Here is a 288,358-nt window from a genome sequence, read left to right as displayed (position 1 = left end):
ACACAACCATGGCTTCAAGTAATTCCGCGTAGAAAAATATGCATTGTCTTCAAGAATTAGTTCTATGCGATGACTACTTGACAAACATTATAGGTTTGTTTGTGGAGTCCTATATTAAATATTTGGGATACATAATTGATGACATTCATCTTCTCTATGGTAAAGATGATCCTTCTTCAATTGTTGTGAGGGAAAATGTTGACCCTCATCTTCATTCTCTACTTGATCATTCTTTCAACATTGACATGGTGGTGAATACTTTCATACAACAATTGGAGGAGGTCACTTTATCTTTAGAGGAGACACTTGAGTCTTTGATGCATGTTCTACATCATCCTCAATTTATCTTGATTTGCCTTTTTTCATAAAACTGGCATAGTACACATGATTTGGAGGAGGCATCTTTCATTGTTGACATGGGAACACTTGAGTAGGTTTCAAAGATTCCATACAATTAGATGTTTGTTCCTATAGATATGGGAGGCTTCATTGATGGACATTTGGTTTTTTTTCTTCTTAAGGGGAGGAACATTGCTCTACACTCATGGAGTAGTTTCAACATTGATCCCTGAGCATCTACCACAAGTATTCATTCTACATCGAGGGGGGGCTACTTGGTCTATCTTCCACTTCTTCTCTCCTATATGAGGATTCTCTATTGTATATGCATGGTGCATGTTATAATGGGGGGATCTTGATTACTCCATGCATCTTGCTTTCTTTTTTCAACTCTCTTTTTGGGGAGGTTTTTTCCTATGAGTTTTTCCCTCTCTTTTCTTTATGAGAGATTATTTGCACTTGCATATTTTACATGGGTACATAACATGGCCTAGTAGCTAGGACCCATCTTGTATTGTCATTCATCTTTTGTAAGCTTAAGCTCATTCCTCTAAGTTGCACTGAAGGGGGCATGGGTGTAATTAAATATTACTAAATACACTTTACTTAATTTTACTTAGGATAATGTATTTGCATATTGATTGTCATATAGAAACCTAGGAGTTTGCATTCTATTTTAACACATGGTGCAAGAGAAATTCATTTGCACTTAGTTGTTGTCTCCCACCTCATTTTTTGTGAGTTGCACCTTTGCGCTCTTATCACATTATCATCCTATCATTGTTGCACATAGTTTGTTACATAATGGATGAGGATCCACCTTTAATGCACATGTGATTACACCTCGTCTAGTTGATAGGTTATATCTATAATAACTCCTAGTTATCATGGATTTCCTATATCTTAAGGCACATCTACATTGTATTTTAATTGATTTGGATATCCATTATTATTTGATCAAATATCATTTTGTCTCTTTTGTGCCATCAATTGAGCTTCTACATCTTCGTGTTTCATTCTTTAGAAAATTCTTACACTATTAATGTGAGTTTCAAGATCACTTCCATATGTAGAATAAAATGTTAAGTATCATATCACCTTATGAATAAGTAGACTTCAAATGTTGAACAATGTAATAAATTTGTAACCAAATAAAGCAGCCTTGAGGTTTAAAATGTGAACAAACAACTTTGTGTTGGATATAATTTAGTTGAATTTGATGGGTATTCATGGTAATCAAAGAGGGACTTACACTATTCTTCCTAGACTTTACCATTTCTTTTTCCTCAAAGGGGTTTTACTTGAATTCAACTCAGTTGAATTGTAAATAAAGATAAAAATGACACAGGGTTTAGATAATATAAGCTACTTCCTAAGGACAATGTTATCAATAGATGATGCTTAGATGCTTAAATTCTTTAAATAAGATTTTCTTTTCCAAATAAAACAACTACAAAAAGATGATGCAATCCCCAAAGATAACAAATATTTTTCATATTTTAATCATGCATCCAAATACCAATATCTATGCAATCTAAATGAACATTCGTAATGAGAATTATTGCTTAAAGTTAGTTCAAAATAATCACACACTTCTTCTTGAAATCAATAGACAACAAATGACATGAACTTGGAATTCATCATGAACCTTCACATTCCTCCATTTCAAACAATGAACTTTAACTAAAATTGAAGAAGGAGAAACCATGTAACATTTTGAAATAATACATAAAAGCTTTCCAGATCTTCAATAAAAGTAATATATGCAATTGAAATATAGTCCTAGCAAAAATATTTGATAAAGCCTCCTAATGACAGTTCTACATTTTTTTACTTAATATTATTGCATTATTGGGTAACTCCTTATAAATGAGAAGGTCAAGCCTTTTATAGACCTATCAATTATAATGAAGGGCCTTTGTTGATTAAATCAATAACAAAGATAATTCCAACAAAATCCTAAATAGGATTTTTTACAACTACTACTTAAAACTATTTAGTGTCATATAATGATAAAATTTAATGTGGTTATATATTAAATGTTTTTTCACACATTCACTTGTGAATGAATTTGATTGGATGAACTTGAATATGTCTACTTGGAATAACTTGCTTGGTTGAAGATGAGTGGGTGTCACCTCTACTTGCATAATCCTTGAAGTATTCTTCTTTATTTAAATTTTTTTGATAAATTTCACTTTTTAGTCATCATAAATAAGTTTCTACATCTTTGTTAATAGATCTTAGCACTCAACATTACTTGGCCTTCAAGGGATTGTGATCGCTCATATTCCATACTTTCTTGATCTTAAAAAAAATTATTCATCACCATCCCAAGGGATTCTTCATTATTTTGGAATTCTTTCTTGGGTGACTAGATATCTTCTTGATGTCTTTATGTCTTGCCTTGATTGTTAATTTTTGGAAACTACAATTGGAACAATTGTTATGTTGTCATTGACATCAAACCTATTGGTAAGACATTGTGTCAAACCTAATGGAGAGATATTTACTAACAATGTAGAGTGCCATATCATTTGATTGATGAAGAGGATTTGAATATGAGATGACCTAGTGAAAGGTTGAGTTAAGATGTGTTAAGTATCATGGAAATACAATGCACATTTGATAAGTTAGTCCTTGACAAAATGATGTGATGTCCAATCAATACATGAAGTGTAGAAAACATTTGGATGAAGCTATGAGTTGAAGCAAGTCAAAAGGATAAGCTTGACCGAGTATTAGTGTTGCATGGTCAATGAAGGAATTGAAACATAAGATTAAGGAACTTAAGTAGGACCCGAATGAAAAAATTCAAGCTGAGTGTTAGTTATTGCCAAGAAAATGTATGAGCAAGTGTAGTTGCGATTGAGCGTAGTAATGACCAAGTGACCATGTTGATGCTGAGTGAGAAAGTATAGTGTGTGCCAAGTTACATAGTATTGATCAAGCTAAAGAATACAGTGATTGTTGAATGATAACAAAAGTTAAAGTTTGAGAAAGTTTTAAGTTTGAGGTTGACATAGTTGGAATTTTCAATTAGTCAAAGTGCATGGAAGATAAGGATTGATGAGTTGGAATATTTAATGTATAGGTTGAGTTTGTTACATGATCAAAGGAAAGGATTTGATCATAAGTTTTTAGAAGAAGGAGAACAAAAGATGGAAGGACTTGATGAATTTGACCTAACCTTAAGATCAACGATGATGGTTAAGTAGCAAAAGATCAAAATTACCTATTTAAAGAGGCATAAGGAATGAGATTTAAGATTAGTTGTTGATTGGTGACCTTAAGGAGAAGTTTTGAAAAGTAGAACAACAAAGGTGAAGTGTGAAGAGTTTGTGAAGTGTGATTGCTTGAGGAGATGCCAAGAAGATTAGTGATGGAGATGTTAATGAAGGCTACTCAATGAACCAATAGGTGAATGAATGGATATTTCAATTTTCAAAGTGAGTTGTACATTACTGATCAAACCTACTAATTACATTCTAACTAATGTATCAGTCCAAAATCCTTTAATCAAGGTTGACCTAACAGTCATTTTGTAAATCCTTTAATCAAGATGACATTCTAATGGAATATTCTAAAGTCCTCTAATAGAGCCACTCCTAACAGGGTGATTAAATCCTTTAATGGAGTCACATTTAATAGTGTCTTGTATTTAACCTTTAACAAGGTTTGCTCTTAACTGAGCTCACTTAAAAAGAGCAAAAAATAGATAGCATGTTACTTGGTGGTTTTTTCTCGATTTGGGTTTCCGCGTTAAATATGAGTGTCAAAAGTGTTATTATCATGTGTGGATGTTATTATTTTGCATGTTGTATTTTTTAGTAGTTTATTTACTGGTAGAAGATACATATAGAGATACATAGTTAAGTAAAACACATGAAATGTTAAATTATTGATGATACGTTATAGAGATTAAGTGGGTATCTGAGTTTGTTTAAGTTGTTTGAAGTGTTTAAAAGTTGAATTGGTAGATCTAGACCTAAAGATAACTAATTCTCCACCTTCTTCCATCTCCCCCTCTTAGTTATTCCAAATCATTATAACAATTGGTATCAAAGCATTGGTGCTTGTCAGGAAAGTTTGAAGGGACTCAAGTCAAAGATCAAGATGTAAAAGAGAGAGATACCTAAACTAAACAAAGAGAACTTCCTAGCATGGAAAAGGTTGATGGTATTGCACTTATCTAGAATTGGAGATTCTACATCCTACTACTTGGACAATGACTAAATTGAGATTCTTAGACCTATGTTTAGAAAGGAAACCAAATGATGATTGAACTTTCGGTAGCCCTCAGTTATGTAGAATTTGATGATGTGAAGGAATGCACTACTGCTAAGAAAATGTGTGACAAGTTATAAAAAAATCCATGGTTGAGACAATAATGTATTAATATCTAAGGAATAAAGTTGAAGAGGAAAGTTTGATAACATGAGGATGCAAGAAGGTGAGAATATTGCACAGTATTGTAGTAGAATTAAAGAAGCCGTGGATGCTACCAGAGGTTCTAAAGGATATATAACTAATGAGACAGTGATAAGTAAGGTATTAAGGACTTTATTTCCTATCTATGCAATCACGGTATCTGCAATCCAAGAACTGAGATGTACACCTGGTAATGACTTGACCTTGGATAGTCTGATTGGTAGACTTGCTACATTTAAATTATCAAATTTTGATAATTATTCCCCTACTAGTGTTGAATATGGATTTAAAGCTCAAATAACCCTTGATGGATCTAAGAAAAAGAAGAAGAAAAAGTATGTAGCAAGTGACAATGGATTTGATGATGACCTTGATGAACTTGAAGCATTATCGTCAAGAAGACTTCATAGAGGAAAAGGCAAATGCAAAGGTAAAATTCTTATTGTTTGTTTTACATGCAACAAAGTTAGTCATATTACATCTAGATGCCCTAATAGATATGACAAAGAGGATAGTAGAAATTTCAAGTACAAAGGAAGGAGATATGATAGAAGCAACATAGAAAAAATAGACTACAAAGAAAAAGGTAAGAAATCTTTCTATATTGTTAAAAAGGATGGTTCTGATAGTAATTCTGATGATCATGATGAAGAAATTATTTATGTTGCAATGAAAGATGATTTTGATGAAGATGAGAAAACTACATTGATCTCACATGTGAGTAAGAATGATAGATGGATAATTGATGGTGGTTGCTCACATCATATGACTAGTGATACAAGCAAGTTTGATAAGCTAGAACATTATAATGGAAGTATTGTTAAGTTTGGTAGTTATGCACCATATATGAAAGGTAAATGGTCAATTAAATAGAGTGAAAAGATCAAGTGTGACAATGCATATTGGGTTTATGGTTTGAAGTATAACTTTTCGAGTGTAGCACATTTGATAAATTTAGGTTATAGTGTTGATTTTCAGAACAAGAAGGCAAAGATCTATGATGTTACCAGTGAACTAGTTGGAAGTGGAGAGTATACAAGAGTTAATTTGTTCTATCTAGACCTATATGAAGATAATTGTTTATTTTCACAATGTGAAGATGTTTGGTTATGGAAAAAGAGGTTATTTCATGTGAATTTTGATAACTTGGTAAGCATTAGTAAAATGAAAAGGGTTAAAGAGTTACCAAAACTAAGAAAAACTGATAAAGTGATGTGCAAACAATGTCAAAAGGGTTATGTGGTTCTATTGGAATATAGAGCTATTATAGTAACAATTACTTTATTCAATTTTTTTATGATTTTTCAAGAACGATAACTGTGATATTTCTTAAGGAAGAATTTGATGCATTTCAAATGTTTAAGTGCTATCTTGCTAGAGTTGAGAAATAAATAGGTAAGAGTTTGAAATATATGGGAGCAAATAGAGGTGGTGAATTCATCTCAGATGAGTTCAACCTATTTTGCAATGACAAAAGAATCAAGAGGCAAATGAGTGCACCAAGGACACCACCATAAAATGGTATAGCAAAGAGAAGGAATAGATTAATTATGGATTGTGCAAGAACACTGATGATGGAGAATGATGTTTCAAAAAATTATTGGAGAGAGGTAGTTAATACTGTAGTCTACACTCTGAACCGATTTCAAGTGAAGAAAGGAACAAACAAAACACCGTTTGAACTCTGGTATGGATATGTACCAAATATGAATTATTTTAAAGTCTTTGGAAGCAAATGTTATATATTGAAAGATGCAAGAAAAGGTAAATTTAATGCTAGAATTGATGAAGGAATATTTCTAGGTTATTCCACTAAGAGAAAAGCTTATAAGTGTTTCAATTCTAACACTAACAAAATTGTGAAAAGTACAAATGTTAGAGTTGCTGAATTTGCAGAGGAAAATGAAGAAGAACACAAGAAAGAACCTGAAGACTATAGAAAGTTTTTTTATATCTATGAAGGTGAACCTAGCACTTTACCTAAACTAGAAAAGGTGATTGCCAAGCATCAACAACCAAGAATTGTTGAGCATCAACAATTTTCCAAGCATTAGGCTATAGGAGCTAAGTTGCCAAACAATAGACAAAGGAAGTCAAGTTGCGCCTAGAGAGAATAGAAGATATTGAACATGCAGAATCTAGTGAACAATAGCAAGAGGAACCCAGATTTGAACCTATATTGGAAAAGTATGTAGGGAGACATCATGCACCACATCAAATTATTGGAGATAAAGATTCAAGAGTCATGATAAAAGGAAGATTTAAGAATGAAAAATGTTTACTATGTGAATTTGAACCTAAACCTATAAAAGATGCTTTGGAGAATGAATATTGGATAAAGGAAATGAATGAAGAAATTGAGTAGATTGAGAAGAACAAAACATGGACATTGGTACCAAGACCTAAAGATAAAAATGTGATTGGTACTAAATGGGTGTTCAGAAACAAGTTGAATGAGAAAGGTGAAGTCACAAGGAATAAGGGTTTGTTGATCAAAATAAAAGAAATATGTTATGTAAGTTACATAAATCTTTATATGGTTTGAAGCAAGCCCCTAGAGCAAGGTATGAAAGGTTACACAATTAGTTGGTAAAAAATGGTTTTGCAAGAATTAATGAAAATAACAATTTGTATATATAAAATGAAGCTGGAAACAAGATATTGCTAACTGAAATTTTTGTTCATCACATCATATTTGGAGGAAAATATTCAATGAGCAAGTCATTTGTTGATCAAATAAAAAAATATTTTGAAATGTCAATGTTTGGAGAGATTAAATTATTTTTTAGTTCGCAAATTTATTAGATGAACAAAGGTATTTGCATTACTCAATCAAAGAATATTAGAGAAATTTTGAATACCTTTGTTATGGAAGACTGAAGACCAGTTGGAACACCAATGGTGTTTGGACACAAATTTTCAAGGAATGATGATTCTACTAAGTTGAATCAAACATTGTATAGGTCTATGATTGGGAAACTACAATATGTTGTACATATCAGACTTGACATTGCATTAGTTGTTAGAATTGTTGCTAGGTTCTTAGCTAATCTTAGAGAAAATAATATGATGGCAATAAAGAGAATACTAAGATACCTAAAAGGAACAAAAGACCATGGCCTATGGTAAAAGAGAAGTGAAAAATTTGAACTAAAAGTCTACACAAATACTAATTGGGCAAGAAATATTGATGAGAGAAAGAGAACAAGTAGAGGAGACTTCTTCTTGGGTAGAAAATTGATATAATGGACAAGCAAGAATCAAAATTGTATTTCACAATCTATAGCAGAAGTTGGATATGTTGCTACAACAGTGAATTGTTCAAACATTATATGGATCAAGCAATTGTTGAAAGACATAAAGGAAGATATTAGTGAACCTGTTGTGATTTATTGTGATAACACAAGTTCAATAAACATATCAAAGGACCATGTGATGCATAAAAAGACTAATCATATTGAGATCAAGTATCATTACTTGAGAGAATTGGTACAAGAGAAAGAAATGAGACTAGAATATGTGAACATCAAGGAGAAATTAGCTGACATATTCACTAAAGTACTATCTAAGGATGCTTTTGAGTATCTAAGAGGAAAGTTACGAGTCATCCCCCTACCTAACACAAACTAAGTAGAAATGTTGCATTGCATCAACCTGTATGAATCAGAATGTCATAAATATTGATGCATAAGGTCGCACTTTAGGAGTTGTCTATATTGGAAATATAAGAGGAGTAACTGAGAAGGGAGGGGTGAATTAGTTACTACTTAAATAAATCCCAAATCCCTTAGATGTTAGTACAAAATAATCTCTAAAAATTGAACGCTGTTGTTGCTCAATAAATACACTAAAAATGTTGTAACTCGATAAATACTGAGAATGCTCGGCAAACACTTAATATGAAAATCTTAAGATGTTATATGTAATTACTTATTACTTTAACTTAGTTGCAAACACATAAGATATATAGCATAAACACATTTTATGCCAAGATTTAATCTGGAAACCCAATTTGGGAAAAACCACCAATTGTAACTAGTTTTATTATTTTTCACTCTAATGAAGTGAGCCATGTTAGGAGCCAACCCTATTAAAGGCTACAAAACACACTGTTAGGTGTGACCCTATTAGAGGATTTAATCACCCTATTAGGAGTGGCCTTGTTAAAGGTATTTGGACAATTCAATAGAAATGTCACCTTCTTAAAGGATTTAGAAATAGTTGTTAAGCCAACTCTATTAAGAGATTTAGATCACTGTTATAATGGTTAGAGAGTAATAATGACATGACCTGATTTCTTATTGCAACTAAATTGCTGATTAAAAATCTCAATTTTGGCTTGTATACTTGATCCTCCTTGATCTAATGTATCTTTTCAGCTTCTCAAGGATATTATGGTTATCCTTCTAATTCTCTTTCTTTTAGCATCATTAAATCTACAATTGTCTTCCATGCATTCTCACTCATCTAATCCTCAACTTGACCTTATATTTATATCTTTCATATTGTCAAGTCAGCTAGAATACAACTTAGAATAATTAATATTTATCTTCTCAGATGGCTAGAACCAATAGATAAATCAATTGAAGTCAATATGCCAAAACAATAAAATCCTTTGTTAGCTGACCCTGCTCGGTAGACACTAACTCATAAACAATTTTCCTATGTTAACTAAGTGAATTTGGTCAACACTACATATTCACAGATTTCCTTTGGTAATTGAGTGAGCTTGGTTAACACTGGTTCCATCCAACATCTCCTTCATTAACCAAGTGAACTTGGTCAACACTCATCTTCTGGAGACTTTCCTTTGGCACCCGAGTGAACTTAGTAGATATTGACTTCTAAACTAGGCAAACTCTAGAATGCTTGGTAGTCATAGAAAACCATCTTCAATGCCTGAGTGAGCTCGATATATACTGACTAGAAATTAAATGACATTTTGTGTAACATCAAAGACAATACACAATTAATCAAGTATTTCAACAATCTCCCTCTTTGGCATTGATGGCAACACAACATGTCATAATAAAATGAAATATTGGAGCAAGAATAAAGTAAGGAACATATCCTTAGTTTCATTCTAATTATTATCCATGAGAACTCTCTCTATCAGTGTGAACTCTTTCTACCTTCACTTTCTCCCTCTGTTAGAAAACTTCTATCTGCTAGAACTTCTTCTAATGAAAACTCCGCTTTTGATATCAAACCAAGTTCATTCTCCCTCTTTGACAACTCTTTCTTTTTACAAAATTTCTATGAGATATGACAACAAACTTCTCCCTCTTTGACATCTCATGCCAAAGATAATAATCAGTTAATATTAATGTACCTCAAGTAATGATTCATTTGCAATATGCCCTTCTCAATATTGCACCAACTAATTGATCTTCAATAATGCTCTGGTTGATGCATCACCAAACTTAATTTAGTGAGCTTCAGATAGGGGAATGATCCCTAGCTTACCTCTTAGATACAAAAATGCATCCTTAGGTAATGGCTTGGTGAATATGTCTACAATCTGTTCTTTTGTATTCACATATTACAACCTTACTTCTTTATCTTGTACCAATTCTCTTACCAATTCTGATATTTTATAGCAATGTGTTTTATTTTGGTATGCATCATTGGATTCTTTGATATATTGATTGCACTAGTGTTATCATAGTATATAACTATTGGATCCCTGATCTCCATCTTCATACTTGCCAGCAATTGTTTGAACCAAACAATATTAGAATAATTGATTGCTACTACCACATATTTTGCATCTGTTGTGGACTGAGAGATACAATTATGTTTCTTGCTTGTCCAAGACACTAGTATTTTACCAAAAAAGAATGCTCCACCATTGGTGCTTTTTTCTGTCATCAATACTTGTTGTCACAAAGGTTTGCACCCTTGTCCAAAGTCTTACCTAAGGAAAACCTTGTGAAACATGGAAACATCCTCCAAGTTGTGGGACTTGAACTATGAGGTTGAATCTACGGAGAAAGCCAGCTACCTCTTACTATCAGGGTGCACCTAACTATTCTTGGAGAGGAAAAGGGAGAAGGAGAGCATGCAAGTAAATCTACCTATTCTGATCTAAGGAGGTGATGCACCAAAATAGAGTGTTCAAACCAATCTCTGCCCATATATGCACTATTGAAGCATTATGACACCAAAGATATACACATTCAGACTTGCTTTAATCTAACAACCACATGCAGATTAGAAAACCAGAATAAATGATACAAGGAAAGAGAGATTCACTTATTTATCATTCATAGGTCAAAGAGATATAGTCATGTAGATCATAGATTTCTACAAAACATCAATGAGAGGCAAAGGATTCTTGCACTTTCACACCAATGGCTGAAGGAGATAAGTAGGATGTCATTCAATTCAGAGGCAAGGGAATTTTACACTGAAAATTTGTAGAGCAATATTAGAGAAATCAAAGAAGGTTTGACCCCTTGAAAATTTACAAAAATTGCCTTTATAGTTCAGGCATAATTGAGATGTCCTCTTACTGAAGCTACTCCATAACCACTGCCATTAAGTCCTGCAGAGAATAATCATGGGGATCCAGATGCAATGATATCTAATCTTGTTGGAATAGGGTCCTGAGAAGATAAAAACAATGCCATTAAATCATCTGACCAAGTAGATGGATCGGATCAGAGGTGGTGGAGTGTTCTCCTGGGGAGAGCATTCATTCCAGAGTGGTTGGCATCGATCACAAGGATCAGATCGTGTGGGAAAACTTGATTTCCCCTATTCTAGCTTGTGGATCAGCAAAGTAGGCAGGTCAAGCGAATCCTGCAAGCAGAATGAGCCATGTGGGCCAATGATCTTCCTTTTTTTTGCCACTTAGCAGAGTCTTCCCGAGTCTGAACACATCCTACTGACTAACTACACCACCTCACAACCTATCCGCGATGGTCACATTAACTGTCAGCGCCTAACTATCAATACCTAGCCACAATGTATCTCCTCAGGCCTGCGAGGACACATGTCCTTCAGGCACTTTCTCACAATGTTTAATCTCCATGCAATTCCATATTGCGCACAAGTGCTAATCATCGATCTGTAGAAGATCAATGATTGGGAAAGATTCTCTGTATACTGCACTTGTTCTTCAAAATTTTGGACCCACGAAACACTTGGCAGCTAATTCAGCCTGACCTAGCCCCATCTAGCATCACCCTGGCACACAACTAGCAACATCCTGGTGTCACCCTGTGGCTTATGAAACCAGCCTAGCCCCATAGGGACACGCAGCAACAAGGTGCTTGCTCGCATTACTTAAAGTCCTTGCATCTTGTTATTGGAGGCATGCACCAACCCTTGATTTGTTTGAATCTACGATGGTCAAAGCTCTGCAGGACTATAAGCCAAGTCAGCTGGATGGACCAATGAAATACCTCCATCGTACTCTAACTCACTTGACAACTGCCATAGAGGATGAGCTGTCTTTACCTTCTGAGAAAAGTAGGCTCGTGATGTCATTCCTTCCATGTGTCACAAGGAGGCATGCCCGCATTTCTTAAAACCCTCACATCTTGATATTGCAGGCATGCACCAACCATTGATCCTAGGCGATCTGACGGTGCTTGTAACATGTGTGTCCTGGACCTCTGCAAATACCCACTGTGATGTCATCCAGACACGCATCACCAAAGCACTTTTCTGCATTGTCAGAAAGTCTAACGAAGCTCAGAATGCGAGAAAGCGAACATCAATAGAATCGCCAGCTTAGCCTGCCACCTATCCACCCTGTTTGTGACGGCCCAAGGGTAAAAGCACAAATCTGTGTCACCATTTGTGATATCAAAACCTGTTTTGGTCAAATTTCATCTCTATCAAAATTCAATTTTTTTCAAAAACTAAAAATACCCTTTTATAGATCTTAGATTCAATATCATCATTATATAAATTTTTGAGTGTTTTGATTAGTTATAATATGTTAGAATTTCAAAATATTATAAGTTGATATTTCAACATTTTAGAAGATGCTCACTTTAAAAAGGGAAAAAAATAGTAAATCATACCAAAAAAACAAAAAATATATATTTATCTCTAGAGGAGAGAGTCCTCTTCATGAATATGTAATTTTTTCTCAAGAAGGTGTAGATTTGATTGGGAATTTTTGACAGGAGGAAAAAATTGTTGGCTTTTGAGAAGGTCGAGCTTGAGTACTTATAACAAAGAAAATATAGATCAAAATTAATTATTTCTTTTTTTGTGCACTAGATATACATGTCATCTATAAGATATTTTCAAATCAAAACAAAAAAAGATGATTTGCATTTTTTTTTGATGGGAACTACACCCTATATTTTTATAGTTAAAAAAGGGACTTCAAAATAAAAGAAATGAATAAATTATTACTCAATTTTTTTTAAAAAAATGATAGGCATAAATTTCATCCAATTCTACACATTTCATCAATTTCCATCAGTTTCAAATTCTAAACACAAATACCTTTTTTTTTGTCATTAATGTTGAACTGTTGCATTCTGATATCACGTTTCTTCATAAAAGGTGACACAGGTTTGTGCTTTTACCCCCAGAGAAGATGGACCCACTCGAACCACGTGTTGCCAAGGGGATTTCCCGCAATGCGTAAGGATCGTGCATTTTCAAAATTCGAGGAAGCGCCCACCGTAGATTTGAATAAGATTTGACGGCACAAAAAAGTGCAGGCCACCAAAGCAATTTCGGAAATAAAGAAATAACATAAGGATTTTTCATTCATTTTTAAAAATATTTCTCGGGCATTAAAATAATGTAAAGATGGGAAGTAGCCATTGGATGGGGTCAAGCATTTGAATTTAAATTTTTCAATGGGAGGCAAAATAAGCAACATTTTTGGTGACTCAGAGGGGATGCGAGCCTGCTACGCATAAACCAGTGACCTTGCACATCCATTGGACTATAGAGTCAAACAAATTGTGGATCTTGCACAATAAAACCCTAACCCCACCTCTGTGGAAACAAAACACTAAAAATTTGGAGAACCTACCCTCTGCAACTAAAACTAGAGACTGAAAACCTTCTGCAAAACACATGTGCTCGTGCACTTCTTGGAAAGCTGGAAACAATAGAAAGGAAACTACACTACCTATGTACAAGAAAAATCAATCCCTGTCAGAAACATGGTTTGAGATAGATCCCATTGACTGGAATAGGCAAGATTTCAGCACCAAGCCTACTCAATTGAAAAGCATTGGCCTGCTTGCAACTGACAATTAGATAGGGACCACTCCACAGTGCATCAAATTTTGAGTGCCTCCTTGGTTTTTCCCTGTCTACATCCCATTTCAAGACCAAGTCACCCTCCCTAATGGTTCTCACCCTAGCCTTTTTATCAAAGTCTCTCTTCACCTGCTGTTGATGTGTCTCTAGGGTCTGCATGGCCTAATTTCTTCTTTCTTCTAGCTCCATCAACTCTGCCATTCTCACTGTCATGGCATCATTGTCAATTAGCTCCAGTTGATGAGCTAGTTCCAGGGATGGGAACTCCCATGAAATTGAAAGCCTTGCTTCTCTACCATATACTAACATGAATGGTGAATTCCCCAATGACCTCTTAGGTGTTATCTTGTCAGCCCATAGAGTTGTTCTCAATTTTTTATGCCAATACCTCTGGTTATCTTCTATTTTCCTATTTATGATCCTAATTAAATTCTTGTTAGATGACTCAGCTAGGCCATTACCCTGAGGGTAGTAGTTTGAAGACATGCTCAAATAGATATTATGGTCAACTACCCATGCGCAAATCTGAGCTCCTACAAAAGACTTCACATTATCTAAAATAATGCTTGAAGGAGCACTGAACCTAGTCACAATTCCATCAAGGAACACAACAACTAAAAATTTTGTGGCGTCCTTCAATGCAACTACCTCTGTCCATCTGGGGAAGTAATCTGTAGCAACTAAGATCCACTTGTGACCAGAACTAGAAGGAGGATAGATAGGGCCTATGAAATCCAATCCCCACTGAGCAAAAGGCTGGTCCACCTGGATGGGATGAAGAGGAAGGGCTACAAGATTTTGTTTACCAGAGAAGAAGGCACATTTCTCACACTTTCTCACATATTTATGACAATCATGAAATAGGGATGGTCAGTAATAACCAGCTCTCATGATCTTCATTGCATTTGTTTTGGCTGAGAAGTGACCACCATCAGGAGCATCATGAAGCTCTTTGATCATTCTTTCAGCTTGGTCTATGTCAATGCATCTTAATAGGGCTCCATTTAAATATTTCCTGAAAAGAATACCCTCAACTAAGACATAAGGAATTGACTGCAATCTATACTGTCTGCTTTTAGTTCTATCTAACCCTTGAGGATATCCATTGCCTAATAAGAAATTCCTCATATCATCCATCCAATTCCTTGGGTCATCATTTCTTGCTTCTTGTTGCTCTATTAGTATCATAACAACTTCTTCATCTGATTTCTAAGATGATAACATTTGTTTACACAATCCTTTCCCTCTTGCCAACTTGGTGATTTGGATGTCAACATCATATTCCATCACTTTTTTAATCCAACCAGCTCTTTTCTCACTAATATCTTTGCTCAAAAGTAAATACTTCATGCTGGCATGAGGTACTAACAAATGAATCTTATTGTGAGATAGGAGGTGTCTGAATTTCTTCAAAGCTCGGATGACTACAAGGGCTTGCTTCTCTACAAAATTGTACTTGTCTTCATACTCTTTAAGCCCTTCACTAAAGAAGGCTATGGGTTGTTCTTCATTCTTATCATTTGTTTGAGTCAAGATAGCAGAAATACTTGACACACCACCTAGAGTATAAAGAATGAAATCCTTTTCAAAGTTTGGATTAATGAGAGTAGAGGCTGAGGCTATGGCTGCATTGATCTCTTCAAAACTTTCTCTCCCTTCCTTGGTCCATGCAAAGACCATACTTTTCTTGAGCATAGTTGTAAGGGGTTTCACCATGGTAGCAAGATTAGGGATGAATCTTCTCACAAAATTTATCCTACCAAGGAAACTTTGCAGCCCTTTCTTGTGTTTAGGAAGAGGAAGAGCAAGTATTGCTTTTGTTCTCTTTGGATCAGTGATTAAGCCATCTTTAGATACAATGTGTCCTAACAATTATCCTTGATTGGTAGCAAAGACACACTTGCTTGGGTTAAGAGATACCCCAAACTCTCTACACCTTAAGAACACCTACCTGAGATGATCAAAATGACCCTCTACATTCTTTGAATATACTATGATATCATCAAGGTAAACTAACACAAGCCTTTCAATCATATTCCTGAAAGCCATCTCCATTGCCTTCTGAAATGTAGCACCTGCATTGGTTAGCCCAAATGGCATCTTACAATAAGCATAGGTACCCCACTTGGTAGTGAATGCAGTCTTGTATCTATCAGACTCCTTGACCAGTACTTGATTATAACCAGAGAACCCATCAAGAAATGAAACCTCTCTGAACCACTGACCTTGGAAAAAATCTATTCCATGGAAGGAAGAGGATGATGATCTTTAAGGGAAGCATGGTTAAGGTCCCTAAAGTCCACACACAATCTAATTTCTCCACTCTTCTTCCTAACAGGGACAAGGTTTGCTACCCATGATGAGTGCTTGATAGGGAAAATTATGTTGGCCTCGATCAATTTGGAGAGCTCCTTTCTCATTAAGGGTTCAATTTTAGGATTCATTGGCCTCTATTTTTGTCTTACTTGTTTGACATCATCAATTAAATCTATGGTATGCTGAAACAACCTTGGGTTAATACCCTTTAAATCATCATACGTCCAAGAAAATACATCATTAAATTCTTGACATAGATGAATAAAACTTTCTTATTCAATTTTAGAACATACCTTCCCCAAGTTTAAGGACTTTCCATCAGTGACCGTGACTAGGGTGTAGTCATCTTCGTCAGTAGCTAAGTTCATGACTCTACATCTTGCTTGGTCATTAGGGTTAAAAACACTCTCTAAAGTAATGAGACCTTTAGGCAATTTTTTGGAGCTAAGATTAATGATTTGGTCCCCATACTGATCTTGCAATCTTGACTGGTTTCTCTCTAAAAAATTTGCTTCATTCTGCAAGAAGCTCACAATTTGTTCATCAGATTCAAATACTTGCCAATGTATGTTATTGTCAAGGACAACAGGCCTTACTACCATCCTGATTTGTTGCTCTTTCTTCTCCTCAAGATTCCCTTGCACATCATAAGATGCACCTATTGCTGTAAGTCTATCAACATATCTATTTTCCTTTTTAGGGATGCTTTGAATATTGAATGCGTTGAAACCTTCAAGAAAATCCCATACCCTATGTATATAAGACTTGAACAAACCATTCTTGGTGACATTTTGATTTCTCACCTTATTAACCACCAACTCACCATCTCCATATACCCTTAAGGCTTGAATTCCTCTTTTTTGAGCAAGTAAGAGACCCTGAATCAAGGATTCATACTCGGCTACATTATTAGTGCAACTAAACTGGAGCCAGAAAGAGAAGTAGTATCTTACTTGCGTAGGAGAAACCAACATCACGTCAGCCCCTGATCCATTTTTATTTCTTGAGCCACCAAAGTACATACTCCATATCCCACTCATATCTTCTTTAGTCCCCACAAGATCAAGAACTAGAGCATCCTTTTCTAATATACAATAGGTACTAAGGCATATCTCAAGGGTTTCTGACATAGAATCAAACTGATATGCATCAACCCATTCATCTAAGAGAAAATTAGGTATCTGTGCTAAGGAAGTGGTAGGCTCATTCACTATGTCATTCTCATTTTCTTCTAGGATAGTGCAATTCATGTTGATGAGATTAGGGGTGTAGGGCTCAGTATGATGGAGGGCTAGAGGCTCTACTCTAATTGAAGCTTTGGCCCCATATCTTGTTATAAAAAACATATATGACCAATCAGAAGATATGTAACCCCCTATTTGGGCGATGAAGTCTCTTGACAAACAAATGGCAAAATGTGGCTTGACCTCAGCTACTAATATATCTTGAGTGACAATACAACCAGGGCATGCATGTAGGGCCATCTCCACATTCCTAAGGATCCCTACGGTCTTGACAGTACTACCATCTAATTGTAATACATCCTTAACAATGGGCTCATATTTCATCCCCAAAGTATTAGCAATGCACCTAGGCATCACTGAACTACTAGCCCCTGAATCAATCATGCAATTCTGGACTAGTTTATCCCCCATAATTAAAGAAACATAGAACGGAGGAGGTTCAACCTTTTTACTTGTTTCTACCCTATCTGATGGTTGCACTAGACTTGTGGCACTTCCCATGCTAGGTGTCTGATCCTTTAGTTCAATACTCTCCAACTCTTGTTGTAGCAACCTCTTTTGCATGGGTATAGTAGCAACAACATCCCACATGGAAATATTCACATTTGTCTTCTTCATTTGTTCTACCACACTGAATGGAGTAGAGGGCACTTTGGTAGAAGCCTTGGGAGTTGTCCTTGTAGGAGGTTGAGATGGAACAACCGGAGGATCATTCACATCCTTTCTGACATTATTTTGCCTTTGTTGCTGGAAGACATTTGGTTGATCATTTATTGCTTGTTCATGGGGTATTGGATTTGAAGTTGAGGCCTAATTGGGAAGAGGAGGGGTAGCATCTTTAATAGCTCTTCTTTTGCTCCTAGTATTGTGAGCAATGGAATCCTAGTTTACATTACAATGTTCTTCCATTTGATGATTCATAAAGGAGCAATCATCTTGTCCATGCATATATGAGGCCTCTTTAAATTGGTCCTCCTTGTATGATTGTCCTCTTGCAGGCTCTTGGATGGTCAAATCCAAATAAGATTCAGCCTTCTGACACATGCAACGAGCATAGGAGTAGTTAAAGGAAGGATAAAAATTCAGATCTTGGGCCATGTTGTTTTGAGGGACTATGGCCCTACTTTGGTTCACATTTGAGGTTGAAGCATGGCTATTCTGTCTATTCTGATGAAAAGAATTGTTCCCATAATTATGATTTGGAGGCCTACCATTAGTTAGAGTTTGATGCAATAATTGATGAGCCTTGCTACCTTGAGCTTGCTGCCTCTCTAAAGTCACCATCTTATTGCTCATTTTATGCATCATAGAGAAACTATCCTCCAGCTTCCTCTCTTGGCCTTGCAATCTTTTATCTATGTTTAGCATCATAGATTGCATCATCTCCTTGATTTCATCTATTCCATTTGAAGATGTGGAAGCTTGAGGGACTGGAGCAAGGAATTATGATGTGGACGTTGTGGGAAGAGGAGCCATTTTTGGTTGGTGATTTGGGACATCAGGAAAGAAAGGCATGGGAGGCCTTGGAGCTAGCTTACCCCCCTATATTAGGCTATTTTCTGACTTTATTGCTATGTCATAAGCATTAGGCAAGGTATCTCCTCCCATAGTTTGGATTGTAGTAGCAATGTCACTGTTAAAAGCTTTGAGGTAATGCAAGAAGGCATTACCAAGAGTAGGTTTTATTGAAGCAGGTATTCTATCCCATGTCTTTTGAAATCTATAGTTGAAATCAGTCATACATTCATGGGGGGCTCTTTTTATAGTAGTCAACTGTTCTAAAAGTGACAAATGGTCACTTTTGTCCTCAAAGTGTTTACATAGTCCTGCTCCTAATCCATCCAAATCTGTTATAGAACCATGAGCCAAACCTCTATACCACTATAGTGCTTTTCCTTTCAAAGATGAGGCTAGAAGCCTAACTGCAACATCATCTTCTGTAATACTATGGATATTGCAGACATTTGCAACTTCTTGAATATGTTCTGAGGGAGAGATAGAAGTTTCACTAGTAAACTTTGGTATACTTTTAAGTGCAGCTATTGGTATGTCATGTCTTTGAGCCAATAAAAGGGGACTTCCACCATTAAAGGTGGCAAAAGTATGAGCTCTAGGCTGTGCCATATATACAAGTGATCTATTGATATGTGCTTATGGCAACCTAGGCTGAGATCTAGTAGTAGGAGGGGTAGAAATAGATCTTGCAGGTGTATTTGTTACTATTGCACTCCTAACTGGTGATAAAGATACTCTAGTCCTCCTTCTTCTAGGATTTGAAAATGAATGCTCTTGGTACTAAAATTTACCTCTAGAAGATGCCCTTGTTTCAACTTTGGGCATGAATTACTGCAACTTTGGTCTGGAACCAGATGTGTTTGAAGCTCAGAGTCGCCAAGTACTTGAAGAATGAACCTCTTGAAGGCTTGAACACCAAAGCTAGTACTATCTCCTCAGTATTAATCTTGAAATCTTCCTTTTTGATACTAGTAGATTTGAAATCTTCTGATATATGTCCCACTAGGCGTGCCAAAAACTGTTGTCACAGAGGTTTACACCCTTGTCCAAAGTCTTACCTAAGGACAACCTTGTGAAACATGGAAACAACCTCTAGGTTTTGGGACTTGAACTGTGAGGTTGAATCTCTAGAGAAGGCCAACTTCCTCTTACTATTAGGGTGCACCTAACTATTCTTGGAGAGGAAAAGGGAGAAAGATAGCATGCAAGCAAATCTACCTATTCTGATCTAAGGAGGTGATGCACCAAAATAGAGTGTTCAAACCAATCTCTGCCCATATATGTGCTATTGAAGCATTATGACACCAAAGATATACACATTCAGACTTGCTTTAATCTAACAACCACGTGCAGATCAGAAAACTAGAATGAATGACACAAGGAAAGAGAGATTCACTTATATATCATTCATAGGTCAAAGAGATACAATCATGTAGATCATATATTTATACAAAACATCAATGAGAGGCAAAGGATTCTTTCACTTTCACACCAATGGCTGAAGGAGATAAGCAAGATGTCATTTAGTTCAGAGGCAAGGGAATTTTACACTGAAGATTTGCAGAGCAATATCAGAGAAATCAGAGAAGGTTCAACCCCTTGAAAATTTACAAAAATTGCCTTTATAGTTCAGGCATAACCGAGATGTCCTCTTACTGAAGTTACTCCACAACCACTGCCATTAAGTCCTACAGAGAATAATCATGGGGATCCAGATGCAATGATATCTGATCTTGTTGGAACAGGGTCCTGAGAAGACAGAAATGGTGCCATTAAATTGTCTGACCAAGTAGATGGATCAGATCAAAGGTGGTGGAGTGGTCTCTTGGGGGGAGCATTCATTCCAAAGTGGTTGGCATCGATCACAAGGATCAGATCACGTAGGAAAACTTGATTTCCCCTGTTCTAGCTTGTGGATTAGCAAAGTAGGTAGGTCAAATGAATCCTACAAGCAGAATGAGCCATGTGGGCCAATGATCTTCCTTTTTTTTGCCACTTTGCAGAGTCTTCCCGAGTTTGACCATGTCCTACTGACTAACTACACCACCTCACAACCTATCCGCGACAGTCACATTAACTGCCAACGCCTAACTATCAATATCTAGCCACAACGTATCTCCCTGAGCCTGCGAGGACATGTTTCCTTCAGATGCTTTCTTGCAATGTTTAATCTCCATGAAATTCCATATTGTGCGCAAGCGTTGATCGTCGATCTGTAGAAGATCAACGATTGGGAAAGATTCTTCGTATACTGCACTTGTTCTTCAAAATTCTGGACCCACGAAACACTTGGCAACTGACTCAGCTTGACCCGACCCCATCTGGCATCACCTTGGCACACAACTGGCACCATCCTGGGATCACCCTGTGGCTTATGAAACTAGCCTAGCCCCATAGGGACATGTGGCAACAAGGCAGTTGCCCGCATTACTTATAGTCCTTGCATCTTGTTAGTGCGGGCATGCACCAACCCTTGATTCGTTTGAATCTACGGTGGTTAAAGCTCTGTAGGACTATAAGCCAAGTCAGTTGGATGGGCCAATGAAATACCTCCATCGTACTCCAACTCATCTGACAATTGCCATGGAGGATGAGCTGTCTTTACCTTCTAAGAAAAGTAGGCCCATGATGTCATTCCCTCCACATGTCACAAGGAGGCATGCTCGCATTTCTTAAAACCCTCGCATCTTGATATTGTGAGCATGTGCTAACCATTGACCCTGGAGATCTAATGGTGCTCATAACATGTGCATCTTGGACCTCTGTGAATACTCATCATGATGTCATCCAGACACGCATCACCAAAGTACCTTTTTGTATTGTCAGAAAGTCTAACGAAGCGTAGAATGCGAGAAAATGAACATCAATAGAATCGCCAGCTTAGCCTGCCACCTATGCACCCTGTCTGCAACGGCCTAGAGAAGATGGACCCACCCGAACCACATGTTGCCAAGGGGCTTTCCCGCAATGCGTAAGGATCATGCATTTTCAAAATGTGAGGAAGTGCCCACCGTAGATCTAAACAAGATCTGACGGCACAGAAAGTGAAGGCTAGTGAAGCAATTTAGGAAATAAAGAAATAACATAAGGTTTTTTCATTCATTTTTAAAAAATATTTCACGGGCATTAAAATAATGTAAATATGGGAAGTAGCCGTTGGGTGGGGTCAAGCATTTGAATTTAAATTTTTCGGTGGGAGGCAAAACAAGTAACAATACTTCTTGCCCAATCAACATTTGTGAATACTTTTAAATCCAAATTGCCTCCTGTTTTGTACCATAAATTATATTCTTTGGTATCTTTTAGATATCTCATGATTCTTTTAACTGCTATCATGTGATTTATTTTTGGATTTGTTGAGAATCTTGCCACCATACTGACTACTAATGCAATATTAGGCCTTGTGTGCACTACATACTACAATTTTCCAATCATTGATCTATATGTGGTCTGATCTACCTCTTTGGAATTATCATTTTTGGAAATTTTATGTCTAGTAGACATAGGGGTTCCAACTGGTCTTGAGTCTTCCATTCCAAATTTTTTTAGTATCTCCTTGATATATTTAGATTGAGTAATGTAGATACCATCTTTCTTCTATTGAATCTATAATCCAACAAAGAATTTTATCTGTCCAAACATAGACATCTCAAATTCTTTACTCATTTCTTTTGAAAGTGCCTTGCACAAATCATCATTTCCTATGAATAAAGTATCATCAATAAATATTTCTACCTACACAATCTTTTTGTCTAGTCCTTTGATATATAGACTATTATTATCATTGGTTCTTTGAAAACCAATATGTACCAAGTAGTTATGAAGTCTTTTGTACCAAGCTCTAGGAGCTTGCTTGAGACCATATAATTCCTTGTGTAATTTGTAGACCATGTCCTTTTTGCTAGTATCTACAAAACCTTTAGGTTGTTCAATGTAAACTTCTTCATCAAGAATTTCATTCAAGAATGCAGATTTTATATCCATTTGATAAACTTTAAATCCTTTGTGAGCTGTATATGATAGTAAAGTTATAACACCTTCTAATCTTGCAACAAGAACAAAATTTTCACCATAATCAATACCTTCTTCTTGAAAATAGTCTTTACATACCAACCTTGCTTTGTTTCTAGAAACTTTTCCATCTTCATTCAACTTGTTTCTGAATACTTACTCTGTGCCAATTACACTTTTATCCTTGGATCTAGGAACAAGAGTCCAAGTTTTGTTCTTCTCTATTTGTTCTATTTCTTCATTCATTGCTTCAATCCAAATTTAATTTTTCCAAAGCATCTTTAACATTTCTAGGTTCAAATTTAGCAAGTAAACATGTACCTTTCAATTTTCTTCTTGTCATTGTTCCATCTAATTTGTCTCCAATGATCTAATCAGGTACCTGATGCCTTCTGACATATCTTGCTAACACAGGTTCTTTGGATTTAGAATGAGTTTCACTAATTTCATCATGAACTTCAGTATCAACCTTAGGGCTCACTATTTGTGACTCAGGTCCATCAGACTTGATTTTCTCTAGCTTTGTAACTTCTGACTGTGACTTGGGTTGCATTGTTTGCAACTCGATAGCTGTTTGAGATTTTGGAAACTAGGGAGGTGAGGCCTTCTATCTACTAGATAGATTTGGAAAGGTATCAGGTTCAAGGTAAACAAATCTTCTATAATCCTCATGCTCTTTGTTGCTTTCTTCTTCACTTCTTTCTACAAACTCATCAATTCTCATAGGTGCACTTTCTATGATTTTATGAGTAGACAAATTCAAACATTTGCATGCTTTACATCTATCATAATATCTTAGGAATATGCCTTCATCACCTTTGACGTCAAATTTTCCTTTCATAGATTCTTTCAAGATATAATATTTGCTACCAAATACTTTTAAGTAACTTGTATTAGGTTTGTAGCCATACCATAGTTCATAAGGAGTTTTATTTGAATCTTTCTTCAGTTGTACTTGTAAGAATTTTCCTTAGGGAGGAAACACTCAAGACCAAGAAGCACAATAACTAGCACAAAATAGACCAACAGACTATGATCAAAATAAAAATATGATATTCAATTGATGTAATAGTACACTAGGAGTGCTTGTATATAAAGGCCTTTAGAATGCTACTAGAATGTCTAGGAGGTATCAATATGATAAGCCTCACAACTAAGCACATGTCCAACAAGAGTGGATTATCCCCCATTAAGCATAGGAGTTAGTGCAATAATGAGAGGATAAGCCTACAAAGGTGTGTCACATAAAATTATGTTGTAGACACCATATGCTTAATTAAGAGTGCGAACAATTATGTTGTCAACATGACAACTTAGTTGATTTTGCAAACTCCAATGTTGTAGACACTTGTGCTAGATTAGAGTTGCTAACTCTTGTGTTATCAACAAGACAACTCATATGAGTATGCATACTCCTAGGTGTGTAACCTAATAAATAATGAAATAATGCATTTATCCTAAGTAAACTTAAGAAAAGTGTAAATAATAATTATTTACACTAACAACCCCCCTTAAGTGCAACTTAGGGGAATGCATTGAAGCTTACAAAAGCTATGATGGGTCCCAGTTACTAGGACATGTTAGGTACCCATGTACAATGCAATGAAATGAAATATAATCTCTCTAAAAATGGAGAAAAAGGGAAAACCTCATGGGAAAAACCCTCCCCCAAAAAGAGAGATAAGTACAATAAAGAAAGATGCATGTATGGATGGAGTAATCAAGATTCCCCCCCACCCCATTATGACATACATCATGCATATACAATAGAGTATCCCTCGATGAAATCCCCCTTTAGTGAAGGATCTCCTAATGATGAGTGTTTTAAGACAAAAGAGAATCCAATGCTTGCAAACAACATTTCTCCCTTTAGGAGGATGATACACCAAATATAGGTGCTAAGTATGCTTCCCATTGTGGATAGGAAGATGGAAGAGGAATCCATATGTAGTATGTTGTGGATGCTACCTCTAAAGTTTTCTCATATGTCGACAAGTCCTTGATGAATGTAGATAACACAAACCAATTTGGTGGATGCCTAAAAGAAGGTGGCAAACAAGGTAGCATGTCCATGCATGAAACTGAATCAACCTCCAAAGACGATGAAGCATCCTGATAGGAAGATGTAAGAAAAGAAGTAATGTCACCTCCCCTCAATGATGTATGCACACCCATGATAGAAGATCCTTGATGACTGATGAAGTTAAACCATGAAAGCTGAATGATGTTCCTCTATGTGGGAAGAAATGGTGCCATAGGTGTAGTAGAGAACGCTCCCCAACTGATAGGAAGAATCCTCAGAAAATATGATGTTTAAGGAAACTAGAAGACAATATCCAAAAATTGATATGACTCATCATCAGTTAAAGAGTCCTTCTCGATTTGTTGCAAAGAAATGTCCACAATCATGTCAGAATGATCAAGTGGTCGAGGGTCAGAGTGTGCCCTCATAATGAGTGAAGAAGTCTTGTCAACAAAGAGAAGATGAATGTCATCAATGATGTCTCCCACATCTTCAATGTGAGACTCCACGAACAGCTCTGTAATGTCTGGAAGGAAGTCATCCCATGAAGCTAAAGTAGGAAGACATGGTATATCTTGCTGCACTAAATCAAGAGCATTTGTGGCTAGAACTAGATTAGTAGAAGTGATAGGAGCATTAGGAGGTAAGATCTCATCTGTAGTTGAAGGTACCATAACTAGAGTGACTGGAGGTAGAATGTCCTCGGGAAATGAAGGAACTATGTGGTCTCCATATGCTTTCCAAAGAGCCATCCAAATGTCATAATGATCATTGAACTTGTCAATGACATCAAAGCAATATTTATTGACACTGAAATAAACAAAATTTAAAATTATTTTAACAGGAGATCAATGGAAGAGGGTGGTTCTTTGGAACATAGATAAGGAAATACTTCCTTATGCTCTCTTCTTAGATGATCAATTATCAAGGCACTCCATTTCTGATAGTTCCTATTTGTCAACCTAGGTCTTACACCAAACTGACATGTGAAACAAAACTCCATGAGATCAATATATGTATACACCCCCCAAAATGCAAAAATAATCAATCAACCCCCCCTAATGTATGATTTGGCACTTTATACTTAGTGGAATTACAATAGCCACTTGCCAATTTAGGCCTTAGTGGAGTTCTGATTTACCTATTTACAACCTCCTTTTATAGTTCAAATCTAAAACTTTACAATTTAGCTTAGAAATACAATAATTTTGAAGCAATACAACGCAAAGAAAGGACCTATTTCTGAAAGTGGTATTTTTTTCCACATAAACCTATAATCTGATTGCAAATCTACAAAGTAGACAAAAAATTATTCACTTTTAAAAAAATGGAACTTGATTTGGAGTCCAAATGAGCCTGTGCGAAGCAATTGAATTTGTAAAATGCAGGATTAGATAGGTACAGTCACCAAAAAATGCAATTTCTAACAAATATGTGCACCAAAACCAGAAAATAATAGCACCTCTAAAAAATTTAAGAAATTCTACCTAAAATCAAAATAAATTGCACCTGATTTGGAGCCCAGATGACTGATGTATGGCCTCCCAAAGGCGGACTATCAAATGAAAAAATTTTTGGAGAGAGGTCTGATAAGAAAACTACGAGGTTAAATTTGACGTCCAAATAGCCATCATAGTAGTGCAATTTGGCTTGCGAATGACGGTCAACCGATTGTCAAATTTAATAACAGGGTAGGTTGACGTCAGCAAAAAAGGATTTCTTGGTGACATGGCAGTACAAATATTGATGTCACTATTGACGTGGCATATAGACTCTGATGTGGCACCTAACATATTGTCAACTAGGTTGTTGACCATGAATACGACTTAGATGAGGTGGTAGTTGATGTGTCGACTGTGATGTGTTAGTTGAAAAGTTGATAGGGCACCGCAGAGCTGTAGCTGACTGGGCAGAGTTGGATCCGTGTGGAGGGCTAGCATGGACCACTAAGGTGGTGGTGGGCAGGCCTACGAACATCGCGTGGTAGGGATTGTTGTCGTTGTTGTGGCAGACGAGATGGGAGATGCCATGGTTGAAAGTGTAGTTTTAAAAGTAGTCAGCGGGAGTTTTAGATTGCCAAAGGTTGGATTTTTGGTGCCAATGGTTGTATGGGGTTGCCGACAGTGGGATTAATAATCCCACATGCACAGTGCAAATAAACAATGTTTGTTTTAAAAAAAGAAGCTTGTTGTCATTAAAATAATGTGAGGCCATCGAGGTTGTTGATATGGTCGGTCGTGTGTGCAAAGGCAGTCATCGATTTATGTGTGCTAGCCAAAATGAGAAGCCCATGCTGAAATTTGCTGGGGAAAAATGGAATATTCTATCGAATATTCTACGGGGGCTGGGGTTTGACCACCTAGTTCCTACAAAAAAAAATTCTTTGCAAGCCTGGTAGGCCAATTTTTTTTTTTAAAATACAAATTCAAAAAATCCAAAAATTCTAAAATATTGGAGAGAAAAAAAAGACAGATCCATAAATAAATTAAGTAGATTTGAAAATGATCATACTAGATTTGCAAATTGGGCCTTTAGGTACCAATTTGCAAAAAAAATTTGCCTCAAATTTGACTTTGGCCCAATATTGGTGTATTTATAGTTAATTTTCACTAAATTGATGCTCCAGATGCAATAGTGAGGTCCGCTTTGGCTCTAGACGCTTCCAATAGCTGCAAATACTCTGGATCTAAATCAAGGTGTCCTTAGAGAGGTGAAGCAAGATTAGTCTCCAATGGCTATGAAATGACGCCTCTATGGCTCTGATACCATGTAAGAATTTTTCTTAGGGAAAAATCACCCAGGACCAAGAAGCACAATAACTAACACAAAATAGACCAATAGAGTATCATAAGAATAACAATATGATATTCAATTGATGTAATAGTACACTAGGAGTGCCTGTATATAAAGGCCTCTAGAATGCTTCTAGAATGTCTAAGAGTTAGCAATATGATAAGCCTCACAACTAAGCACATGTCCACCAAGAGTGGATTATCCTCCATTAAGCACAGGAGTTAGTGAGATGATGAGAGGATAAGCCTACAAAGGTGTGTCATGTAAAATTATGTTGTAGACACCATGTGCTTAATTAAGAGTGCGATCAACTATGTTGTCAATATGACAACTCAGTTGATTATGCAAACTCCAGTGTTGTAGACACCATGTGCTAGATTAGAGTTGCTAATTCTTGTGTTGTCAACAAGACAACTCATATAAGTACACATACTCCTAGGCGTCTAACCTAATCAATAATAAAATAATACATTTATCCTAAATAAACTTAAGTAAAGTGTAAATAATAATTATTTACGCTAACGGTACTCTATTTAAAGTATGAACAGTAGTGTTGATAGCTTCCTTCTAGTATTTGAATGCAACATTCTTCTCTGTCATCAATGTTCTTGCACAATCCATGATAGATTTGTTCCTTCTTTTAGCTATGCCATTCTACTAAGGTGTACTGGGAGTTTATAGTTGTCTTTTAATTCCTTTTTAAATGCATAATCCATTAAATTCATTGGAGATGAATTCACCACCTCAGTCTGATCTTAACATTTTAACTTCTTTCCAGTTTCTTTTCCTACTCTTGCCAAATACCACTTGAATTTTGAAAAGCTTCTGTTTTTTCTTTTAGATACATTATAGTCATCATTCTAGAATAGTCATAACTGAAAGAATGAAAAACTTTTCTCCATTGTAACTCTCTATTCCAATAAGTTCACATAAGTTTGTATGCACAAGCTCTAAGACTTCCTCAAAATGATAGTTCTTGCTTTTGAAACTAGTCTTTCCCATCTTACCAATTTTAAAAATTTTGCATAGACCCATATTAGGTTTCCTCAAGCTAGGAATACCTCTTACTCTTCTATGTTTGCTTATCTTAACTAGGTTATCAAATTTTACATGACATAATCTTTTGTGCCATAACTAGATTTCTTATATTTGAGCAATAAAACATGAGCTTTCACTGAGATCGAGATAGAATAGGTTATCTTTTGTTTGTTTTCCAGATCCAACTAGATTTCCTTTCCATCCAACAATTTGGCCTTCCCATTCATAAATTCTACCTTGAATCCAATGTTATTCAATTGTGCCACACTTAGTAGATTATGCTTTAGTCTTTCAACCCAATAAGCATTGTAACATATAAGTTCATTGGTTAATGAAATACATTATTTCCCTTTTATGCAACAAGGTTCATTATTTCCAAATCTCACACTACCACCATCATAACATTTCATGTTTTCAAACTTTGTTTTGTCTCTAGTCATATGATGTGATCAACCACTATCAATAATCCATGTATCATTTTTTATAACATGAGAGATAAGTGTCATCTTATCTCCTTCATCATTAGATTCATCCTTTATAGTAATATATATCATTTCATCTTCACTGTTATCAGAATCTTTAGCCATAAAACAAGATTTCTTACCTTTGTCTTTGTAGTTCTTGAATTCCTTCTTGCCTTTGTACTTATTACTTTTTTGTTCATCCTTGTTTTCTCTATTTGGGCACCTAGCAACAATGTGACCAACTTCTTCACGAGAAAAATAGATTAGAGGAGTCTTACCTTTGTACTTTCCTCTACCTTTGGAAAATTTTCTTGCAAGTAGGGCTTCAACAACTTCAAGATCACTGTCAGAACTTTCTTCTATTTCTCCTTCACTTCCTAATTGATTGGCCTTTGATTTCTTACTCCTTTTCTTGAGTGAGAGTTTGGCTTCAAATGTAGATTCAATACCTTTGGATCTAGGAACATAGTTATCATAGTTATCCAACTCAAAAGTTGTCAATCTTCCAACTAGAGCATCCAAAGTTATATTGCTATTTGGATCACATCTCATCTCTTGAATAGTAGACACTCTAATTTCATAAATGGGAAGAATAGTTCTAAGTACCTTGCTTACAACTAATTTTTTCATCAATGTCTCCTCCAGATGCTTTGATTGCACTCACACTTACTTTGATTCTTTCCACATATTTTGCAATGTTTTCATCTTGTTGGTGTAATTAAATATTCACTAAATACACTTACTTAAGCTTACTTAGGATAATGCATTTCATAGTAGTTTGTGATTGAGATACTTAGAGTTTGCACCTTAATTAAACACATGGTGTAGGAGAATTCCACTCTAGGTGGTCATAGTTGTTATCTTATTCCACCTTTAGTGCACATATCACATTATCATCCTCATCATCACACATACTTCATTGCATAATGGATGATGATCCACCTTTCATGGACATGTGATTCCACCTTGTGTGGGTGATAGATTATTTTCTTCTTATTATTGTCTCTTATCGCCTCTCCTATATAAGGAGGCCTACTATGTACATTTTAAATCAATCCATTGGATGTCAATCAAATCCATTATCAATAATATCATTATTGCATCTTCATGCAATTGTCTTGCCAATCTCTTGTGGAATTTTTCTTGGTCTTTCATTTGATCTTAGGGGTTTTGTAGAGGCACCTAAAACTCTAACTTGGTATCAGAGCTCTCATGGTGTGAAGACCTCTTCTAAAAAAGTGTAATCTTGGCTCGACTCATTGTTGGTGCAGCATTGGCAATTTGGAGGAGATTTCAAGAGTCATATTTTGTGACCTTCTATTGCAGATGAAAATTGGAGCTTGTTGGTGTAAATCAGAGGTTAGCATCATATAGAGGAGGTCCAAAAACTCCTAAATCAAATTTTGTTTCATCCAAATCGAACATCTGAGGCCAAATCTAGAGCCATTTGATTTTTTGAAAGTGTGACAGTGGCAATTCAGAATTGTTGGTGCAACATTGGCAATTTGGAGGAGATTTCAAGAGTCATATTTTGTGACCTTCTATTGCAGATGAAAATTGGAGCTTGCTGGTGTAAATCAGAGGTTAGCATCATATAGAGGAGGTCCAAAAACTCCTAAATCAAATTTTGTTTCATCCAAATCGAACATCTGAGGCCAAATCTAGAGCCATTTGATTTTTTGAAGGTGTGACAGTGGCAATTTAGAATAAATAATTTCAGAGGTGATTTTCAAATAGGGATATCTCCCTCATATGGACTCCTTTTTCAGAGCAATTTTTTGTTTTGTTTTGGGGTAGAATTTCACAATCTACACAATGGTGCAGGTGATTTTGGATCTCTATCTCTGATTTTTTCTAAAAATTGCAAATCTCATTTTTCACAACTTTCAAGGCTTTGTTTGGGCACATCTAGTAACATTTTTGGGTGTAGCATTTTTTGGAAGTGCATGATTTTTTCTCTAATTTCTAGATCTATGATCAGATTTTAGTGATTTGGAGTGGGCATATCACTTTTAGAAATAGGTCTTTTTTGGCTATATTTGCACTTGGTGAATACTTGAATTTTAATTTTCTTAATTGAATTAGTAATTTGAAGGAGTTATCAATTTATTTCAGTCATTCTTTGATTCATAATTGGTTTTTCAAAAGTTTCATTACTCACTCCATATAATTATCATGAATGGAAACAAGCAGTTTCTAATCAATTGATGAGTATTGGATTGCTTAGAATGATTCTTGGACAGGATCTAGAACCAACTACAGGTTTTGTAGAAAGAAGGAAATGGTTTGATAGAAGGGATAAAGCACTTGGCCCTCTTAGATCTACCATCTCCAATGATTTTCTATATCATATTGCATCCTACACACATCCTCATGATGCTTAGACTACATTGGAAGGAATCTTTGGCAAACCTGATAGAGTAAGAAAATTCAAATTGGAGAATGAGCTTATAGGTCTAAGTCCATGTGATTTTGAAAATATTCAAGACTTTTTCTCTAAGTTTAATTCCATTAGATTGGAGCTTTCTAATTGTGGCATTACTAAAGATGATGAGCAATTGATATTATCTATTCTTTCCAATCTAGGTCCTGAATATTCAATATTTGTTTCCACATTCTATGCTACTATGGATGCTCTTGGTAGTGCATACAAATGCCCTCTCTTGATGAGTTTGTAGCTCAACTCACAAAGGAACAAGAAAATTTAGCACACATGGGTCAATTGAAGCCTTCAAAGTATCAAGCGTTGGTTACAAATGACTCCTCTCCAAAGGCTCCCAAAGGAAAGGGAAACAAACAACACAAGGATCCTAAGCAACATGAAAAAGGTGATGACTCTCCTTTAGAACACAATATTGAATCCAAGTCCTCTTCAAGAGAGGAAATATCTAGAAGAAAGAGAGATAAATTTATTTATTGCAAAAAGTTAGAACATGATGAGCATAAATATTTTCATAAGAAGATTGTGGAGCTCACTCACATTCTTCAAAAGAATAATATCCAGTTGCCCCAATCAGTGTCTTCTCCTTCTTCTCAATATCACGTAGCTGCTACATCTACATCATCATTCAAAGGTAAAGGATAAGCACTTCTTGCTTCCACACATCCTGAGCAAGGTAAATGGCTTCTTGATTCAGGTGCATCACATCACATGGCATCTTCTATGGATATGTTTTCTTCTATTTTTATACTTCTCCATCTATATTGATGGGTAATAATACATACATAAAGTTTTGTGGGAAAGGTTATATTCCTATAGGAGAGGGTACATTTAATGATGTTCTTTGTGTACCATCCTTGACCACTGATATCTTTTCCATTTATCAAATTACTCATGGGGCACAAGGTCAGTCCTGATTATGTCTATATTAGGGACATGGAGACTAGAGATTCAAAGCTATGTGAGTTGTTGATCATACATCACACTTTTATTCTTTTTCATATTTTGTTAATAATGATGATGATATTCATGATGTACCTAAACCTTAATCAAGGGTGAATAATTCATGTGAGGAGAACATTGGACACTTGAATCATTTTGTTTTTGAGAAAAGTGTTGAACTTCCTACTCCTCTTCAGACATGAGTTCTACTATTTAGCAAGATGATCTTTATGCTTCCGATCTTGCAGTGTGGGATGAATTCCTAGATGCTCTTTTAGATGAGTCTCATAATATAGGTTTGGTTAATACATCTGAGGAGGTTTCTCTTCAAGATACTTCTTCACCTTCTTTGGAGATTGGATTTCCTAACTCTTCATGTTCTCTTGATTTTTCACATCTCATAGGTCAGCTTGATGGTGTGACAGAATCTTTGAGCTTGGAGACACCTATTCAATCTTTAGAGATGCATACATGGAGAACTTCTTCCTCCTTCCTCACTTTTTACATGGAGTGGCTTCTTCATCATTTGATGTATTTATCTCTTCCTAAGGGGAGACATGTTTCTTGTAGGCATTGGATTATATTTTTCTTGTAGGTACTCTTCATATACATTGGAGCTTCTTCATTATGGGGGGGATATCATGTCTCCTTATTTCTTTCCTATCGGGGGATCATTCTTTGTATATAAATGATGTATGCAATTTTTGTGGGGTCTTGAGTACTCCATCCATCCATACATCTTGTTTTCATCTCTCTTTTTGGAGGATGGTTTTTCCCATTAGGTTTTCTCTCTTTCTCCACTTTATGAGAGATTGCACTTCATGTATTGCTTTGCATATTGTGCATGGTGTAATTAAATATTTACTAATTACACTTACTTAAGCTTACTTAGGATAATGCATTTCATAGTAATTTATGATTGAGACACTTAGGAGTTTCCACCTCAATTAAACACAGTGTAGGAGAATTCCACTCTAGGTGGTCATAGTTGTTATCTCATTCCACCTTTAGTACACATATAAAGTTATCATCCTCATCATTGCACATACAGGATGATCTACCTTTTGTGGACATGTGATTCAACCTTGTGTGGGTGATAGATCATCTTCTCCTTATCATTGTCTCTTATTGCCTCTCCTATATAAGGAGGCCTATTATGTACATTTTAAATCAATCCATTGGATGTCAATCAAGTCCATTATCAATAATAGCATTCTTGCATCTTCATGCAATTGTCTTGCCAATCTCTTGTGGAGCTTTTCTTGATCTTTCATTTGATCCTAGGGGTGTTGTAGAGTCACCTAAAATTATAACGCATCTTCTCTCATTTTCATTTGATCAAATTGTTCTATGAGACTTTCTGCTTTAGCTCTTCTTACATTGTCATCTCCTCCATAGATGTCTTTTAGTTTGATCTACATTGCATGAGCTATAGTGTAGTTATTTACTTCATCAAATTCATCATAATTAAGAGTGGATGCAATATCAATCATCATGATGATATAATTTTTCTTTTCAACAATATCTTCAACTAATAGTGTTCCAGTAGGAATCTTGTATTCAGTATCAAGATACTTACAACCTTGCTAGATGTAACCTCATAAGTCCTTTCCATGCTACAAAGTTGTCTTGATTCAACATGGGAATCTCTCTTCTATAAGACATCTTGATCTTTAGCTTAGGTCTTTGAAACCTTCCCTACAAGCATTAAAAGCTCTAATATCAACTATTGAAAATATAAGAGGAGTAACTAAGAGGGGAGGGGTGAATCAATTACTACTAAAATAAATCCCAAATCTCTTAGATGTCAGTACAAAATAATCTCTAAAAATTGAACTCTATTGTTCATTGATAAACACACTGAAAATGTTGTAACTCGGTAAATATTGAGAATACTCGACAAACACTTAACATGAAAATCTTAAGATGTTATCTATGATTACTTATTAATTTAACTTAGTTGCAAACACATAAGAGAAATAGCATGAACACATTTGACACCAAGATTTAACATGGAAACCCAATTTGGAAAAACCCATCAATTGCAACTAGTTACTATTTTTCACTTTTCTGAAGTGAGCCCTATTAGGAGCCAACCTTGTTAAAGGTTACAAAATATACTGTTAGGTGAGACCTTGTTAGAGGATTTAATCACCCTATTATAAGTGGCATTGTTAGAGGATTTGCAAATAGCTATTAAGCCAACTCTATTAAGAGATTTAGATCACTGCTACACTGGTTAGAGAGTAACAATGACATGACCTGATTTCTGATTGCAACTGAATTGCTGATTATAGATCTCAATTTTGGCTTGTATACTTGACCCTCCTTGATTGAATGTATCTTTTTAGCTTCTCAAGGATATTTTTCTTATCCTTTTAATTCACTTTCTTTTAGCATCATTAAATCTTCAATTTTCTTCCATGCATTCTCACTCATCTAATCCTCAACTTGACCTTATATTTATATCTTTCATACTGTCAAGTCGGCTAGAATACAACTTAGAATAATTAATATTAATCTTCTTATTCAGCTAGAATCAATAGATAAATCAATTGAACTCAATATGCCAAAACAAGAAAATCCTTTGTTAGCTGACCCTACTCGGTAGACACTAACTCAGAAATAATTTTCCTATGTTAACCAAGTGAACTCAGTCAACACTGTATATTCACAAAGTTCCTTTGGTAACCGAGTGAGCTCAGTTAACATTAGTTCCATCCAATATTTCCTTCATTGACTGAGTGAGCTTGGTCAACACTCATCTTTCGTAGACTTTCCTTTGGCACCTGAGTGAATTAATAGATACCAACTTCTGAACTAGGCAAATTTTAGAATGCTTAGTAGTCATAGAAAACTTTCTTCAATACCCGAGTGGGCTCAATATACATTGACTAGTAATGACATGATATTTTTTGTAAAATCAAAGACAATACACAATTAATCAATTGTTTCAACAGCCTAAAGGCGTGTAATGGAAGACATTGAAGTATGAGTAGAGGAAGCTAGAAGGAGTTCATGAGATGAGATTGTTGTATCAATTAGAGCAGTGACATGATCTATATGGTATGGTATGTCTTTGGAATTATTGTCAGAGAGGGAGATTAGCATGATCAAGTTACCATACAATTTACCACAAACAAAGAGGGAGAGACTATATGAATTATTAGATAAAGAGCAAGAAGTTATGTAGAAGAGATTGATTGTTATAGATAAGATTATATACTGAATTGATGGAGGGAGCATACTGAGATTGATTGAATGAGAATCAAAATGAAACTAAGAAAGAGAGAAAAACAAACCCAAAGGGAGCAAACAATATAGTCTTGAAGCTTTTTGGATTGCATGGTAACCTAGTAAAGTAAGTGAAGTACATGAGGTGCTACCATCAATGCCAAAGAGGGAGATTATTGGAAACTATGATTAGTAAAATTGTTATGTTGTCATTAATATCAAACCAATTGGTAAGACATTGTGTCAAACATACTGGAGATATATTTACTAATAGTGCAGAGTGTCATATCATTTGATTGATGAAGAGGATTTGAAAAAAAAAGATTATGAGATGATCAAGTAAAAGGTTGAGTTGAGATGAGTTAAGTATCATGGAAATATAATGGGCACTTGATAAGTTAATCCTTGACAAAATAATGTGTTGTTTGATCAATGCATAAAGTGTAGAAGATAGTTGGATGGAGTTGTGAGTTGAAGCATGTCAAAATGATAAGCTTGACCGAGTATCAGTGTTGCATGGTCAATGAAGGAACTAAAACAGAAGATTAAGGAACTTAAGTACAAGCCAAGCGAAATAGTTCAATCCAAGTGTTAGTTATTGTTGAGAAAATTTATGAGCAAGTGTAGTTACGACCGAGTGTAGTAATGGTTGAGCAAGCATGTTGATGTCAAGTGAGAAAGTATAGTGTGTATCAAGTTACACAATGTTGATTGATCTAAAGAACACATTGATTGCCGCATGACAAAAAAAGTTAAAGTTTGAGAAAGATTCAAGTTTGAGGCCAACAAATTTAGAATTTAGAATTAGTCAAAGCATGTAGAAGATAATGATTGATGAGTTGACATATTTAATGCACAAGGAGATTTTGTTATATGGTCAAAGACAAGGATTTGACAAAAAGTTTCTAGAAGAAGAAGGAGAACAAAAAAATGGAAAGATTTGATAAATTTGGCCTAACCCTAAGATCAATGGTGATCTTTAAGTAGAAAATGATTGAAATTGCCTATTGAAAGAGGCATAAGGAATGATTTTTAAGGTTGGTTCGTTGTTGATTGGTGATCTTGATGAGAAGCTATGAAAAGGAGAACAATAGAGGTGAAGTGTGAAGAGTTTGTGAAGTTTGATTGCTTAGGGAGATGCTAAGAAAATTAGTGATGGAGATGTTAATGAAGGCCAGTTAATGAACCGATAGATGACAAAATGGAGATCTAAATTTGCAAAGTAAGTTGTACTTTACAGATCAAACCTACTATTACATTCTGGCCATTGTATCAATCCAAAATTATTTAATCAAAGTTGACCTAACATTCATTTTGTAAATCCTTTAATCAAGGTGACATTCTAATGGAATTTTCTAAAGTCCTCTAACAAGGTCACTCCTAATAAGGTGATTAAATCCTTTAACAAGGTCACATTTAATAGTGTCTTGTATAGCCTTTAGTAGGTTTGGATCATAACTGTGCTCACTTCAGAAGTGTGAAAACTTGGTAGCATGTTACCTGGTGGTTTTTTCCAAATTGGGTTTCCATGTTAAATCCCGGTGTCAATAGTGTTATTATCATGTGTAAATTTTATTGTTTTTCATGCTATATTTTTTAGAAGTTTATTTACTAGCAAGTGACACATATAGAGATAGAGAGTTAAGTAAAATGCATGAAATTTTTAAAATTTTGATGATATTTTATAGAGACTGAGTGGGTATCTAAGTTTGTTTAAGTTTTTTGAAGTGTTTAGAAGTTGAATTGGTACATCTAGACCTAAGGATAACTAATTTACCCCCTCTCCCCCTAACCTCCCTAGTTATTCCAAATCATTATAACAATAATTGGTCACTTTCTTGTGTTACACTTATGTGTTAGGTGTTCATTGATTTCAAATTTGGTGATCCAAATATGTTGTAGTGTATAGAGCAATTGGTGTTAGTATTAGTAGCCAAGACATGATTAAATGGAGATATAACATGTTAGTATGACAAGTCTAGACAAGGAAATAAAAGCTAAGTGTTGAAGATCATGGTCTCGATTAGTGACAAATTTTTTTTTTTTTCTTTCCTATTGTAGAGTGATATTAATTACATATATGCTTTATAGAAGATCCTTTTTTTTGAAAGAAATGATTATGGTGTAAGGAGTTGATCCTCTCAATGTTTGATTTCATGTTTTGGATGCAGTAGTGAATTTCATTTTTCAAATGCTTTGGATGTTTGTGCAATAATGATGATGATGTTTAAAAATTTGATCATCAATGTGTTGAGTACTCTCATGTAAGAAATAATATCATGAAAATAAAACTATGTGACATAATAATTAATGTTTATCAATCTATGAATCTTGTTGGAAAAATGGTCAACACACCCCTGGGGGCTCATGAAAATGGAATAACAATCTCTTCTATATTCTATAAGTCTAGTGGTTATGTTGGGCATTGATAAGTCAATGTTTTGGTGCAATGAAAACCACACTTGTAATAAGTAGTATTAGAGATTGGTCATAGGTTTTAATACCCTTGGGTAATGCTACAAGGAGGATTGTTATAAAAATGATTATCATTTCCATCAAGATTCATGACAAGGGACTAATTTGCATCTTGTGGATTCTATAAGTCTAGTGGTTGTATCGGGCATTAGCAAGTCAATATTTTGGTGCAATGATAGCCACAATTGTAACAAATCTCTAATGCTATGGATACGATATTGATAATTTAGTTTCATTTCACTCATTGCCTTATCTTTAGATATTATATTTTGGGTCATGTTGACGTGATCCAAAGGCATGTTTGCTAATTGTCTTGTTTGGTTGAGGCAATGTGTGTGTTGTGGTCCACTTTTCATTTCTTTCCATTGCAATATTGTTTAGTATAAACCCATTTCAAGTTATGGTTTGATGGTTGACCTTGGTTTTTGGGTTTTCTCTGATAATTGTAGTGTATGATCTTTGACTATTGGTAGACGTATTGACAAAAAATTCTTGGACAAAGTGCTTTGGAGCTAACTTGGTGTATACACTAGTGATACATACATACATGCATATATATACACACATACAAGTGACAATATGCAAAGATATATATATATATATATATATATGTTGGAAATGATTGAAAAAGATCATGAGGGAGATTGTTGAAAATGATCATATATAAAAAGTAATGGAACTGGTAAAGAATGTTCTCAAGCATTGTTTTATCATTGGTGTCAAACTTGCTATTTGCAGGAATGACAATTGCTTTAGTGATTCAAATACTATCAATTGATTGATTGACAAGGAGGAGGCAATCAATAAGATGTAACCAGAACACCTAGAGAAAGGTTGAAGTTATGATGTTGTAATGAAGTACCCATTGATGAAAAAGTGTATTAATGACATACTCTAAGACATAAGAAAATGGGCACACTGAAACATATCAAAGATGCAAGGTTTTTGCTAAGTCATTTGTAAAGCCGAACTAAGTTCATTAGAGAGAGAGAGTCGAGCAAGCTAGTAAGTGCCGAATAGATTCCTAGTTGAAGCCGAGCAAGTTCAACTTCACTAAGTGCCGAGTGAACTTCAGATGCCTAGCAGAAATAAGTGCCGAGTGAACTTTAAGTGCCGAGTAGAAACAAGTGCCGAGCAGATATAAGTGCCGAGTAGATACAAGTGCCAAGCAAATACAAGTGTCAAGTAACATAGAGATGTCGAGCATCAGTAAACCAATAGTGCCAAGTTGCTGCATTATTTCAAAAATCGTAGATTCATTAGATCTGAGCCGACAAGGTTGTTATCTTGAATTTTGTGAATTAAATAGAAGATAAGAGTGATGAGCTGGTGGCACAGAACACTATGTAGAACATTTTTGGAGAATACAACTGGACTCTAGACGAAGTTTTTAGAAAAGAGCAAGATATGGGGTAGATACATTGTATCCTACCTAATCTATTTGAAACCCTAAAGTTGGAAAGGGAGAATTGAGTGGCAAAAGGCAATCCAGATTTCTATTTAAGGAATAACAAGGTCACGAAGCAAAGAGAGAAGAGAGGTCAAGCATGAAAGTATAAAGTGCTGAAGGAGGTGCTAAGGAGTAAGAAAGCACAGTTACTTTGCTTCAACAGATGACCACGGATATGATTGCATTGGTGTGATGAGTAAGAAGACTAAAGGAGATGAAGCTTGAGATGACAAGCTGTTAGAGCTGAAGTGATTAAAGCCAAGCAAAGGATTGAGCTGAAGTGTGATCTGAAATCTGCAAGATATGTTGTAAGTTGTATCAGATCAAAAAGCCATTATTGTTACTTTCTAGCAATTGTAACAGTTAGTTTAAATCCTATGGACTTAGGTTGGTTTAATAGCCATGTTGTAAATCCTTTAACAGGGTGACATTCCAAGTGAATGTTCTAAAGTCCTTTGATCAGACCCATTCCTAACAATATGGTGAAATCCTCTAACAAGGTCACATTTAATAGTGTGTTGTAAGCCTTTAACAAGGCATCACTTTAGAAGAGTGAAAATCAAGTAGCATGTTACTGGTGGTTTTTCCCAAATTGGGTTTCCATGTAAATCATTATGTCATGTGTTGATCTTGCATGTTTTATCTCTGCATATTGATTTACTGTAATTTGCTAAGGATGATTGATTTAAGCTTGGATGGATGAAAAGTTTATGGATTCACTATAATTTGTGAAGAAGTATTATTAGGGCATTTGGACCTTGAATAACTGATTCACCCCCCCCCCCCCCCCCCCCCCCACCACCACCTCTCAGTTATATATATATATATAAAGCAAGCATGAAATAAGACATATATAAGTGAACAAGGAGTGGCAAATAGATGTGTAGGTGAAAAATATAATTTTGGAATAGGCAGTTTGGTATATGTTAGTTGGGATTAAGTTGCATAGATTCCTAACCTAATTTGCTTCAAATAGTTGTGTTGAGATTAAGGCTTGACATGAGCTAAACCTATGCATGTAATATTCTCAATTTATATTTCACTTCTTGAGGAATTGATCCCACCTATAGTGAGAATTCATGCAATGAGACATCCCTTGTAAAAATTACCTTAATCAATGTTACCTTAGCTAGTGTTTTATACTTGAGAATGAATATTCTCTATGGTTTTTCCCATCTCAGGTTTTAACATATAATATAATGTTCATTTCATATATTTCATGTGTGTGTATTTATGTTTACATATATTTTAGTTAAGTGGTTAAGTATTTGATTTACTAGATCTAGATCAATTAGATTAATAAAAAGGTTTTAATTTACAACTTACTCACCCCCCTCTTAGTTGTCAGGAAATTCAACAATTGGTATTAGGGCTTGGTCCCTTATTACTAGTTTGAATGCTCGAGGTAGATCTTGGTTGTTTGGATATATGTGATAGAAGAGTATTACTCAAATGAATATTTGAAGACTGCTCTTGATGATCTAGAGAGTGTGAAATCAAAGAATGAAGAAAAAAAAGAAAATATCAAGTAATAAAATAAATGTGTCTAGGAATTAAGAAGTTAGATACATAAATTCAAGATGTGAAGAAAATTTAGTAAAGGGTTGAAACAAGAAAAAAACTAATTGTCAGAAACTAAAGATTAAAGAAAGCAAGAAACTGGAGGAAAGTTTGAAGAATACCATAAATAAGAAAATAAAACAATGCAAGAAATTGAAACTAGAAATTATAAATATGAAATCAGAGGTCAAAGTTAGTAAAATAAGTGTGGCATTAAATGAGCTATTGAAAATTCAAAAAACATCAGTAAGAAAAAATTGGTAAGGATCAAATGAAAAAGGGGAAAAACTGAAGTAATATCCAAAGATGTGAACCTAGTCTAGAATTGAAAAACCCCTACAAAAAGGCCTCTAGTTTGACAATCCAATGCTCAAAGGTACCCATCATTTAATGGTTATTCATTTTAGTGTAAAAGATTCATATATGAGGTAATTAAATTAAAAAAAACCTAAATCAAAATGCTCATGCTTTAGTATTAATGTATTATTGTATGTCTCATTTGAAAATTAATTTATTTGTCAACTTTTTATTTTATATTGATAATACGTTTTTATATATTGATTTTTTTAAAAAAAGTTACATTGTTGGCATGCCACATAGGTTATAGACCAGATTAATCCTATACAAAAAGATGCCAACTAAGCATCAGATGCAAACAAAAAAACCCAAGACCACCCCGACCAAACCAGAATCATAGACATCAAGGGATCACAAAGTATACAAAATGTGATCTTGATTGAACATCAAAACATAGAGGGCCTAAACATTAAGGATGATGTTAATCCTTGAACCAAATTGTAGTGTCTTCCTAACTAAAATTGGGGCATTCCATGCCTAGGTTTGACCTTTTCCTCTTTTTGCTTCCTCCTACCTCCAAACTGCTTGAAGGTACCTCGCTTTGTTGCAACAAAGATATATCGATTCCATACACTGAGCTCCCAAAGACTGCCTCACAAAAATTTTCATGCCTTGGCCTATGTGGTTTGGGTTTCATAGTCTTCATAGGCTGATGTCAGTCATCCTACTACGCATGCATCAACATACTCTTCCCAATTCATCAGCCTTTAAGAGGCCATTAAGTCCACCTCCATTTCCATAGAGGGGGATTTTTGATGCATGTCAACACTTCAAGATTGGCCAATGTGTCATCGCATGATGATTATTCTATGGGGAATTATTAATGGCAATCATGGGGGTACAATGGGGAAATTTCCACTTAGCATGCGTTAGTCACTAGTCCATCTCCTGTGGTGAGATGGAGCTAAAGTCCTCCAAGGTTTCATAATCATTGTTTAGATCCTTCAAAGTTCCAATATTAGAAAGTTTATCTGCTAATGAATTAGCCACACGATATATATGCACGACTTGAAATTCTTCAAATTCATCAAGTAGTTACCTAATTCGATGGACAAATATATCCATGTGCCAAGAATCTACCTTCTAGATGTAGTTTCCTAACTCCAAGCTTGATTCCAAGCATAATCACATCTAAGGCCGCCACACATTCAACTTGATTATTGGTTCCATTAGCAATCCTTCTAGCACTAAAATCCAAAATGTTACTATCCTTAGACCCAACCACAACACCAATGCCATATAGGCCAAGGTTGCCTTTTGAGGCACCATCAAAATTTATTTTGACCTATCTGGTATTAGGTGGGGTCCATTCTGAACATTTGTGTTCTTTCTTCAATTTTATGCTTGTACTCATATAGGGATCAACACCAAACTGCCCCTAAATAGACCTCCACTTGATCATAGGCAAACTTTTCTAAATGACTACATTATGGGAGTAAAAGGGAACCTTGGTAGGGTTTACCCGGGAAGTAGCATTGGAGACTACCTTTGATATGGCTTTCTCAACCTTGAGCAAAAATCTCTGCACATTCTATGTTTTGTCCTAGAAGATTCACCTATTCCATTCTTTCCAGATCTCCCATAATGTTGTTGATGGAATGGTTGTCCATATGAATGCCAAGCAAGATCTACGAGGAGGGTCTGACCGTGCTTCTAGCCAATTCTTGATCCTTGTTGGGACTGGATTGTACCACTTGAGTTTTTGAAGACAAATTCCCATACTTCCTTGGAGAAGTTACATTCAGTGAAGAGATGGTCTAAAATCTCCTAGGCCTTGTAACATAGGGGACATCTGAAAGGGCCCAAAATACCCATTTTCATTAGTCTCTCCTCTGTAAGAATTCTTATGTTATCAGCAAGCCATGTGAAAAATCCCTAATTTGGGTAGACACAAGTTGTGCCAATTGAGCTTTCTTTCCCAAACGATAGCGTCATACTATTTTGCTAGTAGTGAGTATCTGATCTTGACTGAATAGTTCCCACTTTTTGTTGCATACCAAATTGACCTATCTTCATCTTAAGAGGCAATCACTTTTCTACTGTTGATGATGTTTCTAAAGGCTTCCACTTCATCTAAATTCAGACTCAATGATTATAGATCTTTCCTTTTTGCCTCCCATCCTAGAATCAAAGATTGTTGATCAAATAAATCTGCTATTTTATCACCTTAGATGCTACTCATATCTTGGATGATACTCTGGGAGATATTTGCTTCAACCAAAGTTGCTTTGTCATCAAAAGAATCTAGCTAGAAGTTTTCTTTGTTCTCCCTGACCACTTGCCATGACACATGATAAAAAAAAAAACTTCTACAATTGATAAGAAAATTTCAAATTGCAAATCCCCTAGGGGCATTCAAAATCATTAATATTTTTTCATCCTCCATTCCATCTAGATATTTGTCCCTTAGGATTCCAGCGCATCTCTCTTTTGGTTGAGAATACATCTGTCAGGTGAGTTTAGCTCCAAGGGTTGTGTTCAAAAGTTTCCAGTCATGTAGACTTGCTCCACCCCCCCTTTGGCAATGCACACTTTATCCCAGACCATTCGTGGGATCTTGTCAGTCTCCTCCTTCCCATTCCAAAGGAATTTATGCATTTGATCTTGTATGGTTAGGATCACAAAACTTGGGATTTTGAAGCAAGTCATGGGATACACTTGAATAACTAAAACTATATATTTCAATAGTAGAAGTTGGCCAACTAATGTAAGTCACCATCCTTTCCAATTTTCCATGTGGCTTCTTCTACCATCAATGATATCTTTCTAGTATTCTTTCCTTAAAATCCCTTCAAAAAAAGGAATTCTGAGAAATTTCCCTGGTAGTTTCCCAATTCTAACCGCAAATATTCTCACAATTTCTTCTTGGGCATCTTTACATATATTAACAAAGTAAATTTTTAGACTTGTTCCAGTTAACCACTTGGCCTGAGGAATTGGTATAGCTGTCCAACATTCTCTTCATTATCCTTGCTTCCACAATTTATGGATTCTCTGAAGAAGAAAGTATCATCCACGAATTGGGAGTGGTTTTAGCTTGAAGGTCCCTTGCAATATGAATTCCTTTTGATTGTCCACTTGTTCTATGTTTCTGAATCAACCTTCCAAAAACTTCAATTAGTAAGATAAATAGGAATAGAGAGATGGGGTCCCCCTTGAGTTTTCAAAGAAGCCTTGAGGGATCACATTAACCAATATAGGTGCTCGATAACTTTTGATCATTCCTCTTATCCAATTGATCCAGTGGTTGCTAAAACCAACCTTTTGTAAAAAATAAATAAGGAAACCTTTGTCCACCCTATCACAAGCCTTCCTAATGTCAAGTTTCAAGAACATGTTGTTGGCTGATAGGGACATTGGACAAACCAATGACAAGCTCATGCTCCTAGTCTTCTTTAAGAATCATGGGGTAACTTTCTCTCCTACCCTAGCACCTATAGGACTCTTTGTTCACTAGCATCCCTTGATCCCCTTAAGCCAACCTACCTACCAATAAGTTTAGTATGCTCATTCCACTTCTTGTTGCATTCTTTCTCACTAGCCTTAGCCCTTAAACCATCTTTAAAGGCCTAAATCCTCCATATTATTCAACTAACCCTGTTGAGGTGTGGAGGTTTCCTAAGGGACTTTAATGCAATCAACTAGGGGTGTTAGATATCCCTCCTAGTCTAGTTCCTTATTGATGCAAGAGCATCGCTGGTTGGCTTGCAATCTTGCATGTTGGAGGAATTTTGGCTTGAAGATGTGGACTCGATCACCAATGGAGTGGTGCTTGATTGTTATTGGGCATAGTTTTGGCCTGGGAACTCAGTATACTATATGGAGCTTAGTAGACACTGGGAGCTTGACATACTCTATGCAGCTCAACAGACACTAGGAGCTTTACATACTTTATGGAGCTCAACATGCTTTGGGAGCTCGACATGCTCTAGAAGCTCAACATTGCTTATGGTTTAGTTGATGCTTAGCTTGGTTTTCTCTAGCACTCGACTTGGTCTTGGTTCCTATTGGTGGCGAATTGTCCGTGAGTCGACCTTGGCATTTAATTTATGTAGGGGTATTTCATTTGTGTTGTAGTTGACTTCTGGCTCAACATATATTTAATGTGAGGGATTTATTTTATTTTGTAATGGATTGGGCTGACTTGTGGCTTAGTTGGGTATAAGTAGGGGTTCTTGTAGAGTCTTTAGGAATTATGAGGATCCATCTTGGAGAAGCAGATACAAACTTTGAAGATCTAGTAGTTGTGGATTGAGAACCAAAGGATTGCTTGGTGGACCTAAGGGTACAGGTGTGAATTCTCCTTGGTGTTCTTATCCAGTTGTGGATCTGGACTAGCTGGGATTGAGATTGTAAGTTGGAACTTGTGGGATTTTGTAGAGAGACCTATCGAAACTAGGGTTGGTCAGTTTTCTAGGTCTGGATCTCAATTGAAGTTGAAGCATAAGATGGAGGTTTCTAATTTCTTAGGTACTTTGACTCTGGAAGACTTGATTGATTGGATTGGTGAATTGGAAGACTACTTTGAGCTTGAGGATATTGAGGATTTTCTCAGAGTGAGGTTGGCACAAACTAAGTTAAAAGAACATGCCACTCTTTGGTAGAAATAACTATAAAGAGATACAGAAGAAGAAGGTGAAATGAAGATCACTAGATGGAGGTTGATGGTGACTAAGCTAAAGGCTAAGTTCATTCATTCTTATTATGAACTTGAGTTGTTTAAAAGGTTACAAAATCTGAAGCAAAAAGATATGTTTGTGAAGGATTATACCGAGGAGTTCTATAAGTTGACTATTTGATCTAGGCACAAAGAATTGTCAAAAAAAAAGGTAGCTTGGTACATTAATGGTTTGAGATTAAATGTTTAGGATGAGGTCGGTATGTTGAATATTTCTTCAATTGAGGATGCTTATTAGTATGCTCTAAAGGCATAAGATAAGTTGAAGAAGAAAATTCAAGGTAATGCTAGAGGGAAGGAGAGGCGAGATAGCTTGGTAAAGGTTGAACTAAGTGTAGAAGGTGAACGAAAACCTGTTGATCAGAAGAAAATGGTCAGTGGAGGTGGGTTTAGTGGTAATTGTATAAGATGTGGCAAAGAAGGGCATAAATCTTTTGAATTTCCTCCTGGTAGAAAGCTATTGTGAATGAGGTTGTAGTCCAAGATAATCAACCAGAGCAACGAGAGAGTTTACTAGCTCAACAAGTATTGGTTGGTTAGAGGTCACTGGATTCTTGTCAGAGAACTAGTTTGTTCAAGACTCATTGTAAGTCTAGTGGTAAAGTCTGCAAGGTGATTGTGGATAGTGGCAGTACTGATAACCTTGTTGTCGAGGAGATGGTTCAGGAACTAGGTTTGAAAAGAGTGAGACAACATTATCCTTATAGGATTGGTTGGTTGCAAGGTGAGCATTCTTTGGAAGTGAGGGAGCAGTACCTTGTTGATTTTCAGATTGGGCAGTATAAGGATCAAGTTTTGTGTGATATTGTGGACATGAACAATTGTCATGTGTTGCTTGGTAGACCTTGGCAATATGGTTGTAGGGGTATGCATAATTGTATCAAGAATGTGTTTACTATTGAAAAAGGTGGCATGAAGTATTCCCTAATTCCTTTACATAATGAAGAGCTCAGTAGGAGGAACCTAAGTATTGGAAGTTAAGTTGAGTTGGAAAATTCTAAGAAGGTTGGAGATCAATATGGAAAACAAACTTGTAGCACACCGAGGATGGACATGAAGAAGCAAAAGAAGAACAAGTGAAAGATTGTACAAGTTGAAGACTTGAAGGATATGTATGTGAAGAACTAGTTTGGGATTTATGTGTTGAATCCTCGAAGATGTTCTTCCTACTATTAAGAACATCTTTTCGAACCTAAGGTGTCTGATGCAGGAGCATCCCTAGTTGGCTTGCAATCCTACATGTTGGAGGGATTTTGGCTTGAAGATGTGGACTCGGTAACCAAAGGAGTGGTGCTCGGTCAATAATGGGCATAATTTTGGCCTAAGATCACTATGATCAACATGACCTTATATCCAACACATCCAAAATTCCCAAAGGCGAAACATTAGATTGCCTAGCCAATCCCTAGTTGCTCTTGTACCAATGGCCCTGCTTGATCGAGATGAATTAACTATTTCATGTGCAATTATTATTCTATCTACTATGTTGTGGTTTGGACTGAAGCCAATTTTCTCTGGGGATATGAGCTTGTACAAAAAAAATTAAATATGTTTGCAACTAATTTGGTAATAATTTTATATATTGTGTTGCACAATGAGATGGGTTTGAGATCTTCAAAGGAGGATGACTTATTCTTTTTGGGGATAAAGGAAACAAAGGTGTTGTTGAAATATCTAAACATGAAGCCCTTCTTCTTGGATTCTTCTACTGCATCAAGCAACTCTGACTTCAACATATGCTAGAACTTTTCATAGAATATTGTCTGGAAACCATTAGGGCTAGGAGACTTTTCCTTGCCCAATCCAAAAATTGCATTTTTCAGTTCTTTTTGAGATACATGTCTTGCTAGAATCATGTTGTCCTCATCTGTTTATCAGAGTAACTTTTTAAAACTCATCATGTGCTTGCGATCTATCAGTTAAGTTACTGCTCCAAAGCTTAGCAAAAAAGTTGATTGCCTCCTTGTTGATAACTTCTAGGTTCTCAATGATTGATCCATCTATTGAGGTTATGGAAAAAAATTTGATGATGCTTCTTCATTCCTTAATAGAGTTGTGAAAAAAATTTGTGTTTCGGTCCCCTTCATGCAACCATGTCTACCAAGACTTTTGTCTCTAGTAGATTTCTTCACGTTGTAGTATTTCTCTATAACAAGCCATGGGATCTTTCTCATTTTTGAAGTCTACCTCATCTATTCCATCATTTAATATTTTAGAATTTAGAGCTTCAAGGTGGCCTTTGATTTCTTTCTTTTCCTTAAAAATATTGCCAAACTTAGTTCTGTTCCAAAATTTGAGATTCTATTTTATGAATTTCAGTTTCTCAAAGAATCTACATGCCAAATTGCCATTGACTTGGTGGGTCAATCTTTGCTAATCCACCACTTATTCTATGAAGCTAGGTTCCCAAAACCACATTTGTTCCATTTTGAAAGGACATCAAGCTGATACTCCATCCTTGTGGATTAGAAGAGAGATTGGATAATGCTATGATCTAAACAACCCTAATATGCTTGCCTCAAAGACCAAAGGCAACACAATCCATGATCCAGTTAAAAAAGAACCAGTCCAATTTCTTCACGATATTGGAGAAACCACCCCTTTAGTTTGTCCATGTGTACAAACCATCTTTAGATTCTACCTCCCACAGACTATTTATTGACATACACTCCTGTAAATCCTTTTGCACCTGATTGCAAGAACCTCTTTCTCCTTTCTTATCAAGTGGGGATAAGGTAGCATTGAAGTCACCGTGACAATAGTAACCTCTTGCCTGATATCGTTTATGACCCTTATAATCTCTTCCCTTACAACCTTTTTTGAGTATATTAGGAGTCAAACCATAAATATTTATAATTTACCCTAAGAAATTGATAACTTTACCTAAGAACCTCATCAATTGCCAGTGCCTTGATTTGGAGATAGGGGTCATGGAAAATGTTCTTGGGTTCCATATTATTCCCATCCCCCTAGAGGCACCAACATCGTCTTCAAAAAAACCTAATCATTTTTTTCGTACTCCAAAAATGCAACCTGCCTTTTCTGCTTCTACTTTTGTTTCCTCTCCACAAACAATGTTTACTTTGGCTAGATTAGGTCCTCTCTTGATCAAGCATCATTTTTAAGGAGCATTACAACCCATGAAATTCCATGTGAGGATCTTCATGGCTTCTTATTAGAGACATGTTCTCTCCCAGATCTAAGCATTTTCTATCCTTTCATGTTACCAACATCAGCCAATAGTTGTTTGATAGATCTTCATCCTCGAGGATTTTTTTGTGCACCTTTCACTTTGGAATATTCTTCCATTGTTTGAAAAATGGTTCTAACTTCTTCTACCCCTATTTCATCATTAACTACAAAGAAATCATCCTCTGCATCAAATGATTCCCCATCTACTTTTGCCCCTTTCGATAACACCAAGTTGTGATTTGGAGATTGTAGAGAACCCATTACTATGTCATCTTCTAAAAGCATTATGTTTCTCCTATCCTCCACTCCCTATTCTTTTAGGAGCTCTATCTCCTTAAAAAGGTTTAAGTTCTCATCCTTGGATGAATCTTTTTCCTCACAAGTTCTTGGATTCTCTTGCACTATTATTGAGTTTAGGGCTAGGATTGTCAATGCTGGATCAATTTCTTCATTATTGACTTCTTTTAGTCCTTCCGCCAATTGTGCAATTTTATTGTCTTTTATTGGGACTTTTACTCTTGACTTTGTAGTTGCCATTAGTTTTTCTTCAAGCTCGAGATCTTCCCTACCTTTTCCTTTTTTGTTCATTGTGCAATCCTCACTGGAATGGCCTAATTCCTTGCAAATTTTGCACTGATCAATATTTGTTTCTACCTCAATTTCCTACCACCAAATATTCCCAACTTTCCACCAATCATTTTGAGAATTTTCTCATTCCAATATTCCTATGGTAGATTATATAGCCTAATCCAAATTGGTACCTCTTCCAAAGTGGCATCTTGTGGGTTGAAATTTGGAGTTCAATTCTTGATACAAAACTCGATACCATCCATCATGAATGGTCCATGTAATGTTACCTTTGTCTTGTTTTGTGTCGGTCCCATGATTATCATGAAGAATCCATTTGGAAGGGTTCTAATCGATGTTTGAGTGCCCCAAATTTTGTTTACCTAGCTTATGGTATTAGGGAAAACCAACCACCTCCTCCCCATTTTATTAAAAAGCTCTTTCTTTTAGTAGTTGGATTGAAGACCTCCAAGCTTCTAAGTAAATTCTTACATCCACAACCTTTTCTTTACATATCAATGGACCTGGTTTAGGGTCTAGTCTTTTGGTTGGGGATTCTTTCCTTCTCAGTATCTTTTTTTCTGATGCCCTTGGCGATTTTTTCCATTGACCATTTTGGCATAGCCCTAGTGATTACATTCCCGATCCGTGTGTTGGCATTGTTTTTGATTCACAATTCTTTCCTAATGAAATTGATTAAAAGATTATGTATTGATATTTTGAAGATTTCTTGAGGTTTTTGATTATTGATTGTTGACCCATTCTCTACGTTCAGAGATTTGTTGTTGATGTTAATTTTGACTTGCAAGGCTTGCTTCTTATCGTTTACGATTGAGATCTCCCCTTGTCTTCCAATCGTTGCCCTTATGAATCGTGCTTCTCTTCACCATTGATCATGAACCAAGTTTTTGCTGCCCCGATTTGTGCTAAAATGTCTTTGTTCTTCGCTGCGAGTCCTCTACCTTTTGTTCTACCTTCTTCTCTACCTTTCGCTCACCATATATATTTTATTAATTTATTTGTCAACTTTCTTGTGTGAAAGGATTTCTTCTCATATTTGATATTATCGATTTTATAATATTGGTGAATATTCAATAATTTAAATCACATTAGATCATTTTTACTTTTAGATTTACAATCAATTTATATAAGATAATATTATAATTTAATTTACCTATTTATTAATAAAGATTAGATGTTTTATTGATGTTATGAATAACAATATATGAAATGCATTTATTTATGAGCAGTTAGGTTTACCAAGATTGATGCATCAACCAATGTGCCATTTTCATTAATAAAATTTGTCGAAATTATCACTTGTGATATAAGATAAATGTCATCATTTGTTAATTTGCCTTCTTTTACCCTCATATTTGACCCTTCGTTCAAAATTTTGCTTTTAACCTTATTTGAAGATTCGATTTCTTGTGGATTTGCGTTCCTTATATCTGTATGATCGTTTAAAATCCAAGACGAATGTAATATAATGAAGCTAGAAAATTCAAAGCGCTCAGATCAAGAATTCTGCTCTGTAGAATTGATTTTCTTGTCATTAATGTTCATAAAACCTCGAAAAGCAGGGAATTTGCTCTCTTATTATGCTAATCAGGTCATCTATGAACGAAAAAATTGGTGAGTGGTTTAAGTTATTTGGCTTCAACCTCTGTAACATTAGCCTTTTGTACTGCTATTTATTGAGATCTGCAGAAGTTCACACGTTGAAAATTTGTTAATTTCAGCTATTCAACTGAAAACATTGAAATACTTGCAAACCATATCAATTAACTAAATTGAAAACTATTTCTACCTCTGCAGAATCAAATAGTTATTTACTTTGTAGAAACAGGACTTCCGCATTCCAGCAGCGCAATTTGAGAACTTAGGCCTGCGGGACAGGGGAAAATTCTGGACATTTGTATGTTTTTCTTCTCATTTGCCTTTGGAAAATCTGACTCGTTCAGATTGAAAAATTGAAGTATCAATTTATCAAGAGTATTTACCTCTTGTTTCTCTGGTGCGTCTGTTAAAATACTTGACAAGCTTTTGTAAAGCTGCATAGTGCACCAGAAAGGAATATAGTCAAAAGAAACCCTAGAGGAAATTAGGGTTGGAATAACTAGTAAATACAAATATATTAATGCACTCAGATTTCCACAGTCCATGATTTATAATGTTAAATTTCTGGATGACATTGTTTGACACCTCTTGTTCTCTCATCCTGATGATAGATCACGTAGTGTGATTCGAAACGTTGATAAAAAATCTCTACACAGTCTAATCCAGAAATTTAGCATTATAAATACTAATAAAGTCAAAAGAAACCCTAGAGAAAATAAGGCTTGGAAAAAGTAGTAAATACTCCTTTTATACCTTCATATAATCTCCTGTATCCCCACCAGATCTCCATATCTCTACCACTGAGAACGACGGTGTAACTTCAGTAATCTGTGCAAATATTTACACTTGAATTTATTCTTTCTTGTTCATCGATGTTCAGCTCTACAAATTTATTTCAATACACAAAAGAATTACTTGAATTTCTAACAGAGTAGAAATCCACCTGTATTCAGCCGTCTAAACTTTGATGTTTCCGATACAAATGAAAATTTCTAACTAAATGTAAGGGATATATGCTTCAGTGGATCAAGCAAAACAATATATGCTTAGCAATACAGACAGACCTGTGCTGATGCTGATAAACACGATCCACTTCTTCCTAACTGCTTTGCTCCATAAATCATTGTCTGTCATCAAAACGTAAGATTAACTATTTTGACTAAAGTAATTTATAGTCAATCAGATCTATCTCATCTTCACATTTTTTTCAACAGTCTGAACTGAAAATTTAAGTAAACTGCTACTTGCACTAAGTAATAGCAAATAGAAGCTTCTTCAAAAGAATGTTCACTAGTTTATCTACTATCACATTTGGATAAAGGGGGCTAAATGGGTGCAGAAGCTTCAGCCAAAATCTCTTCACAGTTTTGTCCAATTTTCTCTTCTCTTGTTATATAATATTAGGTTAAGTTATAACAAATAGAAGCTTCTTGAAAAGAATGTCCCCTATTTTAATTACTATTACATTTGGGTAAAAGCAGTGAAACACAAGGACACACATCCATTCGCAAATTTCAAAGTACTTGTCCTCAAGATGTCTCCACACTGGGTATTTGGAGTACTCAAGTACCCCCATCTCTACCATTCCACAACCATGCTGCCACTAGGACTGATACTTCAATTTCTATTTGATTTTTGATTTTTGAATGTTACTATTGGATATGTACTATGTTACTATGTTTAATGTTCAATAGATCTAGTTTGCGTTGCAATCTTGGTATGTTGAAGTATTTTAAATTGGTATGTTATACTGAAACATCACTTCAAAACTAGCATTTCAAGTTCTATATGTATATTATACAGCACCCATCTCTGTCCCGTTGTCCGCTTGCTGTCCCGAAATTGAAGACCATTGTTTTCCATCCCAAAAACTTGTCTCAGTGTCTTGTCGTCCCGACATACCACAATGCTGGTGTTATACTGGATAAAAGGGGGCAGAGTATTGCCTGGGTGTTGGCAGAGAGGTCAAGATCTACACCATTTTCGTGTCTACTTATAGTTTGGATCCATTATGATTTTTTTTTTCTTTTTAAATGTAGGAATTGGATAGGCTTCTTATAAACTGTAATACGTCTAGTAAACTTTTTAATGTAATCAACGATGCTAGTTTGACACGCCCTCCAATACTACTTGAATTTGGGGAGACCTCTTGACGTTGTGCTTATTATAGAAAGCTCTCACCAGACTCCACCTCACCTACCATAAATAGCTCTCACCAATCAAATCAGACTCCAGCCCAACCCATCATGATACTTGGAGAGAACAATTACTTCCAATAATTTTTTTTCTGACAATAGGGTTGGCGGCTACTAGATCCTAGGATACTGGGGTCTCAGAACACCTTTTCAAGACAGGTGCTTATGGAACTAATATAATATGTACAAGAATTCCAAAACATTTTTGAGTGCCTACATACAAAATATAGTGAGCCATGTGTGTTACATACTTTATCTTTTAAGGATAAATAGTGAGCCACGTGTTACATACCACTTTTCTAAAGGAGAAAATTCAAATTATCTATATTATGCACACCAACCTTGCGAGGATTTGTTCTTTCTACTCTTAAACCTAGAGTCTTCACTGCAGCCTCCATTTGCACTATAGTGTCATTGGCCGAATATCTGGAACCAAACCTCTTTTTGTGCTTACTATTATCCTGCAAGTGAAATTTGCATTAATGTCTTCAAGATGTCAAATAAAGCAATCAAGTTCTTGAATTGAAAGTGACTCAGACCTTAAAGAGTTTGTTTTCTCCTCGACAAGTTTGAAATAGTGCAGGGAAATTGGAAGGTACCTCGTTTTCAAATAAACCGGATAAGTCAAGATCACTGGACATTGATATAAGCTGAAATGCGTTGACAAAAACAGGGCACTGGTCCCCTGTTACCAAATGTTCCTGTGTATCCAACATAATCTGAAGCTAAAGCTGTAAGTTTTTTAATTCATGTGATAAACTCTAAACCCTAAACCCTATTTGAGGGAATAATATCAAGGTATAGTACTCTGTATAAGTGTTACAGATTTTAGATGGTAAAAAGAAAAAATGACAATAAGAGGATGCTTACATCTATGTTGTCAGAGTCAGGAGATGTATCAACCAAAGTAATGTCCTCATCATCCTGAATCTTCACAGGATTGCTGTAGTCTTTCCTAAACCATGGATCTTCATAAATCTTTTCTATCGATATCCTCTGCAACGCAAAACAACAATCTATTTTAACAGGAAACTTTTAAAAAAGATAATAAAAAGGGGGTTGAAATTCAAATGTTATAGAATGGACTCTAGGGAGAGTTTATTACACTCTTTGGTCTAGGATCCAATATCTTGGCAATCAGTCTCCGGGATCCAAAAGAGAACCATGAAGGAAAAGAATACTCTGCATTGCAAATCTATGCACCATGAAATCATAACATCAGAAAACATGATTTCACTTGTGTTCAATTGTAAAAATTGTTGAAAACTTAGAATAGTTATTCAAAGTGTTTTCCCATTAACTGCAAAGGAGATTTTTGACCTACCTTAGAATATAGTTTGATTATGTTAGCATCGTCAAAAGGAGAGAAGCCTGCTAGCATTTCGAAAAGAATGACCCCACAAGACCAAATATCTGCAGCTGTTCCATCATAATGCTTATCAAGAATTATCTGCAGTTACATGAGAATGAGGTCAGATCAAGGGAAGATGACTACACTAGATTATACCATAAGAGTCTCTTTTCAATGAGCCCTGTTTGTATACCTCAGGTGCAACATAATTTGGGGATCCGCAAGTTGTAGAAAGTATGGCATCCTTCTGCACGAAACATATAAAGTTGTGATTATGATCAACAAATAACAAATAATTAGAAATAATGGAAATATAAGAAACTTTTTAAATAAACAGCCATGACAAAGCTATGGAATAGTTCAAGTTTTTATTCATATTTGTTGCTATATGTTTTATAAGAAAGAACGTCTGTGAGCATGATTTTTCTCTGTCTGCTATGTTTATGGATCTAATGTTGGGTCGTAAGCACGAGGTGTATTTTGGAGATCAAACATGCAAGAGCAAAAAGCTTATTTACATCATTAATATATCAAATTAAAAAAACTATGGCCTAAAGGCGAGTCCCTATGAACTAGGGAGGAAGAGGCGAGAAGAATCTAGGTGTTAATAATGTTGATGAGTAGCTCAAAACATTAGAAGTCATTGAAACTAAAATACATTTTGATGCTTGGAAGTGGAATAGGAGAAAACAAGCGAATGTAAGGACAATAGATCTTACGAAGTGACTCAATGAAGTAGTCTTTAAACAAGGTTTAAAGATCAAAGTTTGTACTTTATATTTAAAGGCATTCTCAAATTGAAGTTCCTCCTAGACTAAGTCTAAAAGTTAGAACATTATTTTAAAATAAAAAGATTGGAGAAAGATGATCATAAAAAGGTGAAATTTGTATTATTCAAATAAAAGTGTCATCTTATTCTTGGGTGGGAAAATTTGCAAAAGAAGAAAAGAACAAAATTAGATTGTAGCTCAAGAGTTTGAAAGACCTATGAGTCTAATGATTTGAAGAGTTGTGTAAGAGACAAAATTAATGCAAGAACAATATCACTTTTGTGACAGTGAATGAAAATTAAAAGTGGACCTTAGAAGATAAAGACTTAGGTTTAGTGATATTTGAAACATTAGAAGATCCTACAAATACTTCTCAATAGGTTGAAAAGAAAGGGGTAGGTGAATCATGGAAGCATAATCAATAATATAGTAATTCTTCTAACAACATTATCAAGGTTTCGGTCAAAGATGACAACTCAAAGTACTCTTAAGTGTACTGGTAAAAAATATGGGTTGAACAAGATAAAGAGTTTTAGATATGTTGGTAGTAACAATATAGATTATTTTGTTAACTCTACATTAGTGACTATGTATGATCTGAGAACACAAATCAATGGTGGAATTATCACTACCTCCTCCCTAACCTTGGAAGCAGGCACTAAATTTGAGGGTTGTATTGTTCATTTTTCCACTTTTGAGTCGTATATGATAGGCTGAAAATTCTGTTTATGGATCTATTGTTGGGTTCTAAGCCCGGGGTATATTTTAGAGACCAAACTTGCAAGAGCAAAAAACTTATTTACATCATTGTTATATCAAATTAAAAAAACTATGGCCTAAAGGGGAGTCCCTATGAACTAGGGAGGAAGAGGCGAGAGGAATCTAGGTGTTAATAATGTTGATGAGTAGCTCAAAAGATTAGGAACCATTGAAGCTAAAACATATTTTGACACTTGGAAGGAGAAAAGGAGAAAACATGGGAATGTATTTGAGGACAATAGATCTTATGGAGAGACTAGTCTTTAAACAAGGCTCAAGATGAAAGTTTGTACTTCATATTTTAAAGGCAATGTCAAATCGAAGCTGCTCCTAGACTAAGTAAAAAGTTAGAACATTATTTTAGAATGAAAAGATTTGAGAAATATTATTATAAGAAAGGTGAAAATTGTATTATCCAAATAAAAGTGTCATATTACCTTATGGTAGGAAAATTTGCAAGAGAAGGAAAGAAAAAAATTAGATTATAGCTCAAGAGTTTGAAAGATCTATGAGTCTAATGATTCAAAGAGTTGTATAAGAGACAAAATTAATGCAAGAACAATAACACTTTTGTGACAATGAATGAAAATTAAAAGTGGACCTTAGAAGATAAAGACTTAGGTTCAGGGATCTTTCAAACATTAGAAGATCCTACAAATACTTCTCAATAGGTTGAAAAGAAAGGGGTAGTGAATCATGGAAATATAACCAATAATATAGTAAACCTAGTAACAACATCATCAAGGGCTAGGTCAAAGATGACAACTTAATCTTTTAGTGTAGCGATAAAAAGTATGGTTTGAACAAGATAAAGAGTTTTAGTTATGTTGGTAGTAACAATATAGATTATTCTGTTAACTCTACATTAGTGACTATGTATGATCTGACAACAGAAATCAATGGTGGAATTATCACTACCTCCCACTTAAACTTGGAAGTAGGCCTTGAATTCGAGGGCCGTATTGTTTGTTTCCCACTTTTTAGTCGTATATGACAAGCTGAAAATTTGTTGGACTATATAGATTGATATGTTAAATTCTCATAAAACTGTCAATATGACTTTTAATATTATTAATAAAGTGTAAAAATTAGTTATAGTCAATATATTTAAAACATAATATAAACTTGTTTCACTAATTTGAAATATTAGTATGCACTATGTAAACCTAGAAACTTTCTTAATTTAACATACATTACTAATATAATTATTTTCTAAAATTTTACATTATTTTATAGAACATATGAACTAAGAAACTCATTATTTTTGTAAAAAATTACTAATAAGTATATATATTATTATATTGATAAAATACTTAAATTTAAAAGATTCATTAAATTATTTATAATTTTTAAAAAAAATATTAATAATAGACAAACCAAAAAATGAGAAATACACAATACAAAGATACCTAAGGAGGTGAGGCCTCACACAGAGCGTGAAAAAAAAAATTCTAGCCCTTTTGGAAGGGCGTCATATAGACTAGTGCTTGGAAGTGCATGGGTTGAATGAAAGATCTAGTGATTCTCATATCTAGCTAAGATATTTTGAGACTAGGGGTTTGGCTTGACTTATACTAAAATAAAAATTATTTTTAAGGGGACAAGTAATATTTATAATTGACTAATATTTTTAGAGTTTGGAAGTCAAGATAGGAGCCATTCTCATTCTCATGTAACTGCAAATAATTCTCATTATGTTCACCCCATGTAACTACAAATCATAATCATATTCAATTTCTTTTCTTCTACCTTCAATTCATAAGTACAAGCCTCTTTTAAAAATTGTAGGTAGAATATATTTTTATGTTTTTCATATAGTTCTATTGGCCTATTTTAATGACTAGGGAAGACGACCTAGTAGTCGCTTAGGCTAACTTTGGGCACCTAGAACTCCTAATTTGTACTTCGAAACTAGTCAATTTTTTCGATGAACCTCCGTAGGTGCGTGAAGAGCTTAAAGCTAACCTTTCAGCTTTTCCACATTTACGAAACTCTCTCTAAAACTTGTAGAGTGCGAGGTGGTCTAAAAGTGTCATTTTAAAACGTTTGGCCGAAACCCATTATGTTCACCCCTAATAACTGCTCACAAAAAAATTAGTACTTTGTGCACAAATAGACCAATTAGCAACCAATAAAACTAAAAAATGTTCGACTATAATTGTGAAAGATATATAATGGTACACCTAACGGTCATTAGAACACGGTCTAGATCATCTCCCCTGATTTAGAAAAGATGAGAGGGTGAGGTTCTTTTTTGTTTCTTAATCCCTCACTAAAGAGTTGGCTTCTTTGGTCCATATATTGCACAAATTAGGTGGGGGACCAAGTCATTTGTCATCACAAAATTTGGGACCAAATTAAATGCCCCACTTTGTCTACTAGCTTTCCCGCACCGTCTCTTAGGCGGCTGAAGAAAGCGGATCACATTGTCACTGTTTTACTTAACCATCCTCTCTTTGAATGGAAGATGATTGCTTTGTCGTATTGCCCTTTAATTTCATTTTCATACGATAAATTTTACTCAATAATAATAATTCTTAATGCATTTAATATTTTTTAATCAAGATTATTTTTTGGCATTTCGTGTGGTGGCAAATACGTTTAATTTGATCCTATTTGTGCGGATAATGAGTTACGTGAAATTAGTGATTGTTTTAAAATATTTTAATGAATAAAAAATAAAAATAGATTCAAGCAAGTCATGTTCATTTGATAGGTAAGTTATAAATCGTTGACGTGAAAGAGTGATGGTATAATTTTATAATAATATAATTTATAAAACTAGTAATATAATTTTATAATATATATTTTATTAATAATTATTTTATTTTTTATTAAAAGTAATAAGTAAATGAATTATATTTCTTAAAAATATTAAGTGAAATAAAAGATTATAATTACAAAAATAGTTAATGCATTATTAAATTTAAGAATTACATATAAAAGTAGAATTGGAATAAACATCTTAAACTATTGAAGATGATATATTTTATAATTATGTAGAATTTTTGACTTAGTATAGAAAATTATTTAAAATTTTAAAACAAGTGTCATGAACTATCATGTAGTGACAAATATATGTTTTTTTAATATTGAGAAAAAAAATTGTATTTAAATTAGTTTTTTATAATTATTAGTAATAGGTTTAGTGAAGAAATCAACCATCTCTTTATCATTATTAGGGAGACACATTAAAAAATTATATTGTTTTAATTGAATAAGTAATGTATCTTTTATAAGAATATATGTATTTATAAGATTATTTTATAGAGGTTCAGAATCTAATATGTATCTATAAGCTTTTCCAACTAATAATAAGATCAATTAATAATATTAGATTCTATAATTTATATATGTAATAATAAAATCTTTAATGAGTCTACTAATCAATGTCAAAATGTTAAAAATTATAAATGTAGACAGAAATATTTATAAAATTTGTAATATTACAAAATCATAACTTGTTGTAATTGATAATTTTTTTTTTTACTAGAATAAAATAGTAAAAACTCACGATATAACTTTTTTATTTTTTATTTTTTTAAATATATATATAATTTGGACAATTTGAAAGAAAAAAAGACAGATTTTTTTAAGAATGAATAAATCACATATTTATATAAATTTTATTCAATACAAGAGTAGTAATTTACTAGGACTCAATCTCATTTAGATTCTTCAGCTTTTAAATTTCAAATCTATTAAAATTTTACTCCGAAGTATTTAGTTTGAAGGTAGTTTAACTTGGGGATAAATTTCAGAGACGACTTTTATTTTCAGTATTGCAGTTTTTAGACCAAATCGTCGCCAAATGGATGGGTAAAGAAAGTTAATAAATCAAAGTTCGAGATATGTGGTGCGATTTGTTAGTGAGATTCCGGAGCAACGGGATAAATTTTTGGTCCAAACTAAGTTTGCATATAACTCTAAATTTAAATTGCTTATGGAGAACTCATTTAGGCATGTTGATCGGAAAATTATCTTTGTGGTGAGGCTGTCATTATGGTTCAAATCTTATCTTAGTTCAGGTGTATACCTTTGGATTGATGTAATGTAGAGTAGTTATAACAAGAAGAAATCCTTCATAAAGTTCTTAAAATATGAAGAAATCCTTCCTAAATGATCTCTTCGAACTTGGACCAGACTAAAATCATGAGTTTCCGAAAAAAAAATGCTTATCAAGAAAAGCAAAAAGTGGTTTTGCTGAAGTCATTCATGAGGTGCATTGAGAAGAAAGAAACAAATTGTAGTCCCACAGATTTCCTGTAACAAGACCCATTTACATTGAAGGGAAAATATTCTAGTTCACTTGCAAAAGGAGATTTGCCTACAAGGCACCTGAAAGAAGCCCAAATGAATGAAAATTGGACCTTTCAAATCCATAAAAAGATTATGTATTATGCTTCTCTGGTTGAGTGCTTGATCCAAGCTGAACAAATTGCTGAGTGCCGAAAAATTGGACAAAACAGAACAAACCCTAGAAGGAAAACGAATAGATTTATTATTATTTTTGAGCTCTCTAACATCTTGATCATGGATTGCAGAGTATAATCCGAAATGTCAATGAAAAAACTAACACAATCAAATCCAGAAAAACAACAAGAAGCTACCGGTCCAAATAGAAAGGAATGGTTGGCTCCAGCTATACTTATATCTTTGAAGAACTGGTGAAGCATATCCAATAAGATGCATCTGAACTAGAATTGGTGTTAGGAGAATTTTTGGAGGTTTTAGAAAAAGAGGGAGATATGGAGATTACAAGTAGTTGTTTTTCATAGTAGAGAAGATATCTGCCGCTGTTGTCTATTGAATTTGTAAAAGTCTCTCTTTTTTAAAAAGAATCAATTTTAGCCTCAGGTCTATAATGGAATTCTGGTTTTCATCGTGGTTAGATTTTCTTTGTTGCAGGTGTGTTTTTCTTATTTTTTTATTGTGCACACCTGGCTGTTTTCCTTTCTTTCCCCATCATTTTCCCATATGAAGTTATCTACATGAGGAGCTTTGGATTGTAAAGCTAAGCATTCATCCTGGAGACTGGGTGTAAAGGATGGCCCAAAACAATGATTCAATCTCATATTCTACTCTTACTCACTTCAGTTCTTGCATCTTCTTCTCATAATAATTGTTGATTGCAGAAGCCTAAGTCTTTGAGGTTAGCATTTATTATTCCATAGCTAGAACTGTAAGTTTCACTATGGGTAATCAAGCCCATTATTGTCTTTCTTTTGTGGTCTTTATGACAACTTGAAATATCTTAGATCTTAAGATTTAATACATCTTACTGCTTTGATTGATACAACAATAAATTTGTTTTCCAAGGTAAGCATTCTCTTGCGGAGTAAAATTTTGAAGTTTGTATTCTCTGTTTATTTGGATTACTATTAGCATGATCAGCAATTCACAAAAATATATGATCTATTTTAAGAAGAGTCTTTACCAGAAGCGTTTTACTCAATATATAATCTATTAAAATATCACAAATTCAATGTAATACCTGGTCGAGAACACTCAGCCCAAAATCAGAGACCTTGAGAGTGCCTTTACCATCCAAAAGCAGGTTTTCAGGCTGCCCACAAAACCATCATCAAAATATCAAATAAATCCTAGCATCTAATTGAAAAAGACCTTCAATCGATTGCTAATGCCAGTTGAAAATGCATACCTTAAGATCTCTATGGGACACATTTCTAGTGTGACAATATTCTATGGCATCCATAAGCTGATGAAAATACTTCCTGGATTCCTCTTCAGAAAGCTTCCCGAGATAAGACTACAGGAAAACCCACAAATATTCCATCAAACTTTCATGAAAATTTTCACTTTCTAGTTTTGAATGACCTCTTTTTAAAAATAGAGTTGAAAACGAACACTCCATTACACAAAATACACAATTACTATGTCTTTTCCATCCATGGAACTTTCCCCTGGGTCTTCAGGGGAATGATTTAATAAACACACAAAGCTAAAATCTGCCCATTAGGCATAACAAGGGCTTACAATTCTGTCACATAGCTCACCCCCATTCACATATTCCAAAACAAGGTAAATCTTCTTTTTGCTGGCTACAACCTGCAGTTCACCATCATCTGAAGCTCAATTAGCAGCTGCCTATCCATAAAATATCCCCACCTCCTAATTCAACCATCATTAAGAACTGACCTCATAAAGCTGGACAATATTGGGATGTTTCAGTAGTTTCATTGTGCTAATCTCTCTTTTGACCTGCATTCATCACATAATTAACATGATATGAAATGTTGATGCTAAAAAATATACACAATCAAATTCAGAAACAAAAATTTACAAACATGATATGATTAACTCCTCTCTTTGTCAATTCAAACTATCAAATACCCAAAAGCATGTCAGCTGAACAATAAAACTAAAAACAGAGATCCTCCATACTTTAAGACCTTAAAGTGAGTAACGAAAGGGTGTGATTAAGTTGCTGTTTCTGGATTCGATTGTAGGAGTTTTTCATCATGCAATCAAATCCTAAAAACTTTATGGCTTGTGGAAATCTGATAGCATTAAAGCGAGTGTAACTTGAAAGATCTCATTACAGAAGAGCTCATTATAAGATCTCTCGTTACAGAAGAAAAAGCATCCAGGCTTCGGAATGTTTCAAAAAGAAAACTTTGAAAGAATAAATGTTGATAACCTCACTTGATACATAAGATTGTTCTTCTTGACCATATCCTTATCAATGATCTTGACTGCAAAATTTTTGCCTGTCTCAATATTTCTGCCCAACTTAACCTTGGCAAAAGTTCCTTCTCCAAGAAGACGCCCCAACTCATACTTTCCAATACGAGTAGTGAAGCCCATTAATTGCAAGCCAGACTGAGAAGCCTCAGACTGGTCTCCTGAAGGACCTCTCTTCTTCAATTTAACTAACATGCGTTTCTGCAAGTCTTCATGATTGCCCTTCGGTCTGTGGATATACCCCTCAACATCTTTATTCTCTTTGAATGTGCCCCAGTTGTTCAAAAACATGTGATCTTCACAGCTCTTTATGTACACCTAAACACCCAACAAAGCATTCAGCTTTCCACGGTCATAATCTAAGAAAATACATATACACATTTTGTTATTAATTGCAACTAAGAAAACCCATATATATATATACTTATAATATAGTGCCAATCTACATATATACATATAATATATTGCCAATATATATATATATATATATATTGCCAACCAAGTATGCAATAGCATGAACGCAGTGCATCGTTGTATGCAATCTACTCGTGTTGGCTCAAATCATGCTCGTGTTACACGTTCTGTAATGTTAGTGAATAAAAATCGACTACGTTTGCAACGAACTGAAATTGCGGGCGTTGACTTTTAGGTGTCTGAGCAAAGCCAATCACTTTTGTGACAGCTGTACTTAACAGTCCTTTGGTTTGAATGGAAGGTGATCGCTTTGTCATTATCTCCTTTGTTTTCATTGTCCCAAAAAAAATGACAACTTAATAATTATACATTTTAAGTTTATTTTTCTTCGCATTTTGGGTGGTACCAAGGTACCTGAAATTTGCTCATATTTGTTCCAGGACAATGAGGTTCACGTGGTGTGGGTGGGTAATGTCTAGTTTTTTTAAGAATATTGTACTAATACTTATGAGGTTAGTCTGTAATATAATGATGAGCTGTGACTTTAACATTGTTATTAGGATGGTAAACTTCGAGGGTCTATGTGGATTGCCACTGGACCTGCTTTTTATTTCTTCTAACTAGTTGGCAAAATGAGGTTTACCTCATGTGGGTGGGTAGTCAAAATAATAAATACAAATATGTTGTAAAATATGTTCGTTGTATTTCTATTTTAAACTAGTAGTAATTAGGGAAAATGATCTAAATATATGAATGTATTCTAATGGTTATGATACAACTAGTTGATTTAATATCCACACTTAATTGAATTAACTTCTAGTATTTTTTTGACAAAGTTATCGTCAATGGTTGTGCCTTTAACATTTTATTATAATGATCACCACCCATCACCAATAGTTGTGGACTTTAAAATTCTTATAATGACCACTTCCCATAAATGAACGGAACTGATTGTAAAAAGTAGTCAATAACATGATGACATGAGTTGAACAAATATGGGTCCCTTTTTTTCGTGACAATTAGTTTCACCTTTTTTGTGGGGGCTAATGTGGACACCTAAATTTGCTCATATTTGTTCAAGGACAATGGGGTTCATGTGGTGTCGAGGTAATGTCTAGTATATTTTAGAACATAGTACTAATAGTTATGACTTTAGTACTGTATTATAATGATGACTACCATTACCAATAGTTGTGATGTTAACATTGTTATTACCATGATAACCTTTGGGGGTCTATATGGGTTGTCACTTGGACCTACAAACTTTAACTTTTTATTTCCTCCAACTAGTTGGCAAAATGAGGTTCACCTCGTGTGGATGAGTAGTCAAAATAATAAATACAAATCTATTGTAAAATATGTTTGTTGTATTTCTATTTTAAATTAGTTGTAATAAGGGGAAATGATCTAATATATGAATGTATTCTAATGGTTATGATATGACTAGTTGATTTAATACCCGCACTTAATTAACTTCTAGTATTTGTTTGACAACATTGTTGTCAATGGTTGTGACTTTAACACTGTATTATAATGATCACCACCCATCACCAATACTTGTGACTTTAAAATGTTCTTATAATAACCACTTCCCATAAATGAACCAAATGTACCCTTGGTTGTAAAAAGTAGTCAACAACATGATGACATGATTTGTAGAGTCCCTTTTTTTTCTTGACAATTAGTTTCACCTTTTTTGTGGGGGCTAATGTGGACACCTTGCAAAAATGTGGCATCATTTTTTATGACGTGTCCTCAAAACCTTACTTATAAGGAGAGAATGTTTAAAAAAAAAGGAATGATTTGAAATTTCCATTCAAAGAAGGCCAAAGTTAAGGATGCTCAACTAGTAGGTCAAATATGCTATTTTTCTATATATGATTTTCTATTGTAAACAATAGATAAAAATATATTTATTTTTCATTCTTATTTTGTCAAATATGACAATTTTCTAAATGTGATAAGATAAATAAATAATTAATAAATACATTTCACTAAATAAAAATATTATATATCAGTCTTAATTATTCATTAATAACTTTTTTATCAATTATGTATTTTTAAGAATGATAAAAAAATTAAGTTTTTAAAAGATTTTTTTAAATTAAAAAACAAATGTCTATTGTAAATAAAAGATAGTTGCACGCACTTTTTCTGTCTCTCAAATAAAAAATAATATACTTCTTGATAAATAAAATAAGTATCATATAGTGGTTTATTTGTTATTTTAAATTATATTTACTTTAAAATTATGTAAAATTAAATATAAATTTGGATTTCAATAATATAATATATAATACGTATGTGCAAAGCTTTTCCTATGTTGAATGGACCACTTACCTTTTGAAACCAATGGTTGAGAATTGAAGAGAATAATGCAAGACCATAGAATTAATTTCAACCACATACTTTGAATTTATATTATTTTAAAAAAAATTAAGAAACATATTTTAATATTATCTATTAAAAAAAAATGCAATAACAATATTTTTAAAATTATTATCTCAGTATCTTTTAATTAATGCCGATAGGCATTGGACAATGGCAGAATGGGTGGAGTGGGATGGTATAAGCGTGTTAATGTTAACTTTTATTCTTTTAGGTTAAATTTGACAACCATCTACATGTCAAAAGTTTAAATCTTATTATAAATAAAATATACTATTTAAAATAATTTAATACCACATAAAATATTTGTTTAAATTATAATATTTGGAGGATTTATTTTTTTAGAAATTAAAATAAAAAAGATTAATTTAGTAAAAGATTAAATAAATGGAGATAAATGAAATATAAATAATTTTTGATGTCGTAAATTAAATTATAATTATTTTATAGTGGATATTGGTTGACATTTCTTTACATTTCTTTAGATAGATTTATTTAAAATATCTATACTAGTATTACCTCCTTTTCTTACTATAGTTTCCCAAGATTAGAAAAAGTTAAAATATTTTGAATCAAAATTTGTCTTTTATTACTATCTTATTTTAACTCGTGTTCTTATTTAAAAATGATTTTTATTATATTTATATAATAAATAAAATTTGAACTTAAAATTTAATTTTTTAAAAGTAACTTGGCTAAGAGAGACAACAAAACAAACTTTTGATTACTTGTTAAATATCAATAGTTTAAAGATAATGATATGCAATATTTTCAGAATTTGATGAGAAATATAGATATACACACACATTGTAATTAAAAAATTAAACATTTGAAACTAGCACAAATTAATAAATTGATTTGTTTGTTCTTTAACTTCTAAATTTTTATCTTTTAAGAATTATTTTCTTTTCAAAGAATTATTATTTCAAATCTTTTGTATAATTTTCAAAATTTTGATAACTTTCAAATTGTCTTCATTTATCAATATTTTCTTATACAATTAAGTTTTATTAAGCATAAAAATAAAACAACTTAAATTATATTATGTTTGAAATTTTAGTTTGAAAATTGTTACCTAAACTAAATTTCTTAGAATTACCAAGCATTCACTACTTAACAAAATAACAAATAACAAAATACAAAAGAATTTTTTTATATGACTAGTGCAAATAACAAAATACAAAAAAATATTTTATAAATAATTTTTTTTCACATTTACTCCTATTTTTCATAAAAGCCATTTACCTAAAATCCAAATACAATCACCCTTAATTTAAAAATTGACATTGCCATTAATTTTTTAAAGAATATTATCATTTAATTTTTATTATTATTAACTTTCAATTTTTTTAATATTAAAATTAAAATTAAATATTTTCTATAGTATTTTACTATAAATAGTGCATGGTAAAAAAGAAGTTTATTTCACAAAATTAACATATAAATTTAACTTATATTATATTATTTTATAATACATTTTATATTATATGATACATAAGTAATAATTTGACTATACAACTATCTTTTTGTTTGTCAATAAATTTTTCTATAACAATACATTCTAATGGCAAGTACATGCCACTATGTGACACTTGTTTATTTTTTACTCTTTTGTTTCGCTCCTCCTCCTCCTCCTCCTCCTCTCTCTCTCTCTCTCTCTTTCTCTCTCTCTCTCTCTCTTTCTACATATCACTCTTCTTATTTCTCCTTATCCTTTGTCCATCTATATTCTCTTCACTTATAATGACATACATTTTATTATGTTATTGAGGGCTACGTATTGATGGTGAGTAGTCAAAATGAAATAATAATAAATAAAAAAGGTTGTAATGTACATATTTATTGTTTCTCCATTTTAAAATTGGTAGCAACTAGCAAGTCATATCATAAATGATAGAAACATATTTATCTTTTATTATTTTATCAAATATGCTATATTAAGTATTAAATATATTTTATTATTATCATATAATAAATATATTTTATTAATATCATATACTAGTTTTAGAGATGCTAATAAATTATTCTTTATCAATTATGAATTTCTAAGAGTGATAATTTTAAAAAGTTTTTTTTGGGTTTTCTTCACATTAAAAAATAAATGTCTATTATAAATGGATGATAATAGCATATTTATATGTTTTGATTGGTAAGAAGTCTTTCTTATATTAAAAAAAAGATATCTTATTGTTGGAATTCTTTGGAATAACTGGGGTGGGGGGGAGGGGTTGAATCAGTTTTCCAAGGTCCAGATGTACAATTAAAACTTTTCAGAGCATAGTGAACCCATAAAACATAAATATCATCATGCATGCATTCATAAGATTATGCGATCACGTAAAACTTGTAGGTTACTATCCAATCAATTTGTAGAAATGTAAACATAAACATAACAGATTCAATAACACACTTGACACCATGATTTACGTGGAAACCCAATTTGGGAAAAACCACCAATAACATGCTACTCTTTTTCACTCTTCTGAAGTGATGCCCTGTGAAAGGTCAACCTTGTTAAAGGTTACAATGCACATTGTTAAATGTGACCCAGTTAGATGATTTCAATCACCCTGTTAGGAGTGAGCCTTGGTAGAGGAATTTAGACCATTCACTTGGAATGTCACCCAGTTAAAGGATTTACAAATGACTGTTAGGTCAATTTTAATCCAAAGGATTTACCCTAGATTGATACAATCATTAGAGAGTAACAATAAGGCTTGATCTGATAACAACTTACAACTCCATTTGCAGATTATAGATCTCTATTTCAGTCCTCCATTCTGCCTGACTTTCACACACTTCAACACTAATAGCTTGTTCACCCTTCAAGCATTTATACCCTTAAGCCTTCTTGCTTAACTTGCCAATGCAGACACTTCACTTAGGTCATTGAATGAACAATACACTAGACTTCTTGTATTCCTTAGGTTCTTGCATGTGACAACCTTTGCTTTTGACTAGCCATCCCTATAAATAGAGAATTAAGAGATTTTGTTGCTCATTCTCCATTGTCCAATTTAGGGTTAGGACAAATTAGGTAAGATTCAATGAATCTACCCCTTATTTCATTTAATTCCTTTCTAGAAACTTCTCCTTCAATCCTCTTTGAATTTACCTCAAAAAGGTTTACCATGGATTTTGTGCCACCAATCTTATCTTCCACATGGTTCATAAAATCCAAGAAAACAAACTTGTCGGCTCAAATCTATCAAATTCACGATCTTTCAAATAATGCTGACACTTGACATTAACTTGCTTCTAATGCTCAACACATATTGTATTGCTCGACATCTTTTAATAAATCACTCATCACGAACTAAAGTTTACTGGTGCTCGACATCAACTAAACTTTACTCGACATCAACTGTTTTACTTGGCATACACTAAAATAAACTTTTACTTGGTTCCAATTGATTTTCTACTCGGCTTGAACTGACTTTTCTTGACACCTATTGTCCACTCGGTCAAGCTTGGCAGACAAACTTTTTTTAACTTGTTCTTTTGAACTTGCTTAGTGTAACCCACCTTTGCAACCTTAAGTAGATTATCAATGCACTATGATATCACTGTCTTAGCTGATTTTTGTACTCCTTTTCATACCATAACTCAACCTTTCCTCTAGGTGCTATTGTTACATCATTTGATCAAATCCTATTAATTAATCAAATAAGTTGTAGTACTTAAATCATATAAGCAGTTGTCTTACCAAAAAATAGCAAGTTTGACATTAGTGACAAAACAATGATTGAAACACATTTATCATACTTGTATCAATCTATTTTCAACAATCTTCCTCTTTAGCATTGATGGGAACCATTTCCCTCTTTAGCATTGATGGAAACCAAACTAATCAACCAAACTGACTGGGTTTAAATAGTAAGACCAACAAAATACCAAAAAGAAAATAATTCCTTGTATTGAAATCTCTCCCTCTATCAACAAATTTCATCTTTTGAATAGGTTACAAAATTTGTTTTGTTTTGACCAACAAAAACTCTGTTTGAATTACTTCTTATATCTCCCTCTTCATTATCTTCCTCTTACTAGCTAGATGTAATCAACAGATACACTTTCTTTCTTAGTAGTCAAAAACTCCCTCTTTTAGTTTTCATTTACTAATCCCTATTTCAAGTACTATCTCCCTCAGTTACTATCTCCTTTTTTGACAACAATGACAAACTTGCCATCTTAATATGCAGATATGAATTTCTTCAGTTTCTTCCTTTGTCACCTTGCTTGTGACTAATTTGTAGTTTTAGCTCTTTGATTACTTTAGGCAACTCCTAAAGTAAGATGCACTGCATCAATTTGTAACATATGTCAATCAACTTGTTTGATGTAGGGCACTCCTGTTATTTCTTAGATAACCTTTTATAGGGGTATCACTCCTAGTTTACCTCTTAGATACTCATGAGCATCCTTGGGTAATGCCTTTGTGAAGATATCAACAATGTACTCTTTTGTGTTAACATATTCTATCTTCACTTCTTTATCTTGAACTAATTCTCTCAAGTAATGATACTTGATTGCAATGTGCTTTGTCTTTGTGTGCATCATAGGATTCTTTGATATATTTATAGCACTTGTATTATCACAATAAAGTATCACTGGTTCAGTAATTTATTCCTTCATACATTTGAGTAGTTGTTTGATCCATACAATGTTTGTACAATTTACAATAGCAACAACATATTCAACTTCAGTAGTAGATTGAGAAGTGCAATTTTGTTTCTTGGTAGTCCATGTAACTAGCCTCTTGCTTAAGAAAATTTTTCCTCCACTGGTGCTCTTTCTGTCATCAATATTTCTAGCCTAATCAACATCAATTTAGACTCTTAACTCAAATTTCTCATTTTTCTTGTAGTATAGACCATATTCCTCTGTTCCTTTCAAATATCTCATTATTCTCTTTACAACCATCAAATGATTTTCCCTGGGATTAGTAGAGAATCTTGCAATTATCCCTATAGATAAAACAATATTAGGTCTACTGTGTACTACATATTATAATTTTCCAATCATAGACCTATATAATGTTTGATTCACCTCAGCTGAATCATCATTCTTTGACAATTTATGTCCTATTACCATAGGCGTACTTACTGGTTTATAATCCTCCAATCCAAAAGCTTTCAGTATCTTCTTGACATACTTTGACTGAGTGATGTATATACCATATTTCATCTGATGTACTTGCAAACCCGCAAAGAACTTGATCTCTCCAAACATAGACATCTCAAATTCTTGCTTCATTTCATTTGCAAAGCCTTAAATAAAACATCTTGACCTCCAAATATGATATCATCAAAAAAAAATTTAGATAACAAAATACCTTTTCCTTTCTCTGTCTTCAAGTACACATTGTTGTTATCACCAGTCCTTTCAAATCCAATCTTCACAAGATAATTATGAAGTCTCTCATACCATGCTCTTGGTGACTGTTTCAAACTATATAAAGTTGTGTAATCTACATAGTATGTTATTATTGTTAACATCAACAAATCCTTCTAGCTATTCCATATAAACTTCTTCCTCTAATATACCATTTAGAAATGTAAATTTAACATCTATTTGATAAACTTTGAAACCTTTATATGCAGAATAAGCAAGCAGAGTTCTTACTCCTTCCAATCTAGCAACAGGGGCAAATGTTTCTCCATAGTCAATCCCTTCTTCTTGTGCATATTATTTGCAAACTAATCTTGCCTTGTTCCTTGTGAATTCACCATTTTCATCTAACTTATTTCTGTATGCCCACTTGGTGTCAATCACATTTTTTTTTTTCTGGTCTACGACCTAGAGTCTATGTTTTTTTTTTCTCAATTTGTTCAATCTCTTCTTCCATGAATTTACTCCAATCCACATCTTCTATGGAATCTTTCATGCTCAACAAGCATGTATAATTTCTCAACTTGTTCCCTTTCATTGGACTAGCATCTTTATCTCCAATGATTTGTGTAGCAGGATGATGTCTCTTGACATATTTTGACAATCTTGGTTTAGCTCTGATTTTTTCATTTGGTCTTTCATCTTCTAAATCACTATGTACATCTCTATTAGGTATTTCAACATCTCTTTCATGTACACTAATCTTAGAATTAGAATGTGCTTCAACTTCATTTTGTAACTCAACACTTGAATGCAGCTCAATTCTTGAATGCAACTCGATATTCATAGTATGTGACTCATCCATCACTGAAACTTGCTATTGGTTTGTAACTTGATTTGTAGCATCTTTATCAATAGGCATACCTTCATAAAAGTATATAAATGATTTGTATTATTTTAGTTCCTTTATAGGTTCAACCTCATATACTTGTGTATATTCATCAAATTTCACATTTGCACTTTTCACAACTTTGTTAGTGTTAATATTTAAACACTTATAAGCTTTAGTTCTTGTGGAATAACCTAAGAATATACCTTCTTCACTTTTTTCATCTAGTTTACCATTCCTAAAATCTTTGAGAATATAATATTTGCTTCCAAATACTTTAAAATATTTTACACTAGGTGAGTATCCATACCATAGTTCAAAAGATATTGAATGAGTACCTTTCTTGACTTGTACACGGTTCAAGGTATAGGCAACTATACTTACAACTTCTCTCCTGTATTTCAAAGAAACATTTTTCTCCATCATGCGTATCCTAGCATAGTCCATTACATACTTTTTCCTCCTTTTAGCAATTCCATTTTGTGGAGGGGTTCTAGGAGCAGATGTCTGTCTTTTGATTCCTTTGTCATTACAAAACATCTCAAACTCATTTGATGTAAATTCTCCTCCTCTATCAAATCTCAAACATTTCAGACTTTTACCTATTTCCTATTCAACTCTTGCTAATTACCACTTAAACATTTGGAAAGCATCAGATTTCTATTTTAGAAACATAACAGTCATCATTCTAGAATAATCATCAACAAGCAACATAATGTACTTATCTACTTTATAGCTTTGCACTTCAATTGGTCCACACAAGTTAGTATGAACAATCTTTAGTATTTCTTAGAGGTATTGGCTTTACTCTTAAAACTTGACTTTGTCATCTTGCCTAACTAACATTGTTTGCAGATTATATTATCAAGCTTCTTCAACTTAGGCAAACCTCTAACTTTTCCCATGTTATTGATACTAACTGAGTTATCAAAATTAACATGATATAACCTCTTGTGCCATAGCCACACATCATCAAATTTTACAACTAAACCAGTAACATCCTCTATATCAAGGTAGAATAAATTACTTTTAGTTTGATCACCCTTTCCAATCAGTTTTCCATCATTATCATATATCTTAGCAATCTTGTTTTCAAACTCAACCTTATATCCTGAATTATTCAGTTGTGACACACTCAACAGATTATAGTTAAGTCCTTTAACATAGTAAGCATTGTCACAAAATCTTTTCTGTGAGTTTGATATAACCTTTTCCTTTTATCAAACATGATGCATCATTACCAAATCTTACACTATTTCCATCATAACAATTCAAGGTAATGAAATTACTTTTGTTTCCAGTCATGTAATGTGAACACCCATTGTCAATGATCCATCTGTCATTCTTGTTCACATAAGACACAAGTGCATTTGTCTCATCTTCATCAGATTCATCCTTCATTGCAACATACACCACTTCATCATCATATTCATCTCTTATTTCCTCTTCAACAATGTAGCAAAGCTTCTTGCCTTTGTCTTTGTAATTTTTGTTTTCTTCATATCTTTTACTTTTGTACTTGTCACCACCTATGCATTTCTTCTTCTAAAGGCAAGTAAAATCTTCTAAAGGTACCTTTAAACTTGCCTTTACCTCTGTGAAATCTTCTTGCTATTAGTGCTTCAAGTTGATCTGCATCCTCCTCATCTATATCACTGTCACTTGACACATATTTTTTCTTTTTCTTCTTCTTTTTCTCATCAAGTTCCTTCAATGAAACCTTAGCTTTGAAAGTGGATTCAATGTTTTTGATTTTGTAATTATCAATGTTAGATAGCTCAAAAGTAGTGAGCCTACCTATTAGATCTTCAAGGGTTAGAAAATTCCCTGGCACACATCTTAGTTCTTGTATGGTAGAAACTCTAATAGCATAAATAGGAAACAATGTTTTCAAAACTTTTCTTAGTACTATATCATCATCTATTGTACTAGTAGCTCCTCTTATTGCATTGACAACATCTTTTATCCTAGAGCAATATTGAGAAATATTCTCACCTTCTTGCATTCTCATATTATCAAACTTACCTTTGATACATTCAACTTTGGCTCTTAGAGCATTCTTATCTCCTCCATAGATGGTGTGTAAAGCATCCCACATTTTCTTTGCACTGTCAAGACTTTTGATATCATCAAACTCGACATAGCTTAGGGCAGAGGCAATCTCCAACATTGCCTGGTTGTGTTCTTTCTTCTTTTTTAGATCCTCAACAGTAACGGCTCCAACAAGATCAGTATGCTCAACAATAATGGTAGATTGTGGATGATCTCCAAGTCCTCCAAGGTGTAGCTTCATCAGACTTTTCCATGCAGGAAAGTTATCTCTATTAAGCTTGGGTACTTCTCTTTTTGACATCTTGAGCTTTGTGCTTCTAGTACCTTCAAACTAGTCCTCTTAAGCAGATGACTCTGATACCAATTGTTGAAATTATTTAGAATAATTGGGGGGGGGGGGGGGGGGGGGTGAATAAGTTATCTAAGGTCCAGATGTACAACTAAAAATTTTCACCTTAGTGAATCCATAAAATATTTATCATCATGCATGCGTCCATAAGATTATGCAATCACTTAAAACTTGTAGGTTACTATCAAATCATTTTGTAGAAATGTAAATATAAAACATAAGAGATTCAATAGCACACTTAACACCATGATTTAAATGGAAACCCAATTTGGGAAAAACCACCAATAACATGCTACTTTTTTTCACTCTTTTGAAGTGATGCTCTATAAAAGGCCAACCCCGTTAAAGGTTACAATGCACACTGTTAAATGTGACCCAGTTAAAGGATTTCAATCACCCTGTTAGGAGCGAGCCTTGTTAGAGGACTTTAGACCGCTCACCTGGAATATCACCCAGTTAAAAGATTTAGAAATGACTGCTAGGTCAACCTTAATCCAAAGAGTAAAAGGATTTACCCCAGACTGATACAATTATTAGAGAGTAATAGTAAGATTTGATATGACAACAACTTACAACTCCATTTACCGATTACAAATCTCTATTTCAGTCCTCCATTCTACCTAACTTTCACACACTTTAGCGCTGATAACTTGTTCACCCTTCAAGCATTCATACCCTTAAGCCTTCTTGCTTAACTTGCCAATGTAGACACTTTACTTAGGTCATTGAATGAAGAAATATACTAGACTCCTTGTCTTCCTTAGGTTCTCACATGTGATAACCTTTGCTTCTAACTAGTCATCCTTATAAATAGAGAACTAAGATGTTTTGTCGCTCATTCTCCATTGTCCAATTTAAGGTTAGGACAGATTAGGTAAGATTTAATGAATCTTCCCTTATTTCATTTCATCCCTTTCTAGAAACTTCTCCTTCAATCCTCTTTGAATTCACCTCAAAATGGTTTACCATGGATTCTGTGCCACCAGCTCATCAATCTTATCTTCACATGGTTCAAAAATCTAAGAAAACAAACTTGTTAGCTCAAATATATCGAATTCACGATCTTTCAAATAATGCTGACACTCGACATTAACTTGCTTGTGATGCTCGACACATACTATGTTTCTTGGCATCCTCTATAAAATCACTCGACATGAACTAAAGTTCACTAGTGCTCGACATCAACTAAACTTTACTTGACATATACTAAAATAGACTTTTACTTAGTTCCATCTAATTTTTTTCTTGGCTTGAACTAACTTTTCTTGAAACCTATTGTCCACTTGGCCAAGCTTGACAGACAAACTTTGTTTAACTTACTTTTCTAGACTTGCTTAGTGTAACCAACCTTTGCAACCTCAAGTAGATTATCAATGCACTATGATATCACTTTCTTAGTTGATTTTTGTACTCCTTTTCATATCATAACTTAACCTTTCCTCTAGGTTCTATTGTTACATTGTTTGATCAAATCCTCTTCATCAATCAAATAAGTGATAGTACTTAAATCATATAAGTAGCTGTCTTATTAGCAAATAGCAGGTTTGACATCAGTGAAAAAATAATGATTGAAACAAATTTATCATACTTGTATCAATCTATTTTTAACACTTATATCTTTTTTTTAAAATTTTGATAAATAAAAGAAGTGCAATATGGGAAAGCACATTTTTTTCTTTTGAAAGAGGGGTAAAAAATGATTGATATCTCAAGAACAATACAAGGTAGAAAGATAGAAGGTCCAAAAAGAGGTCATGCCAAACAAGATCATAATTAAAATCTCATATCTTCCTTGGCAATCCCCTCCAAGTTTCAAGCATACTATTGTAGTAAATGCACCAAATCACTCATCTACCATCCATTTAATCTGTCAAGGCCCACTTAGCCAAACAACCAACAACCTTATTCCATTCACAAGGGCTATGGAAAAAAGTGAAACTCTACTAAGTCTCTTAAGAAAAAGAATTTCCTACCCACCACAACCTTCCTTTGCACATTCTTGATTATTATAAATTGAAATTAGTATTATTCTAAAATCATGTAAATTAACTTTTATTCTCACTTTAGTAATATACAATTAATAATTATGCGAAAAAGTATTTCTTATGAAATGAATGACCTACCTTTTGAAATCAATGATTGAAAAAGGAAGTAAGATCATAGAACTAGACAACCTACCTTTTCAATGTTATAGAATTGAAGAGAAAGCTGAAGATAATAGAATTAATTTCAATCACATACTTGTGTTTTTCTTTTGAGAAAACTTTTATGATAAAAAAGTAAAAATCAAATTTTCCTATTGAGTATATTTCAAAAACATCTTCTTTTATATCATATAGTTAGTGTCCATCATCCCAAAATAACAACTCCTAGTAAGGAGACATAACTACAAACTATTTTAGCCCATCAAGTATCATAGGAAAATGTTTACAAAAATATTACATAAAACAATGCTTAATTAGGAATATTTTTTTGAACTATCTAGACGATTCAACTAAGTGGACCAACAATATATACATGAATCTTATCATTGTGCACATCAACTCTAGGTGGAGGAGGCACAACTACGAAATTTAGTACTTCTGTAGGGTTACCTTGAACCAAAGGTCCATGTTTTAGAGTTGTCTTCTCCAAGAGATCATACAATTGTTTCTTCATATTTGTAATGTCCCCATTTTTAGTAGGTGGCGTTGTTAGATTTCGATTATGATGCTTCTTTAATTGTTTTCACAAGATGGGTGAATTATTATTATTATTCATTTAAATATGTTAAGGGTTCTATTTTTGTTGGTGTTGTTTGTTGGTCACCTTAGTATTATAGCTCCTTGGAACCATGATGAAAAGTTTTGAATTGTGGGAACAAGAAACGATGGCCTTACATGTTAGAATATTTAATTATGGTGGAAAAGGTCATTTTTAGAGCCAAAAATAATTAATAAATTAGATTATAATGACACTTTGTTATATTTTAATGTTGTGTGTGGGAAGCTTCTTAGGCGAAGTTCATTTGGTAAACTTTGTACCATTTGGAGATTATAAACATGAGCTCATGTGATGAGCAAAAAATTTGATTAATTATTTTCTTTTGTTGCCCGTGAGGAGCTTCTAATTTTTTGCCCTTACCAAAGTATAAGGGTTTTGAGATCTGAGAATTGCATTTTCAATCACTTTGCAATTTAGCTATTGAGGTATAGCTAAGATTGCCCAACTACTCTACTATTTCACATGTGGCTAGGAAGAGAATTGTTTTCTATGAGTTTGTTAGCATCTCCTTTATTGTGGTTGACTATGGTTGGGAGACACTATTTTTTTCGGGAAATGCGCTTGTTGGAGAATTGATATTTGGAGTCCTTTCTTGTTGGTGCTTCATTCTTCTATTTGAATGATCTAATTTGTACATATTGACATATTTGGTAGCTGAAAGGCACTAACTTTTCCATTTTTTAGACTTGCATTGACTGGGAAAGCTTGCGATTTTGTTAGACGGTTGTGTTGGATAGTACAAGGTCTGTAGAGAATTTTAATGGGCCTACAATCAGACCCCAAGAGCCCAGGAAGCTATTAGAGAAGGTTGTGATCAGTATTGGAGGTGACACAAGTACTAGCCCTTCCTAACATGGCCGCCACAAGTTACTGTCAGTGACTACTGCAAAGAATGTTGGAGTGTTCAGGACTACTAGAAGATTGTTGCATCTATTAGCCTTTGTATTATTGCATCCATCATCCAGGTTCCATTGTAAACACATTTAGTGTATGCAATTTCAATTTTCAGTTGTTAATCATCATGTAAGCAATCAGACTTGCATTAAATTAAGATGGTTATTAGTCTATATGATTGTGTTAGTTTCAACATTGGCATTCACTTGAAAATTGTACTTACAAAGTCGTGATACCAATAATGATTTCAGTATTCAATATATATGTTCTAAATTCAAATGTAATTAACTCCAACTTCATGAGAGATTTGTCATTACAATTATATCGAGTTAGCCTGCCAACTGTTTGACAAAATGTCAAACCATTGAAATGTGAAATAAATTGATGGTTGATTTAGCTATAACTAGACAGGTTTATTTTAGTGGGTATCAAAGCATTTTCTTGCCATTTTATGGGGTAGGATAGTATTTTTTAATTTCAAATCTACTATTGTTTTGGGAGTGATCAACACTCTAGCTTTTTCCATCTATGGACAGATACATGAGGCCTAGTAGTTCTAGGGGTTCGTAGAGTAGTGAGGAAGATAGCAGGAAACTAAATTCCTTAAGAGAGAGTATAGAGAAACTTAAGCTTCATCAGCAAAGGATGGAAAAGATCTTTTCAAATCTAGAGACAGTTGAGAGAGTCGTGAGGTACATGGTTTCCACCTTTAGAATGCCGGGGAGAAGGAGGCTTGAGTTCTTCTTGACAAGTGTCCATGATGTAGTTGTACCTATATTTAGTACAACACCTTCTAGTCCTATGAACACTATTGATGATAGTCTTACTTCATAGGGATCTATGGTTGTGTCAGTGGCATCAGAGGATAATGACACTGAGCTTCAATAGGTTGAGGCTCCCAGAGTTGTTGATGTAGTTAGTGTAGAGATAGTTGATGCCATTATTACTATTGATACTTCACATTCTATTGAGGAGGGGATTATTATTGGAGATTTGTGTTTGAGTTTCCATAGTGTTGCTCTAGTGCAGGAGGTAGTGCTTCCCCAGGTGGGACTGATGCATGTATGGAGTCACCCAGTTGTGCTGTTGGTGATTTGGGTGATGCAACAGAGTCAATAGATGTGGGTTCATGCTCTAACATTATTGATTCATAGGTTGATGTTGAGTCATGTGTCTAGAATCAGGTGTTAGTAGTTGAGGCTTTATTAGGAGATGTGGATGTAGATAGTATGGACACATCTGATGATACATTTGATGATTCTATGACTTGCACTAGGTATGATATCCCTTATTAGGTATCGAATGATGACTTCAAGGAGGTTTTGGATGGGTCCTAGGATTAGTGTTTACAGGATCTATCTTTTGAGGTGGAAGCTGTAACTTGCATGAATATTGATAGGGCTTCCATTTCTTCAAACAAGGAGTTGATTGAGGTACATAGTAGTTATATCTTAGATGTAGAGTTATGTGAGGTCGATAGCACACATGTAGTGAGTGATCTTATGGTGGGTAGTTCTGATTCAGTTTCCTATCACTGTGCAATTAGTGAGATAGAGAGCTTGCATAGGAGGTAGGGGTTATAGAGGCATCATGTGACTTGAAGGTGAGTGATAGTGACATTTCTTTAGCTCTTGAGCATTATGATGCTATCTATTAGATGCTAGCTACATCAGGTTTGGGTGCTACTATGCCATATTAGCACAACAATAGTAGTTTTTCCCTAGCAGAGCTTCATGTGCTTCAAGAGGTTGTTAGGATCTTGAAGCATAGTTACTCTCAGTTATTTGTTGACAGAGATTACCTTCTTGAGTGGGGTAGCACCTACTATGAGACGTTGTTAGGGAAAGAGGAAGAAGTGGCTGAGCTCACCCAGGAGCTTTAGGTTACTGTAGACTCTATTCAGTATACTCAATTGGTTCTTTAGGGGTCACATTCATAGTTCGAGGAGGTTACTATAGAGTTAGAGAAGGTACAGTTGACACTAGCCCCATATCCTATTTAGTTACATATTGTGGTTGGTGGCGAGTTTTTTTCTACGGTTGGGGATGATGGACATGATGATATGGTAGACACATCCATTTTAGATATGGGTATAATAGGTACAAATGAAGTAAGAGTATAAGTGGAGTTGAGCTCTCATGTTGATTTTTCTTCTTTCTATCAAAAGTGAATCTATTTCTTCATCACATACAATTGATAGCATTAGGCAATTGACAGTGCCACATTTTTAGAGGGATTAGTTGTGGGTCACATGGGAGTAGGTTGATGCTTCCACATATAATTTCTATTACACAAAGTCTTTCATGGAGTATCTTTTTGAGAGTTTGGATGTGTGGGAGGATTCATATAGAGTGTTTGAGGATAGTCTCATTTGAGGCTCTTGTGCCATTCAGAAGTTGATGGGAAAAATTGTAGAGACTCTGTCTACTATGTTTCCCCACAAGGATTTCGAGGTTGGGTTTGTAGAGAGGATTGCCCAGGATCCTGCCCAAACAGTAGTTTAGAGTCAAAGACTGGAGCCATCTTCTTATTTGCAAATTGATATTGATGAGCCCTTGACAAAGATAGGGAGTTTTTATCAACATTATGCTGGAGTTCTTTCTTGTAAAGAACATATCAGGTGGATTTAAACCTAATACCAGGAAACAAAGATAGGGACAAGCCTAAGGATGAGCTAAATCCTATGTTCAACAAGGCTAAATCTCAGTTTTGGGCCAATTAACATAGTCATTAGGACTCATTTCACTTTAGGCTCTACTAAGCCAAGGCAGGCAAACCTAAGGGATTTATCTAATTAACTTGATACTCTTCTATGCAAGACTATCCCCTATAGCAGAAATGGTCAATATCCTTCTATACATTGCTGACAAACTTCCTGATTACAGTAGCTAATTACAACCAAAGAAAGTAATAGAAAACAAGCCATGACCAACAATTCTAGTTCTTCAAAACATAAAAAGGGAAATTGATGTTCATTTAAAGTTTTGATCTCAGCATAACCCAGGTATACAAAAACAGAGAACATGTAACCTCCAAGCTGATCAGTCCCTTATCCATTGGGCATCAACTAAAACTTCACATACAGATGGATACCTGGAGTATACTCATATATTTAGACATTTGATCTATCTATTTGACTTGCAAATAGACATCAATCTTCATAACAACTCTCATACTTCTGGTAATATCCTCCTGGTGTAACCCACAATCCTGTCAGTATAAACAAGCATTTAGATGGATCTTTGTTCCACTAGCAAGTTTATCCACACATACAACCTTTTAGGACTGCAATTGAGTTTAAGCTCTTCGTTCTTAAACACAAAAGATTGCAATTAATAGAAAAAGGAGACGAGAATCAGAATGAAACTAAGGAAAATGAAACTCTTGCATTAATTTCCTTGAAACCAATACATCATCTGCATATCAAAACTTAGAAAATACACAAAGAATGACTATGTACTATAAAATGCTTCAAAAGAAATACGATATTGATGTTCATATCAGAGGAACACTGGGAAAATTGGTATCACAACTATCAAGAAATTCTCTAACTCTGGAACCAGATTGGTCTCACAATCCTTAGAAAATCTCCAAAAAATTGGAACCATTACAATAAGCAGAAAATGAAGATATATAGGAGAGAAAATCTTTCTGGGTCTTTAACCTGAATTTGACATGTGTCCCACAAAAAGAGTCTTCAATATGGAGTTGTTGAAACTAAACTTTCTCATCTACCTACTCTTTGAAAACCATAAATGATGCCAAAATATATGATATATCCCTACTTAAAATATGAAAATATCTCATGAAGGAATATCAAGAAATCATCGCAATTTGCACTGAGGCTCCAAAAATCTGATCTTTAGTTGTCATATCTACTTTGTCGTGAAGATCAACTTGTGCTGTTGTTGCCAAAAACATAACTACTCCCAATTGCATCAAGAAACATTCAATTCATCCTTACAATTGCTAGAGAAGTCAAATCAGATGAAAATATCTCTATATCTGATTGCAATTTCATTTGCAACATTAAATTTGCACAATTCACCGTGAAGCCCCCAAAATTAAAAAACCTCCTGTAGCTGTTACCGACTGACTCCTACACAAAATTTGATTGCAAAAATGGAAAAATTGCTCTCTTTTGGTTTCGACGGTTTATTACACTATACATTTCAGACAAAAATTGCCCCCTTGAGAGCCTTCTAAAAATTTGGCCTCCATGACTGAATAGAGAATATTTAAAATTGAAACATCTAAAAAAGCTCATATAGTCAAACTATTCAAATATTTCAATTTTAAAATCTGAGCGTTATTTGAAATTTGATTTTTAAATCATTTTCTTCTTTCTCTCCTCCTCCTTTGCCACATGGCAAGTCCTTATTGGCTAAGACCCGTCTTGAAATATTTTTAATTAATAAATTAATATTAATTAATTCCTGCTTGTAGCACCGAAAATCTCAAAAAATTTGTTTACGTCCATGCGGGACGCTTGCTTTAGCGTATCATCGAAAGCATTAATATTTCAACCTCCAATCTCACGGGTTGAGCATAAGCTTGAGCACCTTCAAACTTTCCTTTCCCGACTTCATGCGTCGTTGCCATGTGGCCTCTATGTTCTCCATAACTTGGGTCAAAATAAATGTAGTTTTGATGGCCAACCTTTCAATCCGGGTTGAAGCTAGTTTGACCATCCTTGACACATGGCAAGTTCTGATTGGTCGACCTAATCTGCATCATCTGCCATGTCAGCACCACCTCACTTCTAGCTAGCCCCACCACCTAGGCACTCACTATGTTGCTATACTAACTTCCCTGCAACTCTCCTATAGTGAGTTAATGACAACCATTGATTCTACTTTGATCCTATGGATGACATTTGATACAACCCAATGAGAACAATGGTGGGTCCCTCACTCGCTACCTCGCTATACATATCTTTCGCACATCTTTCCATAGTGAGTTAGTGAGTATCGTCAATTGATAAAAATCCTATAGTCATGGGATATAGAGAAAGACAACCTGGCATTCCACTTGACAAGCTGGCGAGTCAAACCAATGAAAACTGACCACATACATAACTCCTTCCTTTATGGCATTTTTGTTTGGGCCCACTGGTGACTGAGGACACATGTCAAAAGGTTGCTACCTCGCTATACATATCCTTCGAGCAATTCTTCATGGCAAGATAGTGATGGTAGTTTATTCTAGCTTAATCTGATAGTCAGAATCCCTTATATGTTCTATGCATGGGGGTGGGTCCAAGACACTGCTATCACTGAGTTGGCCTAACATGCTGGCATACATATATATATTTTAATTTCCAATGACATCACTTTTCCTTGACTCTGCCGTATTTGTCATTTTTAGGCATGTCGCTACCTCGCTACCGGCAAATATCACAAACATCCCAGTAGTGACATAGCGAGCTCTGGCAGAGTCAAAATTTTCGGCCTATAAATGCTGAGTAGGATGCCAGCGTGTCATATGTTCTGCACAACTCACCTAAACTTGCATGTTTCTACCACATCACTGCCAGTTGGGACCTGTGCCATGTGTCACGCACCCACACTCCCACTTTATTTAATTGACAAGCATCTTCTTCTTGCGAAATTGCGTCGGTCGTTGGATCTGGACACGTGGCAACATCTCAAGACTCCTTTTTTTGTGCGCCACATTGTAATAGGGACCCATTGCTGTCCGGTTGCCACTTGTCAATTTTTGGTTCACTACTTCTAGCTATCAGCAACTGGGTCCCACAACACAACCATTGTCCTTAGAATCTGGGCACTCACTATGTCGCCACTGGCAAGTCACATGGATTTTCTGATAGTGACTTAGTGAGTGGCCGAAGAAACTTGAACTCCAGTGACACCATCTGCAAAATCCTCCACATGCGTTCTTCTTAATACTGACAAGCCTAGGACATAACACGTGACCTTAATGTACCCTCTTTTGTGGCCAGACTTCACTTTTCAGCACCGGGACATAATTCTCCGATGGTCACTACATCGCTATAGGAAACAACCTCGCAACTTTTCATAGTGAGTATGCAACATTCGTTGATCCTAACCAGATCCAACAACAGGATAAGGTTTTTCAAAAAGACTTAACAATGACCTCAACATAGGTGGGAAATAATATTTAGTTGTTGTTAAGATTTTTGCGCTAGAATAAGATTTAAAAGGTATGACCTAGGGTTTACTAAAAATGAAAAGATGATCCCAACCCTACCAAAACAAATTTGAAAATTCCACCATAAATGCATAAATTTGCCATGCTCAAAAGGAGCTATCAGTGGCTCTGGCTAGGGATGATGGTCAACTTGTGTCCGTGCAAGGATTCAGAATTTATGGTTTGAGCAGACCACACACAAAACTTTGAGGAGGAACCAAAGAATATTAACAAGAATGTACATAAATACAAAGACTATACAAATTTGTAGAAGCATTTACAAAAAGAAAAAGTTTTTTGGGAAAGGAGAAGACCTTTAATCAAAAATATATTTTCAAAAATTTCCCATGAATTGGAAATTCTAAAAGGCTTCCTAATAATTCCTTAATGAAATATGAATCTTGACCCCAGAAAGAGTCAACCAAATAAGTTCCCAACCAAATGGGATCGAATTTTCCATGTTTACCCTTCTCTTGTAGCCTTGCATTCCACATTAAAACAAGATCCTCAGGCTGGAACTTCCTAATTATTGCCCTTCTATCATACAAATGTTTTGTTTGCAACTGCAATTTCATGTTTCTTGCAGAGGCTTCTTTCCTTGTTTCTGCTAATCTAGCCAATTCATCAATTCTTTGATGCATATGATCAATGATGTCATCATCATACATTTGAATAAAGTTATATAAACCTATCATGTTATTGTGAGGCATTCTAGCCTAAATTCCATATACAAGGTCAAAAGGTGATACACCTATTGCCTTCTTGATTGTCACTCTATCGGCCCAAATAGCAAATGGAAACTTTGAATCCCAGGCCTTCTTGTTGTCATCCAAAGTTCTCTTAATGATTTTTAATAAACTCTTGTTGGTAGGTTCTGCTTGTCCATTCCCTTGTGGATGATAAGGTGAAGAACTGACCTAGTGATGCCATATTTTTCATAGAACTTAATGAATTATTCAGACCTAAAGCACATTGCATTATCAGTCACTATTCTTTTAGGGCATCCAAATCTAGTGATGATGTTGCTGAGTAGGAAATTATTTACTACTTTGTTGGTTGAATTCCTAGTAGGGATTGCCTCAACCCATTTTGTGAAGTAATTAGTTGCAACTAGTATCTAGGAAAAACCACTACTAGAGCTAGGTGAAATCTCTCCTATAAAATCCATTCCCCATTTTTGAAAAGGTGCCTGAACCTCAACTAATTTCAAAGGTGCATTTCTTGAGAATTTCAACTTTCCTACGAACCTCTGCCATGAATCACACTTTCTCACCAGAACTTGAGCATCCTTAAACAAATTAGGCCACCAAAAACCTGCCTCATAACCTTATGGGCTGTAGTCTTCGCCATATAATGTCCTCCACATATACTTGAACATGCATCTCACTTAATATTTTTTCAGAGTTCTGCTGATCAATGCACTTCAATAATATACCTTCAAAATTTCTCCACCATAAGGCTCCATTCACAAAAATATATCTCATTGAATGCAATTTTGTAGTTCTCCTTTCATTTTCTATTATGTGAGGTGGATATTGCATGCCCTGCAGGTAATATATTACATCTTTATACCAATCACAGTAGTCCATGTCACATGTGCTAAGTCTAAGATCCTGATCTTCAGCATTGATTTGATTGGCATCTAAATTTGCTTGTGCCATGAGTTTTGCCAATCCTTGACCTCTTACTAACTTAGTAATATGGATATCTATATTAAATTCTTGGATTCTATTAATCCATCTGCATCTTCTACCAAATACCTCTTGCTAAGAGAAAATATCCTTCACTACTACACTTGGTACAAAAGCAATAGCAATAGCCCCTACAAGATAACATCTGAAAACTTTAATAACTTTAACTAGAGCATATGCCTATTTCTCACTAATATCATATTTCAATTCTGTAGGTTGTAGGGACTTACCAAAAAATGCTATAGGTTGTTCATGTCCACTTTCATTCTTCTGAAGTAAAACTGTTGCAATAGTATGAAAAGATGCAAAAGAAAAAATATGCATGGACTTTCCATAATTAGGGGTCCTAAGCATTGGAGCATTCTTAATATCACTTTTTATTTCTTGGAAGACAATAGAAGGCTCACCTTCCCAATTTATTGTAGCACCTTTTTTGAGCATTTTTGAGATTGGTCTACTGATTTTAGCAAAGTTAGTCACAAACCTTCTTAAGAAATTAACTTGTCCAAAGAAAGACTATATACCTTTAACATTTTTTGGTTTTTGGACCTTGTCAATTGTTGCTCTCAGGATCAATCTTAACACCCTCTTTTGAAACTATATGACCTAGAAGTTTCCCTTCTCTGACCCCAGAAGTACACTTTCTTGGGTTCAAAGATACTCCATATTCCAAAGCTTTGAGAAAAATCTTTTCAAGATGCCTGCAATGATCTTCAACTTTCTTTGAATATGCAGTCAAATCATCTTGATACACTACCATGAATTTGTCAATATAATCTTTGAAAGCCACATCCATAGCTCTCTAAAAAGTTGCCCTTGCATTTATGAGGCCAAAAGGCATTTCTCACATATACATAGGTTCCCCAAGGGGTGGTGAAGGCTTTCTTGAATTGCTCTTTTTCATCAACCAAAACCTGGTTATAACCTAAAAAACCATCCATCATGGACATCAATTCTAAACCAGTCACCTGTTGGAGCATGGCCTCCATATTGGGAAATCCATAATTATCTTTTAAAGATACAACATTCAAATTTCTAAAATCATCACACAACTTGATGTCACCATTCTTTTTTCTAACAGGTACAAGATTAGACACCCAAGAAGAATGTCTGATTGGCTTAATTATTCCTCCATCTCTAAGCTTTAATGATTCTTCTTGCATCTTTGGGGCCAAGGTGGGATTCACAGGTCGTTGCTTCTGCCTAAAAGGTTTTACATCATCTTTAAGTGGTATAACATGTTGAAAAAAATCTTGCCTATAAGCTTTGAGGTCATCATAGGACCATGCAAACACATGTCTAAATCTTTTTAATAGATTAATCAAAGATTTTCTGATCTTAGGATTTAAAGTATTTCCAATGTACACCTTTTTTGGGGTGTCAAGTGTATCCAAATTAATCTCCTCTAGTTATTGTGGGTGTTAGTGTAGTTTTTTATTTTTCCTATTTTGCTAGGTTTTTCCTACACTTTTAATAATCTTGCTTAGGTTAATAAAGCATGTCTTATTAGGTGAATGGTTGTGAGGTGTCATCTTCCTACATGTGAGCATTCATTAGCTATTTTGGGAAGATACTCTGCTATCTTTAGTCTGCTAGATGGTTGCTCCTCATTGGTTGGTGTTACCACCTCCTCCCTCTTCCTAGCCTATATACGCATGCTACCTAGCTTGTATTTGCATCTCTTGTTTTTGCATCCTCTTAATGCTATTTTGCTTCTAGCATTTGCATTACTCTCTTGGAGACTAACTCTGTGTTGCTATTTTGATTTTGTATCATTTGCATTCATAGTTTAGATATTTACTCTTTGCACTAGTTTTCTGGGTTATTAATCTTTTCAGATTCTAACATGGTATCAGAGCTTTTCTATGTGCAAGAGTAGATTTTAGTTTCTTTATTTGAGAGATTCGGGGGGGGGGGGCTAATAAATTTTATTGCAGTTTTTAAAAAATGAAGTATGCTCTTCTCTTGCATCTTTGGATGATCTTGAGAATCAGAAAAGTTTTGACAAAAATAATTTTTTCTGGGGTTTCAATCTCAAATTTAACAACCAACTTGCATATTTGGAGTTTTCAATCAGTATTGCAGGTTTCAGCATGCCATTGATGGACTTAGAAAGCTGATCCAGCATTTGCATGTCATATTTTGGTTGCTGGGGTTGTTTCTTGATTTTTGGAGCCATTTTTTTTTCCTGTTAAAGGCATCTGATTTACACTACAACAACATCTTCTCTACATCAACAAGAAAAATGCTTTCTGGGTTTTGTTTGCAGCCCCAAAAAACCATCTAGGTATCTTTTAGATTTTGCATGCAATCTATATATTTTGCAGGATCTAGCGTGGAAAGCTACAGCTATACCCCTCTCCGTTGGCAGTTGCAAATTTGAACGCAATTTTCAAATGTTTTATTCTTGCTCATACGAACTCCAATTTTGATGATTCTTGTTATGACCTTGGCTATTTTTTTGTGCTCTATCCACTAGTGGAGTTGACTTTTGATTTTCATGCATAAAATTTTCAAAAATTGCAGATTCTTGGCCGTAATTGTGCACAGTTCTCGTTTTGGAAACTTTGGAGGATCATAACTTTCTCATACGACCTCATATCGAGGCAATTCTTTTTTTGAAAGTGCATAATTTTTTGAGTAGATCACAGTGGTACTATTTGTTTTCTTGATTATTGTGCCTAAGTTACACTTTCAGCATATGCTCTTCATGAGGGTTTGTAATGCATTGAAATCAAGACCACTAAGTATTTCTTTCTAGTGGTAGTTGTAAACGCACTAAAATAAAGTGCCAAATCATATTTCTTTTGGAAGGGGTTCTTTGATTGAGTAAAAAGGGGGGGGGGGGGGCATTGTCGTGGCTGGGTTCTCTTCTTTGCATTTCTTCATCATGGATCAAACAAATAAGCCCATCCTAACTCCATACAATTACTTTGAGTGGAAATCACGCATGATAATTCACTTCAGGAAAGCTGGATTAAATAGGATAACTATGGGACTTGAAACTAAACCTGCTAAAGATGAAGATAAGCCTAAGTGGTTTAACAAATGTGATGAGGCATATGGAACATTGTGTTTGTCTGTTTCTCCTGACTTTTTATTTCACATTGAGTCTTTGGATACACCAAATGAAGCATGGACAAAGCTAGAAATGCTATTTGGCACACAAGATTCAATGAGGGGTCATATGTTGGAAAATGAATTAATTAGTTTAAGTCTAAGAAATTTCAACACAATCCAAGATTTCTTCACCAAATTAAAATCACTAAGGCTGCATTTAAAACAATGTGGAATTGAAAAGAAAGATAAACAACTGATTCTTAGTATTCTCTCTAAGCTAAGTTCAGAATATTCTGTGTTTGTCTCTACCTTCTATGCTACTAAGGGTGCACTTGGTACTCAATTCACCATGCCATCTTTAGATGATTTTGTTGTCAATCTCACTCGAGAATAGGACAAGCTAATCTAGATGGGCACTCTTAAGTCCTCTAAGTCACATGCCTTGGCTGCCAACCAATGCACAAAAGAACAACAAGGACAAAGTAGTAACAACAATAGTAAGGATAAGAAACAAAAGAATAGCGAGGAGAAGAAGGATCAGATACCAGTTTCTTCAAAATGAACTATTGATACACCATCTTCCAAGGGCGATAAGCCTAAGAAAGAAAAGGTCAAATGTGCCTATTGTAAAAGACCTGGTCATGATGAACATAAATGTTTGCAGAAACAACTTGATCACTTGACATACATTCTTGAGAAGAATAATATCAGTGTTCCTGAGTCTATCAAACAAAGTTCTAATGAAGGGTCTAACAAAGAAAATGAAAATAGCAAGGGGAAAGGAAAGGGCAAGGCTCTTTTTGTAGTTGCTTCCTCACCATCCACTTGGGTTCTTGATTTGGGTAATTCACACCACATGGCTTCATCTAAGGAAGAAATTACATCCTTGGAGCCATGTACTATGCCTTCTATGTTGATGGGTGATAACACTCCTGTTGAGGTGTGTGGGAGAGGGTCTGTTGATGTGGGGGATGGCACATTCCATGATGTTCTTTGTGTACCCTCATTGTCAACTAATCTCCTATCGGTATACTAGATCACTCACACAAGTTTAGGTAAGCAAGTTGAGTTCACTCCTAGTTCAGTGGAGATATGTGAGTTGCACAATGATTCTACAGTTGTAGTTGGGAGAGCAGATCATCAGTCATGACTCTATATGTTTTCTCACTTTGTTCCTGATCCTCCTTTGACTATTTTTCTCACTCACTCTAATGATGTGAGTAGATTATGGCATGAGCAATTTGGCCATCTTAACTTCCACTACTTGCATCAGCTTAACTAGCAAAGCATGGTCATAGGGTTGCCTTCTACTTTGACATTGGAGTCACTTGGAATACATGATAGATCTTCTAATGGGTCAGATTCACTTGAGCAGTCTTCTACTTCCACTTTTGATGCAGAGAATGATTCAGAGGACTCACCTCCTTCCTCTCCTAGTCCTCTGTGTTGCTATTTTGATTTTGTATCATTTGCATTCATAGTTTAGATATTTACTCTTTGCGCTAGTTTTTTGGGTTATTAATCTTTTTAGATTCTAAGAGTGGGTTATCATTTTTTGCATTTGAAAGTATCCTGTCTTGATTGTCAAAAGCACTTTCCAATACAACCAGACCCTTGGGTACCTTGTTATTTTTCAATTGTAGAATCTCTTGTCCAAAAATTGTTTCTTTCCCATCAATTATTTCCACCCATGCACTGCAATCAAGTTCATGTCCATGATATTTATCCTCATTGAGTAGAAAATTTATAATTTCTTTGTCATCCTCAAAAACTTGCCAACTATGGACATTATCTGGAACTGAAGGTCTGTTATGTACTTCTATGGTGGACACACTAGCAAATGATAAATCATCAGGCTTTATGGCCACATTTGCGAAAAGGTCTTCCATCTTATTGTTACTTCTTTCCTTCCACATTATCCCAAAAGCATCAAAAGACTCAATCATATCCCATACAACATTCCTATATTGCTTCAGTCTTTTATTTTTTAACACATAAACACCCCTAACTTGGGAAATAATTAACTTAGAATCACTAATAACATGTATTTTCTTGATTCCATGATGTGTTGCAGCTTTCAATCCTAGTAATAAGGCCTCATACTCTGCAACATTATTGGTACATGTAAAATTTAGAGAAAAGGAATATCTAAATGTATTCTTATCTAGAGAAACAAAGACAATTCCAGCTCCTGATCCCTCCTTTGAGCTTGCTCCATCAAAATACACGCTCCAAAGATTTGGAGAATCAAAGCAACATGTGACCTCTTGCCCAATTAAGGTAGGCAACTTTTCCACCTCTTGGATGATCAGTTCAGCTCTAAATGCATTCGCATCTGTGTCTATGAAACCAGGTTGCATCATTATCAATACTTTCCTAAAAAATATGAGTCACTATAGGTTCTCTATTAACCTTGATGGCTTTTTCTTTTACTTTGAAGGTGGCATATGATAGATCACATTGCATGCTTCCTCCCATTGCAGCACTCCACTTTCTTGAAAGTAACATTCCACAGTGGGGGGGAATATCTACTAGTAGAACTAACATGGTTATCTCCTCATCAGGGTATGCAACAAGTCTAAAAGGTAAAGCATTAATAGTACCTATGACAGGTACTTCTCTAGCGTCCATTTCCCTACACTTGCCTTGTCTAGTATCAACTCCTAGACCAAGGGCCTGCATCACTTTAAAAGCCATTATATTATTTGAAGCTCCTGAGTCAATCATGCAATTTTTTAATGTTCTACCTTTTGTGATCAAACTTAGGAAAAAAGGATCAATATCCTACAAATATGCTATTGATGAATTTTCTAGATACATTTGGGGTATCTGAGACATGACCCCAATCTCTTCCTTTTCTTTATCAATCACTAGGGTCTACAATGTACTGGCTAGTGCTTGTGTAACTACTTCATTATCTTGTATCCCTCCCAACCAAGACAAAGCCTTTCTCTTATGTTCCTCTATCCTAAACATTTATGCCAAAGGGACCTTTACAGTGATTTGTGACAACATTGAGACCATATCAATTGGATCATAGGTAGTATTCTTTGTATTAACATCTAAAGGTGTAGGAATTTGAACAGTAGATGAAAATTTTTGCTTTAAACTATCAAAATTTGTTTCCTTTCCCAAGATAGTTAGCTTACCAACCTCCTCATTTTGGAAATGCACCCTTTTCTTTGGTTCCCATCTCTTATTCTTGTTTTCTTTAATCTTAGGGATCTCAAGGAAAATCTTCTTATTTTCATGGGTAACCTTTTCCATATTTTCCTTGATGAAAATGCCAAATGACTTAGGAGGGGCATCATCTACAACCCTATTTCTTAGATTGTAAGTACTCTTGAATTGTGCCACTAACTCTAAAGTAATTCTATCAATTTCCTCAATGGAAGGTTTCTTCAAAGTGACATGATTAGTAGGAGCTAAAGTGTTACATATAACATTTTCATCTTGGTCTTCACTATCAAAAAAGACTTGTTGGTGATGTATGTGATATACCATTCTCTGATTTATAATATCTTGGTTATGCTCGTCAATATCTAACTCTCCATCACTATCACAAAGATGAATCATATTGCAAGTGATATCCTCTTGGTCCTTGTCAATCATGTCTTCATTATTCTGCAACTGCTCATCATTACAAAAAGACTAAGCGACAACACAAAAATTAGGAGAATGCGGTGATTGACAAATATGACACCAAGTAATGTCATCATTCATATTTACTAAATTTCCTTGTAGAGGGTCTGGTGTCCCTTTGCCTAGGTTCCCTTGTGTAGGATTAGGAATTGGCTTTCCATCTTTCCATTGAGTAGTGTAGGGATAGTTTTGCATTCTAGGTTATCTATTAAAGTTATTACTAAAAGGATCCCTTTCTGAGATATTTGGTTTTCTAGCTAAGAGAGCTAGGGAATTTAATTATTTTAACAATTTTAAAACTTGTCCCATTTGGTCATCTTCTAGTTTCTTTCTTGAAACAGGTTTGCCATTATCTTTCTTTCCCCTAGTATTGAATAACTTAGGGTCATCCCTTTTCCCAAGCTTTCTTGCAACTCTTCTATTATTTTCAATGTTAACAGCCATTGTGTATGCCTCCCTTAATGTTTTTGGTTCTTTATCCCTAAGGACATAGGCCATCTTACTATCAAAGGCATTGAAATAAGTAGTAAGATACAAATCTTCATTCAATCTCATTACTTGGAAAAGCTTGTACATACCTTTTTGGAATCTGACATTGAAGTTAAAGGCTGATTCATTTGGATTCTTCTTGATAATTTTGAAGTCATTCAACATAAAACCAACATTTTTCTTGTCACCATATTGCTCTTTGAATAGGGTCTCAAGATCACTCCATGAGTTGATACTATCATCAGGCAGTCTTCAAAACCAATCTCTTACATCCTCAATTAGTGAGTGAACAAAAAGCTTCATCACTACATCTTCATGTTCAACCTCATAATCATTTAGCACATCAATAAACTTTCTGAGATGCTCTTCACCAGTAACAACATTATTTTTAGCAAACTTGGTAACCTTGTCCCTAAGGTCATTTGGAACAGGATGAGGAAAACCAGGGATTCCCAAGAAAGATATTTGCTTATATCTTTCCATCTAAATTGGTTTTCTTTAAGAGATTGGGATACCTGAGGAACTTGCTCCACCAGCTTGAGTTTGGAAAGGGACTTGAGTTTGATGGGGAAGATAGAGAAGGGGAAATTGACCAACAGTGGCAAGAGTTGTAAAAGGGGGTAAGAGTGGTGCACTTTGATCTATTGTAAAAGTACCAATACAAGGTGCTAAGGGTAAAAGTTGTGTAGGTTGATTGGTTTGAAATGTTAGAGTAGAGTTTGACTTGATAAAATGAATTTTCCTTCTGGCCTCAGTAGCTTGAGCTTCATTTTCTACTCTCTCAAGTTCCTTAGTCAGGTCTTCTTTTTCTTTTCTCAATTTTTCTAGATCTAGGTCAAGTTTTGTCATGACACAAGAAGTGGACTTACTAGGGGGATATGGCTCGTTGATTTGTACTCCAATAGCCTTCTGTTTACCGTTGTCCAGATCTCTCTTTTGAGGATCCTCAACTATAGTCTCTAAAGGCTTGTAAGGTTGAACGTGTGCAACAACAACATCCCGACTCTTTCTAAGCAGTTCTTCTTGCCTTTGAACATTAGTTCTTAAAGCACCCATATCCCCAAAGATGTCAGAGTGTAGATTAGAAGATATCTCTTCCAATTTTTTATTTTGTTCTTGCAATGAAGCCATTCTCCTAAGCAAGTTATCCATTTCAATGATAGTATTCATAGTAACCTTTTCTTTCTCCTTTTCTAAATGTAGGTGCTTGGCTTCCTCATCAACAACTTGCCTTCTGAGGAGGGCAAGCTATGGAAACAATTCCTCATGATTTATAGTAGTAGCCTCAAAATCAACTGGGTCAAAATCCATAAGATTTTCTATATACGGTTCTTGTCTAGGACTAAAACCCATTTCCATGTTTTCCCTGAAACCCCAACTATGGTTTATCTAATTTATCATGTTTGATCTATGCAGAAAATTGACCATAGGGGACACACCTTTGTCTTGGAAAACCTTTGGTGGGGTTGAGAAAGTCTTTCCCAAGAGTGCAACTCCTTCTAACTTAGTACTTTTAGGGGAAAGTTCCTTCTCCTCAATAGGATGATATGATGACTAGGGTGAGAGGTTACTTCTAGGGACCCACGTAGAATTAAAATAAGATCTCTTCTTATTTTGATTTCATTTTACCCCAGGGGGTAAATTAGTTAACAATGGTATCTCAGGATGATTCTTGGTAAAAGCATGTGTATTCTTCTTTTGTTCAGCCTTTGAGTATAGGGCTTCCTCAAAACCCTTTAGCAGTAGTTTCAAAACCTTGATTTGAGTCGCCACCCAATATTTGGGAAATATGAAATGAAACCAGAAAAGAAGGAACACATAGTAACCCTAACACTTTAACACTTTATGAAATAGTTTGATAGTAAGTTCTTCTTAGATCCCCAACAGAGTCACCATTTTTTTGGAGTTCTTTCTTGTAAAGAACATATCAGGTGGATTTAAACTTGATACCAAGAAACAAAGATAGGGACAAGCCTAAGGATGAGCTAAATCCTACGTTCAGCAAGACTAAATCTTAGTTTTGGGGCAATTAATAGAGTCATTAGGACTCATTTCACTTTAGGCTCTGCTAAGCCAAGGTAGGCAAACCTAAGGGATTTATCTAATTAACTTGATACTCTTCTATGCAAGACTATCCCCTATAGCATAAATGGTCAATATCCTTCTATACATTGCTGACAAACTTCCTGATTACAGTAGCTAATTACAACCAAAGAAAGTAATAGCAAACAAGCCATGACCGACAATTCTAGTTCTTCAAAACATAAAAAGGGAAATTGATGTTCATTTAAAGTTTTGATCTCAGCATAACCCAGGTATACAAAAATAGGGAACATGTAACCTTCAAGCTGATCAATCCCTTATCCATTGGGCATCAACTAAACGTTCACATACAGATAGATACCTGAAGTAAACTCATATATTCAGACATCTGATCTATCTATTTGACTTGGAAATAGACATCAATCTTCATGACAACTCTCATACTTATGGTAATATCCTCCTGGTGTAACCCACAATCCTGTCAGTATAAACAAGCATTTACATGGATCTTTGTTCCACTAGCAAGTTTATCCACACATACAACCTTTCAGGACTGTAATTGAGTTTAAGCTCTTCGTTCTTAAACACAAAAGATTGAAATTAATAGAAAAAGGTGACAAGAATCAAAATGAAACTAAGGAAAATGAAACTCTTGCATTAATTTCCTTGAAACCAATACATCATTTGCATATCAAAACTTAGAAAATACACAAAGAATGACTATGTACTATAAAATACTTCAAAAGAAATACAATACTAATGTTCATATCAGAGGAACATTGGGAAAATTGTTATCACAACTATCAAGAAATTCTCTAACTTTGGAACCAGATTGGTCTCACAATCCTCAAAAAATCTCCAAAAAATTGGAACCATTACAATAAGTAGAAAAGGAAGATATATAGGAGAGAAAATCTTTCTGGGTCTTTAACCTGAATTTGACGTGTCCCACTAAAATAGTCTTCAATCTGGAGTTGTTGAAACTAAAATTTCTCATCTACCTGCACTTTGAAAACCATAAATGATGCCAAAATATCTGATATATCCCCCCTTAAAATATGCAAATATCTCATGAAGGAATATCACAAAATCATCACAATCTGCACTGAGGCTCCAAAAATCTGATCTTTACTTGTCATATTTGCTTTTCCATGAAGATCAATTTGTGCTGATGTTGCCAAAAACATAACTGCTCCCAATTGCATCAAGAAACATTCAATTCATCCTTACAATTTCTAGAGAAGTCAAATCAAATGAAAATATCTCTATATCTGATTGCAATTTCATCTACAACATTAAATTTGCACAATTCATTGTGAAGCCCCCAAAATCAAAAAACCTCCTGTAGCTATTACTGGCTGACTCCTACACAAAATTTGACTACAAAAATGGAAAAATCACTCTCTTCTGGATCCGATAGTATATTACACTATACATTTCGGATAAAAATTGTCTCTTTGAGACCCTTCTGAAAATCTGGCCTCCATGACTGAACAAAGCATATTTAAAATTGAAACATCTAAAAAAGCTCATACAATCAAACTATTCAAATATTCCAATTTTAAAATCTGAGCATTATTTGAAGTTTGATTTTTAATTCATTTTCTTCTTTCTCTCCTCCCCCTTTGCCACATGGCAGGTCCCTATTGGCTCGGACCCATCTTGAAATATTTTTAATTAATAAATTAATATTAACTAATTATTGCTCGTAGCACCAAAAATCTCAAAAAATTTCTTTACGTCTATGCGAGATGCTTGCTTTAGCGTATCATCAAAAGCATTAATATTTCAACCTTTGATCTCACAAGTTGAGCATAAGATCGGGCACCTTCAAACTTGCCTTTCTTGACTTCACACGTCATTACCACGTGGCCTCTATGTTCTCGAAGCTTGGGTCAAAATAACTGCAGTCTTCATGCCTAGCCTTTCAATCCGTGACGAAGCTAGTTTGACCATTCTTGACACATGGCAAGTTCTAATTGGTCGACCTGATCTGCATCATCTGCCATGTTAGCAACACCTCACTTCCAGCTGGCCTCACCACCTAGGCACTCACTATGTTGCTATACTAACTTCCTTGCAACTCTCCTATAGTGAGTTAACAACAACCATTGATTTTGCTTTGATCCTATGGATGACATTTGATACAACCCAATGAGAACAATGGTGGGTCCCTCACTCACTACCTTTCTATACATATCTTTTGCACATCTTTCCACAGTGAGTTAGCAAGTATCATCGATTGATAAAAATCCTACGGTCATGGGATATGGAGAAAGACAACTTGGCGTTCCACTTGACAAGCTAGCCAGTGAAACCAATGAAAATTGCCCACGTACACAGCTCCTTCCTTGATGGAATTTCCATTTGTGCTCACTGGTGACTAAGGACATGTGTCAAAAGGTCGCTACCTCACTATACATATCCTTCGAGCAATTATTTAGGGCAAGATAGCGATGACCATTGATTCTAGCTTGATCTGATGGTCAAAATCCCTTATATGTTCTATGCGTGGGTGTGGGTCCAAGATACTGTTGTCACTAAGTTGGCCTAACATGTTGGCATACATACATACATACATATATATATATATATATATATATATATATATATATATATATATATATATATATATATATATATATATATATATATATATATATATATATATATATATATATATATATATATATTTCAATTTCCAATGACATCACTTTTCCCTAACTCTACCATGTTTGTCATTTTTAGGCATGTTGCTATCTCGCTACCAGGGAAAATCAAAAACATCCTAGTAGCAACATAGCAAGCTCCGACAGAGTTGAAACTTCTAGCCTATAAATGCTAAATAGGATGCCAACATGTCGTCTAATCTGCATAACTCACTTGAACCTACATGTTTCTGACATGTCGCTTCCAGTCAGGACCTGTGCCACATGTCACATGCCCGCACTCCCACTTTATTTAACCAGTGAGCATCTTCTTCTTGTAGAATTGTGCTGGCTACTAGATCTGAACACGTGGAAACATCTCAAGCCTCCTTGTTTTGTGTGCCACATCGTAATAGGGACCCATCATTGTTCGACTGCCACTTGTCAATTTTTGGTTCGCTACTTCCAGCTATCAGCTATCGAGTCCCACAACACAACCGCTACCCTTAGAATCTGGGCACTCGCTATGTTGCCACTAGCGAGTCGCATGGAATTTTCAATAGCGACTTAGTGAGTGGCCAAAGAAACTTGAACTCCGATGACACTGTCTACAAAATCCTCCACATGTGTTCTTAATACTGACAAGGCTAGGACATAGCATGTGACCTTAATGCACCATTTTTTGGTGCCAGATTTCACTTTTCAGCATTGAGACATAATTCTTCGATGGTTGCTACATCACTATAGGATACAACCTCACAACTTTTCATAGCGAGTACGCAACATCCATTGATCCTAACCAGATCCAACGATAGGATAAGGTTTTTCAAAAAGACTTAACAATGACCTCAACGTAGGCGAGAAGGAATATTCAGTTGCTGTTAAGGTTTTTGTGCCAGAATAAGATTTGAAAGGTAAGACCTAGGGTTTACTAAAAATGAAAAGATGATCCCAACCCTACAGAAAAAAATTTGAAAATTCCACCATACAATGCAAAAATTTGCCATGCTCAAAAGGAGCTATCACATTACACTGTGAGGAGAGCTCATCCCTTTTATTTTGACCCATAGGTAGAGGATTTGGTTTCACATCGGTGTGGGTTGGCTCCAGTTTCATGCCATCCATTATGGGCTAGGTTAGCAACATCTTTTGTAGATGGGATTGATAGCTACAAATTAGACCCCTTGAAGTATCTATACACCTAGGATAGTTTGGTAGAGGTTGGAGTTGGTGGTAGCATTTTTGGTACCTATGCTTGTTACTATTGTGGTTTCACAATGCATGCCCCATTTTGAACATAAATGGGGACCCTCTACTTTATTTTTTTCTTTTCGGATCCCTAGTCCAAGGTCCAAGCCATTTTTTGGGGTGTTATCTAATGATTTGGTTCTCGTCTAGGTCCCAGTTCGAAGATCTAGATTCTAGAAACAAAGTTCTAGGAAAAGAAAAGTCTTTTGTAAAATCAAAAGGTGCACCAACGTACCTCAATAGGTGCGCTAGTGCAGCTTACTTCTTAACAAAGAGAGAGAGATGTATTTTTGTGTGTATGTTGCATAGATGCACAGTAGCATAGTTGTGCACTTGCACAACACAAAAGAGTGTGGGGTTCCCAAGTCTATAAAACTCGGGCCCCTCTTTCTCCTTCCCACTTCTTTCTTTATCTCTCTCTCCAGCCTTCAAACTATAGCTCTGTCGTGCGGCATCCTCACACCTCAGCGGGTGCGTCTCCACTTGCCCTGCAAACACAAAAAGCCAAAAACATTAATAAAACACCAAGAATAGGTGCATTGATGTGCACCTATTTTTTCCATTTAAAATCTTAAAACAAATGAAACACACATTTTAGGTGCATAGTAGTGCACCTAATTAGGTGTGCTACTACACACCCCTATGCACCCTTTGAACATAATAATGTGCAAGTCAAAAAAATGAGGTTTGCATCAGTGCACCCCATAATATAAAATTTTCTTTTAAAAAGACACACCAAGCGCACCTATCAAGTGTGCTAGGTGCACCATGTTTTTTCATTTCAGGGCTATAACCAAGTTTTTTAGTGTTTTCAGGTAACTAGTTTTTTTGGGTCTTGTTCATGTCAATACTAGGGTGTGATTAATTAATTTCTATGACTTCAGACTAATGGAAATAATTTTTTGTATAGATTTGATGACATCTTTGTCAAGTTCGCTTGCCAACAAGATGGTTCCAAAGTTGATGGAAAAATGAAATCATGATTTCAGGATGAGTACTTAGAGATCTGGGACACCAAGTTAGGTCACACAAAATTGGGTGCATTCCTAACACTATGCAATAAACCAACAGAAAGGTCTCCCATGGTATCCACTCAAATTCTCTTTGGACTAGTAAATGCAGCATCACATCCAATTTCAATATAGTCCTTAGAATCAATTATGACACTAGCAGAAAGATATTTTCCCAAAGAAAGGGTCATCAAGAGTATAACTGGAGAGATCATCCTAGATCTTCAATCCAAAAATATAGAGAAGGTATTCCATCTACCAAGGGTAGATCAATTTATCTGATTGACTTATCACCAAGTTGAGATATGGTATAGGGAACATGTGGAGGAAGCCTTTGAAATTATATAGTCATCATTCCTCATTGAGAAAATTCCTCTAGGGAAAAAGGTAGGAAAAGTAGATATGACACGAGGGTACATGAAGGATGATATTGGATACTCGATCATACTCTTGAGCAGAGTCATGGCTTTGCAGACATCTAGAAATTTGAACATATGGATGGTGCGTTTTATCGAGACCATCAAGACAATGAAGATGCCACTTGACTGGGCCTCCATTCTCAGTGAGAACTTGGGTGAGCAGCTGATGGTAGTAAAGAATAACAAAAAATTCTACATGACATCATATTTGGTGTACTTGTTAGCCACAAGGGTGATAGATTACCCTAAGCTCTATAAGAAGGGTAGCATGCAGGATGCAAACACATGGCCTTACATTTTGTATCCTTAGCTGGTAAAGAAGAAGCTTTTAGAGAAAACCAAGGAATATAGGATTGTAAATGATGCTTTCATATTCATGATAATCTAGTTTATAGAGGGAGATCATGTGAAGAGGATGTTAGTAGAGGCAACTGTAAAGGTATTAGAAGTCGGAGCTTATTATATTTAGTATCAAACATTTACATATTTTAGGGTAGTGGGTACAACTCTCAACCCAAAGAAGCTCCCTAGGTATCCCAGTGACAGACTTGTTCTCTTGGAGATCTCTTGACAACTCTTGTCTACATATGATAGAGTTAGAAAGTAGCACAAAACATGCTAGATGTGGCCTATGGATATAGGGCCTTCTAGGGTGGATCAGAGGCAAGATATTCCATCGTTTGAGTGTGAATGGGATCAATATCCCTTGGATGAGTATAATTCCCCTTGACCCTATTTTGATAACATCAGAAGAGTACAATACTTAGTAGGTAAAACATTTTAGCATGAAGATTCCCTTGAAGATCACTTGATGAATGCCACAGATGACTATGATGTTCGCATAAGGGATTATTGTAGGATGACTCTGTATCTAGTAGAGAGTGCCTTGAAGATGAAGATCCCATTGAAGATTGTGCAACAAGATGCAAAATGATCTTCTTGGTCCATTATTCAATAGAGATAAGATCGGTGATAGGCCTATAATGAATGTTGAGATTGACAAAGAAGAGAACTTAGACATTAACCACAAGGCAAGATACATCATCAAATTGACAAATGATTGGATCAAGAGACCTTTCAAACTTGATTCAATTCTTGAGATAATGATCTTCTAGCTCAAGCCTGCCTAGCTAAAGGTCGAGGACCAAAAATCATAGTGCCTACATTCATGGCCTAGTCACCAATGAGATTAGAAACTGTACACCAACTTGATAGGCCAATTGGATATTATAGGGCTCAAAAAGGTAAAGGAAAAGGTAAAAGGAAGAGGAATTCTCCTTAATAGGTTGAGCTAGAAGAGGGAGAAATTTAGGAACCTACACAGGTTGGAGAAGAAAACATACAAGGGTCAGAAAATGTTGAAACTACAAAAACCCAAGATAATCCTCAAGTACCACCAGCTGAGCAAGGACAAGGAGGAGATGAAACCAAAGTACAAGAAATACCTCAACAGTAAGTACAAGCCTCCCCCTCCACACCTAAGAAGAGAAGAATGATTAAGACTCTGGTAAAAAGGAGAGAAAAGGTCAATAGGAAAGTGATTCATTTCCTGTTAATCTCTGAACCTATTCTAGAAGAAGCTGAAGAAGAGGATGATGAGGATGAAGATGATAACTTACCTTTGAGCAAGATGACTCATCTCGTGAGAGCTACAGAGTCAGAAAGGAGAAGAAGCTCCACCATCAAACCTCCATCTATTCTTGAACAATCCATTCAAACTACAACATCAAAAGATGAGATGAAACAATGGATAGATGAGCAGGATGTGGAAGGCACTACTATCTTTTAGATGTCAAATTTTGATTTTATGCTGGTGGGTATTGAATTGGTGGGAGACAAGATAGTAGGCACTCCAACTAATCAACCTTAGTAGGAGGATTGGAGTTAGTTACCACCTTAGATACAAGGACTTGAAATAGTTCCATCGTCACCACATCATGTTACATTTTTTGTGGATAAAGGTTCAATTACTCGTCTTCCTCTAGGCATAGAAGAAAAATAGGTACAAAAAGAGCAAGAGGAAGAGCCAAAAAAAGTATCCACTAAGGAAGTGTCAAAAAAAGGGCAAATAAGTGAACAACCTCAACAAACTTCCCAAGAAACTGAGGTGAGGATTGTGGACTCTATAGATATAGAGACTCCTAGTGTAGATCTCTCATAGAAGGAGAAGACTCCAGAAAGGAGTGATAAGGGGAAGAGTGTAGCTAAGCAAACTCTTTCATCCTCAAAAGGTAAATCCCAGGTACAACATATCCCAAGGTAGCTAAGAAAAGAAGTAATAATAAATAAAAGGCAACAATTCACCACTAAGGAGGAGGATAGCATGGAATTGATTGAAGTTTTGAGGAAGCCTGAATCACCTCCAAAAGATGCATAGGCATTAGCCTTCATTATGAGTGATCAGAGCTAGGACTTGTTTGCTCATGTGCCTATCCCTCCTCTGCATTCAAATGTTGAGGAATTGATGCCACAAGATTATCAGATCAGGGAGGTCATGCTTGGGAAGCCTACCTTGGATACCATTAAATGGTTACAACAAGAATGGAGGAGCTATTCAAGAGTTTGGAACAAGATGGGGTGAAGTTAATAACACTTTGGTGACAAAATGAAATCCTAAAGGGATATTTAAGTGAAGTTGTTAGTCCCTTGGATCCCACAAACCCTAAGGAAATTTGAACACAATAATTGAAAGAAGAGATAAGGGGGCGGTACAATTGGACCCATTTTTGAGAGCTTGTCAGCAATGGTGAGAAAGTTTTAAGGAAAAGGGTGTATAGATCATTCAGGGAAATTTGAAGCTGTTACACATTATGTAGGAGAATGTGGATAGACTAGTAGCCATTTTGAATCAAGATTTTGGTCTAATGGATGAGATACATACCTGGGGCAAGGATTTGCAAACATTATAGGAAATTAAAGGCCAAAGGTATTGGATGCTAATGGGTGTATATATAGCTGAGGAGTTAGAAAAAATTGATGATTGGATGGAAAAGATTGTAGATGGAAACAAAATAATGGAGACATTACACATGGAGATTCACAGGCTCAAGGACCAAGCCCAAGAGAAAATTTTGGAAGCTGAGAAACATTATAATGATGCTTGTTTAGATTTTTTGAGGATGATACATGAGACAAGTTAATACCAATAGAGGTAGTAGTGGAGAAATTTTAGAGAACTTTTGAAGAAGCTGCCAATGATGATGACATTAGGCAAGCATTTCGAATAGAAGAGGCTTTACTAGAACTTGATGTGAAATTAGGAAATTTTGGGGAAACCCATATTGAAGTTGGCAACCACAGGCAGAAGGTGAAAGATAAATGTGAAGCCTTATATTTTCCAAATGCAGCTCAATTCATTGAGATCATTGAGAAATTCAAGGGAAAATACCCAGACATGCTTCGATATAAAGGGGAACAAAACCCAGAAGCCAAATTTCAATTTTTGACACAGTGAAATTTTGCATTTTTTGGACCCTGCTTCCAAGGTGTGCTAGGTGCATAGGTGCACTTTTCTAGTAGTGTCATGGAAGATTTTGAGGGATTTAGAGGTGTAATGATAGTTAACTACTAGTTCTAAATTTAGAACTTTTCATGCATTAGAGACACATTCTGATGATAATTTAACTCCCACGAATGCCTAATGAGGATGGAGCTTCTATTTGTGCCACTTCCAGTCACTTCTACATCATCTGAAGGCTTTCTCTTTCTTATTCTCTCATGCTTTCTTTGTTTTATGACATGTAAAGGCTCATGCATCTAATTAATGATATAAAAATGGATGAAGTCCTATTTAGCACCAGTTAGATAGTCAGTTTGAACATAAATATATTTGTTTTATTAGTTTAGAAGAATATGATTGCATAAAGATACCTCTCACTATCAACACAAATTGAGGAGAAGATTTCTTATAAATACAGGAATGTAATATGTAATCAAGGTTATTGTTATTTTGCAATAATATATGCTTTTGGTGCTCACATTTGGAGTGTAGTGATTCTTGCCTAAGTGTGTTATATTTTATGGATGTATGTTCATGAAATGTAATTGTGCTAAAATATTATTGTATTATTTCTAGTTGTGCGATCTTTTAATTCTGGTGTTTGTTATGGGTTTACAAATTCTATTGATGTACTTAGTTTGAGAAGAGATTGTCATATTGTTCCTGCATAGCTTTTCGTCTTGCATGAGTGTACTTTCTATGGCCTCATGATTTGATGAATAGTGAAACATCTTATAGTTACTGAGTTCCCATTGATAATTGCATCAATGGAATTAAGGAAGCTTTGCTCCTATATTCATTGGTTATCTACTGATCTTTTCAAAAGCTTAACTAACAAATGCGTTGTTTCCATAGCTTATGCCCATTGGGATTTACTTTTCATGATATTTTCTTAAGTTTCTCATCACCTTATCTTTGTTATTTTTTTACTAACCCCTTGGTTAAATTAGGAATTCATATAGTTGCATTGTTAGATTGCATTTATCCTAAAATAGAAAAATATATTTCTTTCTTGTACAAGAAAATCATGCATCTTATCTAAATCATTTCAGAACTAGCAAAGGCCTCCTCATGAACATTCACATTTATCTTCAATTAAGAAAATTCCAATCGGTTGCATGATCACCCAAAAACTTGGAGTTGATCCTCAAATTAGCTTTTTAAGAAAGGATTTCGAAAGGATTCCTTCCATTAAGCATCGTGCAAAATGATAGCTCAACATAACCATCACCATAGTGTAGTTGGGTGTGAGTATTAGTTTGATGAGGACTCAGGTGTGGAAAGAGTTGGTATTTTAGTTAGGTTGAGTTCTAATGAGTTGTTTCTTTCATTAGCACCTTGGGTCAGTTTTTAGATGATTCTGATGTTGATGCCTATTATTTGGGTGTTGGTGCTACAAGAGTTGCTTGTACACAACAGGGATAATACATAGTTCTACCTTTGGGATCCATGTGGATTGTTATGTCTATTTTGCTCCAAGATTGTTTAGGGACAAGAAATCTTATGAAGGGAGGACTGTAATGTCCCCATTTTTAGCAGGTTCTTGCAGTTGGCTAGGATAGTTCACCATCGCAACCCTTGTGAGTTGATGGTAGGATTTAAGGGTCTTAGTTGTGTGGTTATAGGCTTTCTAGTAGCCTATGGTTTGTTTTGGCTCCATTTGAGGGACTTACTATTTATAATACACAATCTGTTAGTTTTGATGAGCTCAATTGAGTTAGAGGAGTTGGGTGATGCTCTTTGTTTTTATTTTGGGCTTCCAATTTGAGCTCCAAGAATCTTGGAGGGAGTGTCTATGTATAATAAGTCACCCCATCAGGTTCATTCATCATCTTTCATCATCAAGATGACTTTGGTGTTATTAGATTTTGATTTTGATGCTTCTTCAGTTGTTTCCACAAGATGGATGAATTATTATTATTTATCTAAATACGTTGATTTGTTATTTTTGTTAATGTTGTTTGTTGGTTGCCTTAGTATCATAGCTCATTGGAATTGAGACAAAAAGTTTTAATTCATGGGAACAAGAAACAATGCCTTACATGTCAGAATATTAAGTTATGGTGGAAAAGTTCATTTTTGAAGCCAAAAGAAATTAATAAATTAGATTATAATGACACTTTATAATATTTTAATGTTGTGTGTGGGAAGCTTCTTAAGTGAAACGTATTTGGGAAACTTTGTGCCATTTGGAGATTATAAATATGAGCTCATATGATGAGTAAAGCATTCAATTGATTATTTTCTTTTGTTGCCAGTGAGGAGCTTCTGAGTTTGTGCCCTTATTGAAGTATAAGGATTTTGAGATTTGAGAATTGCATTTGCAATCACTTTACAATTTAGTTGCTGAGGTATAGATAAGATTTCCCAACTTCTCTACTATTTCACATTGTAGATGAGAAGAGAATTATTTTCTATGAGTTTGTTAGCATCTCCTTTATTGTGGCTGAATTAGCTAGGAGATACTATTTTTGTTGGGAAATGTGCTTGTTGGAGAATTGATATTTGGAGTCCTTTCTTGTTGGCACTTCATTCTTTTATTTGAATGATATGATATGTACATATTGGTATTGCCAAGGTTGGCATATTTGGTGGCTGAAAGGCACTAACTTTTCCACTTTTTAGACCTGCATCGACTAGGAAAACTTGTGATTTTGTTACAGGGTTGTGTTGGATAGTACAAGGCCTGTAGTGAAATTTAATGGGCTTGCAATTAGATCCTAAGAGTGACAAACTTAAGACACTCAAGTGTGAAGAAAAAGGCCTTCCTGGAGGAACAAGTTGTGAAGTTAGAGGAATTTAAATGTATGGAAGAAGAAAGACAAGCTTTCTTAGAAATAGAAAGGAAAAATTTCCAAGAGGAACAAGATAGAATCTTGACTCAACAACTTAATGGTCAATTTAACAACATGCATGTTGGTGGTGGAAACAACTCTCCTCAACCACCCCTCCTAAGACTCCACGAAGTGGAAGACATTCAAGAACACCTTCATGATCTCCTAGCCCTAGAGGAAGAGGGGCTTCAAGACATGATCAGTATAGGAGACCAACACCTCCTAGGATTTCAAGAAAACCTTAGCAACATGCTCATCATGGTTCACTATATGGAGGAGGTAGTTCAAACTTTGACCATGACTCTCAAGATTTCATCAGACTGCAACGAGACCCTTCTTTCAAAGAGTGTGTGGAGAAGTATATATATCAAAACAAAGACATATTCCTAAAGAATTTAATTGATAAGGGTGCTAAAGTTCCCTACAACTATGATGTAGACAAAAGAATTAGGAGGCAAGATCCATCTTTGGAAGAATAGTTTAATCAAGTGAAGAGTATGATGGACAAGTTCATGGCACTTAAGAGTTCCTTCTCACTTGATTTGATTTGTCCTAACCCTTTTGATAAGAGTGTTGATATGAAAGACTTTCCTAGGAAGGTTGAGATCCCCCAATATGACAAGTATGATGGGAATGGGGTTCCAAGTGATCATGTGCATTAGTTTCATGCCATGAGCTTTGAATTTTACCATGAAGACTCATACCTTATGAGATTATTTCCAAGGAGTCTTAAGGGTCAAGCAATGGAATGGTTCACCAACATAACTCTTCCTCTTGAGACTTTCAAGGAGCTTATTTAGAGATTTTTTCAACACTTTGCATATAACCTTTCAAGATCTATCACCCTGTTGAACTTGTGTAACACAAAGCAAAATCAAGGAGAACCCTTTGTCACTTTCTTCCATAGATAGAGACAACAATGCTCTCACTACTCCAAGACTATCCCTGAAAAAGAGAAGATTGAAATTTTATTGGCAACATGATTCCTAAAATGCAGTATGCAGTTAAGAAGATGGTTTTTGAGTCTTTTGACACGATGGTGGAAACAACATTTAGAATTGAGGATGTTTTGAAAGAACAAGGAATTTTGGCCAAATATGGAAACAATAACAACAATAGCCAAAGTAACAACAAAAAAGATAAAGGAAAGAATTCATATTGGAATCCAAATCTAGGTATCCTTCATTTGGTTAGTGCTAATCAACAAGGAAGTAAGCCAAGATACCAAGATAGGCCAAAGGGAGAAAGGTGAGATTTTGCAACTTTTGGTGAATTGTATGATGAGATATTGACAAAGCTTTTTTCTTGCAACTTGGTGCATCCTTTTGATCTCACAAATTTTCATATACCCGAGGTTAAGCCATGGTGGTGGGATGAGAAAGCCTATTGCAAGTTTCACAATGGCATTGGACATAATGTTGAAAACTGTGGGAAACTCAAGCATATCATTCAAGATCTTATTGAGAATGGTAAGCTTCAAGTGGATGGATTGAACACAAATTCTGATCACACAACCTTCAAAGAACCTTTGCCCAAGTATGATAAGGGGGAAACCTCTAAACCTAGGAATGACAAAGCTAAGATCAATTACATCTACATGAATGTAGAGAATGTTGTCAACATGCTTGAAGTAGTAGAAGAGAATGTCAAAATGATGTGAAATAAAGATCCTTATGGTTATAAGCTAGACATGGACTCTCATCCTATCTTTAATAAAAAATCCATCTTGGTGCTAAGGGGTCCTCACTCTAGAGTGTCATCTCAAAGTCTCAATGCTATCACATGAAGTAAAGGTCCCCTTGTCATTAGAGAACCCAATTCAAGTCAACCAAGTAAGCCAAAGAAAGTGACATCTAAGAATGTTACCTCAAAACTAGTAGTGAATCCTAAGTCAAAATGTAGTCTTGTTGATTAGTTGTAAAGAACCCCGGCTCATATTTTAATCTTTGAGCTCTTAGAGTTGTCTCCGAGACATAAGAAAGTCCTTGAGGATGCTTTAGACATAGTGTATGTTCTCAACAATTTGGATGTTGATCAATTGCAGAAGATGGTTAATAATATTGCTAGCCCTCATTACCTCACCTTTTTAGAGGAAGATGATAAATCTTTTAGCCACCCACATAATCTTTCTCTCCATATTGAAGTCATGATTCAAAAAACTTGTGTTAGGAATGTGTTGATAGATGGGGGTGTTATGCTTAATATTTTTTCTTTGAGTCTTTTAAAGACATTAGGTTATTTTGAAAACCTCATATATAATAGAAGAAAAATCACTATCAAATCCTATGATGAGGTACAAAGAAGTTCAAAGGGGTTGCTCATTCTTCTTATTAGGATTGGCCCTATTGAGAAAGATATTTTATTTCAAATAGTTGATGCTAGTCCCCTAGAGTACAATATATTACTCAGTAGACCATGGATTCACGATATACAAGTAGGTTCATCTACCTATCATAAGTGTGTTAAGTTCCCTTACAATGGAACAAATATTTTTATACCTGGGGATAATACTTTATCTATTAACTCAATTTCAATAAGTACTCATGTTCCCATCAATAGAGAAGCAGATGATTTTGATGCAACTTTAGCTGAATGTAGAGATAGGTTCAAATCAATAGACCTTGGCATGGGAGGGTATCAAATCAACTCCTTCACAACATTACCAATTTTTCCTAGGTCTTATGGAAAAACTTTACAATAAATGAGACCTTCCTCTTTAGCTATGACATTACTTGACACATTTGTATAGTCATCAATGCCCATTCAAAATGAAAAAGAGGACATAGTGGTTAGAGACTAGATTTATAGAGAAGAGAAATATATGTGCAATGAGAACTTATCTCCCTCTCCTAAGGCCTATGGAAGAGGGTATACTTTTATCAAAAAGATGGGCTATCCTAGACATGACCCTCTAAGTCATAGAATGAATGCTAGAGCCGAACTCCTTGATCATGTTCTTTTTGGACGTAAGTTTAAGAAGACAGTTGGAATAGGATTTGCAAATCATAATAAAAACACTACTCCTATACTTGAGAATTTAGATAGTGAAGTTGAACTAGAATATGCACCTAATTAGGAAAATCAGAAAGATATGTGTGAAGATTGGGTTCCTTCCACTAGTCTCCTTTGGGAAAATTTAGATAGTGCAATCGCTCATGAGACAATTGTAATTATGGAACAAAATGAATCAAGTTCAGATAGTTTAATGAAAAGAGAAGGTGTTACCCTTGATGATATTCAAGCTTCCACATCAAGGCATACCAAGCCCCTAGTAGAACTTCAAAAATGAGTTAACATGAGTATGAATGGGATTCATTCTTAGAGCCTTCCATAGTTGACATGGATGTTGATGTCATCCACTCGTATAGTTCTCAACCCAATGTAGATGTTGAGTCACATGTAGGATTAGAGGATTTAAACTCACATGTTGCCTTAGGGAATGATTCTTTTCTTGTTAGGAAAAATCTTGATTTGGGTAACTTAGGAAGTTACTTGAAAAACTTTGACTTTTCGATCACTAGAGATGAAACCATTCACATTCACAACCTTGAACTGGTCATTGATTGCCCCTTATTCATCCTAGCCTTATTGATTGGTCTCAATGCTATCAAGAATTTGAGCTCTTAATATTTCAAAATGACTATGAGATAGCCTGCTACTTGAATTTCATTAAACCCATAGTCTCTTCCACCAGTGAACTGACTACCAGCATGACAAAGCTAGACATCAAGTATCTTAGTCATAAATTTAGAAAAAAAAAAGAGAGTAAGAGTTTTGATAGCGAAAACCACTGTGTGGCGGTGTTAGAACAAAAAAAAGTTAAAAGAAGGGACTTATCCAAGGGTGAAAACCTCTTTGAGGCACCTACAAATGAGGTACTTGATCATCTCCCTAGATATTTTTAAGATAGATCTTCAAAATTTATTGAATCAACACAAGCAATCAATTTGGATATGGATGAGGATCCATAGATGGTACATTTGGCTCAATCCTTGTCACCACAAGAAAAGTATGAAGCTTTAACAAATGGACTTAAGATGGCCATAGAATGGAGAATCATAGAGTTATACATTTATGGGGATTCACAACTAAAAATCAATCGAGTCAATGATGAATATTAAAAAAAAAATGAGAAACTGGTACCTTACAAGCAATTGGTTGATTCCTTGAGATGATATTTTAAATTTGTTATATTTTAGAAAATCCCTCGAGTAGAAAACAAAGAAGTTGATGCCATGGCTACACTTGCTTCACTTCTTCAGTTAGAGCAACATGAATCCAAATTTGAATTCCTGGTGGAAGAGCTACATCACCCTATCCATGATTCCCAAGAAATTCATGTTATTTGCACCCTTGTTGTTCATGAGCCATCCTGTTACAGTTCAATTTATTCATACCTTTGTGATGGTATTATACCCAAAACCATTAACTGATATGAATGTAGAAACCTTATTTGAAACACCTCTCGCCATTCCCTTATTTTTGATGATTTGTACAGGAGGGGTCTAGATGGAATGCTTCTTAGATGCTTAGAAAAGGAAGGATCCAATCAAGCATTATTTGACATCCATGAGGGCATTTGTGGGGGACATTCCAATGGTCTTTCCATGGTTTGAAGGTTTCTTAGGGTAGGATACTATTGGCCCATGATGCATATTGATGCAATAGCTTTTGCAAAGTCATGTGAAAAGTGTCAAAAACATGGTAACCTAATACATGCTCTAGGTAGGGAGCTCATTCATTCTATTTCTCATTAGTCATTTTAGCACTGTGCCTTTGATCTTGTTGGGAAGATTCATCCCAACTTGTTAGGTGGACACAAGTTTATTATCACTGCTACTGATTACTTTACTAAATGGGTAGAAGTTGTCCCACTTTATGTTGCCTCAGGAAAAATAATCTCTCTATTCATTGTGAACCATATCATCTGTCGATATGGAGTTCCTTCTAAGATTATTAATGACAAAAAAGGCCAATTCAAAAATAAGGACCTCAAACAACTCTGCAAGAAATTCAAGATTAAGCAACATTGGCCCTCCATTTACTTTCCACAAGAAAATGGTCAAGTAGAAGCATCAAATAAGGCCATTTTGAAGATTCTACATAGGATAGTTCATAAGAGTGGTAGAGATTGGCATTTATAGATAAATCCAGCTTTTTGGGCCTATCGAACAAGTATTTGTACTCTAACTGAGGCTACTCCTTTTGGTGCTTATTTACTATCTATAAAAGAGAGAGAGAGTAGCTCCCTAATCCTATCAATGTCTTACAACTGAAGAAGTTCTATCCATGATGCCCATTCTTTCTAGGTGCATCCTTTGTATATATTTATTGATCCTGAAAAAATCCAAAAAAAATTGAAATATTTCAAAAATAAGAAAAAAGTGATATATTTCAAAAATATATATATATATTTTAATATATTTCAAAAAATCTAAAAAAATGATACATTGTCAGAACTTCTAAAAATTGAAAAATGTCCTAAAAAATTGATCATCTTAGTGAAAACCTAGCAATAGGCACTTTGATGTATCTCCAAAAAAATTATATATTCCAAAAAAAAAATGATGAAAAAAAATTGCGATAAGATCCAAGTGGTGAAAACCTGGAAACAAGTGCTACTTGAGGCCTTTACACCCCTATTTCTTAGTGTATGTCCTCGACACTTAGCCTTTCTCCATCATTCCTTGTCCTTGTTTCCTTGGTTTGGACTTGGTCTTTGTCTTTGTCTAGGGGCCATAACTATGTCAACTTTAGTCTCTTGGATGCGTTAGTCTTTAGGACACCTCACAAATGGTGTTTTTCAACACCACCCCCATTGTATTTTTCAATACAACCCTTGACATCGAGTGTTTTTCAATACTTATTGGTTTGGTCCTACCCAGTTTTGTCATGTGATCCTACCTACTTGCAAGCATTTAATCCTTATCCTCAGTACTCAGTATTAGTTAACACACTTAAATTTTTAAACACAAACACTTAATGCTTGAGCTATGTCATGATATTTTCTTTGTTTACTGACTATTATTGATTTTTGTTGAGTGTCCTTGTCTGATAAGTCTCTCCGGTATGCATACTAGAGGACTTGGGGTTTGGGGCATGTTTTTTTTTTCTCTACTTGTGGGTGTGGTCTTAAAACTCTAGAGTGTCTCTTGTTGTTCCCTTGAAACACTTAGGAGATTTGAGGCATCATCCTTGACTATTTTTGCACAACCATTCTTATGGTCATCCCAAAATCTATGCCTTGATGCAAGCATGGTTTTGCTACATTAAATTGGCTAAGCTAACATCAAAGTCATCTTGATCTTTATGTCTTTGATGCTTATGTTAGAATCTTTTCACATTCCAATCCAATATAAATCACATTCATATCTTCATAGTTGCACTTGTGACTAGTGATGATTGTATGATTTTTTGATGTCTGTTAATAATGGCCCAATGATGAAAATAAGTTCCTTAACATTTTCTAATGAATGATAAACAAAAAATTCTATGTTACAGTTGCTCCATTGCAAGTACACCTTTGCATTTTCATGTAGCTTGCATTGTTAGACTTCATGTTACTTTGCATTATGAGTTTGAGAGGGTTTTCCTTCATCTTTCTTGTGGAATTTTAATCAACTATGGTCATGTCTTGATCTTCATTTTCTTATCTTCTATCATGATCTCAATCAAAATTTTCTATCTTAAACAGTTGATTGATTTTGAGGCATTCTCTTTCTTGAGGAAAATTCTCTTCTTTTGATTTCTTCCCACCTCTTCCAAACTTCTATCTTTAATTTGCTTTCACCCCACTTATTTTTTTCAAATTCAACTTTGGGGCATAATCTTTCATGCCTGATGATACCTTGGTTTTGTGATCCTTATATTTTTCATTTTACATCAAGAACCTTATCTTTAGTTCGATTTGATCAAATTTATCAATTTGATATTTCTCCTATATTTTATTTCAATTTTGATCATGGGCGGTAATACCTATCAAACTTCAATCCTTAATTCAAATTTATTAGTTCTTCTTGGGACAACGTTGTCTTTGTCAAGACAAATTTGTTATCAAAATTTTTATTCTTTTTTTTGATGCGTTCCTAAGTTGATCACACATCTGTGTTGTTTTGTGATCCCAAAATGATCTCACACTTCAACTGCATTCTTTGACTAAATGTGTTCTCAAAATGATCACACATTAGTCAAAGAGGGGCAAATGTATGTACCCTAAAATGGTCACCTAGACTATGGGCCCCCATTCTTCAATTTATCAATTTTCTGAATCAATGCATTGCAATATTTTATTGAATCAATTCAAATCATTTTCCTTGATCAAATTGCAATTAATTTAATTATTTCAATATTTCCTAAGGTTTCATCATCTTATTCTAAGTCTTATTTAATTAATAGAAAACGTCTCTTTTAATTAAATAAAATAGTTCCTATTTAATTAAAAGAACTTGCTCCCATTTAATTAAATAAAATCATCACTTAGATATCTCTTTTTGATAGAAAAAAGGAAATAAATTAAATAAATAAATCCTTTTTCTCTACACTTGAATACACATATTTCTAAGTGAGATTCCTTAATTTCTTGTTTCTATTTTCTTGTCAAACGCTCTTCTTTTCTCATTGGTGGAATTTTGTGTCACACAGATCAAGCCTTATTATCCCATATTGGTTGTGAGAAGCCTCCCACCTCCACAATTTCCTTTATAAGGATCCCTCTCCTTCTCATTTCATCAGAAAGAAATAATAGGAATAATAAGAAGAAGAATAAAAAGGAAGAATAAGAGATGTTAGTTGCTATATTATTGTTATGCTATAGGTTTGGAGAGCGATTTTGGAGGAGTTTGAGCTTTAGGGACTGGACATTGGATCTTCATTGCAACTTCTCTCTCCTTGTCTTCTTCTCTTATGCATCCAAGGCTTCCATCATCATGCTTCATCCTTGCATTTTCATATCATCTTAGAGTCATATTTTTTTTCATAGATTAATTCTGCATTGTTATTTTCTTTCTTGCATTGATTTGCATTGTTATCACTTAGATTGGTGTGCATCTTCATTTTCATACATATTTAATGATCATGGGGACTAACACTCTTCCTTTTCCTCTTTTAATCTCTCATTTTATGGTGTACTTGCATGGGTACAAGCTAGGTCAAACTGAGGGCCTTCATTACAAACCCTTGCACTTCATGAATAAAGAGCTATAGATCACCATTTGAGATTTCATTATTGAGCAATATTGGATATAATGACTCATAGAAGTGTGTCAAAATTTTTGCACACATCAGGAAGCTATTAGAGAAGGCTACAATCAGTATTGGAGGCAGCACAGGTACTAACCCTTCCTAACGTGGCTGCCAAAATTTATTGTCAATGACTGCTATAAGGAATGTTGGAGTGTTCAAGATTAATGGGCTGATTATTGCATCTTTTGGCCTTTGTATTCTTGCATCCATCATCTAGGTTCCATTTTAAGCACATTTAGTGTATGCAATTTCAATTTTCAGTTGTTAGTCATCATGTAAGCAATCAGATTTGCATTAAATTAAGGTTGTTATTAGTCTATGTGATTGTGTTAGTTTCAACAATGACATTCACTTGAAAATTATTCTTACAAAGTTGTGATACCAATAATAATTTCAATATTCAATATATATGTTCTAAATGCAAATCTAATTAACTCAAAATTTATGAAAGATTTGTCATTATAGTTATATTGAGTTAGCTTGCCAAGTGTTTGACAAAATGTCAAACCATTGAAATGTGAAAGAAATTGATGCCTTATTTAGCTATAACCAGACAACTCTATTTAAATATTGCTCAAGACCCACTTAAAAGGATGAGGCTTTGTTTGTGGTTGGGTTATGATATACCCAAACACAATCTCTTTTTGAACCACTTCTATAACTCCCTCATTTAGTAGATCATGAAACTTGTTTGCTTCAAGCTTCAAGATAAAAGCTACCTACAAAAAGATGTTATGATATATGAGTCTGCAAAGAGGCTCGGTAAGGTTTCTAATCTTACCATAAAATATATCTTCATTCCTCATTTTCCAAATAGACCACAAAATCTCAACCCAAAGATCATACCAATGTAAATTATTGTTGCTCCTTAAACCTAGGAATTTACTAGATAATAAATTCATATGATTAAAACTATGGTGAACTAAAAAGAAAAAATACCCCATATCTGATTAGGAAAAAAGATATGCAAAACATAATTTTATAGTTCTTGCAAAAAGAGCATATATATTGATATCGCCTTATGGTATCTTGACAAGTAATTTGTATAGAAAAAGGCACCTTATGAAGCATCTTATTTTGGGTTCCATAGGTCTAAGCTAAAGGGCAGTCAAAATCTTGCTCCATTCTAAAGGTTCAAGGCTAAGGTTCCATCTAAATTTAAGATGCACATAAATTTCATTGCTAGAGGTTAGACTTTACTAAATGAATTTGGATTTAGTGTTAGACATATAGGTATCATCAAACCATTTGAGGATTGAGAATCTATCATTAAAGGTTTTAGAGTCTTTAGGAAGGCAAATCTTTCCATAGGCTTCTCTCATCATAACATAGGTTATCCATTGTGAATGAGGGATATCAAATCTCCATTGTGAATGAGGGATATCAAATCTGGTTTGTAAGTCCTCCCAAATAATAAGATTACCATAAACTATTATGTTAGAGAAGCATGTAATCCCCCCAACATCCCATCTCTTGGTAGAGAATCCTTGAGTGAGGGCCAAATACTTCTCCCTATGCATAAGATTCGACTAGATGGATTTTTCACCACAATTTTACTTCCCTCATCGGTGCATTTGTTGTTTTTTATCAACCTCTTGAGATGTTTCCAACTCTTCCATATAACATTAAACACATGAGATCATGAAGCCCCTTTCATGGGAGGCTTTAGCAAGGAAAGTCTAAGAAATTTTATTCCTACAAGAACCTTTTTGGGCTTTTCTACTAGAGTGGCCTTGGAAATCCATTTAACTGCAAGTGCAAGACCTTGAGTTTTGAGATCTTTCAATCGAAGACCTCCACATACTTTGACCATTGGGCACCAGTACCATTTCACAACATGTTTCTTTTTGCTCCCCTTCCAATTGGACCATAAGAAGTCCCTTACCTATTAATCTTAGATTGGTTTTGATAAATGAGTGTCTATACACCTAAGTTATTTATAAGTCATGTACTTAGTTCATGCTGAACAAGTAATGCATGCCAAGCATAACATATCAAATAGTGCATACTGATTCACCCAAATGCTGAGCAATAGTTTGTGTCAAGTGATTTAAGAGTTGAGTAACTAGTAAGTGCCAAGTCACTAAGTGTTGAGCAAATAATATGTGTCGAGTTATTTAGATGTCAAGTGATCAATGGATGCCAACTCATTTAGAGGCCGAGTTACATCATTGAAGTTGTAGTTGATGTCGAGCATCAGGGACTTCAAATGCCAAGTTATATAGTTTTATCATAGTTATTTGTAATGACAAAATATTCTATGTAAACCATTTTTGAGCTGACTTAAGGATTGTTATGCAATCTTAGATGATAAGAAAAAATCTTTACTGATGATCCCCATGCAGTACATGCATCCAATTAGAAAAAAGGGAAGGTTTAAGTCGTACTATGGGTGAATCACAAACATTGATTCATACCTAACCCTAAGTCACCTAGGTCTTCTTAAGGAGGACAAACCCTAAAATTTTTATGAATGTGTAAGGAGAATAGAGAGAAGGTTTTCTTGTGAAAATAGAGCATTCATGGTGACTAAGGAGTTGTGATACATAGCAGAATCAATTAGAGGAGAATAAAAGAAAGGAATTAGTAGACAATAGAGATACATCTGATCAGACAGGGTCAAGTACACATCAAGAAAGAGGTGATCTATCATCAAGAAATAGAGTGCTAATTGAAGAATCATTGCTGAGGCACTATAACAGGTGAATCAATTAAATATCTTAACAGACTGTTGTAAATCCTTTAATAAGGTGCTTACTTCATTGTAAGTTAAAGTCCTCTAATTAGACACACTTCTAACAAGGTGTCAAAATCTTTTATTAGGGTAGGATCTTATAGTCTTTGTAAGCCTTTAATAGGGAAAAACTTTCATAGGGTAGATCATGTTTCCTGATCAAAATATTGTAACCTTCATTAGATACACTTTTTTACTGCAGTAGTGGAGATTTGTGGGTGTCATCTCCACCCTATTTTTACCTTCTCCTTGGAGGGTTTCTAGGTAACCAAATATCTTGTGTCATACATGTGTTGAATTTTTTTTACTTTCATGCTATGGTTGTTTATGCTTAAATTGGTATTTTAGTTTACATATATAAATTGTGAGATGTATGTGTGGTGAATTATTTTAAGGTTGAAGTTTTAAGTGTTGATTCACCGCTCTTCTTAGATTTTACTTTTCCTATTGTATTTCCAACAATTGGTATCAGAGCTTATTTCTCTAAAAGTAAATCTTTACAACTTTGAGGAAAGATCTTGGAGATGGAAGTCTACAAGTTGGGAAATACTATTGAGAACCAAAAGATTGAAATACAACTTGCACTACATCATCTGAATGAAGCAAGAAATGAGTTAAAGTGATCACTTAAGAGAAGGAAGGAAATAGCTATTACAAATTACCAAGAGATTGACACTACTGAATTTTTTGTAGATGGAAACACAAGAGAATTTGATACAACAATTGTAGATCTAATGGAAAAGAATGGAACCCTAACTAAAGAGGTCATAAAGCCCAAGATAGAACAAGAAGTCCAATCAATATTGCTATGTGAGGTGACCAAGAAAAAGAAGAAAGATGAAGAAGAAAAAATCATGATTGAAGATGAAAAAAGGATATTGACCAATAGATTGGAAGAGAAAACATCAAAGGTAAATAGGATTGCTAAAATGTGATTGGAAAAATTGAGTCAAATGATGATTGCAAATCATGAACTGAATGGAAAAAATATTGAGATCACAACACTAAAGTTGTAGAATGAAGAACTGAGAAATGATCTTAAAAGAGAAAAAGAGTTCGTTGAAAGCTTCAACAGACCCAATGAAACTATCAAGTACTTTGAGCAATTGATGAGATCTCCTAGATCCAACAATGATACTTTTGAATTGGGTTACACTAGTATTGAAGAAGGAGATTAATCCAAAAAATGGTGAAGAAAGAAGTAACAAAGGTAAGAACTCCAAACCTACTTGTCATAATTGTGGTAAGATAGGTCATACTGCCAATATTTGTAGGAGCATGATTGCAAATCAGAATCCTAAGTAGAAGTTCATGGGTCATTGCCACAAATGTAACAAACAAGGACATTAGGCACATGAATGCATAACCAAGACCATAAGTACACAAAAATTTGAAGGATATTGCTATAACTATCAAAAGTATGGACATAGAGCATATGAGTGCAAATCCAAGTCTAAATGGTCATCAAACAAGTAGACAAAGGTAAAATAGAATGTAACTCTTATAATTTGGATTATAATACTAGGTATAGTTATCACTATTGTCAAGAGTATGGACATGTTGTTGAGAATTGCATAATAACACATTTCACAAGTGACTACAAAAGATGGTTGAGTTAAACTACATGTTTTAGCTATTTAAAGACTAGTCACATAAGTAGAAATTGTTCAACAAGGTCAAAGGTACCTAGCAATGAGTTCAAAAAAGGAAAAGGAAAGGTAGATGTTGAAAATGTTAGAGATGATATGAGCAAGACATGGAAGAGAAAGGAAGATTGCAACACAACAAATTTAGATGGGATCATGTCACCCAATGGGTCAGGTGATCACACCATCTCCAATTAAGCAATCAAGAGGTATGTGTGGGACTGATATTTAAAAGATATACTATATATCAGTTCCAAGGATTTAGTTCTGAAAAGATTATATATTTATGAAGAAAGATAAAAAGTGTTGATTATAAACTGGAAGAAATCTTTAAGTTGTGATATTTTTCATGTTACTACTGAGCATAAAGAGTTTCACTTTAATTGTTAAATGAAATGTTAGTTGATGCTAAGCTATCAAAGGTGATAGTGTTGGTTGAGCTCATAGTAGTTCCTGAGTGGGAGGAAAATCGCATGGAAGCTAAGTGAGTTGAAATTTCTATTTAAGCCAAGCTTATATCTGTGTAAGAACTGAGCATTAAATGCAAGGTTTTAAGGTCTATATAATCAATTTCTACTCATTTGATATCATTCTAATTTGAAGAAGATCATAAAGAGCTAAAGGAGAATTGAAGAGATCATTTCAAGAATTTTAAAATAGGATTCAATAGTTTCTCAACACCATCTCAACAAATTTCCAAAGGTATTTATCGTGTGTCGAGCTATGCAGTTTGAATTTTTGCAAATCCTAGGTTTTTGTAATGGCATCTAGTTCTTTAGCTAGTATAGTTAAAGAGGGTAAGGAAGTTTTGAATTACAATTGATAAGCAATGATATCAAACAACCAAACTTTAGAGCTATTCTTGATATTACTTACAACTAAGGTCCATCTAGTGTGTTATCGATGATACCACCATGAGTTTTAATGATTCAATATGTGAGATGTTGCTACACATGAAAGGTGGGTAGCATAGGTGACATGGAGATTAGGGAAACCTATGGGAATCTATTCAAAAATGGAGTATTGAAAGATGAGTTCAAATTTATATAGACAAAAGGGTTAACCTATGTTTTAGATTTCCCCAATGTCTTCAAAACAAAATGAATAAAGATAGTCCTAAGCAAAATTCATGATAATTCTATATGGTTGGATAATGGAATAGTAATGATCACAAAGAAGATTGTATACAATGTAACATGGTATCCAACCCTAGACCAACCTAAAACCATGAGGAGTGAAGCAAAATAAGTTATTGAGAAGAATATGGGGGTAGTATGGAACAAATGAGGAATGACAATTGACACTATCTTAGATCCCCCAATTTCTTTTGTAGTGATGATTATATCACACAAATTCTATCAATCTACTAGGATCAATAGTGTACCTTGTATTCCTATTAACATGGGCTACAAAATAGTTTAGGAGCGTACTTATGACCTTTCTGAGTCGCAATTGCAACAATTGATAGAAAATTTGGGAGCAATAAGGAAGAATAATAGTGCACAATGCAAATTTGATTCAATTCTTGTATGTATATTCTTCTATGTACAAAATAAATTCCATACTTTTGGTAAAGTTGCATGGAAAACAAAAAAATCTATTTTAGTAAAAATAGGTGAATTTATTGAGCAACTTAGAGAAAACTTTGAGTCTATAATGACTAGCTACTTTGAAGATTTTAAGCAGTCAATGAAGAAAAGACTGAGGATACCAGTTTCACTAGTTGAGAAACATTTCAATGATGTTTACTTTCTAGTTGACATTGATTTCACATATGTACAGGCTATTGTTCCAAGAGTTAGATGGCTAAGGCCACTAGGCTATGCGATCAATGTAGATGAAGCCTTGATAGGAATCACAACTCTACTTGTGATTGTCAAGAAAGAAAAAAAAAATTGTCAAGAAGTTTAAAGAGAAACTTGGTGGAGCAGAGGAAAATGAAGAAGAAGAAGAAGATGGTCTTGCTCAAGCACCACTAGCCTTAACTCAAGATCAAGGGGAAGATCAAGCAGAAGAGGTAGAAATTGAATGAAGCACTTGAGAAGAAGAAAAAGAAAGATAAATCCTAGCAATCAAAGAAAAAAAAAGGTTGTAAAACCTAAGTTTGCAGTTCAAGCTACTCAAACTAGCACAAGAGTTACTTGTAAAAAGGCTCAAGAAGCAATAAAGCCAAAAGAGAAGAGGGATAGATCAACTATCAAAGAAGATGAGTCCGAGAAGAGACTGAGGAGAAAGTATATAGCTCCAACTAAATTTGATGAAGAGAGGATAGATTCTGATGACAATAGCCAATTCAAAGTGGTAAGTCACAATCCTTCCTTAGATTTAGACAATATTTGTGAAAACATAAAGAATAATGTTGACTTATCTAGTTTCACACTTATTGAGTTTGATAATTTTAGAAAAATTGAGATGAGCCAAGTAGAGAATTCAATATATGCCATGATGGAAACATTCAAACAAACTCCAATTGAGATTGCCAAATCATTACCAAAAGATCTATATTACAGAGTTGAGCAAAAGTGGCAATATAGTCTCAATATAGAAAGACAAATTAGAGAGACTACACTTGCACAAGTGATGCCATAATTGGATAGGACAACAATAACAAAGGAAATAAAGAAGCATGTAGGAAAATTTGCATCTAAATATAGAGCATTTAGCATTTTGTAGAATAATATTGAGGATGTTGTATTGAAGACCACCCAGTTGTGCAAGTCACTATATGGTTTGACAGCACCCAAGGAAATAATGCAAACATCTATTGAGGTAGGTGAGGACAAAGATGAGCAACAACAAGTAACTAACGTTACTATAGTTGAAATTGAGATAGCTGCAGATGAGGAAGGCAATGAGACAAATGGAGATGCACAAGCTACAACTGAGGTTGACCAGTAGACAAAACAAAGTGTACTAGATACACTGGTGCCGAGTGCCAGTCCTCAAATGAGTTGAATACAAACACTGACACTCTAAAGATTAAGAATGTTTCTGATAGTATCATTTAGAACATCAAACCCCTTATAAAGGAAGACTTGAAGAAGATACTAATAGAATCCACTACCCAAGAAAAAATTTGTGAAAATCCTATACCAATAAGTGTTGATGAGGTTGAGAAGGTAGAAAAGGAAACTGCAAAGGAGAAAATCCAGACACAAGAGACATCTACTACCCCTCCTCAATTCACCATGGTACCTATTACATTACCTATTGTAGTATATCAAAGAAAGGAGACAACAACTTCCACTATTAGTACATTGGTACAAAGTGCTCTTGTCTCGAGCAATGAAAAGGAAAAAGAAAATGACAAGGATGAGACAAATGGAGAGCAAAAAGATGAAACGATAGAGAATAAAGGAACACGAGCACAAATAGGACATGATGATACTCTTGCACCTACAACACAAGATCAAGGTGTAATTAAGAATGTAGAGCCAACAAAGGATAAGACTAAAGAGCTAGGTTCGACTACAAAACCTGAGGAGTAACTAGCAATACAAACATTGGTGACTTTTCTAGGAACTACTACTCCTCCAAGTTGAACTCTTCATAGGCTGAGTATAGAAGCTATACCATTACCATCATCAAGGACAAGACCAAGCACATCAAAGGTAGATGAAGTTACATCATTTGGTGGTGTGAACTTGGATAAAGTGATTGAGTTACCAAAGTTTGATCTTGAAACCATCACTATTGAACAGATGAGCATACTATAGGATGCTCTTGCAAATAAAAAAAACCAAGAACTACTCAGAAGGGAGCATAGGTAGAAGCAAGCTTTGCTAGATATCAAAGAATTTTTTCTTGATGCATGTAGCCTACCAACACCAGAAGAAACAAAGCCTATCACAAAGAAGATAACCAGCTTAGTTGAGAAGGTTAATGACACATACCTAGATTCAAATGTGAAATTACTTTAATGGTCTCAAAGAATGTTTAAAAGCAAGGTTAATTAAAAGATATCAAGTGTTATTGCACTATCATAGGTTGAATTAGCAACCAAAATTGACAATGTGAAGAAGGTACTAGAGAACATTTTCTCTTTATACACCAAATTGTACAATCCAACACTTTTCACACAAGAAGTTAGAAGCCACATTATAAATTTGAAGAGTAATATGTGGTCAACTGGCATAACTCTACCAAGGTCTCCAACCCAAAGTGAGAAACATTTCAGGAACCTCCCAAACTCCCAGAGTTAGTTAGCAATGCTACATGCAAATGAAGCAAGCATAAAGGCTAAACTTATCAATGTCCATTCTATGCTAACTCTACATATGGAGGTATTTCATAAGGAACTAGCCTTTTCTAAAACACTCATGAAGAAAGATCCACAATTTCTACTCATGAAGGCTCAGTACAACTTGTTGCCGAGCTGGCCATCCAAATCAAATCATTAGAGGTAGCTTGTGACAATTGCAATGCTACTTTTAAAATTATGTTTTAGGTCCATAAATTTTTTTTTGATAAACACACTATAAGTGTATAACCCTTTGACATAAGTATCAAAAAGAGGGAGAAATAAGGGAAAAGAGAAGTACGAGGGATATAATATTTTTGGGGAGCTATTATTTTTGAGAAAGGGGGAGTCAATTAAAAAAATTGAGTAATAGATCAACTTATATAATCTACTCAATAGGAGGAATGATTTTGGTTTTGATATAGAACAACATAATTAACTTAGGGGTTGTTATTGAATTTTGAGGTATGATTAATAAGTCATGTTTTGCAAAATTTTGAAATTTTGTATATAAGCTGAACAAAGATATTGAATTTCTAAGTTATGCTCATAAGTAAAGATCATTCATGCATGACCAAGGGGGAGATTTTTTTTTTTTTTTGGAAAAACTTTATATTTATATCAATAATCATATGGTTCAAAAGGGCTCCCAGAGAAAGAACTAGGAAAGAAAACTCAGTTCATAACCCATGTACAAAAAAACAATAGAGATTATCTAATTTAGACCTCAAACTACCCAAGATTTTTGGACAAAGAGGTGCCAAGGAACTAGATTACAAAAAGAGGTAGAGAACAAACTACATATAAAATATGAACCTAATGAGAGAGGCAGAGATATCCTCATACATTACAAAAGTAATAACACCCGTACCCCAATTACATAGGAAATACATAGATACAATACATTTGTGAAGCTAAACCACATAGATGAGCCATCATGAAGAAGATGGGAAGATGCATGAAGACACCTCAAAATTGCAGCTAATCAATATGAGTGGGAGCAATAGGCCACAAAGGGAAATATGATATCAAGTGAAAAGAGCTGACCAAAGAACTTGCAAATTAGTTGAGACAAAAAAGAACAAACATAGGAAACAAAAAACTTATGGGTTGCCAGCCCCAATGTAGACATCTATTGAGGTAGGAAAGGACATAAGAACTCAATCACCATCTCTCCAAATGTAAATGAGTGTCTATACACTTAAGTCATTTATAAGTTATGTACTTAGTTCATGCCAAACAAGAAATGCATGCCAAGAATAACATGTTAGATAGTGCATGTCGAGTCACTCAAGTTTTGAACAACAATATGTGCTAAGTGATTCAAGTGTCGAGTAACTTGTAAGTGCTGAGTCACTCAAGTTCCAAGTAGATAGTATGTGTTGAGTTATTTAGATGTAGAGTGATCAGTGGATGTCAAGTCATTTAGAGGATGAGTTATAACATTAAAGTTGTAGCTGATGTCAAGCATCAGTGACCTTAGATGCTGAGTTATACAATTTTATAATGGTACAAACTTCTATGCAAACCATTTTTGGGCTGACTTAAGGATTGTTTTTCAATCTTAGATGATAAGGGTGAATCTTAAATTTTGATCCCTATGTAGTATATACATCCAATCAAAAAAAGGGAAGGTTTAAATGGAAATATGGGTGAATCACAATCATTGATTCATACCTAACCCCAAGTCACCTAGGTATTCTGAAGGAGGAAAAACCCTAAAATTTTTATGAATGTGTAAGGAGAATAGAGAGAAGGTTTTCTTGCAAAAACAGAGCATTCATGGCGACTAAGGAGTTGTGATCCATAGAAAAATTAGGTAGAGGATTACAGAGGAAAGGAATTAGAAGATAATAGAGATACATCTGATCAGAAATGATCAAGTACACATCAAGAAAGAGCTGAGCTGTCATCAAGCAATAGAGAGTTAACTAAAGGATCATTGCAGAGACATTCTAATAGGTAAATTAGTTAAATCTCTTAACAGAGTAGTGTTAATAGGCTATTATAAATCCTTTAATAGGGTGCTTAGTTCATTGTAAGTTGAAGTCCTCTAATCAGGCACACTTCTAACAAGGTGTTGAAATCTTTAATATGGTAAGACCTAACAATCTTTGTAAGCCTTTAACAAGGGAGATCTTTCATAAGGTAGATCATGTTTCATGATCAAAACATTGTAACCTTCATTAGATACACTTTATTACTGCAGTAGTGGAGATTTATGGGTGTCATCCCCACCCTAGTTTTACCTTCTCCTTGGAGGGTTTCTGGGTAAACAAATATCTTGTGTCATACATGTGTCGAATGTTTTATTTTTCATGCTATGGATGTATATGCTTAATTTGGTATTTCAGTTTACATATATAAATTGTGAGATGGATGTGTGGTAAATGATTTTAAGGTTTAAGTTTAAGTGCTAATTCACCTCCCCCTCTTAGGGTTTACTTTTCCTATTGTATTTCCAACATTACCATCTTCTGGATGTAGTTCATTTGACCTTGGTTAAACAACTAGGCTGAAGCATAGTATATTGTGTAAGAAGAAAGAACCTTTTGGGAAAATTGAGTTCTTTTTACTAGAGAGAGATATCTAGTGTTCTAGTTGCTAATTTTTTAAGCTTGAATGTTGATGGTATTCCTTTGGGGGAGTTTGTTAGCATGTTTGGAGAGATGATTGAGTTCTTATGTGTTGCATTCATGACTTGGTTTGTCATTGATGCCAACTTATATTTATTATGGTTGGAACAATTAGAGTTGTAGAGAGAGTTTTGGTTAGTGGTCAGAGGTTACAAAAATATGTTATGCAAGCTTATATTCAAGATTGTGGATATGTCTTGATGATGTATTTGTGTTTGAAAAAATTAATTTGAAGGATTGTGTAAGTTACAAAAGATTATGTGGAAATAGGTCATAGGGCAGTACACATGAAACTATTTATTGGTAAATCTATTGTACCTATTCAACAAAATGAAAGCTTGTTTAGCTGGTGTGAATTTTGGTTGAAGTCATGTTCATGATGTTATATTCGAGGTAGTAGATGCTAGTGATGATTTTTTGATGGTCATTGAAGTGGAATGTGTCATATGTTCATTGTCAGGCCAACTGTGTATTAGAATTTTTTTTGGGATGTATAATTGTAACGTAACATGTAATGTAAATCTTGATAAGGTCCTATATTGTTCATTGTACATTGGGGAAGCCTCAAGACCAACTCAATTAGTTATTAGAACTTGGTATAAAGGAAATATGTTTTCCTTGGTTGGAAGTTTCATGTACATATACATGTGAATTTTAATTGATATATTTATGCTGAGGATGTGAATTTAATGAGATTAGAGAAGAAGATTATTTTGAGGATATATTGAGAACTTCAAAGGAACCTTATTGGAAAAGAGGTTGTTGTATCAGTCAATTAACTCTTGGATATGTTATCCTACAATTATTTTGTGAATACAATTTTGAAGGAATTTGGATAGTATGTTTAGTTGACTTCCTATCAACTCCTAACGTGGTTGAACCATCTCCTAATAGGATTGGAATCTTCATGTAGGGAGTCAAAGTCTCCTACAAGAGACTAAATGTAATGATAATTGTATGTAATTGGATCCTAATAGATTCTTACCCTTTCACAAGGAATATTTATATTAGTAAATCATCTAATGGGCATCATTCCAAACATGGTTTTCCCTTTGATCAAGGGTCTCTCTAGTTAACAAACCTTGTGTTATTGGGCATGATTTTTATCTTATGATTAAGGCATGCATTACTTATATGTTTTGGATTTTATAAGATTAAATTTAAGTTGTTTAAGAACACAACTCATTCACCCCCCTCCTCTCAATTGTGTTGGTGGAATTTACTTTCTAATAATTGGTATCAAAGCATCAGATCCTTGATCAAGAAGTTTAAAAACTTAAGGAGATACATGGTAGTCATGAAGAAAATACTAAAATTTTATGGAAATAACTATGACATCTTGAAGGAGAAAATTCATACACATTTTCTATGCATGGGGATTAAATATTGGTTGGCTACAAGGGATGAAAATACTTTGATTGAAGAGAAATATTTGGGAACTTGTTCTTCTTAACAAAAGGAGCTATCCATGTTTAACATGTATGCAATTGAAGCACTAATTACTACACTACTTGAATAAGAATTTGTTGAGGTAAAGAATTTACAACTTGCTTATGATATTTGGGTTGGACTAGAAGCTCTTTTTAAAGGTGATCAGTGTGCAAAGAGATCAAAGCTACAAAATTGGAAAATCTATGTTTGATAGTGCTAAGATGTAGGAAGATGAATCTATAAGGTTATACTTTTAGAGGATAGTAGAGATTGTTGCAGTGATAAAGAGCTATGTAGGAATTGTTATAGATGTTGAAATAGTTTGGAAGACCCTAAAATAAATTCTACCTTCTTATGAGAACTAAGTAATAGTTGTGGAAGAAATTATTAGTGTCACACCTAACTTTAACAGAGACATTATTTGGGAACTTTTAGGTATTTGAGTAGAGATTGAAGGAAAAACATAATCAACCTAGAATAGAGGCTTCTTTTAGAAAAGAATGTGCAATTGGACGAGAGAACCTTAACCAAAAGTGCAAGAACAAGTGGAGATTATGCTACAGAATGGACAACTAAGATAGAGGAAGACATGAAGATTGATGAAGGACTTGCATTACTTCTAAAAAGAGAACCTAGAGGTAAGAAATATTTTGCTTGTTGGATTTGCAAAGAGTTTTTTCATGTTTCATATCAATGTCTTAAGAGATAAAGGAGGACAAAACCTAAGAAGCCTTACAAGTCTAAGATTACAAAAGATTGCTTCTTTGTTGATGAATTTGATTTTAAAGCTATAAATTTATTAGAAAGTAATTATGAAGATGATGAAATTAGATTTGTTTCTATTAAAGAGGAAAATCTTGAAAAAGAAGAAAAATAAATAGTATCACACGTAGAAAAAGAAAAAGGTTAGATTGGATTATAGATAGTAGATGCTCTCATCATATGATTGGTGACATGAATAAATTTATTGAATTTAATAGTTATGATGGAGTAGTTAGATTTGGAAACAATGCATCATGTCCTATTAAAGGAAAATGATATATTACTCTTGATAAGAAAACTTACTCTTGATAAGAAAACTAACACTAAAGATGTCTATTTTGTTGATGGATTGAAACATAAATTGTTGAGTGTTAGAAAATTTTTTGATTAGGGATATTAGTTATAATTCACTAAGAATACTTGAATAATCAAAGATAAAGATGGTACACTGATTGGAATAGGTACAAGGACTAAAGGTAAAAATTGTCAATTGAATCCTACTAAGATGACATGTTTGGTTGCTAAAGTTGATGAGATTCGGTTATGACAAGATATACTTTGTCACATAAACTTTGATAACATTGTGAAGGTCAGCACTACAAATGCAGTAAGAGATCTACCAAAGATTTGAAACCATCTTACATTGTTTGCATGGAATGTCTGATGGCTAAACAAAATAAATCTTTTTCAAGAAAGGTGTATACTATTGTAGAGCTATAGAAGTTAGCATGAAAAGAACATTAAATAAACATTATAACATTCACAAAACAAATGACTAAACTCACATATAGATTAGACAAAAGGAAATGTAAAAAGGGGATGCAAACCGAAAGGAGAGCACTCAAACAAGCCTCCTTGATTGTGTAGATGTGTCCAACAATAGGGATGTATGCTTGATTTTTCTTCAAGCCTTCAATATATGAGAGTCTTCAAAAGGTAAAACATGGTGTGGGGAATAAGTGAGGATTCTTGCATGGTAATTGTGTGATTCAATGATCTGTTCTCCAAAGGGGTATTATGAGTTTGCATGTAAGTTGGTTGATTTAATTATGAACATAGAGGTTTTAATTTATAGGCCAAGGGCATGAGGATGGAGGGATAGGATGTAAGGATGAAGGAAGGAAGAGGGAGGATTAGGATGCACGGAAAGGAGAGCACATGGATTGTGCTTCTTCAAATCCATAGCCTTGTGACAAGTGTCACAAGGGGATTGGATAAAAGAAGAGGGTCAAGATGGGTTGAACCAAGGGAGTTATGAGGGAGGAGTGTGGAAGGAGAATGTAAGAGGTTTTAAAGAGCTTTCAAGTCATATAAGAGCTTTTAAGGCTCCTGGATAGGAATGTACGAGGGATAGGATAAAACTTTGACTTTGGTTTGGTTGAGGACTTTCTTAACCCTTGGTTAATGTTGTGAACATGCTTAAGGAAGGGATTAGGTTTAGCTTAGGAGAGAATTAGGGTGAAAGTGGCATGTTAGAAGGATGCAAGTGGGCTAGTATTTATGAGGTAGGTTAATTAGTTGGCTAAGTGAGATAAGCATGTGTGAATGGGTTAGATTTAGCTAATGGTAGGGATTTAGGGATAGTTAGGGTTTGAGAATTGTTTTGAAATTGTTTATTAAATCAAAGTATATTGCTAGGATTAAATTAGCATTTATTTAATTTAATTGGAGAATAGGGATTTAATTGATATTTAGACTTTGGGTTTATCATTTGATTTTATCAATTGGGATATAGTTGATTAATTGAATTAATTAACTAGGGGATGGAAATGAATTTATTAAATATTAAATATCTAATTAATGATTCCTTAGGGGATGACTAAATAGGATTATTTAAATGATGTAATCAAAGTTAGGTGTCTACATTTTGCCCCTCTTTGAGATAGTGTTGGAACAATACTATTTCAAAGAAGTTTGAAGATATATGACATGAAGAAGATTTTTAAAACAACAAAGTTGCCCCAGTCTTGAGTAGAAAGAGGAGAGACTAGACTATATGGTGCCCCCTCAAGAAAGTGATGAGGCCCGATGATTTCTTGAAAAGTACAAGGATTTGGGGCAAGAGGGAGGACTCTGACTGGATAAGAGAGGATTAACATGGACTCAAACTCTCACTATGGGAGAATGAGCTAAAGGAAAAGTATGTACACAAGAAAAACCATGGGTTAAGAACTTAGGTGGGGTATGGGGGATAGAGTGAAGCAGGAGAGGGAAAGGAGGTGGGGAACTGTGGATATTGTTGGGATAGATAGAGCAGTTGGAGCATGATTATAGAACTGATGGTATGAATTGATAGGATGTTTGGAAAATGGTCATTGATTTTGTCAAATGGAGGGGTGAAGGAAACCATTGAAGCTTGAGCACATATTTTTATATAGGAATATTGGGTATATGCCAAGGTTATAAAGAACATCAAGGCCTTTGCACCAACATTACATAGGATTAACTCGAAACAAACACACAAGGATTGCCCCAGCATCACACATGAATCCCAAAGGAAGTAGAGTGGAAATGATACTAGGTAACCTACAAGAAATTGATATTTCCCAAGTACACCATGTAACCACAAGTGATCACATGTTTGTAATATCAAAGAGTCATAGCTGACAGACTCACAAGTAGAAAATAAAAGACAAAAGACTTAATCAAGACCTTGCTCTTAGATTGCCCCATTTGCAACACACCATGATATAAAAGATCGTAATGACCTTGAGGAGGGAATAAAAAAATTTCTTGGAAAAGATAATCAAGAACCAAAATTGAAATCTAGTATCAAAAGAAAGAGTAAATTGATAAAAAAATAACCTTTTTCCAAAGCAATTGATAGGACAAGAGACACACAGACTAAGATCAGATGAGAGGAAAGTTGTATCTAACAAGGATCTATTGGTGGTATCTAGAGGGGCAATGTAATTGAGGCAAACTGAAATTTTTAGGACAACACTTTGATGACAAAGGATTTTGCATGAGGACTTGCTAAGATGCATAGCTAAGAGAACTACAAATTTTGATCAATTAAAAAATGACATGAGGAGGTGAGAGATATACAATGATACTAAGTGAGGGACTAGTTCTGGGGGATGTGCAACAGATGAAACATGATAATTACAAAAGGTCTTATTATACAAACTCGTAGTATGATAAGATAGTAGAAGTGATATGATATTGTATAATGGAAAAAAGCTCAAGATGAGGAGATAGCGAATTAAAAGCTTAGGATAAGGAGATAGAGTATGAAAAGCTTAGGATAAGAAGATAGCTAGTTAAAAAGCTTAGGATAAGGAGATAGTGTGTGAAAAGCTTAGGATGAGAAGATAGTGGGAAACAATGTGTGATGCACTATTGCTATAAGTATAAGTGGACATGGTACAAGGGAGAAGTCACAAAGATATGATATAGGGGATGTAATATGCTTGCTTAGACACATAAAGTTTGCATTGTTGGGATGATAAGCATGATTGCAGTTAGGAAGTATCTATTGTAAGAAACTATGTTGTGGAACAATTGTCGAAAGGAATTGTATGCAATTTTTTGGAAAGACAGAGGTGGTTGTTGAATGGACTATTACAAATAGATAATACTAAGGGGGGGGGGCATGAATCAATATTTTCAATCTTTTTACCCACAACTGACATTTATTAATTACTTTTTCACATGCATAAAAGAGAGAACCAATAGCACATAACAAAATAAACAACCATACAAGAGGAGAACTTATAACACCATATTTTTTTAACTAGGGAAACCCTAGCCAAGGGAAAACCTCGATGGGGATGAAATCCACATGATGATTCATTATAAAAGTATCTAGTAAGGATATTGACCTTGTTAGGAGTCTGTGAAGCATGTATAGTGTCTCAAGTCTCTGTTAGGAGACAAGGCCTTGTTAGAAGCCTCATCCCTATTAGGAGTTGCTTCAACTCTATTGGGAGTTGGTAGATCAAATACAAATGTGTGCAAGAAGAGCCCATTACCCTAACATGCAACTATAGAATAAGTTCTTTAGGTGAATAGATATACATACAACATTGAAATACTTGCTATACTTCATAGATCTTCTAATTATCAATTCTTCATACAAAGAATGATTGCACACATATCAATTTGCATCATATCTTGCATAGTATTGCTTCACATCACAACTTATAACACCACATTCACTTGTTACTCGCATTTCACAAGATCATATCAACTTCGCAATTGCAGGTTACACATCACCATCAGATTCCTACTCACTAACTTCACAAAAGAAGTTCTTTACTTATACAAAACATATTGGTAAACTCTTCCTTTAGTTGGCTCACATAAAATTCTTATAGTTAGCTCACAAGAAATAATAATTAAAACAATTAATTAGGTCATTTAACACATTCTACTGATATGCTTTGTTTTGTGCTATAACATTACTGCATCACTAATTCCTTCATAACTTGAACTTGGTTGGTCATACAGACATGTGCATTAGTATACGTCATTAGTACGATGTCACACATCTCAAGTTGACTGCATAAGAGAATATTCCAAGGGAATATTGTGCTATCAATAAATTTGTAATGTTGTTGTAATGCTATCTAATACTTTGACAATTTTCCTTCACAAATTAACATGACTAAATTGCAAAACAAATATGTTGCCAGAAATGACAACCATATAACTTACCTTATCTGATTTATTGATCATATTGCCAACAATCTTCCCCTTTGGCATTGATGACAACATTTTGGGAAAATTGGCTAAGTCCCAAACATGCTGTCATACCAATCAAAATAGATAATCATAAGACCATAGAACATTGTATTCATGTTTTCAAAAGATTACAACACTTATAACTCTGATCACAAAGTTAGCAAAACTTACTACTATAATTCAAAATATAACTATCAACTATACTTTTTCTTATTTCTCCCCCTCACAATTACAATTTTCCATATTTCTCTCTCTTTGACATCAATAACAAAGGTGTCACAAAAAAAATGTCAAAATCTGGTAGCTGCATCAAAACTTGGAGAAGCAATCACTGAAGTTGGTCTTCAATTGCACAAAGTGTTTCTTCCAAGTTTCTTTTAGTACATCAGATACATTGATTAGTGCACATAAGGCATATGTGGATAACTCTACTACATTCAAGCGTGTAGCCACAAACTTTTCATATGAGATCTTTGCTACCAAGCATTCCTCCAACTGATTCTCTAGCAATGTTACTTGTAGGAACAAGTGTTCTCTTAAGAGAGTGAATCTCTTTAGAACTTTTTCTTTTTCTATTTAAGGATTCCTTATGTATCATGAAGTGTTTGCATTGTATGCTCAATGGTATTTAACTTTAGATTCTACTTAAGAAAGTCGTCAGTGAGCATTTAAAGCTCGGTTAGCTTATCCTTGATTTGATCATCAAATTCTTGAAGATGGATATATGCCAAGTTGCACTTAGCATAAGCTTTTTTTCCTTCTTCTATACATTGTCTCAATGCCTTAATGCATATATTCAGAGTTTCTATATGATTCCTTATATTAGTGCACATGGTATTAAGGAGTTTACCATCATGCTCTGTCTATGCTTGAATTGAAGCTACACTAGAAAGTGTTGAGAACTCAACATCAAAAGCTTTACACAAAATGGTTGCATGCTATTGAACATCTACAAGGTCAATAGGGCTTGTTGTCTTTTCCATTTTGTCCAAAACTTAAGTCAAAGTCTTTTCAATGGACTTAACTGATTTCTTCTTCTCAAGAAGTTTACTTAGAGAAGATATGAGATTTTTCACTTCATCTTCTTCATCTGATTGAACTGCTGATGCTATGACCATTGCTACTTGAGTAGGTGATGTAGAGGGTGTTGCTACTACCACTACCAATGGCACACTTAAAGTAGTTGCTTTAATACTAGATTCAATTTTCTTCACAGATGGTGCATCTTCTTCCTTAGGATTTTGATCTTCTTCTTCATCAGATGAGCTACTATAGTTCACAATATTGCCAACAATGTTGGCACTAAAATCTTTGAATGGGTCCTCAGTTCTATTGACTATCACATTGGTGTTATCTACATGCACATATTCACTACCAATGGTGATATGTGGTGACTCATTAGAAATTGGTGTTGCTACTGGTTGCTCAAAACTATGAGGTGGACTTCCTACTATAGGACTTGCTTCCTTTGTCTACGCACACTCCTCAGACTCCTTAGGCATAGAGCTTGCCTTCTCTACACTCTTTTTTGGCAAAGGGCTTGCCTTTTCTATCTGTGCACTCTTCTTTGTCATAGTAGACATATATGTAACTATATCCTTTTTAGTTTCCACATTTATTTCTTCATAATTTCCTCCCATGAGGAGAATAGATCTTCTTTTATTTCTTAATAGAGGTGCTATACCTTTTAGAATTTCTATTACCTCTTCCTCATTTTTTACAATGCATAGATTTTTCACCATATTGATTCTTATTTGCTTATCTTCCTCTATAATCTTCTTTTTCTATTTCTCAATCTATTATACAAGTCTTCAAGTATCTGTCCTCTTATACTACAACATTCTCTACTTGTCTTCTATCCATATTATTATAAAAATTATATTATTTATTTAACTACACAAAATTGTTGTCATTAATAATTTGCATGTTGAGATTCTCTACCTTGGGTTTCCATGCTTTTTGTTTGGCTAAGATCTTTGCTTCTTGATTAGCTAGCTCTACTAGTTTGTCACCTATTTCTTCTTCAGATTTAGAAGAACTAATTTGCAAGGTTCTTCTCTTCTTGCTTGGACCACTTGTTGTCTACTTGACTCTCTTCTTAGGAGTGGTTCTAGTCCTTTCAAGTATTGTAGACTTCCTGGGTGCAGGTGCTTCCTCAATCTTTATTGAATTCCTTGGTGGTTGCTGCTACATAATTGTTGCATATGGCACATTAGGTGCTTGTGCACTTGTTTGGGCAATTGTGACCTCTTTAGTAGGTCCTACCACTGCAATGGGTGTAGGGTTCAATAGCTCAAATTGACTATTGGCCTTCATTTCCATAGCTATCCCTTTCACCTCATCAAATTGTTTTCTTGTCATTCTTGATTCTTTCAAAATAGAACCAATCACCTTTTCCACCTTCTTCTTGGAGTCCTTTATTATCTGACTTGTTTTAACTTCTCTCATTTTTACAGAATATGTCTCCCATCTAGGACATTAGAATCAACTTTTGAGTGAAGGACTATCTGTGTATACCCTTCAATCAATTCCTCACTCATTTCATAACCCATAGGTTCAATAAAGTTGACTTGAGGAACTATAACTTCCATACAAGTGAAATTTGTTTCAACCATAAAGCACAATTCATGCTTGTATTTTTCTACTAGTATAGGAGGTATCCTATGCCTTTGCTTCATTTTTACTTGGAAAAACTTCATTACTCTATCCATATCACTATCTCTAACTGCTTCAAGTCTTGTTTTGTATGCACGAGTGATTGTCTACATTGTGCACTCACTTTCATCCCAATTCATGATTCTAGGGAACTTCTTAGATGTGTAGAATAATATGTGTGTTGGTAGGGATTTAAACCTAAAGACCACGCTCTTATATTTCTTGATTCTTGATATATTATCCAACAGCTGTGTTCAGATAATGTCACATAAATTAACATCTTCACCTTTTACTACCAAGTAGGTTGCATGAAGAAATCCTATAGGGACTGAATCTATCCTAGATCCATGATTGAATTTGTATCCCAAAACTTTTTAGATTAGCCTTACCCCATCATCTTAAATGCTATTGGCCTTCATGTTTTTTCCATCAAAACAAGTCTTGAGATTTGTTTCAACTATCTTGCACACATTCTTAATATTTATTAGATTACTTCCTTCATTACTCAGACCTATGACCTTATGTATTAGGTCATTATCAATACATATGATAGAATCTGCTAGCCATAAAAGATCATGATGTATTTTTCTTAGAATTATTTGTGTCCATTTATGATTGTCAAAATTCATGTAAAACATATGCTTAACTAGGTTAAGTTTCTCTAGATATCCATATTCAAGTTTCAGTGACAAATCATTTTTACACATATTTTTCTAGCTACTTATGAATCTCTGAATCAGCTATGGTTTCAATTTTGCATTGGGTATAACCTCTTATATCCTCAATATGAAGCACATTTTTTGGAACTTGCGAAAATGCTCCAATAGGGTCATCAAGCAAAGAAACAAATGGGTGTTTCTTGAAATTGTATCTAGGTCTATTGCTCACATTAAAACTTGTGTTTCCATTTTTGAAAAATTATGCTCAAAAATTTTAGAAAATACCTTAACTTTGCATATTAGGGTTTTTAGTGACTTTGCATATTTGTAGTCTTCTTTAACTCTTCAAATCTTGATTTGATCTCACACTTAGATTTTGCATAAACAAATGATGTATGCAAATCAAATTGTGTCCTTTAAATCTTTCATAATTTGTACTTCACATTAAATGCATATCCGCCACTAGTTTAGTACACTATATCTATATAATAGAAAGGTTATTCTTCCTTTATATTATTATCCAGATCATATTAAGTAATGCAAACTTTACTGTAGACTCCTTTAAATGTCATGTTGTTAACTGTGCAACCTATAATACTCTTTCTAACATCAGTTATCAATAACTGATGCTTTGCTCTACTAAGAATGCTTAATTATGGTAGGATGAGTCACAAACAATAAGTGACTTTACTATCTTGTTAGGTACATTAGGATGAGCTTCTTCTTGAACTATACTATCTCTTCAGGTACATTAGGATGAGCTTCTTCTTGAACTATGTGAGAACTTTCTAGTTCTTTTTCCTTTACAAATGATTAATTTTTTTTTTTTGTCATTTCTTCCCTCAGACTGTCATTATTCCTTCTTAGGTTTCTTCTATCCATTCTGTAGAACTTTTCTATGTGTCCAAAGTTATTACATAGCTAACATATAGGTATATTTCTTCTTTGTTCACTTTGTTGGTCATCAGGTGCTTTGCAATTCCTTGCAATGTGTCCAAGATTGTTGCATCTATAATAAAAACTTTGTCTTCTTTCTCCACTTTCATTGCTGTGAGATCTTCTTCTATTTCCTACATAGTTAGTGTTCCTATACATCCCACTATTTGCATTATTACTATCAAATTTAGGTTTCTTACAATCTACTACATAATAACCATATCCATGAAAATTATGACAATAAAAATCTAAAATAGGTTTGGACGACTTACCTTTGCAATTGTCTTCAGTGTGTTCAAGTTCATCACACTAGGCATGAGATTCCTTTCTTTTGTTATCCATATCTTGATCAAATTCTTTAACTTTCTCAGAGTGAGTAATATTCTCTTTGTCTTTAGATGTATCATCTGTCTTGCTTAGATCCTTATTGACTTTAGGAGTATCAAGTTCTTTTCTCTCAATAGATTTCTTGGTGGATTGTCCAAGAAAGAATCCAAGTCTAGTCTTGTCATAACCGGGTCTTTGTGCACATATTTGTTCTTCAATCTTTCCATTGCTAGTATATAATTTCTCAAGTTGCTATTTGGTTTGTACCAACTCAACTTTCACAATAGTTTTGTATTTCTCTAATTCCGCATGCTCTAATTTGATAGATTGCAATTTAGATGTTAACTTGCTTAACTAGGATCTTAGATCTGCATTTTCAGCTTTAATTTTAGCGTCACTCTTTCCTCCATTTTTTTTAAGACTTAGCTTAAGCTCAACTATCTTTAACTCATGTTTTAGGATCTCATTTTCTTTCTTCAAATCTTCAATATCATCATCATTGGTTTTCTTACTAGGACCTTTTTGTGTCAAGTCATCTATCTTGTCTTTTATTTCACCAATGTAGGCTTTTGCATCTTTGTATCTATCTTTAAGACCATCTCTTTCATCTATAAGTAGATCAATCTATTCAAGAGATTCTTCGAGATTCTTCTTCAGTTGTTCCATATCCATAGGGATCTTATTCAAGTTGTTAAGCCTCTTCTAAATAACTAGGCTCTGATACCAATTTTTAGAAATAGATAATATTGAGAGGGGGGGTGAATCAATATTTTGAATCTTTTTATCCACAACTGACTTTTATTAATTACTTTTTCACATGCATAAAAGAGAGAACCAATAGAGCATAACAAAATAAAGAACCATACAAGAGGAGAACTCATAACACCATATTTTAACCCTGGCCAAGGGAAAACCCCCGTGGGGATAAAACCCACAAGATGATTCACTATATAAAGTATTTGGTTAAGGATATTGACCTTGTTATGAGTCTATGAAGCATGCATAGTGTCTCAAGTCCCTATTAGGAGACTAAACCTTGTTATAAGCCTCAACCCTATTGAGAGTTGCTTCAACTCTATTGGGAGTTGGTAGATAAAATACAAATGTGTGCAAGAAGAGTGCACTACCCTAACATGCAACTATACAATACGTTCTTTAGGAGAATAGATATACATACAATACTGAGATGCTTGTTGTACTTCACAAATCTTCTAATTATCAATTCTTCATGCAAATAATGACTATGCACATATCAATTCGCATCATATTTTGCATAGTATTGCTTCACATCACAACTCATAATATTGCATTCACTTGTTACTCGCATTTCACAAGATCATATCAACTTCCCAATTGCAGGTTATACATCATCATTAGATTATTACTCACTAACTTCACAAATGAAGTTCTTTACTTATACCAAACATATTGGTAAAATCTTCCTTTAGTTGGCTCACATAACATCCTTAGAGTCAGCTCACCAAGAAATAATAATTAAAACAATTAATTAAGTCAATTAACACATTCTATTGATATGCTCTGTTCTGTGCTGTAACATCACTGCATCACTAATTCTTTCATAACTCGAACTTAGTTGGACATACAAACATGTGCACTGATATACATCATCAGTATGATGTCATGCATCTTTTGTTGACTAAATAAGAGAATATTCCAAGGGAATATTCTACTATGAATAAATTTTTCATGCTACTATAATACTATCTAATAATTAGACAATTTTCCTTCACAAATAAACATGACTAAACTGCAAAACAAGTTTGTTGCCTTAAATGAAAACCATATAACTTACCTTATTTGATTGATGGTTCATATTCCCAACATGGACTATAATGATGACTCATTGATGGGGGAAGGGAAAGGATAGTGTAGCTTCTCTCTGAAGATGTTATTAGCATATATCAAAAGTTATAGAGATTTCTTTTCTTTCTATAAGAACGTGAGTGAAACTGGTGATCTCCCAATGTAATGGAGTGTGTATCAAGTGCAAGAGAAGTTTAAGGAAAGAATATTTGAGTAGTATGAAGTATCAATGGAAAATTTGCAAGAGAAGATGCCAAAAAAGCAAGAGTTGGTAGAAGGAGGAATGAGGGAATGGACTGAAGAGGATAATGAAAACCAAGCGAAAGGAGAGTGGTGAAGGAGACAAAAAAGGGGAGAAAAGTGAAGCCAAGATCAAATAACAAAATCATCTCCCTATCAAATTGTGCGATGGCGTAAGCAAGAGGTGAAAAATGCTATCCAAGGCAATCCATCGTAGGATCAAATAGAGGAGAAAGAAGAAGATCCTACCTTGCTACAATAATTAGCAGAGGGTGTGATGGTGTGAAAAAAGTCAAGGGAACAAGTGAAAGAGAATAAATCTCCAAGCATGAGAGTGCTGCCAGAGGGAGTGGATGCAGAACATTAGCCACCTGTAGAAGAGACTCTACCAAAAGAAGAACATAGATCCATGATGAGGCCAATAACATCACTATGGATGAAAGGAAAGAGCATTCTAGGGGGTATGACACAGCTTCTTGAAGAACACATGGAGAACTAAGTGTTATCTACATTTCAATCATTCCAAGTAGGGTAGCCTAATGCTATAATACAACGAGCACATGAAGTAGAAATGGTGATGGGAGAACTAAAAAAAGTGCTTGCAAGTGAAAAGAGTGGGCCAACGTGGCAGAGAAATATGTAGAGTTCTTTCAAGGCTTGATTGAAAGAGCTTAAGAAGATGGTGCACAGATGGAAGTCGAGTTCCTAGTGATGATGCTATTTATGGAGAAATCATGAATGAAGATGGAAGAGGTAGCTTTGGAAATTGAGAGAGATGCTATGGAGAGAATTCAAAATGAATTGGTGTTGCTATGGTCACAAGTAGAAACATTTAGGGATTTAGTAGTGCAAAGCAATAATTTAGTGCATAGGTCACAAGAATAGTTGAATGCAAGTAATGTGTGTATTAATGGTACTAGAATCAAATGAATATAGTAAAACATGAGAGGGAGTCTATGAAGATGCTAGCAAAGAGATATGAAAGAAAGCACAACATTGCATAGAGGACAATGACTATTCCAGGGGTAGAAAGACTGCGAGGGGGGGATAAAAGACATATGGACCAATCTATCAAAGTTGCATGAGAGGTGGCATACTACATGGGGTTATACCATCAGGTGGCCCCATTAGAGAAAACAAGAGGAGTTGTACATTCAGATAAATAGTTCATGGAGTAGATAAACACTCTCTTGAGGCATGGCAGTATCCTAATTCCTATGGATACAGTTTGGATAGGTGTGAGGATGACTCCAACAGTGTCATCATCTAGAGTTGTGTAAGAGGGAATCCCCCTGATAAGAAACCCAAATGTTCCACCTCCATGAGGAGGAGCTCAATGAGATTTTGTTTTGTTTGTTTGCAGTGTGTTGTGTTGTTGTTTTCTACATTGTGTGGAGTTGTTTTGTAAACAAATATTTAGTGTTGTTGTTTGGATTATAAGTAGTGCATGTTTAGGAAATAAAATTTGTAGTGGATTTGATTTGTTGTACTTTATCTCAAATCTCCATTGGAGAAAAAAGTTGATGCATGGTTGTTTCAAAAAGTACGTAGAATATATGGATATTTTTGATATTTGATACATGTTTTTGGATGGTCTTTGTAGTTTTTTTTAAGTGTTTTGGACATTTTAGGACTTTTGGATGTTTGGGAATTGTGACTTAGATGAATATCATAATCAAATCACTGGGAAAATTGTTAAACCAGAGCCAACATAAACCAAGACTCCTGAAAGAAGGAATACAAAAATTTATCTGGATGGATTTTGAAGAAAAGAAAATGTCAATCATCCCAAAATTGAGAATTCCTTGTAAAGACTAGAAGGTGCGGGGATTTATGATAGCAATAGTGATAGTGTAGTGAGGTGATTTGGGAACAACTTGGGAAAATGGGAAGAGGACTAACTAAAGGTAGGGAGAGATATAATGGTAGATGGGAGATGGTTTGTTGATAGATAATAAAAAGGCCAAGTACACATGGCACCTATTGATATTTTTCCACCAAAGTACCTATCGAAGGTGCTCGTATTGTCAATTTTTCACCATTGGATGTCTTTTCCACTATCTGTTTTTTTGGTTTGGATATTTTTATTTTTTTGGTCTTTTTGCAGGATTATTAGGATACACCAAGGATCTTAGTCATAGAATTTATTGAGGTGAATGATGTTGGTGGGATCATTTAGTGTTTCTCCCTCAAGTGTTGATAGTTGATATGTCCCTGAGCCAAAAGATGTTGTGACAACATATGTACCAAGCCATGTGGGCTCAAACTTGCCCTTCTTTCTTGGGTCTTCTCGAACCTTCATGTTTTCCTTGAGGACCATGTCGCCTACTTGAAACTAGCATGGATGAACCTTCCTATTGAAGTTGCACTTTAGGAAATTTTGATAGACCATGAGATGGTCATAGGCCTAATGTCTTTTTTTATCAAGTAGATCAAGCTGGGTGAGTCTAGCTACTTTGTAATCCTCATCTGATATCTGCCCTTGCAAAGAAATGCACAAGGATGGGAGTTCAACCTCAATAGGTAGTACCACTTCAACACCATAGACCAGGGAGTATGGAGTTGTGCTTGTGGATGTATGGAATAAATTGTGATAAGCCCATAGGTCGGGGTTGTTTTTCAAATGCCAAACATGACCGAAATCATTAACAAATTTCTTGAGGATTTTTAGTATGGTTTTTTTAGTTGCCTCGTCTTGACCATTACATTGTTAGAAGTAGGGGCTACAAAAAGGATGGTGGATGTGTATAACTCTTCCATATTGAGGTTCTCAAATTTACCTCCATGGTTTGTGAAAATGGTATCTAGGATACCGAAACAATAGATAATGTGATAAATGATAAATTTTGATACTTGAACTCCTATGGTTGTGATAAGTAGGACTACTTCTACTCGCTTAGTGAAATAATCAGTCATAGTGATTATCCACTTGTGTCCTTCTAAAGAGAGGAGTGTTATAACACCAACAAGGTCAAACCCCCAGCATGCAAATGACCATGGTGGTCTAATAGGTTGAAGATTTTGAGCTGGGGCCTAGATCAAATTTGCATGTTTTTGACAGGGATGAGACACCTTTTGAGAAAGTCACAAGCATCATGTTCTAGTGTAGGCCAATAATGTCTAGCTCTAAGGATTTTCTTTGCTAGAACTATACCACTTGTGTGAGCACCATAAAGTCTATCTTATACCTCTTTAAGAGGTATTGCAACCTCATTTTGGTCTAAACACTGAGAGAGAGTTTCATGATAACCACAATGATATAGGGTGTTAGCTATAATAGTGTAGTGGGATGCTCTACGAATAAGGTTTTGGCACTGGGTTCTTCTAAGATGGGGAGACATGATATCATTTAGTAGGTAAGCATAAATTCATGGTACCATGGGGATTGGGGACCAACCAAGATGCATACCCATGTTGATTCATTGTTCTTTCATGTGGGCTTGAGTGGCTGCTTGACTAAGAATTCATACAATGTAGCTTCTTGAGGGATCTCTAAAAGGGAACCATTAGTGGCCATGGCATTTACAGCCTTGTTTTGCAACCTTGGCACCTATGTGAATTATATCTAAGTGAAGTGTTGCTTGAGTTGATCTATTAATTCTTTGTAAGGTTGGAGTTTATCATCTTTGGTTTGATACTCATCAAGGACTTACTTGATGATTAGCTGTGAATCTCTGAAGACATGTAGCTCTATGATGTTCCATTCAATTTCTATTTGATCCCCACAATAAGAGCTTCATTCTTTGAGATGTTATTGGTGCACTAGAAATAGATTTTGAAAGACTTAGGAATGTAGTTACCTTGAGGGGTGACCAAGAGTCTTCTAGCTCCGCAACCATGAGATGTGTAAAATCCATCAAAGTATAATTTCTAGGATGGTTGTTCCTCTATTAGGTAGAGGTGTTCATCTAGGAACTCCATAATGAGAGGGTGATCAACAAACAAGGGTACATTGGGAAAGTGATCTTCTATAGCTTGACTTTTGATAGCTTTCTTGTTGACATACTAGATGTTGAACTCATTGAGAAGCATGAAACATTTGGCTAGGCACCCTGTGAATACTATGCATGATAACATTTATTTCAATGGATCAATCTTGGATATTAGTTACATAAGGTGACTCAACATGTAATGATGGATCTTCTAAGTGGTGAAAGACATAGTTAAGAAAGCTTTTTCCACGGGTGTATAATTAAGTTCATATCTAACTAGAGTCAACTGATGTAGTAAATAGCTCACTCTTTTCCTTCATCATCATGTTGTGCTAGAATAGCACCTAGTGTTGCAAGGGTAGCTATTATGTATAATATGAGTGGCCTTTTTACAACTGACAGAACCAAGATAGCTAGATTAGCCAAGTATTGCTTGATCAATTCAAAGCTATGTTGGAATATGATCCCACCTAAAATTTTGATCCTTTTTTCAGAAAGTGTGTAAATGGTTGACACTTATTAGCTAGCCATGAGATGAATCTTCTGACTGATTGTAGCTTTCCCTAGAGAGAGAGAAGTTGTCCAAGTGTCTTGGGAGGAGCCATATCCATGATGGCCATTACCTTTTAGGGTCAATCTCAATACCATGCCTTGATACAATGAACCCCAGGAGTTTTCCAGATGTGACACCAATGACACATTTCTTGGGGTTGAGCATGAGATGGTACTTAGCTAGCCAATCAAACACTTCCTCAAGGTGAGTTAAGTGATCAAGGGCATTAAGAGACTTGACTAGAATATCATCCACATAATCCTCAAGAATTTTGTGGATGAGGGCATGGAAGATGTCTATCATGGCTCGCTAATAGGTTGCCCTAGCATTTTCAACCTGAATGGCATCATGTTGTAACAAAAGGTCCCCCATGGATGGTAAATGTTGTCTTACATTGATCTTCTTCTACTATCTAAATCTAATTATACCTTGAAAAACTATTCATGAGTGACAAGAGCTCATGGCTTACAGTAAGATTGACAGTCATGTCTATATTTGGCAATGGGAAATCATCCTTTGGACAGGCCTTGTTGAGGTCTCTAAAGCCTATCTAGATCTAGTCTAATAGTCAATGGGGCAAATGATCTTTGCATCTAGCATTATTTCTAACTTTTCTTTGACCAACAAAGAAACTTTTTGATGAATCTTTCAAAGTTTTTGTTTGATAGGTTTGACCTTTGGATCTACAGCCAGATTGTGTATCACCAACTTAGGATCTAGCCCTAACATGTCTTGGTAGGACCATGTGAACCATCCCATATTTCCTTGGAGCACCTCAATAAGAAGTTCCACTTGTTCTAGTGGTAGAGATGCTGCAATGTATGTGATTTTTAGTATCTCTATTAGACTGATATTGATCGGCCTAGTTTCCTCTATCACAGCTAATAATATTGCAAGCCTATGATCTTGTGAGGGAAGGATGAAATCTCCATCCTCAGGTGCCTCAGAAAGGTTTTCACTATTGGATACATCCTTTATTTTATTTTCATTTTTTGAGTGATTCAATGGTGCTCCAGAATATTTTTCACCAGCGAATACTTTTGCTTTTCTTTTTTTCTTTTTGTTTTCTTTTCTTTGTTCATTTTTATGATTGGAGATTTCCTCCTCCCCAAAGTAACCCTTTGGATCTAACTTTTAGACATAAGCTAATTGTGGATGTTGTTTCTTGGGTGGTGTTTCAGCTCCCATGAATCTAAGGAGCAAATATCCTATAGAAAATTTGTCGACATTGATGACACTTGGTTGATTCTAATTAATGAGTATGGGATGAGCGAGTGGTAAGTCTATGAGGTTAATTGAAAGTTCCTATGGCATAGAGGATCCTAAGATAAGTTCATCAAGGAAAATATCATCATAGGATTTCTTTTTGACTTCTTTAGGAATGTCTTCAACCTCAATGAGATTGTTTTGGATGTTTATAAATGTATGACCATCTTTTGTGGTGCTCCTAGTTGTGGGGAGTCCATAACCTAGGCCTTTCTTTTTTTCTTCTATGTAGGCTTCAATAGGCTATTTTCTTGACTCTTCATGACCTAGACCAACTCCTTGATAATCTCATTATTTGGTAGCAAGGTGATGTGACTGTGGATATTTCTATTTAAAATAGTCAAGGAGTTTTTAAATTTTTGGAGGTGTATCTTTGTATAACCATATTCTAATATCAAGACTATTTTCCTCTCTATCAATGATCCCATTAGCAAAAAATGTCATGTTCCCAAGTTTTTTGAGTTGAGGGATTGTGTCTAGCTTTGGCCCTTGATAGATCAGGAAGTCTTTAGTATGTGGATCAAGTGGTAGAGCATTGACAACAAAGGAATCTAAGAGGCTATATTCTCCACAACCTTGGTAATCGATCTTAACCATGGAAAGAGTGGAGGAAAAAATGGTGTCTTAATTGTGCAAGTGCTAGAGGAACTAGCCATGGTGTTGCTGACCTTGATTCCAAAACAATGGTTGGTGTTTGAAGCTTCTACCACATTGCAATAAGAAATGGGTTCAGGATTAGTGTGGATGGTTATCTCAGTGCCATTATACAAAAATTTGATGTACTGATGATATGTGGATGGAATGACCTTCATGGCATGAATCCATGATCAACCAAGGAGAATGTTATACAAAAGGTTAATATCAACTACATGAAAAATTATTTTTGAGTGGTCAAGCCAACTCGGATGGGTAACATGATAGTTCATTTAGTGGTTCATTCCAGATTGTCATATGCTTTGAAAATGATGACCTCACTTGGGATATCTACCTCTGTGTATCTCTCTTGTTTGATGGATTTCAAAGTATATAAATTCAAGATTGATCCATTATCTATCGTGACTCTTTTGACAACAATGTCAGAAAGCATGATGACTATGTGAAGTGGAATTATATGATTAGGTTGAATGGTTGGGATGTCTAAAGTTTCAAAAGATAATGCACATGATGTAGATAGATGGCCTAATAGATTGTGAAATTATATTGTGTTGATGTTAGTAGGGATGCATGACTCATGAAGAGAACTATCAAGGATCTCTTGATAAAGTGGGCTTCTACACAAGAGATCTAAAATGGAGATTTGAGCTAGTATATTCCCAAGGTGTTCCAAGATGTTATACTATGGCCCTAATGGGGGTGGTCATAATGTAAGTGGTCTTGATAGGGTAGATACAGATGGTCCAGCTATGTTGAGTTGAGCTCTTCTAGTGGTGACTACACAATAGTTATCTGGGCCATTGATATTGATGACATTTATAGAAGGATTTATCTAAGAGATGAAACCAATTAGATTTCCATAGTCTAAGTAGGATGAGGTATAGTTTTGTATTTTTTGTGGTTATCATCTTGTTTCACTCAATCATTGTCTGGCTAGTTGGTGATAGGCTTGTTTGCAGGGGCTTTGCCTTTTTTTTTTGTACAAGGGATATGCATTTTGATATATTACCAATCCTACATTTGGTAAGGCTTGTGCCCCCATTGTAATTTCCTTTTTTTCAATAAGATCCTAGACATAGTCCTTAAGCTACATGCTTTTGAGAGTGGTATGCCCCTTAACACGATGGAATTTGGAGACTCATTGTCTTTATACCAAGATGCTCTTGACTGATTATGTTCTAATGGTTGTGTCTATGGGGAATAAGGTTATCCTTCACCAATTTCCCAAAAATAACATCAAGGGGTTCACCCAAAGGGGTGTATACTCGAGGTTATCTTTGAACATGAGTTTTTGGTCCAGTTGAGAGTGTGATAGCATTGATTTGATTTGGGGATTGGGTACTTGGGTATTGTGTTGATTGTTTTGTATAGGTAGTTGTTGATAAATTAGTTGTTGTTGTTGATAAAATTATTTTTGATAAAATGTGTTGGGTGTGTTGGATGCTATTCCAACTATATGAACATGTCAAGTCTGTGGCTTCATCAATAACTATGTTTTTATTCTTGTTGTAGTACTGTGGTTTCTCATTGTATTGTGTTTGATCTTGGGTGTTTTCCTTGTAGATATTAATGACACCATCTTTAATAAGTCCTTATTCAAGGCCCATACCCTTTTCCTTGATGTCTTTGTATGTTTGAAGATAATTCATGACCATGTGATGTACAAAACTAGGATGGGCATTGTTGATGAACATTTTAACAAGGTGACACTCTAGGATAGTGCAAGAAATTTGTGTTGTGAGAGTTTTCCATCTTTGCAAGTAATCTTCAAGGCCTTCTCACCCTTTTCTTTGGCATGAACTAAGTCAACTATGGATAATTTAGTCTCAAATAGATGAGTATATTGGGCCACAAATGCTTCTAAAATATTAGCAAAAGTTTTAATTATGCCCTGGGGTATGGGACAAAACCATTCAAGGGTGGGGCCTCCTAGACTCTTAGGAAAGAGATGCATGAGAAACATGTCATTGTAATCCACTTCTTGTCAGTGCATATAAAACTCTTTGACATGCATGACTAGATCACCTATCTCCCTAAATTTATCAAGTTTTGGGATTTCAAAGTGTTTATGGAAAGGTGTCATCATTATAGTTTCGCCAAATGGGTATGGAAAATTATTTTAAAATTTGAATGTTTTGGATTCTTTTCCATCCTTGATTGCCTTGAGAGCATTTTTCATCTCTTCCCATTGAGTTTATAGGTGGCATAACTAGTTCCCCCAATCTCGGTGTCCTTGGTGCAAGGTATGCAGTGGATGTTATAGGTTGATGTGGAAAATAATTTTCAAAATTGAAAGTTTTGGATTCTTTTCCATCCTTGATTGCGTTGAGAGCATTTTTCATCTCCTCCCATTCAGAGTTCATAGGTGGCATAACCAGTTCCCCTAATCTCGGTGTCCTTGGTGCAAGGTATGCAATGGATGTTATAAGTTGATATGGAAAACCTTGGTTTTCATATGGTGATGGTTGGAATATGGGTTGTGGGACTGTTGGGACAAATGTTATGGGTTTTTGGAATGGAGTTTGGGCATACTACTTCATCTGCTAGGTAGATTGTTGGTATGGGAGTGGCAATTGGGATATATAGGTATGGGATTGATGTTTAGATAAATAACTCTACATAGGTTCCTAGATATACTATTGGTGGGATGATTGTGGCTGAAAGGGTAGTAATGTAGGTAGTGCATGGGCCATGCTCTAAGAGTGTATACCCTGCCCAATATATGTTGGTTGTGCACCTACTTGAGAAAGCAACTAGGTGTTAACTAGTGCTAAATAGTTGGTGTAGGGAAGGATATTAATGGCTTATTGTTGTGACTATGGGATGGTTTAGCTACTTCCTAAGGGTGGCATAGAGAAGTAGTTGGTGATGGGTGGTAACAAATATGCTAGAGGTGGAAGGGATGGATGTGGTTGGAACATAGGTAGGGATGCAATACTAAAGGGAAGACTTGTGGTAGACCATTGTGCTTGCCCAAAACTCCAAGATCTAAGTGGAAATGAAGTAGTAATACTTTGGCTAGTAATAAATGAGTTGATAGTGATGTTGGGCAGGATGGAAGGTGAAGTGCTTGACCCTAATGAAGGCATTCTTGTAGTGTAATTAGATCTAGATTAGATGTTGGTGGCACTAATGAATGGAATGGATGTGGCTTGTGGAGGAAGGGAAGATGTAGTATTTCTAGGGGGAAAAGGAATGTATTATGAAACTAGGATAGGGATGATAGAAGTAGGTGTAGATGGTATAGTCATGGTTGTTTGAGATGTGTGGATTAGGGATTGAGTGATGATTGGTTGATTGTTCTATGGGATAGAAACATTGATTTGGGTTGAAGGAATGTTTGGATCTATGGGCTTTGTTTGTGTTGATTGATATCCTTCACTTAGGAAAAAGAGAGGGTCATGAGGTTTAGATGGCCCTATAGGTGGTTTTTGCTAGCCAAACAAAGGATGTGCATGATTTGTAATGTCAACAAGTGGGGGTCTCCCAAAATTAAAGGCACCAACATTATCCCTTAAGGAATTTGCCATGATGGTCTCTCTATTTCAATCTATGATGGCATTAAGAATGGTTGCATGACTAGGTTGATTCATGAAGGTATCTATGTCCAATGTTGAACCTAATTCTTTTAGAATTTGTGGTGGTGGATCATGTGGTGTTGTAGAGACTATGGGGTACAACTATGCACTAGCTATAATACTTCTAAGACTAGGATCCATGTCCTTCTTCTATTTGTTCTTACCAAGACATGTGGTAGGTGACATGAAATGATAGTTTTTTTAAGGAGGAAATGCAAGGTGTAAGGATAAATGGATGGATGATTGTATGATAAGGTTCTTAAAGGATGGAACAACTATGATGCAAGTATACTCTAGGATGCTCGAAGACGTATGATAGATGTGCAAAGAGGATCCTATGTCTAATGATATTATAAAAAAAGATGAGGAATGTGATGCCAAAGTGATAGAAAAGATGTTTTTCCCTATGAGTAAGCTCGAGATATAATGGTGATGTCAACTCTAAGGTTAGTTTATGACCTTTGGGAAGACAAATTATGATCAAGTGTGGAGCCCAACCTTTTTCTCAAGGTGATGAGGGATACACATGACAAAGATAGATTACCACAAACAATGCTTAGTTAAGAGGCAGCTAAGATAGTGTGACATATTTAGGATATAGGGTATACAATTCTCAACAATAGGACATCAAATGCTTAAGTATGATGGGGTTGATGTAGAAATTTGATCCATGATGTGTGATTTGAATTTCTAAAACATGATTGAAAGATGATGGATCTAAGATGTCTAGGTAGGATAGAAACCTATATGATGACCTAAATCTATGAGATGGTAAGCACAAAGTGTGTGTGGAAGAAGAAGAACCTAATCAAAGTGGGTATAGCTAGTGTATTCAATAAGGCTTGTGTTAACTCCACATCTTAGGGTTAAGTTCTAAATTTTATGACCCCACTTGGTTTATAGAGAAACTTCAACACCTTTCTTCTTGATTTGATCTAACTTGGCAAGTCTTTGGTTAGGTGTATACTTTTTACATTCTATTTCTATCTCTCTATAAATTGTTGTTTGTGGAATGATGCAGTAGCATCCTGGGTTGCCTTGTTATCCTACTCATTTTGTGTTCATTATGCATGTTGATGCTAAGTTAGTATAACTCTAATGGATGCCAAGTTACTATAGCTCTAGTGGATGTCGAGTTACTATAGCACTTGTGGATGCCAAGTTATTGTAGAAATCTAGTGTTGACTGAGTGTTCTTTCATGTGCCAAGTTATCCAATGTATGTTGAGTGACTCTTCATGTGCTGAGTTACCTAGTGTATATTAAGTGACCCTTCATGTGCTGAGTTTTCCAGTTTATGCTCAGTGTCAACATTTGGATGTGATTTCTATGAGTTGACTTGTGGGATTTATTTTGATCGTGACATTTATGTTAAGATCTTTTCTTGGGATGTGTCCAAACCATTGTTGAGTTGGCCTTCCTCTTATGTAATTTTCTAGAATGATCTATAAACCATTTTGGCAAGTATTTATAGAATGTTTAGGCTTAGAGCTAAAGAATTTTTTTGGAGAGATTTTGGAGTAGAACATGAAGGTTTGGAAAGTTTGTTGCATATGTATCTGGAGCTATGAATTTGATGTTGGATCTTTGATCTTGAATATATTTTATATCTGGCCATAACCCAAAAGGCCTTATAGCTAATTATCTATGCTAATTATTTGATGAATCAATAAATGTTTTCTCTTTTTCCTCCTTTGGTTGTTGTTCTGTATGTTGTGTTTCTCCTGTGTTAACTCTTGCAAGGTGGTTTGGATAGCTAGGTGTGCCTTTGGCCCTAGTTATTCACTCCTCCCTGCATTAGGTAGTATCAAAGTGTGAGGTTCATCCTTGTGGTGATTGGATTGTGTAGAACCTTGAGTGAATTGGGTTGTAGGGTTGCAAATTTGTGGGTTTGACCTATAACTTGCAAAGGGTTACAATCTCATAGGAACCTAATTTGTAAAGATGGTTCAAGGTAGAAGAAATGATGATAATGTAATATTAGATACATTGAAACAAATTGCAGCCAAATTAAATGCTATGAAGATAGCCCAGAGGAGAGGAACACATCTAGATGATGTAAGTGATGATGAAGCAGTAGCACCAAACCCTAATCTAGAACCTAAAGAAGACCAAGATGAAGCCAGGTTGTTGAGAGTGTTGTCTAGGAAAAATTCAAAGCCTACAGAAGAAGTTGTTAATATGATGGAAAATTGGATAACAATGCTGTCTTGGATTGGATCTTAGATATGGAGAAGTTCTTTGAGTATGAAGACACTCTTCATAATAAGGTAAAGATTGTAGTTACTAGGTTGAAAGGTCATACTTCACTGTGGTGGGACCATTTACAAACTGATAGACAAAGGAGAGGAAAGGAGAAGATCAAAACTTGGCCAAAGATGGTGAACAAGGTAAAGAACAAATTCCTTCCTACTGATTACCAAGTTAGCTACCTGAGAAAGATGAAAAATTTGAGACAAGGAAACATGAGTGTGAAGGAGAATACTAAGGAATTCTATAAATTGGACATCAGATTTGGACATGTGGATGATGATGTTGAGAAAATTGCAAGGTACATAAATGGATTGAGATTAGGAATACGAGATGAAATAAGTTATGTGAAGTTAGAAAGTGTGGAAGAAGCATAGCAATATGCCTTGAAGGTTGAGGAGATCTTGACAAAGAAGCATGAACAAAGACAAAGAAGTAGAGGTGGTAGATTCTATGGAGGCAGAGGTAGATCTTATGGTGAAGGTGGAAAATCTAATAATTTTGTATAGAATAAAGGCAAATATAAGTAGAAGAATGATGACAAATGAAAGACCAAATGGAAAGTGGTAATTCTTACCAAGGAGGTACTAATTCTTACCAAGGAAGAGGTAATTCTTATTCTAGAGTTAGATTTCATGGTAATTGTTTCAGATGTAGTAAAGAGGGACATAGGTATTTTGAATGTAGATCCTCTGAAAGTGGGCAAGGTAACAAAAAAAATTGTAATTCAAGGGGATGATGAGGGTTTACCAAGTGGACCTGAGGCTGGAGAAAATATGACGGTGAGAAGAACCTTATGTAATAAGGGAAGTGATGAGGAACCTAATTTAAGAAGTCTTGTCAAGACAAGATGCAAGATGGCTGGAAAATGTTGCAAAGTGATCATTGATAGTTGAAGTTCTACAAATTTGGCATCAGAAGATCTAGTTATAAAGTTTCAATTGCAAAGACTACAACATCCTAAACCGTATCATGTTTCATGGATCAAAGGTGAGCATAAGATATTGGTAAGTGAGCAATGCCTTGTGAAGTTCAATATTGGACATTACTTTGATGAAGTTTTGTGTGATATTATGCCTATGGATTGTTGTCATATTCTATTAGGTAGACCTTGGCAATATGATAGATATGTTACGCATGATGGAAGATTGAATCAATATACTCCTTGGGTGAATGGGAAGAAAAAAATATTGTTGCCTTTAATTAAAAGTTCATATGAGGTTAATTATATTGCTATAAAACTTTGCATGGTTAATGGGAAACAATTTGAAAAAGAAATGAAAAAGAATCAAGTTTGTTTTTCTATAATTCCAAAGAAACCAAGTTGTGTCAATAGAAACCATGTGCTAGAAAATAGTGTTAATTGAGTGCTAGTCAGTGGTGATTGAGTGATAGTTGGTAGTGTTGACCAAGTACTAGAAGAAATTATAGAATTACTAAATGAGTGTAAAGAGATTGTTGCATAGGATATACCTGATGGTTTACCTCCAATGAGAAGTATAAGTCATTGTATGGATCGAATTCCTGGAGCTAGTTTGTCAAACAAAGTACTATATAGATTGACACCTACAGAGAATGAAAAACTTAATAGACAAGTGTATGAGTTGTTGTAGAAGGATTGATTAGAGAAAGCTTGAGTCCATGTGCTGTACCTATTGTATTAGCATCTAAAAAGATTGGAGAATGGAGAATGTGTACTGATTCTAAAGCTATTAACAAGATCATAGTGAAATATAGGTTTCCTATGCCGAGGATGGATGACATAATGGATTGTTTGAGTGGAGAAAAGTATTTTTACCAAGATTGATTTGAAGAGTGGCAATCATCATATGAGAATCAGAGAAGGTGATGAATGGAAGACCGCTTTCAAGACAAAAGATTGTTTGTATGAATGATTGGTTATTCCTTTTGGTTTGACTAATGCACCTAGTACTTTCATGAGGTTGATGAATGAAGTTTTGAAAAGATTCTTGGGTAAGTTTGTGATTGTTTATTTGGATGATATTCTGATATTTAGTAAGACTAAGGAATAACATCTTTAGCATATTAGACAAGTATTGCAGAGTTTGAAAGAAGAAAAGTTGCTAATTAATCTAAAAAAGTATTCTTTTATGCAAGAGGGGATTGTGTATTTGGGATTTGTAATTTTAGTTGATGGATTGAAGATGGACCTAGAGAAGGTTAAAACAATTTTGGAATGGCCTACACCTAAGAATGTGGGTGAGGTAAGATCATTTCATGGTTTGGCTACTTTCTATAGAAAGTTCATAAGAAATTTCATTTATGTTTGTAATGCTATGATTGAGACAATGAGAGGAGATAAAAAAGGAATTCAAGTGGATACATTGAGCTGATAAGAGTTTTGAGATTTTGAAACAAAAGGTTGCTAAGTTACCTTTATTGACTTTGCCTAATTTCAATATGGTATTTCAAGTTGAATGTGATGCAAGTGGTAGTGCAATAGGAGCTGTATTAACTCAAGAAGGTAAATCTATTGCTTTCTTTAGTGAGAAGTTGAAAGATACTAATATAAAATATTATGTGTAGATCAAGAGTTTTATGCTATTATTCAAGCTTTGAAGAAGTAGAGACATTATATGATTCCTAAGGAGTTTGTATTGTATACTAATCATAAAGCTCTATAGTACTTCAGAAGTTAACATAAATCAAATCAGAGACATATGAAGTGGGTTGAGTATTTACAAAGTTTTACACTTGTGATTAAGCATAAGAGTGGATTTATTAATAGAGTTGTTGATGCATTGAGTAGAAGATGTTCTTTGTTGATTGAAATGAAGCTATTAGTTTTGATGAAATTAAAGAGTTGTATGATGCTAATATTGATTTTTGTGAGGCATGGAGATAGTGCAGAGCACCAAGTCTAACAGATCACATAAGTAAGTATGATGAGTATTTCATTCAAGAAGGTATGTTGTTCAAAGGCATTCAATTGTGTATTCCTAGAAGTTCTATGAGGTTGAATCTAATTAAGGAAAAGTAGAGTGGTGGATTGGTTGGACATTTTGGAATTGATAAGACATTGAGTTTGCTAAAAGAGAAGTATTATTGGCCACAAATATATAAGGATGTTCAAAAATTTGTAAAGAATTGTGGAGTCTATCAAGTTGTAAAAGGAGTAAGTCAGAATCCTAGTTTGTATACACCTATTATTGTTCTTGAGAAACCTTGGAGTGACATCAGTATGGATTTTGTTATTGGATTACCTAAGACAATGAAGGGGTATGATTCAATATTTGTTGTAGTGGACATATTTTCTAAAATGGCTCATTTCATACCATGTAAGAAGACATCAGATGTCGAGAATATTGCTGAACTTTTCTTTAAAGAGATTGTGAGATTGGATGGATTACCAAGAAGTATTATTTGTGACAAAGATAGTAAGTTTGTTGGTTATTTTTGGAAGCCTTTATGGAAGAAGATGGGTATTGAGTTGAATTTTAGTTCTACATTCCATCCACAGATAGATGGATGGACAAAGGTTGTGAATAGAAGCTTGGGTAATTTGCTAAGATGTTTAGTTGGAGATAAGCTAAGTAATTGGGAAGTAGTGTTGGCACAAGCTGAGTTTGCATTAAACAATTTTGTGAATAGGAGTATAGGGAAAACACCTTTTGAGATTGTTATTGGAATGCAGCGTAGAGGTTTATCAGATTTGATAGCTGTTGCTAGTGAAGAAAAGAGAAGAGCTATAGGAGAAAAATTTGCTAATTTTATGAAACCTTTGCATAAGGAAGTGAAATTGAGGTTGGAACAAAGTAATCAGAAGTATAAGGAGAATGCTAATAAGTCTAGAAGACATCACAATTTTGAATTTGGTGATGAGGTAATGGTTCATTCAAAGAAAGGAAGATTTCCTGTTGGAACATATAGTAAGCTAAAATTGAAAAAATTTGGACCCTGTAAGATCTTGAAGAAGTTTGTCAGTGACAATGCTTATGAAGTTGAGTTATCTGATGACATGGATATATCTCCTATATTCAATATTGCTGATTTGTATAAGTATCATGAATCAGATGATGAAGTTGTTGTATCAGAATATTATCCTAAGAAGTAGATTGAAGAAGTTAAACAAATATTGGAATAGAGAGTTGGCAAGAGCATAAGAGGAAAAGATTACTATAAATATTTGGTGAAGTGGAAGAACAAACCTATTGAAGATGCTTCATGGATTTCTCAATTTGAGTTGGATTCAACTCAAATTATGACATCTCAATGATTCAGGAGAATCATTTATTTCAACCTCAGTTGTCTAATGCAGGAACATCTTGGGTTTCCTTGTTATCTTGCTCATTTTGTGTTCATTCTACATGTTGATGCCAATTTATTGTAGCTCTAATGGATGTTGAGTTACTGTAGCTCTAGTGGATGTTGAGTTACTATAGCTTTAATGGATGTCAAGTTACTACAACTCTAGTGGATACTAAGTTACTATAGAAATCTACTGTTGATCAAGTGTTCCTTCATGTGTCAAGTTACCTAGTGTATGCTGAGTGACTCTTCATGTGCCCAATTACCTAGTGTATGCTAAGTGACCCTTCACGTGTCAAGTTTTCCTATTTATGTCGAGTGTCATCATTTTGATGTGATTTCTACGAGTTGACTTACATGATTTATTTTGATCATGACATTTATGTTAAGATCTTTTCTTGGGATGTGTCCAGATCATTGTTAGGTCAGCATTCCTCTTATGTAATGTTCTATGATGATATGTAAGCCATTTTGGAAAGTATATATAGAATATTTAGGCTTAGAGTTAAGGGAGTTAATTTCGAAGAGATTCTAGAGCATAATCCAAAGTTTGGAAAGTTTGTTGCATATGTTTCTAGAGCTATGAATTTGATGTTGGATCTTTGATCTTGAATATCTTTTGTATTTGGTCATAACCCAAAAGGCCTTATGGGTGAGCATGTATGCTGATTATTGGATGAATCAATAAGTGTTTTCTCTTTTTCCTCCTTCGGTTGTTTTTTTGTGTATTTTGTTTTTGTTGTGTTAACTCTTGCAAGGTGGTTTGGATATTTGGGTGTACCTTTGGCCCTAGTTATTAACTCATCCCTACATCATGGAAGCTTAACCTTTTTAAAATTAGATTTTGGTGGATCTAACATGAGATATCCCTACTAGGTTTATCATTACCATGGGTTGAGGTAGTGACTATGGTAAGTATACCTTTGACTTTAGGTTGGACAAAATAAATCTCTTGGATGATAAAATAGGTCTAAGAAAATGGCATTTTCAAAGGAAACAAATGGCTTTGGTTTAACTATAAGGAACAATAATAGAACAAGTTAGGAAAAGGATTGTTGCAAATAGAATTGCTAACAATATTTTTGAGATGGTGAGGATAAATTTGATCTAATAAAGGAGTAACTTTGAATATATATGTGTTAACTTCTATCAAAAGATGATGTAAAAATGTTCATTTTTAGAATAGGTGAAATAAAACCAAATGTTAACTAGACTAAAAATTTTGCAAATAGACTTGCTAACAACTGCTTTGAAACAACAAAAATAAAACTCTTTTGGATATGATGTATTGTAAGAAAAAAATATCTCAAAGGACAAAGAAAATTTGAAAGAGAAAAACAAATGATCTCTTTTGAAGAGGGGCTTTGATAGTAACCACAAAATTGTGTATGTTCTACAAATGTTTTATCAAAGGTCTTTTGCACAAGTAAGATAATTCAAGTACACTTTTATTGCTAATAAGAAGCAGATGTAGTAATCAAAATAGTTGCCCACACTAAGCATCACATAAGAACTGAAATGTTGGGAGATGAGTGAACCTTAAGTTCAAAGAAACCCCATGCATATTTGTGTTCTACGAAGTATAGATAGTGGATGTGAAAAATCTTCGGGTGATCTGGGTAATCCACTTGGATTGATTCTTGCACAAGGATTATGATGCTTTTGGAGGTGAATCAGGTAGGATACTAATTTGGTTTGTATTTGGAGCTATGTAGTCAACCACTTAGTTGTTACATATGTGATCCACTTAAGATTCTATTCCAAACATGCTAAAATTGTGGGAATGTTTTCCACATCAGGCTACCCCCAAAAATACACCGTCCAAACTTGCTTGATGGAGAAAAAAAGTTTACCATTCCCCTAATTTATATACCAATCATATTATTTATTAGTTTGAGCTTCTCTCCAAAGGGGGTGCACTTCTCAGAGGAGGATGAACTCACTGCAAGCACTCCTAGGTTGTTCTAAATGATCTTGCAAACAAATTTTAGTACATATGTCACGTATTTAAATGGTCCTAATTTATAAAAATAGAGAAGTCAAAGATGTGCTGAAAGGCACAATCTCAACACACATAAGGCACATGATTCATTCTATTTGGAAGCTTTAAGTGCATCCTAGTGACTACTTTGAAAACACTCATGATTTTAGCATACCAAGTTCATTGCCAACTTACAATGATGGTCAACATAATAAATTGTGTCAACAAAAGAAATCAAGCGAGTGAAAACTTTGAAAGAGATGGGAATAAGGACAAGTTTTCTTAAGGCATTTGTGATTGAGTGAATTCTTTTTTAGCCCCAAAGTTGAAGTATTACCACATAATATTCATTTGCACTTAAAAACTGAATGTTTGTCACATTGGTTCATTTTAATCTTTAGCATTCAAGAGTGTGTGTTTATTTATCCAATTAAGTGCAACATACATTCAAAAGCAAGTGTTTAAGTCATTCAAGTTCATTTCCAAGAGCAACAAAACTTTAAGAAAAACTTGCAAGAAACATGGTTAGTTGTTCCTAGAATGCTCCCATATGAAATGCTACAAACAAAAAATTTGGTTAGCTTACCCAAAAATCCCATAAAATTTATGATTTATGTCATGTCCCCTATTCAAATAATTTTAAAAAAAATAAACTTTGCTAAGGCAGGTAGGCTCCAAAAAGGTGAAGTTTCAGAAAAAGGGGCTAAACTTTGGAAACTAATGGACTAATAAATAAAAATTATTATTAAATTATATTTTATTAACCCCTCTTGGACGTGAGTTAGGGTTATGCCCTCTTTTAAAGGGGTTTGGAGGCATTTTGGGCTCATTCCAGAACTTGATTTTTGCTAATTTTCTTGTTGTTCTTCAGAGGCTGCCAAACCTGTGGAGAAGGAAACCCAAGAATGGGAGTTTGCAGGTTTTTAGGAAGGCTAAGGATGGGAGTTTGAAGCCATTCCATGTCCATGCTCATACAGAGTTTGCCTTTGTGCTGAATAGTGCCGATTTGTGGGTTTTCGGAGTTGTTTTTGGTTTGAGTTTGGTGTTTTCAGTTGAGTGTTTCATATCAGTTTGGGTTGCTGCTGTATTTCAGACTTTAAGATGTTAAAATAGAGCTGAATATATGTATTTGGTTGTGATTAAACTTTTGAGATAGTTTATGAGTGTTTTTGTGGTGTTTCCGGGCATTGTGTGTTAATTTCAGGAGCCCGATTGAGCATAGTTTTGTCCTACATTTGTGAGCTGTTGTGTAAAGGCTATACAAATCTGGAAATGTCATTTTGCAGACTGTTATGCTACTGAAATTTCTGTAAAAATGTCCATTCTTAGATTTATTAATAATTTGTGTTGTTGTGAAGTTTTTTGGCACTAATTTGGACATACCCGATTTGGGTTTTATTGGGAAATTGGCAGATCTTTGTAATATTGGTTGTTTGATTTTAAAGATCTGATTTGAGGCTGGAAATACCATGCAAAATTAGTAAAGGGACATTTCAGTGGTATCAGAGCCATGATCTTGCCAGCCTGAGGGTTTGTAGAAGTTGCATGTCAGTTTAATAACTACCCAGATCTTGCATGTCAGTTTTGACAACTACCCAGATCTTGCATGTCATATTTTATGGTTGCATGTTGGTTCTAATTAGTTGCATGTCAAAATTTATGATCACATGCAACTAAGTGAAAGAGAAAAAAGATATTTGCAGCGAGAAAAGAATAAAGAAATTTTGATCAAACCCCCATTTGAAAGCAAAAGTACAAAATCCAAGGAAGAAAAAATTATGGGTGATCCAGATGAGATGGCAAAGAAATTATTTCAAGACATCCAAAATACTCAGAAGCAAATAGTGTATGGTTTGGTGGAAATTAGAGAGGCTTTGCGAATATTGACAGAAAAATTACAAGGAGTTGCATCTATTAATGAGAAAGGGAGCACTTCAGAGGAGCCAAGAAATGGGAGATCCACACCATCTAAATCAGCCAAAACTATTTTCTTGCCTGCAGATGAGCCACCAGTACCAAATCCAACCATTAATCCAGTGGAAGAGGTTACAGGTAACTTGATTACATTAAGAGCTACTTATAATGGCTTAGATGATGACTTTCGTAGTTCAGTTCCTTTTAGAGAATATGTGGATATAATGAACACTTTGATGCCCAAGAAAGAGAACACGAGGGAGCATGACACAAGTGGAAGAGAGCTCAAAAATAAAATAAGAAAGTTTACAACACCTACTTTTGATGGAACAAATAAAATTTCAGCTAGAGCATGGCTACAAAAATTACAAACTTTCTTCACACTTAACCCCATGAAAGAGAGTGATGCTGTTCAATTTGCAAGTCTACACTTGGAAGATGCAGCCTATGATTGGTGGTATCATGGAATGACTACTCAAGGTCACGATCAGGTAACTACATTTGAAGATTTCAGTCAAAGAGTGATAGATAGATTTGACCTCAAGGATGATGAAGAGTACTTTAAAGAATTGTCAAAGTTGAAGCAAACCAAATCAGTTAATGAGTATATAGAAGAATTTCAAAAAGTGGCTATTATGGTACCTGATATAAGTGAAAAGAGGATCGTTTATCTTTTTCTTGATGGTTTAGAAGATTCTGTTAAGGGTTTGGTTAAGGCTTTCTCACCCTCAACTTTACAGGAAGCTATCAAAAGAAGCTTGCAACTTGAAACTTGCATGCCTATAAAATCAATCACTAATCAAAAACCCCCAAATCTTTGGCAACATAAGGGAAATTTTTAGAAAAAGACTTTCCCAACACTACCACTAAAAGATGTGACAAATGTGGCAAAAAAGAAGGTAGATGAAGAGACTATGAGTGAATTACGAAGGAAAAAGCTTTGTTTTACTTGTAGAGAACCATGGGTTCCAGGACACAGATGTTTGGGGAAAGGTCAAGTGCACTATATTGAAGTTGCTTCAGAATCTAATTCAGATGAGCATGAGGAATTTCATGATACTAAGGAGGAGGTAGAAGAAGAGAAAGTAAAAGAAATCAGCAAGGATGGCACTTTAGCAGCATTATCAGGAGTCCCAAGATACCATCCCTTTCGAATTCGAGGGGTACTAGCAGGGCAAAGGTTGACCATTCTTCTTGATAGTGGGGCAACTCACAATTTTATTGATGAGGGATTTTTCATGAAAAGAGGGCTTAAAGCAGAAGATTTTGAGGGATTCAATGTTACTGTAGCTGATGGATTCACTATGCCTTGCACACGGGTGGTGAAACAACTCAAGATGACCTTAGGAGATTATGAGTTATGTGATGACTTCTATGTGGTTGGTATTGGGGAGACAGATCTTGTATTGGTGTTCAATGGTTGCACTCTATCGGAGGCTATTACATGAACCATCAAACTATGGAGTTTAAATTTCATTCCAATGGGAAAGAAGTCATATTGAGAGGGTTATTGAATGGAGCACCTAAGGCAGTCTCTGCAAAGAGAATGGAGAGGACTTTTCGAAGAGGACAAGTAACATGGGCAGCAGGAGTCATAATCCAACCAACAAGCTCTCCAAAGAATCAAGGTAATTTCCATTTTGAAATTCAAAATATTCTTGATAAGCATAGTATAGTTTTCAATGATTTGCCTCCAGGATTACCACCAGATAGAGGTTTTGAGCATGTTATAGAGTTAGAACAGGGTGCCAAACCAGTTATAACAACCCCATGCCACCATCCAAGAGGTTATAAGGAAGAAATTGAAAAAACTATTAAAGAACTCCTGGACATGGGATTCATAAGGCCTAGCTCTAGTCCATTTGCATCATCTGTGGTACTTGTCAAGAAAAAGGATGGTACAATGAGAATGTGTATAGACTACAGGGCTCTAAACAAGAAGACCATAAAAAATAGGTATCCCATACCACGCATAGATGAACTCATTGATGAGTTACATGGTGATGTATACTTCTCAAAAATTGACTTAAGATCAGGCTACCATCAAATCCGAATGAGGAGTGAAGATGTGGAAAAGACTGCTTTCAGATGTCACTATGGGCACTTTGAATTTCTTGTTATGCCATTCGGACTCACTAATGCACCTGCAACATTCCAATCTTGTATGAATAAGGTGTTCAGTCAACATCTTCGAAAATTTGTTTTGGTATTTTTCGATGATATCTTGATATATAGTAAAACATGGGAAGAGCATCTAAAGCACATAGACACTATTTTGGGAATCTTGGAGCAGCAATCTTTCTATGCTAAGCTATCTAAATGTGAGTTTGGTTTGACAGAGATCCTATATTTGGGACATATTATAAGCTCTAAAGGAGTACAGGTTGATCAACAAAAAATCCAGGCAATTTTGGATTGGCCTCCACCCGCTAATCTTACACAGTTGAGAGGTTTCTTCAGGTTGTGTAGCTACTATAGGAGATTTGCCAAGGGATTTTCTAAGCTTGCTGCCCCCTTGACTGATTTGACAAAGAAAGGAGCTTTTGTTTGGACAGAAGAGGCACAAAAAACATTTGATAAGCTTAAGGAGGTAATGAGTTCATGCCCTGTGCTTGCAATTCCAGATTTCTCTTTACCTTTTGTTGTTGAATGTGATGCTTCTGGAGAAGGTATAGGGGCTATACTAACTCAAAGGGGACATCCAATAGCATTTGAGAGTAAAAAATTAAATCAATCAGAGAAAGGTTACTCCATCTATGATAAGGAAATTTTGGCAATCATGCATGCACTTCATAAGTTTAGACAATATTTGGTATGTGGGAGATTCATTATAAAGACAGACCATAATAGCCTCAGGTTCTTCTTGAACCAAAGGGATTTGAATGATCGTCAACAAAAATGGGTAAGAAAATTGCAAGCTTATGATTTTGATATTGAATACATGAAAGGAAAGAATAATGTGGTTACTGATGCTCTCTCAAGAAAGCCCACTTTGTGTTCCTTATCATCTATCTCTGCTAATTGGAAAGTCTCCATAATTTTAGAGTATGCTAAATATTCATTTGCCACCAAAATTTTGGATAAGTTAGTGGATGATAACAGGTACAAGGTTGTTGATGAATTGATTTATTACAAGAACAAGATCTTCTTAGTGCCAGGGTCAAAAACTAAGGAGAGGATATTGAGGGCCTTTCATGACACACCTTTGGCTGGTCATTAGGGATACTTCAAGACATACAGGAAAATTTGAGAGTGGTTTTCATGGAAGGGTATGAAGGAGGATGTCCTTAAACACATTAAGGAATGTATGGTATGCCAACAAAGCAAGAGTGAGCAAAATTTTCCTGCAGGGTTGTTGCAGCCATTTCCTATTCCCGAACAAAAATGGGAAAGTATTTCCATAGATTTCATCACTGGGTTGCCCAAGGTTCAAGGTAAGGATTGCATATATGTGGTGGTAGATAGACTAACTAAGTATGCACATTTCTTTCCTATCACATCTGATTTCAAGGCATCACAAGTGGCCGAATTGTTCTTCAAGGAAATTTTTAGATTACATGGTTTGCCTAGAAACATTGTTAGTGACCAGGACAGTAGATTCCTCAGCTCTTTTTGGAAGGAGCTCTTTCATTTGGCAGGAACTAAACTCACTCCCAGTACTAGCTATCACCCTCAAAAAGATGGACAAACAGAGATAGTTAATAAATGGATAGAGGGATATTTGAGGAACTATGTTTCAAATCAACAACATGCTTGGGTGAAATGGTTACACCTAGGGGAGTATTGTTACAATACATCTCATCACATGTCTATTGGTATACCTCCTTTTCATGCTCTTTATGGTTATGATGCCCTTTCCTTTGTTGATCTAATACTTTCCGATAGCAGAGTATCCGCAGCAAGTGATTTCATCAAGCAAAGCCAAGACATAATAAGGTCCCTTAAGGATAATCTACAACATGCACAGAACCAACAAAAGATATATGCTGACAAGAAAAGGATTGAAAGATCTTTTGAGGTGGGAGATTTGGTATTTTTTAGGTTGCAGCCATATAAGCAAAGCACCTTGAAGAGGAGTGGGGCAGAGAAACTCAAGCCAAGGTTCTATGGGCCTTATAAAATCATCAAGAAGGTAGGAGAGGTAGCTTATGAATTGGAGCTCCCACCAAACAACAAAATACAGAATATTTTTCATGTATCTTGCTTAAAGAAGGTTCTAGGCCAGCAAACCATAGTATCTACAGAATTACCACCTCTTGATGATGAAGGGAAATTAGTTTTGATACCAGAAGAGATTTTGGATACAAGAGAGAAAAGGTTGAGAAATAGGAGCGTCATAGAGCATTTGGTCAAATGGAAAGGATTACCACTAGAGGATGCAACTTGGGAAGGAGCACATATTCTTGAGAATTCCAACCTTCATTGCTTGAGGACAAGCAATATTTGGAAGGGGAGGACTTGTCATGTCCCCTATTCAAATAATTAAAAAAAAAAAAACTTTGCTAAGGCAGGCAGGCTCCAAAAAGGTGAAGTTTCGGAAAAAGGGGCTAATATTTGGAAACCAATGGACTAATAAATAAAAATTATTATTAAATTATATTTTATTAACCCCTCTTGAACATGAGTTAGGGTTATGCCCTCTTTTAAAGGGGTTTGGAGGCATTTTGGGCTCATTCCAGAACTTGATTTTTGCTAAATTTTTTGTTGTTCTTCAGAGGTTGCCAAACCTGTAGAGAAGGAAACCCAAGAATGAGAGTTTGTAGGTTTCCAAGAAGGCTAAGGATGGGAGTTTGAAGCCATTCCATGTGCATGCTCATACAGAGTTTGCCTTTGTGCTGAATAGTGCCGATTTGTGGGTTTTCGGGGTTGTTTTTGGTTTGAGTTTGGTGTTTTCAGTTGAGTGTTTCATATCAGTTTGGGTTGCTGCTGTATTTCAGACTTTAAGATGTTAAAATAGAGCTGAATATATGTATTGGGTTGTGATTAAACTTTTGAGATAGTTTATGAGTGTTTTTATGGTGTTTCCGGGCATTGTGTGTTAATTTCAGGAGCTCGATTGAGCATAGTTTTGTCCTACATTTGTGAGCTGTTGTGTAAAGGCTATACAAATCTCGAAATGTCATTTTGTAGGCTGTTATGCTGCTGAAATTTTTGTAAAAATGTCCATTCTCAGATTTATTAATAATTTGTGATGTTGTGAAGTTTTTTGGCACTAATTTGGACATACCCGATTTGGGTTTTATTGGGAAATTGGTAGATCTTTGTAATATTGGTTGTTTGATTTTAAAGATCTGATTTGAGGCTGGAAATACCATGCAAAATCAGTAAAGGGATATTTAAATTTAGTATGGAAAAATTTAGTTTAACTTTTATTATTATTTTTATATACATAAATCAACATAGAATAGTCCCTATCCTATGGAACTACTAAAAGGTATAGAACCCAAAACTCAAAGTAATAAAAAAGTTTGTAGAAACTAAAATAACAGTTATTGAGAAAATACCCTAGATAATAGAACAAGGGAGATGAAAAAATAGAGGTTGCTAGGAAATTGTAGATGCCAAAAAAAAGGTCACTGTAAAATCCACAAAGATGATGACCTAACAGAGACAACAATATAGATGGTAGGGACAACCTACAATGGAAATGCTAATTCAAAGGTGAAGATGATAGCTAAAAGTTGGAGATGACAAAACTCCTAGATAAAAATTTATAGACGCCAAAACTTAGAGAAGACAATGCCTAGATGATGAAACATCAGAGACCACAATACATATGTGTATACAACACTGTGCATAAATAGAACTAATAGCCTTGGGTTTTTCCAAAAAAAATCTTTTTGGGTATTTTAGGATATGTTTTCTTCTGGAATGCATCCTTCAACCTGCATGAACAATCAAAATCCTTGCTACGCACTCAAACAACAAAAATAATTAGATTGTTAGTGAAAAATAGATTGAAAAGGATGAATGAATGACCCATAGTGGGGTCCTACTGGGCATGCCAAAATGTAGACCATGGAAGTTAGCATCTAAAGAACATTAAATAAAAATTATAACATTCACAAAATAAATGACTAAGCTCAAATATAGATTAGACAAAAGGAAGTGTAAAAAGGGGATGCAAACTGAAAGGAGAGCACTCAAATAAGCTTCCTTGATTGTGTAGATGTGTCCAACAATAGGGATATATGCTTGATCATGCTTCAATCCTTTAATGGATGAGAGCCTTCAAAAGATAAAACATGGTGTAGGGAATGAGTGAGGATTCCTACATTGTAATAGTGTGATTCAATGATCTATTCTCCAAAGGGGCATTGTGAGTTTGCATGTAAGTTGGTTGATTTAATTGTGAACGGAGAGGGCTTTATTGATAGACCAAGGGTGTGAGGATGGAGGGACATTATGTAAGGATGAAGAAAGGATGAGGGAGGATTAGGATGCAAGGAAAGGAGAGCACATAGATTGTGCTTCTCCAAATCCATAGCCTTGCAACAAGTGTCACAAGGGGATTGGATAGGGAAAGAGCATCAAGATGGGTGGCCAAAGGGAGTTATTAGAGAGGAGTGTGGAAGGAGAATGTAAGAGGCTTTAAATAGGCTTCAAGTCATGTAAGAGCCTTTAATGCTCTTGGATAGGAATGTACGAGGGATATGATAGAACTTTGACTTTGGTTTGGTTTAGGACTTTCTTAACCCTTGGTTCAGGTTGTGTACATGCTTAAGGGATTAGGCTTATCTTAGGAGGGAATTAGGGTCCAAGTGTCATGTTAGAGGGATGCAAGTGGGCTAGTATTTATGATGTAGGTTAATTAGTTGGCTATGTGAGATTAGCATGGGCGAATGGGTTATATATAGCTAATGGTAGGGAATTAGGGATAGTTAGGGTTTGAAAATTGATTTGAAACTATTTATTAAATCAAAGTAGATTTTTAAGATTAAATTAAATAGATTTATGTATTTATTTAAATTAATAGGAGAATAGGGATTTAATTGATATTTAGACTTTGGGTTTGTCATTTGATTTTATCAATTGGGTTATAGTTGATTAATTAAATTAATTAACTAGAGGATGAAAATGAATTAATTAAATATATAATTAATGACACCTTAGGAGATGACTAAATAGGATTACAAAAATTATGTTATTAGATCTATGTGTCTACAACTACAATATGGATGTTGAATTTTGTGCACAATGATTTATGTGGTCCTATTAGAACAAGAGTATTCTATGGTGAAAGGTTTTTTATCCTTTTCATTTATGATTTTACAAGAATGATGTGGGTAGTTTTTCTTAAGGAGAAATTTAAAGATTTTCATAAATTCAAGTTATTCAAGGGTAGAGTAGAGAATGAACCAAGTTTAAAAATTAGATGCTTTAGATTAAATAGAGGAAGATAATTCACATCAAATGACTTTAATATCTTTTGTGAAGACAATGAGATTAAGAGAAAAATTTCAACCCCTAAGAGACCACAACAAAATGGGATAGAAAAAAGAAGGAAAAGATTAGTGAGTGAGGCAACTAGAGCTATGATGCTTGAAGGTAATGTATCATATGCCTATTAGAGAGAAGTTGTGAACACCATAATATATACAATGAAAAAAGTAAAAATCAAACAAGGTACTAGTAAGACACTTTATGAACTTTGGTTTGGACATACACCTACTATGATATGCTTTATAATCTTTGGAAGAAAATATTATACCAAAAGAGAGGATGATATAGGTAATTTTTATCCTAGAAGTGATGAAGGTGTTTTCCTTGGATATTCATTGAAAAGAAAGACATATAGATGTTTTAATCAGAGATCAAGAATTACAGTTGAAAGCACTAATGTGAAAGTTGATCATAAATTTAGAATACAGGAAATAATACTTGATTATGATTGAATATGAAATGTAAATACAAGGCCTAACAATAAGCATGTGGAGCAAGAGTTGTTTTATGAAACTGATAATGAAGAACCAATAGAAGAAGTAAAAATTGAATAAGGAACACCTAAATAGAGAACACTAAATTATGCAAGGAGGAATCATCCTAAGCAACATCTTATTGGAAGTGCCAACAATGGAGTATTCACAAGAAATTAGGTAAGAGATGAAATCTATTTGATATCAAAGTTGAACCTAAGACTTGATATGAAGCATGTAAAGATGAATTTTTAATAGAGGCTATGAAAGAGAAAATTGAGTAGATAGAAAAGAACAAGACATGTGAACTAGTCCCTAGATCTAAAGACAAGAACATCGTTGGCACTAAGTGGGTATTTAGAAACAATATGAATTAACAAGGAGAAGTGATAATAAACAAACAAAGGATAGTATGCAAAGTATATTCACAACAACAAGAATTGATTTAGAGGAAAATTTTACCCTTGTTAAAAACTTGAAGTAGTAAAAATGTTTTTGGCATATACATCTAACAAGAATTTCAAGGTATATCGAATGGATTTGAAGTCAACATTCTTGAATGGAGAAGTTGAGGAAGAATTTTATATTGAACAGTTTGATGGATTTCCATTGGTTGAAGATAAAGATATAGTATGAAAATTGAGAAAATATTTGTATGGATTAAAGAACGTACCTAGAGCTTAGTATGTGAGATTGGACAATCACTTGCAAAGTTTGGGATTTAAGAAAGGTAATGCAAATAATAGCGTGTACTTAAGAGAAAATTCAGACATGTTACTAATTATAGAAGTATTTGTTGATGATATTATCTTTGGAGGAAATGATGAAGAAAGTGAGAAATTTTGAAAGAAGATGAAGAATGAATTTGAGATGAGTATGATTGGAGAGATAAAATATTTCTTGGGATTGTAAATAACTCAAAATAAGGATGATATTTTCATACCACAAACTAAATATCTTAAGAATTTGTTGACAAGGTTTGGTTTAGGAAATTGTAAACTTTTGGAATACCTTTGGTTACATGATGTAAATTGTCAAGCAAAGATGAATCTCCTAGTGCAATACAAAAAATGTACAGATCTATGATAGGAGGATTGCAATATTTGACACATACATGACCATATATAGCTAATGTAGCTGGAATTATGGAAAGATTCCAAGAAGATCCTAAAGAGACATACCTAATAGTAATAAAGATATTTTTCAAATATTTAAAGGGAACATCAAACTATGGATTGTGGTATGATAGATCACATGACTTTACCTTATGTGCATACACTGATGCAAATTAGGCAGGGAATATGGATGAAAGAAAGAGTATAAGTAAAGAAGCATTTTTTCTTGGGAGGAAGATTTGTTTCAAGGATAAGAAAGAAATAAGATTGTATGTCACAATCTACAATAGAAGAAAAGTATGTAGCAATAGAAAACAACTATAATCAGATCATTTGGATGAAGAAAATGTTGAAAGACATAGCTGTAGATTTTATAGAGCCTATATCATTCATTTTGATAACAAAAGTATAGTTAGAATGTAAAAGAATGCAATATTATATTCAAAAACTAAACATAATTCAATAAAGTATCACTTTTTGAGAGAGAAGGTAGTAGAGAAGGAAATTTAAGATTTGAGTATGTTAGCAAAAAGGAGCAGATAGAAAACATATTTATTAAACCTTTCGCTAAGGATAATATTGAGTATCTTACAGGTATACTTTGGGTTATTTCCCAACCTTATTCAAAATAGTTGATGCAACATTGCATCAGTTTAGTACATCAAGAGCATAATTCTTATACGTAGATTGTATGTTTGGTGATGTTTCCTTTGGGGGCTTAGTCACTTTTTGAGAAAATTTATTGAGAACTCTTTGGTAATGTATTGAATACCAATGTCTTTTGGCACTTGTCTTTTGAACATATTATTTTGGAAATGATTGAATAATGAGAGTACTTTAGATTCTTAGATTTGTATAATGACACCTTTGTCATTGATGTCAATAGAGGAGAGTAATACATGAAAAATATTACATTGTTGTGCGAGGAAGAGTAATTGAGTAAAGGAAATATTTGTGGAGTAGAATATTCAGTATCTAATTCATGTTAATATGTTGATATCAATGGGGGATTATTTTAGAAACTTCATGCATTATCATTTGTGTTAGGGGAGTCTTGAAATTTGTGGTTTTTCATCATATGTTGCCATCAATACCAAAGGGGGAGATTTTTAGCATGAATGTTGATGGTATTTCTTTGGGGGAGTCTATTAGCATGTTTGGAGAGATGATTGGGTGCTTATGTGTTGTATTTATGACTCGATTTGTTAGTGATGCCAATAAATATGTATTTTGGTTGAAACAATTAGAATTGCAAAGAGATTTTTTGGTCAGCATAGTCCAAGGTTGTGGAACTAAGTTATGCGAGCTTATATAAATGATTGTGGATATATCTTGATAATGCATCTATGTTTGAGAAAAGTAATTTTAAGGATTGTGTGAGTTACAAAAGGTTATTTGGAAATAGGTCACAAGGTAGCCCCTAGGAAACTATTTACAACTAAATCTATTGTATAATTATAATGCAACATGTGATGTAATATCTTAATGAGGTCCTATATTATTCATTGTACATTAGGAAAGCCTCAAGGATGACTCAATTAGATGTTAGGACTTAGTATAAAAGGAAATGTGTCTTCTTTGGTTGTAAGTTTCATAAATTCATATTGTTAGAAATGCAAGAGTGTAACTGAGAGGGGAGGGGTGAATGGGTTACCACAAAAATAATTCCTTGTCCCTTAGATGTCAATACAAATTTTCACTAATCATGCAATACTGTCTAGCTTGGTTAACACTAAAATATTACTGATACTAGGTTAACAAAGAAATCTTATGATTATTAATCTATTATAAGCTTTAGTAACTTAGTAACTAATTAGTTATGATTATTATGGAAGGATGGGAGTATTTTGGTGGGTAATTAGAGAATGTAGGTTATTGAGGACATTATTGCTGAAGCTACAGGTCTTGACACTAAGGGTATCAACTTCTATTGGGATAGGAAGCTTTTAGATTGAGTAGTAGAAGAGTTTGCATATATTTAAGGAGTACAACAAGCTGGTGAAAAATTGGTAATTTGAACTTTAGCCCTGGCTTCATTTCTCACCCTTGGAGGTTTGTCATGTTTGTGGTGATTGAATATCTTACTTTAGATGACTACTTTACAAAGATATATGGACACTATTTTATGCTACTTAACCATTTTAGGCATAGGGTTAGGTTTAATCTCGCCTTCTACCTTAGGCAATTGCTGGGTAACACTATTTTAGCCATTCAAAATAATCATGTGGGTGATCATACTTGTAATGAGGGTTTAATGGTTCTAGTTATGAACCTTCTAAAATCCAAAAAAGTGGATAGACCCCGTCTGAGCAAGAAAACTTTAGATTGTGAGACGAAGGGAAGTGAACTGGAGAAGGGGTTTGATGAGGATACAGAGGATAAGGTTGCTGAGGTTGAGGTTAAGAAGAACAAGAAATGTGATCCTAGGAGCTCATATAGGAAGAAAAGGAAGAATAAGGAGATTGATTCTGAACAAGACACTGATTCTAAAGAGGAGCAGGAAGAGGGTATTAAGAAAAAAGGTATCTCAGACAAGGTTTCTAGAAATTAGGGGAAGAATATAAAAATGGATTATGTTCCTTTTGATGATGAACTCCTAAAAGAGGATGGAGAGAAAAAGGAAAAATGTGCTTGCTCAAGATTTGGATGCAGATAAAGCATTTAAGGAGGTTGAGTTTGATAGGAACAAATAGGGAGGGAATGATGATTACCCTATGCATAACAAAGATGAGGAAGACTAGGGGTTTTTGAAGTGAATCTTTAGTAACCTAGGGCTTATGAAGAAGGATATTAGCAATATAAAGCTACAAATGCAAGACATCTTGAGAGACATTGATTAGCTCAGTAGTACGACTAGGGGGGAGAGAACTCTAGGTTAGCATATTGATAGACTCTCTAAGGTTATTCATAAGGGTAAAGAGGTAAAGAATTTGATGAAAAAATTTCCACCACTTGAAGACAAGAACAAAAATTTGGATCAGGTGAATAAATACTTTAAAAAAGATTGGATGTTTTGGACAATAGAGTGGGTAATTTGGAGAAAATGGTTAAGAATATGGCCAATCAAAATTGCACTATCTTGAGGATAGTGGCTGAAAACTTTAACACCCTGTTGAACAAGGTAAAGGACAAGGCTCTAAAGATATGAAAGAGGACCAAGGTACTAGCAAGTGTATAAGGCCTAATTCCAAGAAGAGCAAGGTTGTGGAAGCAAAAGAGCTGGATGATATGAAAGCCCCTGTAGAAAAAATAAACATCCTAGTAGAACAAGTAGTAGATCTTTTGAAGAAATTGTAGTTTTCTCAGTGCTAGCTTTTTTCTTTTCTCTTGCTATCTTTTCATGCCTAGTTGTTTCCTAGCCTCTTGTTTTAGTTTATTTAGCTTGCTCTTTTTTAGGTACTAAGGCTTTGTTTCATCTGAGCTACTCTGCTCTTGTTTCTATTATACTTTGTACAAGGTTTTGGGTCCTTTAAAACTTGTTTTTATGTAATAAAAAGTTGTAGAAACTTAAAGCATAAAGAAAATAACATGAATACAGATGATACCAAGATCTAACATGGAAACCCAATTTGGGAAAACCACCATGCAAATATTTACAATATTTTTCACTCAAATGAAGTGACCCCAGACCCTATTAAAGGTTACAAAATATACTGTTAAGTATGACCTTGTTAGATGATTTAGATCACCCTATTAGGAGCAGCCTAGTTAGAGGTCTTTAAACACTTCAATCTTGAAATGTTGCCTTTGTTAGAGGATTTACAAAATGACTATTAAGTCAACTCTTAAGAGATTTCTTTTCTACTACAATGATTAGAAAGTAATAGTAATTTGACCTAATTTATGAAGCAAGTATCTTTGTAGATTTAGATCTCTATTGTGGTTTGACTTCATAATCCTTCTTGATTAGATGTTCTTTGCAACTTATCTTCCACACTTTCCTACTCTACCTTTTCCTTTGCTCATGTATTCATCTTATTTTATATTCCACTTGTACATTTTATCCTCATAACTTGAACTTTCTTAGATATCATAAACTAGGAAAAGTCATCTTGAATACCCTTCCAAAACAAAATAAACATACAAATAGTTGGCCCTAATCAATTAAATATTTGAAAAATTTATTATGCTTTCACTCAATCAATACTAGGAATGAACACTCGACCAACACTATAAGTCCTTTGATGCTCGACCATTCGGTCAATACTACAAGTAGGAATCCCTTCATTAACCAACCACTCAGTTAATACTAGAAAATTCTTCTTTAACTGACTACTTGGTTAATTCTGATATATACAAGGTTAATACTACAAACTCTACATTGGTTGGTAAATACTGACATTTGTGTAACATCAATGAAAACATACAATTGATGAATTGTTTCCAACAAACTCCCTCTTTGGCATTAATGGAAACACAACATGTCAATATAAATTGATAGAAGTATGAGCAATTAAATAATATATTTATTTTAATTATGATTCTTATCCATACTGACTCCCTCTAAGATTCTTCTTGGATTTGTCTCTATTGCTTCCTTGACAATCGCTCTGATGTGAACTTTTGTTATTTTCTCCCTCTTTGCTGTATAATCCATTATCTGAATATCTTCCTTCTAAGATACAAAACTCCTTGTCTTTCTCCTCAATCTTCCATGTTGACACACTAAATTCTCCCTCCTTGACATCAAATGCCAAAGAATACATATTTTTGAAGTTACAATGTATCTTTGTACTAATTCATATGCAACATACTCTACATTACACACCTAAAGTGTGACAATCTACATCAACTTGATAGATCTTCAGTGAAACTTGGTTGATGTCCCACTATCTTTTTCTTTAGTGATCATCAAATAGGGGAATAACCCCTAGTTTAGCTCTTAGATACATAAATGCATCCTTAGGTAAAGCCTTAGTAAATATATATGCTATCTACTCCTTGGTGTTCACATATTCTAATCTCACCTCTTTGCCTTGAACCAATTCCCTGAAGAAATAATATTTGATTGCATTTTATTTTATCTTTGTGTGCATCACATGATTTTTTGGATATATTTATTGTACTTGTGTTATCACAATAGATAACCACTGGTTCCATGATTTCTTCCTTCATTCCTAACATTAATTTCTTGATCCACATTATGTTAGAAGAATTGACTGTTGCAACAACATACTTTGCCTTTGATGTGGATTGAGAAATACAATTTTTCTTCTTGCTTGTCCAAGACACTAACCTTTTTCCAAGAAAGAATGCTCCTCCTAAACTAGTACTTTTTCTTTAATCATGCTTCCTACCCAATCTGCATTAGTAGATTCTCTCAACTCAAGATTTTATCCTTTCCTATACCATAAACCATATTCTTGAGTTCCTTTTAGATACCTCAAAATTCTTTTTACTACCATTATGTGATTTTCTTTTGGATTATCAAAAAATCTTGCAACTATGCCAACTGTCAATGCAATGTCAGATCTGGTGTATACCACATACTAAATTTTCCTAATCATTGATCTATAAGTAGTCTAATTTATCTCCTTTGAATCACCATTTTTTGAGATTTTATGTCTAGTGGACATAGGTGTTCCAACTAGCTTGGAATCTTCCATTCCAAATACTTTCAATGTTTCTCTAATGTATTTTGATTGAGTGATGTATATGTGGTCCTTCATTTGATGAACTTGTAGACCCATAAATAACTTAATCTCTCCAAACATAGACATTTCAAATTCTTTCCTCATTTCTTCAGCAAATGATTTGCATAACATCTCATGTCCTCTAGATATGATATCATCTATAAATATTTTTGCAAGCAATACATTGTCCTATGGTCCTTATTTAATATAAAAATTGATATTATCATTTTTCTTTTCAAAACCAATTCTTACTAGATATCCATGTAGTCTTTCATATCATGCTCTAAGAGCTTGCTTCAATCCATATAAATCTTTATGAAGTTTACGTTCCATGTCTCTTTTTCTTGGATCAATGAAACCTTCAGGATGATCAATGTAGGCTTCCTCTTCCAAGACTTCATTCAAGAAAGTTGATTTAAAATCCATATGATATACATTGAAACCATTTTGTGAAGCATATGCTAGAAGTATTTTGTCTACTTCAAGTCTTGCAATAGGGGAAGATTTTCCCCATAATCAATACCTTCTTCTTGAGCATAATCTTTTCACACTAGCCTTTCATTTCTCCTTATTACTTACCTTTCTCATTCAACTTATTCTCAAATATCCATTTTGTACCAATCATATTCTTATCCTTAGGTCTAGGTACGAGAGACAAAGTTTTATTCTTTTCGATTTGCTTAATTTCTTTGTTCATTGCCTCTATCCAATCTTCATTTTCTAATGCATCTTTTATAGATCTAGGCTTAAATTCACTAAGCAAACATGTACCTTTTAATTTGTTCCTTGTTAGTATGCCTTCTATCTCTCTTCTAATTATTTTTTCAGGTGCCTAATGTCTTCTAACATACTTTTCAAGTCTTGGATCTTTGTTGCTTGACTCTGAACTTGGTTCACCATGATCTTCTGTCTTCTGCATGGGCTCCTCTAGTTGATCTAGCTATAACTTAGGTTCCTCTAACTGTGACTTGGTTTGTACTACCTATGACTCAAGTTTCACTTCTTGTGACTAGAATTCAAGTTGAACTATCTATGACTTGAGTGCCTTTGTTTGAGACTCAAGTTGTACTGCCAACTACTGATTAATTGCAATTGATTGTGGAAAGTCTCAGTTTCCTCCTCATAGTAAACAAATTTCATGTATTCTTTGGGTTCCTTGCTTCTCTATTCTTCACTTCTTTCTACAAACTCATGAATCTTCATATGTGCACTTTCAATGACCTTGTGAGTAGCAAGATTCAAACATTTGTATGCCTGATTTTTATTGAAGTAACCTGGGATTATACCTCGTCACTTTTTTCATCAAGCTTTCCTTTCCTTACATCTTTTAAGATATAATATTTTCTTCCAAATAATCTAAGACAATAAACATTAGGCTTATACCCATACCACTATGCATAAGGTGCTTTGTTTGTACCCTTCTTTAGTTGAACTTAGTTAAATGTATGAACTATTGTGCTAATTGCTTCTATCTAGTATTTTGGTGCAATATTCTTCTTAGTCATTAATGTCCTTGCACTTCCACAATGTATCTATTCCTTCTTTCTACCATACCATTTTCTCTAGATTTCTAGGTGTTGATACATGTCTGTTGATTCCTCTTTTATTGCATAACTCATTGAATTCATTTGAGATGAATTCTCCTCATCTATATGATCTTAGGCATTTTAGATTCTTTGTTGTTTCTTTCTCAACTCTAGCCAAATACCATTTGAACTTTTGAAAAAGATCAAATTTATCTTTCAAAAACATTACAGTCATCATCCTAGAATAATCATCAACAAATAGAATAAAATATATGTCTCCACAATAGCTTTTGACACCTTTTGGCCCACAAAGATTTGTACAAACTAGTTCCAAAAATTCATCATAATTATAGTGTTAGTCTTAGATTGGTTTTGACAATTGAGTGTCAACACACTTAACCAATTATAAAGTTGATGTCGAGTGTAATATAGAAGTTGAGCTATAATATATGCCAAGCTAGAGAATTCAATAGATGTCGAGTGAATTTTAGGTGCTAAGTAATCTTTAGGTGTTGAGCAAAGTTCAAATACCAAGTGAACTATAAGTGTTAAGAAGAGTATAGATGTCGAGCAAAACAAAATTGCTATAGGAGCCGAGTGAGCTAATTTTCCTATATGTGTCAAGCATCAACAACTAGTGTGTGCCAAGTAACACAGAATCAACATATGAGTTTGTGCCTTCACAAACTCAAATGTAAACCATTTTTGGAGCCAACATGGGATGAACCTCAAAAGGTCTTAAAGATAAGAATTAATATTTCACATTACCTATGTAATCAACATGCAACTAATAGGAAAAATATAGAAGGCATGCAACCAATAGGACAAGTGCAAGAAATAAGTGGGAAAAGAAGATTTAATATTGATCATAGATTCATACCTAACCCTAAGTCTTCGAAATATTTAAAAAGAGGACAAAAACCCATTATGCAAGAGAGAGGATGCGCGAGAAAGAAGTGTATGGGTGAATTATAACAAAGTGCAGAAGGATGTAAAGACTTAGTCAAGAATAGAGTAGCATACCAGAATCCAATTGTTGAAGAATAGAGTATCAAAACCCTAAAGAGTGACATATCAGATCAAGCAAGGATCAGAGCAGATAGAGTAGAACAAGGATATGAAATTAACCATTGAAGATTGCAAAGCTATCAAGTCAAAAACTTTCTAATACTATTGTAGACGCTTAAAATAATCTCAAGCACTATATTAATTTATTTAATATTTCCCTTCACATTATAATTAATTAATTATATTGATCATATTCTTCTACTTATTTAATTAAATTTATTTAATTAAATAAGTTCACTTTCCTAATGTATTTAAATTTAAGTTAAATACTTCCCCCCTTAATGTATTAAATTTATTTAATGCATGATCCTCCATAAATCCCTTTTTAAAATAAATTCTATTTATTTAAATCCCTCCATTCCATTAATTTCTCTAAACTTGTGATTAGATTAAATCATATTTAATTTAATCTTAAACCTAGCTTAAAACCTATTCTACAACCATCACTTTCATCCTTCTAAGCCTACCCACTACTTAATCCCACTTAATTACCATTAATCACCTTGCTAAACCCCCTCTTAAGCCTAAGTGTGTGCTCACACATGTGTGAGGACCACTCACACTTCCCACACCCCTCACACTTCTCACACCTCTTACAACGTTTTCCCCCGCTCCTCTCTCCAAGTTTGCTCACACATGTGTGAGAAAATTTTGAATGTTGACCACTTGCATGACTAGTCTACATGTCTCCCTTGTGGCACCTATGTGGATGCCACATAGATTCCACCTCTCCAGGGCCTCTCTCAAGCCTATAAATAGAGCCCTTGTCTTAAGCATTTTCATCTCCCTCACATGCATTGTTATCATGCTAGTTTGTCATTTGAGCTTGTTAGTGACTTTTCACATTGCATACTAACCTTTGGTAGTTGATAGTTTTCATTACATTTGCATTCTTAGATTAGTTTTTTTCTTGCATATCCATTCTAATTTCACTTGCATAGTAGATTAGTTTCTTTCTTGCATTTCCACCTCCATATCCTTGAATTCTCAAGCATGACTGCATCCATAACCATTGTTTGAGGTATTCTTCATTCATTTAGCATAGCATCATTATCATATTTGCATGTTTCTATCAAGAGATTCACCATAGTTGTATTTTGAGAGAGCACATCAACATCCCTCCAATCTAAACACACCAATAAGGCCTCTCATGGGTGCCTTTGTTGAGCTGTTTGAGGTTACTTGAGGACTTGGTTTATTGGTTGCTTTGAGTTGCAAAACCCAAGCAAGTGTTAGTTAGTCTTCATTGTGTTTGAAAATCTTGATATATGCATATTGGCTAAAATTTGCTCATTTTCTCTTGCTCCCAATAGGTCTAGTTTTCTTGCATACATTTTGGCATGCTTGGTGGGACCCACATCTTTGTTTTCATCTCAAAAAATTGTCAAGAATTTGTAGTTTGTCGCCATAAACTCATGCATTATTATCTTTGCAACATGCAGTGTTATCTACATTCTATCATCTCCACAAATTAGCATCTACATAGACCAGCATCTGCGCAAATCAAGGTCTCCACCCCACTGCAGTAAACCCACCTATTTTGCATTGAACCCTAGTTCTATCATCTAAAAATCTAAGCTATCATCTTAGTGGTGGGCAGATTTGAATTGCTAAGAAACCCAAACTGTCATCTACACTATATATATTATCATCTACATTGTGGGTGCACCTAAACTTGCTAAAAACCCAAACTGTTGTCTTTATTTACAAACTATCATTTGTGATCTATAATTTTGTCATCTACGTTGTGTGCTGGGTCACTTTTGTCATCTACAAGTTTTAGCATCTTTGATCCCAAACTATTGTTTGTGCCTGATAAAGTTGTCACATGTCTACAAGTCATATAGCCTGTAATTTTTGATCTGCACATTCTGTCATCTGTGCAATTTTGTTGTCTATGCCTATAGTATGTAGTCTCTAATTTTTGGCAGATTTGTTGAATTTTAAATGCATTATTCACTGATTGGTTGTTTTGTAGAGATTTCTAATGAATTTACATTGTAGAAAATAGATCTTGGAAGGCTTAAAAACAAACTCATAGTGATTTTTATCACTTTTAAAATTTGTAGTGATTTTTATCACTTTAGGATTAAAGGGTTAATGAAATTGTATGAATAACCATTTGTCCTTGAATGTATGTTGCAAATCCAAACACACTCTTAAATGCCATTAAAGGAATGAATAGTATTTTCATTGGAATGCATGCTTAGGATAGCAAACATTTGGATTTGGTGCTTAAAATGAACTCATACACTCTTGAATGCCTTAAGAAAATTGACATGAATGCCTAGGATAGCAAACATTTAGATTTGGTGCTTAAAATGAACTCATACACTCTTGAATGCCTTAAGAAAATTGACATGAATGTCTAGGATAGCAAACATTTGGAATTGGTGCTTAAATAAACTCACACAATCTTGAATGACTTAAGGGAATTGGTTTCATTTTCAGAAATTTTCTTATGTTCACGAGTGATTTACTTTCTTATTGATGAATCCATGATTTTTATTTATGTTGACGAAGATTTCAAGTTGGAAAGAACATTTTATGCTATAAACAAATGTCTTCAAAGTAGATTACAAAACCTAAAGCTTCATTGGGAAAGAACAAGTGTCTTTTAAACCTTGAGGCCACTTACATATTCTCTCCCCTCATGCCTTCAGGTGATCTTGGGTGCACAAGAAATAAGTGGTCTTGTTTTTATTTTTTAGGAGGCCTGCTTGGGGATTTCATCACCCCTTGGGATGACCTCAACTCTAGTTTTCTGGTAGACAATAATAATCAAGAGGTGAATCGAAAGACACCTCTCTTGGAAGCAAAATCTTATCACTCTTAGCTAAGCCCCAAAGAACTTTATACCTTTGGGAAGTGAAGGTGGAGATTCTGGTTACCGTCTCCTCCCAGCTATGTGGCATTATTTTCTTTCATCTATAGATTTGGGTCTCATGTACCTTGTGTATATCAAGGATGCCCTTTAGATAATCCTTTTACATCCTAGTTGCAGCCTTATTAGGATTGTTGGCATGTCATGTGTGCCTGTTTGTTTAAACATTCAAAACCAACACCAACATCAAACAAGTGAAAAAACAAGTGAAATTGTGAGTTAAACTTTAGTGAGTGAAATAGTGGTAAGTGGGTCCTCTTGACTCACAGTTATTTTCAAGAGTTCTATATTGGTCTAGCACTTGAAATTAGTTGAGTCTAGTTACAGTTTGTGCTTGAAATTGGGTTTTTTTTTGTTCCTGCCATGACTAACAAAGTCAAACATAAGAAGGTGAAATTGTCCAAACCATTTCTCTACAAGGAAAGGAAAAACCTAACACACGGCGATAAACAATTCTGATACGCTATCAAAGGTATCCAGAAAGAAGAGGCTAAACAAGACCGTTATGATAGAATTGAGTATAATGCAAAACTGCGAAATTGGTCTAGCTTCCTAGGAGTGAACCCTAGGTTTTTATTCCTATTAAGTGAGGATTGAGTTAACTACATAAGTGACCACCACACATTCATTTTCATTTTCCAAATTTCTAGTCTTCCATTGGAAAATTTTCCTCTAGAGAGCTTGATCATTTGAACCTAAAAACTTTGGCATAAGAACACCTTCTGAGATCATAACACTAGATCTTTTGACCAAAAGCAAACACTTACCACTCATTTGGGATACAAGTCCATCACCAAATAGTGGATAGTCAATTTGGTTTCCTATCTTGCCTAGCGATCACTTGACCATCTTTGGCAAGAGAGATACTTTTAGCCTATAATCACACTTTGTTTGCTAAATAAAGGTCTTTTCTTTACATCTAGGTCATTGGCCCTTTTCATTGCATAAGGTTCAGCAGTTCTCCCTTACATTCCTCTCTTTCTTCCATAATCTTCCATCCATTGGTTTGGTCACTATTGTATGGTACATACACGATCCAAAAAATTCACATTTAATCCCATATCTCGCTTATTGGAATCATTAAGGCAAAAAGAGATGGAGAATCCTTTTCCTCCATGTGTAACATCATTGGGAGGAGGATTTCCCTCTAGTTCAAACTTTGGTATGCCTAGCTTGACATCCACACAAGAACTAGAATATCTTTTCCACAACACAACTTTGGGAACTGATGATGAAGAAGTATACCAAGAGGAAAACACTACTGACAACAACAATATCCCTAATGATGTCTGAACATTCCTTATAGATCCATACAATGTGGAAATGATGGAAACACCTATTAGGGAAAACAAGATTGATATCTTCCTAACCTTGGTTAAAGATGGCATTAATGTTCCTTTGAGTTTTGATGAAATGACCTTGTTTAGATAGATTACGAAGGGTGGTGCTCCCATATTTCCAAACACAACCCAAGCATCTAACCAAGGACCAACCATGACAACTAGTACAACATCCACATCAAGTGGCACCACAAAACCGACATTCCAATTAAGTGCAAAACATATCCAACAAATCATTAGTGCTATGCCCAAATTTTGCAGATGGGTCCAACTATAGGATGCTTAAACATTGGGCGAGTGTCTACTCAACCGATGGTGATTCCAACACAACTAATGTATTCCACTTATTTGCAGATTCCAACAAGTATGGTGAAAATATATGTGCCAATTTCCATGATTGCATATCAATATGTTGGCCAAAGTGTAGTACTTCCACTACCTCACAATACGTTTGGGACTCCCTACAATTTGGGAGGTGGATTTATGAATTCTCAACGATCACAAGTGCAACCAAACCAAGATTTAGGCCAACAGTTGCATGAACTTCAAAACTTGGTACATAGCATGAACAACAAAGGGGTGAAGGATTTCTCTTTTGGGGAAATTTGTCCCTTTCCATTTGATAGATCCATTAACATGATACAATTTCCACCCAACTTTGAGATTCCCAAATTTGACAAATACATGGGAGAAACATGCCCCATCACACATCTCAAGGAATTTTTTGTTTTATGATAAGAAGTAGCATGTATCGAGGATTATCTTAAGAGGCTCTTCACACGAAGTCTTGGAGGCCCCACACTAGAATGGCTAATGAATTTACCCAAGGGTTCCTTTACTTTTTTCAATGATTTAGCAGGAATGTTTGTAGCACAATACTCTTACAACATTGAACATCATGCCTCCTTGAGTGATTTGTGCAACACAAAACAATGAAATGGTGAAACATTTTCCAATTTTCTACAATAGTGGAGAAGTCTTGCTAATAACATGCTATATATAATTGAGGATTCCCACTTTGTGGACATATTTATCAAAAACTCGATACCAAAGATGTCTTTCCACATGAAGATGGCTATTCCCAAAGACTTTGCTACCTTAGTCAAGAAAGGTAAGAACATTTAAAATGGACTTTTAGACAAAGGTACCATTAAACATTATAGTCCATCATCCTCACACAATGACACAAACAACAATAGAAAACCCAAATTTTGGTCCAAGAACAAAGGTGTCACACACGATGGTGTCACTGATGTTAAAAGTGTACAAAACCTTCAAGGAGGAAACAACAACAACTATCATAACTGAAACAACAACAATTCAAACCACAAAAATTAGAATCAAAACAATTAGTAATCTCACAATCAAACACAATTTTTCCCTCACAACAATAACAATTACAATCGTGACTATGATCAAAATAAGAAGTTCACTAACTTTCATGAACCCCTAGAAGCCATATTCCAAAAAATAGTGGATCACAATTTGATGGTATTTCGCAATACAAGGCCCTTTGATGAAAATCAACCCAAATCAAAATGGTATAGGGAAAATGAATATTGTAAATACCATCGCATCAAATGACATGACACAAACAAGTGTATAAAACTCAAAATCTTTATTCAAAATCTTGTCGATGATGGAGAAATTGAGGTAGGAGGGCCATCCTCTAAAAATACTAAGCTGAAGATATTCCAAAAGCTATTTCTTGATCACAACAATGAAAATAACAACAATGGAAACAACAATAAAAACAATACCAATTGAGCTTCCACATTAAATGCATTACCCTATGAATATTCTACTAACCACATATGAAGGTTTGACTTCTTGTGTGGTAAAATAGAAACTAATGATAGATGTGGTTTTGACTCCATGTGTGGCCGCATTGAAGAGGTAGACACTCATGTGAATACCCTTGTCCTACAAGCAGTTGATTGTGATGCAACCACTCGACAGGGAAGACTTACTTTGCAACCTGTCACTCCTAACCTCACTAATCCATCAATTCCACATGCGCTTGCTGTGCCATCCACCTCACAAAGGCCCACTTCTTGCTATGATGTATTGTCCTTGTTAGGTAAGACTCCTACACAAATATCCATTCTAGAGCTCCTAACCACATCACCCATCCACAAAGAAATTTTGGAGAAGGCTCTTTTAGAGTCTTGTGTCCCTGAAAACATTAATGCCTCCCAATTAATCACCATGATTCAAAACCTTGCCACACAATAACACCTTGTCTTCACAAATAAATATTTCCAAGGTCTTGATCCCCACCATAATTTTTTGCTCCACATTGAAGTCCTTATACAACAACATAAGATTAAAAGGGTCCTTATAGATAATGGATCTAGTTTGAACCTATGTACATTGAAGATGATTCATTTCTTGGGATTGCCAGAAGACCTCCTAGATGTCAATAAAGGGATAATAATCAAAGAATATGATGAAAGACCAACCATCATAAATATTGAATGTCATGTCCTAGACTTGGATTTTCCATATAATATTTTTCTTTGTCAACCTTGGATACATACACTAAAAGTAGTACCATCTACCTATCATCAATGCTTGAAATTTCCTCACCAAGGAAGAGAGGTCATGATTCTAGGTGATCCCACACCTTTTTCCTTTTGTAAAAGATTGGAAGGTGCACTATTAATTTTTTGTCCAATTAGTGAGTTTGCTAAAGTTACACCCAAGCTTCTCACAATAAAAAATCACCTTCCAATAGTGCCAGAGTTAGTCAATAATGATTCCAATTCCCACAAAGGAAAAGAAAAGGTGGAAGATACTAAGGTCAATACTACAAGGAAGAAGGTTACTTTTACTAATTTAGGAATGGGAGAGTATAAGTTTGAAAATGCCTTGTGTGTTGGACAACTACCACTCTCCCCCCATTCCTTTGGAAAACCTTCACAATTACCACCACCTAGCAAAAAGGATACCATGGATGTTAACAAGACAACATTTGAACATTGGGGTTCACTTAGTGATGATCATATGAAATCTAATATCCTAGATTGGCTATTTTTTTTGGAAAAGATGAACCTGTGGAGTTCCCTAAGGATAAGTATGTTAAGGCCCCTTCGATTATCAAAAACATGGGATATCAAGGTACTGGCCTTGGACCTAAAGAAGATGGAATCAAAAAACCCCTTGAAGCTAATAGCTATCCTAAATGATGTGGTTTGGGCTCCATTAAACCCAATGTATCCTTTGCTAACAACTATTGTATGGTTGACCCTAATTCTAAGATTGAAGAGGAGGAATTCTTCAAAGTACCCTTCCAATACATTGAGGATGACCTAGATAACCATATCTATGCAATTACCATAGGAAAACTTTCATCTACTGACCTACCTCTCACCAACCCTAGCATGATAGACTTGGACCTTCAGGACACACCACCAGCTCTCGGTATCTATAAGTTTGATGAAGTAGTGATGGCACTCTTTAGTCTTAAGAATCACCAAGATTACGAACATGAGATCCAATACAATGAGGAAGCCTACTTTGGTAGCCAAGTCAACTCTCTTAGTCACAAAAGTAAAAAAGAAAAATAAAAATGGAAAAATAGAAGAAACATCCTCTAATGAAAACTCTTTTAGGGAACTTTTGGATGAAGAAAAAGATAAAATAAAGGATGCATCTTCTAGTGAAACCCTCCTAGAGATGCCAAAAGAGGGAGAGCTTGACTTGCCATTTAGATATTTACCACCAAAAAAGTCATCTATTTTGAATCAAGACACAATTCTATTCAATTTGGGTACAAAGGATAATCCACAAATCACGTACATTGTAGCTACCCTAAGTCCTAAAGAAGAAAAGGCAATGACTAATTTCTTGAAAAAAGGTAAAATCAATTTTGCATGGACATATAGAGATATGCCTAGTTTAGACATAGATTTGGTTGTGCATCACTTGATAGTAAATTCCAAGATTAAACCAGTGAAGAAAAAATTGCACAAAATGCATCCTAAGGTAGCACTTTTGGTCAAAGCAGAATTGCAAAAAATGTTAGAGGCAAAGTTCATCTGCCCTATTGATTATCTTGAGTGGGTCTCCAACATTGTTCCTATAGGGAAAGCATCTAGGGGCATTCGTGTTTGTTTAGGTTTTCAAGATTTAAATCTGGCATGTCCTAAGGATGTTTTTCCACTTCCTAACATAGACATCATAGTGGATTTGACTGTTGGACTTGAGATGTTGTCTCTAATGGATGGTTTCTCCAATTACAACCAAATCAAAATTGCAGAAGAAGATCAACATAAAATGGCATTTACCACCCCATGGGAAACCTTTGTTTATCAAGTCATGCCTTTTGGCTTGAAAAATGCAGGTGCCACTTATCAACGCACAATAACTACAATATTCCATGATCTTCTACATGTCATAATGGAGGACTATGTTGATGACATCCTAGGAAAATAAAGGACATGTGATTCCCACATTGATGTACCCACCACCATTTTTGAAAGGTTCAAGAAATATAAAGTGTGTCTAAATCTTAAGAAATGTGTTTTTGGGGTCAAATCAGGCAAGTTGTTAGGCTACATTGTGTCAAGAAGAGGTATTGAGGTAGATCCCACCAAAGTAAAAGCCATCATGGAAATGCCTCCACCTACCACATTGAAACAACTCTGTAGTTTTTAGGGAAAGTTAAAGTCCATCAGATGATTTGTGGCCCTGTTAGTAGATAAAGTTTATCCACTTCAACATTTTCTTTGTAAAGACACTAAGTTTCAGTGGGATTGCCTATGTTAGAAAGCATTTGAACAAATTAAGGCATACTTGGCTAATCCTCTAGTTCTAGTTCCTCCAATTGTAGGATGACCATTGATCCTATACATTTCAGCCACTTTAGTTGCCTTAGGCACCCTTTTGGCACAACTAGATGACAATGGTAATGAGAAAGCTATATACTATCTTTGTCAAACATTAGTTGGCTATGAGTTGAATTACACTACTATTGAGATAGCCTATTTGGTTGTAGTCTTTTGTACATAGAAACCACACCATTATATGCTTAATCATACTACACATATTAGTGTCAAAATAGATCCACTCAAATATTTTCTATCAAAAGACTCCCTCACTAGTTGAGCTACAAAATGGGTCTTGATTTTGAGTGAGCGACATTGTTTATAGGGAACACAAGGCAATTAAGGGACAAGTAATTGTAGATCAGCTTGCTGAAGCTCCTCTTATAGGAGACCATCCCATAGTAGCAGACTTTTCAGATGACACCATTATGATTTTTACCCCTACTACACCTTGGAAGTTATTTTTTGATGATTCCTTCACACAAAAGGGATCGGGGGCAAGAATTTTGTTTGTTACACCGCAAGAAGATCTCATTCCTAAGTCTTATAAGATATCATTTTGTTGTACAAACAATATAGCTGAGTATGAAGGATTAGTTACAAGGTTGTGTCAGGCTATCAGATGGAATATCAAAAACCTTCTTATCTTTGGAAACTCGCAATTGATCATTAAGCAAGTTACAAATGAATACCTCACAAAGGATGAAAAGTTATTGCCATATGATAGAATAGTTGAGGATCTTAAACAAAACTTCCCAAAGATAGTCTTTCAGTAGATACCAAGGGCTAATAAAAAAGTAGTAGACACTATGGCTACCACTACCTCCATGATTGCCATGCCTAAGTATAGTCCTAAATGTGAGTTTCTTGTTGAGAATCTTTCTATTCCTACTTATGAGAAAAATGATTCAGAGTTAGTGTGTGAGATTTTTGGTCCTAAGTCTACATGGTACACTGACATTTTTGCCTATTTACATCACAAAACCATTCCCATAGCCCTCACCCCAAATCAAAGTAAAACCTTCATCCATTGCATTGCCCGCTATACTATCCTAGGTGATACACTTTTTCGAAAACACTTTGATGGAACCCTCCTCTGATGTCTCAATTCAGACGAAGCTAGAATGATGTTAGAAGAGGTCCACCAAGGGATTTGTGGTGCCCATTCTATTGGCATTACATTAGTGAAAAATCTTCTTATAATGGGTTACTATTGGCCTACTATGGAAGTAGATGCATATCATTTTGTGAAGAGATGCATTCCTTGTTAGCAGCATGGCAATTTGATACACGTCCCTGCCCAAGACCTCTAACCCACCATTACCCCATGGCCCTTTTCCTGCTAGGGATTTGATCTTGTTGGTCAAGTATATTAAAATTCTACAAATGGCCACAAGTACGTTATTTCTGCCACTGAGTACTTCACAAAGTGGGTCGAGGCTATCCCATTAACCTACACCACCAAAAAATAGATTTTGAAGTTCATCTTGAACTTCATTATCTATCATTTTAGTATACCTCAAGATATCATGACTGATAATGGAATACCTTTCAAAAATTAGAAAGTTGCCACATTGTGTAGGAAATTTGGAATCACCCATCATTTTTCCACCAAATACTACCCCCAAGGCAATGGCCAAGCTAAAGCTACTAATAAAACCATTTTGAAAATCTTAAAGATAACCATTGATGCAGTTGGCCATGAGTAGCACCTCCATCTTAATCCCACCCTTTGGGCCTACCGTACCTCCATTTTTACTCCCACAGGAGCTACCCCATTTTCCCTTCTTTATGGTTCTGAAGCTATCTTACCCATCAAAATTGAGCTCCCTTCCCTCAGAATCTCTCTCAAGAATCTGATGTCCAAAGAAGAATATAGAGTTGCCCACTTGCAAGAGCTACAACTCCTTGATGAGAGATGTCTTAATGCCTTAAACCACCTCTGTGTGTATCAAAATTTCCTTCACCTTTAGTATCACAAAAAATTCAAGCCATAGGAATTTGAGGGGGTGGCTTAGTTTTGCAGCATAACATTAAGAATCTCCAAAACCATGAAAAGAAAGGAAAATTTGAAGCTAACTGGCTTGGTCCGTTTATCATTACAGCCAAATATGGTTCTAGGGAATATTAGATTGCCACTCTAGAGGGAGATCCACTCCCTGAGCCTATAAATATTGAACATCTCAAGTAGTTCTATGCTTGAGTCTTGCAATTTTTGTATAGTGTTGATATAGTCCCACAAAAATACAAAAAAAATCAAAAAATCATAAAAATTCAAAAAAATTCATAAAATGTTCTTGAAAAAAGACTAAAAAGAAGAAAATTTCCTTAAAAAAGTATTTTGATCCATTATCTATTAGGCTCATTTCACTTCACCCCATTCCACCATTTCATCTTCCTATTTGTGTAATGTCTTATCTAGCTTACACTTTTCTTAATGAAAAAGACCTCTTGTTTGTGAGGCTTCATTTCACTCCCTTTTTTTTTTCTAAAGACCTCTACTCTGTGAGGCATTTTCCCATCAAGTGCTTGCTCAAATCCCATTGCATTAAGATTTTTCCCACAACAGTGACCACAATAGGACTTGAACAAAATCACCTTTGAGACTTAATGATTCAAGAAACTTGTTTTTTTCACGGCCCTTATCAACACACAAATTGTGATAACTGACGTCAAAAAAAAAAAACTCACATAGGATGAATCCTTCCTACATGTGGCATTACGACATTCACTTCTTGACCTAAGGTTCTTGGCAGGAACTGTGGACTGAATGACTACTTGGTCATGAGGTCTCTTTTTGGTTGATTTCATTTTTTATGTTAGTGGAAGCCTTTTATGGTGCACCTTGATCTTCCATATTTTTGTCCTACCTAAATTTCTTTCATTGACTACACATGTTGTTTGTGGTATGATCTATTTTTTAGGCTTTACTACATATTTGTCAGTTTCAGGTATGTTTCTGCATTGTGGACTGGGGGCAACGGGTTACTAAACTTTCCACCAAAGATCCATAAAAAGACTTTGGGTGTACCTAGACCTCTCCAAGGCATATATGACATTTGTTCCATCATAACTATACAAACTATACCTATTGTTCTAAAGTCTCTATTCTACGGAAAAGAGTCATGTCATTTTTGCTTCTATAGCATATAATGCATAAACTCGTTTGTAAAATCAAAACTAAGGTGTGCTTTTTTATATAAATAAACTAAATCTCTTGGTATCATGTAGTTAGGATTCATGTAGTATAGGGTTTAATTGAGCCATTCTTGAGACAAGGGTCCTATTTATTTCCCCCCTCCTATGCTACACTACCTGGTTCTTACAAGTGAGAAGTTTTGACACATGATCATTCATGTTACATTAGGATCATTTCAATTTTCATCATTAGTTATTGACATTTTAGGATACATTCATTATTCATTAGGCATTTTTATTCATTATTAGATTGTATCATTAGTTCATTTTATTAATTACATGCATCCATTTTAGTTATCATGTCTAGTAGTATATACATCCTAAAAACATCTCATGATACATACAATGCATCCATACATAAAAAATTAAGACAATGCATACATCTCATAATTGCTAGCAACACCTGCATCATCCACACATTAGGCATCATATATATAAATCATATGCACAATCACATCACACACATCCTGTATAAAAAATGTCAGTATCCACATCATAGATATCATATGCATAATCATACTCATACATGTACACATAGGACAATCAAATCATGTCATATATATATATATATATATATATATATATATATATATTCAAGAATAAATGTTTGTATAGTCCATATACAAAAAGAATCATATAGAATCATCGTGTACAAATGCATCATCAAAAAATTGGTGCATCTGCATCTCTGTCAAAGTTGCTCATTGTAGAAAATTTGGAAGCTAAGCTATGAGGGCCTAGCCCCCCCTAAACCCCCACCTCATGGAGTTCGGTGTTGTCCCATAGAATGCTCTGATCTCTGCTTGCCCCCTGTGGTCCACGAGCTATAACCTCTCAATGGGGTCTATGGTTGCTTTGCTTCTATGCTCTCTAGGTGTGGAAATGACCCTTCCTTAAGCCCCTTGGAGTCTTGTATAGGCTCTCCAAGGACCCTTTTTTTGATCCCATGTCCCTTCTGAGCTACGTCAATCCCCTATTTTTTCTCGAAAGTCATGCAATGTGTTCATTTAACCCATTTTCTTCTCATTCCTTTCTTCCAAAGACCCTTTCACAAAAAATTATCCAAAATTTATTTTTAACGCAATTTTTGCGAGGGGGCACCCTCCTCCTCTATCATCACTTCGACACCACTCCTAGGACTCCTACCTTCTCTGGGGCAACCTATATTTTCTTTTCTTTGATATGATGTTGTCTCGACATCACATCAAAGAGGGGGAAAATGTAGATGCTTAAAATCATCTGAAGCTCTATATTAATTTATTTAATATTGCCTTTGACATTATAATTAATTAATTATATTGATCATATTCTTCTACTTATTTAATTAAATAAGTTCACTTTCCTAATCTATTTAAATTTAATTTAAATACTTCCCTCCCTTAATATATTAAATTTATTTAATACATGATCCTCCATAAATCTCCTTTTTAAATAAATTATATTTATTTAAATCCCTCCATTGTATTAATTTCTCTAAACCTATGATTAGATTAAATCATATTTAATTTAATCATAAACATAGCTTAAAACCTACTCTACAACCATCACTTTCATCTTTCTAAGCCTACCCACTACTTAATCCCACTTAATTACCCTTAATCACCTTGCTAAAGCCCCTCTTAAGCCTAAGTGTGTGCTCACACATGTGTGAAGACCACTCACAGTTCCCACACCCCTCACAATTCTCACACCTCTTACAACTTTTTCCCCACTCCTCTCTCTTTGAATGTTGACCACTTGCATGACTTGCTTACATGTCTCCCTTGTGGCACCTATGTCGATGCCACATAGATTCCACCTCACCAAGGCCTCTCTCAAGCCTATAAATAGAGCCCTTGTCTCAAGCATTTTCATCTCCCTCACATGCATTGTTAGCATGCTAGTTTGTTATTTGAGCTTGTTAGTGATTTTTCATGTTGCATACTAACCTTTAGTAGTTGATATTTTTCATTGAATTTGCATTCTTAGATTAGCTTGCTTCTTACATTTCCATTCTCATTTCACTTGCATAGTAAATTAGTTTCTTTCTTGCATTTCTACCTTCATATCCTTGAATACTCTCAAGCATGGCTGCATCCATAGCCATTGTTTGACGTATTCTTCATTCATTTAGCATAGGATCATTATCATACTTGCATATTTCTAACAAGATATTCACCATAGTTATATTTTGGGAGGGCACATCTACATCCCTCCAATCTAAACACAACAACAAGGCCTCTCATGGGTGCCTTTGTTGAGCTATTTGAGGTTTCTTGAGGATTTAGTTTATTGGTTTCTTTGAGTTACAAAACTCAAGCAAGTGTTACTTAGTCTTCATTGTGTTTGAAAATTTTGATATATGCATATTGGGTAACATTTGCTTGTTTTCTCTTACTCCCAATAGGTCTAGTTTTGTTGCATACAACTCTCTAGCAATTGTATTAGATATAAAAATCCTATGGACTTAGGTTGGCCTAGTAGCCATTTGTAAATCCTTTAACAGGGTGGCATTCCAAATGAATGTACTAAATTTTTTTAAATAGGCCTACTTTTAGCAGGGTAGTGAAATCCTTTAACTAAGTCACTTTTAACAAAGTGTAAAGTCTTTAAAAGGATAGGCATTCCATAGGGCAGACCATTGGAAGTGGTCAAAATTTATAACATTGAATAGTTACACATTGTTGTAGTGATATTTTGTGGGTGTCATCCTCACCCTAGTTTTACCTTCTCATTTTGGAGGGTTTCTGGGTTACCAAATTTGTGTGTTATCTATTTTCATGCATGTCTTTACTTTCATGTTTATTAGATGAATTAGATGCATGTGGATGATATTAGTTAAAAAGATTAGAAATGTTAAAGTTAGTTACTTCTGATTCACGCCCCCCCCCCCCCCCCCCCCCCCCCCCCTCTCAGAAGTAAATCTTCCCACTTGTTAATTCCAACAATTGGTATCAGAGCCTAGTTCTCACAAGGAGGAGCCTTACACCTTGGAGAAAAGATCTAGAAATGGAAGTCTAGAAACTTGGGAAGATAATAGCAAATTAGGCAATTGATATACAACTTGCTTTACATGCACTAGAAGAAGCAAGAGGAGAACTGAGAAAATCCTTAGGAGATTGACACCTCAAATCTGTTTTCAAATGGAGATTCCAAAGAGTTTGATGTAGCAATAGAAAACCTGATGGAGAAGAATAGAGCTCAAGCAGAAGAAATTAGAACACTCAAGCTTGAAAAAAAATCACAAGCCATGATGCTTTGTGAAGTGACTGAATAGAAGAAAAGAGACACTAAAGACAAGGCTATGCTAGAAGAATAAAATAGAAACCTTGCCAATAGACTTGAAGAAAAGTTAATTGAGCTTGCAAAAATTTCAAACATGTAGATAGACACTTTGAGTCAAATGATGAATGCACATCATGAACTGAATGTCAAATATATTGAGATCTCTACACTAAAGATACAAAATAATTTGAAAAGAGAAAATGAGATTATAGAAAGCTTCAACAAACTTAATGAGGCCATTAGGTATTTTGAGCAGCTACTAAAATTACCAAGGGCTAGCAATGACACTTTATGACTAGGTTACATCAGCACTAAGCAAGGAGAGTCATCCAAAATTGTAGAAGAAAGAAATAACAAAGGTAAGAACACTAAACCTACTTGTCATTTTTGTTGTAAAAAGGGACATACCTCTAATGTGTGTGGAAAAAAGAATACCCATCAGCATGACAAGCCTAAGAATGCAAGTTATTGTCATAAGTGCAAAAAATAAGGACATCAAGCACACAACTATAGGACTGGGACTATCCAAACACCAAAATTTGAAGATCATTGCTACAATTGCAAGAAGTATGGACATAGAGCTTTTGAGTGCAGATCAAAGCCTATGTGGATATCAAATTAGATAGCAAGGGAAGGTAACCATGGACATCACTACAATTGGGACTGCAACACCAGGTATAGTTGTCATTACTATTAGGAATATAGACACATCCCTAAAAATTGTATAAGGACACATTTCAGAGGGAACTACAACATATGGTTGAGCCAAACCACATGTTTCAATTGCTTAAAGATTGGTCATATTAGTAGGAATTGTCCAACAAGGTCAAAGCAATCCAACACAAAGAATGACAAAGGAAAAGAGAAGGTAGATGTTGAACACATCAAAGGAGAAATGAATAAGACATGGAAGAAGAAAGATGGAAGTAGCACATCAAATGAAGGGATCACTTCACCTAATAGGTCAAGTGGTCACACCTCATCAAACTAAGTAAGAAAAGGCATAAGGGACTAATTTACAAAGTTTTATCATACATCCGTTCCTGGACAAGAAAGTACTAAAAATAATAGATCAGTATGAACAAAGATACAAAGTTAAAAGTTCAAGAATTTAGTTGAAGCTTAGTAAGTACTACTCTTGTAGAAGATGAGTAATGTAGAATCCTTTAGAAGTTGAGTGGATAGTTGTAACCACACTAAACATTAAATGCAATAAAAATATGGTATATTATCACATTTTGAATCATTTTTCTCTCATCGTGAACAAAGAGAAAAGATGATAAAGAGCGCAGACTGACTTCAAAGTAGAGAATCTAGTGTCTGAGTAGATTTCAATAGCATTTCAGCATGATTCCATCAATTTCAAAGTATTTATGTCCATGCCGACCTACATATTTTAATATTTTCTTTGTGTAAAAACCCTAGAATTACAAAAATGTCTTCTAGCTCTAGGAAAACTCGGGAGAAGGAACCATTTGAAGTCCAGCTAGTCTCCAAAGAGTCAGACAACCCAATTTTTTCCCAATACCTAGAGTTTCATTTAAGAACGATCTAGCTAGAGCCTTATCCATCATACCCCCTAAGGTTGTAATGGTTGAGGATTTAAGGAGATGCTATAATTGAAAGATTGGAGCCATAGGTGACATGAAAATGAGGGAGGCCTATGAAAAATTATGTGATAATGGAGTGTAAAAGGAAGAATGTCAAATTGTTGAAAGGAAGGGTTTAAAACGAGCCCTTGAATTCCCCACCATTTTCAAGACTGAATGGATTAGGCTAGTGCTGAGCAGAATGCATGATGGTAGCTTATGGTTGGAGGATGGCCCTATAAAAATCACAAAGAGAATTGTACATAGAGTGATAGGGTACCTAACCCTAGATCGGTCGAAGACCCTTAGGAGTGATTCTAAGGAGGCAATTGAGAAGAATACAGGTGCAAAATGGAGTAAGAGAGGGATGATAATTGACACTATCCAAGACCATCTTGTTGATTTTTCTATCAAAGTTATTGCACATAAATTCTACCAATCCAGTAGACTCAACAGTGTGCCTTGCATTGCAGTAGATGTAGGCTATAAATTGGTGAAGAAGGATCATACCTATGATCTTGCAGAGCTACAATTGCAATAGATTAATGATAATCTAGCAGTTATTAGGAAAACCAAGGGAGTCCAATGCAAATTTGGTGCCATTTTGATTTGCATTTTTTTTTAATGTTCAGAATAAATTTCCTTCTTTTGGAAAAGTTGCATGGAAAATTGATAGGTCAATAATACCTTAGGTTAATGAATATATTGAGAAAATGGGAGCTAATTTTGAGACCTTGATGACTAGCTATTTTGAAGAATTTAAAAAGTCAATGAAACAAAGGCTCACAATTCTAGTTTCCTTAGTAGAGAAACATGTAAATGATGTATGATTTATTGTACATATAGACTATACATACATTCAAGCTACCATACCAAGAGTGAGATGGCTAAGACCTCTTGGGTATGAAATAAACATAGATAAAGAATTAGCAGCAATAACTACATTGTTGGGAAAAGAAATAGACAAAAATGCACCACATTTTGGAACTTATGATGTGGTAAGATCAAAAGTGGATATGAAGTTGAAGACTGCTTCCACTTTGAAAAAGAAGGACAAGCTTGTTAAGAAGCTAAAAGCTAAATTTGGGGAAGGTACTGCAGAAGGAGTAAAGGAAGAAGGTAAAGATATCAAGGGTGATGAAGAAGAACAAGATTAGTGGCCACTTTCCTTAACCCAAGGTATGGGAGAAGATGCCAATGAGGAGGAAGGTGCTAAGAAGGAAGCACAAAAAGCCAAGTCAAATAAGAGAAAAGCTCAAAAACAACCATCTGCACAGCCCAAGGGAAAGAAGAAGGCTACAAAGCCAAGCCCAGCTAAGCCAACTACAAGGGCTGACACCAGAGCTACAACTCAAGGGGCAAAAGAGTGGGAGAAATAGAAGGCAAAATAACATGGAGGACCTGTAGAGTAGAAGAAAAGAAGAAAGTATGTTGCACGTCCTGAATCAAACGAAGAAAGAATAGAGTTCGATGAAGAACAATTCAAATTGGTAAGTCATTCTATCATATCTAAATTGGAAAGCATTTGTAATAATATTAGAGACAATGCTGATTTAACTAGTCTAAAGACCATAGATTTCAATAAGTTGTCAAAGGAACAACAAAACATAGTGGAAGAGTCAATCTGCACTATGATGGGTAAGTTCAATACCACCCCACGTGAACTAGATAACTCAATGCGTAAGTAGCTAAGCTCATTAGTTGAGAATAAATGACATTATTTTCTCAAAATGGAGAAAGAAATAAGGTAGTCTACATTGGCTTATGTAATGCCAAAACTTACTAAAAGTCAAATAAGAAAGGCTAGTAAGAAACATGGGATAAAATGTAGGATTGACAACTATGAAAGAAGGGTAGGAAGACCCATTTGAAGGTATAAATTATGAAGAAGAAGGAGAAAAAGAGAAATATGAGGAAAAAGAAAAAGAAAAGGATGAGAAAGAGGAAAAAGAGATAGAAGAGGAGATAGTGGAGAAGACACATGGTGGAGAGGCAATAGCTAAAGAACAGTAGGAAGAACAGAGTGTCCAAGACACCCAATTGCCACCACCAAGTCCTCCACAAACAACACCTATAGATATAGTAATATTAAAGGATATTCCTAACACTTTAGCTTAGAACATCAATCCTTTAACTACAGAGGATCTCAAGAAGATCCTTTAGCAATCTACATTGCAAGCACAACTTTGTACAAATCCAATTTTGGTGAGTGTTGATGAGTTGCACAAAGCTATAGCAGAGAGAACAAGGGAGAGGGAAAGCACACAAGAGAAATCTACACAACCCCCCATAACTACAATAGATCAACCCAAAGAGCAAGAAGAACAAGACAAAATTGCTAAGGTTGATAGTATAGTTACAACAACAACAACTATCGAGGAACAAGAAAAGAAACAAATAGGGCAAGATGTTCCTACTGCACAAAGTCAAGGTGCACTTTCTCAAATTATCATTATTGATCAAGGAAGTAGAGAAGAGGAGAAAGAAGATGAGAAGGCCCCTAAGGATTAGGAGGCAATACAAACATTGGTGAACTTTCCTACCTTAGGGACTCCTAATAAGAACCTGAGCAATGATGCAATACCATTGCAGATTTCACCACCAGGCTCAAGCTCTACCAAGGTTGCAAGGATATTTCACTATGGAGACCCTAGATTTGATGAAGAAATAGTCATACCCAATTTTGACTCAAAAAATATGAACGTAAAATAGATAAATGAAGTGCAAGAGGCACTAGAGAGGAGGAAGAGATAAGAAATACTCAGAAATGAGTTTAGGTAGAAGCAAGCATTGGTGGAAATCAAGGACATATTTCTTAATGCATTCAACTTGTAAGTACCTAATGAAACCCAGCTCATCATGGAGCAATTATCAAACATTGTGGACTAGGTATAGGATGAAGACCTAGAAACTAATGTTAAATTATTAGAATGGTTAGAAAAGAAGTTTTAGATGAAAGTGAATGAGAAAATATCAAGTAAAATAGCACTTTCACAAGTTGAATTGGCTAAGAAGATTGAAAAGGAAAAAATAGTACTTGGGAATGTATTCTCATTGTACTCCAAGTTGTGTGATTCATCCTATTTCACATAGGAAACTAGCCAAAGGATACTGAGATTGGAATGAAATCTAAAGATTTCCAACACATAGCTACCCAAAGATCTAGCTCAGAGTGAGAAGCATTTTTCAACTATGCTTCACACACAAAAAGAATTAGCTATATTGATAGTAGAAGAGGCCAATATTAAGGCCAAATTGATGCAAATTCAATCTTCCATCACCCCACATTTGGAGGTACTCCATAAGGAATAACCCTATGCAGAGAATGTTCTAAAGAAAGATCCTAATCTTTCTACTTTAGAAGGACTTGATCATCTTGCAGCAGAGACAACCATCCAACACAAGTCATTAGAGAATGCTTTAGATAATTGGAATTCTTGTTCCAAGATGATTATGGAGGTAAATAAAATTTTTTTGGCAAAGTATTCTATTCATTCTTAGGACCCTTTGACATAAGTGTCAAAAAGGGGGAGAATATATTCATGGGGAAGATAATTCATTATTGCATCTAATAATAATGGGGAGATATAATGTTTTGGGGGAGATGTGAATAAGAATGGTTACATAATACATTCTTTGAAGGAAGTAATAAAGAACATCAAAATGGGGAGATATTCAAATTCACATTTTAAGGAAGGAATAAAGCCAAAAAGATACAAAACTGCAAGAAGATGTGAAAAGGGAATAGATATAGAATACAAGGAGTAGAAATAGGGTAAAAACAAATACAAAGTGTAGACGAGGAAAAAAGTATCAGATATATCAGCATGAGACACATTCAACACAAGAATTTTGGAAACAGGAATAGAAATGACACATCAGCTCAGGGAGAGTTATAAGATTTTGAGGTATACAAAATTTTGAAGTCTTGTACATATGCCAAATAGAATGTGTAGAATAATCATAGAGATTAGATTCACAATGTTTAAGTTAAGTGTTTTTGCCACTCATGTCAAAGGGGGAGATTGTTAGTCTTAGATTGGTTTTGAAAATTGAATGTCAACACACTTAACCAATTCTCAAGTTGATGTTGAGTATAATATAGAAGCCAAGCTATAATGTATGCCAAGCTAGAGAATTCAATAGGTTCCAAGTGAACTTTAGGTGTCAAGTAATTTTAGGTGCTGAGCAAAGTTCAAGTGTCGAGTGAAGTATAAGTGTCGAGCAGAGTATAGATGCTAAGCAAGACAAAATTGCTATAGGATTTGAGTGAGCCAATTTTTCTATATGTGCCAAGCATCAGCAACTAGTATGTGTTGAGTAACACAAAATCATCATATGAGTTTGTGCCTTCACAAACTCATATGTAAACCATTTTTGGAGCCGACGTGGGATGAATCTCGAAGGGTCTTGAAGATAAGAACGAATCTTTCACATTACCTATGTAATCAACATCCAACCAATGAGAAAAATATAGAAGGCATGCAACCAATATTAAAAGTGCAAAAAATAAGTGGGAAAAGAAGATTTAATATTGATCATAGATTCATACCTAACCCTAAGTCTTTGAAATCTTTAAAAAGAGGATGAAAACCCATTATGCAAGAGAGAGGATGGGCGAGAAAGAAGTGTATGGGTGAATTATAGCAAAGTGCAGAAGGATGAAAAGACTTGGTGAAGAACAAAACAACATAGTAGAATTTAGTTATTGAAGAATAGAGTTAAAAACCCTAAAGAGTGACATATCAAATCAAGCAAGGATCAAAGGAGACAAAGCAAAACAAGGACCTAAAATTAGAAATTGAAGATTGTAAAGCTATCAGGTCAAATACTTTCTAATACTCTCTAGCAATTGTATTAGATATGAAAATCCTATGGAATTAGGTTTTACTAGTAGCTATTTGTAAATCCTTTAACAAGGTGGCATTCCAAGTGAATGTACTAAAGTCCTTTAAATAGACCTACTTTTAGCAAGGTAGTGAAATCCTTTAACTAGGTCACTTTTAACAAGGTGTAAAGTCTTTAACAGGACAAGCCTTTCACACGACAGACCATTGGAAGTGATCAAACATTGTAACTTTGAATCGTTACACATTGCTATAGTGATATTTTGTGGGTGTCATCCCCACCCCAGTTTTACCTTCTCATTTTGGAGGGTTTTTGGGTTACCAAATTTGGGTGTTATCTATTTTCATGCATGTCTTTACTTTCATATTTATTAGATGAATTAGATGCATATGGATGATATTAGTTAAAAGGATTAGAAAAGGTTAAAGTTAGTTACATCTAATTCCCTCCCCCCTCAAAAGTAAATCTTCGCACTTTTTAATTCCAACATATAGGACTTACTTCTAAAACTCCTTTTACTCATCTTTCCAATTTGACATTGTTTGCACATGCCCATCTCAGGTTTCTTCAAATAAGATATGCCTCTTACTTTTTTATTCTTGCTTATAGTAACCAAGTTATCAAAGTTAACATAACACTTCCTTTTATGTCATAGCCAAATTTTCTCTATCTGAGCTAGAAAACATGTACTTTTAGTGAGATCTAGGTAAAAAAAATTTCTTTTTAGTTGATTGCCAGTTCCAACTAGGTTTCCTTATCTCTCCAATAGTTTAGCTTTACCATTCATAAATTTTACTTTGTATCCTATGTTGTTCTATTGAGTTACACTAAGTAGATTATGTCTTAATCCTTCAACCTAGTAGGAAATTTCACATTTGATTCCTTCTGTTAATGCTATGATTCATTTTCCTTTAACATAACATGGTTCATTGTTTCCAAATCTAACACTTCCACCATCATAGTGTTCTAAATGTTCAAACTTTGTTTTGTCACCAGTCATGTGATGAGAACAACCACTATCTATGATCCATGTATTATTTTTTCTCATGTGAGAGATAAGTGCCATCTTTTCATTTTCCTCATTATCAGATTCATCTTTACCAACAATATAAACTACTTCTTCTTCATTATCATCACTATCAAAATATTTAGCAATGTAACAAGATTTCTTACCTTTGTCTTTATAGTCCTTGTAGCTTTTGAAGTCTTTCTTGACTTTGAATATGTTATTCCTTTTCTCTTCTTTATCTTCTTTTTTTGGACATCTTGCAGCAATATGACCAACCTCTTTATCTGAGAAATAAATCAATGGGATTTCACCACTAAACTTTCCTTTCCCTTTTGATACTCTTTTTGTAAGTAGGGCTTCAATAACTTCAAGGTCTTCATCAAAATCATCTTCTTCATCACTATCAATCTATTTTCCTTTTGATTTTCCTCCTTTTCTACCAAGGGTTAGTTTGACTTTGAATGTAGATTCAAGATTGGCAGAAGTAGGAGCAAAGGTATCTATGTTGTCCAACTCAAAAGAAGTTAATCTTCCCACAAGTGCATCCAAGGTTATATCATTTTTAGGATTGCATCTCATCTCTTGAATTTTTGAAACTCTAATTCCATAAGTAGGAAGAATTGTTCTTAGTACCTTGCTGACTACTATTTCATGATCAATTTTCCCTCTAGTAGCTCTGATTTCACCTACACTTTCTTTGATTCTTTCACTGTATTGGACAATGTTCTCACCTTCTTTCATTTTCATTCAATCAAACTTGTTTCTCAAGCATTCTGCCTTGGCTCTTTGTACATTTGTATTGCCTCCATAGACACTCTGCAACTTTTCCCACATATCAAATGTAGTAGGACAATCTTTGACCTCATCAAACTTAGAATAGTTCAAAGAGGAAGCTATATCAATCATCATTATATTTTGATCCTTTGCCTCTTTCATCTACTCCATAGTCACAGGTTTAGGTGGTGGCACATATCTATTTTCCAACTAGAACATACCAATATCACTGATTCTTGATAGATATAGCTTCATCAACTCTTGCCATGCTGAAAAGTTCTCTATTGAGCTTAGGAATCTCCCTTCTCTAAGACATCTTGATCTTTAGCTTAGGTCCTTGAAACCTTTCCTGCAAACACTTCTTTGATACCAATTGTTGGAAATGTAAGACAGTAACTAAGAGGAGAGGGATAAATTAGTTACCACAAAGAAAATTCCTTGTCCCTTAGATGTCTATACAAATTTTCACTAATCATACAATACTATCTAGCTTGGTTTACACTAAAATATTATTGATACTCAATTAAGAAAGCAATCTTATGATTATTAATTTGTTATAAGCTTTAGTAACTTAGAAAGCTCTCAATGCTACCTCTACTTGGTAACTCTCCTTCATGTCACTCTTTCATCAGGGATGTGGCAAATAAAGACATCAAGAAGTGTTTAGAATATAATATATAGGTGACCCTCCCTGCCAAATATACGAGGCAAGATTGACTAGTTGCAGAAACTTAAAGCATAAATCAAATAACATGAACACAGATGAAAACAAGACTTAACATGGAAAGCCAATTCGGGAAAACCACCATCCAACTAGTTACAATATTTTTACCTCTTTTGAAGTGAGCCCTGACATTGTTAAAGGTTACAAAATATATTGTTAAGTATGACCTTGTTAGAGGATTTAGATCACCCTATTAGTAGTGGCCTAGTTGGATTTCTTCAAGCACTTTGATCTTGAAATGTCACCTTGTTAGAGGATTTTAAAAATGATTATTAAGTCAACTCTATTAAGAGATTTCTTTTGTACTACAATGGTTAGAAAGTAACAAAAATTTGACTTGATTTATTAAGCAACTATCTTTACAGACTTAGATCTCTATTGTAGTTTGACTTCTTGATCTTGTTGGAAGAATGAATGTTGAATATACTTTTATGGGGGAGTATTTTAGAAACATTATTATATTATTATCATGGTGATATGTTATATTCATGATGGTGTTTTTTGTTGATGTCAACATAGTAGTTTTCTATGGTATCTAACAGAAGAACAATAGTAAAGATCAAGTTGGTATGGATAGATAGTTGAGCCTCTTCAATAAGAGATGTTAAACAGAGATACTACTAAGTGTCTAGTATATGTAGGTAACCTCAAAAGCATAAGATATTAATTTGGAAGAAGTTATGCAGGTTTTGGTGAAGACTATTTTGAGATAGAGTTTACAAAAGCATGTTCTAGTAAATTTGTTATATCTCTTAACAAAGTTGTTATTCTGAGAAGCTGAATTTGAAGGTGTAAAGAAGAAATTCTAGAGATGATGTAGCTAAGCCTAAACATCATAATGTCACACATATGGAAATTTATTCAAGTTATAATGCGAAAGATTAATGTTATTGCTAAATGTAACATTTTCTTAATTCAGTCCTATAATAGTTAATTGAAAAGGTGTAATAGATGACTTAGGGAATTATTTTATGGATTCATTATAAAGGAAAGATATTTTCCTTTATCATGTATGGAATGTATGAATGATTGCAAGAAACAAGAAGAGTGGAATGTGAAGATAAGTAGAGCAGAGTGAAGTTGAAGAAAACTTCATTTCTGAGGTTTTATTATGAGATTCGAGGTTTGATATTTGGATTTGAGGTTCATGACATGATCTAAAGGTTTGATAGTGATTGGTCTAGTTGAAAGGATAGAGAAAAGAGGTTAAAGTACAATATAGACAATTATTCTACAAGGAATAGTTGAAAGATTAGTTGGCTAGTGAATTTAGTGGTCTTTCCCTAGAAGCTATTTGGATAGTGGGTCTTTTTGCCTTCTACAACTCCTAATAGGGTTGGCACAACTCCTAACAGGGTTGGAATCTCCTAACAAGGATTCAAAGTCTCCTACTAGGAACTCATGTGTACTAAATTTTGTAATAGACTCCTAACAGGGTCCATCCTCTAACAAGGAATATTTATATTAGTACATCATATTGTGGGCATCATTTCCATTGGGGTTTTCCCTCTAATCAAGGGTTTCCCTAGTAAAAATAATGGTGTAATTCTGTATGTGCATCTTAGTATGATTGTTATTTACTTTGATTCAATGGTTAAGATTATTTAACGTTGATAATTTTTGGATAACTTATTCACCCTCCCCCCCCTCTTAGTTAGCTTGGTGGACTATTGTTTTTAACAATTGGTATCAGAGCTTCAGGGCCTTGAAGATAAAGTTTAAAAGCTTTGGGAGATCCATGGAAAACATATTAAAAAAGGATAGTTTGAAGTTTGATGGAACAAATTATGACAATTGGAAGGAAAAAATGAAGACACGTCTATGTGTATGCATTTCGGATATTAGATCTTTGAAAAAATTAGAAAAGAAAATTATTGTTAAAAGTGCTTTGGAAACTTGTACTAAGGAAGAGAGAAAACTTTTCATGTTTGACATGAGAGCTAGAGAAGCACTATAGTTTTGAAGGTGATGAATATTCTAAGAAATTGAGGCTACAAAGATGTATTTGTGCATTTCTAGATGCTAAAATAATGGAAGATGAATTTATAAGAACATATATAGGTAGGATATCAAAAATTACTATAGATATCGGATCTCAAGGAGGCAAGCAAGATGATGAGGTGATCTAGAAGATATTGAAGAGCTTAATACTACCATTTAAGCAAGAAATTTGAATGATACAGTTGTTGATCTCTTGTACTAAAGATTTCATAAACAAAATATCACTTGGGAGACTTGAAGTAGTTGAGAATGAGCTTAGGCACTCCAAAGAGTTGACCAAAACATAAACAACTTTTAGTGCCCTAAATATTCAATCTATTTTATCAAGGATCACAACTACTAGAGGAGGCTTTGCTAGTAGTAGTAGATCCGATGAGGATAGAAAGATAGAAGAAGGAGTAGCCCTTCTGATAAGAAGAGAAAAGGATGGTAAGAAATTTTTTTAATGTTGTACTTGTAATGAGTTTGGTCATTATGCATCTAAGTTTCCTAAAAGAGAGAAAAATTATAAAGGAAAGTTCAAACCTAGAAGAGATAGAGAGCTTTTGTATGCAAATGAAGAATATGATTCTAATGAACAAGTAGTAAGTGCTAGTGATGATGAAATAGGATTTGTAGCTATTAAAGAAGAAATTTTAGAGAAAATGGCTTTGGTATCATAAATTGAAAAGAAACTTGATTGAATAATTGATAGTGATTGTTCACATCATATGACTAGTGATATGAACAAGTTTATTAGCTTCAAAAGTCATGACTGAGGCCTTGTCAAAGTTGGAAACAATGCATCATGTTAGTTTAAAGGTATCAGATCTATAACTCTTGATGGTAAGACTACTACTAAGGATGTATATTTTGTTGATGGTTTGAAACACAATCTTCTAAGTATTGGACAACTAGGGGATAAAGGTTATCAGTTACAATTCATAGAGAAGACATGCATGATCAGAGATAAAGATGGAAAGGTAATTGGAACATGAACAAGATCTAGAGGTAATGTATTTTAGATGAATCAAACTGAAAAGACATGTTTGGTTGCTAAGGTAGATGACAATTGGTTATCACATAAGAGATTTTGTCATATAAACTTTGACAACATTGTGAAAACTAGTAGTACAATTGTAGTTAGAGATTTTCCTAAGATTGTTAAGCCTACTAACACAATTTACAAGGAGTGTGTAATGGAAAAGCATAACAAAACTTATTTTCCCAACAAGAAGTTCACTACTACAAAAAAGTTAGAGATTGTACATATAGATCTTAGTGGTCCTACGAAGACTAAAGGATTTTATGGTGAAAGGTATTTCATGATTTTAGTTGATAACTTTTCTAGAATGACGTGGGTTGCATTTCTTTAAAAAAAATTTGAGGCATTTGATAAGTTCAAGATATTCAAGAATAGAGTTGAGAAAGAATCAAGTATTAATATTAAATGTTTAAAATCAGATAGAGGAGGAAAGTTTACTTCAAATCAGTTTAACATCTTTTGTGAAGCTAATGGAATCAAAAGATAGTTATCAGCTCTGAGAACCCCTAAAAATAATGGCATTGCAGGGAGAAGAAATAGGCCAGTAACAAAAGAAGAAAGAGTTGTGCTAGCTAAGAATGATATATTCAAGATGTTTTAGAAAGAAGCTATGAATACAATAGTCTACACTATGAATAGAATGCAAGTTATGAAAGACACAAACAAGATCGCTTATGAACTATGGTTTGGTTACTCACCTACAATTAAGTATTTTAGAATTTTTGGAAGCAAATGTTACATCAAAAGAGACAATGATATTGGTAAGTTTGATGCTAGAAGTGATGAAGCTATGTTTCTTGGTTATTCATTGAAAAGAATAGCCTATAGATGTTATAATCTAAGAACTAAGACTATTGTGGAAAGTACAAATGTAAGAGTTGATGAGAAATTCAAGATACAAGAAAGAGTAGTTGATTAGAATTTTGATGATGAGAATGTTGTTACTAAACCCAAGAATCATGAAGTATTCTTTGAGACTAATAATGATTTGCAAAATGAAGGAGAGAAAAGGCATGAACAAAACTTAGAACCTTCAATAGAGCTAAGAGTTGAGATAACAACTCCCACTTCTAGTAAGAAAATGACAAATAATCATCCACCAAAGAAGATCATCAGAAGTAGATATAAAGGTGTGATGACAAGAAGTAGATCAATAAAGAACTATGTCAATATCTCAAGTTGAACCAAAGAATGTAGATGAAGCATGTAAAGATGACTATTGGAAGCAAGCTATGAAAGAAGAATTGGATTAGATAGTGAATAAATGAGACATGTGAATTGGTTGTTAGACCAGTAGATAAAAATGTGATAGGAACAAAATGGGTATTTAGGAACAAGATAATGAACAAGGTGAAGTTGTAAGGAACAAAGCAAGATTGGTATGTAAAGGTTATTGACAACAAGAAGGAATAAAATATGATGAGACCTATGCTCCTATGGGAAGAATAGAAGTAGTAAGGTTATGCTTAGCCTATACAACACATAAGATGTATCAAATGGAATTCAAGTCAACATTTTTGAATGGAGAACTTAAAGAAGAAGTATACATAGAATAGCCTAAAGGTTTTCCTTTAACAGATGACAAGGAGATAGTATGCATATTGAAGAAAGCACCCAGAACTTGGTGTGCAAGGTTGGACAAGCATTTAACAAAGCTTGGATTTAGCAAAGGTATGGTAGACAATAATTTATACTAGAAAGAAATAGATGATGGATTGATGAAAGTGACATGTTTGCAAAAGAAATCAAGAAGGAATTTGAAATGAGCATGATAAGAGAAATGAAATACTTTCTATGATTATAGATTATGCATGACAAAAAATGAATCTTTATTTCTCAAACTAAGTATATGAAAGATCCATTGAAAATATTTGGTTTGGAAAAATGTAAACTAGTTGGGACACCTATGGTACCTGGACACAGGTTATCTACAAAGGATGAGACACGTACTATTGAGTAGAATAAGTATAGATCTATGATTGGAGGGTTGTAATATCTGACTCACACAAGGCTAGATATAGAAGATGTAGTTGGAATTATTGCAAGATTTCAAGTTGATCCTAGAGAAGCACATTATGCAGCAATCAAAATTGATATTTAGATACATTAAAGGAATACCATACTTCAAATTATGGTATGAGAGATATAATGATTTCACTTTATATGCTTATACTGATGTTGATTGAATAGGTAGTATGGATGATAGAAAGAGCACTGATGGTGGAGCCTTCTTTCTTGGAAGAATATTGGTTTCTTGGTTAAGCAAGAAGCAAAATTGTACCTCACAAAGTACAGCAAAAGTAGAATATGTTACAGTAGCAAAAAATTGTAATCAAGTTGTTTGGATGAAGTAGATGTTGAAGGATATAAGAATAAAATTCATTGAACCTATTTTCATACATTGCGATAACACAAGCATAGTGAATATGTCTAAGAATCCAGTGTTGCATTCTAAGGCTAAGCACATTTCTATCAAATATCACATGTTGAGAGAGAAATTTGTAGAAAAGAAAATTAGATTGGAGTATATAAGCACTAAAGAGAAAATTGCATCTATTTTCACCAATTCACTTTCCAAAGAGACTTTTGAGTATTTGTGAGGTATGCTAGGGGTTATGTCACTTCCTACATCAAAATAGATGATGGAAGAGTGCATTAGTCCAGTGTAATAGAGCACTATTATTTGTCTAGATTGAATTTTGATGCTTCCTATATGGGGGAGTATCTATGATGGATAGAGTCATCTAGGACTCTTGTTGGATGTTATTTTGAGCAATGTCTTTGGACACATGAGCAAATGAGAGATAGTTGTTGCAAAGATTGATGGTTGCTAAAACCTTTGATATTGATGTCAATGGGGGAGAAATTATAGCATGAAAAATAGTCTGATATAGAGTAAATTTAAGGGAGAGATTGCAGCCAATATAGAGAACATTGAGGTATATCAATAAGGGAGAATGATTGATGAAGATGATTTGAAAAGAAATGATAACAATCTTTTAATGTTGATATTTTTGGAACTAGATGTTTTTCATCTATGTTGCCATCAATGCCAAAGGGGGAGATTGTTGGAAGCATAAATGCTAATGATAATTCTATGGGGGAGTATTGTAGAAACATGATTAGATCATTATCATGATAATATGTTACATTCATGACTGTGTTTGTAATTGATGTCAACATAACAATTTTTTGTAGTATCTAACAAAAGAACAGTGGTAAAGATCAAGTTGGTACAGACATATAGTTGAGATTTTTCACTAAGAGAGGTTAAAGGGAGATACTACTAGGTATCTATTATATGCAACAAACCTCAAAAGCATAAGATATTAAGTCTAGTAGAAGTTATGCAAGTTTTAGTGAAGATTTTTCTGAGATAGTACACAAGCATGTTCTGGTAAACTTGTTATATCTCTTAGTAGAGTTTTTATTTTGAGAAGCTAAAGTCAAAGATGTGAAGAAGACATTTGGAGATGACATAACTAACTCACTAGTCATAATCTCACAAGTATGGAAATTTATTCAAGTTACAAGGTGAAAGATTAATGTTATCACTAAATGTAAAATGTTCTTAATGTGGTCCTATAATAATTAATTGAGAAGGTGTAATAGCCAACTCAGGGAATTTTTATAAGGATTCAATATAAAGGAAGGAAATTTTTCTTTATCATGTATGGAATGTATGAATGATTGTAAGAAGCACAAAGAGTAGAATGTGAAGATAAGTAGAGCAGAGTGAAGGTGAAGAAAACTTCATTGCTGAGGTTTCATTATAAGATCCAAAGTTTGATATTTGGATCTGAGGTTCATGACCTAGTCTACAAGGTCTGAAAAAATGATTGGTCTAGTTGACAGGATAAAGGAAAGAGGTTAAAGTATAGTACAGACAATTATTCTACAAGGAATAGTTGAAAGATCAGTTGGATAGTGAGTTCAGTGGTCTTTCCCAAGAAGCTATTTGGACAATAGGTCCTTTTTCCTTCTACAACTTCTAACAAGGTTGGCAAAACTCCTAATAGGGTTGGAATGTCCTAATAGGGATTCAAAGTCTCCTAATAGGGACTCATATATAGTCAATATTGTAATAGACTCCTAATAGGATCCATCCTCTAACAAGGAATATTTATATTAGTATATCATCTTATGGGCATCATTCCCTTTGGGGCTTTCCCTATGATCACGGGTTTCCCTAGTTAACAAATCTAGTGTGATTGTGTATGTGCATCTTAGTATGTTTATTGTTTACTTTGATTGAATGGTTAAGATTATTTAAGGTTGATAATTATTGGATAACTGATTCACTCCCCCCCTCTCAATTATCTTGATTATTTCTAACAAATCCTTCTTTATCAGATGTTCTTTGCAACTTATCTTCCACACTCCTCCTTTGTCTTTTCCTCTACTCACATATTCATCTTATTTCATATTCCACTTGTACATTTTATCTACACAATTTAACCTTTCTTATATATCATAAGCTAGGAAAAGTCAGCTCTAATACCCTTCCAAAACAAGAATAAACATCTAAATAGTCAACATCAATCAATTAAATATTTGAAAAATGCATTCGACTGTCACTTAGTCAATACTGTGATTGAATTCTTGGTCAACACTACAAGTCCTTTGATGCCTGACCATTCAGTCAATATTGCAAGCATGAATTCCTTCATTAGTTAAACTAATCGATTAATACTAGGAAATTCATCTTTACCTGACTACTTAGTTAATACTAAGATACACAAGGTTAATACTGCCAAACAATATGTATTTTGGTTGCAACAGTTAGAGTTGTAAAGAGAGTTTAGGTCAGCACAGTAAGAGGTTGTGGAACTAAGTTATGTGAGTTTATATACATGATTGTGGATATATCTTGATGATGTATCTATGTTTGAGGAAACCAATTTTAAGGATTGTGTGAGTTGAAAAAGGTTATGTGGAAAAAGGTCATGAGGTAGTCCCCAGGAAACTATTTACTCGTAAATCTGTTTATAATTGTAATGTAACATGTGATGTAATATGTTAATGAGGTCCTATATTATTCATTATACATTAGGAAAGCCTCAAGGATGACTCAATTAGATGTTAGGACTTGGTATAAAAGGAAAGATGTCTTCCTTGGTTGTGAGTTTCACTAATGTGTATATGTGAATTGTAATTAATGTATTGATGTCAAGAATGCCAATTTTTTATGAGATCAGAGTAGAGGATGATGTTGAGTATGTATTGAGAAGTTCAAAAGAATTGTATTGGAAAAGATTTTATTGTATTAGTTAGTTTACCCTAGGATATGTTATTCTAGAATTTTTTTGTAAACATAGCTATGAAGCAATTTAGACAATGGATTCAACTGACTTCCTATCAGCTCCTAATAGGGTTGGAATATTCAAAGTCTCCTAATAGGGACTACATGTACTATTGTATGTAACTGGCTCCTAGAAGAGTTTTACCCTTTCAAAAGGAATATTCATAGAAGTACGTCATCTTGTGGACATCATTCCCACTAGGGTTTACCCTCTGATCAAGGGTTTTCCTAGTTAAAATATCTTGTGTTATTGTGCATGCTTATTATCTTATGGTTATTGCATCTATTGGTTATATATTTTGGATTTGATAAGATTAATTTAATTTGTTTAAGCACACATCTGATTCACCGCTCGGTCCCTTTTTGCTATGTTGGTGGACTTTATTTTCTATCAAAAATTTATATCAATTTTATCTCTCACCCAATTTCACATCTCCCCAAAATTGGGAGTAATCAAGAATGGAATGCCTAGATACTTAATATATGCCTAAGTCTTCCTTTTATAAGACCATATTTACTAAATGAATAAAGAGGTTTCTCATTCAAATTCAATATAATGTTTTTTGGGAAGGACACCTTACTCCCTGATGTACTATAAAATGGATCAAGTTTGATCAGCAAGTTACTAAGATTTCCTCAACAAGGTCAATAGTAATAAAAGTGTCTTTAGAAAAGTGAACATTAGATATCTTCTCACTTTTAGAGAGTTCTATACCTTTCACTTTAGGAGAAAAATAATTATCTTGAATAATATAGAATAGAGCATCTACATCAATGAAAAATAGGGAAGGGGCCAGAGGGCATCCTTTTGTGATAAAATTTTATAATTCAAATCCATCAAACCAAACACCATTTACCTCCACCCTAGAATTTGTATCACTCATGAGAGTTAGGACCATTTGCAAAAAGAAGATTGAAAACCCTAGGTTTTTTAGCGTCATGGAAATGAATCTCCATTCACTGCTATCATATGCCCTCTCATAGTCAAGTACATCACTATACACATTCATTGATTAGAATTCTTGGCCCAATTCATAGCCTCTTAGCATATAGAAAGTTTATCTACATGTATTTTTCTTTCACAAACATAATCTTGGTGGATTTAATAATGTTAGACAACACATTCTCTATCCCAAGAGAAATAATTTTGGCCAAATTTTATATGATACATTTAAGAATGGAATAGGCCTCCAATGCCTGACGAGAGTTTTGTCTCCATCTTAGGGTATAAGCTTGCAACCCAAAATTGATTTCATTCCCAAGAGACATATTGTCAATGTTTTCATTATACACTTTGAGGAGTTCCTTTGTAATCCATCTTGTATTATTTTTATAGAAATCTATTAGTTTACTATTCAGTCTAGTGGTCGTATCATCACTTAGCATCTATATGTCTTGTTTATTTCAATTATAGTGATTTCTTTGTCCAACAGAATTGCCTCCTACCCTATCACTTTCTTTTGAGTGAGATTACTAATTTTTGACTTGACATATACAATACTCTAACATATATCCTCGATTTTAAAATGTTTCTTGTAGTAATCTAAAAAGGCCTATAAGATCTTAGTTTGTGAGTTGAACTCATTGTCATTTTATGAGATAAAGTCAATTGTTCTTAGGCCTTCTAATATTATTAAGTTAAAAAGACATAAAAGGAAAAATGTATCTTTAATTACTATCTTCTTTTATCACAATATCTTTAATATTATCTTATTTTATTAGGATATTATATCTTATTTTTTTAAGATTAAGAAGAAAAAGTACAAATATTTAGAAATAATTATATTCTAAATTAATTTTTTTTACTATCTTTTTGCTAGATAATGGGTCGTAACGTTGATATTTCTATTAATAAGCAATATTTGAAATTTACAAATCCCTGGTTCATGGGGGCATACCACCAAGAAAGAATAGGGGAAAGAAAACCTCTGGTCATAGCCCCTGTAATGCCTACTCTATCAATAGATCTTACATGACTTACATTACTGTATATCAAGGTCTAATCCTTGATATATACATTCTAATTTTTATAAGAAACTTATGTTTATATTGATTTCATACTAGCATGGTTTTACCATCATATTTACTTTTAGTGAATACATCTAATTGTTGTTTACATTGTTACATGTTACAAAATTCTAATATCACTCCAATAGACTCATACGCTCAAAGGTTGTATGAACTAGAGACCTTATGTTCAAACCCCTTTCAAAAATCTTGAAAAACTTCCATATTTTCCTTGGCTAAGATCTTTGTTAGAGTCATAATAAAATGAAAATTAATAAAAGGGAAAAAATTAGGTGTATAGTCAACTTAAAAATGTTAGAACAAATTGACAGAGGTTACCTTGATAAGATCTGTTAACCTTGATACTCAAGCTGACATTGAGATGTTAGTATTGTGTCCTTCAATGAAATATCCTTTATGGAAGTTTATTATCTTTAATTGAAAGAAATAATATCTTTCTCAAGTGAATTGAATGTTCATTAATCCTTTATCTCTGAATTTTTAACAATTATTTATTTTTCTTAAACTAATCTTTGAATATTATGAAACATAATTTCCTCTACTAGGATTCTTGATACATGTAGTACAAACAAATAGAAAATCTAAGAGAATATCATTAAAAAGAGATTAAAGTAAATTTAAGAATAAGACAAAGAAAATTTTGGATAACTGAAGGCGATAGACATGAAACACTAGCTAACACAAGACATGACAAACAAACATAATAGAAGAAACTACCCCAAAAAGAGCTTACTAAGAAAATGAGGATGGGAAAAGTAACCAAGATACCATTCAACACAAGAAAATATACCATTCATTACTATTTTATTTTATTTAAAGAAAATTATTAAGTTATTTTTTTTAATCTTTCTTATGTAATTACAAATAATAACTAAATGATATTACAAGCTAAGGGAAAGGTCATGTCATCCACTTTAGATATGCGTAGATCCCTTGTTGATGTGGAATGTTATAAATGTGGAGTTGTTTGGGGGAATATACACAAAATTTAAAAGGGTAGATGATACAAATAATAAGTTTTGAGATATCTCTTGTCTTTCCCTAAAGGTGATGTAGAACTCAGTCACCACTCTACGCCTAATTCAAGGATTTTTCAAATTACAATGAGGATAGTAATTACAATCTAAACTTTTTAAGATCCAAATGGAAGACTAGGAAAGAATGATGCTAACAAAGACATGAAAGAGGAAGGAGGCTTAGGGATATAGTGCCTTTTTGTTTTATGCATAGTTGCTAATAGTGAGCTTCATGGCCGTGTTTTATTTTTTGTTTATCACTAATTCTACTATGCATAACTCCATTTGTTTATGTTGGTTAGGCCATGCATGACCACTGTAAAGACTTTTATTATTAATCTGACTAGCATTGTTAGTTATGCTAGAATTAGTTTGACTAGAATAACTAGTGTTGGTAATAATAGGAAATGTAGTTATAATAGTAGATACTCGGTTGGTTCTACTATGTGGAAGTTACTATGGCTACTTTTGTTATTGGATCTATGTGTTGTTCATGTGCTAATAGTGTCAATATGTCTACTTTTTTGCTCTTGGATTTTTCTACAAGGATAACACCCTTATATTTTTTGCTTCTAATATTAAAAATTAAAAGATTTTTTTTTTATAGAAAAATTAAAAGATATTAGAATTAATTTTCTTTTCATTAAAATTTTATTTATTGTAGAATAGTAATATTTTTATTTTTATTGTGGTTTATATAATAAATTAAATTTGAACTCAAATTCTAAACTAAAAGGAGGGGAACAATAGACAGACAAATTAAAAACTTTTAATTACTTATCATATACTAATAGTTTAAGAATAATATGTATCCTTGAGGAGTTATGATTAAGATAATATGCAATATGTCCCTTCCACCCTCTCTCTCTCTACATATAACTCTTCTTGTTTCAATTAAATGTATATCTATATATATTTCCCTATATTTACATATATCACTTGTAATTTAAAAAATTGCATAAATGAGGAAAATAAACATAAAATATGCAAAGAATGATTTATAAGAGTAAAAATTAATAATTAATTTTGATGGGGTAAACCTCCAAATATATATAATGAGGACACACTTCACAATTTGATGATAAAAAAAGGCTTCGTACCTCATATACACCCAGTTTATGCATAAGATATCACCTAAGATAATTTAACTATGACTGTATATGCCCAAGACTAATCTAAATTTTTTTTTTTTAATTTAATCATAATAATAATGTGATTCAAATAGTAGTCAAGGTAGTTATAAAATGACTATTTATAACCTCACACATACACTAGCATTAGGGGCATAACATCACTCCCTCTCCTCCTATCTATTAATATCTCTATCTCTTCTCTAACTCTTTCGATCCACACACACACATACACACATATCTCCTTATCTCTATATATCTTTCTAAATCCCTTTCCATCTCTATAGATACCTCTCCCTCTCTAACCTACATATTGAAAACTCTCTCTCTCTCTCTCTCTCTCTCTCTCTCTCTCTCTACATCTCCTTACATCTATATCTCTCTATTTCTCCCTCCTTATAGATCTCTCTATCTCTTCCTCTTTATCTACCCCTCTAATATTTTCTATATCTATATTTTTTTAACTCCCTTGCAAGCTCTGTCTTTGTGTCTTTACGTGTGTAATATATAAAATGGCGATCATTAATGATGGACCACCAAATTATATATACATTGGCAAGGGGATCCAAAATATTATTCTTAGGCCCCAAATAAAATTTGTATATCCAAAGGTATAAGATGGATACAAATGCAAGATGTAGCCAAATGATGGGATAATAGATGCTTCCTTCCTTGATTTAACTGGAAATGGAAGGAGATATGCAAGAGCACCAAAGAAATTATGGCTAACAAATATCCAATGTAATGCATGAAAAGAAAGTGCTAGAAATAATGAAAATGAAGATGTACTCAACTTGAAGGCTAGAAGAGGATGCCATTTCAAATCTAAACTAACCTTCTCAGACTATACACTAGTAAATTTGAACTCAATTTTTGATGAATATTGGTCAAAATTTTGATGCAAGTTGGTCAAAATTTTGACCAAGCAGTTGGTGGTAATTTTTCTCATCAAAATTTTGACCAACCAATGTTTGGTCAAAATTTTGACCAATACATTCGTTGAAAATTTTTAATTTTTACTAGCTTTGATTTGTTAATGTTGATCAAAATTTCCACCAATGTTTGGTTAATTTTTTTTGAATTAGTGGAAATTTCGACCAATTATTAGTAGAAAACTACCAAAAATTGGCCAAATTTTCCACTATTGTTTCGTCAAATTTTTTTAAATAATTAGTGGAAATTTTGACCAAGTCTTGGTAGAAAACTATCAAGAATTGGTCAAAATTTCCATCAATGTTTGGTTGAATTTTTTATATAATTGGTGGAAATTTCAACCAAGTCTTGGTAGAAAACTATTAAGAATTGGTCAAAATTTCCACCAATGTTTGGTCAATTTTTGTTTAATGTTGTATCAAGCAATTGTTTCTTATCCGAGCCATTTAATTTGTAACCTTTTAAATTTCTACAAAGATAAAGTTGGAGCAGGAGAATTTTTTCTTCTCAAAGGTGTCCTTTGATTGTAAAGTGTCCATTCCATTATTTGTTGAATTAGATATGTCTTGTTTGTTGAACAAATAATGAAATGGACACATTACAATTAGAGGACACCTTTGAGAGGAAAAATTATCCTACTCCAACTTTATCTTTGTAGAGATTTAAAAGGTTGCAAATTAAATGGCTTGGATAAGAAAGAATTGCTTGATACAGCATGGAACAAATAGATATTTATGCATAGGGCACCATCAATTATGTGAGTGATGCAGCCAAATTTTTTTGGGCCAAAGCCACCAATTAATATAAGGTTTATAATCTCTACAAGGCTAACATTGTGGTTGTAAGGGCTGTGGAGAGGGCACTTCTTCATTGTCTGCTTCATCACTAATTAACTTGCACCACAAATCGATGGTCTTCATCTTTGTTATGGGCTCCTATCCCTTATGCGAGTCAAAAAAATTAAACAATCTTTATCTTTGTTGTGGACTCCTATCCCCTATGTGAGTCTTCATCTTTGTTATGGGCATGAATCAGTATTTCAAAACTATTAGAACTTTTGAATGCACATTAAACAACATAAAGTATTAAAGACTAAAGAGAGTAAGCATAAAGATGCATACATTAATTTATTCACATAAAACCTTCATTGGAAAAAAACTATAGCATACAAGAGATTTTTATTAACCAAAATGAAAAATGGGCACCAACAACCCAGAATACCAATGCAATCACCAACCCAAATGTGGAACTTAATACCACTTTTCAGAACATTCTTAGCATTTTAGATAACACCCCTTTTTTATCAGCAATAACAAAAAAATGAATGTTGCACTGCAAATATCATCTTCAATGACAACATCTCAACTACAATAAAATGTAGAACATCAAATAATATCTATCACACAACTCATTCATTTCTCCTTTAATGTATATTTTCACCTCCTAGTCTACAATAAACTTCTTATCTCTATATATCTGCTCTTACTACATCATATGTTTGACTCGACTCATTCACAAGAATAAAACAATAGCTATATTCTCTAAGAGCTAGATATATAGAAGACTTGTACCCAAATGGATACTCACTCAGTATACACATGATAAGAAGAATCATAGTTAGCCAAATCTCAAGCTCATCACACATGCTCCAAGAACTGATATGACTCTCTTTATAAAATAACAACATATTCACCCTTGACTAAATAGTGCATGGCCCATGATAGCAGAAATAAAGAGTCATATTTCTAGAATTTGTAGCAGTGTATATTCCCACCAATACAAATGTTTTTTTCCTTCATTAAATTTTATCACAGCCCATTCTAAAAATAAGAAATATTCAATACAAAAGCCCAGACAAGGTCAATGTTGTCTCAAATACATCCTTTATAGAAGGCACTCCATTTTTTAATAGAAAGCATTCTCATATGCACCAAACAATAAGCTCAGACTGTCAGGAATAAAGACAAATCAAACTGTTGCCAATAAGTAAATGATTTTACTTCTAAAAAAAATGATTATTAAATAATCAATTCTGAATGCATTCAAGTGTATAATAAATGCAATGGAGTTTTGAAACACCCAGCATTAGGAAGATATTCCTTTACGAAAATCAATTCGAATAAAGATAGGTCCTAAAATATTTATTATATCAACAGTGACATGGAAGCAGTGCATAAAACATCTCAAGGTAAAACTGAAGATGAAAATGAGTACAAGCATACAGTTGACTTACCTCAGACAAGCTTCACCCTTAGAGAAATTCAACAACACGTGAACTAGAAATACAAAAGTTGTGGGATGAGAAACAAATTTTAAATAGTGTGATCAGTGTTTGATGTTTGTATTACCCAAATTGCTTGTGAAATTTCAAATTTGAATACAAGAGAAGAGGCCTAGTTTCTAGGCAACACATCTAAGGTGAAGGATAAACTAAATGCACTGCAGACATTTCTAGACCTAGCTTCTATGCTGAAAGGGCATCCATGAGAGGTGTGTTTCAAGAAGCTTGCTTATAAAAGTCAAACATATGCAATTGAAAGCAAGTGTAAATGACATACCATAAAACACAAATGAGCAACAAACATAAGATTTTTTTTACATGATTATTCAATTCAATAACAAAGTAGGGGAATACATTCATCTCAGCTTTCATCAATTTGAATATTTCCAATACTTTTTGGTTACAATGTTGTCTTGTGATGACCCCAAAATTACAAATAATTATTTCACTCAAATTTTATGAAACTTTTATAATTATATTTAACAAGAAGAACAATATGTGTACTAAAGAATCTTCAAGGTTAAGTTTTAGAGGCATTCAAAAATTTCTTGTTTTATAGCATTGTTTCATTATTGAAAGGAGGCATTATCATTTGATATAATGTACACCAGTCAAATTGGATCCATAGTAAATAAATAATATTGCAATAGGGTAGGAAGATTGCAATTTCTTACATTTAATATTGTTGGAGACAAAGAGCTAGGTCCTCTAGAGGAGAAAAATGCAATTTGTGGAGCAAGTGTCCTCTTGATAGTTGTCTCTGTAGTGGCTCGTCTCAAAAGAGGAGATCTGCAAAGTATCAATATCAAGACATTTTTTAGTCAAAGTATTTTTTTAAAAATCTTGTAGTTGCAAATGTAGGGTGATAGCTACCTTGTTTCCTTTGTAGAGATTACATATTGATTACCTTAATGTCTATATGTAGGAAAGAATACTAGTGCCCACTTCAAAATCCACTTTTACACATGGAATAATAGGGGATGAAACTATAGTCTTGGTTCTAATTTGAGCATAGATCACTCCACTTCCTTGGGCATTGTAGACACTAAGTGTTGCAGCACTACTTGGCTTTTGTGTTCTAGTTTAGAAGCACAAAACAAATTTACCTTTTGCTAAAGTAGCATTAAGAGAGTCTATTTCATAAGTCATGTAGATTTATTACTTCCTATGAGAACCATTACTTCATTCAAGGTAAAAGTTAGCAATAAATGTCAGAAGTCATACCTAGCTTGTGAGGCAACAACATCCCTAGAAGTAATGTCTTCTACATAAACAACGCTATATGACTTCGCCATATTCTTTTTGGTATATAATGCTTGACCCTTTAGGACAAAATATGCCTTATAGTAATGCCATCAAACTTTAACTTACTAAATTAGTAGAGAAAGAAAACTGGTTTAAGATTAAATTATGTACAATTTTTTTGTATCAATCTTTTAGATCAAATTTCATGATTCATCATCAGGATATTACGAATCACAGAGCGGGGTACAAAAATTGTGTACACAATTTAATCTAGAGAAAGCTTTCTCTATACAATCTGGATTGTGGAAATATCTTATTATTGATACTAAGTACGAATGATCCAACTATATTAAACATCTTACACAATTTTCTAAATAGAGAAGAATGAGTGTTTAATCTTGGAGGTTCAATTGTTTCCAAGAGTTAATGCAATAGGGAAACTTCTGTCAATTGTGCTTGTTGCTACTATGATTAACTAGGGAGTTGTATTTGTAATTGTATCTGAGTAAGTTATAGAGTTTCTAGTTGAACAAACTACAACAATTCCTTTTTTCAGAGCTTGAAATGACCCAATAGCAATTGCATCATCAAAATAAGCATCCAGTGGAGTTGGTGATCCAAGAGAAATAGAGAGCACATCCATACCACAATGAATTACATCATCAAATGTAGCAAGCATGTCAATTGAACTACAACCACCAGTAGCCCAGCATACTTTGTATGTTGCAATGTGAGCTGTTGGGGTACCCCCCCTTGCAGATCCTGGAGCTAGCTTGAGAAAGGTCACATTATCTACCAAATTACCCATTGTTTTTGAAGTATGAGTTCCATGACCTAATGCATCATGAGGTGACAAAAATTCTTTTATACTGCTCCTATTTAATGGCCCAAATTGAGCTTCATATGCTTTAATATAGCGTGCACCAATGATCTTCCTGAAGCATAAGCTCTAGTCAATAATGGATGTGTTAGGACAAAATTTGACCACTTAAAAGAAGAGATGAATAAAATTGTTTAAAGATAAATCCATAGTTCTGGGTGAAACTCATGAAGTATGAATTTTTGAAGCTTGGCCCACATAATATCTTGGCCTAAAACAAAATTATAGTATTTTCACAAATATTTGAAGCTAACCCTAGCAATAATCTAAAAAATTACAAGATCCACTAAATAAACTTCACCCCTTATACATTGGAATTTTTGAATAATGAGATGCTTGAGATATATAGTAGACCTATTGCAATGTGATGTAGTAAATAACTCTCCTTCATGACATATTCCCTTTTGATGAGATAGCATTGGTGCCATGTAAATGTCATCAAAACTTTGAGATTTTGGCCATATCCCTACAACACCAATGATCTTATGCTCAAGAGTCAAGACATCTTCATGAAACTTATCTTTGTATTACCTCTTAAGAAATTCCATGCATTAATGATAGTAGATTTCCACAATTCTTGATAGTGTTAATATTATGCTTTTGGAATACCATGCATTAATGATAGTAGATTTCCACAATTCATGACAATATTAATATTATGCTTTTGGAATCAGATTGTGTAAAACTATTTTTTCAATATTTCTATTCTTAATCTGATCAATCATTAGGACATGAAAGAATATAAAGAATAGGAAAACCATGAAGTATGATTAGAAACATTGATACAATTAAAATTTTTACACAATCTATTTTTAGAAGCATACTAAATACCATGCAAATTTAAAGAAACATGGGTATTGAACAAGGGGAAGGAAACAAATCCCTAGAGGTCTGCAGTCAAGTTTAGGCAAGCTATCTATGCAATTTTATATCATAAGAAAAATTTATTGCTTCCACAAGTCTATCAGAAGATAAGATCATTTATCATCAAAATCAGAGACCAAAAACTTCATTTTAGATTCCGGTCAACTCTGTTGCCTTCATTCTTTGTGCTTTTATAGTTTTATACATACATATCTTTAGTTAATTTGAACAAGCCCCAAGGAAAGCTCTTGAAATTTCAAACCATTAATGGCTAGAAGTAAGTATCTAATGACATTTTATAGAGACATACATTGTAACTACATTGCATTTGCATTAAATGGCATTTTCAAGAGAGACAATAGTTGGTGAATGGAAAACAAGTCATTACTACTTACACCACAAAATGAAGCATTCAGGCCTGTGGAATATATCTTACTTTCTGTTGGAATTATAGGTGGGAAGATTTACTTTTGAGAGGGGGGGGGGGCTGAATTAGAAGTAACTAACTTTAACCTTTAAAAATTTTAACTGATATCATTCACATGCATCTAACACATCTACCTAACATAAAAGTAAAGACGCACATGAAAATAGATAACACAAGATTTTGGTCACCCAAAAACCCTTCAAAATGAGAAGGTAAAATTGGGGTGGGGATGACACCCACAAATTATCACTACAACAATATGTAACTATTTAAGGTTACAAAGTTTGACCACTTCCAATGGTCTACCCTATGAAAGACCTGCCCTGTTAAAGGCTTTACACTCTATTAAAAATGACCTAGTTAAAGGATTTACAAACACTCATTTGGAATGTTACTCTATTAAAGGATTTAGCACCTTTTTGAAAGGCTTACAACTTGGTTGTTAGACCAAGCTATTATCATAGGATTTTCATTCTTAATACAATGGCTAGAAAGTATTAGAATGTGTTGACCTAATGACTTACAATCTTTAATTACTGATTCCAGATCCATGTTCTGCTCAATCTATTATGATCCTTCTTGATCTGATATATCTTTGCTCAAAGTGCTAATGCTCTATTCTAACCAACTAGATTCTGTAATGTTTCTCTTCCTTTTCTAAGTCTTTACACCCTTCTGAACTTCACTAGAATTCTCACATATAACTCTCTCTCATGCATTCCATATACCTCTCTTACACTTGCACAAATTATGGGGTATCAACCTCCTTATAAAGGCTTCAAAGTCTTAGGGTTAGGTATGAATCTATGATCAATATTTATCCTTCTTTTCCTACTCAAATCTTTACACTTTTCCTATTGGTTGCATGCTTTCTCTATTTTTTTGATTGGTTGCATGCTGATTACATAGGGAATGTAAAAGATTTGATCTTATCTTTAAGATCCTTCGAGATTCATCTTTAGTTAGCTTCAAAAATAGTTTACATCTAAGTTTGTGAAGGCACAAACTCATATGTTGACTCTATGTTACTCAGCACCTACTAATTATTGATGCTTGACACATATAGGAATTCTATCTCGCTCAACTCCTATAGTAACTCTGTTTCACTTGGCATCTATAGTGACTCAAAATCACTTATCACTTGGCACTTGATACTTGCTGTGGACCTAAAGTTTACTCAGCACCTATTGAATTTCTGACTTGGCACATATTGTGGCTCAACATCTATATCATAGTCAGCATCAACTTAGAAATTGGTTAAGTGTGTTGACACTCAATTGTCAAAACCAATCTAAGACAACCAATCTGCCCCTTTGACATGATGGCAAAAACACTTAACTAAGCATTATGAATCCAATCTCTATGAGTATAATATGTATCCTATTCGGCATATGTATAAAACTTCAAAAACTTGTTCAAAATTTTGTAGAAGATTATATACCCTGAAACTTGTAACTCCCCCTGAGCTAATGTGTCATTTATGTATCCAAAATCTCTTATGCTATATTTGTCTCATGTTGTTTCCATTTTCTACTTTATCATTCCTTTGCTTCTATTTCTATCTTCTCTATTTTTTTTATGTTTGTACTCCCCCTTTGTTTCTACTTCCCCTTTCACACATCTCCTTGCAGTTTTGTGTCCTTTTGGCTTTATCTCCTCAAAACTCAAAATTTGAATATCTCCCCCTTTGGGTATTCTTTCTCCTTTGGGTATTCTTTCTCCTTTGGGTATCTCATTTATCATCTCCCCCAAATTATTATATTTCCATCTCAAAAATGTATTTCTCCCACATTCTTATTATCCCCTATTCTTATTATATCCCCCCCTTTATCAACATAATATATTATCTCCCCCTTTTTGACACTTATGTCAACGGGTTCTAAGAATGAATGGAATATTTAGCAAAAAATGTTTTATTTTCCTCCATTATTATCTTTAGAAAAGCATCCCAATTTTATAAGGCAATTTTTAGTGCTTTGAGTTGGATGGTTGTCTCTGCTACAAGATGTACTAGGCCTTCTAATGTAGAAAGATTTGGATCTTTCTTCAAAAAAATCTCTGCATAGGCCATCTCTTTATGCAATACTTCCATGTTTGGGGTTATTGCAGACTGGATCTATATTAATTTGGCCTTAATATAAGCCTCTTCTACTATTAATATAGCTAACACCTTTTGTTTGTGAAGCATTGTGGAAAAATGCTTCTCACTTTGAGTTGGATCCTTAGGTAGCTATATGTTTGATATTTTCAGGTTCCTCTCCAAGCTCAATATTCTTTGGCTAGTCTCTTGTGTGAAATATGAAGAATCACATGGTTTGGAGTACAATGAGAATATGTTCTCAAGTACTATTTTCACTTTCTCAACTTTCTTAGCTAATTCCACTTGTGATAGTGCTATCTCACTAGATATTTTCTCATTAACCTTCATTTGAAATTTCTTCTCGAACCATTCTAGTAATTTAAAATTAGTATCAAGGTCTTCATTTTGTACCTAGTCCACTATGTTGGACAGCTACTCCATGATGGGCTTTTTTTCATTAGGTATTGGCAAGCTAAAAGCATCAAGAAAGATATCTTTGATTTCTAACAATGCTTGCCTTTGTCTATACTCATTTCTATGTATCTCCTACTTCTTCTTCCTCTCTAGTGCCTCTTGCAGTTTAGTAATTTGTGCTATGTTCATTGTTCTGTAGTCATAACTTGGTATGACTATCTCTTCAACAAGTGTAGGTTCTCCATAGTGAAGTACCCTTGCTACCTTGGTAGAGCTCGAGCTTGGTGCTAAAATTTGTAGTGGTACTACATTAGTGCTCGACTGCTTAGGAGTCATGTAGTAGAAAAATTTACTAGAGTTTGTATTGCCTCTTGCTCTCTCTCCTTAGGGTTCTTCTCCTCTTCCTTATTTTTTTCTGCCTTGATCAATTATGGTGATCAGAGGAGGTGCCCCTTGGTTTTGTGTTGTAGGATCAGAGATGTCCCTTTGTCCTGTTTGCTCCCTTGCTTGCTCCTTGGTAGTTGCAGTTACTATCACTATGGAATCAACCTTAGCAGTTGTGTCTTGTGTTGCTTGCTCTTTTGGTTGACCACTTGTAGCTGTAGGAGGTTTTGAAGGTGGTTCTTGCGTATTTACCTTCTCCTTAGTTATTTTAGCTAAAAAAATTTGCAATTCCTCTACACTCACCAAAACTAGATTTGTGCACAACTGTGATTGCAAAGTTGTTTGGTGAAGGATCTTTCTAAGATCCTCTATAGTCAATGGATTAATGTTTTGACTTGAAGTATTAGGAACATCCTTTACAATTATAGTTTTTGTATATGTAGGTGTTGTATGTTGAGGACTAGGTGGTGGCAATTGTGTATCTTGGACACTCTGTTCTTGCTATTGCTCTTCAATTGTTGCATCATCACCTTGTGTTTCTTTCTCCACTATTACCTCTTCCTTCTCTTTCTCTCCTTCTTCCTCTTCCTCTTCACTATCATTTCTTCCCTCAAATGGATCTTCTTGTCCTTCTTTGATAGTAGTTAGCCCATAAATGAATTTCCACATTTGTGTGGACTTTTTTACAACATCCTCAATTTTATTCTATAGAATGCTGAAGGCTGTGTATTTGGGTGCAAATTTTCTCCCATGTTTATTGCTAGTTGTGCTTATTTGACCTTTTGTGAAGTTAGGAATAACACAAGCCAATGTTGACTCTCTTATTTCTTTCTCCATGTTCAGGCAATAATGCCATTTATTTTCAACAATTGAACTTAGCTCCTTAGGCATAGAATTGTCAAGTTCAAGTGGAATAGTCTTGAACTTGGCCATTATAGTGTAGATAGATTCTTCTACTATGTTCTACTCCTCTCTTGTCAACTTATTAAAATCACTAGTCTTTAACTAGTTAAATCAGCATTATCCCTAATGTTATAACAAACATTTTCAAGATCAAATTTGGTGGTGTGACTTACCACTCCGAATTGCTCATTGTTAGATTATGTCCTCTCTTCATCTAACTCTGGGGGTGCCACATATTTTCTTCTCTTCTTATTTGTTGGCCCTCCTTGTTGTGTAGCTTTTTTCTTCTCCTATTCCTTGGCCACTCTTATTGTTTCCCTTGTGTCTACCCTTGTGGTAGGCTTGGTTGGGCTTAGCTTGGCTACTTTCTTCTTGGCTTTTGGTTGTGTTGCAAGTTGTTTCTGTGCCTTTCTCTTCTTGGGTTCAACCTTAGGTGCTTCCTACTCAGCACCTTCCTCTTCCTTAGCATTCTCACCCATGCCTTGGGTCAATGCTAATGGCTCTTGCCCTTGTTCATCATCATCATCATCAGCCTCTTCACCTTCTTCTTCCTCTGCCTCAGTTGCCCCTTCTCCAAATTTATCCTTTTTCTTCAATGTGGAGGTAGTCTTTAATTCCATGTCCACCTTTGATCTTACCACATCATATGTGCCAAAATGTAGTGCACTCTTGTCCACTTCTTCTGCTAACAATGTTGTTATTGTTGTAGATGCCTCATCAATGTTAATTTCATATCCAAGAGGTCTAAGCCATCTAACCCTTGGTATGGATACTTGAATATCAGTATAATAAATATCTACAAGAAACATACATCATTTATATTTTTCTCAACCAATGAAATAGCTATCCTCAATCTTTGTTTCATGGACTTCTTGAAATCTTCAAAATAGCTAGTCATAAGTGTTTCAAAATTAGCTCTCATTTGTTCAATGTATTCATTTACTTGAGCTACTATGGACCTATTTATTTTCAAGCTAACTTTATTAAAAGATGGAAATTCATTTTATACATAGAAAAATATACAAATCAGAATTGCACCAAATTTGCATTGTGCTCCCTTGGTTCTCCTTATTGCTCCTAGGTTTTCATTGATTTGCTGCAATTGTAATTTTGTAAGATCATACGTATGATCATTTTTGACTAATTTGTAGCCAACATCTATCGCTATACATGGAACACTATTAAGTCTACCGGATTGATAGAACTTGTGTGAAATAACCCTAACAACAAAGTCAATAAGAGGATCTTGAATGGTATCTATAGTCATTCCTCTCTTATTGCATTTTGCTCATGTGCTCTTTTCAATGGCTTCCTTTGGGTCACTTCTAAGGGTCTTAGGCTGATCTAGGGTTGGATAGCCTGTTACCCTGTGTATAATCCACTTTGATATCTTAATTCAGCCATCTTCCAATCATAAGCTTCCACCATGAATCCTACTTAACACTATTATGATCCATTCAATTTTAAAGATAGTTGGGAACTCTAGGGCACGAGTCAAACCCTTCCTCTCAAAAATTTGGTACTCTTCCTTCAAAACTCCATTTTCACACAACCTATCATATGCTTCTCTCATCTCCATGTCTCCTATGGCACCAATATTACAATTATAAAACCTCCTAACATCTTGGACCATAACTATTTTAGGAGGAATAACAGATAGGGCTCTGGTTGGGTCATTTTTGTATGCAACTTTAGGGATTGGCCAAAAATTTTGTTGCTTGACTTCATTTGACAATAATTGGACCTCAAATGGCTCTTTCTCCTGAGGTTTCCTAGAATTGGAGGCCATTTCTTCTATCTAAGGTTTTAAAGATGAAGAAATTTAAAACTACATAGCTCAGCACTAGTGTAAATACCTTGAAATTGATGAAACTAAGTTGAATCTCTGTTGAAATCAGCTCAAATGTTGTATTCTTTGCTTGGAATTTTTCTCTGCTCTCTTCTTCATCTTTGCTCTTTGTTCTCAATGAAGAAAAATGATTCAAAATGTGAACATATACCCTAATTACATAGAATTTAATGCTTAGTGTGTTTACAACTATCCACTCAGCTTCTTAAGCATTTCTACATTACTCAGCTTCCATTGTCTTTCAACACTCAGCATCTACTGGAGTTTCTCTTTGCTCAACTTCCACTACCAACTTAGCTATAACTAACTACTCAGCTTCCACTAACTTTGGCAATCAACTCAACATGTACTAGAATTTTACTCAACATCTAAGGGAAACTTTTCTTACTTAGAAATACTAGTGAAAAATTGAAGTTTTAACTTTGCATCTCTGTTCATGCTGATCTATCCTTTTCAATACTTTCTTGTCTTGGAATTGATGTATGATAAAGCTTTTTATATCAATCCCACATACCTTCTTTTACTTAGTTGGATGAAGTGTGACAACTTGACCTTTTGGGTGAAGTGATCCCTTCATTAGATGTGCTGCTTCCATCTTTGTTCTTCCATGTCTTATTCATTTCTCCTTTGATGTGTTCAACATCTGCCTTTCATTTTCCTTTTTTGAACTCTGAGTTGGGTGCCTTTGACCTTGTTGGGAAATTTCTACTAATATGACTAGTCTTCAAACAATTGAAACATTTAGTTTAGCTGAGCCATCTACTATAGTTTCCACTAAAAAATTTTCTTATGCAATTTTCAAAGATGTGTCCATACTCCTGATAGTAGTGACAGTTATACCCAATGTTGTAATCTCAATTTTAGTGATGTCTATGATTATTTCCCCTTGTTGGTTGATTAGGTGTCCACATAGGCTTTGATTTGTACTCAAAATCTCTATGTCCATACTTCTTGCAATTGTAGCAGTGACCTTCAAATCTTGGTGTTCTGATAGTTCTAGTCCTGTAGTCATGTGCTTGATGTCCTTGCTTGTTACACTTATGAAAATGACCCATAATTTTAGGTTTTTTATGCTAATGAGTGTTCTTGCTCCTGCACACATTAGAGGTATGTCCTTTTTTATCACAAAAATGACAAGTAGGTTTAGTGTTCTTACCTTTGTCACTTCTTTCTTCTATAGTCTTGGATGATTCTCCTTTTTCAATGCTGGTGTATCCTAGTCCTAAAGTATCATTGGTGGCTCTTGGTGATTTTAGTAGTTTTTCAAAGTACTTGATGGCCTCATTAGGTTTGTTGAAGTTCTCTACAATTTCCTTCTCTCTTTTCAGGTCATTTTGCATCTTCAGTGTGGAGATCTCTATGTCCTTAACATTTAGTTCATGATGTGCATTCATCATCTAACTTAGGGTTTCTAGCTACATGCTGGAAATTCTTGCAAGTTCAATTGAATTTTCTTCTAATCTGTTAGCAAGGTTTCTTTTGTCTTCTTCTAGCATAGCCTTGTCTTTAGTGGCTCTTTTCTTCTGTTCAATCACTTCACAAAGCATCACGGCTTGAGATTCTTGTTCAAGCTTGAGAGTTCTAATCTCTTCTGCTTAGGCTCTATTCTTCTCCATTAGATCTACTATTGTTTCATAAAACTCTTTGGAATCTCCATTTGCAAACAATTTTGAGGTGTCAATCTCCTTGTACCATGTATCATTCTTAGCTATGGCAATCTCTCTTCTTCTCTTTAACTATTTTTTGAGTTCTTCTCTTGCTTCTTCCAAAGTATGTAAAGTGAGTTGTGTATCAATCACCTAGTTTTCTATGACCTTCCCAAGTTTTTAGACTTCCATTTCTAGATCTTTTCTCCAAGATTTAAGGCTTCTCCATGAGAGAGCTTGGCTCTGATACCAATTGTTGGAATTATAGGTGGGAAAATTTAGTTCTAAGAGGGGAGGGGGGATGAATCAAAAGTAACTAACTTTAACCTTTAAAACTTTTAACTGAGATCATTCACATGCATCTAACACATCTACTTAACATAAAAGTAAAGACATGCATGAAAATAGATAACACAAGATTTTGGTCACCCAGAAACCCTCCAAAATGAGAAGGTAAAACTAGGGTGGGGATGACACCCACAAATCATCACTATAGCAATATGTAACTATTTAAGGCTACAAAGTTTGACCACTTCCAATGGTTTTCCCTATGAAAGGCCTACCCTATTAATGACTTTACACTCTATTAAAAGTGACCTAGTTAAAGGATTTACAAACACTCAATTAGAATGTTACCTTCTTAAAGGATTTAGCACCTTGTTGAAAGGCTTACAACATGGATGTTAGACCAACCTATAATCATATGATTTTCATTCCTAATATAATGGCTAGAGAGTATTAGAATGTGTTGACCTGATGACTTACAATCTTTAATTGTTGATTCTAGATCCTTGTTCTGCTCAATCTATTTTGATCCTTCCTAATCTAATATGTCTCTGCTCAAAGTGTTGATGCTCTATTCTAACCAACTAGATTCTACAATGCTGCTCTTCCTTTTCTAAGCCTTTACACCCTTTTGAACTTTGCTAGCATTCTCCCATATAAGTCTCTCTCATGCATTCCATATACCTCTCTTACACTCACATGAATTATGGGGTATCAACCTCCTTATAAAAGCTTCAAAGTTTTAGGGTTAGATATGAATCTATGTTCAATATTTATCCTTCTTTTCCTACTCAAATATTTACACTTTTCCTATTGGTTGCATGCTTTTTCCATTTTTCTTATTGGCTGCATGCTAATTACATAAGGAATGTAAAAGATTCAACCTTATCATTAAGATCCTTTGAGATTCATCTTTAGTTGGACTCAAAAATAGTTTACATATGAGTTTGTGAAGGAAAAAATTCATATGTTGATTCTGTGTTACTCGAAACTTACTAATTGTTGATGCTCGACACATATAGGAATTTTGTCTCGCTCGGCTCCTATAGTAACTTTATTTCACTCCGCGTTTATAGTGACTCAGCATCACTTATCACTCGGCACTTGATACTTGCTCGACACCTAAAGTTCACTCGACACCTATTGAATTTCTAACTCAAAACATACTATGGCTCGACATCTAAATCATACTCAACATCAACTTAGAAATTGGTTAAGTGTGTTGACACTCAATTGTCAAAACCAATCTGAGACCAACAACTTTCATGTGTAATGATAAGGTGGCTTGAGAACATGTCCATGTCCCCATACCATTAATTTATCCTATAGCATCAAATTAGTCCATTCCTTCAACTTTTTTGATGATATGGAAGCTTGGAGGAATACATTTCTTCAAAAGGGGGTTGTAATTTGGAAAATTAGATATGACAAATAACATTCAATGGCACTCTTTGTTAATTATTTTTATTTTTTGCAGTACAGTATGGGTGTTATTCTTGACGTTTCAAAGAGATAAGTTATCCTACCAGAGTTGAGGTGATGGGTACAGTAGCATTTTGACTTTAATAGCATTTTCTATTCAGGGAATGGAGTCATATTTTAACTATTGTTGAATTTGAGAGATGTTTAGCTATCAGAAGGGTCTGCCATTTTGTTGCTAGTTTTCTGTACTAGTGTTCTATAGCTGATTTAAGAAAAAAATCCCTTGAATTTGAAACTAGAGGATGAAACCCTTTTGGCTCCCTTTGGCAGTCTCATCAAGAGCTACAGTTGTGCTTAAGCTATTATCTTTCTTCATTCTTGGTGGACTGCCAGAGATGTATGCAAGACACAATTGTTGGGAATATTAGAGCATTCCCATCTCTTTAGGGACATAATAGCTATTTGTTAGTTTGTTTTAAATTTTTTTAGGACCTATGAAAATTTATTCTAATTTGTTAGGATTCATTTTTAGATTAGAATGGGAGAGGCTATTGGAACTCTTCTATAAATAGGAGATGAATCTACCATGAAAAGGTAATGAATATGATTGAACAATATAAAGAAAAGGAGTCTCTTATTCTGTGTGAAAAATATTCTTGCTTCTATATGCTCTTCCAAAATTTTGAAATTAATTGCATGGTATTAGAGTGGATAAGGGGACAAAAAAAATTTCATGCACTAGGATCAAGAAAAGTTTGATCTGCCAATCACATCACAGCTATTGGGCACATAATTTCCATATGATGAAGGATTCAAAGTCACCTTTATGATTGGTTAAAATAAAAACTTTGGTGGCTTGAACATGAGATTTGTTGGTCCAGGAATCTATCATTGATAATGTCCTTAAATCCATCTTCACTAGCCTCTATCAGTGGTTTCAAAACACAACTAAGTATTGGTGATATGGTGCAACTGTTTTCAAAGGTGTAAGTACTTGCTGAACAGGAACCTCAAGCTGGAAGCATTGATTGCATTTGAAGAAATTGAAGAATGTGACACTGGCGAAGGTGGTGATGATGTTTGTCAAACATTTGATGAGGAATTTGTATTTTAAAATGTTATTGTTGGGAGTGAATATTTTTCATTTACTCCCAACAATAACACATTATAGTGATACATCTCTTCCACTAACAGCTATGCATCCTTTCCACAAACAAGTCTTTAATGTCCATGACTTGCATTCAACATTTTTACATACCCATAGTGTAATAAATAGTAGCACTGACAAATTAATTTGTTAAAAAAAAATTTATTATTCTCCAAGTGCAGTAATGAAGAGGTCTAATTCTTGCAACATAAAAAATTAAGCTTGTAATTCTTGCAAACTTGAAGGTCTGTTGAAGAGGTGAGACTAAATCCAATTTGAATATATGAAGGGGAGAACTTTGAGTTTGAGGACATCAGCTTCGATATTCATTTTTCAAGTATTAGGTGAAAAAATTAGTCAGCAACAAATAAAATCAGACATTCATTGAAGAGATAGTTCATAAAAAGTGTCAAATCAGTAATAGTCTAGAAAATACATCAAGTTATCTGTTTTGAATAAAGGTAGTTCCTTTTAAATAGGAAGGATGAAATCCCTTTGAGTCCGCAAGAATTGGAAGGGCAAAAGCTAAAAACCCTTTCATGCTCTTATCGAGTTTGGATGGAAACCCACATCTTGGTCAAGGACAAAAACCCTTGGTATTGTCACTGTTGATTTAGGGGAGAAACCTCTTAATTTAGTAGATTTACAAGTGTTTCCACAAAATTTACAATATGATTTACTTTGGGTATTGTATTATGATTTATTGGTCTGCCTATATTCATAAATTCTTAAATCTTTAATAAATCTATTATCGATAAGTAGGAGATAATTTCCACAGCAAGTCAAATTGAGATATTGCTATTAGGATTTAACTGTGTGATTTTAAGTCAAACTCGTTGACCCATACTTCATGAGTAGTGATTCAACATGAACCCATCTCTCTTGAGAATAAATGGAACACTTACCACCCATTAGAAAATCTCTTAAAGAAGCAAACACATTTGCTAAATTGCATTCATACTAAAGCACATTATTCCTTAAACATCTCAATCATAGCCTAAAGAACATTTAAACTAAAAGTAATCTCACTAAAATTCTTTTAGATGTTCTATTGCTTCACTTTTTATAAAAAACTAAAAGGTATCTATGTTTATAAAAAGCTCACACCTATGTTAAACAAAAGCTCTCACCTATGTTAAATAATAATGTTAGGTATAATACAAATGGACACGCTCAAGCATATCCTCATTGTTTTAAGCCAAAATTTGTTTCCATTAAGAAAGATATATAATATAAGTAATTTCTTAACTCTAGCATCAATTCACAACTAAGGAAAAAACTACAAAATAAACTTCAATATTATATGTACAATAACTCATAACAGCTTACTTTCGAATAACACAAGCTTGCCAACTTCTATAAGAACTTAGAAGTCAAAAGTGGACCAGTATCTAGGAAGAAGGTTTCAAGCTGATGCAACTTTTCATGCTTATGAAGGTACTCTTTTGCAATCCATAAAATAGGCCTTTTTTGTTAGAGAAATTTGAGTATTATCTAATTACAAGTAAAATTCCTCTTTTAACACATCCTAGCAGCCCAGGACAATGGTTGACTCCCATTATTTACATCAGCTCTCCATTTCATATTTGAGAGCTAAGCTTCCCACCTTGATTTCTATTCTTCTTTCATAAATTCCTACTAGAAATCAATAATTAAACTCATTATGGAATGGTAAAATAGTAAACGTTATTGTTATAGAGTACAAACCACATCTTTATCATGCACAGAACAATAGAAGATGATTCTGGAAGAAATAAAATATTTAATGCAAGAACCCCTGACAACTAAGAGGTACATGAATCCTATCAATCAAGATAGGATCAATAATGTCATTATTGGTACTTAGCACATGTAGTCCTTGAATATGGGAAGAGGAATTGGCACTTTAAAGCTCAAATGTATTTACTTGTAATCAAGAAAGTTATAGTTCTCATTCCATGCAAACATCATCAGTATAAATATATATTATATATTTTGAGGTCCATCAGGAAAATGGTATTAACTGGTAGTGAAGTGATATGACTTGGACTCAGAGGGTCAAAAGCTTGAATAAGAGTACACTTTGCAAGTTGCCAAAATTTTAGCAAAGAGTTGATTTGATTGGTTTCACTAAAGAGGTCATCTAAGGAGTATTAATTTGGAAAAAAGCTCAATTAAAAAGAAATTGAGATATATTATAGTTAATAGATGATTAATTATGGGAAGATCTTATTCAACAAAAAGATGTTGAGTTGATGAAGTGTAGAATTAAAGCATACCAAGATGCAAAACCCAAAACTTCAACAACTAGAAGAACCATTTTTATTATTGAAAATTTAGATGTAAAAAGGCATAGCCACAAAATCAACCTTCATCCACCATCAACCATTAAAGCATGGGAAAAATATTATACGTTGTTTATACCAAAATAAAATGCCAAAAATTATAGAGAAAGCCAAGACATATTATATATGTTGGATGTTTAAGCAAAGAAAGTCATAGAGCCAAATCTCTAAAGACAAATAATGGACAAAATATGAGTCAACAAGTTGTTAATGGAGAGTTAGATATCAAAATAGAAATAGAAATTTAAAAAGATGGTCACCATGAAAAACTAGATTAAATTTTGCCTTGTGATAATATGTCAGATTACCAAATAACAATTGAAGCAAAATAGACATTGTTCTTAAATCTTCAACTCCCAAAACTTGATAAATTTACTAATTTTAATAAAAGTTTAGTTACAATTGAACTTTTGATATTTGAATAGGCACACAAGGATAGAGGAATTTTATTAAGATTTAATCAAAGAAGGGCACATATCCAGATTTACTAATGAACAAAATATAAATATATGAAAACAAAGATTGAGTTGTTTTACAATAGTGGATATTTAGGGGGATAAACAACCACTTTGCTGAGGCATTGTCAAAAAGACTAGGCAACTAAAGATTAAACCACAAGAACTTGAAAAATAAATCAGCTTATCCAATCAAAGTTGGAAAAAAAAATAGAATTTAAAAAATCAAAAACAAAAACAACAAAGTCCAAATCCTCAACCATCAGATTTAGATACCATAAAAGCATAAAACATTTATGGTCAAAGACAAACTAAAAATCATGAGCAACCAAAAACTAAGATGTTTTCATTGTATCAGATATACATTCAAAGTTCTCAAACCTTCAACCATAAGAAAAGAAAAAGATTTTACAAGGATAGTTGAAAGAAATTAGATGCCCAAATAAACTTTGGAGATTAGACAGATAAAAGAGATGGGCAAAATCTTCCACACCATAACTTGAAATATAAAACTTTCTACCCCAGACACCTATGGATTGCACAAATCTAAAGAATTATTTCTCGATCACTCATTGCAAGTAGGTATCAATTTTATTTATAAACTCAGAGCTTCAAATATTAGATAATCAAACACCAACACAAGTTAACTCCTTTGACATAGTTATGGTTGGAGATCAAAACAAAAACACCAATTTTGATTACTTAACTAGACAAAGCATAGAAGAACACAGATCTTGACCCCCAAAACATGCATTCTTTTACAAATTTGATCCACAAATCTCAATCCCTAGCATAAGAAAACCTTCACAAAGTTGAAATCTTAATAACCAAAAATTGTAACTTCAATGCATCAAATGGTAATAAACTTATCATCATCAACTTGGCTCATATAGATTTTAAGGCAAATAAACAATTGATAAATCATCGGCTTTGATTGAGTGGATCCAAACTATCCGAAAGAAAAAATCTATTTTCACTCTTGTGACCACTCTAGAGAGAGTTTTTATTAAATCTGCTTGATTGAGATTTTAGGAGTGAAAAATTGCAAAAGAGAATTGATATTCATTGAATCTACTTGAATGAGAATTTAGGTGTATAAAGAAACCAAAACTAGTAAGTATATTAATTTTTTTTGAAATATGCAATCAAGATTGATAGATAATTGTCACACAAAACTAGTAGGAACACAAGGGTAGAAGTAATAAACCAGTCCATTGGCTCTACTTGAATGGACTTCAAAACCAAAAATATGAAAATCTCTTTAGCTTAAGCAGGTTGTAAAAATGAAAAAGTCATCAAACAAAATAAAATTCATTTTCTCAATGCCCTTACCTCTTATGGAAACTATAGATCAAAGAAATTGAAACATAAAAATGCTAATGTGCTTATACCCATTAAATATATAGCAACACATCACAAAATTGGACTACTAGACATAAAAATGATGGATCTCTTCTATTACACATCTCTTTCTAAAACTTTGGTGTTAAAAATACACACAATCTAATCTAGAAACTGGAAATAAAAAAGACAACTTGCAGATGTCCATAGAATATTTTATCTACACATCACAAGACCACAAATTTTAGCTACATAACACACAAATCTAGACATGAAAAGTGCTACTTTTCATATATACTCATTGAATATATATCAACACATCACAAAACCAGAATTTGAAGTATAAAATACACACACAAATTGAGGCATAAAACTAATTTGCAAACACTCGTTGAATCATAATGTTAACTATAGTCTATAATACAGCATTTCAGACATACAAATGCCACTTTGCATATATATCAATGCATCACAAAACTAGAAAGTAAGCTAGTGTGCCTATACTCATTGAATATACACCAACACATCACAAAACTAGAATGTTACCCATAGATCACACAAATTCAAACATGCCCATTGAATATAAATCAACACATACCATAGAAAATGCTCTAGCAATAGCATGAAGGTTTTTTAAATGAAAAAGTCATCAAACAAAATAATTTTTTTTTGGTCAATGCCCTTACCTCTTATGGGAATTCTCTGAGGAAATTCGTTTTTAAAATGTGCTTGTTTCTAGAAGCTCTAGAGACAAACCCCATTGGAAGATGACTGATATAAATTATTCCTCCTAGGATTAGAGAGAGTCTCATAAGCCTTGTGCACTTTAATAAACCTTCTCGTTACTCCTCTTCGTGCTCAGGAGGACACACGTTAAGATGATACTTTCTAGCTAACTGTCGATATGCTTGCTTGATATCATCTAACCCCATATTGCCAAATATACCAAGCAATCCATAAAATCTTTGAGAAGGGTGTCACTCCATAAATCCCATTGTTGTTCTAGTAGAGGGACACAAGGGAGACCTCATTGAATCAGTAGCAGGACCACCTACAGAAATTAATTGTTTGTTACCCATAAAGCCCCAATACCTACAAATTTCCATGATACCCTTATATGTAGGAATGAAATAATGATACAAAAATAAGCTTACCCAAATAAAGATTAAATTTTAACATACTTTTCGACCAATACTATTATATTATACTTTTAACATATTAAGGTTATGACCCAAGTTGGTCAAAATTTTGACCAACCTTAGAATATTTTGGAAATTTTTGAGCAATATGGGGATGGAAATCAAAAAATAAAGGAAATCATGCCTTTGGTCAAAAAATAAGTACAAATGTAGTAGTGATACTAAAATTTGGAATAAATAGAGATTTGAAACCTTGGAACCTACAACTTCTAGCAATTAAATATGATTGTGTTAGGAATAGGTCACTTTTGGGTGACCTGTATTTTGGAAATTTGTTTAGTGCCCTACTTGGGATTTGTGAAAAGGCCTTAATCACCTCCTATGTTCTATAAATTGAGCAGTTGTATCAAGCATTGAAAGATCAATCTTTTGGTGCAACAACAACCCCATTGTAACAATTGGTATCAAATCACAGTTACTCAGAGGAGTATTAATATCTTGAGTAAGATCTCTATGGATATAGATGTTACAAATAGGAAATACTAAGAGGAGGGGTGTGAATCATTATTTTACAAGCTTTAGCCCAAAACTAGATATTATTAACAATCTTATAACTTGCATATAAAAGTAAACTAATTATGTTGAACAGTAAACATAACCATGCAATAAGAGAACTAATAACACCATATTTTTTTAACTAGGAAAAACTTGGCCAAGAAAAGGCCCTGGTGGGGATGGTACCCAAAAATGATCCACTAATCAAAAGTATCTTGTGAAAGATATTGACCCTAGTAGGAATCTATTACATCCATACTATGTCTTGGTCCTTGTTAGAGGACTAGGCCTTGTTAGAAGCTACCTCAACCCTGTAAGCAGTTGTAATATACAAATAAAAAATGTATGTAAGATGGGCCCATTGCCCAAACATGCAAAATATAGTGTAGTTCTTCAATACAAAGAGATAGATACAAAAACCTTTTTTACACTATTGTTCATATCATCAATATCCGATTTTTCTTTGCTACTCATCACAAAACTTTATCTTAGTTCACATTCCTCAGATCATGCATCATAATTCACATATCACATAATACATACATACTAGGCATAACTTTGCATTCACAATCTTTCCTTTATACCTTGTTGATTGTTACCATGATTTCAATCCCCTATATTTTTAAAAATTCTAGGATTAGGATTAAGTCAATGTGATGACATGTATGTGTCTAGATTTCCTTTAAGGAACTTCTCTTCTCATCTATTCCTTTGTGTGGACCTAGGTGGGTATTCAAAAGAAATCTATGTATTTTTTCATATTAGGTGATTAGGAAAAGGGAGGGTAAGTTTATGCATTTCCTAGATGAGAAGGAAGTTTTTTCCTCAACCCTAATACTTTAAGCAAGAGTTCATGGTGAAGACAAGGTGCACTCAAAGGGAAAATTGTTAATATATGTGACATAATGAGAAAGCAACACATGTCCTATTGGGCCCATCATATTCCATGAGATATAGTCAAAACATAGTTACGAAGTGCCATGAAGAAAAGTAGTCCAATGTCAGTTTCTCTAGGTAATGAAATAGTACCACCTATTTGCAACAATGTAAATAGCTAGAAGATGGACCCACATTGTAGAGTAGAAAAAAGAGTTATGATATTTAATCATAGCCATCAGATCCCAAAGATCAATGATCATCGCATGTTCACCGGTGATTTAATGTAACCTAGAGTTGACATGGCGAAATAGCGAAAATCATTGTTTGCAGGGTTGCAGGGGGTTAAAGATTATCTAAGGTTAGTGTCACGATAGAGTGAAAAGCTTGTGTTCATAGAGTCATTGGTAGTTTAAGTCATCCTTTGGTTAACATGGCGAATAAGGAAATACCAATTATCACATGGTCATGAGGGATTAGAAGAAACCTAGTGTTAAGTCAACAATAAAGAGAAAGCATATAAATCACATGATTGTAGGGTCATAGGTAGGTTATGTTAATCACAAGTCAAAGCTACAAAGTAGTGAAAACTAAAGTTCACAAGGTTGTAGACAGTTAAGGGTAACCTAAAGGTAAGGTTGTGACAATGCGAGAGATCACATCGGTTAAGGTAAAAAATTTTTGCAAGGTCACAAACTAAGGAGCGTTCAATACACTTTAACTTGAAACCCAGTGAAAGTGATAAAAGTCAACCTCAAATGGTCATCGCAAGCTCATAGGTTAGAAATGATGGATAATTTGAATGTTGTGAAAGCACGATCATGATTAATGTGCAATTGTCACTAAGTCGTTGTGGTTAGTAGAATGAATACATGACATTTGCAAAGAAGCAATAGGAGAAAAAGTAAAAAGGGTTCTCATGCTTTAATTATGATCATTGATAGAAGATTGATGGTAGAGATTCAAACTTTCGGTGACTGTTGAGATTCAAATTATATGAATTTGGTGTTGATAGATCAAAGAAGAATATGAATCATTCTGAGAGTTTCTAATCATTTTTGCTTTCTTTCTCTAATGTATTGAATTCCAATTGATAACTATTAGATTTTCAAGCAATTCAAGTGCTCTGTTAATGTAACTGATGAATTTGTAACTGGCCAAGAATCCTAAGAGGGTGCCTATATATGTAATTTTCTAAGTTAATAGAAAATATTGGCAATTCAATCTAGCTTTTCCCCCTGTATTTCTAGATATTGAGTGAGAATCAAAGAGTTGGATGGAATGAAGGATTTGTATCATGTTTACAATTAGGTAATGTGATTATTCTGATTCCATTTATGACTAGCATGCCTAGGTTTATTTCATTATCTCCTTCAGTGTAGCTAACCTTGAATCTTAGAATAGTTTCTATGGGATTGTAGGACTGATGCATTTGAAGCTATTAATTCCTTCTCAGATTCCATTTTTGGTAAAGGGTTATTAGTTAAGATGGATTCCATTTCATCTTTCATGTGCATCTCTTCTCTCTCCCTAGACTGCATTTTAGTAGGACTAATCTGGAATTAGAATTAGGATTAGATGTTAAAAGAACTTCAAGGTAGCTTGTGATATCCATTTCAGTGGGTGTTATAGGTTGCCAAAATCTATTTCTTCCTAGGGTTTTTTTAGTTATGAACATCCTAGTTTATCCTCTTCTACTCTTAGGTTAAGAGCATACCTCCCTATCCCAATGATCTATTAAAGACACAATTCATTGCATATCTTGCATATAATAGATTTGTGTCTTATAATTTAGATGGTAGTAATATAATGCATACACTGGTCCATTTTTTTGTGATATCCTTTTGTTTCCTCACATTTTAGGTATCTAGAGTCAAGATAAAACCAAGTTAGCAAGAGGGACAAAGTGTTAACTAACAATTTGTGGAAACTCTGCTAAGGATTAGAATCTAAGCCTAGTGTTTAGGTTTCTCATTCTCAAAAATCTAAAGGTTTCTTCCCTAGGATGAAGACTAGCAACTCTGTATGAAGGACCTATTTCCTTTGGTCTAAGAAGGTGCAGTGTAACTCAATGTCCATGCAAAATTCAAAGGTTAGAAGAAGGCCAAGGCCAAAACCCACTCTCCAAGAACTTAATGAGATTACTAACAAGCTTCTGAAAGAGCTTATACTTCTATATAAAGAACAAATTTCCCATGTTTTCCAAAAGAATATTAGCATTGAAGATGATCATGTTTCTACATCCCTATGGAAATGTATGTGCTCCATTTTCTACAAATTGAAAGACATGCGAAGAGAGGAGTTGAGGTTGAAGTAGGAAAGGCTAAAGCTCATTCGTACTCTTGAAGAACTTCACATCACAGATGACAATGTGCTTCATTAGATTTTTTACTAGTATAGAGAGAGAATCTCATATCCAAGTCAAGAAAACATTAGCATAGAAGATAATCATATGTCAAAGATGTTTTGGAATCACATCGATGCCCATTTTAGAAGACTCAAGGACCTCCAAGAAAGTGAAAGAAGGAAGTTGAAACAAGTACCAAATAGTTGAACATAAAAAATCATTGGTAAGGTCACTTGACTCTATTCCTTATGGTTTTTATATGTTTAAATAAAAGGTAAATATTCCTAATGTGAGCACCAAGGAAAGGCCAAGGCCTAAGCCTACTCTTGAAGAACTCCATACAACTAAGGACAAGGTCTTTTAGAAGATTTTGTTAAATCTTACATAGAGTATAAACAAGGAGATGACCCCAAAGAAAGGAAGATATGGGATCACCTTTGCAACTGATTCCACCAGTTGAAGGATTAGCAAAAGGACAAGAAAAAGGAGCTAAAGCTGAATATAACATCTAAACCTGATTATGAAATTTCCATGGTAATGTCACCTAATTCTAGTTCTCATATTATCACAGTCTTTGGTAGACAAGAGGCTATTCCTAATGTAATATATCAAGGTGACAATACTCCATCAAAGTCCTTTGAAGAAGAATCTTCTTATGATCATCTGCTTGCACTAGAACATTCCACTTGTGATCTAGTAATAGCTACAAATTTGACTCTAGTTGAAGAAAAAATGTTTGTGTTGGAATAAGGAGGAACTTCACAAAACCATTGGTAAGACTCTTATCCTTCATAAAGATGTGATTAAAGAAGAGAGTCCTAAGATCAATTGTCAGTTTGTAGAAGAATCAGTTCCATTGGTAGATGGAACTTTTTCTTACAGTGAGGAAGACAAGATTATCTGTAAGTTCATGTCACCCCTCCAAATGGATGAACCCTCTTGAGATGAATCAACTATGAAACTAAAAATTGAAGAAGGGCCATTGGATTTTGATTCTCTTTCTATGCATTCAAATTTTGAAGGCAGTGATAATACGCTAAAAGAGGGAAGGGATTAAAATTAATTTAGTTTTTCAAAGTAATGAGGTGACTGATCATCAACTAGTGGATTCCATGGTAGAGGTGACATCTTTCCATTTTAGGGTCATAAAGAAAGTTCAAACCACTGTAAGAATGAGTTCAATTGTTGAAAGAGGTGTATGTCTTTGGCACAATAGAAGGTCATCAGGAGAATGACATGAAACATGCAAAGGGAGATAATGAAGTATATGATGAAGCATGGTTATTTGGACCTAAATGGATATATAGCTAGCTAGTACATATAATCAAATAAATGTGTGGAGTTGCCATGTCGTTTCTACTACAAGTAGAAATCATGCTTAGAAAGTAGAATCAATTATGGAGGAAGGGATCCTACTTTAGTAAATCAGTAAGTGGATTCACTTGAGTATTTTTTGCTACAGGTTTCATAAGGTGAGTTTCATCTCACCTATATAAATATTTTAGGGTAGGTTGTGTGTTTAGTTTAGTTGGCTTTCCTTTCTTTCTTGCTTTCTATGTGTCTTCTTTTCTTTTGTGCTGGTTGCCCCATTTCCCCACCACCCAAATGCATAGCATCTCCATGTGCTATTTAAGACTCTACAACCCAATGGACTAAGACAGTGATATTTTCTATGTGGTATTTTCTATAATAAAGGAAGTAGGTAGTCTATTGTTGTGTGTGTGTTTTTGCTGAGCTTTTTCTGAAACCAGAGATTGCTAGGTCCTTGCCTAGGCACTAACATGCCTAGTTCCTAGTCAAAGCCAACTATTGCCATGATTTCAGTCTCCTATATTTTTTAAACTTCTAGGATTAGAATTAAGTCAATGTGATGTCATGTTTATGTCTAGATTGCCTTTAAATAACTTCTCTTCTCATCTATTCCTTTGTGTGCAACTAGGTTGGAATTCAAAAGAAAACTATGTATTTGTTCATATTAGGTGATTAGGAAAAGGGAGGGTAAGTTTATGCATTTTCTAGATGAGAAGGAAGTTTTTTCTGAAAGCCTAATACTTTAAGAAAGAGTTCATGGTGAAGATAGGATGCATTCAAAGGGAAAATCATACTCGTATTTAGAAAAAAAGATGGTAGAGAACATCAAGGACTAATACTTAAAGATGATATGTAGATTGTGAGAACAAGCTAGAAGCGAGAACAATTGAATTTGATGCAGAGTGAATAGTGAAAGAGGAAAAAATGATGAAAAGAACTAGGTCAAAGGTGGTATGACTCTCCTTGAAATTAAATCGATGGATTATATTTGATCTGACTATTGATGTTGCTAAGTTGACAAGTCAAATAGCTTAGGGATTAAATTCATATCATTAGATGAAGATCAAATCGATAGATGACTTTTTTAAATGAAATTATAAGTACTCAATGATGCATCTCCTCAGCTGTTAGATCTCACAAAGATCTAGGTCATCATTATGTCACTTTCCAAAGCTACTCGATTGATAAACATAGTGAAATAATGATAGATCAACACGTGTCCCTATGGGCCATTTCCTTTTGTGGTTGGTATGGTTGTCAAACAAAATGACAAGTGTCTTTATTCAATTTGTTCTATACAAAATAGAGACAAGTTCTTAATAATTTCTTTTTGATGTTGATCTCTGGATTAATGGATGATCATTGCTATATTATTATAAAAAAATTCTTGATCATTAATCTATGTGATATAATGAAAAAGCAACATGTGTCCTATTGGGCCCATCATATTCCATGAGATACAGTCAGAACCTAATCACAAAGTGCCACAAAGCAAAGAAGTACAAAGTTAGTTTCTCTAGGCAATGAAATAGTGCTACCTATTTTCCATGATATAAATAGTTGCAAAATGGACCCACATTATAGAGTAGAACAAAGAGTTAAGATCTTTAATCATAGCCATCAGATCATAAAGATCAATGATTATCGCATGGTCATGAATGATTTAAGGTAACCCTAAGTTGACATGGTGAAGCAACAAAAACCATTGTTCATGGGGTTATAAGGGGTCAAAGATGATATGAGGTTAGTGTTGCGACAAAGAAAAAAGCTTGTGTTCATAGAGTCACAGATAGTTTAATTCAGCCTTGGGTTCACATGGAGAACAAGTGAATACCAATGATCACATGGTTGTGAGTGGTTAGAAGAAACCTAGTGTTAAGGCAGCAACAAAGCGAAAGCATATAAATCACATGATTACATAATCACAAGTAGGTTAAGTTAATCACAAGTCAAAGTTGTGAAGTAGCAAAAACTAAAGATGACAAGGTCGCAATCAGTTAAAGGTAACCTAAAGCTAAGGCTGTGATAGTGCAAGAGATGATAGAAATTAAGGTAAAAAAATTGCAAGGTCACCAACTAAGTAGTGTTCAGTACATTTTAAGTCATGACTCGACAAAAGTGATAATAGTCATCTCAAGGTCACATGTTAGAAATGATAGTTAATTTTAATGTTATGAAAGTGTAATCATAGTTAATGTACAATTGTTGCTAAATCATTATGGTTAGTAGAACGAAGACATGACAATTGTGAAGAAGTGACAAGAGAAAAATTTAAAATGGTTTTCATGCTTTAATCATGATTGTTAATAGGAGATCAACGGTAGAGATTCAAATCTATGGTGACCTTTGAGATTCAAATTATATGATTTTGGAACCAACAGATCTAGGAAGAATATGAATCATTCTAAGAGTTTCTAATCATTTTTTCTTTCTTTCTTTGATGTATTGAATTATAATCAATAACTACCAGATTTTTGAGTGATTCAAGTGCTCTATTAATATAATTGATAAATTTGTAACTGGACAAGAATCCTAGGAGAAGCCCTATATATGTAATTTTCTAAGTTAAAAGAAAAGATCAGCAATTTTTTCTAACTTTCCCCCTTGCAATTCTAGATGTTGAGTGAGAATTGAAGAGTTGGATGGAATGAAGGATTTTTATCATGTTTGTAGTTAGGTAATGTGATTGTTCTTATTCCATTTAGGACTATCTTGCCTAGGTTCATTTCATTGTCTCCTTCAGCTAAGCTAACCTTGCATCTTAGAATAGTTTCTATGGTATTGTAGGAATGATGCATTTGAAGCTATTAACTCCTTTTCAAATTCCATTTTGGTAAAGGGTTATTAGTTAAGACATATCCGATTTCATCTTTCATGTGCATCTCTACTCTCTCCCTAGATTGCATTTCAGTAGGACTAATCTACACTTAGAATTAGGACTATATGTTAGAAGATCTTCAAGGTAGCTTGTGATATCCATTCCACTAGATTTTATAGGTTTCCCAAATCTATTTCTTCCTAGGGTGTTTTTAGTTATGTGCATCTTGGTTTATCCTCTTCTACTCTCGAATTAAGAGCATACCCCACTATCTCAATGATCTATTAAAGACACAATTCATTGCATATCTTGCATATAAGGGAGCTATACCTTATAATTTAGAGGGAATTGATATAACACATACACTAACTCATTTTTTGGTGACATCCTTTTGTTTCCTCACATTCTAAGCATCTAGAGTCAAGGTAAAGTTAAGTTAGCAAGAGGGACAAATTGTTAACTAAAATTGATTTAAAAATTACCACCTAGTCAGTCTTCATGTCTTTATACACTTTATAAAATAGAAAATTAGCTTTCGCTAACTTAGGTTCAACATCTAGATGTCTTCCCTAATTTGTTAAGTAATGATTTTGTTTACCCAAGATACCCATTTCTTTGTTTTATCTTGTTCTATTTGTATATTGTTGTAATTGGTAATCTGATCATAACTCTTGTCGTACTATTTGTATTGTCCCATGGACTTGACTATAGTATATTCATAATATATACTATCTTTCCTCAAGTGTGCACATGCTAATATGACTTCTTTGAACTTTGCTAATCAAAACTCTAACTATTCTGATAGATAAACCATGTAACACTTAGACAATTTTCTAGGTATACATTCTAAAACTTTATCTACATACTTTACTTACTTCATATAGATATATGTTGCCATAAATGAAAAAAATCACATATTCTAACCTAGCCAAATTGCTAACAATCTCCCCCTGTTGCATTGATGGCAACCAATGAGAAAATTGGCTAAGTCCCAAATAAAACTTCAAAACTTTGTGGCCTTTACAAAATTCAAAAACTATGGATCATAGATATATACCATATCTCCTTATACCACCTAATTATTTTCTACAACACTCCCCCTTACATATATACACATACAATTATACAATTTTCCTTATCTCTCCCCTTTTGACATCAATGAAATAGGTGCCAAAATTTATGTACAATTCAAAATTGTATTACCTTTCCCTTCATGTTGAGTTTGACATCTTCAAAATTTAGTTTGCAAAGTTTGACTTCAAACTCTCAAACTCTTTTTTCAATGTGTCCTTAATTGCCTCTAATACATTAATAAGAGTGTATAAACCATAGAGTGCTCTTTTAATTGCATTAAGACCAGAATACACAAATTTCTCATATGATGTCTTGGTTGTAAGTTGTTCATCTAACTATTTCTCCATATTTAGTGAGAACCTCTTTATAATTCTCTCTTTGAGCTCAATTATCCTTATGTCACCATAAACTTGTGTAATGGCCGCTTCAAGTTCTTCAATATTTGTATCTAGTTGTTGGATCTTGTTCACTAGATTATGTAGCTCACTCACCTTTCTATTTAGCTCATCATTCATATCCTTAACATGATTGTATGACAAGGTGCACTATCCATACAATTTCCTCCCTTATGTCAAACATCTTCTTAGTTCCTTCATGCAAGCATCAAGTGTTAACAAATCATTGCTGATATTAGTGCACACTATAGAAAATAATTGTGCATCATGCTTAATATGTGCTTGTGCTACTGCCACTTCTATTAAATGAGTAAACTCAATATCAAAGGATTTTACTAGTTCCTTGGCTCTTAGTTATAGACCAATCTTTGCCACCTTGACTAATATGGCATTTTGCAATTTCTCTAAAATTTACTCTAAAGTATTTTCCATACTTTTCACCTTCTTGTTTCTTTCAAACAATTTACTCAAAGACAATATCATACCTAACTAATCATCATCATCTCTAGACAAACTCTCCATTGTTGATTCTAATGTAGATCTGGTCTTCTTAAGGGTCTGTAGTAGAATGTATGCTTCACATTGAAATTTAATTATGTCAATTAGTTTTAGTATGCTTTAATTTTGGCAATAATATTGACTCATGCATTACTATCATCCAATTCTTTTTAATCCTCTTTTCTTGTTTCAGCTCCTTTACTTCCTCCTCCTCTTCTTTCTCTTTTTCTTCCTTTTCTTTTTCTTCATTTCTCTTCTCCTCTTCAACTTTCCTCTGTTCCTCTTCTCTTCTCTTTTCTTCTTTAGCTTTCTTCTTTTCTTTTTCCATCTTCTTTCTATCCTTTGCTTCTTTCTTTTTCTCCTCTTCTTCTTCTTCCTTATTCTCAGAGTTGGTGTAGCTCACGAAATTTCCAACAATGGATGTTCCATTATCCTTGAATGGATCCTCTATTGTATTAAAGATGATTTTTGTACTATCCACTTGGATGCAATCAATACCAATGGTCACTTGATGAGTTTATTTTGTCATTAATGTATCTTTTTCTACCTCTTCCACTGATATAGTTGTCGATGTACCCTTTATAAGCTTTGCTCCTGCTGATGCAGACTCAACTAGTGATGTTTTCTTTTCTTCCATAGGGATTTAGCCCCGTAAATCTTCTCTTTATTCCTTTTGGCTTACTAAAAAGGTCATGTATTTCATAATTTATTCTTTGGTTTCCTCATTAACCTCTTCATAGTTACCTCCCATTATTAAAATTTCTCTTCTTTTATGCCTCAATAAGGTTTCAATACCCTTCATGATGTTCTCAAGGTGTCCATTATTCTTATCCTCACACAATTTCCTTATTTGATTTTGTCCTATCTTCTTGTCTTCATTAATTACTCCCCTTTTCTATTTATTAATTTATCATATAGATCCTTTGGAATTTTCTTATGTATGTCTTCAAATTTCTTATTTGATAAAATCATGTGCCTTACTATTGCATTTTATAGCTCTAATTTGTCCATACTATCATACAAATTATAAAACTTGTTCAATTATACATAGTTACAATTATTGATGATTGTGTTATTGAGTATATCTACTTTAGGCTTCCAGGGCTTCCTTACTGTAGGTACTTTCATTTCTACCTTCACTTACTCTACCTATTTTTCCTCTATTTCTCCCCCATTTGATTCTTTGGATTTAGATTAAATTATTTGAACCTTTCTTTTCTATGTTCCATGGATAGTTTTTATTTTTTTCCCAGACCCACTTGCCATTTTCTTAGTCCTTTTGTGTGCAGGAGATTCTATTTTCTCCTATTTAGTTTTAGTGAACCTTACAGACCTTCTGGTGCTAGACGGGATAACTATTTTTTCTCTAACAATATTCACACCTTCTTCCTCCTTTTACCTCTAAATTGGTGACACAACTTGTGGTTGAACTTGTGAAACTACCACATAAAGTGCACTTGTTGAGAGTCCAACTATTGTGACTCCTTGTGTAGATCCTATCTCAATTGCTAAAAGTTTTACCATTAAGATTTTAGATTTTCCACTTGCTCTCATTTCTAGAGAAATTCCCATAGCTTCCCTATACTCTTCTCTGCTCATCCTCATTTCTTTCAATATGGTCTCAATCTTCTTATCTACTCTTTTTTGATGTCTTTGATGTGAAGTTCATTGTGAACTTCCTTTACTTTTTCTTCATATGTGCCCCATCTAGGACACCCCATATCTCTTTCTAACTCAAGGATTACTTTTTCATAGCCTTCTATTAACTCTTTTGTCATCTCATACCCCATAATATCAATGAATTCAACCCTTGGTCCCATTGCTTCCATGCATGTCACATTAGTTTCAAAAATGAAACAAATGTCATCTTTATACTTCTCTACCAAAGATGGAGGGATTTTATACCTTTCATTCATTGTAGCTTGGAAACTCCTCATCATTCTAGAAATGCCCTCTTTTGTTCTATCTTTAGATTTCCTTTTGTAGTGGTAAGTGATCTTGCTCATTGTACAATTGTTGTTATCCCATTCATTTTCTGGCATTCTAGGAAATCTTTTGATTACTTGAAAAAACACATATGTTATCAAGGATTCAAATTTGAATATTGCATTCTTGGTTTTCTTAATTCTATCAATGTTGTCAAATAGTTGTTGTCTTGGAATTTCACACATATTTACCTTCTCTTTCTTTACTGACATCAAGTAAGTTACATGGATAATGTTAGAAATTCTTTAGAATAACTGAGATGGGGGGTGAATCAATTATTCAAGGTCCAAATGTCCTAATAAAACTTTTTCGCTATGTATAGTGATCCCATTTAAACTAACAATGCATCCAAGCTAAACATTCTTCTTAGCAAGTTATTGATAAAACAACATGTAGCAATAAGACATGAAAGATCAACACATAACACAATGATTTACATAGAAACCCAATTTGGGAAAAACCACCAATAACATGCTACTCCATTCTCACTCTTCTGAAGTGATGCCCTGTTAAAGGCTACAACACACTATTAAATGTGACCTGGTTAAAGGATTTCAACCACCCTATTAGAAGTGGACCTGGTTAAAGGAATTTAGAACATTCACTTGGAATGTCACCCTATTAAAGGATTTACAAAATGGTTGTTAAACCAACCTAAGTCCATAGGATTTTTCCCTAACTAACACAATTGCTAGAGAGTAACAATAAGGGCTTTTGATATGATATAAATCACAACACAACTTGCAAATTTTAGATCTCAATTCAATTCACAAATTTTCTTGGCTTTTAGTCTCTGCAGCTCTAACAGCTTGTCCTCCTTTCAAGCTTTGTCTTTCTGAGTCTCCATGCTCATTGTGCCAATGCAATCACCTCTATGGTCACCTATCGAAGCAAAGTCTATGTACATTTTTCTTCCCTCTCGATGCCTTCTCCATGACACCACACACTCTCTCCAACCACTCTTGCTTCTTGACCTATAACTCCTTAAATAGAAGTTTGGAATACTTTTCCTGCTCTAATCTTCCCTCTCTTATTTTAGATTCAAATGGATTAGGTAAGATATAATGTATCTACCCCTTATCTTGTTTTTTCTAGAAACATCATGTAGAATCTACCTATATTCAGTTAAAATTTGGTTAACCTAGAATTCTATGCCACCAACTCAACATCCTTATCTTCCATCTAGTTCAAAAATTTCAAGATAACAAACTTTTTGGCTCAAATTTGGAAAATCTTTGACTTTTCAAATAATGTAGTAGCTTAACATTATTGACTTTCTAATGGTCAACACATACTGTGTTACTCAGGACCCCTGTGGATTCACTCAGCATCAACTAAGTTTTACTGATGCTCGGCACCTATTACATTCTATCTTGCTCAACACTTGAACTTGCTTGAAACCTTATATTTCATTTGGCACACACTATATTTTGTATTTTCTTGGCACTTACTAATAATCTACTCGGCATGAACTAACTTGCTTGGCACCCACTAATGAATTTAGTTAAGCTTTGCAAACAACTTTATTACAACTTATTCTTCTAGAGTTTCTAAGTGTAGCCAACCTCTGTATCTTCAAGTGTATTATCAATACATCATTTTACCATTGTCTTAACTGATCCTTGTACTTCATTAAAAAACCATAACTCAACCTTTCCCTTAGGTACTTTTGTTACATCTTATTGATTGAATCCTCTTCATCAATCAACTAAGTGATAGTAGTTGGATCTTATAAGCAATTGTCATTCCAAAAAATAGAAGGTTTGACATTAGTGACAAAACAATGATTGAAAACTTTCTTTATCAACAATCTCCCTTCTTTAATAAGGTTCTTTTCTATCAGTTTTCAATAAATAAATCCAAAAGGTACTAAGTTTAACCTAGAGTTATAGTTCATCTTGTAACCAATGATCTTACCTATCAATCTCACTTCAATCTAAGCTATCATATCCAATCTCATTTTTCTCCCATTTGACTTTTTTTTTAGGTTTGTCTCTACTAGGTTCTTCACATTTTTCTCATTAATTGGATCAATGCCCTCATTACTTAAAACAATAAGTTTATGAATTATTTCACTGTCAATCATAATAGGTATATCACCTACCCAAAATATGTCTTCATAAATTTTACTTAGTATAATTATGGTCCAATCATGGTTATCAAACTCAGTGTAAAACATGTGCCTGACAATGTTTAACTCATTCAAGTTCTTAAACCCTTGTTTTAGTGATAGGTCATTATTTTAGAGTAAATCTAAATGTTTGTGGATATCAATATCACTAATGCTTTAAAATTTACAATGATTGTACACCCTAGCATCCTCGATGTGTAAAACATTATGTGACACTTGTAAAAATGCTCCTAGGGTATCATCCTCCATAGAAATATATAGGTGCTTTTAAAAATTTTACCTATGCTTGTCACTCACACCACATATTGTAGGATTTTCCATTTATTTAAATTAAAACTCAAATTATGACTACACACATGATAAATACCTTGATTACCCATAACTAGGGCTTCTTTCAATTCTCTTCATAGAACAATTCAAATTTGCTTTAAATTCACTCCAAAGATCTCCTTTACTTCTTGTATGATTGAATAGTACTCAATAACTCAATTTTGACCCTTAAATCACTTTCAATTCATTTGTACATTAATTGTACAAGTACATAATCAATAAAAGTTGTTTCTGATTACCAATAGACCCAAATTTCTTCGCACACTCACATATGATTTCCAAATCATCTACACACTTAACCACAACTTCAAAACATCATACTCTACCTCATACTAAATACACAAACCTTACTCACTTTCTATCATCACTTTTACCTTTCTGATGTTTGATCTCTTATGGAAAGTACTTTATTCAAATAGGATGAATCAACTATAATTTTTTATTTCAATCTACTTTGGGATGCTTCATTTGATTGATCTTCTAACACCACATGTAAACTGGATGGATCTTTGGCTTTGACAAATACCTCTTTAATTTCTTCTACATGTTCCTTTATGTTGTCTTTCTAAGTGGCATTGTTGCTATCAGTTCTTCTAGCATTCTTATTTGTAATCCTAAATTTTGGATTCCTTGTGTTGTTCCTCATGTCCATTCTATAGAATCTTACTATATGCCCAAAGTTGCTACACAGCTAGTATATTGATGCATTGTTTCCAAATCTAGGTCCAAGCTAGTTTATAGGTGTTCTATAATTTCTAGAAATATGTCCAAAGTTGTTGCATTTGTAACATGTGATTTTATTCCTTGATCCATTATTTCCTTCTTTAGATCTTCTTTGTATAGGGTTATTACATCTAAACATTCTACTATTTCTATTGTGATTATCAAACTTAGGTTTCTTATAGTTTACTTCTCTATGAGAAAAACCATGACAATTGTAATAATAAAAATTAGTAACTAAATTGAATGAATTCCCTGTGCAATTTCTTTTCATATGACTAACTTCACTATATGCATAACATCTACCTTTGAATTCATATCTTACTTCATTAGGTGATTCAATTTTCTAAGATTGCTTATGTTCATCAATTTTTTTAGGTTGCTTGACTTGCTCAACCTCCTTAGGTGCATCGACACATTGATTTGACTCAATCTTGTTTATATCTTCTTTTTATTGCATAGGCTGATGAGTTTTAGAATTGGGCTCCTTTCTAGCTTCAAATTTCATAGTTGGCTTTTCTCCAATGAAATATCCAAGACTAGTCTTATCATAAGAAGGTCTTTGAAAAGACATTTCATCAGTCTTCTCACTACTAGAATGGAATCTCTCAAGTTGTTGATTAGACTGGGTTAAATCTCCTATTACAATAGTATTGTACTTCTTAAGTTTTGAATACAACAATTCAATAGATTCAAGTTTAGATGTAACTTTTGTAAGGTTAGATCTTAGATCTGCATTCTCAAATTTCAAATCTGACTCAATTTCAATATCATCTTTTTTCAGGCTTAATTTCATATCAATAATCTTTAGTTCATTCTTCAAGATTTCATTCTCTTTCTTTAATATAAAAACTTCACCATTATCCTTGATTTGATCTTTAGGCTCTTTCTTGGATTTGAGATGATCAATCTTATCTTTCAACTTTCCAATGTAGTCCTTTGAATCCTCATATCTTTCTTTCAAAGCATCTCTCTCTTCAGCAAGAATATCAATTTGTTCAAGATCTTGTTCTAGGTTTTTCTATAATTGTTCCATATCCATAGGGATCTCACTCAATTTTTAAAGCCTCCTCTATGTAACTTTTCTCTGATACCAATTGCTAGAAATAGAAAATCCTAAGGGGAGAGGGGGTGGTGAATTAGTATTTTACAAACTTTAGCCCAAAATTGGATATTATTAACAATATTATAATTTACACATGAAATTAAACTAAATATGTTAAATAGTAAACATTACCATGCACTAAGAGAACTCATAACACCATATTGTGTTAACTAGGGAAACCCTAGCCAAGGGAAAACCTCAACAGCGATGGTACCCACAAAATGATCCACTAATCAATAGTATCTTGTAAAAGATATTGATTTTGTTCGGAGTCTATTATATCTGTATAGTGTCTTGGTCCTTTTTGGAGGACTAGGTTTTGTAAGGAGCCTCAACCCCATTAGGAATTGTAATACACAAATACAAAATGTGTGCAAGATGAACCCACTGCCCAAACATTCAACATACAATGAAGTTCTTCTATACAAAGAGATACAAATAAAAACCTCATTTTCATTTCTACTAATATATTCAATATATGATTTATCTTTTCTTCTCATCATAAAATTTTATCTCAGTTCACATTTCTCTGATCATACATCATAATTCGCATATCACATAATACATACATACTAGGCATAACTTTGCATTCACAATATTTCCTTTATACCTTGTTGATTTAAAAATTATTGCCCAGTCAGTCTTCATGTCTTTATACACTTTACAAATATACAATTAACTTTCATTGACTTAGGGTTAACCTATAGGATGTCATCCCTAATTAGTTAAGTAATTATTTCACAAACAAAATAACTCGTTAACCCAAGATACCCATTTTTCTGTTATACCATGTTCTTCCTATATATTGTCATAACTATTAATCTAATCATAACTCTTGTTATACTATCTATACTATCCTGTGGAATTGACTGTAGAATCCTCATACTTTATTCTATCTTTTCTCAAGTACACATGTGCCAATATGATTTGTATGAACTACACTAATCAAAAATCTAATTGTTCTGATAGATAAATCATGTAACACTTTGAGAATTTTCTAGGTATTCATTCCAAAAGTTTATCTGCATACTCTACTTACTTCATATAACTAACATGTTTCCATAAATGACTGTATATGAGCAATGTTAGTATGCTAATAGAAACCAAATTTAAATAGAGCTTCTACAAACTAAACAAAATTCATAAACTTCAAGATAGACTAAGATGAACTCTCAATTGAGAATATGAGCCATTAATGGACTCTCTCAATGAGAAGCTCTCTTGTTGAGTGGCTTTGTCTAAATAGATAGGATGTATGCTCAAGCTTATGCTTCAAAAAGGGCTTCAAATGGAGTTGGAATTTGGATGTGAGTGTATGGTTTGGATGTAAAATGGCTTCTCAAAATGGCATTATGACTTTACTTCATGGATTGTGTTATTTTGCAAAGGGGAAGGATCCAATTTATAGGCAAGAGGCTTGAGGGATTGAGGGCTAAGATGCAAGGATGGGAAAAAGCTTATGGAGGGCTCAGATTGCATGAGAGGAGAGCACATGGATTGTGCTTCCTTATAGCCAATCAAGGAGTGACACATGTCACATGGTGAGAGGATGGAGGAAAGGGCAAGGATGAGTCAACAAAGGAGGCTCAAGGGATAAAATCTTCATAAAGACTCTCATAATGACTTGTAAGAGCAATAAAAGGGCTTGTAAGAGTCATTTATGACCTAGTGGACTTCATAAAGTTTTATGGTTGAGATATTTTGAGGGTGATGAGAGTAATTTTGACTTGGACTTGATTAGGAAGGTTTTAAGCTTGTTTAGGCTTGTGAAAATGATTAGAGGATGGATTAGGATGGTTTAGGATTAGCTTAGGGATAGGCAAGTGGATGGCATTTAATGAGGGTGGGTGAAGGAGGAGATATTTGTTAACTTTGGCTTGGGTTAGGAAGTTTTAACTCATGTTTAGGGAATGTGACAAGGTTAGGAGGGGATTAGGATTAGTTTTAAAGACATCTTCTAGAAGAGTCTAGACTTTGGATGAGGATAAAGACTTTCTAGAATAGTCTAGAATTTCCTAGGATGAGGATGAAGACTTTCTAGAAGAGTCTAGAACTTCTTAGGATGAGGATAAATTAGATTTTTAGGAAATAAATAAAGTTTTATTTATTTCAAGGGTTTGGGTTGAGGAGATATTTATTAAAACTTTTTTAATAAACATGAGGATTAATATTTAATCTTAATTAAATATTTTGAGTTGGGATTAGGGGTAGGAAATGATGGGATTAGCCTTTAATTAAAATTAAAGAAGGATTAGAAGATTTTGGAAGAGGTTATTGGTCATAAGGAAATTGGCCAAGTTTTGGGCAATAAATTTTTTATTTATTTTAGGATTTTTGGTCAATTTATTAATTAAATAATTAATAAATAAGGAAATAATGTTTAAATAAGATTTAAACATTTTTGGGAGGGATTCCTTAATTAAATATTTTTAATTAAGATAAAAGGATTTAATGGCATAAAAATTAATTAATTAATTAAATAATTAATTAATTAATAAATGATGATGTCATCGGGAATTTTTCAAAAAATAAAAATACTTTATTTTCTAAAGGATTTTTAGGTGTCTACAATGACAACATAGAACCTAGCCAAATTTCCAACAATAAAATAGTTATAGAAGAACCTAGAAGAAGCTCTTGAGCAAATTCATATTCTTACTAAAGAAAGAGATGCTTTGAAAGAAAGATATAAAGATGCTAAAGACTGCATTGGAAAGTTGAAAGACAAGATAGATCATCTCAAGTCCAAGAAAGATCCTAAAGATTAGATCAAGGAAAGTGATGAAGTTTCAAGATTGAAAAAAGAAAATGAGATCCTAAAGCATGAACTTAAGATTACAGATCTAAAGTTGAGCTTGAAGAATGATACTAGTGAAGTTGAATTATATTTGAAGTCTAAAAATGCATATATGAGATCCAACCTTACCAAAGTGACATTTGAGCTTGATTCTACCAAATTATAGTATGTAGAACTAGAGAAGTACAATATTATTGTGAAAGGGGAGTTAACCTAGTCTAAGCAACAACTTGAGAAACCATATTCTAGCAGTGAGAAGCTTGATGAATAAATGTCTTTTCAAAGACCTTCTTATGATAAGAATGGTCTTGGATATTTCATTGGAGAAAAGTTAGTTAAGAAATATGAAGCTAGAAAGGAACTAGATCTCGAAAATCATTAGCCTATGCAAGTTATAATGTTGATTAAGATATCTAGTTTTGTGCTAAAGTTTGTGAAATAATGATTCACCCCCTCTCAATATTTCCTATTTCTAACAAGTGGGATCAAAGCTTGGTCTCAGGTTCAAATTCTCAGGCCCTTAGGTAACGCCAAGGGGGACATTGTTGGAAATTTGTTCAATGCTCTCCTTAGGATTTGTGACAAGGGCTTAACTGCCTCCTATGTACTATAAGTCAAGTGGTTGTATTGGACATTGACAAATCAGTCTTTTGGTGCAACTACAACTCCATTCTAACACTGTACTTGGGTATGGGTCACTTTTGGAAACCTATACCTTAGAGAGATAAAAATAGAGGTTTTTTCACTGTGACATAGATTGCACCTCCAAATTTGTACCTTCATATTCAAATCTTCATAAATTTACAACTGCACACAAGAGAAGGAAAAAAATTATTGAGGGAAGGGTCTTGCCTTCGTCAAGCCTATGTTTGTGAATTAACCTTGAAATTAAATAAAGGAAATGTGATCATGTATTATATATTAAACAAAAATGAAGTATATAATACCATGTAGATGCTTCTATTGCATAGTATGTGATCAAGTATAGTTGGTGCAATAATGTTGACTCAACACAAAAACTAAAAGAAGATCATGTAATAAAAAACCTCATCTTGAATATTCTTGTAAATTTCCTTGTTATGTAATAGAAGAAGAAATATTTGATGAATGGATGTAGATTTGGTGTAGGAGCACCCAGAGGTAAAGGTGAAACCCTAATGTAATTTTCATTTGTAAATGGTACAACCAACCATTGAGGGAAATAAGAACTAGGAATAAACTCCCAAGGTGAGTTTAGGTGGTTTAAATAGGTAGGAATTGGAATGTGAGTCAAGTTTTGTCAATTAGGTCCTAACAGGCAAGAATTTCTTAGAAATTTCTTAATAAGGAAAAATATGGAAAAAGGCTTAGAAGCGGGATAGATGTATTAAAATTTTTCCCTTAGGTGTTTTAATTTAATTTCCTAAGGTTTTGATACAAACTAGTCAAGTTTGAAGACTCCACTTGAAAAAATTGCAAAAGTTGTCAAAAATTTACTCAATGACAACTTTAAATATTTTGTAAAATTACATAGCAACTTTTTACACAGTTTTGGCAAGAAGGAAACATGGGTAGTTATGGGTCAAAAAAAAGGGTAAGATGGTTAGAATATTCCATAAGAATACATTCCAACTCATTTTCAAGTGTTGGAGACACCATTGTACGGACAACATATGCAAGAACGACAGTTTTGATTGACAAAAAATGGGATTTTGAAAGATTGAATAAGATATTGTATTGACTGGATTGTTGTTTCTAATGCACTAGTTTATTTTGATCATATGTAGGATCTATTCATAGTTTTTTTTTTTTTTTTTTTTTAGAGAATTCATTTTACAAGGTTTAGAAAATTAGTTAGATTGTGTGTACCTATTGTCCAGTTCTGAGTTACTAGCACTAAAATGGCTATGGCTTGAACTTCCTTGGTCAAAAAATTATTTCCCTTGGAAATCAAGAAATATACCTTGTAAATAATGTAAATATTTTTTTTGAGGTCTGTTCAAGTCAAGGAGTTAATTTTTCAAGCAAGCCCTAGGAAAGCAATGAAGGCTTGGCAAGGAGTAATGAAAGCTTGAATTGAAGTTTTGGCTAGAACAATGGATTGGCACATGCCAATATTTTTGGGAAATTAAGGAGTAGGTTGTGAATATTTCATAACTCAGAGGAGGACATTGGAAGTGGAGTTTGAAACCATTGGTGAAAGAATCATTGTCATTACCTTTGAAACTCTTGAAATAGGGGTTTTCTGAAGCCATATTGTATGGTCATCATAGGAGCCTAAGACCTAAAAAATATTCAAGATTAGGTCATTAGGGATCAAATTAATGAAGACACCAATTGGCCTTGTTAATATTTTTTGGGAGTTATAGCTTATTCCTTTTTTTAGGAGGGCTAATAGGGGCTCTTAGGGCTACAAGGTTAAATAGGGTAATTTTGGGTTGTGGGTGTGTGAAACTCAAAATAATGATGCAAAATGGTAGGAAATGTTTCAAGAACCCATAAGGGTTATTTAAACTAAATTTTGGCCCTTTAGGTGTATTTGGTGAAGTCTTAGTAATCTAGCCCAAATACTACATAGTTGGTGAATAGAAGGTAGAGGATAGAAACTTGAGCTGTTGGGTGAGTTTCTTGGCAAAAGGGGATTGGGAAGGAATCCTCTATGTTGGGGTTTGGGATAGTAACCCTAATTAGGTTAGGAGTATACTTAGAAGAGCAAGGAAGATCTAAAGTGAAGAAGCTCCCCATCAAGATCTGCTCCCTTGATGGTCAAACTCTTTTGTCTCTAATGAAGAAACTTGAGGAAGATGTGAGAGCTAAAGCTCAAAAAATTCAAGAAGAGAACCAAAGCTTGGAAGATCTTAAAAAGGAAAAAGAAAATATGAGAATTGAGGAACAATTGAAGGGGAATTTTGATTCTATGGATAATTGTGGACCTAAAAAATGATTTTAACAAAAAAAGGATTTAACTAAGGACCTTAAAAAGGTCATACTACCCACTTTTGATGGTAAGAATATTGGGGCTGATGTTGATGCAAGGATCATCTCTATGGAGAAGTACTTTCATGTCAATAACCTTTTTAGATGGTCTAGGGCTTTATGGGGTTCATTCCAATTAATTGGTGAAGCTAGAACTTGGTGGAACAATGAAATGGTTGGGAGAAGTTGCGCTCGAGGTTGATATCTTGGGAAGATTTCTTATCTCTTTTTAGAAAGTGATGGTTAACTTATCTATTTTATGAAAAGAAAGTATCTGAGTTCCATAATATAATTTAGGGGTCATAACAATGACCAAGTATCATGAGGATTTTTTCACTTGATAAAATATGTTCAACAGTATCTAAAACATGAGTATTTTAGAACATCTATGTTTGTATTTTTATTACTTCAGGAAGAAAAACTAAAGAGGTATGTGTAATTAGAACTTGAAAGAGAGACAACCCTCCTCAAGGATATAAGAGGAATTTTCAAGATAATGTAGTGAGGAACATCAATAATACACAGGAACCAAAATTAGAACAAAGGAACAATAGAAATGGGAACAAGTGGAACAACAGATTTGAGGCCAGGAGGGGAATAGTGAATGGTTTCTTTACTTGTGGAGGTAAACACTATGCTTTTGATTGCCCCTGATATACTACCCATAAATATGGGAAAGCACCTTAGGCAAGTTTTCAAGCCACACCCAAATGGACAACTAATATAGGATTTGAGAGTGGTCCTGATGGAGATCATTTGGCTTGTTGACTAGCATTTTTAGAGCATGCAACATGGGATTTGTGGATGGTTTTGATTAGATCTCTTTAGATTTTATCTATATATACTCTATTATATTTTATTTTATGTTATTAGCTATGTGTGATGTAATAGCTATGTTTGATGCACTTCCTTTAGACATCAGGTCAAAGTCTCTTTCTATTGGAGCACCTTTCTTACTATGTCATTTTAATATCTATTAGTGAGACATTATTTTACCCCTTTTAATGTAGTCAAATGTTGCCAATACAAATTGTTATGTTTCTCTTTCATATGTTTCTTGATTAGTTATTTCTGACATGTGATGGATAGTTATATTTTTTATGTATGTGATTATTATGTATTTCATAAACTATTGTGTTTTAGAAATGGAATTCATATAGCTAATTATGATTGATTATATTGATGAAAATTAAAAATGCAAATGATGAAGAGGTATGTATGCATTTCAATTTCAATTTTAATTTATGAATGTACTAACCTATTGATGAGAAAGTTTGAGTTTTTTTATTGTAACATAAGGAATTGAAGGCATAGGTGTGACTGAGGTAGAGGAGGCTAGCACCTTGGTAAGAGTGGGATCAGAAAAAATTATGGATATACACACACCATGTACTTGAAATTCATTTAAAATTTTATCATATTAGAAAATCAATGATTTGTTTTATTTATGTATATTATGTTTCATGAGTGTGTGTGAGTGTTCTTATTGTAAATTAGAAGTTCTTTTAAGAAAAAGAATAAATTTCAACATTACATTTTGTTTATTCAAATATATATATATATAGTGGAAACCTATGATAATGATTGAATCACAATGCAAAATTTTCCTCATCTCTAGCTTGTCATATATATAATACTATTAATTTATGTAGAACATAACAAAATAGAATATAGTTGAATTGAACTTATTGGATAGTTTAAATTATATTTATGTATGAAATTAGTACATAAGTGTTAGTTAACTTTATATTTTACAAGTTTAATAAAACTAATTAATCATTATCTAGTTTACATCTATACATTTCATTTGGATTAATTGAATAAATGAGAAGTTAGAAGATTTAATGGAAAGCTATGATAATTATCTAAACTTCAAAATTTTAAAGATCACTTTTTTGGAAGATTTAGTGGAAACCTATGATAATGGTTGAATCACAATGCAAACTTTTCCTCACCTCTAGTGTATCATATTGTTGTAGTGTACTCAAAGTTTCTTATGCTATGAATTTTTTGAGTAATTCAAAAGCATGTGGGGCTCTAACCGAACTTTTTTGTTTTGGCCTTTTATTTTCTATTTCCTCTTTCTTGTACAGTAGTAGCATTAGTTCAAAATGTTTCTTGAATTAGAAATTATGTATTTGCAATGTAGAAAGTAATATTTTACTCTTTCATCTCAATCCTTGGAAATTATTATTAGACCATTTTATTTGGTCTAAAGAGCTAATAAGTGTTGAGAAACATGTGTCTCAACTTTGCAAGTTTCCATAAAATTGCAATGCAGTTGTTGGTAGTTTTTCACTTGTTTATACCTTGAAAAAGGTGTTTAAGATGCCAAAAATGTGCCCTATGCATAGTGAAATATAGGAGGGCCATCTTGAGAGAACAAATGGCACATATCATGTTAGTTATAAGGATCAAAAATAGGGGAAAAACTTTCAGACATGAATACTATTTTAGCCTGGCTTTTTCCCATCTTGTAAATACAAATGTCAAAGATTGGCAACACATGGAATGGTGGTTTAACCCATGATATTATAAAACTAGAAGTGGTTTCTAGATTGTAAACTTACTATTTAATGAGGGTCTGGGGAGGAGTTTGTATCATGGAGTTTTCTTTGCAAGGCTAGGTGCTAGAAGGAGTCTCTCTGAGCTTGACTTATGGTGATGTTCCTATAAGAACTTGAATTGCAAGTGTTTTTTAATCCTCTTGATTTGATAATACATTATGCAAGTTCTAGAGAGTGGAGTTTATCTCCTGTAAGGGTTTCCTTATGGTAATCACTATCTTATGTTTTTATTATTATTTTGATTGTTCTTTTATGCATTTCTTGTGATCTTTGTGGTAATTAAATTGAAATTTTCATAGTCATCCTCCCAAGATTAGTGAATGAAGAGTTTTCACATACCTTTGCTTCCTTACAATTGGTATCAAAGACTAGCCAATTTTGCTTCTATTTGTTGGGCATGGGGTTTTTTGAGATAATCAAGGTTTGAGTGGGAGCTTGTGCAAAGTATTTCATTTCTATATTGCAGAATTGAAAAGATGTGAAGCATGTCAGGGAGGATTGATATAAAGAAGTTTTCTAGCACAAACTTTGAAATGTGTAAGCTAGAGATGGAAGATCTATTGATTGATCAAGATCTATGGGATGCATCGGATGAGAATAAGTAGAGGCCCACATATCTGACTTTAGCCACATAGTATGATGTGACATAAAGAAAAGATAAAGGTCTCATCAAATTATGTCTTGTAGACTCAACTCTGATAAATGTCCATGAAGAATTTAATGTGAAGAAGCTTTGGAAGAAACTAAGTGATATCTATCAAGAGAAATCACATGTGAATAAGATTTTCTTGAGGAAGAAGTTGCATTTCTTGATTATGGAAGGAAGATGAATATCTGACCATGTAGAAAGCTTTAATATGTTGGTGAACCAATTCACCTTAGTAGGGGTTCCAATGGATGAGGAAGAAAGGTGCCAAATATTGCTATGTTCATTGTCAAACTTATGGGACAACCTTGTCATGGCCATAGGGAGAACTTTATTTGTCTTGAAGATGGAGGATGTTAGTTCTCTACTTTTTGAGGAGATGAGAAGGAAGGTCTCTCTAAATAACAAAAAGGCTTTGAGTGTTTGAGGAAGACCAAATGAAAGAGACAAGAATGAATATTAGAATAACTGCTCTAATTCCAAGAATGAGGGGAGATCAAAATCTTGTGGTAAGTCCAAGATCTACTACAATTGTGGAAAACTTGGTCACATCCAAAAGGAATGCAAAGAGGAAAATAAGAAGCAGGGTTCTAATTCTGAGACCAAGAAGGAATATGGAGATTCTTCTATCATAGCCTTGGCTACTTGTTCATTTGACAATGCATGTTTGATAGACTCAAGTGCATCTTTCCACATGATTCTTAATAGAAATTGGTTTAGTAGGTTTGAAAATTGTTATGGAAATAAGGTGTATTTGGGTGATAACTCAGTTCTTGATATTGTTTTTTATTAAGTAAAACAAGTTTTAACGGGTGCCTGAAACCCTAGAGAAAACAAAATTGAATTGAATTAAATTCCAAAGCATAAAGTAGATTTGTAATAAACTATAGTCCAAGGAAAGCCACAAGAACATGTCCTAAGAAAAAATAGCCTCTCGAGGAGCAGGAAAGCCTAGGAAATCAAAAAACTAGGGGAAAAACAAAAAATCTAAGAGAACAAATTAGGGCAATATTTCTTTGACCAACTCTGTTGTCTTGAGCTCCATCTTTTCCATGGTCTATATTGCTTCTATCATCAGCTGAATGTCATCTAGAGTGTCTTCCCTATCTCTCTTCCTCTTCTTTGATCTCACTTTATTGCTCGGGCTCTCAACCAGGGGGTTGACATCATCTTTTGAAACCCTATTTTTCTCATTTTCTATGTCAACTTTCCCACCTATACTAGTCTCCATCATATCTTGTATTTTTTTGATAATATTAGTTAAGCCTTTGATAATATTTAGGCTCTAGTTAGAAGAACTGTGGAGAGAGCTCTCCATCCTATCCAATCTCTTTTCCATCTCAATAACCCTAGTTTCCAAAATGCTAATTTTATTCGACTCATCAGCCCCTTCCATCCTTTCTAACCCTTGAATCCTATTCTTTATCTCTTTTGTTTCATGGAAAATCCACTTGATTGATCAGAAGTTAGCTACCATGTTATTGCAGGCATTATTGAGGAGATTCATCCCCACCTCCCTAGCATTGTCATTGAGAACCACCATTACTAGATCAATAATTTCCTCCAAATAGATTTTACCATTACTTCCCTCTAAGACCTTGGTCTAGATAGTCTATCTAACAATGCCCACTTTTGCAGTCTGAGTTTCAAAGTTCCTCTAGACATTTTCCTTGGCCTTGGAGCCAAAAGAGAAGCTAGTTTTCTTCATGCCATAATCCTCATTTCTATCCTCTTGGGCATTGAGAGGGGTCTCCTGACCTTCCTGTGATTTGAGACCTTGCTAGTTTCCTATTCTTTTCCATTAATCTCCTCCTATGTATCCATCCTCTCATCCTCTTCATTATAATCCTCATCTAAATTAACCTTAGACTTGATACTTTTACCTGTCAAACCTTTCCCAACCTTATTCTTTTTATTTTTCCCAAATACTTAATTATCTTGTCCACCTCCTCTTCATCATTCAAGTGAAGTCAAACACTATCCTTAGTTTTAGATGGGAGATAGGAGCTTTCCATATCATTTGAGGATTTCACTTTATGGGCAATAGATGTTCCATGGGTTTGAGCCTTGAAGTGCTCATAAATCAATAACAATAGGCACCGATAGAAAGTTAGGTTAGCATACAATTTCTTCTTATAACCCATGATTTTCTTATTAACAAAGAAGAAGAGGTAGTAGGGAATGAAGATTTTTATGCAATACTTTATGTGGTTAAGGCTAAAAAAATGATGGGTTTGGATTCTATCATACCTAGTATCCAGCATAATGTAAAAAATAATTATCCTTAGGAAAAACCTCCAAAGTTTTTTAATTGAAGTTGGTTCATAGTACACTCCTATCTTCAACAAATATTTCATCTCCTTTGAATTCTTAGCAAAGTCTTTAATAGCATTGATGGAAACTTTCTTATCCCTAAGGAATTTGATGCCCTCAAAAGGGGATTTAGTGACCTCAACAATAATGCCTTCATTAACCTAGAAATCAACACTATCAATCTTAATTTTCCCATCTTTCCAAGATGTGACCATAAGATCAATAACCTTAGGGTACCAACCATGCAATTTCTCAATGAAATTGGAAATACCACCTTCTCTTAGTTTCTCCTATACCTTGGACTGCCTTCTTCATTTCATCACTTCATCTTTCGGCTCTCTGTGATGCCTTTTGCCCACCATATTGTTTCTTTGAGTAGAACCAATTCTTTGTAACCTTTGATTACAAAGAACACATTTTTTATAAAACTCACTAAAATAAAGCTTACCTTTTTTCTCAGTAATGCAGTCATGATTACAACTACCAATCACCCATAAAGCATGCCAAAAAGTCTCCCAATTAACATAACTTGTGTTCAGACCATGCTTAGCTCTCAACAATATAAATTTGATCTTGACATCATTACCTTTCATAATTACTCTTAATATTTCTCATCCTCCTCTGGATTCTCTCAATCTCTATCATGCTTTTTGCTGCCATTAAAAACTCATCACCATTAATCCACCTGTATGATGTGTCCCTTTTGACCACCTTGTTGGCCATCCAGTCAAAAACCAAGTTTTCCTCTCTATATTCATGAGACACATAGATCGTCTCAAAAGTGAGTAGGATTTTTTTGGTTTATTCTACCAAATTATTGATAGACTAGGATAGAGGATGATCATCTCTTAGGAATTTTATAATTTTATTTGAGTCCCCCTCTAGGCAAAGGCATTAAACACTAATATCCTTAGCCAAGTTAGTTGTTTGAAGGGTAGCACAAGCCTCAACTAAGTGATTAGTTTGGTGCCCAAAAGGAAAGGTAACTGCTACTATGCCATAAGTGTAGAAATCATGAACCACCCCACTACTGCCTGCTTGTCTCAAATTACCTTTAGTCACCCCATCAAAATTCTCTTTATGCCATCCCACTGGAGCCAAAGTCCATTGGCATTCCTCTCTTTTTTTCTTTGTGTCATTATTGCTCCTAGTGGCTCCTTCAAATAGGTTAGATCCTTTGCAAAAAAGGTAGTTTTCCAAAAGGGAATTAAGAATTTTACCTAATAGTATCCTGGTAGGGAGGCTTGCTTCCCTGAAAATTTGATTATTTCATTCTTTCCATATTCCCCAACCAAAGTGAGGCAGAGCCCATTTATTGATGGCTTGAAGACTAGTATCCTTCCAAGAGTCATCTCATTGCCACAAGAATTCAATGATCAAGGTAGGGGCACACCAGTCCAAACCAAAAACTTGACTGGAAATAGACTAAACCTCTCTGGTGAAAGAGAAATGAATAAACAAGTGTTCTACAATCTCAACCTAGTTTTTGCATAGAATGCATTTGTAAGGAATGTAAAGACCTCGTTTGTTGAGATTGTCAAAAATAAGAACCCTGTTATGGAGGAAAAGCCAAAAGAAAATGTTGGTTTTAGGAATAAGGCCAGGGTACCAAGCCTTTGCCCATATATGTTTGGAATCCTACTTCATCTAGGCTTGGTACCTTGAATCCACCTAGTACATTTCAGAAGAAGTGTACTCCCATAGTAACTGGTCTTGATCCTCATTCAAAATCACAGAGTGAAGGATAGTCATTAAAGGTTTTAGCTCCTCAGAGATTAAAGAAAGGTCTCTCCAATCTTTGCCTGATTTGTAGTTAGAAAATTTCCTACCAAACCTCTATATGCAAGTATTAGCCCATTTGTCAAAAGCAAGAAAATTGAGGAAAGGCCCATGGAACAGCCTATTTTCTTGCCAGAAAAGAATCTCTTTACCATTTCCTACTCTCCATTTCGACTTGCATTTAGCCATATCTCTAGCTCTAAGCATACCATTCCAGATGCTTGAGCAATTGGGATTGATTTCATTATTGAATAGGTGTCTGATAGAAGGTCTCTAAAGGTACTTATCATCCATGATATCATGAAAATGCCCCTTTCTTGAAAAGATTCTCCAAATCTATTTGGCTTGAAGAACTTTATTGAATGGTTTTAGTTTTCTGATACCCACACCCCCCAAGTGTTTGGAGAGGCACACATTGTCCCAAGAAATGAGACGAAATATCTTTCGTTCCTTCGAACTGGACCATAGAAAATTCCTCTGGATCTTCTCCATTATGTTAGCATATTTGTAGGGAATCCCAAATAGACTCAGCACATATATTGAAAGATTTTCAAGGGTGTGTTGGTTTGATTTTTACAAAACAAGTTTTTCCAAACCCTAGGTTAAAAATCAAAATTGAATTCATTATTTCCCTAATTAGGGTTTTTGATTCTTTGGCCTTGCATTTTAATAACTTTTTAAAAAACTTGTCAAACCCTAAGTCTTGTGTTCTTTTTAAATTTATTTGGGTGCTAAGCTTTTCAAATCTCAAATATTCCATGTCCTGTTTAAATGTTTCATGCCCCAAGTGCCTTTTCCCTTTTTATTTCATACTGTCTAATCTTTACAAGATCTACAGTAGTTGCATCATTGTCATATGAAGATGCAATTGTTTTAACCATAGTGACATAGTGACTGCTATGAAATTGACTAGCCATGTCATGAAATGGAGGTGCAACAATTGGAAAGTGCATTGTTTTAGAAGTTTTTACTCATGTGTTACATGTCAGAACTATTAGAACTAAAAAGGAACCAAGAGTAATGAAATGCAAATGGCATCATTGGAATCCAACTTTTTTGATGAGTCACTATGTCACTATCGAAAAAAGTTCACATCCCACCATTAGTGACATAGTGCTTTAATAGAAAACATAGAAGACGGCGGCTTTTCAAAATTTTGGTGACCATAAAAGCTCCCAAGTGGCATTGAGGACATTCATTTTAATCACTATGTTAGGAGTATTAATTATGATAATCATGATTGATTAGCAAGTTTTTCTAGTGCCAGATTTCATCACCATGAGGTCACTATGTCACGACCAAAAAAATAATGGATCTTGCTGGTAGCAACATAGCGCCTTGCCAAAAAGTGAGGAAGATAACAGATTATGAAATAGATGGGAGCCTAAATTCTTGTCATTAATATTAGTCATGTGACTTTATTGTTGCGTTAGAAGTATTGATTGCAATGATGATGGTGGAATTGAAAAAATTTCTCAGCACTGGAATCCCTAAATCCTTAAAGAGGTCACTGTGTCATGATCAAAAAATAAAAGATTTCAAATGTTAGTGACATAGAGCCTTGACAGAAAATAAGAACATGGCAATAGTTCCAGAAGGTGGGTCCCAATGAGTGCTTCATCAAAAATAAACCACATCATCTCATGGACACAGTAGCATCTTACTAGAGACATGTGTGCACCTAAAATTCTAAGGAATGCTAGAGGTTGCTATGTCACGATCGAGAAATCTTTGTGCCTTGCTAGTAGTGACATAGAACCTAGCCAAAAAATTTGCATGTGGACCTAAATCATCTAGTGATACAGATAAGATTAAAATATTAATTTATGTGCCAGCTAGACAGGATGTTCCCATGTCATTAGTAATAGGAACCCATGCCCAAGTCAGAAGTCAGATGTAAGATTGTAATCGTTGGATCAGAATCAGATCAATGATCATTGCTAAATTGCTATGAAAAGATGTGCATTGTTTACCCAATGTGACATGGTGACTATGGGACCCACCATAGTTATATGTATGTAATGTAGTTTCCTAACCCTCAAATTAAGCTTAGATCCATGACTATCACTTTATTACTATAGTGAGTTTCTTGAATGTTAGAGATAGAGACATAGCGATTAAATTGAATGAAGGAGGGGCCCATCATATTTGTACTAAGTACTACACCAAACATCCTCTGCTTGATCAAAATAGAATCAATGATCATTGCTTTGTTTCCATGGGAAGTTGCTCAGGTTTTATGTATGGCGACATAGCAAAGAAAGAAAATAAGGAGGGAACCACCACTCTAATATTAAAAAATGCATTAAAATGTCTGCCATCATATTGAGATGAGATCAAGGGCTATTTCTTCATCGCTATGGTAACATGTTCACTATTTATGTATAGTGAGGTAGCAACTCAATGACACATGTCCTAAAAGATTAGTGGGTCTAGTTTGAAGTGCTAGCAATGAAGAAAAGGTACAGATGGAGAGTTTTCATTGGTCTCATTACCAGTATGTCAAGTGGAAGATGTGTCATCCCTGTTTTCACTCCTGGATCGCAGGATTTTCTAAGATCAACAGTGCAAATTTGAAAAGGAAAGATAATGGCACTTTGTTTCACTCATAGTGCATTAATTAGGAATGAAAGCTTCATGTGCAAGCACAAAATAGAGTATATTTTAGAAGATCTCACCATTTTCATTTCACATGAACAAGATTTCAAGTTTTCTTAGCAGAAGGAATTAGTAAGAATTTGTATTGATCTTGAATAGAACGCGAAGCAATTTCCCCTTTGTTTTTGAGACGTTGTAGGATCACAGTGCAAGCAAGAAAATCAAGTAAATGTTTGTATACTGTAACCCTTGTAAGCAATCTTAGATTCTACTAACTATAGTCAATATGCCTCCAAAGAAGGTGTTCTCTAGGCAAGAGGATTATTTGGCTAGAAATATTCATGATGACTTGCTTAAATTGCTCCTTGAGTCCACCACTGGAACTGTACAAGTTAAAAAATTAACTTCACTAAACCCTAGGCTTAAAATCATAGATGGATTATATGATAAGGGGAACTAGGTCCACAATGCCAACACTTATCAAACTAGTCTTTTTTTATTCAAGAAATAGTTTTTAGAAAGAAATTGATTTGCCCCACATGTCAATATTTGGAATTTTGATTTAGGAAAATCAGTAGTTCTAATTTTTTTTAATGGATTATGACTTCCTCAAATCTGTTACAAAAAATTATGACCAAGAAATTAGAGTGGTGAGAAGAATTGATGGTGAAATTCTGATCACAATTAGCCTAGAGGAAATTCAGCAAGTATTTGGTTTAGGGCCTCTCACTAACTATCATGTGCCCATTGACCTGAAGGAATTAGAAAAGGAATATATGTCAAAGAAGGATGTAGTCAAGCAAGGTGCACTAAGGGCACATATAGGCAAAATTCAAATTTTTCCAACAATAACAACATCCTCTAAGGAACCCTTCAAAAGGGCATATTTCAATACCAAGGTTGTCGAGGCATACATAACTCTATGTAGAATTTTTGGAGAAGATGAAGAGGATTTTATGCCTATGGGTTTTATGTACCTGATTACTTAGATTTTCTCTTTTGGTGTGGACATAATTTTTGATTTTTCCTCTTATTTAGCAAAAGAAATTCATAATGGCTTCGTTGGGATTGTGAAAGGCAAGGTGGAGAATATTTTTAGTCACTATTCTTTGTTAATGCATATGTTTTTGGTCAAGGGAGTAACATATTTTGGTAAAGATATGAAATTGAACAAGGAATAGGATGGGGAAGCACTGCTAGTCCAATTATGGAGTGCAGATATGACCTGGGAAGCAAAAAAAACTAGTTTTGTCAGGTTTGATAGGTATTTTGCTTCAAAGTTGAGGTGCCTCTTATTAAGTGACAATCCCAAAGTACCCAAGGCATTGGAAAATCTTATTAGGCCCCTGAATAATCCTACTGGTTTGAAAGTTTCACATAATTGTGGAGACATCATCCCATATTCAGTCTCAACTATCATTAGGATTTATGGTTTCAAAGGCACTCCTCATGTGTAATCACTATGTCTCAACTTATTTGTTGGAAAGGTCAAGAGGGTCAATATTCCCCACTTTCACTGTAGGCCATCAATTTGTAATCACCAAAGGGGGTTGGCTTTCTCTGCAAAAAATATTAGATCAGCACAAGATGGTCATTTCTCACCCTCATTTTTGTGACACTGAGGGATTTTATAACTTGGCTTTTAGACACAATGTTAAGCTTGGCAAAATTGATCATGAATTTTATTTCCCTAAAGACATAGTAAGAAATGAATACTCCTTGTAAGAGCAGGAAACAAAGAAGGAAAAATGGAGAGTATTCTCAAAAGTTTTGGATTTCATTCATTGTTTTGATGCAGATTAGAGTCCTCTAGGTAATGCCATTACAGAGGTAAATAGAATAAATAAGCTCATGCTTACTTTTCTTGAAATAATGGAAACTATGAATGAGAAGAAGAAAATTCTTATTAATTCTTTTCTAGATAAGGCAAAGGAGGTGATGAGAAGACTCGGATTCAATTCCAATATAGAGGTAGGACAATTGACTGTACAAAGAAAGCTAGGGTATACTATTATTTAGAATAAAAAGACAACTATGGACAAAGGAAAACAAGTAATTGGATCAACTAGTCCTCTCTTAGAAGAGAGACCCCCTGAGCCCTCCCCAAAGAAGCAAAAAATTATAAGGGAACAAGATCCTCACATTGAGGAATATTCATCTTCACAGACCTCTTTGAGGATTGAAGAGGAACAACTTACTGGGGAATAAATTGAAAAACTGGGGTCCCAAGGAGGATTTTTTGTCACTCAAACTAAAATAAATGAAGGAAAGCCCCAGGAGCCTCCTATGCCAAGGCTAGAGTTCATAGTAGCAAATTTTAAGGGAAGAGAATTAGACCGTATAATAGAAAAAGCTAGTTAACAATTTTTGTCAGATGATAGTTTTGTCAAATCTAGAGCCTTCCACCAGTTCCCATGGAGAACCAACATGGGAAAATTCAAAGAAAGATGTAATAAGCTAAGAATAGAGCATCCAGAGTTGGAGGAGGTAGCCTTGTAGAATCAAATAAAAGAAAAGATGATGCAAGAATTCCAAAGCATAACTCCTAAAGCGGGGAGATAGATGGTAAAGGCATCAAACATTCTACTGCTAACCAATATGGTCGTTGAGGAAGGGATCTAGGGCTATTTCATCACAACTAGATGACTCAAGATTAATGGGAAATATCATTGTAAGAAGAGTAGCAGATACATCCCATGTGCAAGAAGCTCATATGGTTGTAGGAACATCTTACTTTGTTTTGGCCAGTGCAGAAAAGGAAGAAAAAACAATATTTGAATTGTAGAGTAAGTATGAGAGTGTTTTGGAGGCTTATAATAAAGAAGTTCAAAAAAGAATTGAACTTGAAAATAAAGTAATGGGGAGGTCTTCTAGGCCAAGAATAACATATCCCTATCCTCTAGTGGAACCTTTTAAATCCACTCCTCTCATAGAAATGCCAGATACCCCACAAAGGCCACAATATTACATAGCTGAAGACTTTGAAGAAGAAAATAGCAAACTGTGGGCATTCCATGTAGAGCTAAATGTACAGTATAAAGATAAATTGAGAAAAGCTCTCACATATCTAGGAGGTAAAATTGAATGGCCACTATTTTATGATCAGCTAGCAAGAACAATAATCATATGGGATGAAATGAAAGCCAATGATGAGGCCTTGAAGCCTATTGTGAATAAATGGGTAAAGAGGAGGAAGGAAATGACATTTTTGTGCTACTCTATCCTAAGGTTTTCACATGATCAAATTGAAAAGACTTATGATATTGTTTATGATCTTCCAAAATTTGATAATAAAAGAGTTTGCTTACAAAGAAGGATAGTTGCCTACTTTAATAAAAATAAGAGCTAGAAATTTGATTTATTCCCTCGTGCCCTGCATAGAAAGAATAAATTAAAGAAGAAAGATGAATGGGCTAAAGAATTAGACAATTTATTTTGCCTAAGAATGAATAAAATCATTGATGAAATAGGTCATGCATGGTGGGTTACCACAATAGAAGAAATGGTGAAAGCCCAAATATTCTTTGATTCTTTGAAACAAGATTTTTTTGACATTGATAGTAAAGTTGAATATGTTATCAAGATGCAACAGGATATTCTACAATTTGATTGGCTAGATAACACATTTTTTTATGAGTGGATGGCAAATATTGCTTCTAATGAATAGTTGGAAGAAGCTAAAATAGACGATGATGAGGTGCGGGATGATGAAGTACAAATTGTGTATGTAACAACAATAGATTAGAAAGAGGACAAAGATTCATGTCAGTAATCAATTTTAGTTATAGGTTCAGAGGTCTAGGATGTGGACATGACAGAGGAACAAACAAAAGTAAAAGTAGTTTGTTCAATTCAAGGTGGAAATAGTGAAAATCCTTAGGTAGAAATTGATTTGAAAGTGCTACAACAAGATTAATCATTGGCCACTATAGTAGCTACATATGCAGAAGGTTCAAAATAGTAGTTGTTAACCAAAGAACCAATAGCTTGTAAAAATGTAATAGAAATGGGACCTACCCAAGAGTTTCTTGATGCATTAATTTTTTGTTCTATAAAGTTTTTGTCCTTTTGTGACTATTTGTAAAGTATAAATACCTTTTGTAAAAGGATACCTATCAATTCCCTATGCCTAAAGCTTGTTGCATCTCACACTTTATAAGTGAGATTCCAAGGCTAGAGAAAGGGTTTGATTTCTAATACAATTTGGAGTTTATAGTGAGTAGAGTTTGGTCCACTTATGTAGCAAACTTCATGATGTATCTTCTCTATAAATTTTTTGAGAATACATTGATATCATATGATCCTTGTGTCTTTTTAGAGTCATTCCAAGTTTTACTATAGTTGTATACAATTTTCAAGGAAAATTAATGCAAAATTGAGCTATCCCCATATCTGTTCTTATTGAATTTTGTCTCATTTTTTATTACCTATTTATTTTGATATTATGTGAGTAAAGCTTGTCCAATTGAATGCAATTCACTTAGATTGTATGCCAATTCATTATTGATATTAATTCAATAAATTAAGTAATGGCTTTAGTGAATTTGATGGGATTTCTATGGTACTAGAAAGGATGTCTGTAAGAATGAAGTTCAGTAAAAAATTGTTGATAATATTTTTTGTAATGCAACAAATCAGATCTATAAATTGGAGTAGACTCTGAATCCCAATGGAATAGGCATTGATCTAATTAATCCAATCTACAGATAGGTAGATTATGAATAAGCATCGAGTCTAAAATCAAAATCACCTTTTTTTTATTGTTTGAAGAGTCTCAAAGCTGGTCAACACTTGTTTGCATGTAACATTTTAGCTTTAGTTAGCTGTTATGGTTAGAAATACTTGCAAATCTGAGAAGAATTCTGACCAAATTTGCTTATAAGGGATACATATCATCTGAAAGTGACAAGAAATAAATAAACTATATATATGTTAGAGCTATAAGATGAGAATTAGAATGAAACTAATAAAATTTTCATACAATAGCATTCATTCTAAATTATCCCTAGGGTATACCCACCTTGGTTTTGCAGAGCCTAAAGAGTAGAAAGCCAGTCCTAGTTTTGTTGAAGTTGGTTCCAAATAATATGCAAGCATAATTGTTAATAGGATGTAGCTAATCCTTAGATTTGTGAGTATTATTATCTTGGTATTGAGCCTTTGTTATTCAATAGTTGAAAAACACCAAAAAAATGGCAACTCTACTGGGGAGTTGTTCAACACAAGTGTAGAAAAGTACTACAATGTCTTTGTTCTTGTTGTGTATGTGTCTATCAGATCCTTTGGTATGGTTTGTGGTCATAGTGAACATGTTTTAGTGATAAAACTTGAGAATTTAAAAAGAAAAAAGAAAATCAAATGATACAAATGCACACCAATGTATACAACCCTTCCAAGTGTCTTATCTGTTAAGCAAGAGTTGCAATCGTATGATCTCATTGATTGGTTCATCTGTATGTTAGATATTTCCATATTGTCTTATGTCCTTTCCTTAAATTTAGAAGTACTTTTCATTGTTATATTTTCCCTAGAATAGGATGGTGACTTAGTCAAGTTTTTGAAGCTAGTGCCTATTTGATAAATAGTGAATATGGCTAATAAGAGAAAAAACACAAGAGCCAATCCTGATGTACCAATGTATACTAAATTACCCCAACGTGGTAGGAAGAACCTAAATAAGAAAAAGGTAGAACCAAACCCCACCTAGAAATGTGTCAATCAATTCTCAGTACCAACCAATGGTATGGAGAGAGTCCTCACCCAACTCTAAATCAGAAACCACAAGGTTTTTAGGAGGACTATTTAGTACCCCATTACCAAATGAAAGAACATATTAAGACAAGGATAGGTCACTAGTAGGGAATGCATCCCCTAGGCAAGATCTAATATATTAGATGAACCATAGGATAGGACTCAGAAATTCATCTAGGGATCCTTTTAATCCCAGAGCAACCCCATACATGGAACCTAATCTTATAGACCTAGATGATCCTACTGATTCAAAGGCTACTTCTACATATCCTAAAGAAGTACAGTCAAAGATAGGAGTTATGAAGAAATGGGTTGCTAATGAGGAGGCTGAATGTGCTCATCTAGAAAAGGAATGAGAGTAAGCCACCCTAGAGGCCCTTGTTGAAAGAGATAATCTACTTAGAAAGATGGCTACTTTAAATGAACAAAACAAGAAGTTAGAAGAAAGAACTTTAGTCCTTCATACTGATATTTTTGGAGATGTAGATAACTTGAGAGCCAAAGTTCAAGAGCAAGAAAAACTCCTAAGCCAAAAACAAGAACCTGTTATTTTCCAGGTTCAACCCTATAAGCATATCTTGTGTAACTAGGTAGAGCCCACTATCAAGCAGATAGATAAAGAAAAAGGCAAAGTTATAGGAATCCAAATAAATGAGTCGCAAGTAGCAACAAGTAAATCTGTAAACTCCCCAATGTCAAAATTAGATCTAGATCTAGAAAAGGCTAGGAAAGAGAAAGAAGAGCTTGCAAATTAACTCAAGAATGTTGAGAATGAAGTGCAAGCCGTAGAAACTAGGAGGAAAATGTAGTTCATAAAATCTAATTCCACATTGGTTTCATGGCCAAATATATCTACCCCAGTTGCAACTTCTACACCGGCTAGTGGTACAGTGATTCCAACTCAGGGAATATCTCAATCTACCCCTACTTCTTCATCTACCTTTAATACTTGAGCCCCATTTGTCCAACTTCAACAATCTCAAAATGTTGTTCTTAACCAAGCCAATGTAGCAAGCACCTCAAATGTTACTAGTTTTGAGAAGAAACCCATATACATGGAAAAATATAAACAAAAATCATTTGCAGGTATCCCTAGTGCTCCACATCCCATATCTTTTGATTTAAGAGATAAACTTGTCAAGTTCTCTAGAAATGACGATGTTACTGGTGAAGAGCACTTAAGAGTTTTTATAGATATGCTAAATGACTATAAAGTTGAACATGAGGATGTCGTGATGAAGTTATTTGTTCATCATTGACTAAGGATGCAAGGGATTGGTTCAGAAGGTTACCTGATGATAGCATTAGTTCATGGAGTGATTTAAAGAAGTTGTTCAAAGAACAATATGCAGATAATACTAATGCTAGGTTCATGCTAAATGAATTCAATAACATCAAGAAGAATCCTAATGAGTCTACATTTGATTTTGATGTGAAATTCCAAAAAGGTATGTACAAATTATTCTAGGTTATGAGGTTGAATGAGGATGTTTTCCTTAGAAATTATTTTAATGCTTTGGTAGCAAGATGGCTTACCAGTTGAGGGATAAAGATCCTAAAACTTTGAGAGATGCTTACAAGATTGCTATGAATATTGAGAATAATAGGAAAACATCTAGAAAGCTGGGTAGGAGAGATGATCCAAAGTTTTTCAATCCAAAAAACAACAATAATAAAGAAGTTGATAAAACTCCTGCAAGTAAGAAAACTAAAGAAGCCACAATAGGTCAAGTATTGGAATTGTTGAAAAAGATGAACCCTACTACTTTCAATGCATATAAGACAAATTTTGGTGAGAAAGCCCCAGTGAACAAAAACAACTTCAATAGACAACCCAGAATGCAGAATTACCCTTATACCACTCAATGGAAGGATGGTAAGCCAATTCCTAGCCAAACCCAGAATGTAAAACACAAGGGTACACCAGATCCTTTACAAAAAAAAATTGTTAATATGAATGAGGATGTGCCATGGTGTATCATTTTTCAATCACCTCACTCTTTAGAGTATTTTATAGTTGCTCAATCATTTGCTTCAGGTCATAGTACACAAAATGAGGAGGAAGAAGAAGAAAAAAACCATGATGATGTAAGTTGTAGCATGGTGAGCATGTGTATTGATTGTGCGGATTCTAATTTGGAAGAGAATGAAAGTGATCATGAAAATAAGAAAATTGCCTATCAGTTACACCATCAACAAGTGTTCTCAGATAATGAAGGGTATGATGAAGATCAGGTATGTGCCACATCTTTTGAAGTTGGTCATGTGAATTTGAGAATGCCTTCTAAAGAGGAAATTGATAGGATCACTGCAGAGATGATTTCCCAAGTACATAGTAATTACAATCTAAGAAACCAAACAGTTAACAATGATATCAGGAAGCCTTATGGTATATTTATAAAATATGTTACACATAAGATGGAGGATGAAGACAAGAAGGCTAATGTAGAGACAGTTAAGACTAAAGACATCAAAACCAAGAAGTGGGAACCCAAGAAGAAAGTTCAATTTCAAACAAATGAGATAGAAAAAGAAATTGTGCAAGAAAAGGGATCAGGATCTGATACCATCAAGCAAATAATAGTTCCTACTACTCAAAAGGTTCCTACTCCAGGTATGATTGTGAAACACACTATATCTGATCCTATTGACATGATATTCATGTTGTCACAAATTACTATTAAAGTACCTTTATCTGAACTATTTAGAATTGAAGAGCATAAGAGTAAAGCCTTGTCATGGTTGGGAGGGATAGGAAGTAATAGCAACAATGTAGAACAAAATGCCATTCAAAAAACCCCATTGGTAGTAGAAGATAGTGGTATGTCTCAAATTCCATAGATGTTCTTGGATGATTCATCAGTAGCATACATAGAAGATATTGACCCATTTTTTCTTAGCTTTATTATAAAAGGAAAAACCCTAAAAAACTATATGATAGAGTGAGGAGCTTCTAATTCTATCATGCCTTTGAAAGTAATGGAAGCCCTAGGGTTGAAAGTAGACACTAAGAAAGGCAGATGCAAAGGTATAGATGCTAGAGAACTCCTAGTTATAGGTACCATAAATTCTTTACCATTTAGGCTAGCTACATACCCTAAGTTAGAGTTGACCATGTCAGTCCTTGGAGTTGATATCCCTCCACATTATGGAATGTTGGTCTCTAGGAAATGGACGCTGCTATGAGAGGTAGTTTACAATGTGACCTAACCTATGTAAATTTTCACATAGGAGATAAGGTTTTTAAAGTAAACAGAGAGCCAAGGGTCAGTCATATTTGGGGTGAAGAAATTGATAAAAATGTTACTTATTTATTAAACATGGGTGTGAATGCATTTAGAGCTGAGTTAATTAACTAAGAAGTTAAGAAGTTGCCTGCTAAGATCAAACATGAAGTTGAGTGTTATACTAATTCACCAATATTATGGACCATGTTCTTTGATGGGGCTAGTTCTAAAGAAGGTGTGGGGGTAGGGGTAATTTTTGTTTCTCCTAAAAAGAATACTTTTAGATACTCCTTCACCCTAAATTTTTCATGCACCAACAATATAGCTGAATATGAAGCCCTGCTATTAGGATTGAAAGTTGTTACCCACTATGGAATCAAAAAGTTGCATGTTATAGGTGATTCAGAATTGGTTATTTCACAAATAAAGGGGGTGTATGCATCTAAAAATAAGAGATTGAAATAGTATAGAAATGTTGTCTAGGATCAGATAAAATCCTTTGATGCATTTGGTATTTCATGGAGAGATAGAACTCATAATAAGATGGCTAACTTATTAGGAAATGTAGCAATTAAACCATATGAGGTATCATTTGTAGGAGTTTCATAGATTGAGGTCTAGAATAGACCCTCAATACCTGATAATATTGAACATTGGCAAGCATTTGAAGATGACAAAGACATTATGAACTTCTTGTTGAATGAAGATAAATACCATGGTCAAGAGTTAGACTGTAGTGACTTGGTTGAAACTATAGATGGGAAGGAAACAATCTTTGGTCAAGAGGTTATACAATTAAAGACAAATAAAGTGCTTAAAGGTTTGGTTGTTTTGGAAAAAATATTTGATAACCAAGATAGGGTAAATCCTGGGGCTAAAGATTGTAAACTTCAAGAGCTAGAAGAGATAAATTTGGGTACTATTAAGGCCCCTAAGAAAGTTTATATTGGTAAGAACTTATCAGCTAAAATTAGAAAGTCTTTGATTGACTTATTGAGGAAGTATAGGAATGTTTTTGCATGGTCATATGATGACTTATAGGCTTATAGGGAAGATCTTTTTCAACATGTTATACCATTGAAGGATAATGTAAAACTTTTAGGCAGAAACAAAGACCAGTCAATTCTACTCCAGCCCCTAAAATGCAAGAGGAATTAATGAAGCTAAGGGATGGAGGGATAATTAAACTTATTAGACATTCCACTTGGGTCTCAAATCTAGTACCTATCTAGAAAAAGAATGGAGATATCAGATTGTGTGTGGATTTTAGAAATCTAAATATTTCTTCTCTAAAAGATAATTATGGGTTGCCAAACATGGAGGCTATGTTGTAGCCAGTAACTAGGTCTAAGCTTATGTCCATGATGGATGGGTTATCAAGGTACAATCAAGTTCTGGTGAAAGAAGAAGAGCAGTTTAAGATAGCATTTACAACTCCTTGGGGAACTTATGTATATGTGAGAATGACATTTGGATTGATTAATGTGGATGCCACTTTTCAAAGGGCTATGGATGTGGTTTTCCATGAGTATACCAATAAATTCATGGTTATATATCAAGATGACCTTACAGCTTATTCCAAGAAGGTTGAAGACCATTGTAGGCATCTGGAGAAGATTTTTATCAAAGCACTGGAATATGGAGTATCATTAAACCCTAAGAAGTGTACATTTGGGGTAACTGAAGGAAAATTATTGAGACATGTAGTATCAAAGGATGGAGTGAAGATAGATCCTGAAAGAGTAGCAACCATTGATAAGGTCCCTAAGCCAGAGAGTGTGAAAGGAATACAATCTCTATTTGGGAAAGTTAACTTTCTAAGGAGATTTTTTATAAACTTTACTGAGATTAGTAGACCCATTTCCAAAATGCTCAAGAAAGGAGTTACTATTAACTGGGATGGTGAACCTTCACAAGAATTTCAAGATATTAAAACTACTATAAAGAATGCTCCAGTCCTTAGGACTCCAAATTACACAAAAATAATGCACATATTCTCATTTGCATCTTTCTATATTGTAGATGCAGTCTTGTTGTAGAAGAATGAGGAAGAATATGAACAACCAATTGCATTCTTCAGTAAGTCATTACAGCCTACTGAACTAAAATATGAGATAAATGAGAAACAAGCATATTCTTTGGTGAAGGTTGTTAAGGTTTTTTAATTTTATTTGGTAGGTGCTATTATTAATGCACTTGTGCCTAGTGTTGTTGTGAAGGACATTTTTTCTCAACAAGAAGTATAAGGTAGAAGATGTAGGTGGATTAATAGGATTCAAGAATTTAACATTGAAATATAGATAACAAAACTGGTAAGAGGTCAAGGATCAGCTAAGCTTGTGGCTCAATCCAACTTGGATGCTAATTAGATAAATGCAGTGTTATATGACTTAAGATCTAATTTATGTGACATGGATCATTGTGAGTGGTATACTAATGTTATACATTATCTACAACACATGGAAGCTCCTTCCCATTTGACTAAAAATGAGAAGAGGAGCACTAAATTACAAGCCATTAGGTACATAATTGTCAAGGGCAGTTTATGTTGGAGAAATTTTGAGGGAGTGTTACTGAAATGTGTTGATCAAGAAAAGGCAAAAAAAATCTTGAATGAAATGCATGCTGAAGTTTGTGGAGGACATTATATGGCCAAGACCACCGCACATAAGGTAATGAGAGCTAGACTATGGTGGCCATCTCTTTTTAGGGATGCTCAAATAATGGTTAGGAAATGCGATGTTTGTTAAAGGTTTGCTAGAAAATTAAAATTCTCAAGTAATACTCCATTAAAGCTAGTTGAGGTTCAAGCACCATTTCAGCAATGGGTTATGGATTTTGTAGGTGAGATTTCTCCTAAATTTAGCACTAGCTATTCTTGGATTTTAGTTGCTACTGATTATTTCACAAAGTGGGTGGAGGCAATCCCTACGAGGAATGCAACTAGTAAAGTTGTCAACAATTTCTTACTAAATAATATTATCTCCAGATTTGGTTATCCTCAAAGAATTATAAGAGATAATGCAATGTGTTTTAGGTCTGAGGAATTTATTAAATAATGTGACAAATATGGAATTACAAGGTTAACATCTTCTCCTTATCATCCACAAGGAAATGGACAAGTTGAATCCATAAATAAAAGTTTGTTAAAATTCATTAAGAGGACCTTGGATGATAACAAGAAGGCATGGGATTCCAAGTTGCAATTAGCAATATGGGCTGATAGGATGACTGTGAAGAAAGCCATTGGTGTAGCCCCATTTTATATGGTATATGGAATTCAAGCAAGGATGCCTCAGAATAACTTAATGAGCTTGTATAACTACATTCAAATGTATGATGAGGATATCATTGATGATCTATAAGAAAGGATGGATGAGCTTGTAGGACTAGCAGAAACTAGGAGAAAAACATCTCTCAGGTACCAAAAATTATAATTACAGGTTTGGACATTATATGAAAAAAGGACAGTAAGCAAAAAATTTGAAGATGGAGATTTAGTCCTCATGTGGAATACTAGAATTGAGGATAAAGGAAAACATGGTAAATTTGATCCTATATAGTTAGGTCCCTACTTGATTGAAAATGCATGGGGAGAAGACTCTTATATTCTCAATGACTTGTTAGATAACATTCTTGAACTACCAGTTCATGGATAGTTCTTGAAAAGGTATTTTTCCTAAAAAATACTTGTTTCTTCCATGAATAGTAGTCTAAGGTTTTTCTATACATTTCTAAATCCTTTGGTCTTTATGTAGTTTCCTATACATAGTCTTTTCTCTGTTGTTGTTTCTCTCTCAAGTTTGTTAGGTTCTAAGGAAAGTCAGGTATGTGGTCCGCTCAACTATAGATTATGTATTCTTGCATAGACTTAGGTAGTCTAGCATCCCCAGATAGAGCTATTGTTGGTCTGATTTTTACAAAACAAGTTTTTCTAAACCTTAGGTTAAAAATTAGAATTGAATTCATTATTTTCCTGATTAAGGTTTTTGATTCTTTGGCCTTGAATTTTAATAACTTTTGAAAAACTTGTCAAACCCTAAGTCGTGTGTACTTTTTAAATTTATTCAGGTGCTAAGCTTTTCAAATCTCAAATATTCCATGTCACATTTAAATGTTTCGGGCCCCAAGTGCCTTTTCCCTTTTTATTTCATACCATTTGATGTTTACGAGATCTATGGTAGTCACGTCGTTTCCATATGGAGATGCAAGTGTTTTAACCATAGTGACATAGCAATTGCTTCAAAATTGACTAGTGATGTCATGAAATGGAGGTACGGTGACCGAAAAGTGCATTATTTTAGAAGTTTTCAGTCATGTGTTACATGTCAAAACTATCAAAATTGAAAAGGAACAAAGAGTAATGAAGTGCAAATGGCATCATTGAGATCTAGCTTTTCAAATGAGTTGCTATGTTGCTATCAAAAAAAGTTCACATCCCACCATTAGCGACATAGTGCCTTAATAGAAAACATAGAAGATGGTGGCTTTTGAAAATTTTGGTGAACATAAAAGCTCCCAAGTGGCTCTAATGATGTGTATTTTAATTACTATTTTAGCAGTATTAATTATGGTAATCATGATTGATTAGCAAGCTTTCTCAGTGCTAGATTTCATCAATATCCATGAGGTTGCTATGTCACGACTAGAAAAATAATGGATCTTATTGGTAGCAACATAGCACCTTTCCAAAAAGTGAGGAAGATGAGAGATTATGAAATGGATGGGAGCCTAAATTAATGTCATTAATATTGGTCACATGACTTTATTGCTATGTCAGAAGTATTGATTTCGGTGATGATGGTGGAATTGAAAAATTTTCTTAGCATGGGAATCCTGAAAGCCTTAAAGAGGTTGCTATATCACAATCAAAAAATGAAATATTTCTACTGTTAGCGACATAGCACTTTGATAGAAAACAAGAATGTGGCAATAGTTCCAAAAGGTGGGTCCCAATGACTGCATCATCAGAAATAAACCACATCATCTCATGGACACAGTAGCATCTTGCTAGAGACACGTATGCACCTAAAATTCTAAGGAATGCCAGAGGTTGCTATATTGTGATCGAGAAATCTTTGTGCCTCACTGGTAGCAACATAGTGCCTAGCCAAAAAATCTGCATGTGGTGGGACCTAGGTCATGTGGTGATACAGCTAAGATTAAAATATTAATTTATGTGCTAGCTAGATAGGATATTCCCATGTCATCAATAATAGGGACCCATACCCAAGTCAAAAGTTAGATGTAAGATTGTAATTGTTGCAGGATCAAGATTAGATCAACGATCATCACTACATTGCTATGAAAAGATGTGCATTGTTTACCCAATGCAACATGGAAACTGTTGGCCTGATTTTTCACTATGCAGAGGTTAAGGGAAAATCTTGTGAAAAATCATTTTAGTCTTGAAATTTTGAAATTTAGGGTTTTATTCCTTGTGTTTTTTTCAAATCATTAGATTGCCCTAGTTTTAGAATACCCTCAAAATTATTTTTAGAAAAATGCTTTCAATGATATATTTTTCCCTAAGGGAGGGCTAGCATAAGCATGAGGTCATTATATTTTTGTTTAATCTTATGTAACTATACTTAGCATGCAAATTGATTAAACATTCTGTTAGCAATTACCTCTAATAATGCAAAGTCTTTTTAATTGTTGATCTTGTTTAGATCAATGAGTATCGCATGCCCACAATTTCAAGATGCAAGGTTTTTAAATAATGCGGGCATGTGACTTGGTGACAGGTAGCCTTTGCATTCCTAAATTTTGGTGAATCATAAATTGTCAGGAACTTTTGTAAATTTGTTAGTACTTTTGCGCATGTCTTGATTGTCCTGCAATATCATTGGTGGATTCACCTACAAAGATATGCAGTTTATCACCGAGAAGCGCCAGCCATTGATTTCATCTCAATCAAGGGCTAACACTTTCCCACAAGAAGAATATGCTTAATAGATAAATAATGCGGGGAAGTGAAAGTTGGACAAGTGGCATGGTCTGATGAGATGGGCACGCTGTTAAAAGAATAATGGTGAGATGTCTTCCATAGTGTGTGTCAGATGAGTTGGAATAGGTAGAGGAACATCATTCATCATATTAGCCAATATGCTACTCTAATGGAAAATTTTATATAACTGTTGATCTATTAGAGATCAAAGGCCAGTGCATGCCCGCAATTTGAAACTACACAGGAAATAAGTAATGTGAGAAATCAGATTTTTGACATGTGGCAAGATGGGGTCAGGTATTTGTAATGTAGTATGCCACACTGTAAATGATTGATCATGTGTACTACCATATGTGCCACTGAAGGAGTTTGACTGCTGAATGGAAATGAAGTCTTATCAATCGTAGATCTTTCAAAGATCTACAATTAGCACAATCCCACATTATGAAGCTACAAGTCAGATAGGAAAAGTGAGAATGCGCCTTTGCGATGCGTATCATAGTGGGACCAAACTATGAAAAATGCAGAAGTCATGCCATAGGATCAACCAAATGTGCTTAGCTAGAGCTACTTATGATGTGGGCCAGAAAGGTGTCATAAATAAACATAGTAGTCAGAACACGTAGGTTAAAAGTAGTCTTGTCATTGGCCCAAGTGGATAATGCAAGCATAAAATGAAGATTTGTTTCTGATTGTTGATCCTTATCTTGATCAATGAAAGGCGCTTCCCCACATTTTGAATTCGAAGAAGTTTAAACAAAGTGGGAATGCACCCTATAAACACGTGTCCATGGTGACATCAGAAGTTTTTGCTTAGATGCCCTACAGGGTAAAATCAGTATCACCGTTGATCTTTCAAAGATCGAAAACTGGCACAAGCCCCTCAATTTGAAGATGCTCATTAGATAAGGAAAGCGGGAATGCGCCAGCATGACACGTGGATTGAATGATGCCAAGTACTTGCTCGCCCAAAAGAAGATATGGGATCTGTTGGCATGGAATGTAGTCAAACAGCATGAGCTCATATGGCAGTTTCTCATTGGTTAGTATAGCTGACTGGTTTTTATTAGAAAGTGGATTAGTCTGATCGTCGATCTTGTCTTGATCAACGAATTGCACTTCCCCACAATTCTAAGATGCAAGGAATTTAAATAATGCAAGGAAGCAGAATTATGGCATGTAGCATTGTTTTAAAAGGCGTAAAGCTTGTTACTTTGTAAATCAGAACCGTTCGATCCGTTGAAAATCTACGGATGTGATTCAAACTTGGATGCAAATTGCGAGAAATGGTTATTGAGAGTAAATATGATTCAGACCTTATGTGTGTGATTTTATTGTATGAGAAGAGCCCATGATTTCACCATTAATGAACCACTAAAGCACAGAGAGAATATCAGGGCATACAAAATTTTCAGAGCTAGGGCAAGGAAATTCTTGGTTAACAATCCAGTAAAATTGCAGAAGATATCACATAGTGTAGAAGTGCAAATTCTGGCGGGTAAGTACTCTATGACTTTCTAAGTGAATTTAAAGTATTTTCTGTTGTGAATTTAAAGTATTTTCTGTTGTGAAATTTCTAGTGTTCATTCAAAATGCCTCCCCAAAAAGAGTTTACTAGGCAAACAGATTATTTGAAATATTTGTACATGATGACTTTCTGGAAAAATTCCCCTTATCAGTGCATGAAATAACTAAGGAGAGGGAACTTATTCCAAAAAATCCTCGAATAGTTGTAGAAAAAGGTTTTTATGACAAAACTAATTGGGTAAGAGATGCCCAGGTTTCCATGGGAGGTCTAGAGTTTTTTAAGAAATGGTTTTCAAAGCAAAAACTGGACACTCCTATGAGCAATGTTTGGGAGTTTGATATTGGTAAATTAATAGTCCTCACTATTTTCTTTGATAGTGATTTATTGATGGACCTGGCAAAGAAATATGATCCTATTACGGGATGCATAAAAAATCATTCTGGAGTCAATCTTTTTAGGGTTTTCCTTGAGCTATTCAGTGAGGTTTTCAACCTTAACCCTAACCACGCTATGCATGAAATCATTGATATGGATGATTTACAAGCCATATATGATGCACAACAAATTTTCCTAAGAACAGGGCCACTACAGGAGCATGTTGCCAAGGTTGGTAATTTGCCTGTGATTACAGCCAGTACCCCAGAGCCATTGTTGAGAAGACATTTCAACTTGAGAGCTCAAGCACTATTTTTTTTCTCTTTGCAAGATTTTTGTGATAGATGAAGGTGATCAAATTCTAGGTTCTATTGTCCTTATAATGGCTCAAACCCTTCAATTTGGAATGAGTACCATTCTGGATTTTGCCACTTTTTTATCAAAAGAGATTCACAATGGTTTGGTTGGAATAGCAAAGGGAAAAGTAAACAAACCATTATGTTGGTATTCATTACTGATGCATGTATGCTTATACAAGGGATACACTTTCTTCTCCAAGGGTATGGAGTTAGAAACAGCCAAGGATGGAGAAAGGAATCTAGTGTAGTTGTGGAGTGTGGATATGACTTCAAAAGCCATAGGTGCCAGTTATGTGAGGTTTGATAGGTATTTTGCATCAAAGCTTAGACTTCTTTTAAAAAGAGATAGCCCTAGAATTCAACAAACATTGTTAGAATTGGTCAGACCCAAGGACCGTGCTAAAGGGCTACTTGTCAGTCATAACTGGGGGGATATAATTCCCTACAATGTTTCAACAATGATAAGAGTGTATTATTTTTTGGGAAAACCTCATGTGCTACCATTTCATGTGCCTTTGAAGATAGGAATAGTTGAGCTCTTATGGCAGATAGGCACTATAGATGAGAGAGAATTGATTAAGAAGGGCACTTTCTTTCCAATTGTTACTATAGTGCATGATTTTGTTTTTGTCAAAAAAGGGTGGAAGCACCTTTTTTTTTTTTGGATAGATATAACATGGCAAAGTCTCACACCAGATTCATTGACCCTAAAAGATTCTATGACCTTTTAAAAGAAAGGGTGAGAGCTTCTCATATGGTACATCAAGTTTACTATCTAGAAGATATAATTAGAAATATCCTCACATTGCTAGAACAAGAATTGAGGAAAGAGAAATGGATAGTTTTTAGTAAGACCCTAGAATTCATTAATGCTTTTGACCCCCAATATGACCCATTGAAAGATAAGAAATACTGGGGAGCTAAAATACAAGCATTAATGAATAATTTTTCCATAATAATTCAAGCCATGAATGAAAAGAAAGCTATGTATGTTGAGACACATCCAGACAAGGCTACAGAAGTACAAAGAAGAATAAGCAGTAGAAATGTGGTAGCTCTTGGCCAATATACATTGCAAAAGAGGGCAGGTTATGTCATGATTCAAAATGTGCAATAGGCACCCCCTCATTAGAAGCCAAGGTCAAGAAGTCCATCTGTAGCCAGCTCTCCAAAAAGGCAAAAATTAGAGCAGGGGTCTTCTTCTTCTCAAAAGGAACAATACTCCCCAAGCCAATCCCCAATCCATATAGATGATGAAGCATCTCTAAGGGAATAGATTAGACAAATGGGTGGAGAAGGGGATGTGATTATCACTTCTACAAACCTAGATGTTGGAGAGCCACAAGAACCTCCTACACCTTCCTTGGACCTAAACATTTCTGATTACCAAGGTAAGGAAATTGACCCAATAGTTGCCCAGGCTTCTGAAAGATTTATTAATGATGAAAATTTTGTAATATCTAGGGCTTTTGCTCAATTTTTGTGGAGATTAAATATGGGAAATTTTGAGAAATTCTGTGAGAAAATTAAGGCTGAGCAACCAGATAAACCTGACCCAGTTATTAAGGGAGAAGTGAAGTCAAAATTTTTGAATGATTTTGCCCAATTTACTCCTAAAGCTGGGAGGCAAATAGTTAGATAGTCAGGAGTCCTCCTTCTACTAGAATGGGATATAGAAAATACTATTTTTTTTTTATTCAGTAAGGAAGCAGAAAGATGTTCAACTAACAACTGCTAAAGAAATATTACAGGGTCATAAAGGAGTCAAATTTAGTGATGACCACCAAGCCCTTGTTATATGGTCCATGGAAAAGAGGGAAAATACCAAGATGCATGAGTTTCCCATTGCAGAGCATACTGGTACATTGACAGTATACAGGGCTGGTGAGGTAAGTAGTAAGTAAATAATGGGAATGGCCTTAGAAGTGCTAAAATTTGGTGGTGTTGTATCTGGCCAGGAAGAAGACAGATTTACCCAACTCAATGCTAGGTTTGAAGAATTTTTTTAAGCATATGAGGAAAGGGGTATATAGATATAGTCACTGGAAAATAAAGTATCTCAAATTAAGAAGGTACTGGGGAAAAGAAAAATGGGAGAAACTAGCAAAACCAGGATTGCCTACCCCCCACGGCCACCTATTGAACCCTTCAAGTCTACTCCAATAGTTGAGGTG

The 288,358-nt window shown here is 34.4% G+C and overlaps 1 protein-coding gene and 1 pseudogene across 8 annotated transcripts; both read right to left on the bottom strand.

Moving 5' to 3' along the window:
• Positions 1 to 51,845: 51,845 nt before the first annotated feature.
• On the bottom strand, positions 51,846 to 64,234 carry LOC149537756 (CBL-interacting serine/threonine-protein kinase 9-like). Of its 8 annotated transcripts, none has more exons than XR_016355883.1 (16): positions 63,674 to 64,030; positions 63,167 to 63,229; positions 63,005 to 63,076; positions 62,670 to 62,777; positions 62,502 to 62,573; positions 55,672 to 55,725; positions 55,452 to 55,577; positions 55,233 to 55,322; positions 54,998 to 55,123; positions 54,727 to 54,846; positions 54,469 to 54,588; positions 52,997 to 53,059; positions 52,686 to 52,760; positions 52,316 to 52,366; positions 52,123 to 52,200; positions 51,846 to 52,016 (listed from the first exon to the last, which is right to left on the bottom strand). XR_016355883.1 is itself a non-coding variant. In XM_089799137.1 (16 exons), the coding sequence occupies exons 2-16, from the start codon at positions 64,001 to 64,003 to the stop codon at positions 52,007 to 52,009; spliced, it is 1,647 nt and encodes a 548-aa protein (XP_089655263.1). In that variant the 5' UTR covers positions 64,004 to 64,030; positions 64,137 to 64,234; the 3' UTR covers positions 51,846 to 52,006. The 8 variants fall into 8 exon arrangements, 6 of the variants coding, with proteins under 6 accessions (XP_089655263.1, XP_089655264.1, XP_089655262.1 ...); XM_089799137.1 differs by adding an exon at positions 64,137 to 64,234 and having other exon boundaries at positions 52,149 to 52,366; XM_089799138.1 differs by having other exon boundaries at positions 52,149 to 52,200.
• A 36,011-nt stretch (positions 64,235 to 100,245) lies between these two features.
• Positions 100,246 to 265,089, bottom strand: LOC149537755 (subtilisin-like protease SBT3.9; annotated as a pseudogene).
• Between the last annotated feature and the right edge of the window lie 23,269 nt (positions 265,090 to 288,358).

The sequence above is a fragment of the Cupressus sempervirens genome, chromosome 9, assembly GCF_028749045.1.
Source record: "Cupressus sempervirens isolate cs-2001-9-10 chromosome 9, ASM2874904v1, whole genome shotgun sequence".
Lineage (NCBI taxonomy): Eukaryota > Viridiplantae > Streptophyta > Pinopsida > Cupressales > Cupressaceae > Cupressus > Cupressus sempervirens.
The sequence above is the reverse complement of the archived record's forward strand: the minus strand, read 5'-3'. Positions and strand labels throughout refer to the sequence as shown.

Coding starts and splice junctions, on each gene's coding strand:
- LOC149537756 (XM_089799137.1), bottom strand. CDS start 64,003: ATGTTTTTGAACAACTGGGGCACATTCAAAGAGAATAAAGATGTTGAG. Junction 62,778..63,004: donor GTGAGCTATGTGACAGAATT/GTAAGCCCTTGT, acceptor GTTTTCCTGTAG/TCTTATCTCGGGAAGCTTTC. Junction 55,323..55,451: donor TAATCAAACTATATTCTAAG/GTAGGTCAAAAA, acceptor CATGGTGCATAG/ATTTGCAATGCAGAGTATTC.